Source organism: Clarias gariepinus, chromosome 7, assembly GCF_024256425.1.
Source record: "Clarias gariepinus isolate MV-2021 ecotype Netherlands chromosome 7, CGAR_prim_01v2, whole genome shotgun sequence".
NCBI lineage: Eukaryota > Metazoa > Chordata > Actinopteri > Siluriformes > Clariidae > Clarias > Clarias gariepinus.
Genome location: NC_071106.1, coordinates 31053324 through 31335741, shown reverse-complemented (window position 1 = coordinate 31335741; position 282418 = coordinate 31053324). Strand labels below are relative to the sequence as shown.

General features: G+C 38.0%; 2 protein-coding genes across 7 annotated transcripts; one reads left to right on the top strand and one right to left on the bottom strand.

Moving 5' to 3' along the window:
* Positions 1-4000: 4000 nt before the first annotated feature.
* On the bottom strand, positions 4001-18077 carry pex16 (peroxisomal biogenesis factor 16). 2 transcript variants are annotated; one of them, XM_053501168.1, is made up of 11 exons: positions 17844-18077; positions 17511-17546; positions 14094-14170; positions 11543-11676; positions 11355-11455; positions 10973-11047; positions 9775-9924; positions 7251-7323; positions 7034-7156; positions 4851-4915; positions 4001-4755 (listed from the first exon to the last, which is right to left on the bottom strand). In XM_053501168.1, exons 1-11 carry the CDS (start codon positions 17992-17994, stop codon positions 4697-4699), a joined length of 1044 nt encoding a protein of 347 aa, XP_053357143.1. In that variant the 5' UTR covers positions 17995-18077; the 3' UTR covers positions 4001-4696. The 2 variants fall into 2 exon arrangements, with proteins under 2 accessions (XP_053357143.1, XP_053357144.1); XM_053501169.1 differs by having other exon boundaries at positions 17868-18077.
* Positions 18078-105183: 87106 nt separating this feature from the next.
* On the top strand, positions 105184-276364 carry large2 (LARGE xylosyl- and glucuronyltransferase 2). 5 transcript variants are annotated; one of them, XM_053501026.1, is made up of 16 exons: positions 105184-105258; positions 212693-212756; positions 253792-253980; positions 261586-261863; positions 262298-262380; positions 263426-263549; positions 267147-267318; positions 269547-269651; positions 269755-269867; positions 269961-270086; positions 272688-272843; positions 273458-273621; positions 273851-274129; positions 274273-274419; positions 275469-275664; positions 275765-276364. In XM_053501026.1, the coding sequence occupies exons 3-16, from the start codon at positions 253878-253880 to the stop codon at positions 275960-275962; spliced, it is 2244 nt and encodes a 747-aa protein (XP_053357001.1). In that variant the 5' UTR covers positions 105184-105258; positions 212693-212756; positions 253792-253877; the 3' UTR covers positions 275963-276364. The 5 variants fall into 5 exon arrangements, with proteins under 5 accessions (XP_053357001.1, XP_053357000.1, XP_053357002.1 ...); XM_053501025.1 differs by lacking the exon at positions 105184-105258 and adding an exon at positions 189478-189956; XM_053501027.1 differs by lacking the exons at positions 105184-105258; positions 212693-212756 and adding an exon at positions 232477-232563.
* The last annotated feature ends 6054 nt before the right edge of the window (positions 276365-282418 follow it).

Here is a 282418-nt window from a genome sequence, read left to right as displayed (position 1 = left end):
ACATGGTGAAGTCAAGAGAATGGTCCAGGAAGGCAAGAGAAGAGGGGATTTCCCTTCACAGGAAGGGCAATGGCTATAAGAAGATTGCAAAGATGTTAAACATTCCAAAAGACACCATAGGAAGCATCATTCGCAAATTCAAGGCAAAGGGCACTGTTGAAACGCTACCTGGTCGTGGCAGAAAGAAGATGCTGACTTCGACTGCTGTGCGCTACCTGAAGGGCAAAGTGGAGAAAAGTCCCCGTGTGAGTGCTGAAGAACTGAAAAAAGATTTGTCAGATGCGGGTACTGAAGTTTTAGCTCAGACAATAAGGCGTACACTGCGTAATGAAGGCCTCCATGCCAGAACTCCCAGGCGCACCCCCTTGCTGTCTCCAAAGAATAAGAAGAGTCGACTGCATTATGCCAAAAGTCATGTGGACAAACCACAAAAGTTTGGGAGTGTTCTGTGGACTGATGAAACAAAATTGGGCCAATGGATCAACGCTATGTTTGGAGGAGGAAGAACAAGGCCTATGAAGAAAAGAACACCTTGCCTATTGTGAAGCATGGCGGGGGGTCAATCATGCTTTGGGGCTGTTTAGCTTCTGCAGGTACAGGGAAGCTTCAGCGTGTGCAAGGTACCATGAATTCTCTTCAGTACCAGGAGATATTGGAAGGAAATGTGGTGCAGTCCATCACAAACCTGAAGCTTGGGAGATGTTGGACCTTTCAACAGGACAATGATCCCAAGAATACCTCCAAGTCCACTAAAGCATGGTTGCAGATTAAAGGCTGGAACATTTTGGAGTGGCCATCGCAGTCACCAGACTTAAATCCGATTGAGAACCTCTGGTGGGACTTAAAGAAAGCAGTTGCAGCGCACAAGCCTAAGAATGTGACTGAACTGGAGGCTTTTGCCCATGAAGAATGGGCTAAGAAACCCGTAGATCGTAGACCTGCAAGACACTTGTTTCAAGCTATGCTTCACGTTTAAAAGCTGTTATAACTGGAAAAGGAAGTTGTACTAAGTACTAAGAATGAATGTCACTTGGGGGTTGAATAAAACTGAAAATGATGTGAGCACAGAAAAGACATTTGTGGTTATTTCATTATAAATGTTATGTTATATTTCTCTGACTTACAAGTGCCTCTTTGATTTAATTGTACACAAGATGACTGAAATGATCAAAATCAATGTCAAACTGGCCAAAACACTCAATTTCAGTGGGGGTTGAATCATTTTAAACACAACTGTAAATAACACAGAATGTTCAAAATGTGAAATAGCCTTCACATTGGAACAGGAAATCTACTGTACCCTGATGAGTCAAAACATTAAACCTCTGATATGTGGAACAAATAACATTCATTATCACATTACACTGGCAACTGTCAGGGGGTGGGATATACTGTACAGTATTATGGAACAAGTGATCAGTCAGTTTTCTAAATTTATGTGTTAGAAAAAAGAAAAATTGGCCATGTATGAAGAACTAAATGACCTTGAATATTGCCAAATTGTTATGACTAGTTGGCTGCGTCAGAGAAACCCCAAAACAGCAGGTGTTGTGGGGCGTTCCTGTTATGCAGTGGTCAATCCCACTACCGAAAGGCATCTCCAAAAGTCTGATCCATCGAAGCACCACCTTGCAACTTACAGGGCTTAAAGGATCTGCTGTCAATATCTTAGTGCCAGATACCACAGCACACTTTCAGAGGTCTTATGGAGTCCATGCCTCAATGGTGCAAGACAGTTTTGGCAGGACAAAAGGGACCCACACAATACAAGTGTTTTTAATGTTCTTGCTGATCAGCGTTCAAGGGGTAACAATTTCTTGTTTTTGATCAAAAAAAGCCTTAATTCAACTTTGTGATAACAGCTAACTGTTGAAACGAAAAAAAAAAAAATGTGACAGGGTTGAATGTGATGGAGGTTAAGGTTTTTGACTAATAGTGGCTATAACTCCATATTTAGCTAAAACAATGGCACCATGTGACATTGCGGAAATCATAAAATTGTAATATTCTGCAACACTATTCTTAAATGTTTTCTAAATAACCATTGTTCATTGTCACAAAGAAGATTCTCGTCTCTGATCTGTGTGTGTGGAGTTTGCATGTTCTCCCTGTGCTTGGTCAGTATATCCTTCTGGTACTGTGGTTTCCTCCCACAGTCCAAAAGACATGCAAATTAGGATTATTGACCTTTCCAAATTACCCTGAGTGTGTGTGCCCTGCGATGTATTGGCACCATGTCCTGGGATAGGAGAGTTCAATGGAAAAACAACTTTTTATTGATTGCTTTAAAATACAGTACATTTTGTGGTTTCCTTTAATCAAAAATATTTGACTAAATCTGGGGGACTAAAAGGACACCCAATTTTGAGAATCACTCAAAAAAACATCCCGAATGTCAATTTGCATCTACCAAAAAAAAAAAGGAACTTGTATTATTCCATTTAAAATCCTTGATGTCTTGTTGATACAATTCTACACTGATTTAGCAGCAGGGATTTTACTGCATAAATGATAAAACATCAATTTTGTTATAAATGAAAGTGATGGTTCATGCTTATTTGTGTGAAACGGGCAACTTATTATGTTTAGTACAAAGACAATTATTTTGAATTAGACTTTGAGTTATGGACTGTTGTTGAGCATGGACTCATGGGATCCTTGGTCATTATGTTTTAATATCCCATTATGATGAAATAATAGGAAACTTTTGGTGGTTCAATTCAAAATGATGTAGTGTGGCGGCAGAAAATGACTCAGAGTCAGATACAGACTTAATTTTGGAACAGAATGAATAGGAAAATTTCTGGTCTGTATCAAGTAAATTATTATTGTCAGCTAGGAATTAACAGCAGTATGAAAAAATATAAATGTTAAAATTCAGTGACATAAATGTTTTTTTTTTTTTTTACATTCCATTTTACCCGACGACCTCATTGGGTGCCCTCACTCGTGGAATAAGACCCTAGGGTCACTGTCTTCTTGGTTGTTTTCTTTGCTGAATGCAGACCACAAGAAGTGAGAAGCCACTCACCTGCATCATTCAGAGTTAAAAAAATTTATACCATCTGAAACATATTAATCACTGCAGTAATTATAAAATCCAAGGCTTATTATTATTATTATTATTATTTTATTTTAATCCAAATGGTGACCTTTTTTGGCCAGGCAGAGTACTTTTACTGCATCTCTTGAAAGCTAATTTATGGTAGTGAACTTTTAAAAAAAAACAAGCTACTAAAAAATTCCTTTTTTGGTTTTCTGTTTTTTGTTGATGTGAATGTAAATTGTATTTAGTACAGTTAAGAGGCTTTATGAGCAGACACCATTCCTTGCTGTCCACTGTCAATTTTTTTTGTTGGATTTTTCCTTCGATTTTCTCCCTAATTTAGTCGTGTCCAATTCCTTCCCGTCACCAGGGGGCTCCCACATTAAGGCTACTACCATTCAGTCGGGAGGGCCGAAGACCATCCCATGTTTTTTTCGAACCACGTGATGCCAGCCAATCGCATCTTTTCGAACTGCTCGCTCACACACTGTCGCCCCTGATTTTAGAGCCGTGATTAATGTGAGAGCACTAAGTACCTCTCACCCCTTCCCTCTGAGAGAGCTTAGCCAATCAGCTCTTTCTAGACCTCCGGCTGCGAGGAGTTACAGCATCACCCGGGAACCGAACCAGCGATCTCCGCTGTCGATAATCTTTTGTGCAACAATAGACATTTTAAATTAGACTGAGTTACGGACTGTTTTTAAGCATGCACTCATGGGATTCTTCCTCATTGTGTTTTAATATACCATTATGATGAAATTAACCTTCTGATTTCCATCAGTTTTGAAAGGAAAAAGCTGAAGGGGTAAATTGCTTTTGCCATCACTGCCTGATTTATGAAATGTGTAAAGGTATGTAAAAAATCCATTATCTGTTTTTCAGTAAATTTCTAGTGTTTTTTTAAGAGGCCTTTAATAAAATCATGAATATTTATAATCAGATAAAGCATTTCCAGCCATTGCACAAGTCAGTTTTACTCAATTACGAAAATGAGCTTTCAGTTAGTTCACAGTGAAAAACAGAGAAAATTCACCAATTTAATGCTTATTATGCTGGTTTGAAGTAAAGGGCATCCAGAAAGGCAGGATGTCCTTTGAAAAGGTCTTACAACTTTTTATCAATTCTACTGAAAATGGTAATACGTCAGATTGAAAATATCTCTAACAATAATAACTTATGCTCAGCAAATCTGTTTCAATTGTGTTCTATTGTATGTAACCATTAAAAGAAAACCTAAATTAAAAAACTAAATCTAATTGAACAAAAATATGTTTTATAGGAAAATGAGCAAAGAGGTGGCAGAGAGTTTTAAAGAATTGAACTATACAATATTATAAAAAAAAAATAATCAAAACTAAAAAAAAGAAAAATTAAAGACAACAATGATAATGATAACTCGATAATTGACTGTACATTTTGTGCTAACAATCATAATTGAATTAGGCGAGCTAAATAAACTGAAATAATGTGTCAAGTCACAGAGCTTCTACTTCATCTACTTTTAACTCCTTTTCAATTAGGATTGTCGCCGGACCTTTTCATGTGTATTTTTGTGTCCCCATGCGATGTTTGCAGCTCACACACACACACAAGTACTTTCTCAGTCCTTTATGGTACAGGTCTGCTTGACCTTTTCCATGATCATTAGCCTCAACCCCAGTTATAAAAGTAGATCTTCTGCCAAACGGGTAAATAGTCCATCAGTGGGCCTGAGCAGACAGAAGCAGAAATGATTATGCTATTGCAGAGGAGTGTGGACACAGTATTCTTAACCAACAAGATGCAGGAAATAAATCTTACTTACGTGCAACTAAGCCTACTCCAGGAATGTAATCAGCCAAAAACCGGAGAAGAAAGAGAATCTTCGCTCTGTGGTTGTAGAGAAATCAGATCAAACTAACAATGCCTTAATTCAGGTGCTACAGTTTTCAGTTCTTGGTACATTACTCTACCATAGGTGGAAAACCAAACATTTCTGATTATTAAAATGCCACACCCACAGTCAAGCGTAATTATGGTTCAAATTCAAATGAATATAAATAAATGATTAATAAAAAAAAATGGATGCTATTAATGTGTTAATAATTTTAGAAAACTCTACTGATATCCTTTACCTGAATATTACGTGCCATTTATTTACTACAACTCAAAAGCCTTCGTTAATACATTAATTTGCACAATTTATTTTTCATTCACCATATTTAACACATGCTATACATTTATATTCCATTCTGCTGTATGTAAATTTACTAATTTATTTTTAAGAATTTAATGTGATCACAACAAAGTTGTCAAGGAAGTACTGAAAAGAAATAGCTTTTCAATCAGCTAAACTTCTAGTGCTTCAATAAAAGTTCAAATACACTGACTGGCTGTTCAATGATTGGGCCTCATCAAGCAAAGAAAACTTTATAAGTACTGAAATTGGGTTAAAAACTGTTTGATGCATTATTAAAATGTGGAAGGATAGTGCTGAACTGTCAACTTTGTGGAAGAAATGTGAGTTGAGAAAAAGAAAAATCATTGATACTCATGATTGGAGATCATTTAAAGATTAATCCAGACTTTTATACAAGTACACAATAAATAAGTATATTCATAAAAATGACGAGTGATACTGTTAGTCTTCGCCTTGCAATTCTATCTATAAAAAAATATTTTTGAAAATTGTTTTGTGCAGCGTGTAATCTTGGTATGCTTATTAGGCCAAAGTTTTCTTTCATGGCAATGAGACCATGTGACCGGAGACCTCTTTATATTTTCTTTAAAACAACCGTCATGGCGGACACAAAGTTAACTCACAAAAAAAAAAAGACGCAAGCTTTTCACAGAATCTGCCAAGAAAATTCTTTACTCTTTGGGTTTCTGACATCTTATTTATTTTGAAACCTTGTCACGTGACATGTTGCATTTGCATACAGGATCAGCCTTGTCTGCATCCAATTATTTAAACTATATCATATTTATACAACACCTTATATTTGCTATAGTGACCTAACTGTATTTTTCTCTTCATTTTAACACTGAAACATTTGGTGAAGCTCAATTCACATTAATAGATAAAATATATATATATTATTATTATTTTTATTACTACCACGTTTTTATTGAAGGAATTGGACATTACAGTTGAAAACAAGACACCCTAAATTGCCTCCTTTGCTAACTTTTTGTTTTAAAAAAAAAAAAGAAAAAAAAATACTGCCCTTTCAAAACAACAACGTATGCAATGGATTTTTAATTTATTTTTTTTTACTTCCCTGATGGCACATTCCAAGACTTAAATTGTGAAAGAGTGATTCTGGGAGCATGAGGGTCATATTGTTTGCTTCAATTAAATAAAATATAACGGGGTGCAACATTTTTCAGGCCAGACAAGTGCAGGATCAGTTACTTATGGAAAAACAACAATCTACTAATCCCACGCACATCAGCTCTTGTTCCAGAGAGTACCTACGTAGTTAAAACAAGCTTAACAGTACAAACTAGAAACCTCAACATTTCGTTTTTTATTCACGTTAAAGAAATTATTTCTCCTCTTTGACTTATTTTGTTTTCTTCCAATAGGAGGAACTGTGAATGTAAGGGAGCATGTGCACTCCTTAAGGAAGGAAAAAGGAAAACTTCCTTTGACACGTCTCCCGCTTTACTGAGCATGGTTAAAATACTGCCACCTACTGGATGATTCATACAAGTAGGAAAAGCATCATTATAGAAGCATAGCAGACACACTTATCGTAACGAAGGTTTTGCTTTTAACTGGGGCATTATGTCTACACAAAAAAAAAATAAAAGCAATACCTATTTTTTTTTTCACCTTACTTTTTGCACCTTTTTTTATTGTAAGACTTGATAGTTACTGGAGTCTTCTTATTTTAAATGCTAAAACCACTGCATAGTCCATAATAAAAGATAATAAAGTGGTATACACTTAAAGCGGCCTACACTTCCATTCGGTGGTTAACTGGTAAACGATATTACACTTACTGAGAATATCGGTCATAGAAAGGTGAGCGGAGCAGGTAGTAGAGCAGGAGGAAGGCTCGTCTTCTCATCTCGGCCCTCTCTCTGCGGTTCAGCGTCTTTGCCGTATCAGACAACAAACTGAAACTGTCCATAAAAATATATATATTAGAAATTCACAAACATGATTATCTCTGTTTTAACAGACAGAAGGACAGACAGATAGGAATGCCATCTTTACCTTGTTATCTCCAGGATGCCTGAGATGAGCCATGGTTTCCAGGAACGTCTGCCACAAAGTCCCAGGGCAGTCACTGAGAGGGAACCGCATTTAGGAAAACTCACAGTCACATGCATACATGGGTAAAGAAGTAATCCTTGTGATGATTGATCAGTACAAAAATAAAAATACAAACTCTTAGGAACACCTGTATGTTTACTTTTTTATGAAATTATTCAATAAGCCAATCATGTGGCAGCAGTGCAACGGATAAAATCATCAAGATACAGACAACGGCTTTTGGTAATAGTGACATCAAAATGGAGGGGAAATGTGATCTCAGTGATTTTCTCTGTGGCATGATTGCTCATACCAGACAGACTGGTTTGGAAGGTTTTAGAACACTGAAGTGTTCTCTAAAGTCCTGAATTGTGCAATATTAAAAAAAAATTATTAAAAAATCCAGTTCATGAGAGAGGTCAACTGAGAACGGCCAAACTAGTTCGAGCTGACAGAAATGCCACAGTTGCTCAGATAACCATCAGATAACTATCTCAGAATGCCTATCGCGTTGAACCTTGAGACACACTGGCTACAACAGCAAAAGACAATGTCTGCCTTCACTTCTTTTAGCCTAAAACAGAAAGTAGAGGCTGCACGGACCAGGGCACAGAGCAACCAGAACTGGACCAGGCTCAATTTCTGCAGAGGCACATAGATGGTAGGGTCAGAATATGGCCCCATCAGCATGAATTCTTGGACCCTACGTGCCATGTGTCAACAGTGCAGCCTGGTGGAGGTGATGTATTGGTGTGGGGAATGTTTCTTGGCACACTTTGACTGTGGTAATACCAATTAATTATCACTTGAATGCCACAGACAATTCGAGTATTGTTTCTCACTAGGTATATCTCTTAATGGCTACAACTTGTCCATTTCCTATTAGCTTCTTCCAGTGTGATTTTGTACCAAGTCCCAAAGGAAAAGTCATCTTAAACTGTTTCATAAACTTGACAATGAGTTCAGTGTTCTTATGTGGCTTTCGCCGTTACCAGAACTGAATTCAACAGAACAGCCTCGGGATGTGGTTGAATGGAAGATTCACAACATGAAAATGTGTCTGACAATTTTGCAGGAAGTGCCTGATGCAGTCATGTTAGCATGGGCCAGAATATCAAAGGAGTGGTTTGTCTTTTGGAAGCAATGCCATAAAAGGCATGGAGAAAGGCCCCACCCAGTATTAGTATAGTGTTTATAATAAAGCTTTCTATGAGCGTATATTTTTCTTTTAAATGCACTAACGGGACATGGGAGAAGGGAAAAACAAGAATAGTAGGGGGGTTAAGTATACTCCTTCACTTGCTAGACACTAGTTATCCACAAACACATTTAAACACATTATGTCAGGGCAGCTCAGGGGTAGCTCAAGGCATTGGACTATGGTTCCCCCCCAAAAAAAACCAAACAAACAAACAAACAAAAAAAACCTTTTCCCAGTTGTGTTGGACTAATGGCACTTAGTTATTAACCTAGTTAACCCAGTGTAAGTATGTATCCAATGATGTAAACATTAAAGCACTTTTTTGTAAGTCGCTCTGGATAAGAGCGTCTGCCAAATGCCTAAATGTAAATGTTTGAAAGGGCTCAGGTTCGAACCCCACAACCACCAAGTTATAACTGTTGGGCCCTTTACCGTGGACTGCTCAGTTGTGTAATGAGATAAAAATGTCAGTCGCTTTGGAAAATAGTATTTACCAAATTCACGAAATGTGAAAAAATAAGTTATTTGTATATAAGTGATTGCTTCAATCGAACACTCACAGACCAAGTTACTAGCAATCCAATGTTTAAGATACTTAAAGCCTTTAAGTAACATTTAAATGCTAAGTAACTTCTTGTTGATTGTTAATCTATCATGATTGCTTATCTATCTTTCCTGCCAATCTTCTACTCCGCTCTCCAGTCTAGTAGATGGCGTTATTGCATTAACCACCCATGAACTGCAGAGAAGAAGTAGCTATAATCTTGCAAAAAACTTAAAAGTATTTTGCAAGTAATTCTGCCTTGTGGAAGATGCAAACGGTTAATATTCTCTGTTAAAGCTTAGTAGATGCTTCAGGAATTATAAAATTTTAGATTTCCGAACATTTGTTAAGTTTACCTAAACAATAATATAAGTGTAAATGTTGGTTTTTCGGCTGCTCCCAGCAAGGGGTCGCCACAGCGGAATATCCGGTCCGCACAACAACTTGGCACAGGTTTTACGCTGGATGCCCTCCCTAACGAAACCCTCCCATTTTATCTGGGCCTGCATCCAGTGGCTGGGGGGTTTGGACACTGGCTGGGAATCGAACCTGGGCCTTCCACATGGTAGGCAAAAGACCTACCCTTCAGCCACCAAGTGTAAAAAAACCTATTAATTCAGGAAATATTGACTGGACCAACAAACAATTGAATAAATTGCACAGTTGATTTAATCAAACAGCTCAAGTAATCAAACCCCCTATTTTTCTAGCTGTTCCTTGATTTGCTTTAATTAGGATACGGTGCACTATGGGCCGAGCGATGTACAGTGATTCTGCAATAGTCTCCTGCAGGCCCAGGGGGGTGGGACTTGCCTGTAGGTCCTCCTCTTGTTCCCTCCGCTTCCTCTCTCTGTGATGACCACCCCACAGCCGACTCTGCAGTGAAGATGCTGAAAGAAGAAAACAGAGGTTCTCCAATCAGTTCAGAGAACTAAAATAAACAGAGAAACAGACACTACCAGGTAGCATCACATACCACAGGTAACACAGATTGGGTAATCCTATTTAAGCAATATCACAGGAGAGGGACACACTTTCTCTTTATATTTTCACTTAATCCGCTTTATAATAGGTTCTGGGGTTAAATCCCACGTAGGGTTATATGAAAAGCTAGAGTGCAAGGATGCACAATCACTTGTTCCACACACCAAGTAGTCTCCTTAAATTAGGGGTTTTAAAGTACTGCCTGATCTCTACTGCACCTGACGACACACTGTAATGTAACATATTAATATGGAAAAATAATACATTGTACATATGTATGTTCAATGAGATCTCAATTACAGTGCAACATTTGTTTGCATTTTACTCATTTTGCTTTGTAATATTATGGCTCATATACACATATATACTGTATATGAGGGCGAGTCAAAAATGATCCGCACTCTGGCTGTAGAATTTATTTTAATTAACTTTTAGAAAAGACAATTACGTAGGTTTTTAACATAACGTCCTTTCTTTTCAATACACTTTGTTCATCTGTCAACAAGCTTTTGTATTTCCGTATATACACACAAGCGTTAGTACCAGTCGTTGACAGTTACAGAGTATTTAGAAATAGTTAAAAGGTTACAAATAAAAATAAAGTGATCAGGTTTAATGTAATCAGTGATATTATTATTCAAGGTTGAAGCCCACGTATACATCTCCTTACTTATTACATCCAGAACATGACTGTTCATAACATCAGATTTAACTTCAGGCAAATACCACAGGACCGGCAAAGTTTCCCCAATGTATGAAACAAAGATATCAATGGAAGAGTGAGTTTTGATCAGTGTACTTTCTTTTATATAACACACATAGTAGCATCATCAGTAATACCCAATCTGTGTCCCCTGCCTGATGTAGTGTCATGGATCTAATAATTAAGCAGATTAGCAGATTAAGCAGCATGCCTCATGTTGAAGCTTTGACAGAAACATTACCACTACTTACCACTTCTTAGAGGTCTCACCACTCGGCCTGAGCGCTGTCCAACGAATGTGACGTCTTCCTCACTGCTGCCCTGATCTAATTTAAGGAAAAATGTTTGTACTGTAAGTCACCAGCAATGATTTTCATTACCTCACCTTTACTAACTCCTTTATTATAGTAAATAAGTACCTTATCTGGGGAACACTGGTTTTAATCACACCTATGGGCAATTCACAGAACCAATGTCATCCACTGGTATAATTTTGGAAAGTGGGAGGAAACTGGAAATCCATGTCTTCACGAAAGAACATTGCTACCCCCTGCGCCACCATGCAGCCTAGGCAGGCACTGGCATTTGGAGACCACAAGACTTCTTTGACTATTTACCGATACACACTCTTACCTCTGTCGTACAGCTGTGTGTCTCTATCCAGAGGGATTATGGGAGGTGATGTCTGGATGCCCGATTTGTACCAGAAAAGTAGCAGGATGCGCAGGATAGCTCTGTGGATGTTGAGGAAGCGGGTAATGATGATTTCAGCAGTAGCGTTATCTATCGTACGATCCAGAGTGCTGCGCAAAGGGTCTTACTTTGCGATCTGAATCAGGACGACAACCAGCCAGCGCCCGGGTTCTTTCCACAGCTTGGCGGCTCCCATCTCAGTGAAGACCTCCACATACTCCAGGACAGAAAGCCAAGTTAGCAGCCTCTGCTGGGAGAGAGACTATCACAGGAGACACACACACACAGATCACGGTGAGCTGCTTTTGTGCAGGTCGAAAGCGCTGATACAGAGTATTTTCAAATGCCACCATAAACTCAATATAAGTTCAAGCTTCCTCTACGGAGCTCCATTAAGGCCAGTGTGAAAGAAGCCGAAGGTCATGAATTCCATCTCGTTTCCCTTGCGCCCCAGGCTGAGCGTCGCATTTATTGCACAGCTGAAAGTGCCTCAGTCTGTAAGTGTGTTTATTTCTGAACACTGAGGTTGGAAAACTCAAATGATAAATATGTCACCCTAGCACAAACGAAGAAATAAAGAGGTCTCGGGATACTCGGCTCTAGCGCACATTTTTCAGTATTAGACTCAATCAGTGTACAGAAATACATCGGGACTGAAACTTAAGCCAAAGACAGATAATATAGGAAGCAATACAATATAAGGCAAGTTAGAGCTCTTTCGAAGTGAGGTCTTATAAATGGTGATACGTGACAATGTTACTGCATTGCAATATCATTGTGCTGCTTTTAATTCTAGTATTTTCTTACAGAAAAAATAGTAGTAGGAAGGAATCATCAAACAATCAAGAAAAAGTCAGAGAAAAGAAAGGGGACAAAATGAAATAAGCTAACACAAGACATAATAGACCTTTTTGCAATTTGAATATTTTATTTGGAACTTCAAATATTACCATTTTTATGTACTTTTTGGTGGCAGATGATAAGAAAGAATGACAGGCACAAAAAGGCAAACCACGCCTGATTTACTGCGACTAACAGGAAGAAGTCAAACTGCCTTCAGCTCAACAATTTTATAAAAGATGTTCATTGAGGCCACAATCTTTTACTGGCCTTGACAGAAACAGAGGAAAATAATATGCAGTTATGCATGAGTCTCCTGTGGCTATTCATGTACTCAAAAATAATATATATATTTTTTTACATTTACTATTGAGATAACCTGGTTGATTTACAAATGAATGGAAAATCGGTTACTTTCCAACTTGATTAGTATGGGATGCTAATATCGAGTATCAGATACAACCAATTCTGTGGAGAGTGTACGAGTATTGCAACAGAAACACATTTTATAACGTTACGTTGCCAAAAGTCCCACATGTTTCTTTATAATCCTATAGGTGAAACAATCTAAACTATTCACACACTGACATCCCGTGTGATAGGGGTGAATTAATTGATAAGTTTGTTTATAAATAACATCTATGGTGCATGACATGACAGTGTTCGGAAAAAAGTATTTTCACTGATTTGTCACATTTAAAACAAATTTCAATATTATGCAAATATAACCAGAGTAAATACAAAATGTAGTTTTTAATTTATGATTTCATTTATTAGGGGAAAAAAAAATCTGTCAAAACCTACCTGGCCGTTTGTGAAACAATAATTGCCCCTTAAACCTAGGGGGTTGTGCCACCCTTGGCAACAACGACTGCAATCAAATGTTTGTGATAACAGGCACTGAGTCTTTCACATTGCTGTGAAGGGATTTTTGGCCAATGAATGAAACTGTCATTTAAACTAACTACAAAATAAAAAAAATCAGGAATAGTGCAAATAATTCACGGCACAACTATTAAAACACTAACTAACTCTTGTATTTGAAGATTGTATTGTTTAAATGCTGCTTTTGCTTTTAAAGTAAGAAAACTAAGGGATGGGCTACATATAATTATTCATGTTCAATTTAGTTAAGTTGTTGAAAAAAGCGAAGGTATAAAACTTTCGAGTTATGCAACTATTTTTTAAAGGTTTAACAATTTTTTTCTTTAGAATTAGGTCTTTCATAAAATTATGATACTTACAAAATGGCATTATAAAATTAATTAGCATTTGGGTATCGTTAAAATATTGTATCGGGCAGTGACATATGAGAAGACGCACCACTTTTACTGTAACTGACAGGCGAACAGGCCACACCCCCTTCCTGAGGCCAGACCTTGCACAACTGAACTGAGAGGTACATATACCACAATCTATTTTACTGTATATGACAGGCATGGAGGCCACACCTCTTTGCACCTCTCGAACCTCTTTGACTTTGCTTTGATTTACTATCTTTGCTGTTGTTTTTTCATTATTTAATGGATTGCCCAATCATATAGCAAACCCTACAATGTCTATACCACACAGGGCAAAATATGGTCAGTGATGCCCCTGATTGATTTTTCCTACTGTTCTTCTCCTTGAGCCGAGGACACACTGTTCCCTTTCAACTCTCACAATCTGACTCATCTCCAAACAACTTTATGTGCGTTACTATGCCAACAACACACAGGCCCACTGCTTTTTATCAGCGGCTTATATAAGTGGACTGACTGCAAGCTTGGAAAAAAAGAAATGGAGGACGACAGACAAAAAGTGGGATGAGGCTGAGCAAAAACATCTAAAGGAAATTACCACAGGCAGTGTCTTGGAGAGAGCTTTCCTAAGAATGTCATCATTCAGCAACACCAGCAGGTTTGATGCTGAATACACTGGAAAACAGAATGGGCAAAGACATCAGGACATTGACAGTTTCTAAATCCTTAACTAATTACATTCATCCTCTAACTGACATGCCTATAGGACTGCCATACTTAAAAAAAAAAAAAAAAAAAAAAAAAAAAAGGAAACTTTACAGTTGTAAATTGTGTCTGGCCTGGCTGCATTTAAGGAGCAGTTGTACTGGGTCACCTTTGTAATTGGCGGTTAATATTCAGGATACGTTAATCGCCACAAGTATGCACAAGAGCATGATTTCAGTTTGCGTCAGTTGTTCTGTAATTGTGACACTTGGCAACTTGATGTTTATCACCAAAGTCTACAAAATACAGCAAATGTTAACTCTTCATCCATATTGTGTGTCATGACTACACATAAGGCACAATTGTAGAGTTTATTATTTAACTATCTAGAAACTTTATTTAAAACTGAAGAACAAGGTCAATATATTGCACTGAAATGCATACAGATGGTGTGTCTCATTTCCGGGCTCATATCCTTCAAAGGATGCATTTGAAGGCTGATTATGTCATTGTGTCTCGACTAAGCCTGTCCCATTTCGAAGGTTCCTTTAAATGAGGCAGACAAATGCAGTTTTTTTTTTCAATTGAAAAAATAAAGGATGTTTTTTGGCTAAACCTATCCAAGATTCCTTGCCTGAGCGTCAGGTTTTTGTAAAACGTGGTTAGGTTTTCTTACACAACATTAACCAAGGGCAGCTGGAAACAATCCATCATTGATTCATTCATTTTTGTATTTATTTATTGACCATGATTATTGTGATTTGATAGATCATTTATACTTCATATTACTTTGACATAAAAGTCAAGTTGGAAATGGCTGGTTACATAAATAGGAAATCCTCCATAGACCAAACTGTCTCATTTTGGACTACTTTGGTCTATGCAGTCAGCAAAGGCAAAAAGCCTACAAAGCCCGGGTAGATCGCTGCCTTCGGTGGATGCAGGTCTTGAAATAAGACACCCCCACAGATCAGAGCATCAATAAAAGCTGATACTGTATAGAAATGCTGGAAAAATACTGGTTCATATTTGACACATGACTTTTAAAACCTGTCTCCATTTCAACTCTGATGTTAACAGCAAATGAGAAAGACAACCTGATTAAAAATAATACGGGATGGGTATCAGATATCAGCTGAGGCACATTGGTCTGGTCAAGAAGGAATAAAATGCATTGGTGCACTTATACTTGCAGTACATTTTGCTGAACCAGAGTGGTGGCCAACTTATTTAAGACAAAAATGCTTTTTGTTATAAACAGTTATCAATTATTATTTGCCACCTAAATGGCCAATATTTTGATAAGGAAAACTTTTAAAATGAACACCTATAAAAACTTAACATTTGACTCAAGTAGCTTGATCTTTCTTTTTAATGTTGTGGTAAAACATGTTTACTCAGGGTGGTTAAGATAAACTCAGTCTATTTTATTTTGGCTTGTAAACAGTATTATCTAGGACACGCCTATGTGATACAGTCCAGTTAAGTAGATATATAGAGAAATACTGTTAAGTCAAAAGCACCTTTAAGAACCTTGCAATTTAAACATCCCATATCTTTAACCAGTTCTTTAACCAGTTAATGTAGGTCTCAGAGCTTGCCCAAAATTGTAATGCTCCTGCTAAAATTACCCTCTCAGAATGGATTCTTCCGATGTTTCACTTCTCTTCTAATTGCACCTTTTCAATATCTCTTAAAAAGGGCTATAGCCAACTTTCGCCCAACCAGGGAACAGCAGAGCTGAGAGAAGCTGAGTAACAAAATGTTTTGTTTTTTTCCTGAGGTCATATTAGGGTTGAAATCTAGTTGCCTCATGTAGTTTTTTTTTCATCATGTTTTAATTTGCATATGTATGCTAAAGACCTGTCTAAATGTATAAAAATAACTTAAACTATGCATAATATGCCCCCTTTAAACTGGTTCGTTGTAAACAGGGATGTAAGAAAAAATTATCATTAAATCATCCCTAAAGGACAGAGTAAGGGGGGTAACAACATGATGTTGTTAAGAATGTTAAATTGTTTCTCATGGTTTTTTTTTTTTTGTTGTACTATTGATGGAAACCCCCCCACAAATAGCAGTGTTTACTTCTTAAGCCTCATTTAACCTGATTAAAAATATTTTATTTGTCAATTAACACACACAGATAATTAGCTATTAAAACACACACAAATAAAACATACAGAAACGCTCGCCTGGAGAATACTTTGGGTCAGGATGACAGTTGCATGCCATTTTCATTTACATAATTGGGCATTTTGCACTTTCTGAATATGGGCTTGCAGCATCACAATGGTCAATTAAGCAAAAAGGCTTAATTGTTCATGTTTTAATTATTTTATATTAACTACTATTAATAGTACTGATACAACAGTGTTTTAAATGGGTTGAACATGTGCATGAAAAAAGTCAAACACACTAAGATTTCATTCAGTGTGGTGGCCACTTTATGTCCTGCAATATCCTGGTGCCATTAGGGAAGAAACTGAATAGATATGATTACCTGGTTATTCAGTACATTCAGGTTGTCTGACTTGATTTTAGTTCCACATAAGCAACCCCAGATCATTACACTGCCTACAAAGGCTTGTACAAGGGTCACTATGCATGATGGGTGCATCACTTTATGTGCTTTCCTTCTTACCCTGACGGTATCATTCTGGAATTGGGTTTTTCAATTACTCCAAAGTCTAATCTTTATGCTCGCTAGCAAAGTGAAGCTTTTCTGATTAATCTCACTAACAAGTGGTTTTCTTATGGCCACACCGCTGTTTAGCCTCAATCCTGTGAGTTCTCATCACACTATGTGCATACAGAAATGCTCTTATTTTCACTATTAAACTAACTATGGTTTTTACTGTTAAGTTTTTCCCCATGAACTTTACAAAGTGTTTATATAAACTTCAGTCATGATTTTTTTTTTTTCTTCAACAAAATCGATGGTTCAAAGGGTTGTTCAAGGGTTCTTAACCCAGTTCCAGTCATTTCAAAATTAAAAAAAAAAAAAAAATTGTTTTCTTTGCTTGCTTGCTTAACTTTTTTTTTTTTCAGCGTAGATGGATGGGCACACACACACACACACGCTCGTTTAACCACTATGGGAACACCAATTAGATGAATGTTTTTGGAATGTCAGAGGACCCCGGAGTACATGGAAGAAAACCACCAGGCACAGGGAGAGCATGCAAACTCCCCACACACAGACTTGAGGAGGGAATTGAGCCCAGACCCTGGAGGTGCAAAGCGACAGTGCAGACCAGAATAAATTGTAATAATATATATATATAATCTGCGTTAAAGTAAATCTTACCCAACTCTGAAAGTTCATGAGAGTCTGAAAAGCGACCTGTAACAATAAAACAGGAGTTAAAAAAGGCATTTTTTAAATCCAAATCATTATTTTTTTTAAAGAAGTTATTGACTGTGTTTCTGATTACTGAGTCTAAAATAATAAGCCATGATGATCATATACTGCTGATAATAACTTTTGCCTTGTTGTTTAGGGCAGCCTACTACTACAACTACAGCTACTATGCTAAAATGATAACAAGTGCAGACTCTGCAAACAAGTTCATGCACTGAAACATAAAAAAAAAACAAAAAAAGTTGGTTTCACCACCAAACAGTCTGACAGCGTTTTTACTTTCACTTCTTCGAAGCCTCTGACCTGCTATGAGATACGACAGGGTCCGCACTGCGCTCTCCAGCTGCGCCGTAGCGCCCGGGTTCCGGGTCACAAAGTCCCGGTAGCGCTCACAAAGGCGCGCGATCTTCTCTAAATACACTCTAGACATCTGTGCAAGCTACAGCATCACATAAAACCACCTTAACTGAAACACGCGAGCGAGCGTGAGTGGCACTTCCGCAAAGCGAGACGCTTCCGGCAGCAGCGTGTCAACTTCCTGTTGAAGGCGGAGACGATTTTAAAAGGACCGCGCACCGCCGTATGACTCATCAGCCATTACATTAAAACCACCTGCCCAATAATACAAACTGGGGTTTTGAGAAGTCTGCAAAATAACACAAGTTATAAAAGTAAAAGCTTTTAATCTATTATATCCCCTGCTACACTAATGTATTTATCCCAGTGCTTGGATACCATCAAGGTGGAACGTTGTCTCAGTACACTGGAGTTATTAGCACACAACCTGGTTCATGTCTGAAACGCTGGCCTCCCAGGAACCCCTTTAATTGATGTGGTAATGACTCATATTGTGCAAGTGATGTGAATTCTGATGTGGACGGTTCCCACAGACATATGCGTCTCATCTGCAAGTTAGCAACAAGCTAATATCTGTCAATTTTCTAGGATCAGGCGCTGAATGTTCACAGAATCGACTACAGTATGACTTTCTTCAAATGCTTTACTGCTATTAGTGATGGGAAGTTTGAATCATTATAGTTTAATCATTTTCACCTTAAAACCAGAAATTTTGCAATGAAATTAATTCAGCATATTAATCCTTTTCGGCATACAAACAACAAATGGATCAGAACCGAATGCTGACTAAGTTGTGCGTACATCCGAGTGCTGTTTAAAACTAGTCTGCATTAGTGGAAAGCCATGAGAAGCAAGTTTGGAGATTTGTTTGTGGGACTCAGTGAACACATAACACCATGAGTCACAAGAATGTTTTCAAAAATGGTAGCAGGTAAAAAAGGGAGCCACTTTCAGTTGCTTTTTAAAGCTATTTATTTAATATTTAATGTCTATTTATTTAATATTTTACTTCATTTACATGTCTCTGAATGGTTTGATTGCTTTTATATGTACAGTAAATGGGTAATATTGGTAATATTTTTGGTTGGCTGAAACAGATTATCTGCATTTATATTACTGTATTTCCAAATGAAAAATTCATTTTGCAATATGAATTTTGCAATATGAAGAACTCGCTTCCCAAATGGATAAAATTTGAATTCCAAGGTACCAAGCAAAAACTACACAGAGAAAAACCCAAACACGATTAGTTAATTAATACTTAGCTATCTGTATTACTTTAGCCAAAATGTCATTGCAACTGGCTAAGGTTACAAATTCCACGACACAAATAAATTAGATGAGCATTATTTACTGTTCACAACTTCATTAGTGAAGAATCCATTGTTCGAATATTTAACTTATATATGACTCATTTTGACATTTCCTATTTTGACATGAACGCTGCTCATATGCAGGTCATTTTTTTTTAATGAACTCAACACCACAAGACCTCTGAGGGTGTGTGGTGGTATCTGGCGCTAGATCCTGTCATTTGCATCCTGTCATCAAATTGATAAGGGTTAGGTGTCTGTGACCCTGACACTGTTACACTGCTGTGCTTCTTTTTGTGGGTTTTAATCATTTAATAACAGGAGAACCGAACAAAACCTGTTGTTTTGGAGATGCTCTGAACCTGTAATCTAGCTATCTTTTATCCTTTAAACACACACTATTAAGAAATGACTGTTTATTTATTCTGTCCCTCGTCAGTTGTCAGTTTAATGAGAAAATCAGTGTTATTCATGTCACTTGTCACTGGGTTATGGATGATGCTTTCATATTTGTTTGAATCAGTAGTGCTGTTGCTCATATGCACTATTTTAGACTTTTTTGAGTGCACATAAAAAACACATAAACTGACTTGTGTGTTACCATTATGAAATATGAACAATTGTAATTCAATAAAGCTGGCACATTGGCTTAGTGCTTAGCACTTTGTCTTGCACCTCCAGGGTCCAGGTTTGATTCCCGCCTCGGGTCTGTGTGCATGTTTTCCCCATGCTTGGTGAGTTTCCTCTAGGCACTCTGGTTTCCTCCCATAGTACAAAGTAATGCAGATTAGGCTAATTGGCATTCCCAAATCGCCTGTTGTGTGTGAATGAGAGTGTGTGTGTATGTCAGATGTCTGAAGTACTTATACATTGTAGTAGAAGGTTAGAAAAAAGATTGAAGTGATCTAATGGAATCTCACAGAGACTCTGGAAATTGGGGAGCTAAATAAATTATAATATAACTAATGAATAATTACTAAAAAGTAGATCAGAAAAAGAAACGAGGAGCGACACAGTAGTTTTCAGCTACAGTAAAGAAACCAATGATGGTAAAGGAAACTGATTTATTCTTCACAGGCTCTTTTACTTTCTTCACAGAGTTTCTTCAAGAGCTTTGTGCACTCTTTTGCTTTTGTGCTTTCAGCTTTAGGACTTCTTAGGGCATTGACACATTTTTTTATGACTAGTTCGGATTTGTCTGTCTTGTGCAGTTCAATAAATGTTTAAAATTTCTTGGAGTCCTTGAAATTTGGTACAACAGTGTGCCCTGCAATGGATTGGCAACCCGTCCAGGGTGTACCCGGCCTAGTCCCTTACAGTAGGTCTCCACTGACCCTGTACACAGAATAAAGTGAGAGAGTGTAATACAATAAAAAAATTTATAGACTATTTGTTTTAGATTATTTTTTTTTATATTGGGTAAAAGGTGAGGCAAAAAACATCACAACTGACATTTGCATTAAGAAAAGTTTGACAAAATAGTATTAACATTATAGAATGCCAAGAGTCCTTCAGATTACTGTTTGTGTAGAGGTTTACATGCCCCCCCTGTATCTCTCTCTGTGAGTTTCCTCTGGGTTCTTCAGTTTCCTCCACTTCCCTAAACATGCCAGTAGGTGGATTGCCCCTATCTGTCAATTAATATACAACTGTGTGCATATGATGCCTTGTCATGGACTGGCACTCTATTCCGGTTGTGCCTTCACTTCACTCTTATTGTGCCTGGGATCAGGATCCACCATGACTCAGTCCTGATGAGAATGTTAATAAAGAAAAATAAATACATTTATAGTCACAGTGAGTATATTTTGTTTAATTCCTTCCCCTATAAATACTTAATTGTTCATTCATTCATTTATTTATTCATTTATTCATTCATTTTATATACCGCTTATCCTATATACAGTAGACTGGAGTACCCAAAGGGAAACTTGCCAATTATGGGAGAACATGAAAACTTCAAGCAAATAGACCGTGGGGAGGGTAATGAACCCTTGACCCTAATACCACTTTATCCTGTATACACGGTTGTGGGGGGCCTGGAGCCTATTCCAGTAGACTTAGGGCACGAGACGGGGTACACCCTGGACAGGGTCCTAGTCTATCATAGAGCACACACACGTACAGTGGGGCAAAAAAGTATTTAGTCAGCCACCAATTGTGCAAATTTTTCCACTTAAAAAGATGAGAGAGGGGCCTATAAATTTTATTGTAGGTATAACTCAACGATGAGAGACAAAAATAAAACGCATTGTAGGATTTTTAATTAATTAATTGGTAAATTCCTCGGTAAAATAAGTACAGTGAAACCGAGAATTGCGAGTAATGTGTTTTTTTTAAATAATATAAAAAAAAAATTTGACTTGGAAAACGAACAAGTCTTGGTTTATGAGAACCTAGTATCATGTATCACGCATGCGCTTCTTGTTTTGATGCCGAGCGTCATGTGATCACAACTGAGCCAATGTTTTCTTTTTCCTTGCACTGCGGAATTGTGTAATCAACATCTGTGCACGTAATTTGACACTGTGCCCCTTCACACACACACACTCTTGCCTTTACACCCCTCCCATACCCTCTCAGCTTCACACACACACACACACACACACACACACACTCTTTGCTCTACACAGAAACTGTGCTCTGTCGTGATTCTTTTCAAAGGTAAAGTGCAGGTTCATTTGTTTGTTTGTTTTACTTTACAGCAATGAGCAACAGCGAGTGTCATTATTGATGTTTCTTGCTAACTTTTACGACAAAACAGTCTATCCATTAAGGTGTGTATTCGTGTGTGTGTGTGTGCATGTCTTTGTGTGAAATTCAAGGAAGAGAGGAGAAAAGTTTACTGTGTAAGATGAGAAGGGGAAGATGGGAGGGACTGATTCCTCCTGTCCTCTTACTTTAGATTCACACACACACACACACACACACACACACACACACACACACACACACACACACACACACACACACATACAGCGTCTGCGTCCATAAACGAAAACGCTTATCTATCGGGATTTATTTTTACTTTTTTTAAAGGTAAAGTGCAGGTTAATTTTTTTTATTTTTACTTTATTTATTTATTTATTTATTTTATATTTTTTGGGGCTGTGGAACTAATAATATGAGTTTCTATTATTTCTTATGGGAAAATTCGCTTTGATTTATGAGTGTTTTGGAATACAAGCCCACTTCCAGAACAAATTATGCTTGTAATCCATGGTTCCACTGTACTTGGTCACCTACAAAGAAGCAAGATTTCTGGCTCTCACAGACTTGAAACTTCTTCTTTAAGAGACTCCTCTGTTCTCCACTTGCTACCTGTAATAATACCATCTGTTTAAGCTCGTTATCAGTATAAAAGACACCTGCCCACAACCTCAAACAGTCACACTCAAAACTCCACTATGGCCATGACCAAAAAGCTGTCAACAGACACCAGAAACAAAATTGTAGACCTGCACCAGGCTGTGAATTAGCATGTAAAGCATGGGGGCTTGGCTGTTTTCCCCCATGGCTGTTTTTCTCCAAAACTGACCAGGACGACTGATCTGTGTAAAGAAAAGAATGAATGGGGAAAACCTCCTTCTATCAGCAAGAAGATGAAACATACTGTAATGATCCCAAACACACCACCCGGGCAACGAAGGAGTTGCTTTGTAAAAAGAATTTCATGGTCCTGGAGTGGCCTAGCCAGTCTCTAGATCTCAACCCCATAGGAAATCTTTGGAGGGATTTGATAGTCCGTGTTGCCCAGCGACAGCCCCAAAACATCACTGCTCTAGAGGAGATCTGCATGGAGGAATGGGCCAAAATACCAGCAACAGTGTGTAAAACCTCTGTCATTGCCAACAAAGGGTATATAACAAAGTATTGAGATGAAATTTTGTTATTGACCAAATACTTATTTCCACCATAATTTGCAAATAAGTTCTTTAATGTGATTTTCTATGATGTGTATGAATGTGATTTTTTTTTCTTATTTTATCTCTCATAGTTGAGGTATACGTATGATGAAAATTACAGGCCTCTTTCATCTTTGTAAGTGGGAGAACTTGCACAATTGGTGGCTGGCTAAATACTTTTTTGCCCCACTCTACAGGCAATTTGGGAACAGAAATTGGCCTAGTCTGCATGTCATGACTGTGAGAGGAAACTGGAGCACCCGGAGGAAACCTTACAAGCATGGGGAGAACATGAAGACAGACCCTGAAACGGAAAACAAATCATCAACCCTGGAGGTGCGAGACCACAGTGCTAACCACTACACCACCTTGCCACCTTGATTTTACAAAATCATTTGTAAAAAAAAAAAAAAAAATGTGATTCAGGGGATCACTGATATAATGTCCATTTTCTATTGAGGTGAGGATTGTGGTGTACTGTTCTTTATATTGGCATACCTTATCCAATATACATACAGTTAGCGTTAGTGTGAAATATTTAAACTTTATAAAACATTATTTCAACATATAATTTTCTTTGTTTTAGAGCAGACATTTTGTTAAAACTAGCCAGGCTAGCCAGGCTGTATTCATTAAGCAGTATTTTGTAAAGGACCTAAACAGTGGGCTAATTCTTTTCAAATCTGCTTGTCAATAGGAGAGCTGAGTCTGGGATCAGGAATTGATTTCTCTAGGCTTAAAAACAAGTTGCTGCCGCTGTGGGTGCTTATATCCACCAAGACACAACAACTGTGCCTTTCCTTCTGGTCTTGCTTGACCAATTCATGGATTTCTCATGCTGTTTCTGCTTCTTCCCAATAAGCCTACTTTAATATTTAATGTAAAAGCTAATGAACACGAGGGGTTAGAACCTTAACCTTAATAACATGTCCTTTCCATGAGATGAATGTACTTGCTAATGGGGATTTTTAGGAAAATTTGCATTTAACTAGAGGCGCATTGGTGGGTTTTACATACTGTATGCTTGTTAAGGAAACACAACTATGGGCCTTAATAGCCTATTGTTCTCCATTCTCCAATCAGCTCACCGTGAACCTAAGTGAAAAATGAATTCAATTTGTGAATATTAACGTAAATAAAGTCGATACAGATTTCTAAACAGGTGCAGAATTGGAGACCTTCAATCTTGAGCCCATGGACTATAAACTGCAAACTTAAAGAATGGAGTAGTCATTCCCTGCGGTAAGTAATATAATGAAATAGGGATGTGACACAATGCCACTATCTGTATCTGTGTGCTTTAGTGCTTCTATTTAATTTATGTGCTTAGTGTATTTGTATGCATTGGGTGGTTGTGACCTAAGGATTTTTTTATTTGATTTGATTTGATTGTTTTCCCACCCACTAGTCAGGCTTCCCCTATTATGGGAGCTAACAAGTGGAAAAAGGGAGGGCTTCCTCCAAGACAGGGAAGTATGATCACAGGCCATTATAACACACTTGAAGGAGAATGTTATCTGACCTCTTCCACATTCATGAGCTGACAGATGACCACAATTAGCCAGTGTCACTCTGATCGACAGTGGCGAGAGATATGCTATGCCTCTGGCCTAGAAAGCAGGGACAGATTTTCTCCCTTGGCTCCTGGCCGTAGATGGCTGCACCAACACTGAGATGTGACTGTTTCTCAATCAATTCAATTCAATTTTATTTATATAGTGCTTTTAACAATGGTCATTGTCTCAAAGCAGCTTCATAAAAATGAAAAGAAAGAAATGACACTTATTTTGATTTCTAAACATAGGTCTAAACAAACTATGAGAGTAATTTAAACCTCCATAACACGGACTAGGCAATTACTACGGATAAATAGATTAATGGTGTAAATGTATAACCTTATTTGCACTGCTTGACTAGATGCAACACAAAGTGGTTTTTCACAAACATTTTAAAGCAATCAATAATACATTTTTTACTGATCTTTACTGTCATCACAGCCAAATACAGATACATGACAAAATACTTAAACGCAACCCTTTTTTGTGTCTGAACACATTATTTATTATTCATTCTTTATATTTGGTTGAATTCATATCATTGAAACATTTTGATGGCACGGTAAAGTAGTGGTTAACACTGTGGCCTCCAGGGTCCAGATTTGATTCCTGCCTCATGTCTGTGTGCATGGAGTTTGCATGTACTTCCCATGCTTGATGGGTTGCCTCCCACAGTCCAAAGACATGAAGATTAGGTTGATTGGCATTTCCAAATTGACTGTATTGTGTGTGTGCCCTGAAATAGATTGGCATATTATCCAGGGTGAACCCCCTAAGTCTCCCAGGATAGTCTTCAGTCTCCCCTACAACACGGTACACAGGATAAGCAGAAGCAAAGATAAATAAATGAATAAATTAAATATTGTGTAGTGCTCTTCTTAAATGTCACACAACTTGTTCGGCATACTTCTGGATGTTTCGGGAAAATCTTATTTGTCATGAGCACACAGTAACCTGTCCAAGTGGAAGATTTTTTTTTGAATCTGACACTTTGTTCGTGCCCTCTCAGTGACCTCTGAATCTGATTAGTGACCAGCATTAACCCACAGTGACCCTTGTAATATTAATCTGAAAAGGTCTAGAAACCCTATACATACATGCATGCCATACTGCTGGGAATGATTATACAGAAAGTACTTAATGTCCTATAATAAAAATACATTTAAGAACTCATCTCACACATAGTGACCTCTTTCCGTTTGGGAAAGCTTAGAAAGCAAAGAAATCCATAATGACACTGATGCCTTGGAATTTAGGGTGTTTTTTTATAGAAACATAGTCAAATATAACAGTCAAAAGGCAAAATAGCATCAAATTTAACCAGAGCTCTTCCTGAAAATATTATTACCAGTTGAGGATGGATTGTAAAGTATAGACAACGCATTATCCCAGTAGAGAAGATTAGAGTGGTCAGAAATCTCATTTTGTCAATTTAAACCCTTGAAGCTGTAAGACCAGGCCTTCCCCAATGGAGCTACAGTCATCCTCGAGTCTACAGATTTTAAAGTGAGGGATGACGCATACGATCTAATAGAGCAGTTTGATGACAACTCTGTCTCAAGAGCATTGCATTTCCTGTCATCCATCAGCTGCAAGTGATCATTAGGATGGGAAGGAAGTTTAGTTTCTACACTCCTGAATGCATCCTTTTTTCACATTTCTTTTCGCTCCTTTCATCTCCCGTTCTCTTCTCTTGTCTTCAGGGCTCTTGCAAACTTCCCTCAGACAATCCTCTGCTGTCACATAGGAAAAAAGAACCTGGCTGCAGTAAACAAGGGCTGCGCATTCACGTTCTATGACTGCCTGAGAGCCATTTATATGTAGTTAACTACATAGTTATATAAACTAAACAATGTAAACTAAGATTAGAGGGTGGCACTGCTGCCAAAGGTGCCTTAACCAAGAACTAAGTGATGGGTTGAATGCTTACGTAAATGGGTATGTATTTACTGTATTATAAATAAATTACCAACAAAAAAAAAGGATTTGATTCTGTTAAAGGATGTGTGTGTGTAACATAAAAAAAAATGGAAAATTTGAAAGGGTCTGAAAACTTCAGCACTGTATATATATCCTGTATGACTCAAGCAACAATGATCGGGTCCAAGCACCTGTGCCTGTGAGTGCACTACTTAACCTGTGTGCTTTTTGAACATGTTCAAATCTCCAAAAAAACATGGATGCCACTGTAATGAAGTTATTAGCCAATTCTGGGCACAAGTTTAACATATCGCCTGTCCTGAACTGTTTGAGATGTCTAAATCCTTTGTCAATTGTATCCTCAATGTTGTGAAATCATACTAGCCCAGTTTGGTGGCAATCGTATCAATCCCCTAGGTTTATCAAATACCATTGGGTGCATTTAGCAAGGAGTCCAAAATAACTGACTTCTTATCGCGTAGAGCCCATGACCTGTATAGCCAATGTTGTTTAGCTCAATGAGATCTAAATGTGTACCAGGTAATAGTTATGGCCAGTGGCCTGGAACCGACAGGATTAAGGGTTTGAATCCCATCTTGGGTCTGTGGGTATGGTGTTTACACATTTTGCGTGTGTGCTTGCATGCCCTACAATGGATTGTCACCCTGTCCGGGGTATACCCCGCCTTATGCCTAATGACTCCAGGCCTCATGACAATAAGCTATATAAGAGATGAATAAATACACACACACACAGTCCCCAGCCACTGCTGTACAGGTGCGAACGTGTTACATCAGTTCATCAAAAACAGATGCATAAAAGAAGAGCAGCATGCATTGATTAGTTTTTTTGTTTTTTTGTTGTACCTGGTGCTGTTGTTTTTTTAATGACTTAGTGTGCGGGAGTCGCAAAGAAGTGTGTATAAATGGCTAAAGAAGTTCAAGGAAGGTTGCACAAATTTTTACCCCCTTGCGGTCAAATGACCGCTGCTCAGCGCTTCTAGTGTTAACCATTATGAAGGAGCTGGACACCTATTCGTTTCCACGGCTCATGACAACATTGTGTCCTCCCTATAGTCCTGATCTCACTCCATCTGACTTTCAACTGTTAGGTCCCCTGATAGCAGCCTTATGAGGTCGAAGATTTACTTCTCATGAAGCACTGAAGGCAGTGGTGCATTTGTGGTTCACTGGGAATACGAAAGCTTGGTGACAGATGGACAAAGTGTATTGAAAAAAATCTAAATCTTAATTAAACTATAAACTACAGGAAGAATGAGGGTAATTTTTGACCTACCCTTGTATCTATTGTGCAAGTTCTATCTAGTGCAAACCTATGCCTTCCCTGTGTACTTGTGTTTACTGTAATAAAATGAGAGGTCAGTGCATCTGTAACCACCAAGTTGCCGCTGTTGGGCCCTTAAGAGAGGCCCTGAGGCCTCAACTGCTCAGATGTATGAGATTAGAATGTAAGTCGCTCTGGATAAGCGCATCTGCCAAATGCTGTAAATGTACTGGCTACATTTCAACCTATGATATCTTAATTATACAAATCAGGCATTAATTAATGACTCATACTACAAGAACAACTGCTCATACAGGAAAAAAGTAAACAATGTGTTTATTAAACAGAAGACAAATGCATGAAATATAGAAAGTAGGACGCTAGATGGGAGAGGTGTTGACATGTGATGTTAAATGCTACTGGCATTTAATTTTATTTAATATGTTGCATAGGATCCTGCATACATTTTTATATCCTCTGAAAATGTTTAAAGTACCACATGGTCAGGTTCTCATAAGGAATATAATCATCATAATAAGATGGACCCCCCTCCTGTAACCTAAAGTTTTATTCATGACGTTATCATATTGTGCACCATAAAATATGGATTAGATCGGTACTAAAAATGTCCTCAGAGACATGTTAGTTGCACAGTGTTTAGATCTTTATTGATCATTTTAATTTGACCAGTCCAACATTATCTGACTGCCTTCATGCATAAATCTTCTACACCCTCACCTCAAATGTATTTTTGCTGACATTTGCTAGAGTAAGAGAAACGAGTGTCTATCTAACCCACAATCATTACCATAAAACAAGCCTAGATCTTTATATAAGGATTTATATAACACCATAAGTGGCATAATCTCATTTTAAAAGCTGTAGTATATCATTTTTTTTTGTGTTAAACATTAATAAAAACATGATTACTGAGTCAGGGAACGGTATAATCTGATTTTCTGAGTTGGTGTGAGTCACTCTGAGCGTTCTATATTAGTAATTCACAATCAGCTCTGTGTCAAAGGTGATGTGTTGGACTTGGCTGGATATCTGTATGCATACGCGGTACACCATACTCTAGCACTGATACATAGAAAAAATCATCATGCCCCAGACTGTTCAATGTGAGGTAGTGCACATTCAACTGGGAATCAAATGATTAAAGTGCAGGCCTGTAGGCAGAGAGATATATATTATTTAAGAAAAAAAGAATGGAGCATGTTGCTAGAGCAAAATTATCAACAGTGGGGTAGCGAATGTGGATGACTCAACGTGAATAATTATTTTCTTATAACTGAACGTCTCATCGTGTCATCTAATACCACAGAAATGTGCCAATATTCAAGAATGGTCATTCCATAGACCTTTTTTTTTTATTTTTACTTGCATTGAACTTATATAACAATTGGTGTTCAAGTCAAACTGGGACTTGTAAAAAATATTTCTTATAAACAAAGACATAAAAAAGGTTGCCATTTACAGAAGACTTCAAGCACAGTTTGGTGAGTAGGAAAATATTTACATACAGTTAAACATTTGAATAGTTTAAATATTCTTTATTCAGGATCACGTGGGGGCCTGGAGCCTATCCCAGGAGACTTAGGGCACGAGGCGTGGTACACCCTGGACAGGGTGCCAATCCATCGCAGGGCACATACATGCACTCATTTACACACTATGGGAAATTTGGAAATGCCAAATAGCCTAATCTGCATGTATTTGGACCCCCATGCAAACTCCATGCACACAGAGGGGTATTGAACCTGGCCGGGGATCGAACCCGGACGCTGTAGGTGCAAAGTGACAGTGCTAACCACTACAGCACCATGCCACCTCACCACTTACACATTATAGGAAATCAGCTGGGAGCTATTGCCATATCCACAGTACAGTCCTGACCTCGCCTCAAGCCATTTTCACATGTTTGGGCCGTTATAGGAGTTCCTGGGAGGGCCAGGGTTTTAAACATAAAGCAAGCAATACAATCATGGCTAAAGCATACTGAGACAACTTGATGGTATCCATGCACTAGTGAAAAGGTGGGATAAGTGCATTACTGTAGTAGGGGACTATATACAGTAGAGAAATAAAGGGGGGAATTACTCTCACTTGAACAACCCTTGTATAAACCTTGTATCAGTGAATGTAAAAAGGGCTGATGCTGGAGATTCCTTAAACAAATCCCAGAAGGGAAAGCTTTAACAATTACACAAAATGTGATAATTTACATTTATGGCATTTGGCATACACTCGCATATGTATTTTTAATTAAACACCTGAGCATTTGAGGGCCTTCCTCATTGGCTCAACAGTGGCAGCTTGTTGGTGCTTGAGTTTAAATCTTTGACCTTCTGATCAGTAGCGCAACACCTCAACCACTGAGCTACAATGACTCGACCCATCATCATGACGTAGAACTGAGGAGACTGTGGTATAAGCTACAATAAACCACAGTACCTTGTTAAAAATACCTCTATTGTTTAATCTAAACCCATTTCCAGTTAAGCTTTTTTTGTTTTTTTAGACTGTGGCTGTCAATGTCTGAAAAATTCCAACAGCTTGCTCTAGGACATGCCTGAAACCCGAATGTCCTCTGTGTCTGTATGAGGATTAGATGTCACAGTGCTGCACACAGATGTCCTGCAATGCACTGACAGATTAAAATCTCCTTTGCCCTGCACTCAAAACACAGGAGACGCTTTTGAATGGCAGGAATCCAGCTGTTTATTCCTCCAGTCTAAATAATTAATCACAGTCTACAGTTAATAATTAATCATACGTCATTTTAATATTTTGTAAATTTGTGAGTCTCTGGATAAGAGACTGGAGATGAGAGAAGAGAAAGCAGTACAATATAACTTTTCACTTTTTTTTTATATTTAATGGATTTCATGTAAATTCTGTAAATGTCTTTCTTTTAAAAGATTTACTCATTCACACACTACAGGCAACTTGGGAACAGCAATTAGCCTAATCTGCAGGTCTTTGGACTGTGAGAGAAACTGGAGAACCTGGAGAAACCTCACCAAGCACGGAGAGAACATGCAAACTCCGTGCATACCAAACTTACTAGTATGTTTAGATGTGGTCTTCCCCACTCACATAGATCACTCAGGTTTGTTGACGGTGAAGTGATGGGTCGCTTTACATCTTAAGGAGCCCTCATGTTTGTGTTTCCTTCTGGCTCTCCCGTTTAGTTATGCTGTTACAGTTAGTCCTGCCAGAGTCCCTGCTTACACTCTGCACTAAATATACATTCACTTTATACATTATGTGACTGTGACCATACCTTACTGCAATCTCTCTTTCTCTTCTCCCTCTCCCTCCCTCTCTCTTTAACTCTCCCTGTCTCTCTGTCGAGCTACACATGTCACTCCTGGGCTGCTGGATGTGTGTGGTGACTGGGGACGGTTCCACTTTTCTGCGAAGACAGTCCTGGCCTCCGCTGATGCTGACAGCTGTTCTCGGAGGACTCGCGAGTGCAATCACTCGATGGTTTAGGGCTAGAGTTTCCTACAGTCTACCTGAACCGCCAATAACAGACTGGACTCCATATTAACTTCTCCTGTTATACTGAACTTCCAGCCTCCTAACACACAGTATGACTGCAGGTTAAGCCCCATTATCTGTTATATCCCAAAAGAGGTGAAATTCCTTTTGCCATTTCAGGGAGTTTTTCAAGGAGTTTTTCCTTGCCACTCTTGTCGTCGCCCAACGAAATTCTCCTATGGTTGTAAAAATAGGAATAATTATAATGGTAATTACCATTGGCCTCCATGGTCCCCACTTGGACGACAGAGGTTTATAGATGGTTGGATGCAATAATTATCCTCATATAAACCTCAACAGCACTGCTAAACGTAAAACATCAATAAAGACATAAACAGATGGACATACAGTAAGAAATAGGGCTGGATGTTCTTATTATGGTACTATTGCAAGAGCCTAGGGAAATTAAGTAGTTCAAGCATTGTGGTAATTTAATCGAAATGATATGCCAATCAGTTAGCATCTGTCCTTGTTATTCATATTTGACATAAAAACTCCAGGGCAAATTTTTTTTTCCACAGGCTGCCCTAAGTACTTGCAATACAGAGAGGGCTGAAACAAACCTGTATTTCACGTTTCTTTATTTTGACTGAGTGAAATTCCTCGGCTCTCTGTCTGAGCTTCTCTTCTCTCACAGACCGATGCGTTATGCAGATCTCTTCCTCAGTGGAAATGGAGATGGAAAAGCACGTCGGATTGAGGGGACAGCGCCAGCTGCACATTCCCCGTCCCTGGGTATTTGTGACATGCGGCTGAGAAAGCAATCTCACGGTAATGAAATCTCCCGTGCAAACGTGCACCTGGCCAATCTCGGCATAATGAAAGTTAGCCAACACAAACACCTGGGCCGAGGTGCAGTGAGATGGGCTGGAGTCCGAAGGGCTCCGACACACACCTCACTTCAGGCCACATTCTCGTTCGGATGGAGACAGAAGGGTCCGTGTGGGATCTGTCTGATTAGTTGAGTAGTCATTACGCTGCTGTGGCAAGTAGGACAGATTGAGGCAGAAAGGGAATAGACCATTTGGGTAATAGAGAGATTTGTAATAAGGATATGAAGGTAACTGAATGGAAAATGTGATGAGTTCTTTGTTTTAATTAAACTTTTTAGTTTTTAGAGCAAGAATAACGAACAGCATATTAATTAATGCCAACATAAAGCTCTAATCCTTGCCTAGACAAAAGTGCCTACTGAAAATGAATGAATGATTGAATGAATGAAACAAGGGCCAGAGTCTGTGAAAGCCAGCAATGTTTACTGCTTTTTGTCTTTTTTATGTCTGCCCCACAAATGTTCCATGCCTTCCTGCAAAATTCCATTGAAAATGCCACAATTAAATGTTTAACAGCATGACTATAATACTCATTACCCAAGCAGTGTTATTTCACTGCACTACTGTTTGTTTAGCATGCTTTATGCGGCACTAAGAGCACTAAGTACATTTGCATAAAAAAAAGAAAAAAAAAAACACCTGGATAAACTGGACAGAATATTTGTAGTATTATTATATTATAAACTACTGACTCAAAATGTATGGGGAATTGTTATATGTTTTGAGAGAAATTCAGTGTGTGGGTACTGTGGTACAGTTAAATGGATCAGACAATTATCCAGTGGTTATCTGACACGTTTCCATTGTACCCTACATGTTAGAGTTCTGCTTTTTGTCCTTTTTTTGGAAGGTATCTAGTAAAATAATTATGTTTTTTATCTACTGTATCATATAGCTGTTTAATGTCAAAAGTAAGTAAATGTAAAGTTTTCCCAAAAAAAAATGATAAGCACAGCTTATGATGTCTACTTACTGTATTTGTTGTGTGGTTTCCTGAATCTCTAACACATTGCATTGCCAAAAAAAATGTTTCAGAAGTGTCAAATTATAGGCCTGCATCGTGAAATGAAAAAAACAAAAAACAAACAAACAAAAAAAAAAAAACACACACACAAGGAGATTCCTGAAAATTGCTAGACTTGGGCTACACATTAAAATAATAGTGTCGAGCTGTCAACTTTGTGGATCAAATGTGGTTGGAAAAACATCTGCGATTAAAATGACTTAAAGGTTTATTGAAGTTACTTAATTAAAAGCTGAAAGGAGAAATAAAAGCTATATTTAATAGAGAAATTAACAGCATTTACCCATGAACATTGAGATAAAAACTCACAAGATTGGAACTAAACAGCTTTACTGCCATAGGAAAACCACTTGTTAGTGAAATTGTAATTGGAAAAATGCTTTAAGTTGCTAGTGAGCATAAAGATTGGACTTTAAAGCAATGGAAAAAGGTCATGGAGCCTAATGAGTCCAGATCGAACCTATTTCCAGGCAATGCGCGAGTCAGGATAAGATGAGAAGCGATGCACCCAACATGGATAGTGTCAGCTGTACAAGCTTCTGGAGGCAGTGCTATGATCTGGTGTTGCTTCAGTTGGTCAGGTTTAGGCTCAGCAATGTTATGTGGCAATAAAATGAAGGACCTGAATGTCCATAATGGTCCCTTCAACCGATTTTTTTTTCATCCCTGATGCCAAAGATTTATTCTACGACTCAAACTGTTAAAAAGAGTACACTAGATTGTGCCACTAGATTGTGCACCATAATAAAAGCTAAAGGTACTGTAGGTGAACAAAATGTTAAAGTGTGCAATTTTTTGAGGTAACACAGTGTAGTGTATTAACACATATAAAAAACATATAAAAAATCTTTTATCGTTATACTGTAGCTACAAAAACACACATTTTTTATTTATTTATTAGGTATATGAACAGGGCACAAGATGCACTTAAGTGCTTCAAATTTAGACAGTAAATGTGAGATCAGTGAGATTTGATTAATGGTTGTGGAACCGATAGCATCAAACTGGGAAAGACTTTCTGCAGTAATATTTAACCCCAGCCTACCCAACAGTGTCACTTATCGATCATCCTCACATCATGTCCGTACAACAAGTATATATATATATTTAATTATGTTTTGAGAATCCTTTTCTTTCTTGTTAATTCATTAATCAGTAAATGCTTTATCCTGATCAGGGCCAATTTCACCCAGGAATTTTACCCAATTTCAGGCCAGGAATACACCCGAGATAGGGTGCAACTTCATCCTGGGGCACCATACACAGACACATTTAAATAGTGTACCCACCCATTCTACAAACATGCTTTTGGGAGAGAAACCGGAGAATCACATTGATAGCTAGTGATGTGCTGGTTGCAAACGATACAGCTCCCTTTGAAGTGAACAACCGTAACCGGCTCCTGTCTGGAAGCCGCTTTTTTTTTCTCTCTTCTTTTTTTTTCACTCTTCTTCTTCTTTTTTTTTTCAAGCCACACATGATTGATCAACTACATGCCATGATGTGTGTTGGTATGTGTTTCTCTGCACTGAGCAGGTGGGGAGGGCGGGGTAACAGGCACAGCACATAGAGAGACAGAAAAACAGGAGGGAGGGAGACGAGACACAGATGAGATGCTAGAAAAGGTGCGACAATAAGTGACAAAAGAAAACGCAGTAAAATTTGAATGCATTTCATTGTAAATACTGTAGTTTATAAAATTTATAAATAAAGTATATACAGTACAATCCGAAATTGGACCTTTTTGTATACCTGAGCCGGGTCTTTGTTTTTGCACTCTGCTCCCTGTTGAGTATTATATATATATATATTATATAATTATATCATATAAATATATATAAAAGTATATATATTAATGATAAACATTTGAATTAATGTATGTAATGTATTTTACATTAGTAATTTATTTTACACATAATTTTGCATTATTTTGATTTAAAAAAGTTATTTAAGCAACAAAAAATTTGATACAATACATAAATAAAATACAAAACTACTGTTTTCCTGAACTGAACTATTTTCTTGCATCTTCATGCTTAATATTCTACTGTTTATATAACGGTGAAACAAACAAAAACATCATTCAGTGAATGGCAGTTCTTCAGGTGGAAATGCCTGGTTGATGTGTGAGAAAATGGCCAGATTAGTTTAAACTGATAAAAGCGAAATAACTCAAATAACCACCTTTATAACCATGATGAGCAGAAAAGTGTCTTTTACACAGTTCATAAAATTTTTAAATCAAGTGGATTGGCTTGAAAAAAAAAAAAAAAAAAAAGACCGTATCAAGTTCCACTCCTCTCAACCAAGAACAGGGATCTGAGGATGTACTGTACTAGGGACAGCCTCACTAAAACTGGATTGATGAATATATATATATATATATACAGTATATATAAAAATCCATCTCTCTTTTTGTCTTAGCAAAGTTTGCAATCATGTAGTTTTTTCAATATTAGGGATTTTGCATACTGTACATTCTAGTGCAATATAAATTTATAGCCAGTTTTGTATGGTGCTGTATTTTTTTATTCTGCACAAGAAAAAAATGTGGTCATGGTTTAGTTCATGTGTGTTTCTTATTTTAGGATTATGGATAATTAGATTCAGTGGGGCTTTTAAAACATATAAACATTAAAGTTGAAATAAGACTGATTCATGACTACTACAGAAGCATCTCAGAAGGTTAAACAGATTATAGTCGGGTCTGTGTACAGATAATGTATTGGGGAGTCCTTGCTTATGATGTTGCTCTCAGTCTGTATAGTGCCCTGTTTTATGCTGCCGTTTGGCTTGTGTAATAATTTTACATGATCTCTATTTCAAAGAGCAGAAATATGTGCCTGGAGTGCAGTTATGATCCCATATTCTCACCTCCAGATGTCTGAGGTCTGTGTTGCAAGATGCAATTGAATCTTCTTTATTGTTCTTGGGTGACACTTCTGGAGCGATAACCCTGCTATGCAGGCACTGTTGATTAGGTCAGCCTAATAATTTAATATCTACTTTCTTTTCACAGTTTAATTACTATCCTACGCACAAAATAGCTGTCTAGCTGGATAATTATCATTAAGATACTTTAAAGGTCATCCATATTAAGGATATCCATATAAATGTTTGAGCATAAATCTGATCACAAATTAAACAGATTTTTTCTTTCTCCTGAATTAGATTTCACCAATAAAATTAAAAAAAAAAAAAAAAAAAAAAAAAATCCTTTAAAAGTGAGCCAAATCGCTAAAGGTCTGACAGATCCATACTAAAAAGTTAGACACTATCTGTGATTATTTAATGCTGAAAATCAGTTCCACTATCACCTTGCAGCACCAGGGTCTGGGTTCGATTCCCACGTCGGGATCTGTGTGCAAGGAGTTTGCATGATCTCTCTGTGCTTGGTGGGTTTCCTACGGGGTTTCCTCCAGCGGTCCAAAAACATGCAGATTAGGCTAATTGGCATTTCCAAATTTCCCATAATGTGTGAGTGTGTGTACAGTATGTGTGTGCCCTGCGAAGGATTGTGCCCTAAGCCTCCTGGGATATGCTCCAGGCTCACTGCGACCCTGTATACAGGATAAAGCGGTATTGAAGATGAGTAAGTGAGTCAGTTTGTTCCTCACTATATTAAAAAAAATTAGAAGCTGTATGGATTAAGTGTAAATTCTGTTAAACTGGGTGGACAGATGTTCCAGTGAGATAAGAAGCAAGCCAGTTAAGACCGGTGCCTTAAAAAAGGCCTAAGCAGGTTTTAAGGCGTTTAAGAAGAATTACAGGTCAAGAAGCACCAGAATAGAAAGTGCATGGATGTCTGAGCTGATTTTACGATCATTACCAACTCGAATCAAAGATGTTTCTGTACTGTGGTTTACTTTAGGATCAAACTGGTAAACATCAGAAATACAGTATCTTTCTTCTATAATTCACACAAACAGATGGAACAAGATTGTTAACTACTAAACAGCTAAAATAATTTTGAACAACATGTTAGGCATCAAGTCAAGAGACATGAAGATTAGGCTAACTGGTGTTCTAATATTGCCCATAGTGTGTGAACAGGTTGTACCCCACCTCATACCCTAAGTTTCCTGACGTAGGCTCCAGGCCCCCTGTGACCCTGTATACGGGATAAAGCGGTATAGACAATGAGTGAGAAGGCAAAGTCATTATGTTTATCTTAATAATGGATCATAGCAATTATTGATCTAAGAGGATTAACCAGTTTATTAATTGAACTAAATAAGCTTAGAAGCTTAGAATTATTTTTTTATAATTGCTAGCAATATTTTGAGAGTGGTAAAGCTGTCTAGATTTTTCTTTTATATTTACTGGGAAGGTCCTTATAGACGTTGTAATCTTCATGCAATTTGGTCCTGCACCACCTGCGCTCGGCTTTGTGGCAAGCTCTTTTTAGTTCCCTCATTATTTCGACATTCCTCTAAGGTGCTTTTGTTTGACCAGAAATTAACTTAGACTTAATAGGTACAACATCGTGCATAACTTTAAGCACTGAAAACTTTAACCAAATTATCACACAAAGTCAGGGAAGACAAATTAAGATCAGCATTGCAATCAGAGTGTGACCGGGTGCATGTACTGTAGCAGAGCTGATAAAAAACATTATGTTTAGTTCTCCAAAGGTTCTGGTTAAGGCCTTGAGAAATAACCAGGTCAGGATTGTGACCCTGATTAGTTGTATTGTACTCAAACCTCAATTTAATGAATAAATTGGTTAGCAAAATAAGCTTGATGTATTTTTATTAAATGCAAATATCACATCAAAAATAAGGATTGAATTACACGCCAGTAATTTTAGAGAATGGTAAACTATGTCTATTAAATCGACATATACAGATCTATTTAAACATATAAATCTAAATACTCAAATGTAGCATAAGGAGCAAGAAAAAACACATTTACATTGTAAGCTTTAATCAGTTCTATGTCAGTCTCAGTAAGTCTGCTTACAATAAACAGTCAAGTTCTTTAAGTCAAGTTCTTATAATATCATTTACAATGAAAGTTTTATTAATAAGGGATTTGATGTTGAAAAGTGGCATCTTTAAGGAATTAATTACAGAATAAATACAAAATGAATTGTCAGTTATAGCACAGGCAGACTTAGGATGGCTGGAGTTTTTTCAGAATGTGTGTTTAAAGGTCAGAGTATACCGTTAAAGCTGGATGGAATAGTAGGAGACACAATGGTCTGGATTGGGTAATTGCCACTGTAAATACCAGGCCGAGTTCAAAGCTATAAACTGCTTGAATGCACATAAGGTGGGACTACCACCTGGCAGGGATGCCAGTCCGTTGCAGGGCATCACACACACACACACACACACACACACACACACACACACACACACACACACACACACACACACACACACACATACACACACTTTGACACGGTGGTGATCCAGTGTAGTTATTCACCTACTAGCATGTTGTTTTTTTTGTTTTGGAGGTGGGAGTGGATTAAATCTGGAGTAAACTGACTCACAGGGAGAACATGCAGAGGATATGGGCGGGCCATGTCTGCCCACAAATTTAGGGGTTATGTTTGGGCTTACTATAAAAAGCATTGGAAGAGATCTACTTTCTCACAGCTTCTAGTCAGTATGGTGCCAAGGAAATTTCCAAATATCCCTTCAGCTCTCAAAGACAATGAGAAATGACATTATTTTTAGCAGAGGCACCCACATAACAGCTATCACTGATAAATTTGTCACAACATACATATACAGAAATGATAACTATAACACCTTAACATTGACTATTAGATATATACCAGGAAACTGGTGACAGGATCATGAACAACCAAGGCTCCTCTATGTCTGTGAGAAGCAAAAACTAGCCTGTTAAGTCAGATTCCTCTAAAAAGCCAGTGCGGCACAACTGGACAATGCTGGGCATGATAGGAAAGCACCAGAACACCCAGTGCACCACAGCCCACCACAAACAGGGCCTGGCAGGCAAAAAGCCCAAGGTTGGAATTTGCAAGGCGTTCGAAGCTGTTCATATGACGAGGAACCACTGTAATTCCGCTTATTTTGCTATCCAATTTATTCATTAAACCACTGTAATCAAATGTCAGCTGCATTTGACACCGTGAACCACAAGATTCTATTATCTATTCTTACAAGCCTTGGAATTTGTGGAACAGCGTGGCAATGGTTTGCTTCTTACCTTAAAGATAGGTCATATGAGGTAACATGGAGGGGATCTACATCTGCCCCACGTAGACTCTCTACTGGTGTCCCGCAGGGCTCAGTACTTGGTCCTCTTCTGTTCTCCCTCTATACCCGGTCTCTTGGTAAGGTCATATCATCGCATGGATTCTCATACCACTGTTATGCAGACGACACCCAACTTGTCCTCTCCTTTCCTCCCTCTGACACTCAGGTTTCCACCCGGATCTCAGCATGTCTGGCAGACATCTCATTTTGGATGGCTGCTCATCAGCTGAAGCTCAATCTCAGTAAAACCGAACTGTTGTTTATCCCTTGTGACTCATCTCCAGGTCAAGACCTTGTGATATCCATGGACAACAACCAAATCACTCCCTCAACCACCGCCCGCAATCTTGGGGTAACCGTGGACAATCATCTGTCATTTTCCCCACACATCGCTAACCTTACTCGCTCTTGTCGATTTCTTCTTTACAATATCAGAAGAATTCGCCCATTTCTTTCTTCACAGGCTACTCAGGTGCTTGTTCAGTCCCTTGTTATTTCAAGACTGGACTACTGCAACTCACTCCTGGCAGGCCTGCCTCTGTCCACGATTCGTCCTCTGCAACTGATCCAGAATGCAGCAGCACGACTCGTTTTTAACCTTCCCAAGTTCTCCCACACCACCCCACTCCTCCGCTCCCTGCACTGGCTTCCTGTAGCTGCCCGCATCAAATTCAAAACACTGATGCTTGCCTACAAAGCCAAAAATGGCCCAGCACCCACTTACCTCTCTGCGCTAATTACACCACGCACTGCACCACGTTGCCTCCGATCCTCCAGCACTGCTCGCCTCATCCCACCATCTCTCAGGGATCGAGGGCGGCATTCATCCAGGCTCTTTTCTGTTCTGGCACCTAGATGGTGGAATGAACTTCCTCTAGATGTCCGTACATCAGAGACTTTGACTATCTTTAAACGACGACTCAAGACGCATCTGTTTCTCCAGTACTTGGACTAACCCCCCTCCCCCCGAAAAAAAGAAAAAAAGAAAAAAAAAAAAAAAAAAAAAAACTCAGTTGTGTTGGACTAATGGTATTTAGTTATTAACCTAGTTAACCCAGTGTAAGTATGTATCCAATGTTGTAAACATTAAAGCACTTTTTGTAAGTCGCTCTGGATAAGAGCGCCTGCCAAATGCCTAAATGTAAATGTAAATGTAAATGTAATTCTTTTGATTGTGTAAAGCTGCTTTGCGACAGTGACAATTGTTAAAAGCACTATACAAATAAATTTGAATTGAATTGAATTAATACAATGAAAAAATTGTTTTTAAAGCAGCTGGTTCCAGGAGAAATCATACATTAAAGTTAAGTGAAATTTAACGTCTTTTTTATTTCATACTTTACTTAATTATACATATTTTATCAAGGAAAAACTCCCTGAGATGGCAATAGGAAGGAATCATGAGAACATCCAGACTCAACAGGAAACCCATCCTCATTTGGGTGAAACAGAAAGCAGAAATTAATCTGGTTAGGTGTGTTAGCCAATTCAGCTATAACAGTTGATGTTACTTGATGTTAATATATAGTCCAGGTAGTTATTGGAGACTATCGAGCATCTACGGCCAAGTCAGGTCCTCAGAGAAACAGCTGTCAACACCAGTCCTGGCCAGAATCGTCTTTATGGTAGAGTGAAACTGTCCCCAGACACCAGACTCATCCCAAAGAGACACACGGAGCTTCCATGTGACGAGATCTTCAACCAAAAGCGGAGCACCAGGATGGGTCAGACAGGTCCGGAGGGCAGGGGGAGACTGGATCACTGGCAGCTCAGGATTGCTATTATTGCTGCCTTCCTTGATAACATGTAGTGCAACCACATAATGGGTTTTAAAAAGCCTTGGCCTTGTAAGCTTTTTAACCTGCTGCCAGGAATCCTAACGAAACAAGAAGCTCAGCTCACCATGTTTAAAGGAATACGCTGAGAGGCCAACGCTCCATTGTTGTTTTTACAGATACAACCTAGACGCTATTTTTTTCCCAGCACTGCATAAGACTGTAAATCCTTCTGTCTCTTTGCAGATACATCAAATTGGATTACTCCCCATTGGGACAGTATCACAGGAAAGCGTTTTTTTCATCATAGTACTCCTGGATTGACTCATGAAGCCAGTAAGGCTGATACAATATTCCCACACCCGAAACATGCACACTCACATAGTATACATGAGTTCTTAGGGCAAAAGAATATGGAAATTGCAAGGCGTTCGCAAACCGTTCATATGACGAGGTACCACTGTAATGTGTTAACATTATATATATAATACATTCAGTATAAATGTTCAGATGTCTGGTACTTAATAAACAGGCAAGTCAGAGAATTAAGCTACATTTTGCTCAGCAGTATCACTTTCTTCTGATACTTCCAAATAACCGCAGTGTTGGGAAGATGAACAGTCTCTAAACAAAAAAGCCAGCTATTTGATGAATTTATGTGTCTGGCAGGGCAGAGTGTGTGAAAGCTACTCTGTGAAAGTGATTGTGTGTAGTTTCTTTTAAAGAGAGAAAGCAAAAGAGGGAGACAAAGAAAGATATGGTGTATTAATCACCTTGATGAGTAGCTCTCACACATGCTTGATAACATTATTACTCTTTGGATAATTAACTGCTGAAGATGAGAACTGGCATGGCTGCTGTATCCAGAGACAGGAAGGTACTAGGGTACTGTTCAACTGTAATCACAACCTTCAGTGTTTTTGGTAATACATTCATCACTCTGTGGTGGCTCACTGGTTAGGGTTTTGTTATAGAAGGTCTGACAATTGTGTGTTCAAATCACTAGATATTTCAGCTGCTCTTCTGCATGTTTGGATGGTTGTCTGTAAAAGACTTTGATATTAATAAAATGCTACTCTGTAGTGCATACGTAAGTAACACTTATGCAAGACTATGGTGTTGATAAGGCTGGAAATTTATGAGAGATGTAACATAAAAGAGTATTTTCCGAGCGCCCATGCAGTTTTTACATTTTTTTAAAAACAAATTTTAAGGATCCAACAATTCACATTAATTTATAAGAAAAGATGTACTTACACCAAAAATGGGGGTGTTTAGGCATATTAGGATGACGTAGAGCAATGTAATGGATATTGTTGCCCGATAATTAAAAATTTATAAATACAGAGACAGCCAAAAAATTTAAAGAATAAAAATACACAGAAAACTAGTATGATCTATATAAGAGTAATATAATATTAATAATATTATCATATTATTGTCACTATACAGTGAAACTTTGGATTGCGAGCATACTTCGTTTTGGAAGCGTGCTCATATATCAAAACACTCAATTTCTCCATAAAAAATAATAAGAACTTACAATATTCGTTCCACAGTCCAAAAAAATAAATACATAAAAATAATTAATACAAAATCTAAGGTAAAAATAAAAGAAACTAACCTGCACTTTACTCTTGAAAAAAGTAAAAATAAATCCTGACATAAGTGTTTCTGTTAGTGTTTGAGTTTTTGAGTGCACGCGCTATGTGTGTGTGTGTGGGCAGGCCAGAACACAGACACAGGGAACATGAGGGTAAAAATTTTTCAGCGGTTTGGGGAAGTTCATTATGGAGCAGTTGAGAAGGTAGCCTGAGGGCCACTGGGAAAAGCAGCATCCGGTCTTGGATAGTCGTTTGGTATTTTTGACCGCATATCCTGTATATATATATATATATATATATATATATATATATATATAGATAGATAGATAGATAGATAGATAGATAGCAGGGGCAGGACAGAACACAGACACGGGGACATGAGAGCACTGTGCATGAGGTGGAGCTGACCATGGTGCTGAATATGTGCTGGGTTTTTCTCTGTTTCGTTGAGTGCAAGGGTGGCAGATAGGAAGAGGGGCTGGCTCTAGGCCTGCTGTCACAGAGCACATAACAATGTCTGTTTAAATATTTTACATGCCATGACCTCAAATTCATAACTCATGCCATCACCTCATAGTGACCCTTTACATGACTGCTTTAATTAGCACCACGGTTTCAAAACATATGAGACAAACTGGCATCTGTATTCATCAGCCTTAATTAACTGTTGTATATAGGTCAAATGAAGGTGGTAAATTTGTGACATTGGTAATGTTTGATATGGATGAGGATAGGGTTACCCGTGATGATAGTTCCTTTTGGTTTTTTTACTACATTACTTATATTAAACCCACTTAAACATCTTGAGTTTTACATGAGCTCCAGAGCCCTAGGTACCAAGACATCTGTCTTTGTTTGGCAAAAATCCTGAATTCTCCCCTCTTAATAACCCATCTCTAGTCGAAATGGTAAATGGATTAATGTCCATTTAAATGTTCTGGTGTTGGACTTTGGAAAAACCACTTTGACTTTCCCATGTTCCATGGACTGAGGGAGATTAAGGTATTACCACAGACAATTTTCTCTGAGCCTTTCTTTAACAGAAGTAATCAGAAGAAGAATGGTATGCAGTGGAATAGCAGATGAAGGTGTGTGTCTTATGCATACACCCAGTGACATGTTGGAAAAAAAAGGATTGATGGGGATATGCTTTGCTGGAGTAGCCTACGTGTGAAGCATATTTATTTAGCTTCTATATTAAAATCCTCTTCTTGGGGATTGGAATCTGTCTTTTGGTTCACCTTTACACCAGCTTCATTGTCAATTATTTTTGAACTGTGTGGTGGAGTATAAGGTGACAGTATCCTTTTGATCAAAATAAACTCCGGTTCTGTCTTGTTGGCACAAGCGAGTAAACAATTCCCTCCCTTGAGGATTGCACTTTCGTGAAAGTCTTCAGGTGCTCCTTTCCCTGTTTTTCTGAATCTGATCCTGCTTAGTCCTTGCAGCTTTCTTATTTGACATAAAATAGTTATCGCTGTTCCGTTAAACATACTCTTGCTTTTCTCTATGTTTTTTTATTTTTATTTTTTAGGACAATAGAATCATCAACCATTGGTCAGATGATGTTTTTCCTTTTGTACCCATTCTCTAGTAAATCAAAGTGCCATTATAGGCTATTGTGTCCTTAACAAAGTTCAAAGCGTAGCTTTGATTTCTGTAACAACAGGATAAATAATTTAAAACAGTGCAACGTATACATACTTCTTCTTATGCATTTTATATGTGAACAAAATGCTCCAGAGTATCCTCCATCTGCTTAACAAACTGGGCTGTACATGTATATTATGGAAGATCTTCCTCCATTCAAAATGTAAAGTACACATCACAAAATGGGTGAAACAAAACAGTAAACATGAAAAATGGAAAATCAATTTTCCGAAACAAATGGGAGGCAAAAGAAGAATAAAAGATTATCCATAAATCATAAAGTGCTTTAGCAGAGATCATATCAAAGGTAGACATCATCAATCTACGAAACTAAAAAACAAGACACATCTTTTACTAAATGAAGTTACTAAACTCCAGGCATAGAGAGATGGAATCTATCAGATTCTACTAATCTACTATTTGTTTTAATGTTTTGCTATAAAATGTAATTGTTTTTGCTTCATTATTATGGGTTATTGTGTGTAGATGGATGACCAAAAATAGTCATTAGAATAAAATTTTTATTTAATCATATTAAAATAAAATATGAAAAAACTCAAGGGGTCTGAATGTTTTCTGGAGCTGTTGTAAATAGTTATCAAGTTAATAGTGCTATAAACATTAAATATTAATAAAGCAAGTTGCCTAGCATGTATTAAAGTAGCTAAGCTTACCTATAAAAATGTCTAAATAGTTGGGAGCTGTGAATAACAATATTCTACTCATCTTTTTGGACAGGTGAAGAGTTGTTGGAAATAGTTAAAAAAAACTTTTATAACTTTTTTAATAGTTAAAAAAGTTAAAATTAAGCTTTTTTTTAATGTAATCAGTGATATTTTAGATAGATTTCAGTTCGAAGCCCACATACATGTCTGCCTGTCTTTCTGTACACCAGAACTCTCTGCTTAAATTTTTTAAACAAAGAAATTGAATTTTTTAAGTTTGATTATCTTACACCTTGTTAACATTAAGTTGTATTTTTTTCGTTGTCATCCAAATACACTCCCTGTTTAAATAGATTATTAAATTCAGCATGTAACTATTCATAACATCACTTTTATTCAACATTTAAATTTTAACGCAAAACAGTGCGCTCTCAGTTCGAGTAATTTACATATCCTCACCTCGGACTGCTGCTCACCTCCACTGTTTTGGAACATATAAGACACAGTGAATTCAAACTACCTGCAGGAAAAAAAACATACATTGATCTGATCAGGTTCAGTTTTCATGGTCTACTTGTCTTTTCCTTGGAGAAAGCCATTCTGTGTCGTACATTTATTTTTGTTCCTTATAGGTGCATTTCTGTCGTTTCTGTGTGTTCCGCATACCCTGTGTATATATGCGGTATAGTTAAGTGATGCTTATACAGTAGCCAGCTCTACCGTGAGAAAAAAGACGCTCATTTTCTTTCAAAAAAAGCACTGGATGCTGTAACGTAATCTTGCACCTAAATGCTCACAATGTCCCTTCTGCTTAACAGATTTAAGAACTGGCATAGTTTTATTAAATTCTGTTCAGCCAGTTTTGTGTGATGCTGTGACAAAATCGGTTGGACAGACATTCTTACATTCATTCATGCAGAATTTTTCTGATGCTGGTTTCTGGTCCTTCAATATATAAAACATAAAGATATCATTGAAAGAGTAAGGCCTGACCAATGCACAGACAAAACCTTTCTTTTACTTACATAGATTTTTTTTACACAATATCTTCAAGTTGAAATTATTTATGTACTTATTTGTTTTTTTTTGTTTTTGTTTTTTTAGATATTGAGGTTTGGAATAAATCCATTAAATTCGAGTGACATTTCAAACAGGCAAATAAACAGAAGAACTCAAAAGTGAAGAAAAGTCTAATAAAAAAGTAGGTGCCAACAATCACATCTAGTCACGAACTCAAACCCCAAATAGTGAATCAACATTTTTTTTTTCTTTTAATCTTAAAAATCATCTTTAATATCACATTCTGCACCTTTAGCTAGTGAAGGATCTGTTATAAAAAAGAGTGAAAATGAGGATCCTACGAACAAGGTCAATTTTCAGAACCAGCAGCCAGACGGAAGTGCAAACAAATTGCACCTGACGTCAATTACCTGCCACTCACGTAGAGAGGCATTGCTTGCTTTATGCTGAAGTGCTATTACTGTGTTTCTTGCTGTCACTACCTTTGATCAAACAATATAACCTACTTGTCCTCTGATTTGGCATTAATGTTTATTTTTTTTAAGTAAATTCATTTTTTTTTTACCTATTACATCAAGACAATTGAATCTCTGTAATTCTGTTCTGTGCCTTTCATTAAACCAACCCTGGAGGCAAGTCTATAAAAGGCAGAAAGTATAAATCAAGAATATAAAAACTTTAATGTAGGCTTTTTCAACTAATCCAACCTAGTCTTATGATTAAATGTTTAAAACTGCTCAGTGTAATAATTGCCCAATTTTGAGCTCCACTGAGAGAAGGAGACAACACTGTCACCCCAGCACCCTAAAACCTTCGGTGCACAGGCACCCGATGTACTGATCATGTACACCTGTTCCCGATCACACTAATGACATTTAGATTAACCTTTTGCCTGCAAGGTCATGACATCTGTCATGACACCGCCATGGTCCTGTCTGCTATTGGATGGAAAAAAAAAAGATTTTACATATTAGATGCCAAAACCCCAATACAAAACTAGTCACAGTGGAACTTGATACTTTTGATACTGGTATACACCTTATACTGTTATATCGTCTTATACACAACATTGTCTCTTTAGTTACTGCTTACAAGTTATTCCAACTTGCGCCTGAACTGGTCCATTTTGTGTTACAAGGATAACGAACATTATCAAATTCAGGGAGGTACTCCTGAAAATTAACATCCTCATTCATACATTGTCATAGGCTTGTTTTTGTTTTGAATAAGTCCACCACGACATGCTGCATATAAAAATAAGAGGAAAAAAAAGCTATCAATTACTCCTTATGTATGCAACAAAGCATCAAGTAATCGGTCAGGTCATCAGGTAATCATTAGATATTTTTTTGTTTTTTTTTTTGCCTCTAAGTTACACCTCAAATGTAATTATGATAAGAAATACAAGTAGCCTAATATCAGGTAATGATGCTTCTGCCATCCACTGTTGTGACTGACGTCAAGGGAGTCACGTGTCTGCAAAAGGTCAACATGGCCTCATTTCACAAGCTTCTTTGTGAAGTAATGATTAGTGTGCTCTACCATGAACCCCCTAAACATTGCATTCTGTTTTTGATATTCTGTTTTTTCGTATCTTTAAATTTGCAATATTTTCCGCTTATTATTTCCTCTTTTGCTCCACAACATTTCTTGGACAGCTTTAGTTGCTAGTTAGAAAAAAATATTTTTTTGGTCTTAGGTCTTGGGCAGGCTCTTATATTCATTTAAAAAATATATTGCCATCTGGCTTACAGCTCACTTCCACCCATTTGACAGAAGAGAAAATCTACCACTGCCATTTGTGCCCCTGGCCATAGGCCACCTCAAATACCAAGTAATGATCTTTGCATTGGCATAATTTATGCAGTGAAGTCACCTTCTGAACAGAAAATGCAGCCTGCCCACACACTTGATGGGCAGATAATCTTTCTCCACAATGCTTTACTTGGTTTCTCGCACTGAGAGCTTGTAGCTGGTGTACAGCATAAGGTGTTTCTTTCCTCTATTACTGTACCTGGGACACCATGGCTCCAAGCCCTGTCTCTGATGTGTCAATCTGCAAAACAAAGGACAAAGTCAGGAGAAAAGGGGCCCAACACAGCGTACAGGTTTTCCCTATACGAAGGCTCTGTTCAACCCTTGTTATTAAGGTCAGTCAGCAGACTGGTTATGTCCACAAAGTTTGGGACAAACCTGAAATAATAGCCAGTCTTACCTTCTATTGTGGTCTAAGGACTTGTGCAGGTGATCAGATATCAATGATATCTGGCCTTCACAGGGAACCAAGGTGAGTTGAGCCTCACTTTTAGACCTACCTTTGGGGAACGCTTCTCCTTATTTTGGGAACTACCATTGCTACAGACAGTTTTAGGAAATTGAGCTGGTCTATGTGTTTTAATTGCTTCTATTCTTTCACCTTATGTCACAGTCAACTTACCCAACTCATCATGTGACTTCAAAGGGCCCTTTCCAGTTGGTGAGTACTTGAGCTTGACATGGATAGTCATGCAAGCATTTTTGCCATGTGAAAGTCCCATATCCCCATAGGTGTACCCCTATTATATACGTAGTTAGGACTGACATTCTTGCACCTTTAACAAATTCTCCTGTGTAAGTTGACCCATTATGTGGAGTCAGAAGGTTAGAAGGTTTGTCCTCCCAATTATCCCTAAGGACATTGAGGATGTGGGACTTTCAACTGTATAATAAATCACATGGGGCATTTGAGACCTCTTATATTACAAATAACGAGTTTAATCCTCACCAAAATGTGTGAATTAAGTGCCCTGTTCAGTCAGGATATCTTTCAGGATTCTGACTGCGGCATGTAATAACATTTTCCTGTGGCTCTATGCTACCAATAACTAAGTTCTCTCCTCAATGTTTAAGAGTCTTGCATCACTTGGTATAGCCTATTTAATCATTGCAACAGGGGAAAGTGTGACATTCAGTTGGGTTTGCTGACTATACACTGCATTTCACTTGGTCAAATGGCATACCTCCCTAGCCAAAGCTGTGACTCCCACATAATCTTTCTTGTTTTGGGATGCGGCCAACCAATTACCCTTTTTAGGTTTGGGTACTCCAGCATGTTGGTGGCTGGCAGCTGTTGAGTGGTGAGCTGGGTCTGGCCTTTCAGCAGTGGCAGTAGGCAGGGCACCCAATGGGTTTTGGGCCAGTCCCACCATTCAGCAGCAAACTCAAACAGCTAGATGAAGGCCTTGTGCTTGTCCTTCTGCCCCATTCTTGCACTTTTCCTGCTCTGCCCACAGTTGGACATGTTTGGTGATTGGTGGATGCTGGCAAGGGACCTAATCATATAGGCAAGGACGGAAAAATCCATAGTAATGTTTCTCATTTAATCCCAGGTTTTGTCACCAGCGTAGCAAGGTTCAAGACAGTGAAGGAAAAAAAAGCAGGCTGGGAATTTCAAATGACTTTTATTGTCTGGTTTTTAATCTTCTGCTCTGTCTTGCTCAGCTTGGCTCTCTCTCCCCCACTTCTTGCCTCTGCCGTCTTTATCTCCTCAGAGGATCGCTGTAACACAGAACAATTATAAAACAAATTCCCCATAGGTGTAAACTCTTTGTTCCTCACATTTCCCAGTTCCCCCTCCCTTCACAGATCAGCGCTTGCCCTTGCCCCTGCAACCACATATGTCAACTAATAAATTATGATATATTAAGTGCTTATAATGAGCTCTACTTTCCCCAGCTGAAACATTAGTGCAGTTTACACATTAATGCATCAGTGTAATTAAATAATTTAAATAATTCTAAAATTAAATATCTATAATAATCAGTAATGAGTTAAAAAAAAACTTTTAGGATATTTTGATACTAGTACTTTTTGTATTTTAAGTTATTGATGCATAAATTACCTGTTCTACACTGTGGTAATTCTATTTTACTAAAGACAATGATCTGAGTACTTTTCCAGTCACTGATGTATAACACCATAAATATAAATATATAAAAATATTCAATATATGATTGGCCTCATGTATTGCTCTTAAATGTTCTCTTAATTCTTAACCATCCCAATTTGCTCTCATGTATGTAAGCTGAATGGTGAATCCCACTTAATCTTAAATTTTTAGGGCCGTGCTTGATTTGGGATAATTAGTCAACGTAAAACCCGCTTAACACCATATAAGGGTAGGTGCATGTTGTGCCCTTTGCACATTGAGCACAAGAATTGGAGAGATGCCACCAAAAAAGTTCTATATCTATATTAATAAAAATAAAGGTGTTGTATGTACTTTGGTCAGAAATTGCTCTTTCAATGATATCTTTATGTTTCAGGCATTGGAAGAGATGAAACCAGTATTAGAAAAAAGAATTGTCTCACAGCACCACCCAAAACTGGCTGGACAGAATTGAAAACTTTGCCAGTAGTCTTTGGTATTTGCCTAAAGTTAAATTTGCACCTAAATTGAAATTAAAATGTTGAGTTGAAGTGAAGTTATAAGCAGCTACAGTATGTTTCAGATTAAGTCACAGCATCTAGCGTATTTTTTTGGTGACTATAGTGCTATACACGTCACTCAACAGATCCAATCGATGTCATAGTTTATAGACAGAGTATATGCGAAAGACACGGAAATGACAGTAATGCATTTACAAGCCGCCACAATCCTCACCAAACACAAATGAACGGGTGACACAGCATGGCTTACTCCAAAAACAAAAGTAGACTATAAAAACTGAACCCTTGAAGTCTTATTCTTTTTGTTGAAAGTTTAAAACCAGTTCATCATATTTTAAGCAGTGATATAAAGCGCCGCTATGCAATAAAACATGAGTCGTTAGAAAAAACATATTTGCAGCAGGTCTGAGGTAGGGGTGTGTGAAATAGCCAAACTGAGAGCACACTGTTATGGTCTCAAATCAAAATGTTGAGTGGAAGTAAGCTTATGAGCAGTTATGCTCCACATTATTACATGACATCATGCAAGACTGGCTAGTTTAATGCAAATTTTGCAGTACCTATCTGACTGAAGTTTAACATAAGTAATGACTTTAAAATAAGCTACTGAGAAGCTACATGCTCAATGTAAACAATTACCTGTACCAATAGATCAGGTGTCTCCAAATCCAGTCCTGTGACCAGCACAGTTTGTAATTCACCAACACCTAAACCCACCCACTAAACCTAGTAATTAACAGATTAGTTAAATCAGTTGTGTTTAAGAAGAAGAATCACCAAACTGTGTTGGACACTGGCCTTTTAGGACTGGATTTGGAGACCCTTGCATTAGATATTAATTGAAAAAGCTAAACTAAAAAAATTGCGTTGGAGTCGTTTCGCGACAAAATTTAATCTTTGTTTTATCTCCAGTTCTCATCTGTGATTCACTCTCAGATTACCAAACATGGAGTGTACTGTATTTGGCTGATGATGAAACAATTACATATTCAAGGCGTAGGATATTCAACCTTATAAAATAATTATTTCTTTGTATTAATAGGTTAGACAGAGAGATCTTCTTTACAGAAAGACAGACAGACATGTATGTGGGATTCAACCTGAAATAATAATATCATTGATTACAATAAAGCTCACTCACTCACTCACTCATCGTCTACACCACTTTATCCTGTATTCAGGGTCGCGGAGAGCCTGCAGCCTATCCCAGGTGGGTTAGCGCACGAGGCGGGGTACACCCTGAACAGACACATACACTCACCCACACACTACGGGCAATTTGGGAACGCCAATTTGCCCAACCTGCAGGTCTTTGGACTGTGGGAGGAAACCGGAGTACCCAGAGGAAACCCACCAAGCACGAGGAGAACGACAAATTTCATGCACAGAGAGATGGGATTCGAGTCTGGCCGAGAATCGAGTTCGAACCCTGGAGGTGCAAGCCGACAGTGCTAACCACTACACCACTGTGCCACCACTTTATTAAATCTAACCAGGTTATTTTTAGCTTAAACCTTTTAATTATTTCTATAAACTCTTTTCCTGTCAATGATGGTTACTAACACTAGTCATAAGAATAAGGATAAGAATTAGAATAATAACTGCAGCAGTACCAAACTCATAGTACTTTAAATTAACCTTAAACAAAGTAAATGTGATCTTCCAGAGCCTGAGCACTGGCGTTACTGATAAATAAAAGAAGCAGCGATGGCAAGAGATCTATGATGCTGTGAACGCCGTGTCAGCCAAGGGACACACAGTTAAAAAAAAATTAAGTGACTTGATGGCACACGGATTAAAGTTTTCTTTTTTTTTTTAATAACAGTTGAACGGGATAGTAGTTTTAATAATTATGTGTTTCAGAGTGCTCTTGGCAATCTGAAATGGCTCTGCATCCATTTATCCATTTCATCAAATAGATCTGTTTGATCTCTAACAACATCTAACTGCAATCTGAAAGGCATTTAGAAGCAGAATGCACACAAGCATTTTTATAGTCTTAATTTGGATCAGTTGACCAATCGTATCTCGGTATCCTATGATTTAAATGATTAAATTATAATGATTTCTCAAAAAACATAATAATTTGAATTTGATTATATTTCTTTAATTTTTGTCAATTAGAAAAACTATTTGCGAACTGTGAAAAAGCGAGAGGATTTCTCTTATATTGGGAAAAGCACTATTGACCCTTCAGAAAAATTCTCTTACTTAAAAGAAGAGCAAAAAATAATTTAATTTGTTAATCCCCGAAATGAATGGGTACGATCAGAAATAAGGGAAACTTTGTTTGTATATTTATTCTTGCATGAGGCCCAGTATGTCAAATGTATAATTTTATACAGTAGGTGGCAAGGTGGCATAATAGTTAGCACAGTACATAGCATTGTGGCCTCACACACCCAGTTTTCAGGGTTTGATTCCTGCCGTGGGTGTGTGTGCATAAAGTTTGCATGTTCTCGCTGAGTTTCCTTCAGGTACTCTAGTTTCTTCCCACAATCCAGAGACATGCAGACTAGGTTAATTGGCGTTCCCAAATTGCTCGTAGTGTGTGTGTGTGTGTGTGTCCTATGATGAACAAGTTTTTTGGGATAGGCTCCGGGCCTATGCGACTCTGTTATATATTGTTTATTCATGAAGAAGTTATTGATGCTAAACAAAGTAGGTCTGTAGTGAACAGGTATGGTTGCCAAGTCCTGGGGTTCAAGCAAAGAAGAGCACGGCCAAAAGTAGTTCAGTTGAAAGTGGGCTTACATGACTCAGCAGGGAAAAGCTAGACAAATTGTATAAATATCGAAAAGAGGAAATGAAAGCCTTTGACAGACTGTTAAAGCTGGGTATGTGTGCCCCCTGTGCCAAAGCAGCTCTTGTTATGTCTTACCAGCTTATGCAACCACCTATCAATATGGAAGGTGAAGTTACTCCCAGACCAACTAATGGCTTACAACACAACCCACCTGTGTCATCCATACTACACAAATCTACAGCAGACTTTTATTATTTGCAAGTTATACTGTACTGTAGCTATTTTTTGTGGTAGTAGTGCTAACATTTATAGCTCATACTGATTACAGGCAAAAAACGCTCTATTACATATTCAAATAACTGATAACAATAATTAATTTGCCAAATAGTCTATACAGTAGTCCCTCAGCATATGAATTTAATCTGCTCCGGAGGCGGGTTCAAATGGTAAATGTACATTTTTCTATAGGTAATGATGTAAATGCAGATCATTCTTACCAGCCACCCCAAAATATTACCAATATAACCTATGTCTAATGCAATAATCATATTTTTGCTCATAAAAACAATCAAACATTTAGAACAAGACATGTAGTAAAATTCAAAATAAGAAGATATTAAACCTCACTTAAGCTTAATATAAGATTCCTCTTGGCACCAGCTACTTTAAAAATTAAACTGAAAGGGGCTCTGTTTTCTTCTTGCTATTGTCCTTGTTAACATTCCTGGACCCATTGCACGCAAGTATTGACTAAATCTTGCACAAAATGAAAAAAAAAAAAAAAAACACAAAATAAAATGCAGACTCACTTTGCTTGGCTTTCCACTAATGCAAAACATTTTGTTCTGCTTCTGGATGTTTGAGCAACTTAGCTGGTGTTCGGTTCAGCTCAGTTTGTTTGCTCGTATGCCGAAAATGCTTTGTTAGTCAAGGAATTTTTTTTGCAAAATTTCAGTTCTTAAGGCAAAAATTTTAAGGCAGAGTACCACTGTACTTTATTATTTTTTTTGAACACGTAAGGATTTCTTTTACTACTACTTTAATTTTATCGAAACATTTGCTAAACATTTTTTAATACAAAACACTGTTAATTCAGCAATTTATTACTGTTAGAATGTGTTAACATTTTTACATTTTAGTAATTATTCACCTCCTGTGTGTGACTGAATATTGGATACACATACTGTATATATAATTAGTTACTGTAGTAAGAATAATGACTGATCATAGCCAACACAACAGTGCAATAAAAAAGGGTTTCATGGTAGATTTATTCAACTACAATGGCAACAGTTTTCGGAAATGTTAACAATTAGTTAAAGACTTTAAAAGGCACATACGGTAGTACATTCTATTAAATATTAATACTTTATGGTCTGGCTAATTGAGGTGTTGATTGTGAGATTCTAGTGAGAAGTTATGAAGTATACAGCATGGAGAGATATGACTGCCTCTTGCTTCAAAGACACCTCACCTTCACTGACTTCCAACTGGCCAAAGCTTCTCTCTACAGTCATTCGTGCCTGACTATGCTGCTGAATAAAATTGAGTTACTGCCCCTCTAGATTCTGAAAATGGCTTCATAAGGCAACTGAGTAATTGGATAGGTCACCCAGTAAGATCAGTGGCACATCTATTCCCTCAAATGTTTCCGCCCAGCTCATAACAGTCTGTTGTCATGGTCTGGTTCAAAAAACGATGGGAGTCCAAGAACACACACATCATGACTTTGTCAGGCTGTCCAACATTTATATCTCAAAAATCCATGCTACTTTCTACTGCACCAAGCATCTGGACCCTTTCCAAACCTGATGGGCAGTGGTCTTTGCTTGATTTAACTTTACACTCTTCCACCAACACTTCCAAAAACACAAAAGCAGACTTTCTGTTCCGCATAAACCCTTTAAACTGTAAAGGCCTAAGTACTGAGCCAATACTGCTCCCTTCACGCTTTGTGATAGTTATTATCTTTGACATCATTAGAGATATCACTCATGCCCCTGTGCACCAAGGTCCCTCCGCATGCCCAACAGGTCCAATCATTGTGCCGTGCAGCTTTAGATTTATCACCTAGGCACATACAGAACCAAAGAACTCTCCTTACTGGTAAAATCATGCCTTTGTCCACATCACAGCAAATCCTGGTCACACCTTGCCATTGATGCCATCAAAAACCTCCCTGAATCCCAATGTAACACTTTAGACATGGTGGTCTGTGAGAGATTCTTAAAAATCCCCATCCCTTATCCCTCTACAAAGCTTAACACTTTCCTTGAAATTGACTCTTTTGTCCCATGTAACATTCATAGAGGCATCTCAAAAGTTGGTGATTGAGGCACAGAGTTCAACTCCAGGGTCTGAGCAAGCTTCATAAAGAAACTGGCAGCTACGGTAAGCCTCACACAAGCCAAAGGTAAGATTGTAAGGTCTGCTACCTCCTCAGAACATTTTGCTTAGAAAAACTGAGTTTAATTCTCTTTAACGTACATTGGCCCATTCATTAATGATGTAATGTTGAACCTGCTACAGCACAATCAACTTGTCAACCTCATTTTACATATCACACCTCAAACCTGTCATTCTTGGACCACCAACCTTTCATGTTCCACCCATCAACCTCTCGCACTGCTTGGAAAACTCTCTCAAGGGAAGTTCAAATATGGGACACAGTCCAGTGTAAGCAATGTTGGATTTCATCATGCAATGTTCTTGTATCTCTAATCTACCAGAAGTTCTTCTCAAAGCACCTTAAGCAGCCAGGTCCTCGTCCTACAGGTAGGCTTTCAAAGAGTCCACTTTATTTAATTTTTTGGACTTCAAATTTGCCCTGATGTTCTTTTTGTTGCTCATTTGACTTTTTTGATTTTTCCTAACCTAACCTACCCTTTTGCATCCATCTCAGCCTCTCTCTCTCTTGTGATACACTATATATGAGATGGCCTTTATGGTTTAAACTACATAGAAATATTACATTATATTATCTCCAATTTAATAACCAAGTCAAAAATGACCTCAAAGAGGTTTTATAACACATTATGATAACCTTAATGCATTAGACATTATCATATACTCTGGATTACAAGGCAAGTCCACTGGGTTCAGGGCAAAATCCTGGCCAGTGTCACCTAGTGCTGTCACATGAAATAGAAAAGCGGCTCTCTTTTTCTAATTCACCCATCGGAAAAGAGCAAAGATCGATGAGAAGGCTGCTGGTGTAATTGGGTAATACGCCTCTTATGGCCTGTGTGTTCATCAATCAGTGTGAGTGTATTACAGAAGCTATAAAGCTCAGCTCAGGCGATGGGTTGTAAATACTCAGAAATTGTGAAGTGTCCAGGTGGCTAGCTGATGAAACGCATTACTGTGATTCTGCTACAGCATCATGGACAAGCCAGTGGATTGCCTGTGATCACCGTTTCTTGGATTTGCCCATGCATTTGCGAGTGATAAGAAAAAGAGCTGCAGGCAGAATCAAGCGCCATGTCTCTGGGGCAATGTGTAAAAAGCTAATACTCACCCGAATTCTTCAGCAGCATCTGGAAAGAACCCAGAGGACTTGTGCCCAACCCTCTGCTCTTTGTTGAGTCTGCTCTGTCAAATTTAGTGCCTTCTATCTGTCAGCTGCCTCTAGGCTAGCACAGGGGATTCCCTTCAGCTCTTGGCCCTTGACGAAGACCCTGCTTTGGGAATTGAGGGCAAATCAATGAAGTCCAAAACATTTTGACTCCTGACAGTAAAAGAAGAAAAGTGTGTCAGGTAAAAACAAGCACAAATTTTGCACGAAGAAGGTATTTAAACAGGGGGCAGTTAAACACCTGATGTGCCCAGAGTCTGGATTCCCTAAATAAATAGATGCAATATAATCAAAATATATTTAGCTATATTCCATTTTTGAAAATGGTTTGTGTGTGCTGTCATAAGAAATGCCATAGATTTTGACCATGGCCGTCCACCTTACTCTTGATCCTTACATATTCCATAATCTTATCTTTTATAAGTCCTGTGAAACATGTGCACATCTGTTTTTATGACAAATAAAAAACGCAAACCGATAAGACAAAAAATAATATAACCAGCTAAGATAAACATTTACTTATATACGTGGCAAATTAGTGTCAAATGGATTGGTGTTAAACAGATCCCAATTATTTTTGAGCTTTCTAACTTGGATTACATGCAGTGAGTTTGAAATACAAAGAATCTGGCTGTGAAGAAGTCTGTGAAACTGATGCCTCGTTAGTGCTGATGCTGAGCCACTCAACTGAGGAAAAGACAGATTGCGTGCTGTGCGAATTTGAACAGGTGCAGCTGAATATCACGACATCATCATCCACTGCAGAGGAAATTCTAAATAGATTATTATGTTGATGGACAGATAAATCAGGGCTAATTTTTGGGTAACCCTCCTGTTGGTATATTCAATTGCTTTACATTTTTTTTTTTTTTTAAACATCTCCGTTTTAGAAATTATCTGCTGGTGATGATACCTGGTGTGAACAGACATAAGTAATGTTAAAATATATAAAGTTAACAAAGTAAAGGCTTGCGAATACAACAGGTACCAATAACCATAAGCAATTTTTTGAAGACAACACAGAAAGCACTTCCACCCCTAAATATTGACAGTAATAACTTATCAGATATCTCCCTGCAGAATATTACTTTTGCAAAAAGTTCTAGGTTCGATTCCTGCCTTGTGGTACAGTATGTGTGCATGTTTTCCCCGTGCTTGGTGGGTTTTTCCCCAGGTACTCCGGTCTGCCTCTAAAGTCCAAAGACATGCATATTAGGTCAAATGGCGTTACCAAATTGCCAGTAGTGTGTTAATGAGTGTGTGTGTGTGCCTTACAATGGATTGGTACCCCATCCAGGTTGTACCCCACCTCGAGCCCTAAATCTCCCGGCATAGGCTACATTCAGCCCGCGAATACTCTTGCTCATCCCAGGACTTTTATTCTCAAAAGCTCATACTGAACATTCTTTTGTTATGTATTTAAAACCCTGTGATTTCCGTAAATCTGCTTTGTGACAATGTCTCTCATACAAAAGTGCTTGTGCAAGCTTTTAGCAGCCAAATTAAGTGAGACTAGTCAATAACACTGGAATATAAAAACATCCCCAATCTAATAATGTTCATATTGAAATCACCAAGAAGACATTTTTTTTTGCTGGTATAAAGTCTGTGTTGATTTTTTTATTTTTTTTATTCTTGCCAAGGTTAACCTTGACCTGATGGGTTTAGAAATAGGAAGTACTTGACAACACATTGAGCTTGTCTGGAAAGATTTAGAAGTGCTCTGCAGTGATCAAAAAAGCAAGAAGGATCTAGTAAAAACAGATTTGGGACACAGCCAAAGCCAATGTTACAACCTTACCTCAAACATGTGACACTTACAGTACATGTAAGGACACTCATTATGCCTATGGAATTTCAGTATTCTTCCTTAACTCTTTTTCTGTGAACAGTGAAACAGATTGCCCTTGCGCATGTTAATCTAGACAATTCAACTTTTGATATTTTCCTTGACGTCTAAGCGAAAAGCAATACATTTTCACTTCTCTTATGGACTATGACATTTTAGAAACAGTCAGACAAATCCATAAAGCAATACACTAAATATGATTTCAGCCCTGCAGACCATTATTGGAGCCTGAGCTGACTGAACTTTTCATTCTTCCCCCTTTTTACAAACCTTGTATCTTGTAGTTTTTCAGTACAGAAAAAAAACACTCAACCTGTGTATTTCAGTTCAATAGGGCTGAATGTCTACAAATTGTTTTGTCCTCTTCTTCATCCTTTTTCCACCTTTCATTACCCACCGCTATATTAACCTCCATCTGCTCTGTTCAACATGTCTGCACGTGTCAGACTAAAGCTCTTCCTTTCTCTCTTGCCTCATTTGGTGAAATTACCTGAAATTGGCTCCTATCCTGACCATTTTCATGTTTGGTGCAGCTGCTTCCCTTTTTCCTGTTTTGCACCCAACTCCTTTTTACACCAGTTTCTGAAAGGTATTAATGAGAAGAAAAATTGATTTGTTCCTGTTCTCCCTCTAGTGCCCTAATATCGGCTTTCCATGTGGAGTGACTGGGATTATTTTTGTTGATGCGAGTTACCTTGACCTTAGAAAATGGATTGGACTGAATTGCAGTACTTTTACGCCTGTTTGATTGCTCCGGTTTATTGTCCTTCTTGACAGAGAGGTCAGCAACACTGCTGCTTCTTGGGCACTGAGCAATTTTCTTGTGTAACCCTGACCCTCTATATCTTCTCCCCACCTATTCTCAGTGACAGCTACAGTAGGCATGATATTAGATGTGAAATTTTTATAATAAATGAAAGCAAATAATAAAATCTCATATCTGTCAATAGATTGACACTGACACACTCATGGCATCATGCAATGTTCAGTCTACCTGTGTCAGTGTCAGTCTATGAGAGTTTATCAATGCAATAAGACAGCTACATTTATAATTTTAGTCCTTAATGCCCTAATTGTCTTAAAATCTTTTTAGTCTAATTATAAAATAAATCTAATTATTTTTTACTTAGGATGCAGATGTTATGACAGAAAAATAGTGAATAAATAAAAAAAAACCACCAGTGTGTGTCATGTGTAGTTTTGTTGAATGTTTGCTTTGAATATCTACTTTTAGTTAATCATGATAGGTATCGAGACCTCCATCAGCCAACTGCAGGGGACACCTCAATGCCAGGCTGGGCATATCACACTATGCTCCATTTACTAGCCAGCACTGTACCATGCAAATTATCCGAACTGGTTTTCCACTGATGCTTCAGTACCAGTTCTACTGAAAAAGCTTTTGTTCTGGCTCACCGACCCAGCACATGAGTGGGCAAAGCATAGGATCGCCTATGACCCCCAAGAACTGGCTGCCTGTTGGCATGGTAGTTCCCCATGATCTTAGAGGAGCTGGACTGAAAGATTGGATGGGTGAGGGAGCCCTGGTTGGCCTGACAAAGAGGCTCCATCCTGTTACGGTCTCAGGGTCAGAGGAAACACACCTCTGGATGGTAACATGTAGGTCTGGTGAGAGGCATGCCAAGAGGGGGTTACGTATATCAGGGTTTTTCCCCTTTCACTGTAGCTGCATTCATTGCCTCTTTGTCGTTATTATGACACCACAATTCAGACCCATCGGTTCTTATTTAAGCTTGATAACATCCTGTTTTTTTGTTTTGAAGTTGTGTATGTTTTACTGATTGTTAGTTGCCTTATAACCACTGAGCTACCCATACAGTAGCACTTATTTTTTTGTTGTGTTTTTTTTTTTCCCTAAAAAAAATTTTTTCTGGCCAGTCTTATTTGTCTTAATTTGTGGACTTTTTAGTTCACTAATGTGGTATAATAACCTTATTAAGTTTGTACAATTTGATTAGTCTAATTAATAATGAAATCATACAGAGATTTATAGAAACAATTTATACAAGCTCAAGAATGGTGTTTAAGAATGAATCAGATCTTTATAAATACCTTGTTTAATATTTAAATGCTCCTAAGAACATCTTATGAATACTTATACCTAGGTTTTGGCAAATGATCCAATGTTATTGTGTTAGTGTATTATTGTGTATTGACTTTGTCTTTAATATTTTAACGGTTACAGTTCGGTTACAGTGGAGGTGGTGCAAAACTTAAGCACTTGGCAGCATCTTACTAAAAAATAAGAAGACTAAATTATTTTCATTTAAATTCAACTTTTTTAAATTCTTTGCTATGTTTTAATTGCCTGTAACAGCACTCAAGGTGTAATTGTCCCAGGAGTATTAGAGCATCAGCCAGCTAATGGCAGTGCCAGCGTCCATCAGCATCCATGCTGCACTTTCAAGTCTTCGGTAATGTCTCCAGTAAACACACCAAGCCGTTTTAATCAGCTGTCAACATGTTGATGAATGATGGAGAAAGTTCGGAGAACAAATAAAGTTTCTTCTAGGGTTTGTCCCTGAAGCACCTTTATTTTCCTCCAAAGACTCTTGAAGTGCTGAAGGGACACAGGAATAAATGATCACAGGAAAAAAAAAAAGTTGAAGTGAACCAAAGCAAACAACCTCTAGTGAAAGAAGGCGCTTTAAGTATCCTGTGTGTTGTTTTACATTAAAGCAGACACGACTAACTTGTTGTGTTGTCAGGTCATTAGTAAATTGTGTTGTTATAACAGAGACATCTGAGCACCATTAACACTTGGCTCGGGCTTATTTAGAGGCAGGAGGGGACATTTGGAAGAAGCATTTGTCCTGCACTCAGGTTTATGTGGCACTAATCTCTGCAAATGGCCCCGGGTAATATTTTTATTTAAATTAGCACTTTTTTTTTTTTCACTGCTTGGATGTCTCACTGACTGAGGCAGACTCTTTACATTTTAATTAGGATGGCCTCTGACTTCATAGCACTGGTGTATACACTGAATACAAGAATGTTAAAGATTTTTTAATGTATCAGAGCCGATGTTATAATATGAAGGCGTGAGCTCCTTCTTTACAGCGAAGGACTTTATAGACTAATATAATAATGACATACTCTATATGTGAAGAACCCTGTTTTTTTTGTACAGGAAAATAAGATCTTCATAAAAAATGGCTATTTGAAAAATATTTAGTACAGTATTATGTATAATAATATTTGGACATCAGTAACACTCAAGGCAAAACCCACTCCTGTCAACATGTGAATAAAACATGATTCATCTGCCATGGACTTCCATATGTGCACTTCTACTGTCTTCGGTACACACACTGCTACTCACCGCAAATCGCAAAAGTAGCTCATGTGTATTGTACTAACAATTTTATTGAGCCGATAGTGAATAATCCTAATTTCAGAATAAATAAGCACACTAAACACCATGTACTGTAGCATTGTCCTTCCGCTGACTTTATCCCGGGTTCAGTTGATCTCACTGTGTTACCAGGATTTCTCTTGCGATTTAAAGGCACAGTGTCGCAAGAGTGTAATGCGGAACCAAAACATCAAACCTTTGTGTTTTGTTTTTGCTTTACATTGTATATTTGTGTCAAAGGTGTATAAGACTCACTTTGTCAGACTTACAAACTAAGGCGGGGACTCAAATCAAATTCAAATTTTATTTGTCACATACACAGTCATACACAGTACGATATGCAGTGAAATGCTTATACGACTGCTAGTGACCTTAAAGGAAAAGAATAGTAAAAGCTTATACATAAGAAATAATAGGAATGAAGGAAATACTTTAAAAAATAAAATTAACTAGTAAAATATGCTGTACAAAGTAAAATATACTGTAATAAGAGAAATACATTAGAAAATAAGATTAACTAGTGCAAATGTACTGTACACAGTAATAGTAAAATAAACTTTACGAATAAGAACAAGATATCTATAAAAAAGCTATATATATATATATATATATATATATATATATATATATATATATATATATACCAAGTATAAAAGTATAGAAAAGAAAATAGAAATTTGTCAACAGATTTAGAATATTTAAATGGCTGTGGTGTGCAAGTGTGCATAAAAAGTGACTTTGTAAAGTGTCTTATTTAAAGTGATTTGTGCATTACTTACTGTATCTGTATTTGTAATTCCTGTGGCAGTTACATACATACATACTGTACATACATAGGGATGATTTGATCTAAACTTTGCATGTGGTCTTTGTGTTTATGCAGTGGATTTTGTGTGTTTGTGTGCGTACACGCATGTGTAATTGTGTGTATGTGTGTTTGTGCGCACATGGGCTCATGTGTGTATGTGTGAAGACAAGAGGAGAGGAGGGAGGGAGCTACTGTGTAGAACAACTCTCTCCCTTCCTCCCTCGCCCCCTTCCTCTCTTTTTACGCAGTAGGCCTCTCCCTCCTCTCAGATAACGGAAACGCTGCTCTGTCGGAATCTCTGATTTCTGACAGAGACTCTGGATCTTTAAGAAAGATCCTCTCTTATGACACTTGCTTTTGTTTTACATGCGCACGTGTGATCACAATGTTATAATAAACAGTACACATGCGCTTGGATGTTGACTTTACGAGTGACGCACGCACACTGAGACTAAGCAAGGGAGACGATTACACACAATTCCACAGCATGGGAGAGAGAGAGAAGAACCATTGGCTCAGTTGTGATCATGTGACGCTTGGCAGAACCTCGGCATACGAATGCCCGTTTTTTAAATTTTCGCCTTAAGAGATTAAATTTTGCTTGCATTTAAAAAAAATGATGGACACATATAGAGTGTTACTACAGTATATCACTCCCAAGGCTTAATTATGCCTGTGAGAAACAAAGACTAGATTGTCTGGTCTGATTCCAGAGAATCAATGCAGTGCACCAAAGTCAAAGCAGTGCACCACACCACACCACAGCCTGCCATGCACAGGGCCTGGCAAGCAACAAGCCCAGGGCCTACCTGGCCTCCAAACTTCTCCAAGGATTCTGGTCTGATGGAGCAACCATGGGATGCACCAGACAAAGAAGTTTGATCCACCACCCCATTAACAACAGCACCAAAAGATCCGCTATTAATTACCTAGTGTCAAAACACACACCTAAAGTTCTTGTGGAATTATTTCCCTAGGGGCCAGAGCAGCCCGGGTAGAACAAGGAGTGCCTACACAATAACTCTATCCGGGACTTGTCATCTCAGGAGTAGAAAAAGAGATTTAAGTGCAACCTGATATTCAAGCTGGTAAGTCACATGTATCTCATATTATCTCTTTGTGGCACCACAAGAATTATCTGTTAAGCAAAGTGGTGTGCAACACTGGTAGTGCAAGCATGAAAGTGCATGTTGTGATGAAAGTTCTTGTGAGCTGATCAAGCTACTGAGCATTTAGCATCACCAGTATACTAATACTCGGCCTGATTTCCTATAGATACCCATGAAGCTGTTTCTTTATTTCCTTCATTCCTACTTTTTCCTACGTTCTCCAGGCAGCTCTGTTTGATACATACACAGTGATTAGCATTTGAAATGCTCTTAGTCAGTGCAAACCCAGCTGCCTACATGCACTTTGTGTGTGTGCACACATACCCACAGATGTTCACACATCCACATCACTAGCTCATCATTTCTCTTTGATTGACACATTTCCACGGTTTCTTGGACATTTATTCATGTATAATAAGGATTTGCATAATTCTGCTCTCTCTCTGTTTTTACGTGTGTGTGTGTGTGTGTGTGTGTGTGTGTATGTGTGTGTTTGTGTGTGTTAGAGTTGTAAAATGTACTGAACAACTTGCATAGAAAAAAGAAACTTTGTATCCTTTGGAAGACCTTTGTGTTTGATGTTAACTAAAAATAACCCACTTAATTGTATTGTTTGATGTATTTGTGGGTTTTACATTTTAAAGAGGACACCATTCACTATAAATATCATATAACAGAGTTACTGAGAGGCATTTCACTTTCTATAGTACTGTACTATTCACAATAATCTGTAAACTCTTGATATTGCCCCTTTCCACCAACAGGCTGTGCTCTCTTAAAGTTTAACAGGACACCAGGCATCAATCTCCTGGTGCAATTTTGTGCAAAGTGGAGTGACATTCAAGCCAAAGGGCTACACCTTATGATCAATAATGTGGTGTCATTTTTTATGTAGCGTGGTTGCGCATGTTTGCAGCGAAAAAAAAAACCATGGAAGGGGGGCTACTGTGCAGGAAGACATCCACAGAAATGTGACTTTGCATCATCGTTAAACAGATTCATCCCGCACTGCTACAGCCTTTTTATCCTTTTTTCCTCCAGAGGCCATTGTTGCAGTAAAGTCACTACACTTGGACAACGAATAAAAAAAATGCTTTACACGCGCACACACATGTGGTCACAATGTTATAGTAAACAGTGCGCATAGGTGTTGACTATATGAGTGATGCACACGCACTAAGCCTAAGCATGGGAGAGTGTGCACATGCGAGAGAAGAACTATTGGCTCAGGTGTGATCACGTGACGGTCGGCGGACAAAGTGCATGTGTCCTACTTGTATGTCAAGACCTCGCTCGTTTATCAAGTAAAATTTTATTGAAAAAATTTTGTCTTACAAAACTCTCGCAGACCAAGTTACTTACAGTCCAAGGTTCTACTGTAATTGGAAATGAATTCATTCTCTTTACATGTATTCCTTAGGAAAAACTGAATCGGTGTACGGCCACATTGGGTTACGAACAGAACTTAATTGTACAAATTTGTACACATTTACAACTTTACCTAGTCTTGTCAAACCTCTTGCGGTGAGTTTTTGTTAAAATAATTGCTGTGTTTTGAATTTAAGTAGTATGGTGTAATATTAAAGGAACGGTTTAATATATTTATCTACTGTCTGTAAGTAGACAAAAAAAAAAAATACAAATACTGTATTTTTCTTAACCACTCTCAGATAATCCTCTTTTGTCTAACTTACATTATGGGCCATGCAGCTCAGGTTTAATTGGGGTATAGTTTGGAGAAAGCAAAAACAAATTACAATTCAGAAAATAACAAGATTCCTTTACACACAATATTGATACTGTAATATTGTAATAAATAAGTGACTATTATTTTTCATGTAATATTGTCATTAATAATTAACTAACAAACTGTAACATTCTCACATGTATACATATAATAATAATAATAATAATAATAATAATAATGATAATAATAATAATATTAATAATAATGACAATAATAATAATTATTATTATTATAATTATAATATTAATAATAATAATAATAATTATTATTATTATTAATATAAAGACAAGTTGGCATCTTTCAGCATGATTTGGGGAATTTGAAAGAAACCCCCCATAAATGCTGGGGAAAAGGGGCAATATTTCAGACAGTAACCTGAGGTCAAGATCAAACCAGGGACCCTGAAGCTAAGGTAGCCATGCACGTGTGAATGCCAACATGCATGTCCTAGTGCTTCTGTGATGCCCCACAGTGTCCTCTTGTCTAGTTGTTTACTTGAACAAAACAAAATAAAACATACACAGACATTATTTACTTTAGGGGAAAAATGCCATGGCAGCTCCCTCAAATAACCGGGTCAAAAACCACAGCGGTGCCCATGATTTCCTCTCCACAATGTATGCCACGTGTGTGTAATGAAATGGTTCTGTCACATGTCCAGTGTTGTTGTTGGTGCTGAAGAGTTTCTGCAGCAACTGTCACTGATTATTTTCTCTAAAGGCTTTTCGAAATATGTACCTTTCTTTCTGTATTCAGTGCGGCCCTACTTCAGGTGCAGTAGGCTTTCTGAATTACTTATTTTTTCACCGTGTTTATACACCAACTGCATTGGAGTGAAAATCATTATGGGAACAATGATCATTTTCCCACGAGGGACCGGCATTGAAATGGAGAGATTGTAATTAGGAACGTCACACTCATTTTGGTTTCAGGTCATGAGGAGCAAACCAGTGTTTGTGTTTGTGTGTGTGTGTGTGTGTGTGTGTGTGTGTGTGTTTGTTTGTGTGTAAATTAGAGCTGTGCTTCTAAAAGTCGGGTCTAGACGTATGCACAATGATCCCATCTATACATCCATTGTCTTTACAACTTATCTTGTTTAGGGTCGTAGAGGGCCTTGGGATCTATCTCAGGGAACTTTGGACACTAGACAGGTTGCTCAACAGTTGCAAGGCTCAAATACACTCACGCATTCACCCACTTCCTCTCTCACCCACTCACCCACTTAGCCTCTCCTTCCATCCCCCACTCACTTGCTCACTTACTCCCTCCATCCCTCCCCCACTCACTTACTCATTCACTTATTTACTCGCTCCCTCCCTCTCTCCCCCACTCACTCACTCACTCACTCACTTACTTACTCACTCACTCACTCACTCACTCACTCACTCACTCACTCACTCACTCCCTTCCTTTTTCACCCACTTACCATCTCCCACCCTCACTCACTCACTTACCCACTCACCCACTCCCTCACCCACTTATCCCCTCCCTCCCTCCCTCCCTCCCTCACTTATTCACTCCCATTCACAAATTTACACTCTCTCTCCCTCCCTCCCTTTCTCACCCACTTATTCACTCCCTCACCCACTTACCCTCTCCCACCCTCACACACTCACTCACTCACTCACTCACTCCCTTCCTCACCCACTTTTTACCTCCCTCCCTCCCTCCCTCCCTCTCTTCCTCACTCACTTCCTCATCCACTCACTCATTCAGCCACTCCCTTATCTACTTACTCCCTTATCCACCCACTCCCTCCTTCACTCACCTATTTACTCACTCACTTACTGACTCACCCACCCACTCACACACACTCATTCACTCTCCCATTCACTCACTACCGTTCACTCCCTTCCTTCACTCACCCACTCACTTACCCACACAGACACTCACTCCCTCCCTCCCTCCATCCTTCTCTCACTCACTTACTCTCTCCCTCCCTCCATCCTTTTCTCACTCACTCCCTCACTCATTTACTTACTCACTCACTCACTCCCTCCCTCCCTCTCTCCCTCCCTCCATCCTTCTTCCACTCACTCTCTCCCTTAATCCATCCTTCTCTTACTCACTTACTCACTCCCTCCTTCCCTCCATCCTTCTACCACTCACTCCCTCCCTTCCTCAATCCTTCTCCCACTCACTCACTCACTCACTCACTCACTCACTCACTCACTCACTCACTCACTCACTCACTCACTCACTCACTCACTCACTCACTCACTCACTCCATCCTTCTCCCACTCACTCACTCACTCACTCACTCACTCACTCACTCACTTACTCACTCACTCACTCACTCACTCACTCACTCACTCACTCAAATAGCCATTTACGCAGGGGGGGATACATAAAGACACATATATCACGGGAAGAACATGAAAACTGCAGAGCTGGACTTGTCGGTATGATGTGACAACATGAAGGTCTGAAACATTGTTTTTACCTTGTAATATGACTAGATCTTGACTTGACTTGACTCTCCTGTAATTATACAGTAATTCCAATGAACTCTAAATGTGCTGATTAAATTTAATTGGGCAATTTTAAATATAATGATACTACTACAGTATATTTACATAATATTAAAATAAATATGTTAGTGTCTGTGATCATAAGGGGGTCGTTGAAATTTTATACTGTATATAATTAAAAAAATTTACAGGCAGTCCCTGACTACAAAAAAGGTCCTTTTGTCTGGACTATAAAAGCCAATGAATTACAATAACCATTACCGTACAAGTAATAAAACTATACATCAACATTTTTCTTTTCTGCATCTTGCTTTTTCATTTTACCCCTTCACACACACACACACACACACACACACACACACACACACACACACACACACACACACATTTTTAGAGGATATGATCGCATTCATATGACCAAGTTGCATATAATAGACTTTAGATTCAACCTCATTATTCTTCTCACCTCAAGGTCATCAGATATTGTTATTGATATTGAGGGTTATTGAGTCATGCTGTTTCATTTATGACAGATAAAAGAGCTGTACAGATATAGCTGAGTATGCATGGCAGTCTGGCATTTATTGGGCCATTGCTTCCCTTAGTCCTTGAACATTAATGCAGCTTGACAACCATCGTACAGTCGGGTCCCAAAGTCTCCTACCAAGAGCTGTTTATAATTTATAATTTCATTATATTAAAAAAAAAATTGCTCTCAGTTTGTACTTAAATTTTTCACAGTGACGACATTTACATTTATTTCTTTAGCCTATCCATATGTTGATGGGATTTACACCTAATGTAAAATTTAATACAAAATAAATGGCCTACCGAGAAAAAAGCTTTTGTTAAGAGATTGCGAATCAGATATTTCATGAATGCCAAAGCCATTTACTGCCTAGAGTGCAAAAGAGTATAATTGGTCCTCCTCTTAGTAGGGAAGGATGACATTACCCTCTCTATCACCTGTCGATATGTGCAACACTAGCCACCATCACAAATTGGTTGGCGGAAATTATCAGTGAGCAAACTAGGAAAAAAAAAACCTTCCTGTGGTTAAGTCCTAAGGTTTGCACTCACAACATTCTGATCACTGCTCAGCTGCCACCACCCATGTAGGGTTTTCCTGTGGGCTCAGAGCTCTTTTATACTGATGGAATGCTGAGTGTGATTTTTTTTCCCATGCCTGAACAAAAAGCGATCCATGTAAGCTTATAAAAAATTGATTGAGCTCAGAGAGAAAACTATGCAGAGAGGCTGAGGAAAAAGTGATTACTTCCAGGAAACTCAACGCTGATGAATCCACACACTTACCCCCCATCACCCCCCCAAGCCCCGCCCACCCCACTGTTCTCTCTCTCTCTCTCTAGGCTGTAGAGTGTGTTTGAAGTGTGTGATTACACAGTGATAAAGCCCTTAACCCACTACATGGGCAATAGAAGGTAGTGTACAGCATGCAAAGATAAAAGGGGAAGTTTATTTTTCACAGTATATGTACATTTTGTATCTATTATTATTATTATTATTATTATTATTATTATTATTATTACCACCTATTACAGGGAGCCTGGACCTTATCCCAGGTTGCTGATAGTGCATAGGGCGGGGTATTCCCTAGATGGGGTAGCAATGCTTTGTCTCAGTGTCGTGAGACACTGTACTGTATAAATGAAACAAATCACCCTACAACTGGGCTTCAGTTTAATGAAAACCTTTTTTCTAATACAGAATCAATCTATAAAGAAATTCAATACAAATCAAAAGAAAAATTAAATCCCAGAAATGATAAACAAGCTTTAGATCTAATCATAAGAGCAACGATGAAAGCCAAATACTGACGACCCAATGGCTCATATACTCTGTCAGTTCAGCCTTCATGAATCCTCCAGTATACATCAGCAGGCTCGGAATAAAATCTGAATCTTTACATCTCCAGGCAATGATTACAAAACCACAGTACATAGCTTTGAGTGTGTATACAGTATGTCAACACACTTTGACAAATCAGCCTATAGTCATCAGCGCCATTTCATTGAACAATATCTCCGTCTCTAACACGTTTGCTTCTTGCTGCAGGGTTTTCATCATCTCCTGCACCTCATTTTGTGCTTTCTGCAGTCCATCTTCTGAAGCTGTAGCTTTGTCCTGTTCCTCTTCATCAACCTTTTTAGATGCTTCTGTTTCTTTCTTTGTTGACTTTGTTTGGGCTTTCTTTTGATTGATGTGATGAAGTCAACCACAGTTTATGAGAAGGATTAAAAGTATAAAAAGCTATTAAAAATATTAGAAATCTAAAATGCAGCTGTATATCCAAGTGTGTTTTTTAAGTTACAGTATATTTTTAACACATTTTCCTTAAACGTAGTAGTTTAATTGTAGAGATATTGATAGAGAATAGATTTTAGACTTTTTCACTCATCAATCAGTCAATACATACAGTATATTAGGTTGGGCAGCTCTGGTTCCTTGGGGCGTGGCTCTGCAGGGCCTCTGGGGGTGTACTGTGGTGTCTGGCAACAGGAATTTCGTAGCAGATTTTTCTGTGTTTTGAGTGATGTGTGCTGTGGGTGGGGCCTCCAGGGATCAGATTTGTTCGTCCAGGGCAACCCCTGGGTGCTTGATGGAATAGACATCGGCAGACTAGTCTTTGGGTCCCTCAGGCATGGGTGAGCCTTGGGTGCCTTTGATCCTGTTACTGGTTTACTCACTCACTTACACATTCATTCACTCCCCGTCTATACCGCTTTATCCTGTGCTAAGGGTCGCAGGGGGCCTGGAGCCTGTCTCCGGAGACTTAGAGCACAAGACGGGGTACACCCTGGACAGGGTGCCAATCCCTTACAGGGCACACACACATACACACAGTTTCTCCTGAGACCTTTTTTAGTAAGTGCAAATCAGGTCATCTAAATGAAACCAAAATGCTGCTGTGGGGAAAAGCCTGTGTTTGTTTTAAACTGTTTATAAGCATAATACCCGTAGTGGCATGAGAGATTCAGAAAAGAATGGTAAAGTAGAACAAAATAGAAAAGTATGCTTACACGTTTAATTTAATCTCATTTCCTTGCTGATTCTCCATCCTTCCTCGCTCTTAGTTTATCTATCTCTCTGTCTCTTCCTCTTGTTTCCTGAAACAGAATGATGTTCATGAGTGTATAGATTCCAGAATATAGTAATCGATTTATATATAGCATTATAGCAGAGTTAATGTACACCATAGGGAGTTCGAGACCGGAGACTTACTTTCAAACAGTGCTCTAGCACTCATACACTGTCCTAATGTGCACACACACACACACACACACTCACACACACAGACTCACACACACACACACACACTTAACTCCTTACAGCACAAATTTATACTACGAGCTTAAAATAAGCTTTTTTGAGGAAGTGCATTTTACTTACCTAATAAGAACACAGGGAAAGGAAACGTCCTTGTCTCACCTGCATCTATGACAAACAAAATAAGGGATATAAATGTATGTAAGAGCATTAATTTACGATGACATCATCAATATTTAGCAACATAAAATGTAAAGCCTTGAGCAGGACAAACTGAACACACACACTTTTTATTTAAAACAAAGGTGCGGGGAACAAGGGGATGAGAGGTCAGAAGCAGGGGATGTTCCGAACTGGAGGACGGTCGCTGCTGATGGAGGCTGAAAATGAGAAACCAGAGGACTCAGTTGAAGCCTGGCGTTGACCCTTCTGGTGTGACCCATGTGCAAGAGTCTACTTACCCTAGGTTAGCCATTAGCAGTTGGCCTCTACCCAATAGCCTAACCTTTGCTACTGTAGGAAGAAGGATTTTTTTTCTCATGTTTTTGGAGACATATTTATACATCTAAAATAATAATAATAAAAAAAAGATATTTACACCATACATCCCCTTTAATGAACAGAGCAAGATGTGGTTGGAGAAAAGGGTGCTAGGGTATGTTAACGAAAGACATTATAAACACAGACAAGCAGTACAGCCATGCATAAACAATTTTCTACATATTTTCCAGGCAATTTGTAGTAAAACATTTAACCCCAACCTTAACCTCGGTTCAATACAAACACGTTAAAGACCCTGCTGGGGATTAAAAAGGACTCCAACAACAACAACAACACTAACAAACAACATACATGGTTTGGATGAATATTTTATCCTTTATAAAATAGTAATGCCCTTTAATAAAAAATATATATATTACTTGATGCGAATGGTTTTAGTCAGTGCTAATGCAGTTCATGTGTGTTTTAGTTCAGCAGTAATTTCTTTGGTCTTATAAAATTTGCAGCACTTTGATGGCTCATGGAAGACCACTAATTAGACAAGTTCGTTAAACACAATGACCAACTCCATCTGCTTTGATGGATGCGAAATTGATCTCAGGGCTACATCTGATCTAATGGTACAGCACAAGAGACACACATACTTAATGAACTGACTCAGGCAGACTACCTCCAAAACAAATGAGCATACCACAGATAGTCATGGCCACAGAAACCACACAAACAATTACACTTGTAGTACACTGTAGGAGACCAAAACTTGTAGTAATGCTTTCCAGAGCAGATGGGAGGAAAACCTGGTTTTATTTCTTCTGAATTAATGTTTTATCGAACAGCAGATTTTGGAGTATGTCAGATTTTGCCCTGAACAAACTGTTGTGGTTGTGATAGTGACAGTAGCTGTGGAAGATCAATGTGAAACGGTCTCCAGGGCCTCTCTTGTAATTATAGAAAAATCTGTTTTTCTCTCCAATGTATTTACAGAGGCAGTCATCTGCTTCTGCTCAGGCCTGAGATGAATAGAAGAGGAGTTTGTTTCCAACAAGGAGGAATGGCTGAAATGAGCCTTTCACTAGCATCTGAAAAATGTTGACTATTAACAAAAATATTTCAACAAAAGAATTTGTTCAACATACCTAAAAGTCTCCAAGTTTGGCTATTTTCCACTTATTAACGACTAGCAAGCTCATTGCTATTACAAAACACCTACTGAATGGCGATGAGCGGACAAACATGTACATCCTCAGAGATATGAAACCAATATCCCTATCTTTTCCAACTGCTGGTCAAGCTCCATCACAAGAGGAGACGCTATCAACCCTGCTTCACATGCATGAGCTCAGAGATGATCCATGATTGTCTACTGTCATTGTGAGTGACAGGGGAGGGAGAGAATATGCCATCTCCCCATCTCAGAGAGCATGACTGAATTTGCTTATGCATTACCTTGCTTACGAAAAAAAAAAACAGTGATAGGTCTGCATTCAACATTTTTTACTTTCAACACATGAAGTAATGAGCTCTGCCAACCTGCACAACAAATAATCTCTGATGTGCAAAATAAAAAAATAAAAAAATAAATAAAAATAAATAAATTTACTTATATATTAATATATATATATATAAATCCCCCCCCCCCCACACACACACACACATGTGCAATGTTTCAGAAGGTTGCAGGTTTTTATTTTATCATTATTACAATGCCTGTTCTGCTTATTGATTTGCAAAATAGGCATAGAAATGACTCCAGTTTGCTTCAGGGCAGAGATCTATTTGCACTAATGACAGAGTGTATATGAGTTGGCACGGCTCTGCCCTTTAACAATATGAGGTAAGGATGCTTTGGTCATGACTGCACCACAAATGGGTTCATGAAGATATTGTGAACACATTGCCCGCTGCATCTATATTTCATAGAAAAGAAGACAAACATTTCTTGGTCTTGTCAAGTTTACATTTCTTTTTTTTCCAGGAGGGGTCAGGAATGGTCGAATAATAATGATTGTGCTTGCCAGCCTGTGCTCAGGATGTGAGTGCTGATGCATGGTGTATATTTTTATTTCCCACTGCTTTCAGGTTGTCGATCTAATGGAGAACTCCCGTTCCAATTAAGGGCCATTACTGAAGAGCCTGACAACATTTCAGTCTGCCTCGGCCTTTGCTGCTTACTGCATTAATGGCCTAATGCTATTCCCTCTTTCTTGCTCGCTCTTTTCCCCCATGCAGGGTAGCATTGTTTTTTTTGTTTTTTTTTTGTCTGTGATCAGCGGTTAATTGGAGGCCTTTAAGCCAATCTCAGATCGAAATTTCTGATATGTTTATCGGTCATTGTCAGGATTTGCATGCACTACATCCTATGACTCCTAATAATGCTTCACCTGAGACAGCAATGGTAGGAAATGCAAAGACAAGCATTCTCGTTCACCTTAATGAGACAGAATCGAAGCTTTTAATACAGATGATGGAATGGTAATTTAAAGAACAATACACTTTGTAGTTTGAATAATTAGCAAGACAGAACTTTACATTTATTTACATACATTCCGAATTCATTACTCTTAGCGTGGTCTATATATATATATATATATATATAGAGAGAGAGAGACAACGAGAGAGAGAAAGAAAGAGAGAGGAACTTTGGATTGCGAGTAACGCTGTTTACGAGTCTTGCTTTACGAGTACCAAGTATCATGTATCATGCATGCGCTTCTTGTTTTGTCGCCGAGCGTCACATGATCAGCGGAAACGTGGGTAATTGTCTACCCTGTAGGAGACCAAAGGAGCTCTGGGATTTTGGGTCTTGTGCACGTCTCTCACTGGTATAAGCAAACATCCGTGCACGCATGTACTGTTTACTATAACACTGTGACCATGTGTGTGTAAAACATATTTTATTTTGTGTCTGTATGCGTGTGTACAGCGCACGTATACTGTTTATTATAACACGTGTGCGCGCGTGTAAAGCAAAAGAAAGTCTGCAGTTCAAAACAGTAAGTCTGCAGTTCAAGTCCTTCCGTTAAAGTCTAATTAGAGAGATTAAAGATCCCTTATCTCTCTCTCCCTGGGTCAGCATGCCGGAAAAAATGACAAGATGGCGCCGGTGAGGTCGGCTGCTGTCGCGACTGCTCCGACCACCTTTTCTTTGTTTTTATTTTTTAGGTTAGTTTTCAGCGTTTTAAAACGGGCAAACTCTTTACGCTAGCGATGCTAATGCAGGCTGCAGACAGGAAGACACTGCCAGCACCGGAAGTGCGTTCATCATCTCCGAGCATGACGTGAGGAGAGCCTTCAAGAGAGTGAACACCAGGAAAGCAGCAGGACCAGATGGCATCTCAGGTCTTATTCTCAGAGCCTGCGCAGATTAGCTAGCTCCTGTGTTCACAGAGATATTCAACCTCTCTTTATCTCAGTCGGTGATCCCCACATGCTTCAAAGAGTCCATCATTGTTCCTGTCCCAAAGAAACCTCATCCTGCTTCACTCAACGATTAACGCCCTGTAGCTCTCACCTCAGTAGTGATGAAGTGCTTTGAACGGCTGGTCAAAGACTTCAGAAGGAAGTCTCTTCTGAATCATTTCTTTACTACCCGACACACTGGACCCATTACTCTCTCATCTCGTCCATACATCACTCACTCACCTGGACACTAGGAAAGGGAATTATGTTAAAATTCTCTTCATCGTCTACAGCTCAGCATTTAATACCATAATTCCCTTCACACTCAGCACCAAGCTGGAGCACCTGAGACCCAGCTCATCTATGTGTCAGTGGATCTCCAACTTCCTAACTGGCAAACCAAAGGCAGTAAGGATGGGCGGACATCCTGTTGTACTCTTTGTACACCAACTGTACTCTTTGTACACCTACGACTGCGTGGCCACTACCAACTCCACCGCCGTCATCAAGTTTGCTGACAACACTGTCGTAGTGGGCTTGATCACGAACAACGATGAGACGGCCTACCTAGAGGAGATTGGGAATCTGGAGAACTGGTGCCAGAGAACAATCTCCTTCTGAAAGTCAGCAAGACAAAGGAGCTGATAGTGGACTTTAGTACAAAGCAGGAGAGGAACTACCAGACCCCAGTCATCAACAGGAGCCCAGTGGAGAAAGTGGACAGCTTCCGATACCTCGGTGTTCGCATCACGCAGGACCTGTCATGGACCTGTCACATCAACACCATGGTAAAAAAGGCCCGACAGCGTCTCTACCACCTCAGACGCTTGAGAGACTTCAGACTGCCCTCTAAGGTGCTCAGAAATTTCTACTCCTGCACCATAGAGAGCCTTCTGGCGGGAAACATCATCACCTGGTTTGGAAACAGCACCATGCAGGACAAACGAGCTCTACAGCAAGAAATTGCTGGGAAGCAATTTCGCTCCCTTAAGGCCAACCTAGAGAGACTGAGGAGGACCTTCCTTATCGCAGGTGATAAGGTCTCTCAACTACAACACAACCCATTGAATTTGTTATGCGTGTGTGTGCATGCGTAATTTGACACTGTGTCCCTTCACACACACACCCCTCCTCTCGCCTTTACACACCTCCCCCCCCCCCTCTTTGCGCCTTCACACACACACACACACACACACACACACACACACACACACACACACACAAACACACACACACACACAGTGCCTGCGCACATAAACGGAAACAATTTTTTTTAGACTGTGAAACAAATAATTAGAGTTTCTATTATTTCTTATGCGAACACTCGCTTTGGTTTATGAGTGTTTTGAAATACGAGCCCGTAATCCAAGGTTCCACTGTTTCAAGGTTTGGGGTTACTTGCAAATTTCTTTGTTTTTGTTTAGTGATTGATTTTCTACATTCTACAACAATACTGGGGATTTTAAAACTATAAAATAACACATAAAATAACACATTGGAATTAGGTAATTACGTAACAACAACAAAAACAACAGTTAGTTGTTATTTTAAGACACAGAAGTCAGCCTTTCTGTAATAGTTCTTGCAAGAACAGTATTGGCTCTCATGAAGGCCATCCCAGGAGGGCGAGACCAAAACCTACCTCTGCCGCAGACAAGAAGTTCATTTAGAGTTATCAGCCTAAAAAATGACAAATTAATAGCACCTTAGATTGAAGGGGTCATAAAGTCTTTACAGAGCATAAGTAGCAGACACATCTCAATATCAACTGTTTAAAGGAGATTAATGCATTTTTTGGAACTCCTTCAGCATTCCTTTACAATGTAGAAAGAAATAAAAGTCAGGAACAACCATGGAGTTAGAAAGTGACCCCAAACTTTTGAACGGTTGTGTGTGTGTGTGTGTATATATATCGGATTATGAGCACAACTTGTTCTGGAAGCAGATTGAATATATTTGTATAATATATTTACATTGATTGAGTGATGATTACAATATTACTATGGAGTTTGAACATTTACTGCAAATTAAGTTGTAATTTTGTGGACAGGAATATAATCCAATACAAAATGTGCACTAATAACATTAGAAATCATTGGTTTGTAAGTTCATTAAACGCTATTAGCCTGATCTGTTTTGAACTCCAGATAACAGAAAGAGGCATTGCCAGGGGTGTGTGTGTGTGAACAGCACAATTTTAACAAGCTGCTCTGTTTTAAAGTCTACTGAAAATGTGTGTAGGTGGAAAATGTGCATAAGTTCATAACTGCTTAGTCAGATATCACTGACTTTGCTCTGCCTGGCAGAGCTGCTCAGGCAAACGTTGCTTAATGCTTAACTGCTCCCTGTACTTCCCACAACATTATACCAAATATTCCCACAGTTTGTGTGTCGCTCTGCCAAAAAACTTAATAGAAGTGTTACATACTGAACATACTGAATGAATAGAAGAAAAGTTATGCAGAGGTATGCTTGGATAGGCAATTAGTGGAAGGTTTCTTACCTACCCCTGTCTCAATTATCCTTGATTACTGTGTCAGGCTGATGAAAGACATACAATCAACAATTCTCAATCAATGACCTCTAACAAGGGCGTTAAACACCTATGTTTTACAGACAAAATAAAGCGGGCCGAAAGTAATCATAAACCAAACCCCAAGAGAAGGCCTGATGAGCAGCCAATAACAAGTACTGAAGTGGATGAGTTCATTTGTTTGTCCGATTCCTCGTAATATTCTTTTTTTCAAATTGTGTTAAAGCATTGTTCTTGCCACTCCTGCTGCTGGCTTTCTCAGTTGTGATCAAAATATAGGTCTACATCTCAGTTCCTGTAAATTCACTAAATTCGAATAAATGACCCTTAACTATTCGGTTAACCTTAAATGCCATGGCTCAGTGGTTAGCCCAGTTGAACTGTACCTCCAGGGTTGTGGATTTAAATATTGCCTCTGGTCTCAGTGTGTGTAAAGTTAAGTGCTATTCCGTTGCTTGTTGGGTTTCTTCCAGTACTCTGATTTAATCCAGTGATGTTGTAGGTTGCTTGGTGGTTAGTAGTTTTTGATTTTGTGTATTTTGTGTCTGTGTGTTGTCCCTGAGATGGGTTAGCACCCCATCCAGGGTGTACCTTGCCTTATGCCCGAAGTTTCCTGGGATAGGCTCTAGGCCCTTATCATTATAAATAATGTGTGTTTAGTCACTAATCCGCTTAGCTACTAACTCGATCAGGCACTGATCTGTCCCGTCCCAGTCAGTCTCGTCCCCATCTGTTTATGCGCCCAGCCTGTGTTTCAGCTCCGAGCCTATTTAAATTCTTAGTCTGTTTAAGTTCTTAGCATGTATAGGCTCCTATTTTTGTTAAATGATTTGTTTAAAACTTACATTGGCGAGACAAGGAAAACCCAGTTGCGCCGTCGCCGCCCGGCTCTGAGGACAACCTAGTGCGCCTCTGCCGCCCGGCTCTTTGAACGAGCCAGTGCTGCCTCCGCCGCCTGGCTTCAGTGGCAATTCTGTCTCGCTTGCCCTGCCACCCTGCTCAGGAAACCGTCAGCATCACGTTCGGGTGACCAACCTAAGACTTTGGAAAGGGGGCCCGGGACCTCCGTTGGCGCTCCGGAGGAGCGTTTTTAGGGGAGGAATAATGTCAGGGATAACCCCTAGAGGCGCTGTGCGCCCAAAGACTGTTCATGTGTTTTGTAGTTTTATGTTTTTTTATTAAATTTTTTTACTCAAATTCCCAGAATGCACCTTGGTCAGGTGATGGGAGCGCTCACCTGAACTCAGGCAACTCATTAGTTTTAGTATAACTAGTCCTTTGTTCTGTCATTCGGGGTCTTGCATTTGTTATGTTAATTTGGCATTTGTCTTGTGGAGCTGTTTTTGTTTAGTGTGCATGGTTTTGATATGTTTGCATAGTTTGGTTAAGTTTTGCATTTTGTTTAGTTAATTTTGGTAGTAAGTGTGTCTCTTGTTCACTATTAAAAGAACTTGAACATGGCCAACACTCTGTGCATGGTAGTTCTTAGTGAATCATTGAAATTAAAAGGGAAAAGGGTGAGTTTCACTTAAATTAGATCACTAAAGAAGGTTACTTTTTTAATATACTAAATTTTTGTGATGCACTTAAAAAAAAAAAAAACACTGTCCTGTACTATACATAAATTAACCTGGACAGTTGACTTAAATGTGTATGAATTTACCTAATAAGAAATGCTAACTAGACTGCAATCTAATTTGGGAACACATATGTACATTGTCCTCATCTACATTATATTAAACTAGCAGATGTCAGGACGATCTTTTATTCTTCTTGAAACAACAGCAAGACAAAATCAAGTGAATTGAAAATCCAATTCAAAGTAAGGTACCATTACAACACCACCCACCTCTATTACTACTATGTGAAAGAAACAGTGAAAAGATGAGCAGACTAGACAGCATCAGAGAATGTAGGAGGGGAAAATTGTGCATTTTCTTTTATACTCTTGTGGCTGTGAGCGCTGATTAACACTGATTAAACTGATTAACATAGAAATGTGGTGCTCATGTGGTACTTGTGTTGATGTACTTAGGTCAGAGCTCTAACATAGCACACAGAAAACACACATTTTCTTTAAATATATGAATGCAACTGCATTCTTTGCATAACTAGTACATCGGTTCTGTGGGTTTGTTTTCAAAAACATTTTGTGCATGGCCGTTTTATTTCCAAAGAAGATAAGAAACCAAGGGTGCCGTCTGTGGTACAGTCATAACACCTAATAGTTGAATGAATGTTATGTAGCACGTTTTCCATTTTGCAGTTTTACTTTTGGTAGCCATTTCCCAGTTCCTAGCAAAGTTCTGGTTAGATATTCACCCATGCTTTATGGCAGAACTAAAAGGTTTGATTAAATTCGATGGTTTTCTGGAATGGACCTGACTTTTTATAGGTTTGATGCCTCAAATATTTTAAGTCAGCCTATTTTATCCATTTTACAACCAGCATAGTAAACAACTCAATTTGTCCACCTTTCAACAGTCTAGTGGATGATGTGAGGTTATGGTCAAAAATCCTAGTGTTGTCCTCTTTCATCATTATTCCATCCCCTTTGTGCAATGCACTAATTCCACTGGCAGCAGCACAGCCCCAAAGCATGATGATACCACCACAATGCTTAACAACAGTATTCATGAGGTTGAATGACTCTTCTCCCAACATCCCATCAAAACAGGAGTTTTTTTTTTCTTTGCTCGTGTGGTCAGCTGCAAATTTTAGTTCAGCTTGAAGGTGCGGATTTTGGATCAGGGGCAGCCTTTAAGTCCTTGGCCGATATAATAGACGCAGACAGTGACGGTGTATCAGCAGCTAATAGCTCATGGCAGGCCTGTGCCTTGGTGGCTCTTTGTCTGTACCTCACCATCCAAATCACAGAAAAGTGATACACTTCCCAGTAACTTGTACTTGCGTATAAATATTTAACATGCAGTACACGGTTTATTAGAAATGGCTCCTAGAGACATTCTTGACCTGGGTAACCATTATTCTCTCTCTCAGATCTACCCTGAGCTCCTTCCTATTGTATTGTGTGCTGGTCAAGCCAGTGAACGGTGTGAAACAAATCCTTTTTATGTTCGCGCAGAGAAGGTAAAAGCAGTAGTCAATTATTATCACTGACAGGAAAATGAGAGGCCTTGGGCTTGACAACTTCAGGACTTTCAACAAAAAAAAAGACTAATCAAAGTGGATATACTGTATCTGACAATGTACGTGTCATTTTTTGATTTTTGATTGTGATTTAATATGAGAAACCCAATTTAAATTAAACCTTGAGGTTTTCTTTTATTAAGAATTTCTGACTCAGAAAAAAGCCCAGTACAAAGAAACAATTGAAAGCCCAATATTACCATGACATTCATTCAACTTCTGACCACCACGTAATGATTACTCTAACAAAGGCCAAAAAAAAAAAAAATCCCAAAGCACATTGTGTCCTCAGTGAGTTACAATTCAGGTGCAAACGGTGGACAGATCCGTGTGCACTTCTCCACATGTATAGAACAAACGTTCATGGATCCCTTAAAATTACTTAATATTTTCCAAAGCACTCTATGGGCTTCAAACAGCGTCATAGATATAAGATGGTTTAACTTGATGTTTCTTCATGTGCCTATACTGTATATTTACTGTGTTTTTTGAGTGGTGTTACAGTTGACTGCAATGATGCATTGTTATAATTGGGCCAGTTGGCTCGATGTGTCATGGTACTATTTTGATATTAATGCACATACACATTTTTTACACCCTGGAAATTTGAACTTTGCACATTTTTCTGCACATTGTCTTGCTCATGACTGGACATGCTATTCCATATACAAATGTCATTTCAATTTAATTTAATTTAATTTAATTTAATTTATTATTTTTTCATATTGTTATTTTACAGCTAAAGTTTTTTATATTTTTTCTATATTTCTATATTTGTATAATTATTTTCTCCCAATTTCATACTTTATATTCTTTATTTAAAAACTCTATTTTTATTTTTTACTTCATCAGTGGACATACAAATATTTCATTTACATATTTACAGTAAATAACTGTGTATGTCATAAATAAAATTTGAATGTGATTTTAATGAAAATAGCACATTATGAAAGAAGAAAACATGCATTGTGTGTGAAGTATGAAGATTGTACTTTAAATCATTGTTTAATAATTCAGAGAGTTAAGGAAGTTGCTTTCATTTTCTTTTATATTAGAGACATGTTTTTATTTCTTATTCTTACAATATTTTCCACAGTATTGCAATTCGCTGCTGACTGCGTAAAGGATTCCCACTATGTAGCCACTATTAAATCATTATAAAATTATTGCTATGAAGCTTGTAAAGATGGCCGCAAATAGATCCCTGGAGTACACTGTGAATGAGGGAGCTGGAGGCAGACATGTGTTTCTGAATTGACATAAAATGTTCTCTGTCTGTAAGGTTGGAATTAAACCGGCCGAGAGCAAACTTGCAGGACCGGTGAAGAGTATATTATGACTGCCTGTGTCGAAGGTCAAGCTGAACTCGAGGAAAATAAGAGCAATGAGTGAAAATTAGATCGAAAGAATAGTAGTTATGATTGGAGATGAGGTGGACTTGCATCTGGAAAGCAATAATGTTTCCATGTAGTTCGCTATTTAGAGAGTAGAGATGGGTCTGTAGTCGTTTTAACACAGCGGGATCTAGTTCTGGCCTTTACGAGTGGAAGTAACAATTGCCTCCTTTAAATCCAACAGAATAGTGGCAGAGGCAATTGAACAATTGATGAGGTGGGAAACGGGAGAAGAAACATCAGACAACATTTTTGTAGCAATGGGTAAGATATAACTGGTGAAATGATGAGTTGATTCTCATAATTATTTTTTTTAACACAGGATGTGTCGGTAAGAGCAAGGCAAACAGGATAAAACTGATGAAAGGATGTCTGAAAGTTGCTGGTAGCAAAGAATTAATTACACAACTAATTAGATGCAGAAGCTGCATTTGTAAGGGGTAGGGCAGGTTTATTTATAGAAGCAGTGTTTTAAGCTTGCAGATGGATCTTCTAATAGCTGAAAACAAGTAGGAGTAGCGAGTGGCAGTAAGGGCAGCCCTGTATTTAAGCAGCTGGTGTTTATCTTCTACATGGTGAACATTAGGTCCATTTTAACACTCTAAGAATCCAAGAATTTACCAGTAACATTCATGGCCCAGAATTCAAAAGTGAACCACGGGGATGAGTAAAACCATCATTTTAGTCTAGTTATAATGGAAGCCTGTTCATTTAAGACTTCATGAATAAAGAGTTATTTGACAATAAATTAGAAGAGAAGGAAAGCATAGTAGGGGCTCAGATAGAATAAAAACAGAGAATGATCAACAGCGTTATCGCTGCAATAAGAAACAGTGGACTGAGCCCCATATATCAATGCCTAGAATCATAGGAATTATTTATAAACGCCTAGGCTATTATGTAGCACGTTAACATTCACAGACTCAGATGAATAAATATTTCATATTTTAACAAATTTGTAAAATACCATATTTCTTACAATATAGTGACAATGTTTATTCAAAATTAATGAGCCTTTTTAATAAAATAAGTGTAAACTCATTGCTTGAAATGAAGGAGCCTCATCAAGGGAAGTGTTTCAGTATGACATACAGACCTCATAACCCTGAAGAAGTACAACATGCAGTCTCATCGGTGTGTGTGTGTGTGTGTGAACACATGCAAGAAAGTGCAGTAAATTTTCTATACACTTAAGTGTGTGTGTGTGTGTGTGTGTGTGTGCGTGCAAAACAGCCCAGTAAAATTTCAATGTAGTTAGAAAGTGTAGAACACAAATACTGTATAAATGAATATAAATAATATGCAGACAATATTACGGCTTTGCAATATGCAGTCTACGGAACAGCCTGCCTTAAACTTTAGATTAAACTTCAAACTTAAACCAGAATTGGCTCTTGCTTTTTTTTTTTTTTGGAAAAACATTGTTCCAAAAACATCCTCAAGGAGAAAAACAGTAAAGTGCCTCAGTAATTCACTATAGCTCGCGATGACACCCTCCTTAACTTTTTCTCTCAGACTTTGAACCTGTGTAATAGGGTAACATTACATTTTAGCTTTATATAACGTTATTGTCAATTTTCAATATGTAGTCAGCATCCCCTCCTTTTTTACTAATGTGCCTTTCACATAGCAAAATATTAGTTTTTTTTATTTAAGGTTCAGTATTTTAAACTAGCTATTAAGCACATAAACTGGCCATGCTACAGTAGCTAATGCTAGCTTTTGGCCTGCTTGCTATTAGTCAACATTAAGTATGTAAGTAAGTTGTTTTAGGGTGATATTTAGGTTTAACTTAACCTGTACATACAACACAAAAGTTTTGAATCAGAATTTTCTCTTGTAATATTTTCACATACTTGTCCTGAACGCTTTAAAGAGGGATGGTGAAATTTTGCTAATTTTAGAACAATATAAGCTAAAAAGTCTGGTCTGATTCATGCAGCACTAGGAGGCAGCTTAGGGACTATACAAATTACATTTACTCACAACAAAAACATGGCAAATGAACGTATAGTCAATGCATGCTCTTAAATAAATAATTATAAACACTTTCTAAAATTCTATCAGTTTTTTCCAAATGGTGTGACAGCTAATTAATCCCACTGAGCCAAATACCACAGTACTACAGTATATAATTATTGTTTTCTCCCAGTTAGCCCAGTGAGTCCTCAAACCCCAGTGGAGCCGGAAACTGGCACAGAAGACACTTGTTAGGGCAGTGTCTTCTGTGTGCTGAATATATTCATACATTTATATGTATTATCAATGTAATAAAGCAATATAGCTTATGGAAAATAATATATAATAATACAGTATAGTAATATAATAAGTCTAATATGAATATATATATATTCATTTTTGTAATTTTTTTTTAAAAAGGCACCAAGAAAAAGAATGTCGATGCAGATAAACAGGTAAAACCTTTACTGTAACAGTTTGTGTAATTTACATATTATGTTTCTGTAATATGTATTTTAAGATGTGAAATGTCTATATGGTATATTACTGTAAACCGTATTATGTGGATTATGGGAAATACCTGTATAATACAGTAAAGCACTGTATTCCTCCTTACCTCAAGCCTGTTTACAGTAATATCTATGCCGGGGAAAAACTGACCACTCACCCACTCATCGTCTCTACTGCTTTATCCTGTTTACAGGGTCCTGGGTGGCCTGGAGCCTATCCCAGGAGACTTAGAGCACATGGCAGGATACACACTGGACAGAATGTCAATCCATTACAGGGCACACACACTCACATGCTCATTTGCACACCACAGGCAATTTGGGAACACCAATTACTCTAATCTGTTTAGGGAGGAAAGCGAGTTTGGGGAGGAAACCCACCAAGCACAGGGGTGACCATGCAAACTCCATGCACACAGAGGCAGAAATCAAAACTGGCCAGGAATTGAAGCTGGGACCTGGAGGCGCAAGGTGATAGTGCTAACCACTAGGCCACAATGCGCCAAAATCTGACCAATCAGGGAGAATTTAGTTTTTAATGGTTAAAAAACAGAAAGAACTGTTGGCTTGAAAGTAGTGCTTAAACAAACAAAAGAACACTCCAACATTAACTGCAAGTAAGTACTTAATGTTTTATACTTCATACAAAATTGAGACATATTTAAATAAAATCTATATTGCAAGAGGTATTTTTTACATAGAACAAAAGAAAAAAAAAGTAAGAAAGTTGATTCTGGCATTTACTATATAATTAGACGTAACTGACTTTGGGAATGTTAACAGTACAGTGGAACCTTGGATTGTGAGTAACTGTGAGATTGTGAGTAAACGTTTTGCAAGACCACTTTTTTAAATAAATTTTAACTTAAAAAACGTCTCCCATGCTCAGACTCAGTGCGCGTGTGTCACTCGTATAAACAACAGCCATGCACACGTGTACTGTTTATTATAATATTGTAATCATGTGTGTATGTGCTCACTTAAAGAGAAAGCAAGTGTCATTAGAGGGGGTCCTTGTTAAATATTCAGAGTCTCTCTGTCAGAGAGCAGTGTTTCCATTAGTGTGTGCGCACGAGTGTCATTAAAGTTTCCTTTGATATACGAATATTTTCATATACACGTATGCTTCCGGAATGAATTATGCTCGCAACCCATGATTTAACTGTACTTGACTTTAATATGAACAGGAAAATGTACAGTACAGTATATGATATATATTTTTTATTATTAGCAAACGACCATTGGAACTGACCTTGAGAAACAGATCAATGAGAATTTGGATTTTTTTTCCTGGTTCGGCCAAAGAACAAATGAGAAACAAAATGACCAATCACTGTTTAGTGTTTTTTTTTCTCTCCCCGCTTTCCACTCAACTTACCCGTTTGACACAGACAGTCTCCAGGCCTGGTTCGGTTTGAGGTTTCTTCTGTTAAAGTTAGCTTTTCCTCACCACTGTCATATTAGTGCTTGTTCAAAGTTTCTTTTTTTGTTTTGTTCACTATATAAAACACCTTGAGCTCATTTTGATTGTAATGCTATACAAGTAAAATTTAATACAATTTATTTAATTTTAAACTTAAAACATTTTCAAATGTAAAATAGCTTTACTCCACACTTTATCAAGTTATAACTTAATATCTGCAACTTTATTCTAGCATAAAATTAAATAGATGATGGTAAATTATAACAACTTGTTTAAGAAGTTAGAACTTATTTGTTAAGACGTTAACTACTTTAATACCCACACAATTGAATGAAAACATTGAACAAAATATATTTATTTATGGTGGTACGGTGGTGTAGTGGTTAGCACTTTCATCTCCAGCATTAGCGTTTGAGTTCCACCTCGAGTCTGTGTGCACGGAGTTTGCATGTTCTCCCCTGGCAGGTTGGCAGGTTTCCACTGGATACTCTGGTTTCCTCCCACAGTCCAAAGCCATACAGAGCAGACCTATTGGCATTTCCAAATTGCGCATAGTGTGTATTATTGAGTATCCTGTGATGGACTGGCACCGCATCTAGGTTGTACCTTGTCTCATGTCCCCTGGTATAGGCTCAAGACCTCCCCTGACCCTGTAAGGGAAAAGTGGTATAATGAATTATGATGAACAAAATGTTGAATTGCAGTTTTAACGTAGTGTGGGATCTATCTGATTATTGTTAATGTATATAGTGCATGTGGATGCTATATAGCGAGGATTGAATAAGGGGTACATAGAGAAGGTTTGTGCATAAAACTGCCCGAGCGTTTTGTGGGCATCTGGAGTTAAATGGCTTGCACTAGTGTTTTGAAGGATTACATAACATGTTAACACTGGTGTTTCTGCAATTACAAGCGTTGTAAGCTTAGGCATGTTCCCTCTAATTGCATATAATTTGCTGACATGCAAATGAATGTGTAGCAGTTCATTAGTGGTTAATTGGCTGTTATGATAAAACTCTGTTTTTTTTCATAAATGTATTATGTTATGTAAGGCTTTCTTCAATTTCCTGAGACCAGTGAGATGTCCAGAATGCTCATAAGATTAGGACAGGTGCTGATGGACCATATTTCCACACACACACACACACACACACACACACACACACACACACACACACACACAAAAAAAAAAAAAAAAGCTTAAAAGATAAATAAAGAAAAAGCTTATTTAGATAGGCATATTTAGGGCATTCACATCAAACCGGGACTTTTGATAATTTGAAAATAAAAGAGTTAATATACACTATGCACTTACATATACTGTATATATAAATCAAATAAAAAAGAATCAACATTTGAGTGGTGTGATGTGGCCAGATGCAAAGTAGAAATACTGTTACCACCTGGATTATTTTCTTAACCTGCATCTTCCCACTTTGTATTCATCTTATAATACAATAAGTGTTAAATGTTAATATCAACAATGATAAAATCTAACTGTAAACTCTAATGCGTGACTTTTTTTGCGATCGTTTAAATGATTATGGTGAATGTAGTTAAATTAACACTAGACAGATTGTGCTGTTATACGAAAACACTTCACTTTGGAGCGAAGCAGCACAACACAAGTACACAAGACCCCTGGTGTGCATTATTTCCTTACATCAGCACAATCTGTCATGTGTTATTCCTTATATAGCATATTACAGGGCTTACATGGCCAAGATAGTACAGCAGCAACGCGTGAGATTCTGTCAATTATGAAAACTAATAGCAATGTTATATATGTTAATGTTTCTGTTTATTACAGATATGCAGAGCCTGTTGGTTTGGTGTTTAAAACCCCCGAAGATGTGGTGCTGTGATTAATAGTCAACATGATGAGATAACTAGTGAATGTAGGTGTAGGATAGGTGTACAATTATGCTGTATATGTAAACACACACTGTAGAAGTAAGAAGCGAGACCATCATTCTCAGAAAAACTCAATTCAGCTCTTTTTGTCTAGTTTTAATTTTGGGCCGTATGGGAAATGACTTGAATTCCCTTCTGGGCAGTGAGGAGGAGGTGATATTTCTCAATCAGCACACTAATTAAAGTGTTATGTGCTGTCAGCTAAAAGCAGGAAACTGTAGGCTGGACATTAGAAAATAGGGAAAGAGAGAGGGAAAGAGCTAGAGCGAGTGAGAGAGGGAGAGAGAGAGAGAGAGAGAGAAAGAAGCGAGGGTGTTTGCAGTGCTCGCGTTGCACTCTGAGTGGTCTCTGATGACGAAGGACCTTGCTCAGCACCAATCTGGACCCGTAATCACGCCGATTTGTTAACTAAATGAATCGTGTCCAGGCCAGCCTCTCAGGGGGGACATTTATATAAGGAGGAACAGAAAGGCTGGTGGGAAGGGAAACGAAAAGCAGCCAGCAGTCGCTTATTGATGAGCGCGCTGCAGACTTCAGCTTGGATGGCTGTGCTTCCTGTTCTAAAATCTGTAAACATCACAGCAGGAACAGGTGGAAGGGCCGTGCCGACCTAAGGAGCACCCGTTATGAGAAAATCTGCCACTTCCAGGGAGAAGCAGACATTAAACACTGTAACAATTATTATTATTATTATTATTATTATATATATATTTTTTTCTAAAATCCCCTCAAAATAAATCATATCACATAGAAATTTACTCAAAATTAAATAATGCAATAGAATTGAAACATCTCCATGCTTGTTGCAGATTTTAAATGAGAAACATTGGGACAATACATTTTTCTTAGTCACTTTAGTGCATGTCTCGGATAAGAACTGAATTTCTGAAAACAACTTGATCATCCTCCACATCATTTAGCCACTTTTGCACATCAAAAAAGCAACGTCTCATTCTGTTGAACAAACTGAAAATGCGTTGGCACATTCATTCAAATGATTATGTGGAACTGCCTGATGTTTCCTACATCTTCAATTGCTTATGTCATATTGATCAAAATATATTATACTGATTCTCTGTCAAATATTCTTACCCCTAATAAATTGAGCTATTAACATAAATCATATCATGCAAAATGGTTAAACCAGTTGTCAAAATCTGTCAAGCAGTTTTTCTAGACATTTCTATTAGACATTTTCTCTAAATGTGTCTCGAATTAATGAAGTGCGCTCAAGTGAATCTTCACTTTTATCGATGTAGAATAAGTTGAAAAAATTTAATCGTCTATTGATCAACCAGGTTTCTAAAATAGCTTCATGCCATTGATGTAGTATGTGAGCACATAACAGCAGACGTCTGCAGAGGATGGATAAGACATCCCAAAAGATTATTTCCGTTCTGCATTGTGATGTGGAAGAGGGTCTGTGGCCAGACAGATAGGAACGTCGGTAGGTGTACTGTAGATAGACTAGTGTAAGTATGAGCCCTGTAAATCCAGTCTTGTGCAATCAGTCTCCCACATACATTGCAAACAATGACACAGGGACTTGTTATTCTGATGACACTGACATGTTTGCTGACATAAATATTCATTTTTGGGCATAAACTGAGGATTTTGAGCAAGTACAAGGGCTTGTGCAGGTAATACATTATGTGCTTCTGGATTGAGAAATGCACTATATTGCAAATGTTGAATGTGATTCAAGAAATACTTCCAAGTGACTGAAAAAACTTATATAAAAATAAATATAGATGTGAGTCTTCCATGAACACTTGAGGCGCTGCCCTCTTCTTTTTCAAAAAATAAAATAAATAAATAATTTTTAAATATCTAGTGTACATCTTTGCTCTTTAATAAAAGTTCTGTAAAGGTTTACTCAATTTCCAGAATTGGTTTAGTAAAAGTTGTGCATAGAACAAAAGTGGAACAATGATGGGTGCTGGATGATGCCGACCACAACAATGCTGACGCGAGATGATGGACGGTGATCCTTATGTATCACGTATACTTGAAAGGCAGGATACAAAATGACTTTTCTGACACTTAATGTTACTGTATTTGCTGTACTGTGTTTGATTCTGTTTCTCTAATAGGCATGAATGGTTATTACCAACATCATAACAACTGACACCAACTGTAGGCTTATTTCTACCTAGGAATAGAGCCGTTGGCTTTATTTAAACAATTTTACAGTAAAATGCATTAGATGCCAATTTCTGACTCATTTAGGTGAATTACCTGTTTTTTTCAGTTGCTTTGGAGCACTTCCCAAATCATCTTTAACATTTGCAAAACTGTAAATGCGTTTCTTAAAACTACAGTATTAGTACAGTACAAACACAATGGATTACTTGATAATGTCTGTACAGTAACTTGTATCAATAAACATGCCAGTGCCATCAGAATCATGAGTCTTTATGGCAAACCTGTGGCAAAGATTTGATTACAATAATTGAAAATTCACAAACCTATTGAGGATTTATTACAAGAGACAGTATTCGTTTTTATGCTTGCCATTGACTGTGTTGACTAAATACTGTAATTTGTGCAAAACACAACCAAAAAGAAATACTTAATTAGAAATGTAAACAAAAAGATGGAAAACATTCTTACTGTACTTGCAGTGCAGTGTGGGGAATTACAGTGCAATTTCACAGATTCTCTTTCACATCGCAGGTCTGAAAAAACAACAACAACTTTTGAACGTCTTATCCAACTCCTGCAGTCATCTTCTGTTACGTCCACACATACGCATCCATGGCACCCAGGTATTTTAGAGAACAGGTTGATCACTGGTGAAGTCACCTGGTGAAGCTTTACCCCAGAGCATCTCATCAGAGTATTACACATGTGTACTGTACATACTGTACAGTGTGCTTGCCAGATTATGTACCTCTCACATCATTGTGGATGAATTTTGGCCCATTCAACCTTGCAACATTACTTCAGTTTATTGAGGTTTTTGGGCATTTTCTCTTGCACAGCTCACTTCACACACCACACCATTTCAGTTGGTTGAGGTTGGATTCTTTTATTTTTCAGCCATTGTAACATAGATTTACTGGTGTGCCTTGGATCATTGTCCTGTTGCATGACCCAATTACAGTGGTGTGAAAAACTATTTGCCCCCTTCCTGATTTCTTATTCTTTTGCATGTTTGTCACACTTAAATGTTTCTGCTCATCAAAAACTGTTAACTATTAGTCAAAGATAACATAATTTAACACAAAATGCAGTTTTTAAATGAAGATTATGTTATTAAGGGAGAAAAAAAACTCCAAATCTACATGGCCCTGTGTGAAAAAGTAATTGCCCCCCTTGTTAAAAAATAACTTAACTGTGGTTTATCACAGTTAAAAGTTCTATTTCTGTAGTCACCCCCAGGCCTGATTACTGCCACACCTGTTTCAATCAAAAAATCACTTAAATAGGAGCTACCTGACACAGAGAAGTAGACCAAAAGCACCTCAAAAGCTAGACATTATGCCAAGATCCAAAGAAATTCAGAAAAAAATGAGAACAAAAGTAATTGAGATCTATCAGGCTGGTAAAGGTTATAAAGCCATTTCCAAAGCCTTGGGACTCCAGCGAACCACAGTGAGAGCCATCATCCACAAATGGCAAAAACATGGAACAGTGGTGAACCTTCCCAGGAGTGGCCAGCCGACCAAAATTACCCCAAGAGCGCAGAGACAACTCATCCGAGAGGCCACAAAAGACCCCAGGACAACAACTAAAGAACTGCAGGCCTCACTTGCCTCAATTAAGGTCAGTGTTCACGACTCCACCAAAAGAAAGAGACTGGGCAAAAACGGCCTGCATGGCAGATTTCCAAGGCGCAAACCACTTAAGCAAAAAGAACATCAAGGCTCGTCTCAATTTTGCTAAAAAACATCTCAATGATTGCCAAGACTTTTGGGAAAATACCTTGTGGACCGACGAGACAAAAGTTGAACTTTTTGGAAGGTGCTTGTCCCGTTACATCTGGCGTAAAAGTAACACAGCATTTCAGAAAAAGAACACCATACCAACAGTAAAATATGGGGGTGGTAGTGTGATGGTCTGGGGTTGTTTTGCTGCTTCAGGACCTGGAAGGCTTGCTGTGATAGATGGAACCATGAATTCTACTGTCTACCAAAAAATCCTGAAGGAGAATGTCCGGCCATCTGTTCGTCAACTCAAGCTGAAGCGATCTTGGGTGCTGCAGCAGGACAATGACCCAAAACACACCAGCAAATCCATCTCTGAATGGCTGAAGAAAAACAAAATGAAGACTTTGGAGTGGCCCAGTCAAAGTCCTGACCTGAATCCTATTGAGATGTTGTGGCATGACCTTAAAAAGGCGGTTCATGCTAGAAAACCCTCAAATAAAGCTGAATTACAACAATTCTGCAAAGATGAGTGGGCCAAAATTCCTCCAGAGCGCTGTAAAAGACTTGTTGCAAGTTATCGCAAATGCTTGATTGCAGTTATTGCTGCTAAGGGTGGCCCAACCAGTTATTAGGTTCAGGGGGCAATTACTTTTTCACACAGGGCCATGTAGGTTTGGATTTTTTTCTCCCTAAATAATAAAAACCATCATTTAAAAACTGCATTTTGTGTTTACTTGTGTTATCTTTGACTAATAGTTAAATGTGTTTGATGATCAGAAAAATTTTTGTGTGACAAATAGGCAAAAGAATAAGAAATCAAGAAGGGGGCAAATAGTTTTTCACACCACTGTAAGTGTAAGCTTTAGCTGTCAGACACACATACGCAGACGTACTTTTAGAACACTATACAGAGTTAATGGTATACAGAGTTAATGGTTGACTTAATGACTGCAAGGTTTCCAGATCCTGTGCCTTCAAAACAAGCTCAAATCATCACCCCTCTACTGCTGTGCTTGACAGTGGGTATGAGGTGTTTCTGATGAAATGCTGTTTGGTTTTAGCCAAAAAATGGCACTAGCCATTAAAGCCAAACAACTCCACTTTGATCTCATTTGTCCATAGGACATTATTCCAGCAGTAGTGTGTTTCGTTCAGTTTTGTGGACCTCACTCGTGCTTCCATGTTCGTTTTAGACAGAAGAGGCTTTCTCCTGGCATCCCTTCCAAACAAACGGTACTTGTTAAATCTACTGGACATTTATGTTGTTGTTTATCTAGGATTATATTGGCCTAATACTTCTTTGATCAGACGATTTTTATAATGTTTTTTATGCAAAAACAGAATTAAAATATAATAACTTTTGAACATGACTGTATAGGAAGTTGGACGATGCACAAAAATATGTTCTCTAGTGAATACTTGTTCTATGAAAAGCACTGTAGTCAACTACAGAGATAAAACTGAAACTGGTATAAGGGAAGTTTGCTATAAACCTTAGTTTTGGTATTGTTTTAATGTTTTTCATGATTTTCAACAATCGTTGTAATTAAAGAGTTTTCAACAGTTTTTTTTACTTGTTCCAATTTGCTGCCAGAGGCTCACTACTTTAATTTATATTAAAACTCAACCAACATATTACTGATATTAAAATCCATACATAAATTACATATAACACAATTGCAGACTGCTGTATGCATTATGATAAAACTAAGAGAGATGGTGTTGTACTGTTTGGCAAAATCACAAAATTTACACGGATATAACCAAAATAGTTTTTATATATTTTGGTGTTTATGACATTTTTGACACCTTTATAAGATAAAGAAATCATTCACAAAAAATTCTCTAATTTGCAAAAAAATCAGCAGTAGAGCAGGCTCATTTTGCTGTCAAACTGTTGCTTTACTGTACATCAGGCTGTTTATGTTATTACTATGTGACATGAACCAATTACCTGTTTTGCCTAAAATTAAAAGAATTATTTTGACCAATGAATATGCTGATCCAGTGCTACTTGGTAAACAGAAAATGATTGTGGTCCAGCATGTTCATAACTGCACCGCCTGTTATTTCACTTATATCCCCAGCTATTCTGAATCGTTCCTACCTTTCTGATTCTGTTTTTTTTTTTTTTTTGTAGTTCACCGGTGTGCTGTTATGAGAGAAGGTGTTTAGGGTATATGTGGTATTTACTGCTTTTTCTGTGCCGTATAACAGCGGGCCTAGAGCCTATCTGATGGAACTTGGAAAGCCAACCAATTGCAGGGCACAAACTCACACAACCAATCACTCACTGTGGGCAATTTGGAAAATGCCAGCATTACCAGCAATACACTGCATGCCTTTGGACTCTGGAAGAAAATGCCCCAAACTCAGCAAGCATAAGAAGAACACACTATATATATCTATACAAATTCCATGCACATACTGTAGGACCAGGTGACTGGATTCAAACACCCAACCATGTAGATGTGACAGGTGACAGTGCTAACCACTGATGCCACCCATACATGACGAAAGCAAGGACAAAAGAAAGACAAATGCTTTAAATGAATATTAATTAATTTATTAATTCTTTACCATTTACATACTTTGTAACACAAGTTTTGACCATACAATAATATGCTTGATTATCACGCCAATGAAGCACTCCGAAACTTATTGAGAGAGAGAACTAGTGAGCAACAAAAAGAGAGTGAGAGACATCTCCTATAAAGCCACCAATACACTTAAAGTACCATTGGCACTCATTATAGCCTAATGAGTAGATTGCGCTGTCACCACTGATTTGATGTAGAGTTTCTCCCTGACCCTTAGAGCACAGCTACACTGCTTGGGTCACGGGTTTAAAATCTCTCCTTGATGAACAAACCCTATCCAATCAAATCTGCACACACTGCTGCCTCACTCCAGTAATTAAACCATCCTATCAAATAATATGTCTACCTTTCTCAGAAAGAGTGCTTTCTTTTTCAGGTACATAATCAGGTACATAATCCCAAGTTCACTTAAAGGCCTCATTTTCCCAGAGCTGCTCTCCAGGGTTGTGTCCTCAACCAGTTCAAAAGTAAAAGGTATAGAATTAAAATGCAATAGGCTTAGCAGGTTTTAGGAATAATGGGACAAATCCCATGTTGCCCTTTACATGGATAGATGGTGAGTGTGTAATGCTCTAAACCCTGCAAATGGATCCCAAGAGTAACATTTAAGAAGGCGGCTTGCTGCCACTGTAAGAACCATGCTTTTTCTAATGCAAGTTGTAAAGTGTTGAGTCACATGTTGGCTAGGGTAGATATTGTCCAAGTGGGATTTTGTTTATTTTAATTTGCCTCTAAAATGTCTATTACGAGACTGCGATGTCTACCTTTGTGCCATATTTGTACATACTTTTCCCCGAAAGATGGTGTTTATAATACTACCCAGCAGGAACCTTAGTTGGATGACTGTTGTATTTCGGTTGTAACAATGGTGCAATAGTATTACATTGTTTTTTCAAATGTTTTAGAATGACTTTAATTTAATGTCTTTGTTTTAGAATGACTTTGATTTAAAAATTTAAGTGTCTATGTGTCTTGGGAAAGGCTACATACCCATCCCCCATCTCATATTATGCATATCTTAATGTTGTAGAGTTACTTCTTTGTTTAAATTTCTTTCAGAAATATTATGGTGAGATGAATCTAATCTTATTATATCTAATATAGTATTTGTTGGGCTTTTTGTTATGTACTGTATGTTAGTGATGGGCGGGTCGGGTATTTTTTCCAACCCGTGGGTCCCGCTTTTATGAAATTATTCGGCCCGCCCCAGCCTGCACCACTGTATCTATTTTTACAGCCTGCCCCGCCCTTCACCCGCGACCATTAAATAGACATACTAGGCATTGTAATTCAAAAGAAAACAGCCTTTATTTCAGCCTGAAAGTGCTTGGAAACATCGTCCTGTAAACTGGCAACAACATATGATTATGAATATGAACAATAAATCAGGTCATATTAATAATAAGATAGTGATACACATTTTAAACATTTACAAAGCAGCCTTTGTTATCTAGGCTAAACAATTTTTTTATTTTAGATTTGTATAGGGCAGGCGTACAGTTTACAGCCTACGCTAAATAACCACTGACATTTTTTTTTTTCATTTATCACACGGAAATGTTCATTTAGCGTTTTTACGTTCGCTGTGCAAAAAAGAATGCTAAAACATTAGATTTAGCAGCCTGACCTTTTTTCTTTTAATGATGTAAATTCCTGGCCTCGATTTCTCCCGCACCTCGTCTTCCATCTTTTATTTCTTTGTTTTTGTTGTGACTGGCAGCAGTAGCTGCCTGGCTCTTTCGTGACTTGTCACGTGACGTAACCTTATTAAAGAACTAAATAAAATATAAAAATAGGTATTCCCAAATATTTAATATAGGCTATAGGGAATTGCACGCAACATACATGGATTTTTAAATTTAATTTAGTTTTTAATGGCCCACCTCAACCCGCTCTGCAAATAAAGTGACAATTTCTTTACCCGGCCCAACCCGACCCGCGAGGTTCGCGGATTTCCAGACGACCCGCGCATCACTACTGTATGTGTATTTAGGAGCCGTTGTTTTGAAGTCATTTTAGCATTATTGTATTGGGGCAAAATTAATTTTATTTACATGTAGTCAACATTGTTTCAGTGTTATTTTACCCAGCGTCTTTGATGTTGCCAATATAATGTCACTACAACCAAACATTCATGCTGAGTTAATGAGATGCACAAATACTACAGTCTTCAATATTATGGTATTTGTATGTTTAATCTTTCACATGATTTTTAAATGCTTGTTGACAGTTAAAATGGTAAAATGTTTGTTACATTGCTGCATGGAAAAAAATCTATTACAAATTTTAAATGAGGCAAAAATACCAAAATAAACTTTGACAGTGGGGCTCAAACTTAAATATTCAGTTTCAAAAATCAACAACCTAGAGGCTGTGCCACTTGAGCCACCACTCCTAATTGGTCCCAAGTCTTAATTTTTATGTATTCTTCTAAAAAAGGTTCCCTTGAAGGTAGCTCGAGCTTTGGTTTTATCTAAGCTTTTTATAATGAAACTTGCCGTTTAGCACACCTGGTAATGTTTGCATACACAGCTGGGTAACCAAGTAATGGCAAGTCATTAGGGTCGTATGATTAATTTGTAAAAAAAAAAAAAATATGAACACTTTAAAATTTCTAGAGTAATCCTGTATATTAATATTAAAATTATTTTTTACACAAGCATTAGCTACAAACTTTAGCTTAAGTTTAACAAACTTCAGTTAGTTTGCCAAAATATGTCTTTTAAAACCTATAAAGGTTTAAATGACCCAATAAGATGACATAAATATGACCAGTTTAACCTTAATGGCTTTCCAGAAAATAAGACAACAAAACAGAATTAACTGAATAAATCAGCAATCATTTTTTTATCACCAGTGATAGCATAAACTAAGTTGATTGAAGTGACAAGATGATCTGTGATTCTTTTCCTCACATACAGTGTAATCATAAAAGTAAAATATCTATATAAACAAAAGAAAGTTTTGCCTGTACACTGGTTAGAACTGGCTCTTTCAATGATATATTTACATTTCATACACTGGAGAACAGAAACCAGTCTCAGAAAAAATTCTGTCTGTATGTATGTTTGTCCAGATGAATTTGTCACAGGATCACACAAAACTGGCTCGACAGAATTTAATTAAACTTTTCCAGTCATTCTGTATTTGCTGATAGTTAAATCTGTGCCATAAATGAAATTAAAATTTTAAATAGATCGACGTTATAAGGAGCAAAGTGTCAGACTACATCACAGCAGCCATTGCTTGTTTGGACGAATATAAGGCTTCTCCCTCGGGGTGAGTATGGCTATATGCGTCACTCAACAGAGCCAATCAATGCAGTAGTGTACCACAAATACACAGAGTATGGAAATTGTTCACAAGTATCCAACAAAAACAGATATTGTTTTATTTAGATTAATAACTGAAAAAGCATCAGGATACAGTATATGTATTACATCTTGCCCGCTGGTTTCTGAACAAATCTGTTCCATCTGTAAAGTATTTCAATCATTTATAAATAATACTTGTGTGCATAGATTACACATGAAAATGTTTTTAGAAAGCTGAGCTCCACGGCTCTAGGACAGTCCCTGGTTGAAGATGCAGCCCTCAGGAACAGTCTGGAAAGTAGAAGGATTATAAAACTTGCTTTTTTTTGGATCTCAGATTGTCCCTTAGCAATCATGAATCAGTGAGGCATGTCAGAATCAGGAGTTGAACACACACTCAGCAGTTAGTGTCACTGGTGTCCAAAATGAAGTGCCATTTGAAGACTAGATGATGTATAACATCATGTGACAGTGAGTATGTGCCTCAGAGACTCTTGTGTAAGAATGCATCTTTCGAGCTGGTGTTTTCTGGTCTTTGCTGGTTTTCCAAGTACTCAACAAGTTTAGCGATAGAGACACGAAGTGTGTAAATAATTGTAAAAAAAAATGGCTGGACAAAATTTGTAATGAATATGTAATGAAATTTACATATTTTATATACTTTATATATTATATTGCAACCCTGACAATAAACATTAATATTACCCCAAAATTCTTTTTTTTTTACATAATTGTGTCTTAGGTAGGTTAATTGCAAATGAATTGTGGTTATGGAGCTCTCTTTGAAAAGAAAAAAATATATATAATTGCTTCGAGAATTAGATGAAATTACAATATTCAAGATTCAAGATTCAAAGAACTTTATTAATCCCAGAGGGAAATTGCTTTGTCTTGGTTATACAGTTGCTTTGATTAATTTACCAGGAAGAAAGGAAAAAATTTGATTAGACAAGGAAAAAAAATGAAAGAAAAAAATGAAAGAAAAAAAATCCTTATCCTTATGAATCAAATGAATGCATATAAATACGTATGCCAGGAACTTGCAAAAAGTTTATGAAAACCCAAGGCTCAACTGTAGGGACCAATGAAGAGCCTGTCTGGTCTGATATCACAGAAAGGCCAATGCAGCACAAACTGCTAAAATGCAGCTTGCAAATAGTTCAAGGTTGTTGATCAGGCCCCCAATTTCCCAGATCACAGTCCAACCATGCATGCACCTATGGGATGTGCCAGACAAACAAGTCAGATCCAGAGAGACTAGACCCACTCTGCAATCCATAGTATCCAAAGGATCTGATGCTTACCTCCTGGTGCCAGATGCAAAAGAACCGACCCAGATGTTTTATGAAGTCATGCCCCAAGGGGCCAGAGCTGCTGTGATGGCACAAGAATTACCTGCACAATACTGGGCATAATATTTAGTTTTAATTTATGAGTTTAATTATGTTATGGCTGATTGGTGTATATACATAGGTAGTGTGCATTCATAGTACTGATTAATATTGGAAACCTTAATTTCCTGTATCTGGGTGCCCCGAACTGTTAGGTGTAGGACTGTGGGCATGGTGTGGCATAGGCATAGACGCAGAGGGGGATGATGGCAAACAAAGTCTTTTAATAATAAACAAACCAAACAGAACATAACCAGACAAAACAAAACCCACTTAACAGAACAGAAATTAATGCTTGACCCAGTTTCCCAGAACAACCAGCTATCTATTACTTGACTAATGAGCTACCTCGTTCAGGTGAGCACCCGCATCACCTGACCGAGGTGCCTTCTGGGAAACTGAGTCTACCAACAAAAACTACAAAATAAACACAGTGCCCTCTAGTGGGCAAACCTCACACCTGGGTATGTGTATAACTGGTATAACTGGTTTAAAGGAAAATAAAGGGGGATTTGTTTGCTGTGATTTGTTGGGACAGACTGTATATTAAATAGATGTCAATATAAATCCATTTAATATACAGTCTGTCCTAAAAACAATTGACATTTAACAACATAGCCAATACTTACTCAAATTATCTAAAATTTTAACGAGTTGTGTTAAAACTAATTAAGTTTAATGTTTTACTTTTGGATCAGGCCTGCCAGTGATAATGTGCATGACAATGTGCTGTTGGAATGGCCACCACGTTTACCTGACATGACACCTTGTCATTTTTTTCTATGGGGCTATGTGAAAGGACTGCTTTTAATCCACCCTCTTCTTACAAGCCTAGAGGTACTCAAGCAAAGAATCACTGAGGCCTTGGAAATGAAATCGATTAAAAAATCTATATCTATTTATATATGGTGTTGGGATTTTGATAAAAATATCTTTTATTTTTTTAACATGGAGCCTATTTAATTTTTGTTTGCCCGGGACATGTATTTACCCAGATATTCATATTTCAAACGATTGGGCCACCCTGTATAACAATTGACCTAATTTCAACGTAAATGTGTCTATTTATTTATTTATTTTGGATGTAATTTGTATATTTTTTCCCCTTATTTGTGTAGAGAGTTACATTTTTTTTTTGTAAATGTTTATTTATTGGTGATAATATTTAATGATTAACTAAAATAGTCCTTGATTTGCCTTCGATGATTGGGGGGGGGGGGGGGGGGGGAAAACCCTTTAATTGGCCCCATCATGTCTGTCATAAATTTATATTTGGTTAAGTTAGAAGATGTAGAGTAGATCTCTCTCTTTTTTAGCTATTATTGTAGTTGTCATTACTTTTATGTGACATAAATGCTATACATCCACTTATGTCTGGCACACATTAAGCAAAGGTACTGAAGTGCAGGGATTGATAGGTAGATAAGGATATATTTTGGATAAGTTGCAGGTCATAAGTATGCTATTTATACACAGACTGTAGATAGGTTCAATCAACATATGTGGTCGAAAAGATTGGTTTTGTATAGTGATGCTTTTAAATGTAAAAATAAATAAATCAGATTACAGAATTTCAAGTTATAGTTTACAATTGCATTTACATTTAATAAATTTGGCAGACTTTTCAGACAAATTTATCTCTTAATAGTTATTTAACTTTTTCACAGCTTGTTAATACTGCGATTTGGACCGGTGACTTTTCAAGTAGTCCAATGAGCTTCCCCTGACTCCATCAAAGTGACGGATAACAGTAAAAATATTCACTTTTATTAATTACATTTTTTTTCCTCACAAATAAGGGCATACAATGAGATTGACATAACAGTGGAAGTAATCAAGGGAAAAATAAGAAAATGGTTTATATAGCCCTTTTTGCAATTACTGAAACTGAAAGTTAGTTATTAGGGGGGGTGGGGGGTGGGAGGGAAGAGAAGTTGGGTGGGGTGTATTGATTTGGCATTTAATGTTTATAGAATTACAGACTGATGACTATTTTGTCATCACCAAAGATGATACAGGAAGATTGCAGTGAGAGTACTACTGAAATACCACCGAGCATGAAAATGTTGCATTAGATGCAGTAGCAGCAGCAGCCTCCCCCAGGTTCTAGCAAACAGCCACGTAGGTACATTCTAAATTCAGGGACAAGATTGTATGCTTTGATTGATTTTAATAAAAAAATGAATATGGGGATTGAAAGAGAATTTGGGGGGATTTTTGATTTCATGGGCTGTAGGTGGTAATCATTGAAATTAAAACAAAAAAGACTTGAAATGTTTGACTTTACATGTAATATAGGTAGAGGAAAGAGGGGATATAGGAAAATGATTGGTGAGGGACCATAACCCATAAACAAAAGGATGAATAGAAAGGAGCGGAAGAAAAGAGAAAGTGGAAAATGGTGGGGGCTGATTGGTGAGAGATCATAAATCACACAAAAAGCTCTGAACAGCTGGGCTCATCTACTTCCTGGGTATGTTTTAACTTGTGCCCTTATGTGCATATGTGCGGAGGAGTGTGTAGGAGAGAGACAGAGAAGAGAGTATGTGTGTGAACAGGGAATATGATGACTTTGTTGAATATGTAGTTAATGAAATAGCAGAAGCAAAGATTCCTTGTAAGCCGCGGATCATAGATCATTTTACACTGTTTATTTGGTTGGTCTGAAACACACAGCAATGTTAAAATCAAACAGATTTTGAAACCTCTCTAAGCAGGATTTCATTACACCCACATTCCAACATAATAAAAAGCTATTTAGGCTTTCATGTGTCTTTACTTAAACATAGTATTCTAGTTACAGGAGTGCTGGTTTAATCCATGCTGCATATTTTACTGCTTTCCTGCTTTAACACACCTCAATAGCTGTCAATGAGGCTAAAATAATTTATTTGGTAAGAAACTGAATGAAATCCGGCTTTGTTTGAATTCTCAAAATATCAGGCTGATTTGATATCAAATAAAAATATATTAAAGGAGAACACGGAGAACAGCTAGGGCTGAAAAAAAATCGATAAAACTAAGAGATACTGTATGTGGTGGCCTTAGAATACCATTGAAATGGTCGAATGGTATATCTATTCATCCATCCATCCATCCATCCATCCATATACTGTAGATACCTCTCTAATGGTTGGAGACAGATGAAATTGCCCAAGGTAATTATGTAACTGTCAGTTTTTTTTTTTTACTTTTTTTTGTAAAAGTTCTTGCAAGAACAGTATTGTGTCAAGTGCATTTCTAAAAACCTACCAAGCACCATGATGAAACTGTCTTTTATGAAGACCATCTCAGAAGAGCAAGACCAAAACTAATCTCTACTGCAGAGGAGAAGTTCATTTGGAGTTACCAGCCTAAAAAAAAATCATCAATTAACAGCACCTCAGATTAAGCTGTTATGAAGGCTTTACAGACCATGCATAGCAGATACTGTACATCTCAATATCAACTGTTCAAGGGAGATTATTGTATATATGGATGCTTTCAACATTGTTTTACAATGTAAAGTAGAAAGGAATAAAAATCAGGAACGCCATGGAGTTAGAAAGTGATCCCAAACTTCCCAAACTTATATAACACTTGTATATGCTATATTGCCAAACGCATTCGATTACCTGCCTTCACATGTAGGCTATATGAACTTGAGTAGTATCCGATGGTGGCCCACCCTTTACAATTTCCATTAATTAATGCTGGCTTTCCAGAAGGTTTAGGAAGGTGTTAATGGGAATTTTTGACCGTTCTTCCAGACGCGCATATGTGATTTGCTCTAATTAATCCCAAAGGTGTTCTTTTGGGTTGAGGTTGGGCCTCTGTGCAGGCCAGTCAAGTTTCACACCTTACTCGCTCATCCATGTCTTTGTGCACTGGTGAATAATCATGTTGAAACAGAAAGGGATCTCAATATGTTTATTAATATTTATATTAAATATAAATAAATATTTCCAAAAGTATTAATTTTATATATTGTATATATAGTTCTAATGATGAATACATTTGGAATATTGGCAATTGCTGCAAATTGTTTATACTATAAGTGCAAAGTTATGGGAACTATGTGATTGTGTTTTAAAGTACGTTTATTCATTTGACAAATGCATTCAGCCAAAACAGTATAAAGTTAAGAGAGAACACAAAGCAAGCTATTGATTTTTCGAAGATGAACTCAGCATTAGTCAGAAAATGACTCATTAGACAGTCATCATGAGGCAAAGTATTCTGCTTTATTCATTGCTGGTAAATTCCATTCAAGGATTTTTAAAGCATGTTGCTCAGTTGATTATTTTACCATCAGATCTCACAAGTGTGCTCATGCATGGTTAGGAGTAGACTTTTCCACTTAAATGTTTTAAGTGAGCCTGTTTTTTTAAGTATGCAGTTCAAATAGAGGCAGATCCACAATACATTTAAAAAATAAACTATAAAATCCTAAGGATCCCATCTTTAGAGGAATCAATGAAAACACTTCTCAAGTCGCCTATTGGGCTGCCTCTGTCACGCGTTAAAAAAAATTGCTATTCCAGGCTGCAGCTCCAGTGTAGATTATTAGATCCTCTTACAGAAGTCTCTAATAATTTCTCCGGTAAGTTAGGAAAATGACATTTTAACCTAATTTGCATTTTAACCAAGGGGCACTGATGAACTTATTAGAGACTCAGGAGTTAATAAGAAGTTCATTTCTGGTGGATTCTTCCACCTTGTAACTTGTCTGTCTATCTAGTCATTTATTGGTCTACTATAGTAGGTCTACAGTAAATAATTAGACAAATAGCTAGCAAGGTGGATAAATGGATGGATGGAGTGATGCTACAAATGATCAGTTATCTGAAAAAGTTTAATTACAAAATGTACTAAATTGTGCATCATTGTGACATAAGACATTAAGTAGACATTCGGAATGAAATCAAGATTTAAGCACAAGCAAAGCTAGGCGGGTTTGTCTGACAAAAGCAAACCAATAGGCAGGTCAAAACCAGCTCAAGACCCGGCTAAAACCAAATCATTAAATACTGTATGTTTGTGACATCCTGGTTGGTGTGTGGAGAATAAAACATGGAGGCAGCCTCAGAGAGAGAGAGAGAGAGAGATACGATATTTAAGCTTTATTCAATATACTTAACTGAAATGACATCAAAGGTGTTTTGCTCTTGGGATGTACAAAAAAAAAACAACAACAACAATAATATAACATATTATATGTGTACTGCAAGAAACCTGATAATTAATAGTATGTTCTGCTGTGTTATGTACCGCATGAAACCTGACACTTGTGTTTGGGATCAAGAACATTCTGTGTGGGATCAAGGCATGCACCACTGAAAGTCCTTGTAATTATTTAAAGGACGTGAAACTATGGTAGGCTAATTGCAGCATGACAGGTCACAATCTATTTTCAGCAACCTCTAGTCAGAGGCATATGCAAGCAGCAGAATCCCATCAAAGGCCAGTCACTTTCTTTAACTGGCCGCTCTGGGAGATATCCAAAATAAGCAACTACTGTATGAAACAAGGCATGATAATGTCACATGGATAGCTGGGAATTGAGCTAAAGTTGGAGTTTGTGTGTGTATACTTCTTCAGAGAGGATACGCACATATTTTGACAGACTCCACTGACTCCACTTTGCCGGATCCTCTTTTCGACTGATGGTATGTGTTAGTGTGTAATGCATTTTATGCTGATTTCTCAAATGATTCGAGCCGTATAATTTGCCAGTGGGACATCATCCTCCATAACGATATGTGCTAATGGGATTATGAAGGTTGTGTGAAATTAGCATAAGCAGCTAATTGGTTCTTGATTTATAATAAGCTTAAAAAAAGAAGACGCAATCTAAGAAAAATGGCACATTTCTTTGACACTGAGTTGGTACCTATGGTGTTTATCTGTTAGCTGGAAAAGGTGTAGTGGACGTTTAAATTGTTTTAAAATGTTCTTAAATGATTTGTGCAAGCGAGTACGAAGAGACACAATGAGCATTTGTTTTCCCCTTGTTATTTATCACCACACTCATACAGCAAATCCATATTCATGAGTAATTCTGCAATTTTTCAGGTTTGTGTTTTTAACAAAGATTTTTTGTGAGTATTAAGTGGCTTACTTGAACGTAGAAACTCCTAGAAACATTTTTTGTTCAAATATTTATTTGTAAATATTCATTTGTCAATCAATGAAATCTAATTAAATAAATCAAATATTTGTTGGTAAAATAAATATATACATATGGGCCTTTATATACATATAGGCTTTGAAATACTAATTATATTTATTTTCGCTACATTTGATGTACTTGATTCTATTTAATAATTGCCAATATTTGCCATTATTTACCATAGTGTATTTTAGTTTAACTTACATGTTGTTCCTGAGTGCTGAGTTTTTGCATATCTGTGCATTTGTAAATCAAGTGACCCTACATGGGGTTGCGACTCATACAGTAGTTTGGGACCCCTAGTCTGGGAAAGCTTATTTGAGGTACATGTATTGCCCTCAAGGGCTGATTCTGGTATGCTACAATTACATACCCCTGTAATTAATAATTACTAAATGTACTGTAGGAAAGAAGCCCCTTTTGAAGACACCTCTTAAGCAGTAAGGGATGGTACATATAATTTACTGCCCTTACTTTTAAGAATATGACGATTGACAATTTGCGTTTTTATAAAGAATGTTAAATTGCATGGTATGTCCTGTTGGATGTTGTGTTGAGGACAGAAAGGGCATCCAGAAATAAAAGCTATTCACATTCATTCATATTTATCTCTCCTGTTTATTAGATGGTGGAAAAGGATTAATTCTTGCTTTAATAGTCTATCTATATGAAATGACAGTGTTGTCTGTCTGCAGTATAACATGGGCTGCTCTGTGCTTTGGTTGCAAGACTAGGCTTAGGTTTTCTTAGCACAGCAAGTTGTAAAGTGTATAAGGAATCACAAAGCAGCTGCAGTTTTGCTAATGGTATTTATATATCATTTACTGCCCATGTGATTTTCACTATATGGGTTGGACTTGGACAGAGTCACTGCATTCTACTTTACAATACTTCAGCCAATCACACTTTTTCTATTTCACTAGAATTAATTGAGCATTTCCTAGCATGGCTAAAAATGATAACGCTGAACACATTTTCTAATGACATCTTATAACTCATTAATATATTTTTTATATTTTTAAATGACTATTGATACAACAGACTTCAATTTCGTACTACTTACTTGATTTGGCAAAGTTCCTCTGAGCATTTCTTATTATGGACGTATAATAGGACATTAGTATAGGATAATAGACTCTAAGATACCTTTGACTGTATATTAATTTCAATTTTCGTTATCACACACTTTATTATTACTTTACTGTATTATCTACTGTATAATTCTAGAGTACATTTATTTTTTAATTAGTCAACTGCATTAGCTATTTATTATCAAATAATATTGCGCGAACAAAAGTAAAAGCACAAACATTACGGAAATGTGCAGTAAAATCAAAAGACACATACAAAAGTGAGAGCACACGTAAAAGGAAAAATACTGCAATAGACTTTCTACATGGCAGTGTTCCAGGATGGTAGGGGGAATGATGAGCTTGACTGAGTAGACAATAACAGCAATGTAAATACTTTATGACCTATTTATACAGTCTATACCATATACATACCACATATATACCTCCATGTTGAATGAAGGTATACACAGATTTATTTTTCTAGCATGATCACTGGATGCAGATGTAGCTTTCAAACATTACTTATAGCCATATAGCTTATACAGTGGTGTGAAAAACTATTTGCCCCCTTCCTGATTTCTTTTGCATGTTTGTCACACTTAAATGTTTCTGCTCATCAAAAACCTTTAACTATTAGTCAAAGATAACATAATTGAACACAAAATGCAGTTTTTAAATGAAGGTTTACATTATTAAGGGAGAAAAAAAAACTCCAAATCTACATGGCCCTGTGTGAAAAAGTGATTGCCCCCCATGTTAAAAAATAACTTAACTGTGGTTTATCACACCTGAGTTCAATTTCTGTAGTCACCCCCAGGCCTGATTACTGCCACACCTGTTTCAATCAAGAAATCACTTAAATAGGAGCTACCTGACACAAAGAAGTAGACCAAAAGCACCTCAAAAGCTAGACATCATGCCAAGATCTAAAGAAATTCAGGAACAAATGAGAACAAAAGTAATTGAGATCTATCAGGCTGGTAAAGGTTATAAAGCCATTTCTAAAGCTTTGGGACTCCAGCGAACCACAGTGAGAGCCATTATCCACAAATGGCAAAAACATGGAACAGTGGTGAACCTTCCCAGGAGTGGCCGACCGACCAAAATTACCCCAAGAGCGCAGAGACAACTCATCTGAGAGGCCACAAAAGACCCCAGGACAACATCTAAAGAACTGCAGGCCTCACTTGCCTCAATTAAGGTCAGTGTTCACGACTCCACCATAAGAAAGAGACTGGGCAAAAACGGCCTGCATGGCAGATTTCCAGAGCGCAAACCACTTAAGCAAAAAGAACATTAAGGCTCGTCTCAATTTTGCTAAAAAAAATCTCAATGATTGCCAAGACTTTTGGGAAAATAACTTGTGGACCGACGAGACAAAAGTTGAACTTTTTGGAAGGTGCGTGTCCCGTTACATCTGGCGTAAAAGTAACACAGCATTTCAGAAAAAGAACATCATACCAACAGTAAAATATGGTGGTGGTAGTGTGATGGTCTGGGGTTGTTTTGCTGCTTCAGGACCTGGAAGGCTTGCTGTGATAGATGGAACCATGAATTCTACTGTCTACCAAAAAATCCTGAAGGAGAATGTCCGGCCATCTGTTCGTCAACTTAAGCTGAAGCGATCTTGGGTGCTGCAGCAGGACAATGACCCAAAACACACCGGCAAATTTACCTCTGAATGGCTGAAGAAAAACAAAATGAAGACTTTGGAGTGGCCTAGTCAAAGTCCTGACCTGAATCCTATTGAGATGTTGTGGCATGACCTTAAAAAAGCGGTTTATGCTAGAAAACCCTCAAATAAAGCTGAATTACAACAATTCTGCAAAGATAAGTGGGCCAAAATTCCTCCAGAGCGCTGTAAAAGACTCGTTGCAAGTTATCGCAAACACTTGATTGCAGTTTTTGCTGCTAAGGGTGGCCCAGCCAGTTATTAGGTTCAGGGGGCAATTACTTTTTCACACAGAGCCATGTAGGTTTGGATTTTTTTCTCCCTAAATAATAAAAACCATCATTTAAAAACTACATTTTGTGTTTACTTGTGTTATCTTTGACTAATAGTTAAATGTGTTTGATGATCAGAAACATTTTGTGTGACAAACATGCAAAAGAATAAGAAATCAGGAAGGGGGCAAATAGTTTTTCACACCACTGTATGTAGGATTTGTTACATATTTATTTAGACCTTCAAAGTACTTATTAGAAATCTCAAAGGCACCATTAACAGTTATTTTAAAACATCATTTATATTTGACTTACATTTCAGTTTAGATCATCCTAATGCAATGATATATTAAAATACATGATAATTTCATCACTTATAGCCATCACTTTTTTCTGTTTTAACACATGAGTACATTTAAAAGTACTGTATCAACTTTTTAATTATATACCTTTAAGTAAATTTTTCCGCTTATTTGACCCCTGACAAAAAATATACATCACCTTAAATAGCTCAGGGTTGCTCGGATAATTGTGTTTCAGATTGTGATAGAAACTAATAGCTAATTTGCTGAGTTAATTTTTTTGTTCACTGTATGGCTGGCTCAAGGTCAGGCAGCTCTATTTGTAAAGAAAATGAAATGACTAAAATTACGCTATTTTATATTTTATTTATCTCAGGGAGTTTTTTCTTGTCACCGTCGCCGTCACCCTTGGCTTGCTCATCAGAGACATTTCATTCATCATTCATTCATCTAATTATTATCTAGACACATTTTTCTCACACATACACACTTCCAAATATTTTCTTTTCTAAAAAAAAAATAATAAAAAAAATTTGTGAAGCTGCTTTGAGACAATGACCATTGTTAAGAGCGCTATATAAATAAAATTGAATTGAATTGAATTGAATTTATGTTTATGTGTGTTTTATTTTGCGCTTTTTTTTTTCAGCCAGTCAGCTTAACAAGATATCAATATTTTAGCACATTTAAATTTTATTTCTCACCAGACCACTGAGGTTATAAATAAATATGGCCTTTGATGTGCAAAAAAAAACCCTGTATCTGGAAAGTTAATTTTGCACAATGTACTGCCCTTTACATATAAACTTCAACCAGATAATTAGTTATAGGATGCAAATACGTTCTGAAGTCCATGACCCGAAAACGACCAAGTCGCACTGTTTTAATTGCTGATTGTGAAAATCTCCAAAATATTTCATTAGTGTAGCTTGTTGTTCTCCGGCAAGGTGAAACAGCTCATCAAGTGAGTTTTCAAGCAGACATTTAATTTATGATTTCTCCAAGCAAAAAACAAAAACAACAATCACCCACAGTTGACACTGTCCAATTCCTTATTTTCAGCAGAAAAGATATTGTGTGTGTTTACTGGCATACTTTACTTTTGTGTTTGTGAAGCTTTTTGAAGCCATATGTAACAAATTCACATGAACAGAGAAACCAGGGCATGTTCCAATTCAAGAGACAAAACAAAAGGAATTGATTGAACAAAAATACATGATTGAAAAAGAATAAAATATATTCTAAACCATAAAACTAAAATAAAATGAAAGAAGGTGTTTTCAGTTGAGTTGCTTAGTTTTCAGTTTTGAATCTCAATTTTCGTTTGCACTTCTAAAAGAATATAATGTAACCAGCGTCGCAAATGCATTGCAAGTCTAAAAGAATTTTAAATTAGCTAGTAAATGAGAATGCATCCTGGTAATACCTGCCTAAAAGCAGCTGGTCAATAAAGAAGCAACACAAGTTAGTGCAGACGAAAAAAAAACTGTGGAGTGAAAGTAAAAAAACTTAATTAAACAGAAATACTGTTTTTTTTTACAATTAATGTAATTTTATTTGCATTTATTTATTTATTTATTTATTTATTATTTACTTTCAATTCATTTATGACAAATCATAAACAATTCAGAAGATAAAGAGATGATTCATAGTACTGACCGATTCTGTTCAGTGAGGCGTGCATCTTTTAAGATGCATGATTCGCCTGCTCAGAGACATCTGACTTGACTCATCCATGTGTAATCAGATGATGCAAACTGAAGCAGTGTGGAAAATACCTGAATTTTTTAAAGGAATAATGGTGCTTGCATTTGATCTGAAAACTGGTGTTTTAGACCAGGGTTCAAAAACTGGTCTCAATGTAGATCTTGTGAAGTATTGCAGCAGATCGATCTGGATGCAACAAACAAACAAACAAACAAACAAAATGTAGCAGAGCAGACCAATATTTATGAAAACAGCAACAACAACAACCTCTTCTAACTCTAATATGAACCATGAAACGAAAATAGTTTTTGCAGCAAATCCTTAGTTTTGAGCAAACAGACTTACATGCATTCATGCAAATTATTTCCCCGAAAAAAGCTTATTGAGAATTTAATTTTATTTTATTTAATGTAATTGAATTTAACATTACAGATTTATTTAAAGATTTCATAATTTTTTTCCCTCTCTGGTATGTTTAGTGAACTCACAAGCTGTTTAAAAAAACATGAGAAAAACAGATGTCAAAAAAAGCTAAATCATTTCAAATAAATGTTTATGTATTTTATTTTAATTTTGGTATATTAGTTAACACTAAAGGTAAAGCACTGAGATAACTGTTATTAAAATGAATGTGTATGTTAGACAGAAAAGAAGTTCTAGTTGAATATGACTGGATATTAAAAAGAGAATATTGAGAATATATTGTCTTAATGGAGCTATTTTAATGTTATTTAATATCTGTTAGTGATGCAAAGAGTAACTTATTATGGATTTATTAAATAAAAAAATCCATACACAATGTGAATTATTAAAATTATTTTTTTTGTTTAAACATTTGAATCTCCACCAAAGCAAAAGGTCTCGACATGAAAATATTGTTTGACTGGCGTTTTCACGATTTACGTTAAACATGAAGGACAGCTGTGTCAAGTGAATGTTTCCTAATGGTACCTTTTCTGTTTCACCCTGAGTGCATACAGACATTGTTTACCCTTGAGATACGACTACCCACAGTCAGCTTTAGGTTATAAAAGCGGTGCAGTTCTCTTGCCGATCTTTTACCCATGCTTCTTGGTCATGAGATGATGATAAAGAAATATCACACATGGCATGTGGTAGACTAATACATTCAGTAGCCGCAGCTCTGAGAAGTGTAAAACTGCTTTTACTCATTGATGAAGGAATTTCGATCCTGCAAGCATTTTTGTTTATACCCAACCACAATATTTTTGCAGGAACTAAGACAGCAATTAATATAGATGAATGAGTAATCTGATCACTGATCACAAGTGGCATTGTAAGTGTATTTCAATTGTACCCTTAAGAAAGGATTTCGTACATTACTTTCTGCTGGAGGAACGGTGTTGGTCATGTTTATTACATCAGCCTTGGAGTGTATTTGTTTAAAGGCATGGGTGCGGTATTGTCTGGTACTGTGTACCACTAAAAGATTACTACAGTAGTACTTTAAAGAGGGGAGAGCAGGTGCCTGCCAAAACCAGTTACACTAGTTCATTTGGCCAATCTAACTTCTAGAAAAACTTATCATAGTTGTATACTGTATGACTAACTTCCCTACAGCTAACTTCCCATCTTAAACAACATGTTGTCTCTTTTGCAATCGCTTCTAAGTCATCCTGAATTGCCTCTGAACAACGCATGTTGTGTTTCATTCTTTCATTGCTGATAGTTAATGCGAGTGCAAGCTTCTGCCAACATGCTGACAGGTTCATGACCCACCTCACAGCTGTTCGTGGCTGTTCAATGTGAGCTACAATGCTTATTAGGTTCTGATCCCAGGCTTTCTAGTTTATGAATTTTTGGATTTTGGATTCAACCCCAGAACAGGGTTATATGTACTCAGTTTCCCAGGAACATAAACAGGTTTTGTCAACTTAGAGGTGTTGCAAAGAATATGCTCTCATGTTGTTTTTTTTTTTTTTCAGATATAACCAAGCCTTGATTTTTGTGATTGCCCTAAAGTATATGATTTCGTTATTCTGGTTTGCCCTAGTATGCGTGATTTGCCGATCGAACGAGTTCTGTCTTTTTAACCCTTATTATAGTAACAACTTACCTGTGTTTAATTTCTTGCTTTTTTGGGGTAAAACAAATCCAACCTTTCTTACCTGCGATTGCATCTGTATTACAGTGTTCATGACAACGAGTAATAATTTAAAACCACTTTCACCCCATCCCCATTTACCCATTTAGGTAACTTCAAACATTTTGATCGTATGGTCTGCTAAAAAAAGTGTGAAAATAACTGGAAGCTGAAATGAAGCCAGGTTCCAGTCACAGGACTCATTTTTAGCAGCTTAGTGTAAAGTAAACGCCAAACTCTAATTCTTAAGGATGATTTCATATTTTCCGGCTAGTGCAATGACACAATCGATTATGCAGTCCTTCATTGGTTTTTGGGACATATAGGGACACTTTTGAAGTCACTTTACAATTGTTATCTGGTTATGTGAGTCCCTGACCAGGTTTGAAGGTTAAATATCCACTTACAATTACTTAGCACACGAATGAAAGAAGGAATCCTGATTTAAATGTCCTACATCAGTGTGCCCAAATAAGCTTCCAAATTAATCAATGTGGCCTTTCTTTCTCCTGCAATATCTCACTATAAACCACCCACTTACTGCAACTATATCACTATAATTATGTCTAATAGTTCTAAAATAGATTCAAAATAATATATAAATTAATAAAGCAATGCAAAAATATGAAAAATAATAAATCGGTATTTATTATTTTTCATATTTTTGCATTGCTTTATTAATTTAAGTGTTTATTCATGCTGCCCAAAAGAGCACTTAATTGTTTTTGCTTTAACTAAAAAATATGATTTTTTTTTTGCTTTTTGCTTTTGTTTTTTGTTTTTGCTTTAACTAAAAAATATGAATAGCCAACCTTTTTAATAAAAAAAACATTACAACACTTTGTATTTACTTCCTTAATATGTATGCTCTAAGTTACCAGAATATGTATTTAAAAGGTCTATATCCATTTCAGTTGTCCTTTTGTAGGGAACATTTAAAGGTAGCATATTTTATTATTTCTTTAACAGTTAGAAGTTAAGTTAACACCGGTCTCAGAGGTCTCCGAAAGTGTCTGTGTGTGTTAAGCTTCAGCCGAAATTACCCTTCAAACATAATAAACCTATACAAACGTAATACAAATATTCAACTTTTAATGTAATAGTCCTATAAACATGAACGCCATGCAAATGTAATAGCTATTAGATTTTCAGGGGTTTGTTAAGTTTGTGGAAGTTGTGTAGTGGGATTTGACCTAATGAAGTGCAATGCTCAGCCAGAGAACAGCAGAACCAAGCAACAGGCTGGGGGAGGGTCACAATAGGGGGAAGAATAGGGGAAATATAAAAAGGAGGGAAATATAGAGTATGTAGTTAGTTTAAGCCCCAGCCAATACAGAAATGAAAAATAAATAAATAAATAAAAAATAAAAGCCGGGAATGTTTTTCTATCATGTTTTTCGGTTTGTACAGGCACTGGAGACCCATCAACCATCTGCGTGTCTTACAGTAAAAGTGAATTTTGCCTAATAGGACCCATTTAATAGTTTTTTGTTTTTTTAACTCTGTAAAAGATGGGTTTCCTTTCATTTAACAAAAAAATCCCTTTGGAACTTTTAAACATACAGGGAACCCTTAAGGACCCCTTTTGTCTAAAAGTGTAGATGAAACAGAATCACATAGGATGCTTAAGAGAGTTCTGAGAAATCACAGAGGACAGAATTTTATCATATTGTTTAATACTCACTTTTCGAATTCAACTTTCTTTTAGCAGGAAAAACACAATGTTGGTTTTTACAGATTATTTACAGGGTGGTGTGATGCAGACCAAGCCGAGTTACTATTATGCTGATTATTTTCCTTTACACTATTACAATAACAGGTCGCATGGTAGCGTAGTGGTTTTATCATTGTGGCCATGCACCTCTAGCATTGAGGGTTCAAGTCCAGCCTTGGGTATGTGTGCATGGAGTGTGTTTCCTCCCACAGTCCAAAAAAAAAAAATGCAGATAGGCTTATTGGTGTTTCCAAATTATCCATAGTTTGTGAGTGTATGTGCATGACTGTGTGTGTCCTACTATGGACTGGCACCTGTGCCTAAAGTCTCTGGTGTTGGCTATGGACTTCCTGTGACCCTTTACAGAATAAGCAAAATAGAAAATGAATGAATGGTTACTGCAATATTTTAATAAATTAATTCATGGCTTGTAATTCATTATTTAATAAGTACTATATGCTAGATTGGCAGCAAGGTGACTTAGTGGTTAGCACTATCCTCTGGCACCTCCAGGGTCTGGGTTCGATTCCTGGCCAAGTTCGATTCCTGCCTCTGTGTGCATGGAGTTTGCATTTTTTTTCTCATCCTCCCACAATTGTGAGTTTCCTCTGGATACTCTGTCTTCCTCCCACAGTCCAAAGACATGCAGATTAGGCTAATTGTCATTCTTCAGGGTCTAGAGAATGCCAATTGGTAAGTCTCCACCCAAGTGAAAAGAAAAGTATATTAAATCCAAGCATATTTAAGTATGCTTGCAGCAGACTAATGACTAGTATACTTGAAGTTTGCTCTTTTGGAACAACTAATTTTGTACTAAGTGTATTTAAGTTGTAATTAAATTGTACAAAAGCACAATTTTAAGTGTATTATAAGTACACTGTATTAAGTATACTTTTGTGTGCTAAAGTGGAACAACTTTAAATATACTTGGTACACTTAAAGCATCTGTCTGTGTGTGTACTAACGTACATACCTGGCAGTAATTAATACAATTTTAGTATATATTTAATGTATTATAAATACATTACAGCTATTTTTACTGTGTTACAAATTAATGATTAATATACTCTTATTGCAGTACATTCTTATATTCTTATAAGCATGCTGTTATACTTCTGGTCAATTACAAATATAAGAAAAAAATACTTTGTGGTTCATATACAGTAAATATACTTTATTATATCATATAGTACACACAACCTTCTATACTACAGTATTGCTAATGTGTTACCAGTACACTAAAGGTGTTTAGGGTAAGTTACAAATGCTAAATGCATTTTCTACACTATACGATGTTTCTGAAACACATTGCATCAGTAATTATTAGGCAGATTTTATTCATGAGTTCAACAGAGTTAATTTGCACAAGGTCACAAAAAAGCACGACTATAGTTTGTGTTCAACAAAACGTGTTCACAAACACACAAACTTTTCAGCGCACAAAAACGAGTTCGAGAGCGCGCGTGGGAGAGGGAGATTCAGCGTGCAAATATAAGTGCATATTAAAGTAATAAGCATATAAGTACATTTAAAGTAAGCATATAAGTACATTTAAATTTAACTGATAATATACTGAGACTACTGTATATTAAAATTTGTATTCTAATGTATACTTTCTGTACATTTGTACAATGATTATTTTAAGCATATTTTTTTTAAATATACCAAAAATACATAAAAAAATTTGGTAAAAGCATGATGTTAGTATACTTTTTATATACAGTATTAACTGATGGTACAACTTTTTGTAAGTATATTTGCAATGTACTTTTAAGGATTTCAATATATTTGTAATACACTAAATTGTATTTTTTTTTCTGACTGGGGCAGGCCCAGGCCCCCCATGACCCTATAAAGCGGTATATATGATGAGTGAGTGAGTATATGTTAGCATTTTTTTGTTGTGTTTATGCTGGAATCGGCATCCCACTACCAACAACACGGCTTTCGGCTTACAAACATGGCCAATAATTCCCTTCAAAAACATTTAATCTGACCTAATCTGATCACGCCCACCTGGACTTATCCGCAAAATATATAAGGATCATTGCATTGGATACAGTATGTTCAATGATTTTGTTCCAGTTGTTACCAAACATACTCATAGTCCCTTCTGATTTGGTAACAACTGGAACAAAATGGTAGTTGAGGAGAAAACATCTCATCTAAGAAACAGGTTAGTTTCTGATATATATATATATATATATATATATATATATATATATATATATATATATATATATATATATATATATATATATAATAACTAGAAAGTTCCTCTGTCCTGAACATTTTGTCCCTGTAGAATTAAAAGCCTACATCTTTTTTTTTCATCCACAATATCACATTTTTTTATTCTGCAAAAATTATTATTATTATTTGATGCATTTTTGGATTCCCTATTTGGGACTATCTTTTATGCTATCTGGAGTGCAAAAACTTTGAAGCTCAATATCTCAAAACCACTCAGAAGAACCTTATCATTCCAAGGGGATGATTTCTTGTGAAGGAAAACATACAAACTAACCACACGTTCCATAAATGATAAATACACTTCTTTCAAGACAGCTTCCCCAACACCAATGATTATATGTTTTTCTTTATAAATGTTGTTCTCTCAGCTGCTCCTATTAAAGGGGTTGCCATGCCTTCTTATTTTTTTTCCGGTCTTGGGACTGGCATAAAGGATGCCCCACGACTGTGGTGCTTAGTTCAGGCATTGATGAAGAATATAACCTGAGGCATCTTCATTATATTTGAGAAGCCTGCCACTGAACCACCAATGCCTGTTTTTAAAAGATAAGTTTATTATTAGTTAAAATCTGCAATGCAAACCTCACCATCATAGAAGTGCTGTCATAAAAATACAATTATCAACACGTTATAACTAATCTGAGACTTTAACAGTGCTCTGGTATATTAAATATATTTGTACACAATGCTCAAGTTGCCCCGAGGCATTAGGGTCGGTCAGAGATGTTAGATGATAGAGAGATTTGTTTTACCCACTGGCACTGGAAGACCATTTCACAGAGATGGACAGTGATGGTTTGGTCCTTAAGGTTCAACATCAGCTATTTATTTTCATGCACTGGGAACTTTGCACTCATTCTGAGCATCCCTGTGTTTATTGCGTTAAAAAGCATGCAGTTGTGTGTGTGTGTTTGTGTGTGTGTGTGTGTGTGTGTGTGTGTCTTCTGGACATTAGTATAAAGTGCTCTAAAATCAGGTGTGAAGCAAAGTTTTTGATCTCCTCTGCGCAACGTAAATAGGTGTGAATGGAGAAGATAGTGGAGGGAGCGAGCTGTTTGTGATCCAGAGCTTGACCTTTCAGAAGCTTCAAAGTGCAGATTTGATGCATTTCCTGGACATCAGTGGATCAGTGGACACACGTCTTTTTGTATTAACTTGATTCAGGTGATGCAAAAGTGTAAATCCACAGGGATTTTCAGTGATCGTTGGCTTTTGTGTTCATCCCAAGTCAGTAGTCTATCAGAACAGTTGTTGCACTAAAGGAAGAAAATGTGTCTGCATGCTACCAATGTTTTTGATGTTCTTGTATTCAGAGTTTACAGAAGTGATGCGATGAAACAGGCCATCATTTTCATCCATCTGTTGTAATTTGTACTTTTAAATACATTTTTATCCACGGAGTCAGACAGAGATGAAGTGCTTAAAAACCAGGTTGTCAATCACAATTTCTTAGGCTTTGGGAAAAAAAGGGCAGAAAGTAAAGATATTTCTGTGTGTAGTGGCACAAAGTTGCTATTAATGATGCATTTCATAACTGCTATGGCTTCCTGTGTGGGTGATTTTGTTGGGTAGAAGAAAAAAAGAGTGACCTTGAAATGATAATAATCAGAGATATTACACAAGTAAGCAGTTATGTTTTTTCTCATATTTAACCATGCTTCACACTTTTGAAGCATGTGTGTGTGTGTGTGTGTGTGTGTGTTGGGGGGGTGTTTGTAATGGACTGTGTAGCCGTTTAACACAGTAAGCGGTAAACAGCATGGATTATTATAAATGAACAGGAGGAAAGCTGATATCAGCTACGTCTCGCTGTGGAAATCCACAAGGATCAAATTTAAGTGTGAAAATCATGTAGGATAAATGATTAATTGCTAAAGGCGTTCTAGTACAGAGACATTTACACATGTTTGTTCAAGCCAAGAAACAACATACTGTAGGAGAAGTAGCTTAAAATTGCTGTTTTATTTGTGACATGAAGAGTATGTGCCATACCATCATTGCATTGCTCATTACAACTTTTTATCTCTCAGTGCATAACTGAATCTGCTGTGGAGAAATATAAGAAATTGCAGCAAGGGATCATTTTTTAAGATGGTGACTTCGGTCAGAAGTGTAATGCCCCGTTGCATTGCATTACACTGTCATGACTGCATTGCACTAAAATTCAGTCAATGTCCAATCACAGCTCTAAGACTTATTTTAGGGGCATAGCTGCAATGAGAGAAGTAGATAGAGTAGACATCTGAATGTGTCATTTGTCAAAAGAAGTTTCTTATGTGCACTTTGTTTCTTTAATTGCTACACTTCTTGGTATCGCATACATACAAATACACTGCACTTTAATATTTAGTTTGACCGCCTTTAGCTTTGACCGCGGCATGCAATGTTGTTTTTTGTAATAGAACACATCAAGATGGTTTTTGGTTGTTTGTTTGTGCATCACATACTGTAAAAACTACTGAAGGAATATCAATGGAGTTTTCACGGGTGTATTTGGCCGAACTCGAGGTAACATACTGTATAAGCTTTGGCTCATTGTAATTGGCCCACAGAAAGATGAAGATATGCTAATTTAAATGAAAAATGGACCTTGGAAAAAATCATTGGGTTATCTTTAAAATTCAACAGATGCGCTGAACATTTTTAAATATGTGCTTATGAGTGTGCAATTAAAATCTACTGAATAAACGCGACACTCATGGACGTAATTACCTGACGAGCACATCCCAAACAAACACTGGACATATTGGACACAGCAATGTGTATCAGACATACTGTAGCAAACCCTTGTTTCATGTTTGCTATTTCTGCTTATAGCCCATGTTCGCTTCCCTGGTTTGTAATTACACTCGGTATCCTGTTGGTATATTGCCTGACCTTTTGCCTGTTTGTATATTCTGATATTTTGGATGTGTTTGTACCTGCCAGCTCCTTTTAATAAATGCATTCACCACCTCTGCTTCCTGGTACCACAGCAAAATGGACATAAACCTACTCAACACAGTTTGTAATCATTCATCAGCTGGTATTTATGTCTGTGATACTACATCATTTTTCACTTAGCAACCAGACCTTAAAAGGCTCGGATTTTACTAGTGGTACTCTTGAGCTTAAAAAAAAAAAGAGAAGAGATTCATGCAAGACAGAACACATATATAAGGAGCTATAATACTGTATATTATTAAATTATATATTATATATAATAATATATAATAAAGGAATCAAATTTCATATAAATGAGAACTACAGAATAGGATGCTTTTAACCTACGCAGTCCGTGGGTTACTATTAAACATGGCAATAGACTCATAATATAGGTAGCCTCCTTGTGGGAGTCATTAGGGCTGATGCTTGCTCCGCATGGTTGTATAACAGCTGAGGGATATAAAGCCATTTTATAGAACCAGGCGTATGTTGTGTTCCCTTGTGATCTTTGAAAAAAAAAATCTAAGATAATAATACTTCCCATAACCGCTATTAAATTAATACAAAGTTGGTTTAAAGTCCAACACCTCCACTGTATCAGGGTAAGTCGAAAATTATCCGCACTCTGGCTGTAGAATTTATTTTAATTAACTGATAGAAAAGACAAATACAGCATTTCTCGACATAATCTCCTTGCTCTTCATGACACTTTGTTAGTCTGTCAACAATTCATATTTCCTCGTGTAAAAAGATGGCTGAGCTGCAAGCCACGAATGCATCACTGTCTTCACTTCTTTATCAGAAGAAAAAAAAAATCTTCATCCTCCTAGGGCTGATTTCAGTGACCAAACATGTGAAAGTCCAATGGAGCAAGATCAGGGCCTGTATTCCCAAAGCTTCTTAAGCCTAAAAGTTGCTCCTAGTGATCAAATTCTAAGAAAATTCTTTGGTCATAACATTTTCTCAAAATTTCTCCTTAAATTTAGGACTAAATCTTAGTAAAGATAAAAATTCATGGAATATCTTAGACCTTAAAGCACCTCTTAAGGTAAAAATTGTTAAGAGTAGAAAAGAGAACATTTAAGAGGATTAAGAGTTTCTATAGCAGAGGACAAAATGGCAGAAAGAAGAAATATTCTCCAAACACTGAACATAAAAAATAAGCACTGCTCTTCTGTCCAATTTGGTTTTCCTGTTCTTTTACTTCCCTCCATCTCACTTAGATTGTTAGCTATACCATCCAAAAGTGCAACTTAAACATCCCTAGCAATGGGGTCAACCACACCTCCTCACTAAGATAAAGGTTTTTGTACTTTCCTTACTCAGAGTTGCTCTAAGAAGTTTTCTAAATTACTTTAAGGGTAGGACTTCAAGCTAGGACTTTTTAAGATAGGAGCTCTCTGAGAGAATATGGGTCCAGGACTATAGGGAGGATGCTTTAATACCTCAAATTAAAGGCTTCAGCTTTTCAAAAAACATCTCACTAAGCAATTGTTGAACCTTTTTTCTGGCCCTTGAGAATCCCAGAAAACTGTAAGCACTTTTTTTTGGTCTTTTTATTGTCAATGATTGAGGATGATTCCATGACTTGTACTCTACAAGAACCAGGAAACGGGCAAAAAAAAATCTCCACAGACCCCTCACACCCAGGACACAACCTCTTTCACCTCCTATCTTCTGGCAGGCGCTACAGAAATCTGCACACCAAAACTGCCAGATACAAGAACCTGTTTTTTTCCGCAAGCAATCACCCTCATAAACAGTTAAACTGGATTTTACAACCGTCTTTAAATCGTTATTTGCACAACCGTCTTACAACCGTCTTTAAATAATTGTGATTTGCACAAATTGAACATCCAGTATTATACTGCATATTGTGTAAAAGCACCACCATGCCTCCATCAAACTCCCTACATGCATATTACCACTTATACCACATATGATGCACACAGGGCTACCTGCCCTACTTTACCATTTCTTTATGTACACTATACTGCACATCCTCCTTCCTTAATCCTATTTAATCACAAGCAAAATGTTGTGTAATTACTGTGTACAAAAGTTTTTTTTTTGTGCAGTGTTTAATGTCTGTCTGTACTCCGAGAGCTATAAACAGTCGGAACCAAATTCCTTGTATGTCTCAACATACTTGGCGAATAAAACCTGATTCTGATACTGATGTTTCCGTTTCATACTCTGCCATTTACTCTTAGACTCGTAGTGATAAATCCATGTCTCATCACTAATAAAGAATTTTTTTTTTTAAATGTTCACCTTACTTTTAGTAATGGTCTAAATGTTTCTGCGGATATCCAAACGCTTCTGTTTATACTCTTCCATGAGTTATTTTGGTACTGACTGGGGAGACAATAGCCATGAATGGAAAAAAAATGATAAGACAGATAACAAAACATACCATTAGATGAATAACAGAACATTAACATACTGTAAGTTCTTAACCCCAAGAACTGATGGTAGAAGGTATATATTCCTTCATTACAGCATTACTACATGTAGCAGCCTAAATGCTGAATGTGTGAAAGACAGGGACACTCTGAAACCTGAACATGGATAGCAGAGCTCTGTGAGGACATCCCCGTCTTCTCAGTTACATGTCTCACACACTGCTCCATAGTGTCTCCCAGCTTAGAGCCTGAAATACACAAGCTCCTATTGCTGTACAACAGAATGAGAGCATTTACATCTCATGTTTAAAGATTCCCCTGCTCTATATGGTATATAATGTAGAGATGAGTCTAGACTATATGGGGCCTCCATTAAATTATGATCTACAGCTCAGCTGGCTGTAAGAGTTTCCAGTTGCTTCACTGCTGTTTTTAGACAGCCCTTTTACTGCTTAGCTTCTATTTATTATTAAATGAACACTGATCTTTTGGACAGTGTCTGTACAGCACTAAGCAATAAACACATGGATTTCCTTTTAGTGTGAAGGATAGCTAAAATATATATGTACTTAAATCATTGTGGAATTGTTAATGTCTTACTTTAAATCTTGATGTTAATTAGAAGGTATACAGTAGCATTTTGTGAATTTCATGAATCATTTTTTTGCTTGGGCTTTTTCCCTTTCTTGAGCTCGCCACACATCAAATCATTCAATACATCCATACTTACACAACCCACCCATTTCCCCAGGCCTGGGCACTGTGTATGCCCTGCATCTCAATGGTTGAGTATTATATAGGCATGTTTGCCAGGACTTGAACCCCATCTCATCAGCAACCCAGCACCTCAACTGCTTGAGACACTACTGCCCTCATCTATGACTAATGCAGGTGTACAATACTTCAGCTTTCAGTATTGACTTTGCTAAAACACTCACACAAATAGCATCTGATATATTTGTGAATACTTGTATAAGGTTTGTTCTTGTGCAACAAAGTTTTAAAGCAACTAAAGTATAGCTGTGTTTTTCCGGGCAGTGCTGGCTCAGTGTGTTAAGGTTCTGAGTTACAGATCGGAAGATTGGCGGTTTGAGCCCCAGCTTCGCCAGGTTGCTGCTGTTGGGCCCTTGAACAAGGCCCTTAACCCTGTCTGCTCCAGGGGTGGTGTAAAATGGCTGACTCTGTGCACTGACCCCTGCCTACTAATAAGAATCTAGAATATGCAAAGAATAAAGAATTTTACTGTGCAGTAATGTATGTGTGACGAATAAAGGCTGAACTTAACATTAACGAAAAGACACATGAGTGCATACTAACGGAATCACTGCTGTAAAGTAAAAATAAAACAAAGTAACCTGCACTTTACCTTTGAAAGGATAGCGACAGAGCAGTGTTTCCATTAGAGAGAAAGAGAAGGTGTGTGTGTGTGTGTGTGTGTGTGTGTAGGTAAAGGGGAAGAGCGGAGGAAGTGTGTGTGTGTGTGTGTGTGTGTGTGTGTGTGAAGGGGCGCATGCAGACAAAGTGCAACCTGATACAGAAAGAGAGAAAATAGATCTTTAACCTTTCAAACAAGACTTTTGCTTTACACGCGTGCACACACGTGTGTTATAATAAACAGTACACACGCAATGTACACACACAAGCATACAAACACAAAATAAAAGATGCTTTACGCGCACACACGTGTCACAGTGTTATACACACATGCACGGATGTTCAAGTCAAAATGTATTGTAAAGTGTAATTTTTTGCTCGTCTTGCGTAACACTCGCAAACCGAGTTACTCGCAATCCGAGGTTTCACTGTCCTTGTATTCACCCCAATTGTAAGGGGTGACCCACCAACCTGAAGCTTAACTGTGAAAAATATGGTCATTTCCTGATTTTGATTTCTTTCTACACTGTTAAACCACACTGTAGGCATCCAAAAAATGCAATAATCTTTTCTGAACATTTACAGCGTTTGGCAGACAACCTTACCCAGAGAAACTTTTATTTTTATCTCGTTACACATCTGAGCAGTTGAGAGTCAAGGGCCTTGTTCAAGGGCCCACCAGCGGCAAGTTGGCGGTGGTGCTGGTGTTTGACTCTGACATCTTCTGACCAGTAGTCCAATACCTTAATCACTGAGCTCTGCCTGCCCTCTCAAGATGTTCTACGTATTCAATTAAATTCAATTCAATTTTATTTGTATAGCGCTTTTAACGATTTACATCATCACAAAGCAGCTTTACACAATCAAAAGAATTAGGTTTGTATGAAATGTCAATGTGTATGAATCAAAATAATATGATTGTCTTATTTTTGCAAGAACTATTCCAGAACAGTTGACCTTCATGTCTCAAATAACAACTGACTGTTGATGTTGTTGATGTTAGATAATAAACTAAAGCCATCTGTGTCATTTCAAAGTTTAGAAATAAATCTAGTATTCTGTTGTTGGTCTTTCGGCTGCTCCCAGCAAGGGGTCGCCACAGCGGAATACCCAGTCCGCACTACAACTTGGCACAGGTTTTACGCCGGATGCCCTAGATTTTAGAAAATAAATCCCGACTTGTGTCAAAACTTTCAACTTGTGTGTCTGCTTTTGACTGGTACTGTAAATGAAATTAAATACAGAAATTTGAACAGATGTTTTTCTGTGACTAATTCCAACAGCATTAGGATACAATTTAAAAATCGGTTGTTTATATAACATCCAAGCTCTCAGGGGGGTGGCTCAAGATCTCTACAGCACAATACTGTATATATAAGGAATTATTCCACAATTCAAACATGACAAGCTTGTTGGGAACATTCACTGTGTATACAATATAGTTCAATTCAACATTAATTAGTTCCGCAATATCAAAAGACTCACCCGTAACCCTCACAACACATCAGCGTCAAGTTTGGATGCTCCAGTTTGATGTTGCATGATACCCTTTTTCATTCATATTCATGACTTCACTATTAAAAATATTGATGGTTTGATTGGAATTTTAATTTGGTTTATCTTTCGCAGTTATGGACTTGTAATTATACTGCAACGAAAATAAAAAAGACTTTTGTTTTCACAAATCAGAAGATGCCCGAGCAACTTTGGCCATTCTTTGTACTTGCTTGCACTTGTAACAGTGTTCCACTTGATGCCAAGCTGTCTGATAGACTTGCGAACCTGTTTAACACTGAACTATCACTCAGGCTCTTAACTAGTTAACTAGACAGAGATCAAAGCGAGCCTATTTCGAGCTGTTTTTTTTGAAGATAACCCATTATATAATGCAATAAAAAAAAATAAAAATTTTGTATGAAATCCCTTACCTGAATTTTCTTCCCTGTATTAGTATAAGTCGTCTACACATTGCTCACAAAGTCTCCAGTAAATGCAATATAAACTTTGTTATCATATTTTTTACTTTCCACTTTGTTCCTAATTGGATTTGTGTGATATCGTGGTTACTCTCCATGGAAACCTGTCACGGCAACTTGCCAGGGAAACTGTTCAACAGGGAAACATAACTATGTAGAGAAATAGACTTCCTTTTTTTGTTTTTTTAGTGAATCTAATAAGTTGGTGATTTTTTGGTGATGTTATTAAAATGAATAAATTCATGTAATCAGTAATCTTGGATTTAATATAGTCAGAGGCAATAATGTTTGATGGATATTTGGAGATAATAAAGCCTGTCAATCCATATTTGAAATTTGCCATATTGGTCTTTTCAAACGTCAAAATAGGGATTAAAATATCATCAAGGTGAATTTCTAAACTGTGAGGTTCCCCAAAAACACACACACACATGCACACGCACACACACACACACACACACACTTGTGATGTTCATTCCCTTAATTTCAGCAATTTCTCTCTTTCTCTCTCTCACTCATTTCTCTTTACTTTATTTCTCTATATGATCCGCTACTACACTAAGGCACTTATTCCAGCGTTTGAATAGTATTTGGATACCATCAAGGTACAACGTTTTCTTAGCATGCCGGAGCCATTATTCGATTGGCTGCTTCACTTCTGAAATGCTCTTCTTCTTTAATGGCCCAAACATGTGAAAATGGCTTGAACGTGGCAATAACTCTAGTGTGGGCAGTATGAGGTCGTGCAAAAACAGAACGCCTTTGGTGATCAAACCAGACCATTTTTTCATGAGAGCGTTCACACTCACTGAATGTGCACGGGAATGACTGCAGTGGGCTCTGAGGCACTTTAGCCAGGATCATTATTTACGGATGTATGGGCTTCTTTAAAATGTTTTCCTCATTCAAAAGTTTTTATGTACCTAGGAGTCTTATCATTGTACTGTGCTTGAAGTCCTCTGTAAATGTCTATTGGCGTTCACACCTTCATTTACAACAAATGTCATCACAAGTCCCAGTTTGACTTAAACATTCCTAGCACAAGACATTATGTCTGTAAATTTAAGGTTAACATATGCACTGGAAATGTGCTGTAATAAAAAAATGTATATGTAATAAACATAATAAATACATGTATAATACATACATAATATAACAACATACTGTACACAAAACAACAACATATAAATTTTTATTTATAGCATTGTTTTGGATATAAAATGTGTTCCTCTTGGATTTGATATTAACGTGTTAACTCTCCCACCCTATCTCTCTTTCTACCATCAGTTAACATTTCCTGGCTCGTCTCCAAACAGACATCTACAGTATACCGCTTCCACATTTTACAAACCTTTTTATGGATTTAATTTTTTTATGTTATTGAGTTAGTACAAAAACATTTCTGATTTTCAAACATCTGTATACCAACAGAAAAGCAAAAGTTAAGGAAAAGAATATTTGTATGCCAGAAAAAAAGGTAGCGACCACACACACAAAAAAAAAAACCTGAAGCTTGCATGCAAAAATGAACAGGTGCAACAATCAAAGTCCTCAGAAGAACTGTGGGTGGTTCTGCAGGACGCGCAATAAAACTTAGTAGCTACTTTTATTATAAAACTGCACTAAAGTTGTATGTGAGATTAAAGGGTCCGCGAAACATTGACACACCAAATACTGCATAAGGTCCGTTTTACAGTATGGATTTTAGCCATTAAAAGTGTTTTAATGATTAAATGGTTTGCTAAGTTACAGTTGTCGGATTTTCTTTTTTTATTATTATTATTTTTTTTTACTAGGATCCATTATTTTGTGGAACTTGCTGTTTGCCAAAAGAATACATGTACTTTAACTAGATTCAGCAACAAGTTCTTTAGTGGACCAGTGGCTAGCACTCATAGACAATACATAGACATGAAAAGAAAAAAGCTACCAGAAGCATAATAACGTTTTCTGGTATGTTTTTTATGAAGACATAAAAATAATTGCAATATTTAGCCATAATATTAGCTTTAGGATTAATAATAATTATTATTACTAGCTGTGCCTGCGACTTTGTTCGTGTAAAATTTAATTGCAATATCAAGTATCTTAAGTCTCAACCCTAATCCTCATCAGCGTCGAGTTTGGATGCTCCAGTTTTATATTACATGATCCCTTTTTTATTCATATTCATGAATGGCTTTAAAAAAATAATAATGGTTTGATTGAAATTTTTAATATAATAATTTAGTTAATCTTTAGCAGTTATGAGCGCCTCAGAGTGGCGCAGTGGTAAAGTGCTCGCCCTATCGTCTGGAGATCGCTAGTTCGGTTCTTTGGTGATGCTTTAACCTCTCAGCTGGAGGCCTAAGAGCCATATTTCATTTTTATAAACTTGTTGTGTTTATTTCTATTTCGTTAGTTAAGCATTACGCATTACGTTTATTAGTTAAGCATTTAGTTTATTAGCTAAGCACTTAGTATGATACTCGTAAGTTGTACTGTGACATCACTTTATAATATGTTCTGTGACATCATTCCATAGTTGTGTAGCTGTATGTCTATCACGCACGTTAGTTGTTGTTAAGATACGAAAGTGTGGAGAACACAAGCTTTTGACCGTAATACCTTAGGCTGAAAGATAAAACAAACAAGTTGTTGTAATGATAATTCAAGACCGTAAGCTACAGGAGACAGTAAACGACTTGTCGTGACCACAGTGGATTTATGCAAGAAACTGTAAGAACTGTTGAACTTTGATGTTGAAAATAAAACAAGAGACAAAGAATTAAACGGACTGGAGTCATGAGTAACTAAGTGTAACAAGAAAGAACGCGTCAGAGCGAGCAGTTCGAAAAGATGCGGTCTGCTGGCGTCACATGGTTCAGAGGTAACACGTGATAGTCTTTGGCCTGAGTGGTAGTAGCTTAATGTGAGAGCCCCCTAGTGGCAGGGAGGAACTAGACTTAACTAGACTTCGCTCTAACTTAGGGCGAAAATTGGGGGATTTTTTTTTTATAAAAATAAATAAATCTTTAGCAGTTATGGACTACTTGTTATTATTATACAACACGTATTTTTTTGTATGATTCAAGGGCATTTCTATTTAAATTTCAAGTAACATATCTTTTCTTCTAGTGAGCCAAATTCAATGAAACAAAGCCTATATGTTACCTTAAGCTCGGCCGATGTTTTAAAGAACAAACAAGCAGACAAACAGACAGAAAAAAATTCTAAAATCCATCTTAATGTGTTCTATTACTCATCTTACGTCCCCACAAATTATTTATTATATCACTTTACCGTTCTATTGTATCATTGTATGCATATGTATAGATTATGAGCAGCTCAGTGGCGTAATGAGTATAGTATGAGCTTTTGCCAGGGTCGAGGTTGCATTCCTGCCTTGGGTCTGTGTGCGTGGAGTTTGCATGTTCTCCCCATGCTTGGTGGGTTTCCTCTTCAAAGACATGCAGAGTAGGCTAATTAGCTTTTCCAAATTGCCTGTAGTGAGTGTGTGTGTGTGAGCTTGTGGCCTGCGATGGCCACCCGTCCAGGGTGTATATTCTCTCTAGTGCTCCGAGATCACTGAGATAGGCTCAAGTTTTCATGCAACCCAATACATGATAAGCCTAGTGAGTCAGTGTTATTATTAATGCTTAATGCTATTATTATGTTTTGACAACCAAAAATTCCTGCTGGGCTGGCATTAGTCTCTTCAAAACATGATCCTTTCACCCATCTGATGTAGTAATTATAAGAGGAGAATGGCTTGGCTTTGGCAGTGGAAAATAGTACTGTGTGTGTATGTGTGTGTGTGTGTGTGTGAGAAAGAGAGAGAGAGAGAGAGTGTTCCTCACAGTGGCCTCCTAAACAGATGGCTCAGAAGCTCCCGGAAAGCTATTATATTTGCTGGTCTGAAATTATTCCTCCGTGCCTGTCCATAAAGTCTTACCTCTCACCAAAACATTGCTATCTTCACAAACTGGCCTTGTTTCATCACTGGTCGTCATGGGAACACTGCGGTGTGTACTCTGCCCCATGGATGAGAATTATAGAGAGGCCAGGCAGAGTGCACTTAGTGGTGTTAGATCTGTCTTTGGTACAAATGCGTTATGCTTTCAGTAACACACAATTTTATTGCATTTTTGGTGCAAAAGGAAAAATCATTCATAAAATACTACAAACAATCATGCTGAGAAATGATAACCATCTCAAATGCCAGTACAGGAAGATATTCCACCTCGAGCATATGCATGTGTCACAAGCAGAGGGTTAAAGATGACAGCTGGCATGGTATTTGTTTTTTTACGGTCAGCCATGAACACGTCAAAAAGTTGTCAGTCACAGCAGTGTCACACAGTGGTAGTCAAACACTCCAGACTGTTCAGCTCTTTGTGAAGATTTGGAACTAAAATACTGGAACCAAAATCAAAACTCAGTGAAACTTGATTTTTGAGCTAATTAACATGATCTTTAAGCTAATGGCTAATGGTGTTAATAGTAACACCTGAAACAATGGACAAAGGAAGACATAAGCTAGACAATAGTTGCTGCAAAAGGGGGTGGGGTGCACTGGCTGATTCCCAGTAATGCAGAAGGCGAGAATTTAGTGATGGCCCATGCAAAGCAAAGCTCAAGGCAGAGCCAGTGGACAGACTAATGAAAAAAAAAGTTGAGCTGAGTTATCTGTTGATTGTCAAGGATCAGGCTGAATGTTCATAGAAAAGACTGCAATTGGCTCCAAGTCATCTCGGCTGGGATCGTCATTAAAATGTCATTAAACATTAAAACGTTTGCACCATTCAAATGTTTTACTGCAGCTAAGAGTCTCATCGTTGTACTGTACTTGAAGTATTTTATTAATGTCAAATCGTTTTTTACTCCTTCATCCATTAGAACTTTATCATATGTCCTGGTTTGAATTGAGCGCCTCTTGGATATGTGGTATGAATTAATGGATCTACTAAAATATACCAACACTCAAAGGTTTAGACACACTTTCTTATTCCATGGTCTTTCTTGATTTTCATTTATTTTCTACATTGTAAAACAATGGCGTCCAAAATATGCAATAATCTCTTATAAACTTGGTGATATTGAGTTGTGTCTTCTGCTTATGCTCTGTAACGCCTTCATAACAGCATGATCTGCATGATCTTAAATAACCGTGTTGTAAATTTGACTGATTTTACCTCTGCAGCAGAGGTAAGTTTTGGTCTTGCTTTCCTGGGATGGTCTTCATAAGGTCCAGTTTCATCAGGGTGCTTGATGAGTTTTGCAAATACAGTTAACAATACTGTTCTTACAAGAACTATAATAATTACTAATGTAACTATTATAACTGACTATTATACAAATTATAGCATGTCACAGTTTTGAAATAAATCCAGTACTGTTGTAGAATGTAGAAAACAAATCCTTAACTTGTGTCCAAACTTTTGACCGGTACTGTACTGTATGTATCCAGCCCTCTATATAGCTTTTAGGCAATTCGAAATGTTATGGGGAAAAGTAACAGAAATAACTAAGCATTTGCATTTTGTAATCTTAAGACATATTCCATATTTTATTAATATTTCTAAAGTACCACAAGTAGGTTTGATTGAGGCCATTGATTGATACACGCGACGCTTTTTAGAACATAATCACATTAGCATCTAAATGAAATCCCATTGCAGGATCATATAATGGAGGAAACCTGATTTGTATTCGACATCTCTCACTACGCTGCCATTCAGTTATTCACTCACATATGTGTTTGGTTTTGTTTATAAAAGCAGGTTTTACATACATTTAGTAGCAAGAAAAAATGACAGAATTTTTACATAGAGATATAAGAGCAATGCTGAGCAATACAAATAGGAATTTGTGTCAGAGGCTGAGACAAGAGGATAGAGTTACCTCTATTTAAAGCTCAATAAATCAAATAAGAGGGATTATATCTAAAATACCAAGTTAAAAAAGCTTGCAAGTAATATACATTTGCACGAGTCTGAGCTATTCACATTTCCGGCAGTATTCCAGTGCGAAGATTAAACTCATGTGCTGGGGAGAGATGTGAATCAGTTAATCGGGTTGTTGGGTAGGAGAGATGAGGACCAGGAGCTCATTCGTCTGTGCCATGTTACAGAGCTCAAGACATGCTCTTTCAATTTGGCAGACTTTTTCTGTTTGATATGTAGCAGTGTCATACCTAGAGCAGTCTCCTATTTAAACTACTGCTCACCTGTCACTTCCAGAAAATGCCGTCAGCCTTTAAGGAGTCAAGTGCATTCTGAACATACATGAGAAAGCATGTCATTGTACATAGGGTCATTTGTCTGCTCCGTGTGGTTTCAGGAATAAAACTAGTCTGTTCATTTAAAGAATTAACTTGCTTTTGATCAAGGAAATTCTGACTAGTACCCCCTATGGCAATATGAGTGTGATCATTTGCTCTCATTACATATATGAAAGCAGACATTGCTCTGATTTACCATTTCATACTGGACTCTTTATGTATAACGGACTTTGCTTTACAGTACCAACTTTTCAATTTAATTATACTAACCATTATGGCTCTTGAGCAGACTGTTGCTCTGAACTCAGTACACCCAGTCATCATGGGAAGATAACTTTTTTGGTGCCTAAAACATATTCTTGCTTTATTGTTTATGTGGTGTTTTTTTATTTTATTAAATTAAATTGCCATTATGCAGCCTATTAATAGATTTGTATATGGTTTAAATAATTTCACATCTGTTTGCAGCCTGTAATTACCCATAATTAATGTCAATGCATAGTGATTTACTATTTTCTTTGAGTAAGGAATTAAACTGTATTTATTAAACAGAATAGTTAATTGAGGCAATAAATATAAATGCATAGAAGCCAAAATACACCATTCGGTCATAGCATTAACAACACCACCAGGTTAACACTAAGGTTTAGGTTTCTCACCTGCCATGTGGACGGCCTGGGTTCAATTCCCTCCCAATGCCCAAACCCCAGACACAGAATATAGTGCTGGTCCTGATAAAATGGAAGGGTTGCATCAGAAAGGGCATCTGGCATAAAAACCTAAAAAAGTTGTGTGTGGACCATGTGGTCCACTGTGGTGACCCCTTGACTGAAGCAGCCGAAAGACCACCAAGATCAGTGGTTTAATCCCTGGCCCCACCAGGTAGCCGTTGTCACAAGTCTGATCCATTAAGGCCCCACCTTACAATTTATAGGATTAAGATGTCTTGTGGAATCATGAGCTGTTTTGGTGGCACATGCTGGAGTACTTATCCATAACCAATCTTTGTAAGGTTCTTATCCAATAATGGCACATCCATTGGCCCCTCAATGCAGCCTTGTACCTGCACCATAGTCAGCATTTTTCTTTGTAAAACATGGCGAGTCGAGTTGATGCCAAAGTTGATGGTCTCATCTGACCACAGCACTTTCTCCCAATCTGTCTCTGTTCATTGGCAAACATTAGACATGTGTCTTCTTGAGGAGGGGGACCTTGCAAGCGCTGAATGATTTCGATTCAATTCACATGTATTTTATTTGCAAAGCACTTTTAACAATTCAAATTGTTGCAAAGCAGCTTTACACAATCAAAAGAATTATTGAAGTTAGTATGAAATGTGACTATGTATGAATCAAAATGATAAGATTTTCCCTGATGAGCAAGCCGAGGATGACGGCAACAGTGGCAAGGAAAACTCTCAGATGGCAGTAGGAAGAAACCGAGATGGCAGTAGGAAGAAACCTTGAGAGGAACCAGACTCAACAGGGAACCCATCCTCATTTGGGTGATAACGGATAGCAGGGTTTACGTACTCGATCCATGGTGAGGTATTGTTACTCATGGTTTATTTGGTGCTGGTGGTCCCAAATGCCTTGAGATTATTCACAAGCTCCTCATGTATTTCTTCCATTTGCAAATAACTACTCCAACAGTTGTCTCCTTCTCACCAAGCTTCTTGCTGATGGAGCCCATTCCAGCCTCGTGCAGGTCTACAGTCTTGTCCCTGATGTCCTCTGGTAGCTGTTTGGTGCTGTCCATGGTGGTGAGATTTGAGTGGACAGATGGCTTTTCTATACAGAACTAGTTAGTTGTTGTTACAAGCACTGTTACGTTCCCTATTTTTTTGGCATCTAGGGTTTCGGGAGGTAACAAATTAAATAATAAGAATAATAATGATAAAAATAAATAAAAATGAATGCACTTTTCTCTGCTTTGGAAGTGTGAGTGTATGTAACAATAGAAAAAAAATGAACAAAGACACTTGGATTCAGGAAATTAGGTTTAGTGGGATTTGGCTGTTATTTACATAGCTCTCTATAAAAATGATGTTATAGACAATTAACCCAAGATTCCATCAAAACCAACAATTTTCCATTTTTACAAATTATATACAAAAGAAGACAACAAAAGTGAGGGACAAGAGCGGTGCTAAAGAAAAGAAAACAATAAAACATAAGTCCTCTATCTAACCCCCAAATCAAGGCTAACTGAACAAACAAATGAATAAATAAGTAAATAAATAAACAAACATCTTCAGCGGATCACGCCCCTAACTACTCTGACTCACAAACATAAATACAAAGGTCGGCACCCGCTCGATAACTAGTGTGTCTAGACAACATTACCCTGCGTGAAGAAAGATGTAAGTCACGTGACATGCTGAACTAGTCCCATCACCATGTGTCGAGGTAGGACTTTGGATAGGTGAAGCGATAATCGAGTCACGATACAAACGCATCCAAATGATCAACTACGAGCAAAGTTCTCCCAAGAGAAAATTCGAGCATACGGTAATTCAGGTCTGACACACAACAACCAAAACAAGAGCAAAAAAAGAACAAGCAAACATGGGAGAGCAAAGAGAAAAAAATGGAAGGCAATCGTTTTGTTTTTGTCCCGATTTCATGTCACGTCTGGGTCTTTATACGCGCCCTCTCACGTCTGATTGGTCCTTCGGGTGATATGCAGGATTGAGATTGACAGCACCGTCATCCAACCACAGGGCCTGTGAGGTAATTAGGGAGAGAACAGGAAAGAAAGAAAAAAAACCCTTCCCAAAACAATACCAAACGTAACAAGCACCTTCTTAAATTAATCTGACTACCACATGAGCACATCACCAGTCTGAGGGAGCCAGAATTATTGTTGGTTGGTTGGGGGTCAAATTTATTTATTTATTTTTTCTGATTTTTGAATTTTCTGTCTTTATCTACCTTTGATAAACCTATGATAAAAATTTAGTTAGCTTCATTTATTTGTAAGTGGGTACCTTACAAAATCTATGGGTGATCAATAAATGGTTTTCTCCACTGCATACCTGTTTTTCTACATACTGTATAACTCTAGGTAGTTTATTAGATATATTTAAGTAAACCCATTACCAATGGGACAATAGTGTTGCTCTAAAGATCAGCTGTAAGGTGTTGCATTGCCGATTATATCCATATTTTCATGCACTGCACTATTATTTCTTGCCACATTACTTTTTAGAGCTCTCTCTCTCTCTCTCTCTCACCACCCCCCCCCCCCCCCCACACACACACAGAGTTAAAAAATCACATAATTAAGATCCTCTATTGAAGACAGTGTGCTTAACCTACTGTATGTACTTGTGGATCATGTAAACATTAGACAAAACAGTCCTGATCACTTTCATCAAGTGTTTTACCTGCAAATGTTCCTTAAAAGATCTCTCTTTGCATCCTGACCCTACTGCATTACTGTACTATTAACTTTAAGTAATAAAAATGTTCCAGGACAGCACTGTCATTTTCTATCTCACTGTCTATTACTTCCTGCGTTCAGACTTGCCTGAGTGTGTGTTGACCGCTCTGACCCCTCTCCAGTCTGTAATCCGAAACCCCCTTGGACAACACTTCACTGCTTGTTAGGCATGTGTGTACAGGCCAGATTAAAGAAGCTCAAGGGTAATTCCGGTTATTTGAAACTGTTCTACCTGCAATGTGCAGTTTACAGCAGTGGCTAGTGTGGAAGGAAAAAAAGGATGTTTATGGAATTAAAAAGACATCTGAGCACTCGTGACCTCATATAACTCCAGATTACTATGAGAGTTACTGCAGCAGTAATCTTAGGTGATTGTAGAGAGAAAAAGGTTAATTAGAAAAAGGGAAGAGAAATAAATCATTGAAGAGAATAGTGCTTAAGAAAATCTGTACAGTTAGATTGCATGTTTGCATTACTAGGTTTTATTTATTAAGTAAATAAATATAATAGTAAAATTATAATTGTATATTAATAGCAAATAATATTAATTAAATTTATATATATATATATATATATATATATATATATATATATATATTTTTTTTTTTTTTTTAGGTGGCATGCTGGGAAAAAAAGGGAAAAATATAAAATATAGGCAGAATTGTACCAATGTTAATTATAACTATTAATATTAATGACTTATACACGTGTTTGTGTAAGCCTAAGTGAACTACAGAAATGCTGATTTTCTTCATACCTGTCGATAAATGCCAGTAACCTGTAAAGTGCAAGCATGTTCATACACAGCTCGTTTACATTTAGTGCTTTCGTTCGGCTGCTCCTGTCAAGGTGTCGCCACAGCGGACCATCAGACCCCACCGCAACCCTCCTATTTTTCTAACCAGAATTAAAACCGGCACTGCATGCAGCAGCTGGATAGTATGGGGCGTGGCAAACCACTGGCGGCAGAGCTCGATCCCAATCGCTCAGATGCCCACATCAACAACCTAGAACCTTAGCCAGTTGAGCCACCATTCCCCGAGCTAGCTCGTTTAAATTTATTGATGCCCACATAATCTAAAGTGCATAGTAGGCTGGAAGCATGAAATGGTGACCAAAGCTTGAAAAAGGAAAGTATTACTGTGCAAAAGTACGAGTTGACTTATGCCTTCACCTATTTTGACTTACACCTACACAAATAAAAAAATTGTGTTCAACAGAATCCAAAAAGGCCAGAATATAGGCCTAGAGAAAAAAAAAATGAATTAGTTATAAATTACGGACAATTAAAAGAACATGAGAATGGAAGAAGGGAGAAAAATCCACTATGTCTAGGTCAAGGACACCAAGCACAAGGAAACTGCTACAGTATGTTCATGTATATTGACAGAAGTATCTCATCTCCCACACTCCAACTGAATACTTATCTCTTTTCGAACCATATCAATAACAAGATAAAGAAAAACGCTGATAAACCTGCACAAGAATGGCATAGGTTGTATGAAGGTATTAAACAGCTTTCACTACCCTCAAAAAGCATCATAACTGTTTTAAAATATTCATTCTCTTATGAGTGCAGCATGAACTAGATCTACTGTACACATCAACTTCAGCGTTTGCTCTTTGTGTGTCTATAGCTATGAACAGATCAGTATGTCATTCCTTTATATGTTGTATTTACAGTATTTTGATTTAATTAAACTGGGGTCCGTTCTTCGTACGTCGCTAACTCAGTTAGCTGGATTTGATTGTTGTGGATTTGTCCTGATCTTGGATTGTTTCGTTCTTCGAAGCGCTTCTAGCATTTGTTGTCATAGCAACATATCCGTAAGCTTGAACCTGCTCGGGAGCAGGTTTATTTCATGTAAACAGGATTTAGCCTGCGCTCCTGGCGGGTTATGATTGGTTGAAATGGCGAGGTCACATCTGATTGGTTAAAGAGCACGACTGACTCACGTGGAAAAAGAAAAGTATATGCCCCCTGCCATGGACTCCCCCCCACTCACACACACACACACACACACACACACACACACACAATCGCTATCAAATATTATATATGAACATAAATTCATAGGTTTAGTATTATCAAATATGATATTACTATTATAATAAACCCTAGGCATGAGACAGCCGTCGAGACCATTATTACAAACTCTTGTATAATGTTTATTTTGTAACATTTATTTTTCAGGGGTTTGTCATAAAAATATGCTAATAAATATTTATATATGTTAAAAATTAATCTTTTATAATGATGAATTGGACGAAAACTAATTTTATTATAAAATAAACAATATAAAAGTATACATAATATTTTTATTTTTTCATATACGACATATTTATTTTCATATTGCTTATTTTATTTTATTGTCTCATGTAATTTGTAATTTGTAAACCATTAACCTATGAATTTATGTTCTAATATAATATTTGATAGCGATTATGTAGGGGGGGCAATCCATGGCAGAGGGGCATTTCAGCATATAACAGGTGTTACAAAAAAAAGTTGAGCCGCTCTTTTTCCATTTCGTCAACCAATCAAAGGGCTTGTGATCAGTGTTTCTACTGTCGATGCATATCGCCTTTTAAACCAACGCACGAGCGCGCAATAATCCTAGACAACTCAGTCCAGCTATACTAATCATCAACAACAGGTGAGCTCGAAGAACCAACTTAGCCAGATCGTAATTAGCACGATGATCTCATCTTAGATGTGTCCTTTCATCTCGGATGTGTCAAGCGACGTACGAAGAACGGACCCCTGGTCTTACTTAATCTTTATTTACATATATGGACTTGTGTTGCATTGCTTTTTTGATTTATTTAGTAGGCATACCCTTATTGTTATTTTTAAAACACAAGAAATTGGCAAATAATGCATATTATTTTTAAGGAATCAACTGACAGTTTCCCCAAAATTTCTGTTATTCTCTAATTTGAGAATGGAAGCCACATAGCCTTTTATTTTGCACACCCCCACACGAAACTTATAGTGAAATGTTTGGCTGGGTTTCCCAGTACAATGTACAGTACAATGGAATAAAAATAACCCCAGAGGACTCGTTTGATATACCTGTGCCAAACCTCTTTGATCGCCTGACTCCTAGCTTGCCTGTTTTTAGTCTGATTGAAAAATGATACATGGCACCTCAAAGGGCTCAAAAAACTCTAATACTTATGGAAAAATCACGTCAATCAAATATAATTCATCGCTTCACGATTGGCCTGAATTCATTGTTAAACTACAGTAATTCAATTGACAATAGTGGGAACCTGAACCTGACTTGACCAACAGAGTCCACTTGCAGTTTTTGAAATCCACATATGAAACTTGACATCCCTCCAGACTACTTAGGGAAAGAATCCTTCCTCAAACAATTCAAGAACCAAAGCTCTTTGATGTAAGTAAATGTATCACAGCAGTACCGCTGGCTTTGAAGTTTATGCTGGATATGTTCTCTGTGTCTGTGAGTTCTCTGTGGCTGCAGCCAGTGGGCCAAGGCACACCTCCTCGACTTACAAACACTCCCTGATATCACAAGCAGCATACTCATTGTAACTACTGTAGATGGGCTGCAAACGAACTTAAAAAGGAGAGCTTAAAATCTGGATTTTCGTTTCCTTGAACACATCACAAGATCAGACACAGGTTATATGTTAGATGCCCTTCCTAGTGCAACTCTCTCATTTCCTAATCAGGCTTTTACTGCATGCAGTTGCCGGGCTGTATGTGGCACAGGGTTAAGGGTCATGTCCAAAAACCTAACAATGGCAACTAGATGGCAACTTCGATCAGCAGACCACATATACAGTAGATCACCCTAAAAACATGCACCACGTAGAGCAAAACATTATTTTCCATAATCAATGTATTATACATTTTATGGACAGACAGAGATGATTTGGGATTTGCCTGTATCCCATACCTCCTGTAAAGTTGATCTAGTCCAGGTTTTATAGTTTATTTTAATTGCACTTTAAAAATATTAATCATTTATAAGGTAAAGTATATGACACACTCCTTATTATCAATTTATACTTACATTTAATATTATGGAACATTCCTGTGTGCATTCTGTTGCTCTGAGGTTATTACACTGTATTGAATTGAAATTTATGTTAAATTGTTGCTACAGAATAATGCATAAAACTGTCAAATGCTTGAACTTTTATATGTAACAGTATTATACAGCAGAGCTTATTTCCAATGTTTCCACTGAAGACTCAGCTTAGGAGACACTAAAGAGCAGCTTTGAATAAATGTTATAAATTACCTTATTTGTCAAACAATTTCGCATTATTATTTCACAATATTATTCTTATGTGATGCTGATATACAAAAATTCAAGTTGGCATGACATTTTAACATAACTCATGCCGGAAAGTGTTATTGCACAAGCTTATCTCAAGAAAAATATGCCACTTGACTCCTGTATTCTGTCAAAGTACTATGAAAATTGAAGAAAGAAGTCGGAAGCAGGTCAAATATCACTTGTCAGGTTTCATATATCATTTTCATGAGGGTAACTTTTCCGACATTGTTGTCACTGTCCCACACACATTATGTCCCCTTTTATTGGATCTAGTTATTCAGATGCACAAGCCTTCACTCTGCTGTGCAGTATTCAGTGCTGGCTTTACAGGATGCCCCGGATTGTATGATGCAATATGGAACTGCTTCACTCATATTCAGTAGCTTCTTCATTTGGAAAATGAAAAAAAAGAAGCTCTCTGTTCAATCGATTGTAGTGGAAACACTGTGTACGGCAAAGGCGCTGATTTGGATCGAAGTCACACAGCTGGACAAGCTGAGCTGAATCCATGGCTTTTTATTCCCGCTCCATCTCAGCACGCACTCCGGCTTTGTGTGGTCTGCGGGAGTGACAGAGCTGACCTTTAGACTTGTTTGTTCAACACATGGGTCCTCTCTTTGCTCATGACGCACCATCACACACAAGGTAGCTATGGTTTGGGTAATGATGGGGTGATGAAGGTTTGACAAGTAGAAAATGGGGACTAGTTCTTTTTTTTTTTAACCTTTTTGTTCAGTTCAGGTCAACATGACTCAGCTGAAGTTGCTCCTGAATGTGTAGCTATATGAGAAATATATATATATACATATATATCACAAATATATGTGAAATAATGCTGTGATTGGTTCAATTTTATAAATTAATTCAAGTTCCATTAAATTTTATTTATATAGTGGTTTAACAATAGACATTTAAACAGCATCTATGCAGAAATAAAAAATAGTTGTTTTAATACTCCTTAAAAGTTCCTTATGTTATTTCATTAAGTTTTTTTTTTTGATAAGGAAGAAACCTTAGGAAGATACAGTAAAAAATGACAGACTGTCCCGACACAAATTCCACACTTGAATAAGTTTGATGTTTATCTTCAAATTGGTTCAATTCTTATAAAGGCAACCCATTCAGATTGTGATAAGATGTGAATCTTACTAGTAGAGTGTTAGTCTATCATCTACAGCTGAGTAAGACATTAGAAACCATAGAAACCATTCCCATATTTAAAGGATGACCTGATTAGACACCTGGTCTCAGTAATACAGTATGTAAATCATTTCACTTAGATGGCGCAGTATGACCTACAGTATATATATGAATATCCTGGTATGCCTAGTATCATGAACTTTATTCATTTACTTTAAAGAAAAGAAACCATTTTTACACGTTTTGGTGAATTCCTTGAGAAGAAACAGTGTAATATATATATATATATATATATATATATATATATATATATATATAGAGAGAGAGAGAGAGAGAGAGAGAGAGAGAGAGAGAGAAAGAGAGAGAGAGTTAGCATGTTAATATCAGATCCAAGAGGAGACAGGAAAGTAGTAGCATGGAAGATTTAACACGTTAATATCGGATTTAAGAGGAAGAAAGAAGAATTAACACATTTTATATAAAAAAAAACACTGACAATAAACTTTAAATTTGCTATTATGAGACTGTTGATCCCATCCAGATGGGGTGAAAATTAAACCAATCACATTTTATTCGCATTGATTCGCCTCAAGATTGAGGGTTTTATTAGATTTCTCTGAAGAGAGGAGATAGGACACCCTTGAGAAACTTTGACTCAGTTTCTTTATGATCTTATCCAGGTAAAGCTCACAGTACTGTGTATGTGTGGATAAGAGGAACTGTTCACATAAGCTATAACAATAGAAATGTAACAGATACAGTATAAGACCATGTTTAGAGAGAGGATAAGTGAGCACACTACGGATTTACTATTGAAATTGCACACACTCTTTTTCAGACATTAGACGTAACCACAAACTAAAAGAATTCAGAAGTTGCATAAGTGTTTAGTGTATAAATATGACCTTGGGCTTAAGGGCTTTTTTGCATTATATTGGCTAAGAGAGTGGAATAATAATAATTAATAGAACAATAGAACTGTTCTATTGAACTAATAGAACTAGTTCAATACAACTATATATATATATATATATATATATATATATATATATATATATATATATATATATATATATATTACAAATTTAAAGTAAGCTGCTCTTGTAGTATATTAGTATTTATTCAGATCAACCTTCAAACCAAGGACAATTTCTATAGAGGAGAGTACAGTCACAAAAACATGAAAAACAAAACATTGAAAAAGAACATGTGAAATGATGTGCTTAGTTCTTAACCACTCACTCACTCACTCACTCACTCACTCACTCACTCACTCACTCACTATTTATAACACTTATCCTGTATAGGCCTTCACACTCAAACACCCACTCTCACACTGAGGGCAATTTGGAAATAGCAATTAGCCCTATCTGCATGTCTGACTGTAATGACTGTTGGAGGAAACCAGAATACCCAGAGGAAACCCACCACGCATGGGGAGAACATGCAAACTCCACTATAACATGACCTTTTATAAAGTGGAACAAGTTCTAAAAGTAGCATATTTCAATTTAATTTCCTTGCACAGCAATATCTCATCTCAATCACACATACCTTCTTGATTAAAGTTTCCTCACCAGTGAGCCTCATTGCTCTCTATTCTGTTCACTGTAGATGCACCGATAAAGAAGTCTCTCTCTCTCTCTCTCTCTCTCTCTCTCTCTCTCTCTCTCTATGCTCCATGATAAATTAATCTGAATGTCTTTTCTCTCCCAAGATAATAACTTGTGTTTTAGAATTACATAATAAGCCTGCAGTATTTTTCCTCAATTGTTTTAGTCTGAAAAAGTGTTTTTTTTTATACATATGTTTGGCATTTACATTTCAAAGACTACATAGACTCTGCCTCTTTTCCCTTTTTTATGCACTCAGAATAACCTTTTGTGATGAACAGATACAGCATATTTAAAAGCATGTATGAAAATATATCAGATTATAAAATTTCCCTGGAAAAGTCCATTAAAGTCAAAATTGCTTCATCAATATCACATTATGGTTGCAAATTGCCCCCTTTTTTATTGCACTTTCCATTTTTCATGAAAACATATCAAAGTTCTCACGAATGTTTAATGAAGTCAGTACGGTTCAATCGTGTCTTTTCCTTTACTTTAACCCAGAAACCTCAATATAAGGGATTTTGGAAGTGAAAAATAATAAGACAATTATGAATACCCCAATACTTAAATACTTCAAGAGCCACAAAGCGAGTCATATTTGACACATCTTGAATCCAAATTGCTACTACATTTCAGCATGATTTGTTTTTATTCCGACAAAATGACTGAAGTTCGGTTGTTTCAATTCACAGCACACATGGGGCATGATATATTAAGCTCTTTGTGCCATCTTCAGGTGCAATAAGTCTATATTCTGCACCACAAACTTTGTGTAGAGGTGAAAGTAGTTTGAAATTCTTGTTGGCACTACACTCTTGAGTCAAAAAACTAAAAGACACACACTCTAATATCTCTTTGACTTTTTTCTATCCAAAATCTTGCATGTATGATGAGAGTCGGACCACAGTGTAAAGCCTTTTCCAGAACATCCCAAAGATTCTCAGTGGGGTTAAGATCTGGACCACACCAATACACATTATGTATAAAATTATGTTTGTGAGCCCAATGAATCCTGGCCTTGGCACAGGTTTTACAACGGATGCCCTTCCCGACACAACCCTTGGATTTTATCTGGGCTTGGGACCGGCACTTCATCCAGTGGCTGGGGTTTGGGGTTTGAGCAGTGGCTTGGAATCAAACCCAGGCCTTCCGCATGACATGAGAATCACCTACCACTGAGCCACTAGATATCATTCAGATTAATCTTACTGAAAGTATAGTTTTCTATAGGCTTGACAACTGTTTAGTCCCAATCCCTGTTTAGTCTCAAATCCTTTTTAGTCCTAATCCCTCACTTACTTTATTCTATAACACTTAACCAATTGGCATGTTTCAGGAGAACCTGGAGAAAACCTATGCACAGACATCAACAGACATTTTAATGGAATATTCAACAAGCATACAGTATATGGATGAGATGGTCATAGACTTAGGTCAGGTCACATATTGTACATTAAATTCCATTAAAACAGGTTCAACACATTTAATTAACTAGAAGAAAACGCAATGTTTTAAAAGAACTCTTCTGTATATTCTGTGCTTTACACATCTAGTATAATTAACACCACCCACACTTTTTACTTGTACTGGTCTAATATTACTGTTCTTTTTAAACTCATTATCATTACAGTATTCACATTTCCCCTTTAGTCCTGAGCTTTGTCACATCTCTGTGTTTGACTGTTGCAGCTTTTAAAATGAAAATTTTTCTACATGCAGTACATTTTCAGATGGTCACCAGGTGCAGTTTGCATAATTAGATTAAATTGGTAAATTTAACCTTAATTTTGTCTTGCTGAGCTCAACCATGGCATTAAAATATTTTGAAAACCTCCATAATAATGCACTGTTCCACCAAAACATCTCTGAACCTTAGAGGCGTGACCTCCACAAGACTTCTGAAGGTGTGCTGTGGTTTCTGCCACTAATACATTAACAACAGATGCTTTAAATCCTGCCAGTTGCAGGTTGGGTCCACCATGAGTCAGATTTCTTTGTTCAGCACATTCCAGAGATGCTCAATCAGATTGATATCTGGGGAATTTGGAGGCCAAGTCAACACCTCAAACAATTCCTGAACAATTTTTGCAGGGTGGCAGGTGTATTATTCTGCTGAAAGACCCCACTGTTGTTCGGAAATAGCATGGCCATGAAGGAGTGAACTTGATCTATGACAATGTGTAGAGTGGGTGGAACATGTCAAATGCAAGGACTCAAGGTTTTCCAGCAGAATATTGGCCAGAGCATCACACGGTCTCTGCCGTCTTAACTTTTGGCCATAGGTAAAGACACAAACCCAGGTAACGCACGCACACACACACACACACACACACACACACACACACACACACACACACACACACACACACACATGATGCAAAGGAAAACAATTCATTCAAACCTTAGGAAACATGCCAATTTCTTTCTTGCTCAACACTGTCTTCATGTCAAAATGTCAAAAGTAAATGTAAATCACCACTGCATGGCATTTCACTTCCACCCATGTGTTGCAGCAGACATGCTACGATGCAAAATGCATTCACAGCCCTAGGTCATACTTGGGGGAATAGCTGTAATCGGAGAAGGGCCTGAAAGTGTTACTGGAAAGGAAGTGTTTCCTGTAATGTACATCCATGTAAAGGAACACCATGTTGGTGCTTTTATTGGGGTCAGCATGGACACTCTGATCCCTTTCTGTAGCTATATTCTGTTTCCAGACACCTTTCTATCATAACCAGAATCAACAGCATCAACTTTTTCCTGCAATTTGTGTTACAGTAGCTCTTCTGTACTGTAGATTTGGCGCATGTCAGCCATAAGTAGCCATGACTCTGTTGCCAGTTCACTGATTAGTCTATTTGCTCTTTGGGCTCCACAATTTGGCCACTGTCAAATTCGCTATATGATCCTTCATTTTTCCTGATTCCACACATCAGCTTCACCCTCTGCCCAATGCATTCCACTACATGATTGCTATTGACTTATTCTGTAAATGGTTTTAATGCTAAGGCTGATAAGTGCACATCTGATGTCAGCTCGCAGTGAATTGACAGCCGTTTCATGTTATCATGTTGCAGCTCCATTGCAAAACTAAAGAAGCAAAAAACAGACACTAAGCATGTCTTGGCTGAATGACTTCATTTAAGGAAAGTTGAAAATTGGGGTGAATTTTATTTGTGTGTGTGTGTGTGTGTGTGTGTGTGCTTGCATTAGTGACGGAGACATAGATTTGGTTTAAAAATATTCCCTATCCTCTTTCTCTTCTCCTCCAGGGCTCTGATATTATTAGACTTCAACAGGCAGTGTAAAGGATTGCTCAGTTTCTTTATTATATTAGAAAGTCAGCAGTTTCTCCGGTTACTTCTGCTCTGCTGTATCTGTCTGCATTTAGCTAAGACTTTTTCTCTTCCCTTTAGCCATCTGGATATTGACTTTGCTTTCTTAAAAAGGAAAAGGTACAACCGGGACTGAATTCCTAAACTCAGCTGATATATGACTAGATACCTTCCTATGATGTTTGCCATTGTCTGAAATGATTCTGCAAAAGAAAAATCACTTTAATAAACCACTGGGTTCGAAACCTAGACAGATCAAACTGTTTGAGTCTCGCCATTTGAATGCTCCTGCCAGGCAAAGCTCCTGTTTCACAACAGATCGAAATCAGAATAAATGATGTAAAAATTTCATGAAAAGCAACATAATGATGACAATGCAGCCTCCCTCTGTCTTTTTATATTTTATGTCCTAAATGAGAAATATCGATTCAATCCAGTGTTTGAAATGCGTGACAAAGTCAAGCAGGACTGTTAAAAAAAACACTAAAGAATCCAATGAGAAGTTGATCATGTTGGTACTTAAGCTTCTTTGGAGCCAAACTAATCCATCAAGAACTACATTAAAAGTCTAATTAAATTTTTGTCAAATCATTAGTTGAATTAGTAATGATTGTTTTTAGTAGGGGTGGCATGGTGGTGTAGTGGATAGACCTGACGCCTTGCACCTCCAGGGTATGGGTTCGGCTCCTGGCCAGGGTAGATTTCCGTCTCTGTGTGCGTTGAGTTTGCATGTTCTCCCCGTGCTTGGTGGGTTTTCTCCTTGTTCTCCAGTTACCAGTCTGGTCTCCAGTCCAAAGATTAGGCTAATTGGCGATCCCAAATGGCTTGTAGTGTGAGTGGGTGGGTGTCCCCTGGGATGGATTGGCACCCTGTCCAGGGTGTACCCAGGTACTAATTGTGTACAAGTCACCCATTTCACACTTCCACAGCCACACTATGAAAGGACTTTCACACCATTTGTTTATTGTGAAGTATGCACTCTGTGTCAGTTTTTCCAACTGTTACCAAGCCTCGTATTTCTGTTAACAGATTTTATCCTGTACTTGATTTCTTGGTTCGCTCTTGTCTTGCCTGGTTCACAGTGTTTGTTAATCAAATGGTTGATTTTGTTCGCTAAGGCGAATAAAGTTTAGCCGAATTGCACCTGCGTCCTCACCTCTACCTCTGTTTCAGACAATTAATATTTTTCTTGACATTCTTCACAGTGAAATAAATAGTTCAGCTTTCAATAACCTTAAAAGATCTATCCAGCAGGAACCCTAATATTGGATGACCATTGTAATTTCGTGGTAACGATGTTGCGATGAGTTTTAACGTCAAGATATCAGCATATAGCTTTTAAAAGTTACCATGAATTTGAGATCATGTTGGAAAACAAAATTTCGAAAGCAAACACAAAACAACATTTGAACCTTTATTTGGAGCATTGCTGATTAACATCCATTTGCATAATGTCCATCCAAATCAAAGGTTCCTTAAATTTCTTTAGAATTCTGGTCAGATATTGGGACGGACACAACAGCTTACTGCACAGAGTGTGTGTATCTCATGTCACACATATCTTATGTTGTAAGGTTACCGCTCTGGTTCTTTTGTTCTTTTGGGGAGATTTACAATGAGATGCCTATTAGCTCCAAAATTCAGAAGTTATTTTTGCAACATTGTATTAGGGATCTTCGTTATCCCATCATCATGTAGTGTTTTGATGTCATTTCATCATAGTAATTCTATTATGTGAAAACAACCCTATACATAATTCCCACTTCTGGCAGAATCTTTAATTTTATAGAGGCAGTTGTAACTCAGAGTGTTAAGGCACTAAGTTACTGATTGGAAGCTTGGCGGTTCAACACATGATGGTGAAGTGGTTAGTATTGTTGCCTCGCAGCTCCAGGGTCACAGGTTTGATTCATGCCTCAAGTCTATGAATGTGAAGTTTGCATTTTGCCCCGTGCTTGGTGGGTTTCCTCTGGGTACTCTGGTTTCCTCCCACAGTCCAAAGACATGCATATTAGGCTAATTGTCGGTCCCAAATTGTGTGTGTGTGTGTATGTGTGTGGGCCATGAATGGATTAGCACCCTGTCCAGGGTAACCCCGCCTCATGCCCTAAGAGTTCTGGGAAAGCCTCAGGCCCCTCTTGACCCTGTAAAGGAAGTGGTATAAAAGTGGTATAAAAGATAAATGAATAAATGAAAGTTCCAATAAAAAATACTTTAAAACAATAGTAGTCATATTGTATGATACCCATAACTTCGGTTAAATCCTATTAGTTTCATATATTTCTTTTAGTAGAGATAGGGAGAGAGATGACAAATGGAAACCAGACTCTTATCACTTTCAAAAGTAGAAAATATGTCAGCAGGCTATGTGTTAAACCCATGCAAAAAACATGATCCAGACCCCTCACATCACTTATCAGCACTTTCTGAATCACTGCCATGATCCAATGAAATGTTCCTTTGGGTCAATCAGTTAGTGTGTTTAATCTTCTAGGTGATATGGTGGTTTTATCACATCGCTCCTTTCTGAGTTATGTGGCTATAAAAGAAAAAGTCTGGTTACAGTGCATTATTTTATATGACATGTTTTCCAATTATTTAGTACCATATTAATATACTGTATGAGTACACTAAATGTAGATGTATTATTCTAAAAGAAAACCTGTCTTGCCAGTTAGTCATTTTATGGTTAATATAATAATAATAATAATAATAATAATAATAATCATCTTATATATTTTATTAACAAAAAAGACAAATACCTCGGATTATAAAAATTTCTTTAAACTTTATTTTAAAAAATTTTGAATCACTGCAAAAAGTGTTATAACACCATCCAAAACATTAGGGCAGGTCATAAACAAAAAAATGGAAATAGGAATCCAAAGATGAATTATGGGCAAGGGATCTTCATCTTTACATGTAATCTTGCACATTACACATTAATGCACATTTGCACATTTTGCACACCCAGGAACTTTGCACATTATTCTGCACATCTTTTTGCTCATGACAGACATGTTTTTCTATATCGCAATACCATTTGAATTTTATTTTATTGAATTATTTAAACATATTGTAAATTTTTACAGCTAAAAATTTCCTATTTATATATTCATTATTTGAAAACTCTATTTTTAAATTCTAGGTCATCTGCGGTAATACAGTACAAGCATTGTACTGCATATCATACTGTGTATGTGACTAAAATTTTGATTTGATACATATTAAAATAATCATAAATATGGAACTTACTTAAAATGCAGGCAATGGCAAGACTTTGCAATGAATAAATGTTTATATACCCTAAAGTGGTTCTCCATCCTTGCACAGGACCACCTGTCCTGTGCATTATATTGTCTTTTCTGCTCTATACCTGCTTATACCCTTCAATTAAGGAAAGACTGCTAATTAGCTGATTAGTAAAATCATAGGTTCTGAAAGCTGAGAAAACACTCAGATATGTAGGACAGGAGGTCCTCCAGGTCTGGAGTTAAGAACCATGGCTTTACAATCAGAAAGTTACTAGGAAATGAAAATTAGAGACCCTGATAGGGTTTTGCTGGTGAGGAAGGCAAATGTCCCGAGTTCTTGTTATATAGCCACATATTATCTAAATTTGGGGTCATCAGTAACTCTGTTTAAATCAGTTAAGTTTAATATTATGCTGAGCTGACAGGCTTAAAAAAAGCAAATGTCCTGCCAATCTCTCATTAATAACCTACTCTGTTTATAAAAATAAGAATGGTGACACTTTATCAAAGACTATAAATTTATAGTGAAAAACAAGTCACCACTGTGATGATAAGTGCTATCCACATCAGTCTCTCTAGTCTCATTCCCTGCTTTAAAAGTCACTTACAGATTATGATGAGCCTCATCATTGGTTTTGACTTGACTGATCATTTTACGTAAATGCATGACATAATAATTCATTTATTTATTTATTATTTTAAGCATTTTTACTTTTTGATCAGCATTCACACATTACAATGCATGAATCCTACAGTTTAATTAAAGATGTATATGCATTATCGAGACATTTAGAACTAGAGTTTAGATTTTACAAACTGAATCAATTCGAATTGTGTCCAATCCACAATCCATTTTATTGAGGTACTTAAAGTTTCAGTCATTTTAGCTAGTTCTGGTTCACCGTACAGCTAGTTCTTTTGGAAAAGAAAGGGTTGAATTTGTACTAAATACCGAATGCTGTTTTGCACAGAATGAGGTTTGTGGAATTGGAGATGCATGTTCTGCCCGTGCTTAGTGGATTTCCTCCTGGTACTCAAGTTTTCTTCCACAGTCCAAAGATTAGGCTAATTGGCGTTCTCGAATTGCTTGTAGTGTGTATGTGTGTGTGCCCTGCGATAGATTGACACCCTATCCAGGGTGGATGATTGAGGAAAATACCTTGTAAGGTACTTATATGCACCACAATTTTGTGGTGTAATGTTTACTGCCTTAGGAAAGCACATTTAGTTAACACTAAAATATCTTTAAGAAGAGTGTGTGTTAACATTCTTTTCATTTTTGTGAAGCTGCTTTGAGACAATGACCATTGTTAAAAGTGCTATATAAGTAAAATTGAATTGAATTAACTGTATATAGTGAACTCTGAAAGAAGATATAATAGGTAACAAAAACATTCCTATGTCTCTAAGTAGAAGTATTTAGATTGTAGACTGTATTAAGTATTATGATACAGTACTGTATGATGAAACTCTACCAGCCAACATAAATGTTGTCATATATATATATTTTTTACACAGCTCTTCATCTAGACAGAACTTTACGCTATACATAAAGCAGTCTGAAGAGAAATCTCTGAGAGAGCGACTGGTTATTCTGTGACAGAAGAAAAGGTGTTACATCATAGGCTTATGGATTTCATGAGAGCTTTGACAAAAACAGGAATATCTGCGTATCTCATGGTTTTGAGAAGGGTGAGAATTGTGGAGTGCTTGCATGGAAACGAGGGGATGCAAGGAATGCTTGAAGAGAGGCTCACAACTGTCAGGAAAGCTTGGGAAAAGCATCATGAGCAAGGTCAGAGAGAATGACTAGCTCTACATGTGTCCTGTGGTTCCTGGCAGGCATTCTTGTCAACATTCTCCTTGATCCCTTCAACTCTTTCCTGGATTATGCAGATTACTTGAAAATGTTCTTCTCATTCTCCTCCATCTTGTCAGACCTTCCACCAAGTAGAAAACTCATAGCACTTCTCCTTGATTACTCCTCGATCTCCTCAGTCTCTTCCTAATCTCGCTGTTGCTGTCCTGGGTTCTGAGTTTTGATGAAAGCCTGACAAGAGCCCAGGAGTTCCAAGAAATCTCCAAGAGTAAACTAATTGTCTGACTCCTGTAGCTATGTAAAGGAACATTTGAACACTAAGGACTGGCATTGGCCAGGGGTAGCTTAGTGGTTAAGGCATTGGACTACAGTTAGGAAGATCCCAGGTTCAAACCTCACAACCACCAAGTTGCCACTGTTGGGCCCTTGAGCAAGGCCCTTAAACCTCAACTGCTCAGATGTATAATGAGATAAAAATGTAAGTCGCTCTGGATAAGAGCGTCTGCCAAACGCCTAAATGTAAATGAATTGGTGCTGGGAACACTGATCCCATTGTATTATATTTATATATAATTTCAGTATCAGAACTCTAAGTTATAGTAATCACTGATCTAATCCTAGAGGTTACTCAGCCCAGTATTGGTGAGCAAGTTGTAAGACATTTAATAAAATTTAGACCTGCCATTATGCTTGGACCCAGATACCTGGAGTAATTTCGAATGAGGTTGTGTAGCATTAATTTGGAGCATAAAGATATAATGGGTTTTGAAGCCGTCCATAAACTTGCTAAACCTTGCCATGACCATTTTAGACATCTATCTTATGGTTTTGGGGTTAATTATAATAAATTACTCATACCGAGCCATACACAATCAACAGGTTTTAAGGAGGCTTGTGTACCATCACAGAAGCAGTAATAAGGAAAGATACCATAAGAGGAGAAGAATTTTAAGTGTCCTTTTCATGTCATTAATGATACTTAGAGTTGGCTGAAATACTGACACTTTAAAATTAGTAGCCAAACAATGAAACAACAATTAGCCAAAATTCAGGATAAAAAGGAAGCGGAAACTACTTCTAATCACTGTGATTTACACAAGTGCTCTGCTTCATCTGTGTGCCAGACTTCAGCTCCTGGGGGCTTTGAAGGTTTTGCTTTTCTAACCAGCTTTTCTTTGATCGTAAATGATTTCTGTGTAACTCTGTCACGCTGGAGCCTGAGGTATGTAGCAGCATCTGCGATGGCACTTCCTCATAGGTAATTAAACAACCATAACAAACATGAAAGATGTTATGGCTTTTTTTATGGCCCTCAGGACAGACGATTGCCAAAAAAGATTGCCAAGGCAGGAGCATGAACACGGAAACTGATTATGACGAAAATGTCTGGGTAACATTTTAGGGTAGTCTACATAGGGCTAGATGACAGGCATAAAAGTACATAAACATTTAAAAAGATGTATTCCAACAACCATCAGGTCTTATGGAAAAGGAACAATAGTGCAGTGATCAAATTGTACCATTTTTCTTTTTATGTATTCATTTTTCATGACATGAGGTACTTCCTGTATTACTACTACATTACTTCCTGTTTACTAATAAACATTTGCTGCTAGAAAATAAATATGCATTTCACTGGATTATTTAAAAATAATACATGCTGTTAGTTTAGCACTCGCCCATACTGGTTTGTGGGTTTGATTCCCACCTCGGGTTTAAATGATCCCCCGTGTACAGGATAAAAGAAAATGTATGAATGAATAAATAAATTAATGGGTATTTAGACCAAGACCAGTGAATTACATGCTTCTGACTTTTCCAAAATTTTTAAATGATATATTTAAAAAATGTTTACACACTTAGTATCACAGCATTGCTAGTTAGCACCATATAATTCTTTGATCTTGCATATAAAGGTACATGTTAGGACCTTAAAGACCACAATTGAACTTTACATTTGGATTTTTCATAACTTATACTGTCACCTAAATAAACTTCATAATATTAAGTTATTTTGTCAGAAAAGTCAGACCAAACTCTTAAGCTCCAGAATTTTGAATTAGATTCTTTCAAATTAAACCTATATAAATCATACCCTTGAGGTACCACTAAAGGTACTAGTGTTTAGGATTTTTCTTCTTTTTCCCTGAATTTTAATCTGATTTGGTTAAAATCTAAAAAAATAAATAAATATCAAGGTGTCTGTAAATGTAAGTGCTGAGTATTTTCTCTGTGCAAGTATTTCCAGTTTTTCTTATTACAGCAAGGATTGATTGAACTCAGATCAGTGCCTGGGACACTCAGATATTATGGCTTGGTCTGCTTAGCTCTGCTTTCTCTGTACAGCTATAGGCTTTTACATTTGAAAGCTATGAAGCATGAAATTGGTTGTATATATGTGGGTTTAATTGTATTGATATGTGCATTGATTAGGCTAGGTCGATGCAGTGTTACTTTTAGATGATTACAACCATAACGTTTACCAACCAGTTACTCTTCCAGGTTCTCTATAAACACAGTTATTAAAGACATGGGAATTTGTAGCTGCACTTTTGACATGAAGATGTTGTAGACGTATTGATTAGACTGAACGCAGCAAAATCCCCAGTGTTGTATTAACACCCGGGTGTTAAGAAACAGCCTATGGTTTATACGTACACCGACCAGTCATAACAATAACACTACTGCCAGGTAAACTGAACAACATTGATCACCAACTATACATGAGCAAACTGGGGACAGGATCATGGGCACTCAAGAGTCACCCATGTCACTGGGAAACAATGGCCAGTCTATCTGGTGCAGTCACATATAAAAGCCAATACAGCACAAATTGGCAATGCTGAAAATAAATGACCTCTGAAAATGTCAAATCAGTACTACACTCATTACCGTTCAAACGTTTGGGGTCACTTGCAAATTTCTTTGTTTTTGTTTAGTGATTTATTTTTCTACATTCTACAACAATACTGGGGATTTCAAAACTATAAAATAACACATATGAAATTAGGTAATTACATAACAACAACAAAAACAACAGTTAGTTGTTATTATAAGACACAGAGGTCAGCCTTTCTGTAATAGTTCTTGCAAGAACAGTATTGTCAAGTGCATTTGCAAAATCCGTCAAGCACCATAATGAAACTGGCTCTCATGAAGACCATCCCAGGAGGGCGAGACCAAAACCTACCTCTGCCGCAGACGAGAAGTTCATTTAGAGTTATCAGCCTGAAAAATGACCAATTAACAGCACCTCAGATTAGAGGTGTTATGAAGTCTTTACAGAGCATAAGTAGCAGACACATCTCACCATTAACTGTTTAAAGGAGATTAATGCATTTTTTGGACGCCTTCAGCATTCCTTTACAATGTAGAAAGGAATAAAAATCAGGAACGATCATGGAGTTAGAACGTGACCCCAAACTTTTGAATGGTAGTGTATGTCACTAAGTACATAAATCATAATGTAGTACTTTAGAGCTATCAGTAGTTTTCCTTCGAGCTTGCAGAGACACTGCATATTGCTTTGGTATTAGATTGCTGTTCATCTGTTTTACTATTAGTCTGACAAGCATGCACGTACACACATCCTTGCAGAGGTCAAGACTCCTGTTAGCAAGAAGGGAAAGTAATTAAAGCATAACCTCATTATGATTTGATAGCTCTCCATACCCTGTTCATCATTAGAGATGAGATATTAGATGCATTAAAGCAACCAAAAAAAAGAGTTTATTACAGAAAGTTCTAACATATTTCTAATTAAATGAAAAATTAAAAAACATGCCTAATCACAAAAAATTATGGGGTTTTAGTTTTTACCATTTGCATGGTAATTAATATATCAAGAGCATCACATGACCATCAGATGAATAATAAAATATGTCACATGCGCTAACAACATTTTGCCTTACACCAGATGTGGCTAAATTGTATAAGTGTGCACTTTTGTAAATTTTTGGGCAGCACTGATATGAAATCCTATTGTGCTCTAAAGCCTACGAGTCCCTAGTAGTGTTCTGCTTGACCATGAAGGTGACGAGTACCTTCAGCTTCACATAGCTTGTTAACCAGGATTCTCATGAAACTGATTGATTATATTATTTTTTCTAGGATTTGGGTAAAAAAAAAAAAAAGCTTCCACTTGTTTGAGCTTCCCAAATGTAATTGGGTTTTTCATGAAAGACCATGAGCACAAAAGCCAAAAAAAAAAAAAAAAAGGAGATTAACAAATTCTCTGTCAGTCACGCAGGCTGAACTCCTGGTGCGTGATTAGCGGGACTGTAATCCCTCTCCATTTAGAGGAAAATGTTCTCTAGACCGATCAGGACCAGTGGACTGAATCCGGTCCGGGAATAACAACAACAACGGAGACTGGGTAGGAAAAAAAGATTGGGGGAACATTCAGAGAGATTAATGAGGGACATAGAGACAGAGAGGAAAGCAAGAGAATGGCAAATAGAGGCATAGGAGGGAAAAGCTAGAAAGAAAGAAAAGGAACAGATTAGAGGTTGGAAGAAATTAGTTTAATATGAAATAAAAAGAATCGAATAAAGAATAAAGAACTCTACATAGCAGAAAGTGTGTGAAGTGCTCTGGTATGAAAAGCAATAAAAACATTTAAGGACATGCTGGAGTTACTGTTGCCACAAGAAAATAGATTATTTTCTTATAACAGCATGTTCCCAAATCTTGTCTTACTTTTATACCAGAGCATTTTGTAAAACTCTAGCATTTTACATAATTTTTTTTAACAAACAAGTCAAAGTTTTGATCTATTTATAGTTATGTAAAACATATCTTTTGACATATCTGTAAAAATATTCAGTTAAGATTTTCTAATTAATACCTGTTGGTGTTTGTTTACATTAGGCAAGTAGTTTATTAATAGTTTATTTTAAAGTAAATTATTTAAATCACTTAAATCAAACATCACTTGTTAAACTGTTGTGGGTTAAACTTCAGGCAGATGTCTATAAGGACTGCAAAAGTTTCAATAAATTCTATCTATATGTCGATTTAAGATGTTCCTACAGTTTGACGCCGATGGGACAGACAGTAAATCAGACTGGCGTGGTGGTAAATTGCTCACCCTATCATCCAGGGATCGCTAGTTTGGTTCCCGGGTCATGCTGTAAACCTTTGCAGCCGGAGGCCTCGAGAGAGCTGATTGGCCGAGCTCTCTCAGAGGGGAGGGATGAGAGGTACTTTGCGCTATCGCATCAATCACGCCTCTACATCCAGTCATGGGCGTCTGTGAGCTCATGCAAGCAGAAGAGATAGCGCTGTCCTCTGAATGTGTTACCTTGTGCATGAGCGAGCATCTCTAAAAGATGTGCTGCACATGACGATGGGGAAATGCACCTATTATGGGTTTGAATTGGATACGAAATTAGGGCCACAAAAACAGGGAAAATCCAGAAAAATTTTATTTTTGGGAATGGTTTTGTGTGCTCCAATGTATGAAACGTAAAGATATCATTAAAAGCACCAGACAAAATCTTTCTTTGATTTACATAATGTGATTTGGACAATATTTATTAACTGTTAGGTAAATTAGTTAATCCTATTTTTGGCACTGGTATATTACTGCACAGAGAAATTCTTTGTTCACATATCCCAGAGTAGGTGGGGTAAGAGTGCAGGGTCAGTGTATCCATGATACAGCACCCTTGGAGAGTTAAGGTGACAATGGCACAAACAGTAATTCAACAGCCCTTGGCATCCTCTTCTTCCTTCTCTAGCGGTTAATAAGAAGCATTATAAAAACAATAATAATTAAATAAAAAAAACTTAAAGCTTTTAACAAATGAATGCAAAGTAATGACACTGGAGACTCCAACAAATAAAACAAATAATTTTACAATTTTTATAATTCTCATACTGTATGTGGAGAATCTGCCATATACAGTACACCGATCAGCCCTAACATTACAATGCAAACATTAAGCCCAATAGTGTGTAGGGTACCTTGTACTGCCTGGACGGCTCCTGGACGGCTTATTCTAGTCTTTTTTTAGTTTATTATTTGAAATAATGTTAATTGGATGCTAGACAATGTTTTTAATTTGAATACACTGTACCTGGTGTGGTTTCTGTCTGTCGAAATTTTAGAAATATAAATCAGTTTTATTCATCAGATACAGTACTGTATGTGATGCCTAATATGTATCTAATTTACCTGGGCTGCTATCATAATGGAATCTGTGGAAAAACTATTACTTTATTTGAAAAAGTTGTATTTCATTTGGAAAAGGTTTAAGTACAGTATGTTAACGCCTGTCTATTAATTTATTTTAAATGAAAAGATTTAATCAGTACTTTTCACTTAAAACCAGTAGTTTTTTTTTTAAAACTTCCACATACTGATACTTTGCATTGCAAAATAATGAGGAGCTTTGCTTAAATGGGAAATTAAGGAAAGTCTCTTGAGTAAAGCTCCCTCATGAAGTTGGTTTACATGATGAAGAGTTTACAGCTGTTAAAACACAAAGGCATTCAGTTCAATTGCTTTGATTGCTTAATTTAATTTCATGTGTTTCATAATGTATTTCATATTCTCTTTGTTATCATTTCAAAATTGTTTTGGAAAAAACACATGCCTATGAGTAGCAGTGATGGGCAAAGTCTACAAATCCCGTATCTGGGGAAAATTTTGAAAAACAAAGTCCTTATACAGTACTGTGCAAATGTCTTAAACCACCCCTCATTTCTTCACAATAAATAAAACAATGGCAATTAAATCAATGAAATCAGAACATAAAGTCTGTCTGTGACAGGCTACAAAGCGACTAAAGATACATTTTAGAAATCAGCTGTTTATACAGTATAACACTCTCAGCAGCAACCTCATTTCCCCTCTCATCTGTTCCAACCACTCAGTATTCAGCATCAGCGGTATCACCAGCCTGATCATCTGTCTTCATCTGCACCTGTTTCTTACTGGTTCATGCATTAAGTTAGATGTTTTTAAAATGATTCATAGGACACTGCGTGGCTTAACAAACAGAACATTTTTTTGAAATTGCATTAAAATACAAGAAAATCTGGAAACAAAATGTGAAGAAATACCTGAGCTTGCAGCTCACTGTAGCCTTTAAGTCAAATTAAAACAGACTCTCTCTCTCTCTCTCTCTCTCTCTCTCTCTCTCTCTCTGTCTGCTTCCAGACTGTGTACATGCTGTTTTGTCATTGCTTAAAACAACACCATTTCTGGTTTCAAATACCCGCTTCATGATTAGGCATAATCAGTGTAATAATCAGTTGTGATTGGTAATAAACACACTGTTGTGCAGAAATTTAGTGATGTAGAAAGTACAAATACTTGTGGTATAATGTACTCATTCATCGTCTATACTGCTCCATCCTGTATTCAGGGTCGCAGGGGGCCTGGAGCCTATCCCAGGAGGCTTAGGGCACGAGGCGGTGTACACTCCGGACAGGGTGCCAATCCATCGCAGGGCACACACACATACACTCAATCACACACTTGGGGAACGCCAATTATCCTAATCTGTCTTTGGACATGTGGGAGGACCGGAGGACCCAGAGGAAACCCACCAAGCATGGGAAGAGCATGCAAACTTAGTGCACACAGAGACAGGAATTGATTCTGGCTGGGAATTGAAACCGGACCTGGTGGTCCATGGCAACAGTGCTAACCACTACACCACTGTGCCGCCCTAGTACTGTATGATGTAGTAAAGTAAAAAAAATAATAATCCACTAATAAAACTACTCAAGTAAAGTACAGGTACAGGGACTGGACATATAAAATGGACTTAGTCCACCTCTAAAAAGAGATATGATCAAGCGTTTAACTGTGCAGTTTGCAAGCATAAAAAACCCCAAATGTTAATATTCCACAATTAAGCAGGTATTGTGTATCGTCACCATATATAGGCGAGCGAATAGAACTTAAATCATATCCATTCCACTGCCATCCAAAACTGGCTGTGCTTTTTGGGTGGGAGGAATCTCTAACTGTCTCCCTTTCTCTCTCTCTCTCTTTCTTTCTTGAAAACACGAGAAGGTTTGTTTTAATAAAAAAGGGACATGGCTGGTGACCAAATTAAAGAGAAAGTAATGGGAAAGAAGCCCAAATATAAAAGTTGCAGTCATGCACTTACAGTAGTATCATTTGCTGCCCCATACTGTAGTTCCAGGGTTCAATCCTGAGCTTGAGTGAGTATTTGTGTGTTATTTCTCTGAATATTTTCATTTCCACACCAACTGGTTGGCACACACAACACACACAAATAAACATTAAATAACAAACAAAGACACCTCATCAACAAAATGTGATGATAATTTTATTTTGAAATATTCTCTTAAAATATTTATTTTAGCATTCCATATTGGTCTGTTACCATATCTAAGGAAATACGTGATTAGATAGTGATTCGTTTTATAAAAAGTTAACTACAAATGATATGTGTCTAGTGTTGTAAAAGTGATCCCAAAAATGATAAAAGAAGATGGAACAGCATATGGTGAAAACATACATTTGCATATAAACACACATATCTGATAGATGTTTACTGAAAGAATATTGAGTGGTCTAAAAAGAAAAACAGACTTTACAGTTTAAAAAAATAAGTCCAGTCTTACAAATCTTTTTTTGCAGTACATAAAGATTTTAAGGATTTGAATTCGCTCACACAATATTACCATTTATCTAATAAGGATAAATTATAGAAATATAGTTAATAAACTATATTCATCAATAACACTATGTAATTTGCTGGTGGTTTATAATGATTTGACAATTTTGTTATAAATCAAGTCAATATGTTTTTTTTTCTAATTTATTATTAATATTAAATATTATAAATAAAATATTATTATTATTAAACCTGGGAGATCTTCATTCTATTCTCTAACACCTTAGCACAATTCCCACTATATTTTCTTCCCTTTCCTACAAATATCATGAAATTTGACTTTTTATAATATTTAATGTATGCTATTTATGTTCAAAACATCTTGCTCTTCTCACCATTCTTCATCTGTTTCTTTTATAACTAATGGCACAATAACAAATTGGTGTTATTAGAAAAATCTTTGACGTAAATAGGAAATAAAAAAAGGACCTAAAATACATGCTTGTGTTATGCCACTGGTTATTTAAACTTTATGACAAACCAGGCCACGACTTACTTCTTTCTCTCACTCATATACTATTAACCATGTCAGTGTATAACCACGAAAACTGAATTGTTTTAGGTTATCTAGCAAAACATCATGATTAACCATATTAAATGCTTTTGAATGATTTAAAAATACCAAGTGCAAATCTATTGTGATTTATTGCTACCTGCATTTTATCAACTAGCTGTAAGCCATTGAATGCCATATCCATAGAATATCCTTTAGATAATCTCACGATCAGGAGCAGTGCCTGCTGAAAGATAGATCAATGGTTTATTGTATTGCAATAAATCTGATGTGTTTCATTTCAGTAGTACCTACACGCAGACAGGATTTGTGGACAATACACATGAACACATTAAAAATCCATGCAACCTTGATTTGCTCAAGGTGAAATTATTTAGTATTTCTGAAAGCAGTATCCAATATGAGTGCTTTGTAAAGCTGTTGTCCTCTTTTGTTTAATTCATTGTGTAATGAGTAATGTCCACATTGTAAACAATTGAGAAAGGTTTGCACCCTTTTGGGAACAGTGACTTCTGAGTTAGTGAATGTGCGAATGCATAATAAATCCTATTAGTGATTGGTTTATGTAGTCAAGTTTGATTATGCAAATATGCATATTATGTACGCAGATGATTTAGCCAAATTTTAATAGAAGACTTTTACTACATTTAAAACCTGCTTTTGAATCTAGTGTTAAAAAGAAAACAAAGACAAATCAAAAGTTAAAAAAAAGCTTTGTTCTGCTCCAGAAAATGTTATGTGTTTTAATTTATAATCCCAAGTGCACGGCTATAAGTGTGCAATTATGGATGAATCTACAGCATGCCTGTGGTGGCCAGCTTTTTTTTTTTCTCACTCTCACAGCAGGAGTCTCTTACTGCTATCCGCTTTGAATTCCTGAGCATCTTGCCATCGTGCTTGCTGTGAGCCGATCCCTCCCGCTGAGTTCTTGCACGTCTCCCATCATGCAGATGGCACACTGTAGACTACTGTAGAAAAAGTGCTATAAATGCGATTCCTGATATCTTAGCCTCAAAGGATATGTTTATTAAAGAGTCAGAAAACAACTTTTACATTACTTGCTGCATTATTCAGAGTGACTTCTCAATGCACTAGATAGTCTCCAGTATTTGGTCATTACAAATTACCAACAATAGAACTTTGTTGCAAAGTGACTGTTGGCAGTTACAACTGTGAGACACCTTTGGCATGAAGTAATTAAATTTTTGTCGGATGTCTGGGCTAAGTCTCTTGGCAAATCATCTTCAATTTCACAAGCATACAGAAGGCATCCTTGGTTTGGCTCCATCAGTGGTTTGGCTCGGCCACACAAGGCCTTCTTGAGTTATTTTGGCTATAACCTTAGGATCATTGTCTTAAAACCACAAAATGTTGCCTTATTTTCTTGAGATTACATTTTCCTCTAATATATCCCAGTATATAGCTCCATTCATCTTTTGATGATGTGTAATGCCCGGTATTATTTACAGAGAAATGTGATGTGGTGAATTATTGACAAGGTCTTATTTTCGTTTCATCTGACCAGATTATACTGTTCTATATTTTTAGAAATATAAATGTGGAGCTTGTGGTGCAGTTCATAACACACTGTGATACCTTGCATGGTGCACATATCCAGTGAAGATTAGTCGTTCCCTTTCGAAAGCTACACTTGATGCTGCGTGAAAACGCTATGGAAACATCTTTCTGTGTTCTCAAGCTCATGTCATATGCCGGTTGTGGAGCATGTGTGTATCAAACACGCCAAATTTTGGCATATATAACCTCGGTCCGGTGACGTCATCTGATGAATAGGGATGCGAATTGATAAGATTTTTACGATTCCAATTCCATTTTTGATTCTGCTTAACGATTCGATTCTTTATCGATTCCCTTATCGATTCTCATTTGGAAGAAAAGAGACAACAAATTGTTGATTAGCAACGTTGTTGCTGCTGGGTTGAGAACTGTTAGTCCGGAGCGGATCGAAAACGCAACATTCTTTTATAGTTATTGCATGCTGTGTGTGCAAATGTTTTAGCATGTTAGTGGTATTTTCACCCTTTGAGGAAATATCTACGCTGCAAGTATTGCAAGTTGGCCTATTTTCATGTTTTTTGGTGAAATACAACCAGACATTTGAGCGTTTGTTCCGCTTAGGCGCCATGCTTACTATTGACTGAGCGTAAGCTACGCAACGTGCGTAAGTTACGCAATGCGCATGTTGACATCATTCGTGCCCACTGGAATTGTTAAGGGAATCGTTCTCCACACTTTCTGTTTCGAGTGTTTGGGAGAAAATCACGCTTTCCTCGGGCTTCAAGGAGAGTGTGAGCACTGTGACCTCCTACCGAATAAAGTGCTTCGCGCGGCTCGCCTTCTTTAAAGTGGAGCTGCAGCACATTCCTGGAAGAGAATGTGGAAGAGGCGCACAAGACGGAGTCTTTTCTCCTTTCTTTCGCGCTCTCACCGGATCAGGAATTTTCTGAGTGTTCAGGAGAGACTCCCTCCCTTGCTTCTGCGGATATGAAAATAGCCCCCTTGGAACCCTCCTCTGTCCAAGACAGAGAGTTTGAGGAGCTCCTTGAAGTAATAACACATGCAGTCGAGCGGCTGCATATTGACTGGTCGCAGCAGCAAGCTCTCCCCAAGCACTCTAAACTAGACGACAGATTTCTGTCAGGTGGCCGGGGGGTGGAGCCTCAATGACGCTCTCTCCCTTTCTTTAATGATCTCCATAGTGAATTATCTTACTCTTGGAGCAAGACCTACTCATTCTGTGTTTTCGTGCCATCGATTTCAATTTATTCGAATATTGTTGATGCGCAGGGTAATAAGATGATGCCGCAGATAGAAGAGACACTTGAGGCTATCTCTCTCCTGGGACATCATCCTCCCTGAAAAAGCCAACACTTCCCTCCAAACCGTGCAGACTCTCCTTTGCCATGGTGGGAAAAGCTTTTCAGGCAGCAGGTCAGGCTGGTGCTTCACTGCACACCATGGAGGTCAGTGTCTATGCTCCGACGCCACTGGTGTTTCAGGCAACACCGGCCTCCAACATGAGGTTACAACACTACGGGGGTCTCTTACATAAATCGCCAGGGTGGACTGCGCTCGCGCCGCTTGAACAAGCTAGCGCACCAGGTTCTGCTTTGGGCACAGGACAAGTTTCTGTCCCTCAGGGCGATTTAAATTCCTGGGCATATGAATGTGGGAGCAGACTTGCTATCTAGACAAGCTGTGACACACAGACAATGGAAACTCCACCCCGAAGTAGTCGAAATCTGGGAAAGATTTTGCGAAGCAAAGGTGGACTTCTTTGCCTCCCGAGGGTCAGCACAATGTCCCCTCTACTACTCTCTGACTCCTCCAGCTCCTCTGGATCTGGATGCGTTGGCCCATACGTGGCCCAGATTACGCCTTTACTCCAAAAGCTCTGCTCCCGGGAGTCCTGACGAGGGTCCGTCAACAGGGTTTGCGCCTCTTATTGATAGCGCCCCGTTGGCCGACCAGAGTGTGGTTCTCGGACCTAATTTCTCTCCCTGACGGCTCACCCTGGGTGATTCCAGTGAGGAGGGATCTTCCAGTGAGGGGATATTTCATCCCCGACCCGAACTTTGGAAGCTTCACGTCTGGCCCCTGAAGGGGACCAACTAAGAGATGCTGGTCTTCCAGCCAGAGTAATTAAAACTATTCTAAGTGCTAGGGCTCCCTCCACTAGAAGAACTTATGCTCTCAAATGGAATGTATAAAGATTGGTGCATGGCAAAACATGTAGACCCAATCCACTGCCGAATTGTTTCAGTGCTGGAGTTTCTGCAAAAAAAGTTGTCCTCGGACTTCTGCTCTAGTACTCTCAGAACATATGTAGCCGCTATTTTAGCTTGCCATGTTCCGATTAATGGGGTTTCCGTGGGTAAGCACCCTTTAGTTGCCCATTTTATTCGTGGAGCTAAACGGTTGAGGCCGCCCACTAGAGCCGTTGTCCCTTCCTGGGACTTATCTATCATGCTCAAGGTCTGATTGACACCCCTTTTAAACCACTAGAGTCAGCACCTGCTATGTTTCTGACTCTGAAAATGGTTCTTCTCATGGCCGTTACTTCACTGAAGAGAATTGGAGATTTGCAGGCTTCGTCAGTCTCCCCATCCTGCCTAGACTTTGCCCCTGGGCTAGTCAAAGCTATTCTGCATCCTCACAAGAACTATCTTCCAAAAGTTCCGTTCTCAACCAGTTCCCAGTTGTTCTTGAAGAATTCTGTCCTCCGCCTTTTACTGCTACAGAGCAGGAAAGACTTCACTTACTGTGTCCAGTACATGCTCTTCAGATTTATGTCCACCGCACTAGCCAGTGGCGTATGTCAGAGCAGCTTTTCATATGCTACGGGGGCCGCAACCGGGGACCAGCCGCCACTACATAAACGTTGTCATGTTGGGTAAGAGATGCTATTGCCATGCTATGAGGCGTGTGGTCTCACTTCGCCTCTTGAAATCAGGGCTTATTCAAACAGGGGGATTGCCTCATCTATTGCGCTGGCAAGAGGTGTTCCACTGCAGCAAGTAGTTGATGCGGCAGGATGGTCCTCTCCGCACACATTTGTCAGATTCTATAGTCTGGATGTTCATGCAACTCCAGGTCTTATGGGACCTCCAGTCAGCCTCCCAGAGCTAGCTCTGAGACCTCCCTGGCCCTTGTGCGCACACGTTATACAACCTTGGGGGTCCAGACACTTGCAGTGCGGCAGCCTTGGTATTCTCGTTCCCATAGTGTTTTCATGCAGCATCGAGTGTAGCTTTTGAAAAAGAATGTCTCGGGCTACTTTAGCAAAATCTGTCTGCGCTTTTACAGTGCCTTTTGTGCGTGGTGATTGGCACTAATATACAATGTCGAAAACATGAAAGCCAATTATATCAGTTTTACACTGACAAAAAGAAAAGAGATTTGTAATTTAAAAAAATGTAATCTTAGATTTAATCAAATATAAGCGCCTGTTGGTGATCACTGGTGCTTTTGCACTGACCATTTTCAGACAAAGTCCATCTTAGGCAGCATATTCATGGAATTAATTTTCAATATATTTACCACAATAAATGTCCAATATATATGATGTACTTTACCTGAGTATTTTCCATAAGTGATTCTTACTTCTTCACTTCTACTCACTAAATTTTTTAATGAAAACACTATACTTTTACAAGTCAAGTTCTTCCACACCAAACCCATCAAACCATGTCTTTATAGTGCTTGCTTTGTGCACTGGGACACAGTCATATTGGAAAAGGAATGGCCAACAGGGAAACTGTTGCCAACAAGGAAAAGTTGAAGGCAGAGAATTGTCCAAGATGTCTTGAGATGCGGAAGCATTAAAATTAGGGGCCTGATTAAAACACCTGAAGCCAATAATTAACAGGTTTGGCCAAATACCTTTCTCCATATAGTGTATTTTCTTCTGTCCATCACTCCAGTTACTGATAAAACTGTTAATTACATCAGTGTGATTGCACTCACAGTGACCTCAGTCACTCACACAGCAGATACAGTAGAGTGTCAGGTGGATCGCATGATAGGAAGAAAGATCAATCAGAAACTGACAAGTTTGATAAAAATATCAATTATCTTGATATTTTGCCTAAATAATGTTTCAGATGTACTAAATGATTACTCAGCATTTAATGCTACTTGCTTAGCATAGTCGCTTTGTACCTCCAGGGTCTGGGTTCGATTCCCGGCCAGGTTCCTGCCCCTGTGTGCATGGAGATGGCATTTTCTTCCCGTGTTTGGTGGGTTTCCTCTGGGTATTCCGGTTTCCTCCCACAGTCCAAAGACATGCAGATTAGGCTAATTGATGTTCCCAAATTGCCCATAGTGTGTGAATGAAAATGTGAGTGAGTGTGTGTGTGTGCCCTGCGATGGATTGGCGCACTGTGCAGGGTGTACCCAGCCTCATGCCCTAAGTCTCCTGAGATAGGCTCCAGGCCCCTGTATACAGGATTAAGCGGTATAGATGTTGAGTGAGAGAGTGAGTGTAAATGTTATCTAATGAGGTAGCGGGATATAACACCCTACTGTAAAACTGCCAGTGCACTGTACTGTTACAATCACTATAGGCGATTCCCCTCAGAATTTCTACACTCCTATATTCTTATTCTAACTATTATAATCTTATGGGACCAACGGAAAAACTATATTACAGTGCAAAAGTTTTGAGCTACTGTACCTGTCCTTTCATAATATTTTGCTTGGGAGACACAGAATTTAATGTATTTATTTTTATGTAGTCTTGAGGAATAGTTCTCTAGGCTTCCTGAAGGTTTTAGCAAGTTTTTGGCTCTCATTTTTAGTCCAATCCTTGTACATTTAGGCATTTGGCAGACACTCTTATCCAGAACGACTTACAGGTTAAGGGCCTTGCTCAAGGGCCCAACAGTGGCAACTATGAAGGTAAAACAGTAGCAAAACCCGAGAGCTTGCAAATTCGAATGTGAGAACTTGTAAAATGAATATTTGTATTTGTAAGTTGAAATTTGTACTCACAGCTCTGATGTGAAAAGCTGCATCTATCGATTTGCACACCTGTGTTTTGAATTCGAAGTTGCAGATTAACAGGCACAATTGTGTACTACACATTTATCTTTGCGCTTTACTTCAGTTTCGGTGTACAACCACAAGTCGGCGCTCACAACCTCTCAGATCTGGCAGTACAACCTCAAATCCCGGCGCTCTGACTTTTGCTACTCATTTTGCGATATTCCTGTAGCAAAACTGACTTGTGCACTTGTAAACGCGGGGCTGGGGTGGAAATGAAGTCATTTTACTCACATTCGAATTTGCAAGCTCTGGGGTTTTGCTACTGTTTTACCTTCATAGGCAACTTGGTGGTTGTGGGGTTTGAACCTGGGATCTTCCGAACCGTAGTCCAATGCCTTAACCACTGAGCTACCCCTGTACCTATATCTACTCACTTTGCAGCCTGTTGCAGTAAAAGATTTGCTCATTGAAACATTTTTTCTTATACATTTACTTTAATGTGAAGAAATGATGAGTAGCTTAGGACTTTTGCACATAACTGTATGATGTCTAAACAGACATTGTATGGTGCATACCTGTACTACAATGAGGTGCTATTGTCACTTTAGTGAAACTAAAACAGATAGAGGAGAAGACTGATTATACATTGCTGATGATGACAATGCTGATGATGCATTGCTTTGTATTCATTGGTTCTCATAATCTTCAACAACATTTGTAATTCAAAAGATTTTGTATGCAAATACTTTTCCCCTTGTTCCAATTTGCTGCCAGTGACTCACTACAAAAAGACAATCAAAGCATAAAGTTGCTATATTTTTTATTACAACCAAATCAACATATTATTCATACTAAACTGTATATTTAAATAGACAAAATGACAGTTACAGGATGATTTATCTTTTGTGAATAACCTGTTTGTTGTCGATTTATAGCATTACATACAGTAGATACAACTAAACTAAATTTTTTATATTATTTTTAAGCATTTATGATTGTTATCACCTTTGTAACTCAAAGAAAGTGTTGATAGAATATTATACATCAGCTTGTAATAGTTTTTATAATAATATAAAATAAAGTAATAGTTTTCTAAAGATTTAAATATTAGGTACTTAAGGTAGTACCTAATAATCTAATTAGGTACAGATTTTTAAGAAATTATGATAAGAAAATTCTTTCTAGGTTATTATTATTTAGATGCCATCAACACTGACTGGACAGATTTTTATAATTTCTTTCTGTTTGTAACAGCTGTTGTAAGTTTTTTTATGGCAAGTTTCTAATTTTGTTGAGAGATTAAACCCGTGCAGAGAGAATCGATCTATCTATACATATAATAAAACTGTAAAGTGGGCGTGTCTATACATTGAAAATATTTGCGAAAAGGTAATTAGCATGGGGGGGGGGGGTGCTGTAAGATTAGTAATAGAACACATGAACATGGTTTTGGGCATTTTTGTTTATTTGTCTGTTTGTTTGTGCATACATCATGTAAAGACTACTTAACTAATATTTGTGAGGTTTTCATGAGTGTATTTGACCGAACTAGAGGTAACATATAGGCTTTGCTTCATCACAATCCACCCATGGGAAGAGAAGATATTCTACTTTAAAATGTAAAGAATCCACCTTGAAAAAGAGTCATTAGTTCATCACCAAATTCAACAGATGGCAATGTAAATTTTAAAAACATGCATTTATGAGTACAAATTTCTGGACAAAGTCGTTGGCACATCTAGTATAACCATTTTGTGTTACTGTTGTAAATGGTTGATGCTGTCAAGGGACTCTGATGTGTAAAAAAAAAAAACATGAAATCCAGGCAGTGTTAGAACTGCTAAAATCAATGTTATATACAGTAAGTTATATGTGGTAAGATACCAATGTAAAATATTATATTATTAGCTGTAGGTACATGTAGCATTTAATAATTCATTAGCAATCCATATCTGAGAAAATATAGAATGAACATTCAAAACATTACAGCACAAAGCATTATGCCCTATTTGCGTAGGTTGCCCTAAAGCCACCTGGACATCTCTGGCTCTGGTGTCAGGTACCGGGTTGTTGCTGTGGGTTCATGGATCAGGCTTGTTTGTCTGGCATATCATACAGTATGTGTGCCTAACTGGATTGGGATCCAGGGAACTTGGAGGCAGGGTTGGTGGCCTTGGGGTTTTGCCTGCTGGGCTCCGTCCATGGTGAGCTCTGGTGTGGTGCATGTTTTGGTGTTTTGGTCTATTATGGGCAGGATTGCCCTTTTTTTAATAGCAATTTGTGCAGCATTGATTGTCTGTGAAACTAGACTAGCCCTGGAAGCCCCACGATCCTATCACCAGTTTACTGGTATATAATTAATGATCAGTGATAATATATTAATGTTATGCAGTGTTAAAGTCATAGCTGATCTGTGTACTGTATTTGTCCTGTAAATGGTTCAAAGGTTACGAGCAAGCAATATAATACATTGTTCCATGGCATGGTCAGAGTAGAAGGTGACTGATTACTGTTGAGGATTTTATTAGCTTTCCAGCATACACACATCAGAGTGACATAAACACTGTTACTTTTGAAACAGTAATGAAATTGTCTATAAATAGTCCTTTAAAATTAAATCATGGGCAATGTCTAAAAAAGATGTGGTTGTGTTGTTTTTTTTTATGATTAAATGTAGGGAAGTTGGTAAAAGAAAAAATAATAATAAAAATGTGGATCCTTGCCTACCCCAAGGGATTTTGATTTTATTTTACATTTTTGCAACATGAAACAGCTGGAATAAAAAGAAGAACTAATTTTCAAGACGACTGACAGGGATCATTGAAAAAAAGTATTTTCTTCTTAATAAAGCCTTTTTGTTTTAAACAGAAATTATGGTGTGACATGACGTCTACAGAGCTCTTAAATTTTGGAGGATATGTTAATTCTTTGGGATTTTAATAAATAAAGCAGGTTGGTTTAAAGGGCAAATCTGCAGAACCATTATCCTTTCCAGTGGGGTCAGAACAATGATTGGTTTTCCTATTGATAAAACAGTTAGACACTTTGCTGTATCTGTTAATCAGATCATGGACTGGTAGTTCATGATGAATTTGTCTTATATAATAATTTGCCGTCTACATAAAGTTTTATTTAAGGTTGCTTTTTAATTAATCAGGCCAAACGACGAGAGCCATGTGGGTATTTGGTAAATAGGTGTCGTTTCTATGCCTGCTCTCTCAGGGGTGGAGAAATCACAACCACACGCATATTTTCTGTCCAGGCAATTTGTTTTCTATCTACAGTTGCCTGGAGGACAAGTAGAAACAACCAATTCGCAGGTGTTTTCATTAGCTTGGCAAGAATGACAGATGCATTTTCTGAACCAGGATCAGAACTCATCGCAGTAAGATTTAGTACATTATATACAGTAAGTCTTCTGCTACAACTTCATGGTTGAACTAAAAAAAATGTAAATAATGTGTTTTTAAGTGCAACACAAGGACATGGCACAGATCATTAGCCTGACTCTTTGTGACAGGTGCAAACACAATGTGCTATACTGAAAAAGAATAATTAGCTTATGCTCATTCTTTTTCCTTAGTCTATACTACACTTCAAAAAGTGCACAATATACTTAATACTCTTAATGTAAACTAGATAGCTACACAGAACACAGTTATGAGAGTATAAAAATCCCTTTATTTATCAATATATAATAATGCTATAATAATGCACTTTTCCCAGTGTTTTTACTTGTACTTGGATACCATTAAGGTAAAAAAATTTCTCAGTGTGCCGGAGCCATGATCGGACTGCCTGCTTCAAGTCTGAAACACTGGCCTCCAAAGGACTTATTTAATGGCCGAAACATGTGGAATTGGGCATGGAGCCAGGTCAAGAACGACCAGGAATAACTCCCAACTGAGTTCCTGTAATGTGCAAATGGTGTTGGTGAATGATTGGTGACAAGATATTCATCAATCTTCATGGATCAGGCATCTAAACAGTTGATTGTTCATGGGAAAGACTGCAGTAGGTCACCATACGATGTTCTGTAGGTAGGATATTTTAAATGTTTTACTGCGACTAAGAGCCTCTTCGCCATCGAGCTTAAGGCCCTAGGTAAATTTCTATCAATTTTATACCTTTTTAAAAAATATATTTCATCAAAAGTCTCAGTTTGACTTGAACATGTAGTTCACATCAACTTCCTGAGACCCAGACTCTACTGTTGTGTTTATTGCAAATTCTTCCCATTGTTTTTCTTTATTAAACCGTATAACTATAGAAATGGAAATCTTTAAACAGGATGAGGTTTGGCAAAAGACTCATACCTAACAATCCTTATATGATGATCTTACCTGGATATATAGATACGGTAGTTGTAGAAAAATGTCCTAATATGAGGACATTTGGATCTCATATGGTTAACGTATTCCATTATGATTCTCAATGAGATTTACAAGCAGGTATAACATTGGTCTGAACAGCATATTGGGATGATGTATGTGCCTAAGGTCCGGTTAAAATGTGTCTCTTTCTAGCAGGATTAGCCCATAATAAGTTTTTTTGACAATGATGGCCCATAAAAATATTCTTGAACTAATGAGCCATGCAAATCAAAGTCTTTCAGCCTTTAACTATCGAACACATTTCACAAAAACCTTATGGAAGATTCATTTTAAGAAATAATCCCACTGCATTAGGTTTATCAAGTTAATGTGTACAATATTATTTCAGATATTTACTGAAGCTATAGAATTTTGCACTGGCAGAGCACATTAAGTCCGAGTTGTTTTTGAGATATTGAGGTTTAAATAAAACTTATTTCATTCAAATGACTAGTCAAATAGAGTAATAGCTACATGAGCAGCTTGCATCATGGTGGGGTGTGACTTCCACCACTGTAATAAACTAAAATAATGGACCTCCTTGCTATGCTTCACAGACCTTACTGATGTAAACTATCCTCTTTGGTCCGATTTGAATTCAGCGCTCCTGAGCAAGGAGCTGAATCCAAGCGGTTCCAGATGCTACATTATGGGCCGGGAAAAAAAGGGAAAAAAAAGATTGCAACCCAACAGTTTGTAAAATAGAAACAGTGCATTATTTTTATTTCCCCAGTGTGCGCCAAAATGGCAAGACCATAAATGCGGTAAACACAAAATGGCCTCCACACATCAAATGAAGCTTGAGGTACATTCATAGCCACAAGCACTAAACAGCCCTCTAAATCTCGGCTTTATAAAACAAGGAGTGAATGGAGTGAATGTTTAATGCCTTTTGTTTTCGACATTAGCACATTTGGTAAGGTGCTAACAGTTCACAGAACTCACTTTTATAGGTATGTTTTTTTTTATGGGGAAGGCAATAGATGGATTTTATTTTGCAATAGTTTTGAAAGAACACCAAAAAGCAGGTTTACTTCACAACCACTTCATAACATGTACTGTATATGAACATGGAATAATATTTGTTTAGAATAATAAAAGTATATAATGTTTATTAATTTAATAATATTTGGGATTCAACCCTGGGAGTTAGCTGTAAAAGTGGAATAAGTGGAAATATAAAGTACGTTTCCCAGAACTGTCCGCCACCTCCATGGTTTATTCTCCTTACGTTTTGTCTACATACCTTTTACCCCTGTTTATTCAACAAATTTTCGGCCGCCAGCTCCTTCAGTTTTGGAATAATATGTACTGATATATAATTAAAATATCTGATTAAGTTAAGAAATCATAAGGTGTTAAAAAAATGCTGTTTATTGAACCGTTGTATAAAAGCAATATCACACTCGAGACTGTGCTGTTGTGCTGAATATCAGCATGGCTGTGATGCACTCAGCACTTGCGCTACAACAGCGCTCCCTCTCACGATATTGCTTAAATAATTTAACTACAGTTGACTATTTTGGACTTGTTTGATTGTGGAACCAACAAAGTATCGTCAATGGTTGTAGAACCAGTACAAAAGTATGGTCTAAGAAATGTGAGGCTGGGACCGATTTCTTTCTAGCTCAGACTGTAGATTTTTGCATCTTGTCAAGTAATTGCTCAGAGATAAATGTCCCTGTGATTTGAGTCCATTTTGAAGACTCAACTGAAACACAATCATCATCATTAATTGAGAAGGTGTGTTTAAAACTAAGTTAAAGATGTTTTGAATATACTGTATACATGGCAGATTATGCTGGAAAGCAAATTATGCTAGAAAAACTAATAGTACAAAGACTAAGCACTCATTGTCAATCAAAGTATAGATTACAAAAAATGACACAACATAACTATTTCAATGCTTTTCTGTGTGGCAACATGAAAAGAGTAGAAGATTACAGACTTGATACAATAACTGTTTCAATACTTTGCTTAACAATAACAGTTTGACTGTCAAACTATTCATAAATATTAGCCTTGGTCATCACCTGTAGCACCAAGCATCAGTAGCTTGTTTCCCTTCACTTATGCAGTCATGCAATTTAACTGTCACAGGCAGAAAGCACTACTGTAGCTGTCAACAGTGAGATTTTTGTTTTGTGACAGTTCATTCTGAAAGACTGATTAATTGCATATATCAGATTCTCTGTCTTATTTGGAGTGATGAAACCAAAATCATGTTATTCCAGTTCCATTTGCAAAAGGAAAAAGCAAATGTTTAAGACATAAAAAAATACTTTAAGCACTTAGCTATTATTTAAAATAATATCACATGTAGTTTGCCATATAAGGCCATTTCTATCTATAGTTATTTGTTTGGTTTTTCCGCAGCACCAGAAAATGTAAGTTTAGATAAGCTGTTTTGCTCTAATGATTAAACATACATTTCTCTCAGCCAGTCCAATTAATAATTTTTTTTATGTGCATTTTTTAAATCGGCCCTGAAGTCTTGTAAGTAATGACTTTTCTATTCTTATTAAGGATTTTATTTCAATGGTTGTCTCACTGTCTATACTGCTTTATTCTGTATACAGAGTTGCAGGGGGCCTGGAACCTCCCAAGAGACTTACAGTAGTTGTGTCACTAAACAAGGAAATTTATCAAGCCAAGCCAATTTATCGCAGGGTACACACACATACACATACTCACTTCCACACTGCACAGCAATTTGGGAACACCAATTAGCCTAATCAGCATGTCTTTGGACTTTGAGAAGAAACAGGAGCATTGTGAGGAAACCTACCAAGCACAGGGAAAACATGCAACCTCCAGTTACCCAAGGTAGGAATCGAACCCGAATGTGCAAGGTGACAGTGCTAACCACTTAGCCACAGTGCTGCCTATTGCAATGGTCTATTGTTATATGTATAAGGCTATTGCTGCCTTTCTATACGTTGGAACATTTATGGGCATACTGTGTTCCGTCTATCCATCCAACAATGCAACATTTTGCCATGTTTGTCTTTCTAACCCCTATTTTAAACTATTATCCATCTATCTACCTTTCTGTCCATCATTAGTCAACCATTCAGTCAGTCATGTCCATCCGTTGGTCAAGGTTACCCTTCCACCCATCATTCAATCTATTGTCAACCATTTATCAACAAAATCACAGTCTTTTTAGTTATATATTCATTTCCTACATATCCATCCATCCATCTGTCTATCCATTTATTCATCCATCCACCCATTTGTCAAGGTGTTCAGCAACATACCAGGGTTTTCTTTCTTAATTGACAGTCATTTAGTCCACAATTATATAAAACTTGCTTGAGTGTAGACAGTGACACTAGTAATGGAGCTTTCAGTTCATTGCAGGCCTGGTAGATTCTGGGTTTTTTTGACTATCCTAACCAATTTTATCACTTTCCATTAAGGGTACCTGTTTGGGTCTTCCTCCAGAGTTTGACAAAATGGCTACACCTTATAGCTTGTACTATTCCCTTTAAATAAGCTACACTCGATGCTGAGTGAAAACGCTATGGAAACATCTTTTTGTGTTGCCGGTTGAAAAGCATGTGTGTATCAAACATGCCAAATTTTTGGCTTATATAACCTCGGTCAGGTGACTTTGGCTTATATAACCTCGGTCATCTGATGAAGTGCACCTGCAGGTTATAAATAGGAGTAAACCAGAAACATTTCTCAGATCTTTTTGTCTTCAAGACTGACTTTGTGCATTGGGTGTGTGTGTTTACAAAGCAAATTAAGTGTTTAACTCACCGATATGGCAGAGTTTCAAGCGATTTCCACACTTTTTGTTTCGAGTGTTTGGGGGAAAATCACGCTCTCCTCGGGCTTCAGGGAGAGTGTGAGCACTGTGACCTCCTACCGATTAAAGTGCTTCGCGCGCGGCTCGCCTTCTTTAAAGTGAAGCTGCGAGCCGGATCATGCACAGATCTGGCAGACATGCACGAGACGTTATCTCCCCTCCTTTCTCTCGCGCTCTCGCTGGATCGGAAAAATTTTCCGTTCACTTCTCAAGGGCGCTCAGGCGCTTCTTGTGAATGGACAGGAGAAACATCCTCTCTCGCTTCCGCAGAGATGGAAATAGCCACCTCAGAGCGCTCGTCTAGTGACGACAGAGCGTATAAGGAGTTACTTGAAGTAGTACCGCAAGCGGTCGAGCGGCTGCATATTGACTGGCCGCGAGAGCGAGCTTCCCCAAGCGCTCAAAATTAGATGACAAGTTTCTGGCGGGTGGCCGGGTGGTAGAGCCTCAACGACGCTCGGTCCCCTTCTTTAGCGACCTGGTTAGGGTTAGGCGATGCCGTTAGGAGTGGACCTCCGGAGCTGTAGCGCTGTTAACTCTGTCACCACTAGGTTTCGGGGGGCAAAATTATATGAGCAAGCCTACAGGAAATTCCTTCCCCGCCGTGCTCAAGAGTCGGGGCTGTCGCCCACCCGGTCCTGACTAGGTCTGACTCTCACGGGACGGGAAGCGCAGAAGGAGAATGTGATAAGCCGAGCACGGATTGGGGTACGGCTCGCCACGCTTCACGATCCGCCTCAAAGAGGTCGAACCAGCGCACTGTCTTCTTTACAAAGAAGAAGCTCTGAGGTTCATGCGCCCAGTACCGTGGGGGTGGCTCCCCCCGGGGAGGGGCACGTAGAATTCCTTTTTATGAATAAAGTCCCTGGCACCCCCAGGAGGTCGGTGGTCATGCTCCGCCACCACTGATGTTTCGGGCAACACCCGTCTCCAATGAAATGTTAGTTCTTCGGTCTTTTCCTGCCATGTTTTAGGATGCCGAACATCTAACCGACCTGCCAAGACTTCTGCCCCTTTTGGAGAAACTGGCAGCGTGAAAGTATATCTCCTTGGGTAGTAAGCACTGTAGAGAGAGCCTACGGGATTCAGTTCTCACATCGCCCTCCGCATTTCAACGGCATGGTCTCCACTTCCGTGAAACGGGAAAGGGCGCATCTGCTGACTCTGGGCTTACAGACATTGGTGGGAAAAGGGGCCATAGAAAATGTTCCCCTACCAGACAGAGAGTCATGCTACTACAGTTGGTATTTCTTGGTTGCCAAGAAGAATGGGGGGCTGCGTCCAATTTTAGATCTTCGCTGGCTGAACCGCTATCTGAAAAAATACAGGTTCAAAATGTTGACTGATTGAATGTTAAATGTTGATTAATTTGATTGTTTCTCAAATCCAACCAAGGGATTGGTTTGTAACAATCGATCGCGCCTCTTACTGATAGCCCCCCTTTGGCCGACCAGAGTGTGGTTTTTAGATGTAATATTTATCCTCGAGGGCTCACCGTGGGCGATTCCAGTGAGGAGGGATCTTCTGTCTCAGGCGCAGGGGACAATATTTTATCCCCGGCCCGAGCTCTGGAACTTTTACGTCTCTACCAATTAGGAGATGCTGGTTTTCCAGCCAGTGTAATCGAAACTATTTTAAGTGCTAGGGCTCCCTCCACTAGAAGAACTAATGCCCTCAAATCGATTGTATTTGAAAGTTGGTGCATGGCAAAACATGTAGACCCAGTCCACTGCCGAATTGTTTCAGTGCCTGAGTTCCTGCAAAAAAAGTTTAACCTCTGGCTTATGCCCTAGTACTCTCAGAACATAAGTAGCTAGGGAAAGCACCCTTAAGTTGCCCGTTTTATTTGTGAAGCTAAATGGTTGAGGCCGCCCACCAGAGTGACGGTCCCTTTTTGGGACTTAGCTCTTGTGCTCGAAAGTCTGATCAACACCCCTTTTGAAGCACAAGAGTCAGTACCTGCCAGGCTTCTGACTCTTAAGATGGCTTTTCTTCTGGCCATTACTTCCTTAAAAAGAATTTGAGATCTGCAGGCTTTGTCAGTCTCCCCATCCTGCCCAGACTTTGCCCCTGGGCTAGTCAAAGCTATTCTGCATTCTCACCCGAACTATCTTCCGAAAGTTAAATTCTCAACCATGCACCCATTTGTTCCCGAATCATTCTGTCCTCCACATTTTACAGCTCCGGAGCAGGAAAGACTTCACTTATTCTGTCCAGTTTGGGCTCTTTAGATTTACATCCACCGCACTAGCCAGTGGCGTAAGTCAGAGCAGCTTTTCATATGCTACAGGGGCCGCAACCGGGGTCGGCTGCCACTAGACAAACGCTGTAACATTGGGTGAGAGATGCTATTGCCCTAGCCTATGAGGCGCGTGGTCACACTTCTTCTCTAGGAATCAGGGCTCATTCGACCAGGGGGACTGCGTCATCCATTGTGCTGACAAGAGGAGTCCTCTTACAGCAAGTGTGTGATGCGGCAGGTTGGTCCTCTCTGCACACATTTGTTAGATTTTATAGTTTGGATATTCATGCTACTCCAGGCTCACAGACAAAATTGATCTGAGAAATGTTTCCGGTTAGCTCCTATTTATAACCTGCAGGCACACTTCATCAGATGACGTCACCTGGCCAAAGAAATTTGACGTGTTTGATACACACATGCTTCACAACAGTAACACAAAAAGATGTTCCCATGCGTTTTCACGCAGCATCTTGTTACCACTTTTTCAGGGAACAGGATTACCGCAAAGTAACCAAAAACGTACTCACTTACACTTGTTTGAACTGATCTTAGAATCTGCAGTCCTGCAGATTATCTAACCAAATAATATCTAACCAAACTTCTCATATTTGGCACAGAGAAGCTACCAGCTGTAGTCAATCAAGATCCCTAACAGGAAGTTGAGGGGCTTTGGAAACTCAAATATATTTCAGGACATTCAGCGCTTAACTGAATTAATAAATAAGTGGATATACCAATATGCTTGCCCCGTTAAGTATCTTTTTGACTGCCAATATTTATTTAACAAAATGGAGCCAAAAAAAATAACATGTGGACAATATTAACTACTCCTGTCCTGCTTCCACAGAATTTAAGAGGCTAAGTTGCAGCCAGGTGCTGTTAATCATCAGCCCTTGATTAACTGATCATCAGCAGGTGTGCAGACCTCTATAAATATGAAAGTTTTGGCAGTTTGCTCGTCTGGTGCATTCACTTGTGTGTTAATCAATGTTTTTAGTAAAGCAATAGTTGCTGCACTTTAATTTTAAAAGGGTTATAAAACCATTTACAAACAATTTGGAGTTCAACATTCTACAGTGTGAAAAAATATTCATTCAAGACAGTTTCCAATCTTCCCAGGAGTGGACATCCTAGCACATTCACCCCAAGGTCAGAACATGCAATGCTTGAGGAAATACAAAGACATCCGAGAACTACAATACATCTTAGACCCTACAGGCTTAACTAAGTATGTTAAATGTTAAAGTCTATGACAGCACAATTAGATGAAAACTAAACAAAAGTTTGTTTGGAAGGGTTGCCAGGAGAAAACCTGTTCTGTCTTAAAATATCACACAAGCATGATTGAAGTTTAAAAAAAACTGCATCTGAACAAACCAAAAGGGTTCAATATGTTGTATGGACAAATGAGACCAGCATCATGTTTGCTAAAAACCAAACAGCATTTCAGCAGAAACATCTCAAACCCACTGGTCAACATGGCGGTGGAGGGTTGATGATTTGGGCTTGTAAACTTTTGACCACAACTGTAATGTAGTTGCCAGATTGAGCGAATGTCCGGAAATGGTGTTTATCACATTTTTTAAATTTAAAATCAGCATGTGTGTACGCATGTTTAACGTGTATTATGTCTATATATCTATAAATATTGAAAGGAGCATGCAATAAGTGGAGGCACGAGACACATCTATCACCTTCTTGGTCAGTAAAAAGCCCTTGCCAGCCTGAATAGACTGTGCTTCGATGGACTGATGCATCTGTTTGGAGTTTTTATTTGTGATCATATGAAACTTGGTGAGATGGTAATGAGATTCAGGAATATGAATAGCCATCTGCCTCTCTCTGCAGAGCTCCAAAACACCTCTCCCAGGTGGTGGATGGCAAGAAACTTACACCCACCTTTCAAACTACTCATATTACATATACACATACTCACCCACCAATACTCTGTATGCCATCTACTTGTGTGTGTGTGTGTGTGTGTGTGTGTGTACAGTCATGTTGAAATGTTAGTTCCCCCTATTTTAATTCTATGTGTTTTTCTGTAAAACATAACAAAAATCATCTGATCATAGCTTGTTGATATTGCTTAGCAGCAATAACTTGAAGTGATGATTTCCTTTATGACTTTATCAGTCTTTCACATTGTTGTGGAGGAATTTTGGCCCATTCTTCTTCCAAAATTGCCTTAGTTTATTGAGGTTTTTGGAAATATGCACAGCGGTGGTACGGTGCCTTTTTGGTTAGCACAGTCGCCTTGCACCTCTGGATTTAATTCCCGGCCATGTTCGATTCTCGCCTCTATGTGCATGGAGTCTGCATGTTGTTGTTTTTTTTGTTTTTTAACTAGACTGTTTATCCATTTTTCAGCTATTCTGATGTAGATTTACTGGTGTGATATGGATAATTGTCCTGTTGCATGACCTAATTTTGGCCGAACTTTAGCTGTTGAACAGATGGCTTCATATTTGCCTCTGGAATAGTCTGTTATACAGAGGAGCTTATGCTGTTTTTTCCCCAAACATGGTTCTAGGCGTTAAGACCAAACAACTCAACTTTGGTCTCATCTCTCCATCTCTCTGTCTCTTTTTTAGAAGCCTTGAGCTTTATTCATATTTGTTTAGCCTTAAACCTTGTTTATAGCATTGTTCAACCCTTCCAAACTAACTGTAATTGTTAGATAGTCTTCTTCTAATTGCGTTGTCCTTAAACCTTAAAATGCTAAGTGAGGGTAGTATTGTCTAAGATGCAACTCTTTGCTTTTTTTTTTATTTCTTTGAGCATTGTATGGTCTAACCTTGGGTGAATGTGCTGGAAAATCCACTCCTGGGCAACTGTCTTGAATGCTTTCCACTTGTAAATAATCTTTCACACTCTATTATGTTTAACTCCAAATTGATAGAAAATGGTTTTATAACCCTTTTCCAGATTGATGTGCAGCAGAAATAGACCACTGCTTATGTTGTTCCCTCTTGGCATTGTGGTAGCACACACCTGAATGCTCCAGACCAGCAAATTGCCAAAGCTTCTGCTTTTATGGATGTCCTGTGGAAAAATCCTGTTGAAGCAGTAAGGGGTACATAATATTGACATTTTTATTAAATAAATAATAGCACAGTTTACATATTGTTAATCATCTGAGGTTGTATTTGCATAATATTAAGACTTATTACAGATGCTTTTGCTCCTGTTTATATATATATATATAATGCTCGGCAGACCAGGCGCATACATACTACAGTACTCATAAATCAAGACTTTGCGTGTTTATTAAAAACTTTTGCCCATATTGAATAACGATCGCAGACCAAGTTATCGCAATCCAAGGTTATAGATTTGAGAGAGAGAGAGAGAGAGAGAGAGAGAGAGAGATACACAGTGAATATAAAACGTCCACATTCCCTGGTTAAAATGCCAGCTGATGGGAAAAAAATGTGACCCTATAACCGGACCTATAACCAGTACAACTTAGTTGAGCAAAATTTAAAACAAAAAAATTTAATAGTGGTTGCGAAAATATGCAAACCCTTAAACTAATATTTAGTTGAAGCACATTTTGATTTTTTGACAACAATCAGTCTTTTTCGGTAGGAGTCCATCAGCATGGCACATTTTCACTTGGCAATACTTTTCTTTGCAAAATTGCTCCAAATCTGTCAGATTGCGAGGCCTTCTCCTGTGCACAGCCCTTCTTAGATCACCCCACAGATTTTCTTTCAGATTCAGGACTGGGCTCTGGCTGAGCCATTCCAAAACACTAATCTTCTTCTGGTGAAGCTATTCTCTTGTTGATTTGGATGTATCCTGAAAATTTTCTGCCAGCATTGACTGGTATTTCCAACTGTTCATAATTCACTCCACCTTGACTAAAGCCCCAGTTCCAGCTGAAGAACAACAGCCCCAAAGAATGATGCTGCCACCACCATTCCTCTCTGGGGGGAAAGTGTTGTATTTTTGGTGATGTGCATTGTTGTCGGGCAAAGTTTTACTGGGCTTGGATGTTTTTCTTTACCCTAGCCCATAGCCTAGACATATGAAGAATACAGGAGATTGCTGCCACATCTACTACACAGCCAGCACTTGCCAGAATTTCCTGCAGCTTATCTATCAGCTTAAAGTTGCTGTTGGCCTCTCGGCAGCTTCCCTGACCAGTTTTCTTCTTCTTGTCTTCTCATCAATTTTGGAAGGATGTCCAGTTTTTGATAATGTCTTGATAATGCGCCATATCTTCTTCACTTGAAGATCACTAACTTCACTGTGTTCCACAGTATATCTATCGTATATATCGTTGGAAATTCTTTTGTAGCCCTCTCCTGAGTAAGACCTTTTAACAATGAGGTCCTTCTGATGCTTTGGATACTCTTGGCCTTCTGATGCTTTGGATACTCTTGGCCTCATGGCTTTTGCTGTAAAATGCACCTGAGAAGATGTCTGGAAAAGCCTACTAGAACAGCTGAACTTTACTTGGGGTTAATCAGAGGCGTCTCTTTAAATGATGGCAGGTGTGTACTGACTTCTATTTAACATGGTTTAAATGTGATTGCTTAATTCTGAATATAGCCAGTTATAAGAGGGTGTGCACATCCATGCAACCACAATATTACTTCTTTTTTATTCTTACTCCCCCACTAAAAGTTTCAGTTTGTTTTTTCAATTGAGTTGTACAAGTTTTACAGTAGGTAACATTAAAAGGTAGAAAAAGTTCTGAAATTATTTATCTTGGTAATTTTTTTTTACACCACAAAACCCTGACATTTTAACAGGAGTGTATAGACGCTTTATATCCACTTATAGTATAGTATCGTTTGGAACTGACACAATTTTTTCAAAAATTCATATTTTACTTGTCACATACACAGTACAATATGCAGTGAAATGCTTAGACAACCTCCGTGACCTTAAAATAAAAGACTATGAATAGGAAATAAATATGAAAAATTAAATAAAAGGTAAATTTAACTAAGAAAGAATAAAATAAAATATAAAAGTAAAATTAAATAAGTCTACAGTAAAGTTAGATATAAATGGTAATAAAAATGGTAATGTCCAGGGGCTGTGCAATCCACATATTTAAAGTGTCTTGTGCGTGCAAATATGCTCAAAAGTGATTTATTTAAAGTGGCTTGTGATAGAGTGATTTAACTAATAACCACAAAAGTGCAGTTGTGCAGTGGCCACTAGTGTAAATTAATGTCCAGAATGATACATTAAGTGTTGTATTGTATCTATAAATGTATTGCATGTTCTCAAAGGTTCACCACAATGCCAAGGCTCTGTCCTTTTATGTCCTAAAATGCAAAGATGGTGAAAGGTTGAAAGAGAAGTGCAACTTTTTAGATGCCCTTGGCCACATACTGTGCTGTCAGTTCCAAGACACTATGCTAATTGAGGTGTGTGATGTCATGGCCAAGGCAAACTTGCTTACTCTAATGCCCTCATACCTACCTGTGCCCATATGCATGCCCTTTTTCTTACCTTTGCCCCCGATTGAAACATGACAAAAGTGTTTATTTAACATAGCTTGACACAAAATATACATCATTAGCTCTTTCTTTGTACTTTCTTGTACTTGTAGACACTTTCTTTTCTCTGTGACCTTTCTTGACAGCAGACATGCTCCTTTTATACCCTTGCAGAATTTATACTTTTTAAACATGCTTGAGTTTGTGCCCAGCCTTTAATTAAGTTTTCTAATTCAAATATGTATATTATAATATTATAATAATTAATATTTATACATTTTATATATATATATATATATATATATCGAGCCAGGCTCGATTCCCGTCTCTGTGTGCATAGAGTTTGCATGTTCTCCCCGTGCTTGTTGGGTTTCCTCCGGGTAGTCAAGTTCCCTCCCACAGTCTGAAGACATGTAGGTTAGGTTGATAGGCGTTCACAAATTGCCTATAGTGTGTGAATGAGTGTGTGATTGAGTGTATGTATGTGTGCCATGCGATGGATTGGCACTCTGTCCAGGGTGTACCCCGCCTCGTCCCCTAAGCCTCCTGGAATAGGCTCCAGGCCTCCGTTATCCTGAATACAGGATAAAGCGGTATAGAAGATGAGTGAGTGAGTGTATGAGAAGGAACTACCACTAGTCTCACCTCTAAAACTGGACACTTCCAATCCATTTATTAGTTTAATAGTATTGAATTAACTGACATAACATAATTCATAACATAATTCGTTTATCGTCTATACCACTTATCCTGTACACAGGGTCACAGGGGCCTGGAGTCTATCCCAGGGGACTTTGGACACAATGTGGGGTACATCCTAGACGAGATGTCGATTTAACACAGTTCACAAAATTATTATTATTATTATTATTTACTTTTTTTAATTGTTCTTGTTAGTTAAGACACAAAAGTTAGGGGTAAAAATTTTAAAGAGACAGAGGATAAAGAAATGCCAAGTGAGAGACAGAGAAAAAGAGTGTGGAGTGAATTTCTAAATTTTGCCTGCAATCACAGATATTTCAGGCGACTCAGTGTTAGTTTCTCCTCCCTGTTCCTAAGTTTAACTGATTCACATTTGTCTTTTTGATATTCACATTTTGACTGATTTACAGAGAGGAGCTACTGTATACGGCTATGGCTCATGTGCTGTATATCTACTGCTCTCTCTCTCTCTCTCTCTCTCTCTCTCTCTCTCTGAAATCAGAGCACTGACTACTTAAATCATGAAAAGGTCGGGTGTGATTACACACCTGGTAGTTTCGTGTTTAACTTTTTGCCTCTGGACACATCAACCTCCTGTTTAGTCAACATTACACCTTCTCGACAATGATCACGCAGCAGCTGTGTGTGTGCGCTTACGCAGCACCTTTCGGCAGCTTGACGTGCGTGCACATGAAAGGGACATTTCCAATTTAAACGAGGTCCTTACAGAGACACTGCGTCATGAATATGCAGGGTGGGGGAGGGGGGGGGAAACAGGGGAGTGAGAGGGTTAATCAGTAGATGTGTATAGATTCCAAAATCAAAGCTGCAAGACGGTATGTGTGAGACTTCTTATTATTTTTTTTATTTGAGTCCTGCTATTTATGTAAAAATCATGCACTAATTTTTTTCTCCGCCAGTATGCACACATTTGTGTGTGTGTAAGCATTGCTGTGGAAATTAGAATCTTTGTTCACACATGACTGAATGTCCACATGTCTGGATTTGTGAGCGACAGGCTCTTGATCTCAGGGTTTGCATGTTAAAGATGGTTGTTAACAGTCTTTTGGAGTGCCACTAGTGATGCATATCACAAAAAAAAGGAGGTGGCTGAGAGAATGACAGATGAGATGAGAGGAAAGAGACCGAGGTGGAGAGGAAGACGAAAGACAGCCCTGTGCAGCCCTGAAACAGATAATCGATACACTCCAGCATGGCAAACAGTTGTCAACAAATAGACTCGTTTCACAGCCCACAGGCGATGGGATTGTGTGTATGTGTGTCTGTATGTGTGTGTGTGTGTGTGTGTGTGCGTGTGTGTAGGCTGTCTGGGTTTGACCTGGGCTTTGTAGCATTGAGGGACAAGTCTCAGTTTTTTGAAGCGTAAAGTGTCTTGATGCAATGACCGACGTCTGGATGCACTGCTGCAGGAAAACACACACACATGGTGAGGAGGAGGAAGGATAGACAGGTTGAAGGGGCGAGAAAGAAGAAGGAAATAGGAGGAAAGAAATCCCTTTCTTGGGAAGATGGAAGGGGAGGACAGAAAGAGGAGAAAAGAGGACAATAAGCTAGAAAGAGAATAAGGTGAAAAGAAGTGGAAGACAGGCAGAGGAGAAAGTGAGGAAGACACCAAAAGAGGAGAAAAAGATGGATGACTGAAGATTGCGAGGCGAGAGTGATTTTTTTAAAGGAGGTCCTGGAGGACAGGATGGAAGATAAATAGGGGGCCGAACAGATAAGGAGAAATGACTGAGTAGAGAGGGAGGAGGAGACAAGACGATGAAGAGAGCAAGCGAATGAGGCATGGTGGAAAATTGAGAGGGAGGAGACATGAATTAAGAGAGTGTGAGAGGAGAGCAGAGGAGAAAAGACAGAAGGAGAGGTATATAAGAAAAATAAAGGGAGAAGAAAGGTAGGAAAAGGGATTGATCGATAAGAGAGGGGAATAGGAAGGGGTGAGAAGGAAAGAAAGAGAAGAATGACAGGGATCTAAGTGAGGTGAATGCTTGTAGAGAAAGCATAGGGGACGAGATAAGGGGAAATGAAAGAAGAGTGATAGAACGAGGCATAAGAAACTAGAATAGGGAGCACAGAGACGAAATAGAGGTTATGAGGACGAGAATAAAGAGGGAAGAGAATAAGAAATGAGAAGGTGACGGCATGAGAAATTATGAGGATTGAAAGAGGAGAAAAACAAGGTGTAACTCAAGAAGGAGGAAGAACTTCTATAACTTTATACGAAGTCACCATCTCTCTCTCTCTCTGTCTATCTCTTCCTCTCTCTACCTCTCACACACCACACACACACAGTGACAGAGGGTTCCTTCTCTCCTGCACAGTGTAATGACAGGCCCATATGGACCGTCTCTTTTTTCCTCTCACCCTCTGCCTCATCGCCTCTTCAGCTGACAGAGAGGTTAAAGGGATTTTTTTCCACCTTTTTGCATAGACAGAGGGAAAATTTACATTTAATGCAAAACAGGTAGTTCTAATAGCCCCAGAAACTATAAGTGTCCTCTCCTCATTCAGAGACAGGCTAGTCCCAGAGCAGGAACTTTTTCATGGCTGGACTTCCACAAATGTCTCCTACGTGCTCCAGACTCATTTTTTCCGACATAAACACTGCTTTCTAAATAATCACAATTGCTCTAGTATCTCTCATAGTGTCTCTGTGCTGGCTGCCTGTATTTTCACCCATGTTTTGGTTTTTAATTATGATTATGATAATCATTTTGAGTATACACACTTGCATTATTCCTCTGACACCAAAAAGCAAACTTTTCAGAATGCTCAATTTAGTTCCCACTATCTAAAAAATACTGTGTCGAGCTAGGAGGTGATTATTAAAGCTTGTTTCATATAACATGCCATTCTTGACCGAACATTTTATTCTTGTCTGAAAATTATTTAGTTAACCAGATTTAATTATTGTCAAGAAACTTATGATGAAGGATAATAAGTTTTAGAAACTATAACAGCATGGTAAAATGATACTGCACTGCTATACAATTATTTGGTTCTATTTTAAGCCCATACTGATAAAAAAAAGACAAGACAACAACAATAAAAACTACTTTCAGGTTTAGTGCATTAGGAACTTCTCTTTAGTTATGGTATAATTTATTACATTTCATTACAATTTAGTAATAAAAGAAATAAAGTTTTTCATAAAATACCAATTTTATTAAATTTTAATTTTTTAAAAAGAATTGTTAAGGTTCTAATAGGACCTCAAAACAGTGCTTTTTACTCACAAAAAAGTGCACTTTTTGGGCTGGAAAACTCCAAACTTTAGAATTTAAGATTTGTTTTAGAGTTACATTTTAAATGGTAAACAAATATCCTGTAAGACATTTAAGTCAAACCAGGTGTTTATTTGTGCAGAATAACAGAACACACTTATGAGAAAAAAAAATCCCTTTATTTTACTATATAATCTCCTGCTACACTAATGCACTTATCTCAGTATTTCGCTAGGGCTTGGATACCATCAAGGTAGAAAGTTTTCTTTCAGACTACCTGCTTTGCCTCTGAAATACCGGCCTCTTAGGAACTCTCAAACATGTCTCAAATTGGAACAAGGGCAGGACTGTACAGGGGATGTGGCAATAACCCCCCAGCTGAGTTCCAGTAAATGTGAAAGTGGTGTTGGTGAATGATTGTGTGCACAGTTCACACAGACAGATGCGTCTCTTCCACAAGTTGGTGACAAGTTATCCATCGATTTCTAAGGATCAGGCGTTCTGCTTGTTGAATGTTCACAGGGTCGTCTACAGTGCAGTGCCGGGATTGTCATTAAATCAATATTAAAACGGTTTATGTGGCTAAGAGTCTTGTCATGGTAATGTGCTTGAAGTCTTCTGTAAATGTCATTTGACCTTACACCTTTAATCACAATAAATTTCATACAAGTCCTGGTTTTACTTGAACGCGCTTTGTAGCTGGGTCAGGATTGTTGCTCCAATCATGTAAAGTGTTATAAAAATTGATCTGTTCACCAAATCTTATTTATTTTATAGCTTATATTCGAACTCTATAACATTTCATTTATTACATGAGGTTATGGTACTAGAAATACTAACAGGGTGTTCAAATACCTTTCATGCACATTAGGTATGTTCTATGAAAAAACATCAAATAAGTTTTAACACTAAAAGTGTAACATTTTAGTGAGTTACATGCATATATTGATTTAAAAATCAATTAAAATGAATGAATGAAACAATAATAAATTCGCTATTATATACAAAAAATAATTCATATCCCTACACAGATTTGTGATATTACAAAAGTATCATGAAAAGTATCTTTTGTACACTACAACTGTAACTCATTGATAAACACTTGTGTCATGGTTTGCTTAACATGAATGCTTGATCGCTCCAGGATATTTAAAAGTGCCTAATTACACTAATAAACAAAGCCCTTAAAGAACACTGATTAAAACTTAAACGAATGCTGTGTTTAGACTCTATAAAGACTTTTGCTTGGGGTAGTTTGGTTTCTTGGTTGCTCACAGCCAGCTGTCTGGGCGGTATGATGCAAAAAGAACTGTGAACAATCTGAAGTTCAGAAAACCTTGTGTAAGAGCACTCTAGTCCAAGACAGCCAGCATTTTCAGAGCATGTGCAGAAAGTGCACGGTTTTTGTCAGGGTACAGAGAGAACTTACAATACTAAGGACTATGAACTTGAAGGGTTTTGACTCATTTCCACTTATCACTGTGTCAGCTGATTTGCACTATTTAATTGTTTTGGTTCACCCCAGGTGGCATGGTGGCTTAGTGGTTGGCAATGTCGCCTTGCACCCCCAGGGTCAGGGTAAATGACTAGTGCATGTGTGAGTGTGTGTGTGTGTGTGTCTGCGATGGATTGTTAGCCATTCAGGGTGTATCCCGCCTCGTGCCCTAAGTGTCCTGGGATAGGCTCCCCTCCCGACCCTGTATACAGAATAAAGTGTTATAGACAATAAGTGAGTGAGTGAGTGAGTCCCAATTGCTGCTAGAGTAAAGATTTTTAAACATCTTTATTATTTTGTGTTTAGTTATGAAGTGAGTGACAATAGAAGCCTGTATGTGGAATATGTGATGTTTTTTTTGCTTCAGTAAAATTTAAGCTATGAAGGTGGTTTGCATGTAATGTAATGCTGATACTTTTAACCCTTAAAGCCCAGTCATTTTATTTTGCATTAATATGTTTTAATGAATATATACAGGCATCAGGATTGTGCAGTAGTTGATTGTAAGCAGCTGATGGTCTCCCACTGTGCTACAGAAATGGTACAGAGATGTACACAAATGGTTGAAGAATTTGTAAGAATGGCAAACCACCCAGTGGGAAACCATCAACTGTGACAAAGGGGATTTTCATGAGTTCAACGATGGTGCAAATGCATCATTTGTGATTGGAGTGAAGACTGTGTTAAGTAATCCTATTTATATAGAGTTACTCTACCTTCATGTGCAATATAAACAACCTATGTCAATTAATCAAAAAAGTTGGGAAGAAGTATCCAGAAAAGACCCAGCAAACATGTGGAGAACATGCAAACTACATTGACACAGCCTCGAGATAGGAATCGAACCCGGACCTTTGAGGTACAAGGCGACTGTGTTGCCATTATTATTATTGTCTCCACTCACTTAATTATTAGGCTGATGTCTGGGGCCTATCCCAGGCAACTCAGGCACTAGCCGGGATACACCCTGGACAAAGTGCCAGTCCAGCGCAGGACACACACACACACACACACACACACACACACACACACACACACACTATGGGCATTGGAAAAACAGTTTAGTTTAATCTTTATGTCTTTACACTGTGGGAGGAAACCGGAGTACCCAGAGGAAACCCACCAAACATGGGGAGAACATGCAAACTCCACACACACAGACCCGAGACGGGAATCGAACCCTCAACCATGGAGGTGCATGTCTACAAAAGGACCAATTTGGCTGATAGAGTTGTAAGGAAAGGTGTAGAGTTTTGGGAGATTACAGATTTTATGTTTGTGTGTGTGTGTGTGTGTGTGTGTGTGTGTGTGTGTGTGTGTGTGTGTGTGTGTGTGTGTTTGAGAAAGAGAGAAAGAGAGCGATATGCTTTATACCTGATATTTTTTGTTGTTGTTAATATTGATGTTTTTTTTTATTGTTTACCTACTATGTTATTCTTTCCTATCTAATATGTTTATAATGTTTATATATGTTTATACATTCACATTGATGTTATTTATAATGTTATTAATCTTTTTTAATTGCTTTGGCAACAATGTAATTTTTTTAAACATTTGTGCCAATAAAGCCCTTCTGAACTGAACTGGGAGAGAGAGAGAGAGAAAGGGAGAGAGAGAGAAAGGGAGAGAGAGATATGTTGTGATTGGCTAAGATAAAAGGGGCGGGCAGAGAGGGGGATGGGTTAGGACTGAGGCTTTAGTGAGCAGCAGATCTGCACAAAACAGAGAGCTAGAGACACTGAACCGCTGATCGCACCGCCTGCACCAGAGAACTGAACTAAAGAGCTGAGAGAGAGAGAAAGAGAGAGAGAACACAAGACGAGATTTAGGAGTGCTTGCTTCTCAGTAGTGTTTTGCATGAATGAATGTCTCTTGATGTGCTGTGTGCATGTACATAGCACATGACACAGGATCTCTGATCGATCCCTCTCACGTGCCTGAAGTCCACTTTTGTTAACCTGGAACTTTACTCTTTTAAGAGATCACACTTTCTTCCTTGCTCTAAAGATAGAGATAGAGCATGATCACTGATTGAGAAAAGATATTTATTGTATCCTCATCCTGTCCTCCTGATGCAGTAACACCTGGACGGAAAGACACCTGTCATCTCAACACCTGGATCTAGCAGCATTTTTGAAAAAAATATTTTAAGGATTGCTTTTTTTCTTGGGATTTCTTTTATTGTTTTGAATCAGAGTTTGCACTGGATATTGAGGTAAGAGTTTTGCCTTGCATCTGCGTGCATTACTGGATCATAACTTTTCAGACTAATTATAGGCACAAGGCTTGCAGGTTTATACCAAAAGTTAAGAAGTTAAGAATCAGGGCTGAGGTTAGCACCCTTTTGCAACTTTATTATCATAAAATCTTTTCTAACCTGTAAAAAAATGTAAAAAAATTATTTACTATAATGATTTGGCATGGTACCACTATACGTATATTTTATTGCACCAATTAATATGTTTTTTTTTTCTTTTTGAATTGTGCATGTGGTGTACCATAACTTCTATATCAAAGCTTTACGTAGTCCTGGGAGTCTTTAGGGAGACGATTATTTAGCAATAATGGAAGGAGTCTCCAGTGTAAGTGCTTTGTAACAGACATAACTAAAGCTATAGGATGGATGGTTTCTGTAACATGACAAGGTGTGTGTGTGTGTGTGTGTGTGTGTGTGTGTGTGTGTGTGTGTGTTTGTTTGTTTTTTCTAAGAGTGATAAGGACCCATGGTTACTGTATAAAGTCAGATTTTGCCTGCATGTGTATTAAAAGCCAAATGAGAGACAGGTCTCTGGATACAAGGAAGGTTACTGCTAATTAAACCACATTCTTCTTCACTGGAGCGCAAAACGCCGAGCACCCCAAGCGATCCAGTAGCAGCTGTTACTCTCCAAACACCTCTGAACTCACTCTGCTTTTCGCACCCGGTGTTTGTGTGTGTGTTTGTGTGTGTGTGTGTGTGTGTGTGTGTGTGTGCTGAATTTGAGCCCTGCTGTTCTCAATGAAGAAGGTGTGAACTCGAGCTCGCGAGAGAGAGTCTTGGTTCTCCGTCGCTGCTGTGTGTTTTGTCTGTTGTCTGCTAGGGAAAGATTATCCTATGGGGAGCTGGTCCTCCAAACCTTGTCAGGTATTTTATGCCCTCGCCTCACCTCTTGCGCTCTCTCTATCTCTCTCTCTGGTAAACATCACGTTAACCAGCTCTGATTTACATGCCCATCCCTTTGTCACAGAGCTCCTTTTCCCAGGAAGCACCTCTCAGATACAGGGAGTAGGAGTATATCGGGAGTTTCGAGCACTGATAGTGTTTCATATGATATAATATAGTTCATGTACAATATCAATTCATGGTTCCACTTATTCATCGTTTTAGGAAAAGAATATTTGGGTGCCTTAACTCTAGGAAATATCAGATACATGAGTGAAAACGGTTGTAGATTTCATCCCGGGAGTTCGACTTGCTTTAGTTCAGCTAGTGGTCACCTGCTGTGGACACACACACACACACACACACACTTTTCAGTTTTGGGTGGCCAGATGCCTGCTTACCTTCACTCTGACACACGGTGAATGGGAGATGGCTCTACCTAGATAAGACAGAGAAAGATAAGGACTGGATGAAGAAGCCTAACAGAATGTTTGTTCTGATTTGAAGTGAGGATCTCTCAACACACTAATCTGCGTGCTCTTACATTTATCATTCCACCACATTTGCGTATTTTTCCGCCGTCAAAATTACAGAATAGTCATGCCGTAAAGGGACGCAGGCAATAGTGTTGAACATAAGGGAGCATAAAAAGACAGCTGTCCATTTGTTGCTTGGAACCGAACCATATCTCACAAATGCTGCTTACCAAGACAGGCTACTTTTTCGATCGATTGTAGGCTTACTGGAGATATTTTAAAATGGATTCTACAGCATTTTTAATGGAATGTGTCTTTAGTGTATTTTTAATTAGAGGTATTAGTGTACAGAGGAAACTTCCATTCATTTTTAATGCAAGCTTGTAAGACAATTTCTTTTTTTTCAGGAACAAACTTTAGCTTATTGTTATTTTTCAGCTTAAAACATAATGTCAAGTGTTACAAATAATCAAGTAGCTACCAAGAAACTAATAGCTTTATGATTAATCTTTCAAGAATTGAAATTGACTAACAGAAAAATAATAATTAAAAAAAACTTTATATTAATGTTAAAGCCCATATCTATTTTCCAAGGTAAATTTGATACTTTTCATTTAGTTGCTGTTTGGTTTGTTTTTTTTTAGAATTTGTTTAGCCTAATTAAAGAGCATCTATTATGCATATTTTGTAATTTTTTTTGTTACTCCTGTTGTGTCTCCAATGAGGATTTACAAGCAAAAAAATTATATATTAACTTGCTTTTGTAACCCCCCCCCCCCCCCCACTGTGACATCACAATACTCTCTGGTAAGTCGGGGCTTGGAAATAGATGGTTTACATAGACACTGAAATGGCATTTTTGGATTTTTGAAGGAGTGAAACAGAAGACGTTTATGGTATAAATGCATTATGAGGCCTACTGTATTTCAGGGCCTACAATTTCAGAGTATTGGCACACTTTGGGGGAACTCTATGTTAACCTGTTAACACATGGGACCTTTGAATGAACCAAAAACAGCAATACAGCAAATTCTTCTTGTTGGTATAAAATTGTACTTATCACTAGTTATAAAAAATTTTATTACAAATATTGTGTTAAGCTTCCATTTTCTCCTTTTGTTTGTCAGTCCAAATATTCAGAATAACTTGAGTGGTCTCCCCAAACCTCTACTGCACTGAAATTCTTTTGGAATTGGAATGCCAACTGCACCCAAGGAGTCCTTCCTCAACATGAGCACTCGACCTCATTCTTTTGTGGCTAAATGAGCACAAATCCCCCACAAGCCACTAGGGATGGGAATTACCAGGGATCACCGCATGCGATATATTACGATACCTAGGTGCCAGTTTGATTTGTATCACAATTCTATCAAATATAAATATAAATATATATATATCAATGCATCATGATATAGTTTCTAAAAATCTGACTCTAAATATATAAATATAATAAAGAAATCAGATTTGAATTTTTTTTTTCATGCGATTTTGTTACAATTCTAAACAAACATAGCAAATCATTTGCTCCTACATGGAACGCCGTGCTGCCTGGCAATGTGTAAATAGTTTGGAGTGCACGTCCTGTAGAAATATGGAGGAGCATTTTACCCCCTCAAATGCAAATCTATATACTTTAAAAGCTAAATTATAAAAAATTTATGTTGGAGTCAGTGTAATGATACACAAGTTGCCACATAAAATAATCAGAATACATAACTAAACTAATCAATTTTCTTCAGAATCTCTACAATCTACATTACAAATTTGATAGAAAATCCTTTTGGAAGAGTGGAAGTTATTATAAGAGCTAAGAGGAGACTAAACCTGGAATGGGGTTCTCAAAAAATGTTAGGTATACAGGTGTCCACATAGTTATATTTTGGTAAGCTCGCACAACCAATTTAACCAATCAATGTATGACCAAATAGCTGTAGTTATAAGGGAATAAAACATTTTGGGATGTACTATTATTGAAAATGGATAGTCTTTTACATTGCATCGTGCTACCTCATTACTTATTCATTTTGATGAGTTTTGTTCTTTACTTTAATGATCAATCTACTATTTTATAATCTAGTTAAATGATCATGAACAGATCTTGTCATCTTTTGTTGCAAAAACAAACATTCAGACTTCAATTATTAGTGAGTTTCATGTCAATGTCTTTTTCTCAAAAAAGGAAACAGGTCAACACACTGCGTGTGATTAATATTGCAAAATACCCAGCGAGAGACGGTTACCAGAGCCTGAGATGCTTCTGATTCAAATCATATTTCTTATTTTAAAATCACACCGCTTCCCTGACTCATTAGGTTTCTGTTCTTTCTTTGTTACATCTTTCTTTTTTCCATGGCTTAAATGTTATACGTGTTCTGAGTAACACTCATGTAAAAGACTTGAGTTACTGGCTGAGTTATGGCCAAAAGATTCCTTCTTGCTTGTATGACATCTGAATCTATTAATAAACCGTGCTTGGATGGAGTGACTGGGATGAATAGTCTCACACAATAGTGCGAAATACCTTGCTCCTTCTGGCAGGTAAGCAGTCATAGCTTTGCTTTTCTGTCCTAATGGAAAAGCTCACCACGGCCCTTGTGTCATTAGTTTAGAGAGGAATTATGCACTGTTGGGTTGCACTAAGCCTCTTTTTGGTCCGCGCGGAGGTCACCCGGGAACTTTAAGCTCCTATCAGTTTTTTAAAAACCCATTTTCAAGCATTCAGCTGCGTAATAATTCACTCGCCTGTGTTTATGAGGGAAAATCTGCTTTAGGGCTGATGTGTAAGGGCTTTGGCGTCAGAGTGGTGTTACACAACGTGACACTCAGAGAGGAAAATCAATACACGTAGAACTTAGACTTGCTTTAGTTCTGTATCGCCCACGTCTATACAACTCGGTGCATGTGTTGATCGCCGGGTTTGGTCTCTCGGTGATGATGCAAGAGTTACTGAATAAAAGGATAGGGTCAGTGTTACTTTTAACCAATGTTACTTTTAGTATATGATCCTCATAGATTCACAAAAAGTTCCCAGACAAAACGGCAGAGTATAATATATAATAATTGGTATAAGATATATACTAATTATATTGGGTAATTTTAGGATTGCATTTTCCCTTTAACTTGCATTCATATATATATATATATGGACACTAACTACATTTAGCTTTCCAGTTTTTTTAGCTGTGAATTTGCAAGTATACCAATGGTGTCGAGTCCTTAAGGCGAGCAGCTTCTCATTTTTTTTGTCTTATTTAATTAAAACTAGAGAGATTAAAAGAAAGTCTAGTGATGGAAGGATTAACTTAGCCTTCTGCAACTTAAGTAAAAATAGGAAATGGCTAGTCCTAGGGACATTACACAATATTACATATAACTTTAATTGGATAAAATTACGACGTGTCATTTATTAATATGTAAGTTGTGTTTAGTTTTAAAATAAGTGTTTAGTTTAAAAAAACGGGATTTTTTATTTTTTGTAATGACAGAACACAAATAACTTGTGAAAGTAATAACTACCTTTAATTCTTTATATAATCCGCTGCTACACTAATGCACTTATCCCAGCATTTCACTTGTGCTTTCATACCGTCAAGATAGAAAGTTTTCTCAGTATGGCAGATCCATGATCATATTGCCACCTTCACACCTGAAACATTGGTCTCAGAGGAACTCTGGAAATGTCTTGGAGCAGGTCAGGATTGTATGAGGGATGCGGCAATAACTCCTAGTCGAGTTGCTGAAATGTGCAAGTGATGTCCCTGCATGATTGTGTGTACAGTTCCCACAGGCGGATGCGTCTCTTTCGCACCACAGCCAGGATAGCTATTCACAAACACGCAGCCTTCTTTAAAACCTTTGCACTGTTCAAATGTTTTACTGTTTCTAGAAGTACCTTCACTGTACTGTGCTTAAAGTCTTCTGTAAATGTCAATCTGTTTTTATACCTTCATTCATGAGACATTTCATCACAAGTCCCAGGTCACCCTAAACGCCCATTGTAAAATTATGTAATGTGAAAGAGATATAAAACACTTCACAGCAATAAAACAGCTGATTTTCTTTACATCAGAAAATAATCCATAAGCACAAATTTTTCACTTTTCTTTTTATACTTATACCTTGCCTTTTTGAAAAACCATAGCAAAACTACAATTATTAACAACACTTGGCTTATCAACGAGCAGACATATTCAGTATAGATGACAAGCGATAATAAGTGTGCGTCAATCAGGCTGGGAAGATATAACTCGCAGTTTCTTCAGTGAGAGGGTTGGGAGATTTATACGGAGCTGTGAAAAGGCTTTTCGCCACTGTATAATGCTCAGTTATTCCATTAGACACTTGCGCTCCTTATGTCGACGTACTCTGCCGAGTAGGGGAAAAGGAGCAGAATGGTGCTGCATGTTAAAAATTCATACAAATCTTTCCTCCAATTAAATATTTAGCCTTCTGTTCCTTTGATGTATAAGACAGAAACATCGAGCCCTGTCACTACAACGTGTTCGTCCAACGTTGACAAGATGACAGACACGCTTATTTAATACTATTACGAAGGAACGGCACAGTTGTGCTCCATCAGTATCATGAAGCTCTAAACACTTTATCGTATGTTAGTTTGTGTTTGTTCTCCTGCAGAAGAGCATGCTGAGCTATCAAGCGCCAAAGCAGATGATAAATGAGTTCGACGCTCATTTTCCCCCCATTGTCAATAGCCTCCTACGGCATGTGATTGCGATCACTCTAATCATCCCTGCATTAGCTGTGCTTCTTGCTGTCTCACACACATACACACACACACACTCTCAGTCTCACTCTCAGCCAGTCAGCATGAAGGAACATGAAATCTGACCTGCTGGCTCTGCTCTATTCACATGCGCATTGCCTGCTACTGTTTCTTTGCATTAGAAATTAGCATTACGGTACCAACAGTCATCAGACAAACAAAAGATACTTACAAAGTGAATTAAGACACGTTGACCCTGTGGGGCGTGGTGGTGGTGGAGATGGCTTAGTGGGTACTGGGGTGCCAAAGTGAAGGGTCAAAACCTTTGTCTGGAATAACAGGGAGCTGATTTGCGCAGGAAAAGAGGCCTGTTGTGAGGTGGACATCGGCAGAGGAGTGGCAAAATGGAAACACACACGCTCTTATCAGTGCCTGGAGAGTGGGAGAGTGTACAGCGCTGATAAGGTGAAGGAGAAAGGGAGAATATTGCTGATCTGAAAACAGATTGGTGCAATCTGAAGCATTTAAATGAGCTTTCTGCAACACCAGCAGCTAAAAGTGTTATATTAAGTAAGTAAAAGCTCTCTGCAAACACAATTTTCGATATATGTACATGCCATTTTTTATGTTATGTTTTCACGCTTGAAAAACATGTGCAATGTGTTTCCACATAACATATTGTGGGATTTAGCAGATGCTGCATTCTGTTAACAAAGCTGTTTATGTTGTTACAATGTATTTGCATAGTAGTAAGCTTATTTCTTAGTGTTTTTTTTTATTGTATGATGGTGTACAATCATCAAATGTTGAATTATTACATTATTACCTCAAGTTCAATTAATATATACGAATAGGTTGTAAAAGTGTCAGTTATTGATGATATGCAATTAGAAGTTTGCATAAACTTTCACTTGCATCATTTATTGTTGTTATTTTTATTTATTTATTTTGTTTGTTTTTTACTTTAAACACTGAAATGTACAACATTTTAAGCAGGGAAATGCAACATTCTGTAAAATAATACTAGCATGAATATAAATTTACAAGGCAGAAAGGACACTCACTCAAAGATGTTCACCTGAGGTAAAGTTGATGCTAACGAAAGCTAATTTGTTTGTGCTACTGCATTTCTTTCAACTTTAAGTAAACGGTACAAACAAATGAGCTTTCAACTTTACCTCAGGTGAATATTAACCTTTCAGAGTAAAAAAAAAAAAAAAAAAAAACGTTGTAAAAGTAAGATCAATAAAATTATAAGATGTAGTATTATACTGGAAAACAGACACCCGGCTAGCTCACTGCTGCTAGGGTTAATGCTAGTATCTTTTTTTACATTAATACCCCTTTTCCACCAAGTCAGTTCCAGGGATATTTTGGCCTGATTTCGCACCTCAGACAGAAAAACTGGTTCTATGGCGGCACAAACACTTTGCTGGACTAGAACAAAGAACCACTTATGTCAGATGCTAGGGGGTGGGATTATCACAACCAACATAAAGATTGTGACTGCCATCTTTAACCCAGAGTAACGACTCCAGCCCATGGAAAAGGAAAAAGCAAAGCCATTCTTAGGAGGTTTGCTATTGAATCGGCTCTAAACCAGCACTAGCACCAGACATGAACTAGCACCTGTATTACTTTGGTGGAAAAGGGGGATATGAGTAAGATTTATTTACCTCATAGTAAGGGTTAATTACATAACCCTTAGAGTAGCAAGTCTGTGTGAACAGATGTGTGCACTGTTTTAAAAATAGGTTAATGTAAATGTTATCACATAAACACTTTTTTCACATTACAGTTAATTCAATAGTTATATGGCTAGTTTCAGTTAGCTGTAAAGATAGTTCTGGTTAGCCATATGGCTAGTTCTGGGAAAAGATGAAGTTAAATTTATAATAAATACACTATAACTTTGAAAGATGCCAACTCAATTCAGCTCAGTGGGTCTGCAAAAGCTTCACATGAGTTTTAGCTGAACTTTTAAGTGGATTTTTTGCATATAGCGAGGGTTGTAAAATTTGGTTATGATTATTTACATTAAACTCGTGTTCAGGTTGACAAACTTTGCGCTTGGTGTGCAAAGCAGAAAAATTTATAATGACCAAGAACTATGCTAATGTACTTACATATACCTTAATTTGGATTGTAGATTAAGATAAACTATACCTACTGTATATATAAACTATACCTTTAAAGATAAAAAAAACAGAACTCTGTTTGGTGCATAAATATTCACCCCTCCCTGTGTCAGTACTTAGTGGATCTGTTTTTGTCCTCTTTGCACATTTGTATTCTGATATTTTGTGCAAATTTTTTTGGGTAATATTGCTGAAGCTTTTCAGGAGCTGCAGGGAAACATTACATTGAGATTGTATCACACTTCAACGGCACACTCCATTCAAGTAATGAGCTTATGGGACTTGTGATGGCTAAGGGTTTCACAGCAAGAAAAAAAAGGGCGGTGGTGATGAATACTTCTCCACTCACAACATTTCTGGTGCCCCCCATATCACCCCAAATATCTAAGTGATTTTCTCCACAGTTCGATATTATGGGATATTTTGTATAGAACCATGGCGTGTAATACTAATGAAGAAGAGGGGATTAAATACTTATGGAAGCAATTTGGTATGGCTATTTGAAGCCTGAGCCTGCTGTGATAACCATATATACCATATATTTTATATTAAGTCATCATCACTACTACACAGACACACAGCTTCTCCTGTCCCGCCATTCATTCTGTTCACTGAAGCTGTACACGATTTATACACATAAAAGCCTATTGTGGATTTTTTTTATGACTAGCTCGGCTGCTTCATGTAGGAGGTGCTGTAGAATGGGCCTCATCAGCCCCTGTATGCCTGGATGGCTTTATGGACTCTTCTGTCAACAACAGATTAGCTATTAAGGTCATGCTTTACCATTTAGGTCTGGGCATCCATGCATGTGGGCATGATTGTGTCTTAAAATGTCATTCCCATGCATGACCGTTTCACTACCCTGCCCTCTGGTTTTCAAAACATCTCAGTGCAAGTCAGTTATAAACTGTATTATGTAACATGTATAAGCAGTTCTAATCATCACATCTGCAATTGTTTTTGACCAATCACCAGGTCATGTGTCTGCATGATTCATGATGCAGTAAAAAGAATTCATTACTCAGCAGTAGAGTAACATGCACTAAAGGGCTGTATTCAGCTGTTATTTCCTCCTGCAGGGATTTCCAGGAACACGGATTCATTTTTAAGTCTCTAAATAAATTTACATCCGAACAGGCTTCCGACACTTGCGGGGGATGGAGAGGGATGTGGCAGTTTGGAAAAGTTGCTTTCAGAAAAATTGCCTATCCAAATTGCCTCAGAGCTCCACGCAGGCCAGTAAAGACGCGTGTAGGTGGAAATTGGTGAAGCTGGGGCTGTATCTGACACCCTCTTTTTTAAAAGTGATAATGACTGCAGATTGGTTTATCATATAAAATCTGTTATTTTACATATATTTATCAGAGCGCCGTGAAAGTGTGGTCATAAGCAAGAAGCATAAACGAGTACCAGAAACTAACTATCTATCTATCTATCTATCTATCTATCTATCTATCTATCTATCTATCTATCTATCTATCTATCTATCTATCTATCTATCTATTTATCTATCTATCCATCCATCCATCCATCCATCCATCCATCCATCATTTGCAGTAGTTTGTTTATACTGTAAACTTCAGTACGACACTATGCAATCTATAATTTATACTGTAGTTTATACTGTAGTTTCCATAGCAGTTTATACTAAATATTTAGCCCCAAAATATCTCATTGATTTTTGCAGAAGTTTATCTCAAGTCGCTTTCAAAGACCAGCTTATTTTACACATACTGAGGTCTAAACATAAAACAGCGGCGATTAAGCCTTTATTGTGGCTGCCACGAGACTGTGGAACATTTTCCCTTTTGGTATAAGATTGGCTACTAATTTGAAAACTTTTCTATAGCTTTATAGTTTTTTTTGTTTTTGTTTTGGAATGCATACTGTGTGCATAGAGTTGCATGTTTTCCCTGTCCTTGGACCTGCAGATTAGGCTAATTGGCGTTCCAAAATTGCCAGTAGTGTGTGACTGCGCATGTGACTGTTGACTAGAGATCATCAGTATATTGAAGCAGCTATTGAAGCAGGTATATATAATATATAGGCTCAGCCTTCACATACTCCCAAAAAGTTAAAAATCATGTTTTAGTAAATATTAACAATTAGACATTTGTTTAAAAGCGCAGAGCATCATCACCACTCTCAGTGTACAAATATTTTATTTAAATGGAAATCTATACAACATACACTTTCCATACTTTTCCTTATTGTTTACTGTTCAGTTTATGTGCAGCGATTCAATATGAAATCCTGCGCATGTCATTGGTTTGGTATTAATATCATTTGAAGTCAACATTTTGTTACGGGCATTTGTTTAACATTATTTCCTCGTCATTGTTGTTCTGACTGCTTTTCATCCAACTAATTAATAATGTAAAAAAAAAAAAACCTAATACCAATATTGTCCTGACGTCCATACCGTTGCCAAATTAACATTACCACACTGTTTTGACAACCAAAAATTCCTGCAGGATGAGCTCAGCGCTTTCTGAAGTTCCTCTCAGTCAGCTCTCAGGAGTAGATCTATTTATAACAAGCCCTTAAGCAGTTGGATCATTCCTAAAAGAAACACTAACTCCTGTACGGAAGCCAGTTCTGTTCTAACTGTCTGTTTCCTGCACTTTAATTATCTTTATTTCGTTCTACACCTTGTTTTTGATACTTCATCTGATTTTAGTTTGGAGTCTCATAAAAACGCGTGAATGTCCCTGTCACCAGAGTTGTCACGTCTCTAGAATATAACTTCTCATTTTTAGTAAAAGCGTGTGACCTGTGTCTGAAATGCAAAAATGAGAAGAACCATTTTAGATGTAAACGTGTGGATTTCTCCATATTTGTTCTACGAATTGGTCTTTCTTAGCAGATTGTGACAGCTTCCTTATAGTGAAGGTGATGTTCTTTCTCTGAGACATGAAGTCTTTTTTTTTTTTTTACTCACACTGTTTTACAGGGCAGTGTAATATACTCTGAGTAAAGGGCTACGTACTGTCTTCCACATATGTGACCTCATAGATGATGAGAGAGAGAGAGACCCAGAAAGCCCATTTTATGTTTCTTAACTACCAGCCATAGATGGCTATGGCAAAGAGTTTCCACTTACCTTCTTCTTCAGAATTTCTTCCTTTCCTGCATTTTGTATGTCATACCTTTATGTGCATGCAGTTACACAACTTCTGCATTTAGCGGAAATAAAAATGCAGCATAATGCATCAAAAAGCACTATTAACTGTTGCCTTATAATAATTGCATTTAATTATCGGTTTGAAATATTTTCACGATTATTTGTAAGCTTTGTACACTTTTCATAACTTGCACATCCAGGAAACGGAATTCTGGGAAGGAAATGTGATACTCTTTGCAATTTTTTCTTTTTACCAAAAGACATGCAGTCGTTGGGCTAAAGGTGTGCTCTGGGATTCCTCAGAACAAATTTAAATAATTAAATAATAAGAATTTGGGATTTTCAAAGTGTAACTGCAATGATAAAGAGCTCTGCATTGGGCATCTGCATGTGACCGACTCCCGCACATCACGCTTATGCATGCAGTGTCCTTCCTACTGGAAAATGTATGGTACTGGGAATTGGGGGTGCTTGGAGTATTGCGGATGTACTTTAGAATAACATGATATTTTGTAGAAACAGGTGCTTTCCTATAAACACTCAGTTTTTGAATTCTTCTAAGCTGACACTTTCTACCTGTTTGCGGTGTGATGAATTGCAGTAAGGCCCAAATCCTCGAAGCAGTACGATTTCATGCTGACTAAGGACCAAACTGACAGAGCAAGAGCGAGTGGCTGCTGGAAACAGAGCGTTAAATATTCCAAAAGGGCAGCGAGGTCAGGTGCGCCGTGTGTGTGACAGCTGATTTGCGTCAGTATCAGTGTCAAAACATTGATGAGTGAGTGTGAGAGTGTGAGAGATGAACTTTGGCCAAGGGTTCACTAGTATGGTAAAAGTGTAAAAAAGTTGGTGTACATCTAAAAAAGAGAGCTTATTTAGAATAACTGATGGCATTGCCAAGTTTCAGCTTTTGCATGACAACTCCTTCGGGTTTTGCAAAATAAAGCAGCCCACAACTTTAGCAAGTAACAGTTTATTTAAAAAAAATAAAAATTTTTTTTATTTTATACACATTTATACATGTGTATATTATCAGCTAAAAATTGCAGCTTTTTGAGGTTAACCAATTGTTTCCCCAAATCACAATTTTGATTTTTGTTTGTTAAATGGGCAGCAATAATATTCTTATAATTTTAAGGAACAAAACAAAAAATCATATACTTATATAAATATTCCAGATAATAACATTATATTTTTTTTGCTTCATAATGTCTATGTTATTCTTAACATTCAAGGGTTTTGGTCAAGAAAATTGTTCCTAAACTACATGTGGACCAATTACTAGTCCTGGAATGTAAAATATGTTTAAAATATGTTAGATCTTAGTTTTGTTAAAAGAAAATTATCAATAAATATTGAGGACATCAACATGTATTAATGCTCTTACTTATTTTTTTCTTGTTTATGTTTTTGTCAGAAATGTGGGTGTCAAATGACAGAAAACATTCTGAACATGGCTCACAGTCTCTGCGTTATGATTATGCTGAATGATATGCTCATTTAAGGCTGCAAACATTGAAACGGTGCGTTTGGAAAAGGAGTGAAACAGAAGAACCAAAGCATGCTAGAATGTACGATCTAAGCTGTATTTTAGCTGGAAGATTAACAGATTTATTTTGGAAACCTCTAAGACTTATATTAACTTGTTTACATCAAAGATGGGGGTAAAATCAATTCGGTTATGTGTTGTGATTTCTTTTGTGTGACCACCACAGTGGCGAGGCAGGGTACACATATACAATTATGCAATACAATTTTAATCGGCACCTAAGTATCGTGATAATATCATATCAGGTTGTCCCTGGTGATCCACATTTTTAGTTTATAATGTATAAATTCAGTACAACTTGTGACCTATGAGCATATTCTATATACCAGGACTAGTAATTGGTCCACATGTAGTTTTGACCCAAACCCTTGAATATTGGGAATAACATAGAAATTATGAAGCAAAAACAATAATGTTATTACATTATTTAAGTATATTTTACTAAATCTTGAAGAAATTTGATATTGTCTCTACTGTTAAGTAGTGCCAACCCTTAGTGTTCTGTTGGACATTCCAGTGGCTACAGGCTGCATATTATCCCAAATATTTTATTCAGGCCTTGCAAATTTAAGGTGGTTGTGGTATTTTAAAGGCGCCCAGGATAACAACGCTGCGCAATTTGAATATCTTGACATCTGACAACACCACAGGCACGTTTTTCGCTGCCGGATTTCAGCGTGGAATGTGTGATCATGATCACAGTGGGTGGAGACTGTTGTATTTTGGGTAGAGTGTTTTCCCACACACATATGCCGAACTCACAGTGAGCTCAGCGCTGGCCTTCGAGTGTTTGTGGGAGTACATGAGGATTTTAAATAGAATCGCTATACCAATTCCAGATCAGCAGCCATGCACGTGTGTGTGTGTGTTTGTTTGTGTGTGTGGTGGGATGCTGTTAAAACTGCATCAGATATTGGGCTCACACATGCATGGTTCACTTTCTGTGCACTAATGTTAGGAAGGTGAAATGAGGTAAAATTTTTAAAAGTGATGAAACTAAGTAACTACGTTCGGCACGTGCGTGTGTGTCAATATTAATCTGCTGCTCTAAATTATTCAGGATCCATTTTGCTCACAGTCAGTAGGCTCTGAGCAGAGCAGTGAGCAAAAGCATCCCCAAGTCACGCCACCCGGTCTGCTCGCATTTATTGGGTTTATTATTGTATAATAATTATCCCTTTGAAACAAACTTTCAGAAAAGTCACATTAGTGCCATCAATTAGAAAATTTGTCAGTTTTTGATTTGGTTGTGAGATTCGGTGCTCTGTTCTCATATTGCATGCGGAAGATATTTGGGGTGAATGTTACTTTAAGGATGAGACGTAATGTAAAGGAGTGCATGAGGGTTCCTTACATCATTGTGAAGCACTATCAGTTTTAATATACACTGTAAGTGGAGATAACGTTTTTGTCCATTTCAGTTTTTTTACATTTTATTTTATATACTTGTCTGTTGGGGAACTATGAATAAAATAGTTTAAACACAAGATTTGGAGATCTATGGGCATCTAATAAGAAATCTCAATATGAACATGTTCAATAACTAATCACAAAAGGGTGCAATTTATTATATGTAATGTTTGCATAGTCACTAATTCATGTGGAGGTGTTTTTTTTTTTGTCCCCGGACACAGAGACTCTAACCAAAAGCCTTATTCATTAGTGCATTGTCTGATTTAAACTAGTGCTGTTGTGTGTGTGTGTGGTTTCAGTGACCAGAAAAAGCTAATTTATGGTGGTTTCTGAATATCAATATGAAAAAAAAAATATGAAGCACTTGCAGGCATCATGCCGAACATGAAAATATTAAAAAGACAAGAAAATCACAGATTCTGTCACATAGTGCTTAGCGAAGGACATGGTGCCCATGCTGTGAAAGTAGGTTTTCAGAAAATAATAAACCTATGTGGCTGTAAATACAGTAGAAGTTCATGCATTATTCATGCAATTACCTTCTAGTGCAAGTATTTGCTTTTAAGCTATATGAATAAGTTTAAATACTAAATGGTACATTGAATAGATAAATAATGTCGTTTAAATCTTAATATGGATAATATAAAAAAAAAGTAATTGCAATAAGAATTTTTTATCTAATCGTGCAACCCTAATTTGATTTACTCACCCCAGTTGCATCTCAGATTGGAGTGCCCTTTAGAGCTGTGAATCCTAGGCAACCTATTAATAACTGTGTGTGATTTTTGCTTGGATTCAATTTAATATTTCAGTAATTTAGATTACTGTGGCGGCAAGGTGGCTTATTGGTTAGCAATGACTTCTTGCACTACCGGGTGCAGGTTTGATTCCCGCCTTGGTTCTATGTCTGATTGCATGTTTCTCCCGTGTTTGGTGAGTTTTTTCAGGTACTCTGGTTTCTTCTTTAGAAGAAACATTTTTCAAGGCTAAGGACTTACTCAGGATAGCTACTAGTTTATATATACATATATATGTATACATATATATATACACTCTGGGACAGAGGAACTGATCAAAAAATGTCTAGAATCTCAGGAGAGGTTGACCTTTTACAGGGAGGTTCTCATCTGGCATTAGCTTTTATCCTGGGAAAATGGATCACAAGCTCTTGATTACCATTATAATTGTATCTGCATCGATCAGATGTTATTGATATAGTCCCCAATTACCAGCTGCAAATGATGTTCATAGATATGAGTTCACATCCTAGGAGAATCATGGTAGAGCCCTTGAGAAAGGTCCTTAACCTTGAGCACTGTGCTCCGGTTGAATTCTGTGTCAAGTGAGTAAATATACTTGCTCAAATATAAAAACAGTGATCAAATCTTAATCCAGTGAATTTATAATTCTGACCTTCCAGTAGCACTTCAAAGTCATTTTTTGCATCTTCAGGACATTTGGCCTTTACCTGCCAGCATATGGCGAGATGATGCTCTTTGAGCTCTCGCTCATCCACCTTATGTGAGCTGTTTTCAGTTTCTAATCCTTACGGGCACAATCAATGTCTTTGGTCACGTTTCCTTATCGCTGTGGAGCAGTGTTACAGCTTTAAAGCTCTAAACACGCTGTCTGCGGTTTGAATGGAGGAGAGCAGCGAGGGAGGGCTCCATTAGAAGAGCGTTAAAACTCAATAATCTCCCTATCTGAGTGGTCCGTGCCCACCGGCTACACACACCCAGGCAGCGTAATTAACTCTAAACGGCCCTTATGACTGCATAGATCTCTTTAAATGAAGGAGCTAATGGCAATTGGGTGCTGATCTAATTTAGCCACTGGGAGATGGTCAAACAGCATTTGGAGGAAGAAGAAAGCAGAGAGCGAACAGCTTGAATAGAAAACAGGGTTTAAACAAAGAACACGCTGTCATACAGAAGTATACAGAAGTATGTTTTTTCATCTTTTAATCTCATTATGATGCTGTTGAGAAGAAAAACTCAGATGTACTCTAGCCTCTTTCCAATAATACCACTTAAACATGACAATAAACCCAATGGAAAATTCATTTTCCTTAGTGCTCTGGAGTTAAATAGGGACAGGTTGGATAAAAGGTAGAGCTGGAAATCTGTAATTAAGTGCTACTGAAGACAAACATATTTTATTGTGTACTGACACTACTGCTGAGAATGCTTTTCCTGGCCTACTCGCTGAGATGTACCTGTTTTACACTGATATTGTACTGGTGCTGATTCAAAGAACAATAAATGTTTTAAAGACCTAGGCTCTTTTTCTTCAAAGAGAAACTATTGCATAAGCAGATGTGGGAGTTTTCTAATACAGTATGAGGTTTAACAATAAAATAAATCATGGATCGTTCTACGAAAGTTGACTTTGCAAGCAAGTTTCATCATGGTGTCCATCTTTCCGACTCTCAGACAAAAGTATGCAAAAGTGCAAATGAAGTAGTTGCATTTTAATATGGTTTCCCCGCCGATGTCTCGCTTATATCACCGATTCCTACAGTACGGGGATTGTATGGGGTTTCCTGGTATTTAGATTACAGGTTTATTTAAAATATAATGGCTCCATATGCACACACAGCTGTTGCGTGCGCTAATCAATGACAAGGCAGCACATTTCATTCGAAGCTGTTTTCCTTCACTCTCTCGCCGTAGAACTTCGTTATTAGCACCAATGCTGTAGGCAGATGTAAAGACCTAATGAGGCATGAAAAGATGCAGTTATGTTTATTAACCTGGGGGTCGTTCCTGAAAAGAGCACAGCCCGTTACCTAATGACAACAGTGTTGTTCAGCTTTGCCAGAGTGGGTGTCCTTTTTGTTGTGAGTGAGGCAATGCCCTTATGGAACAGCTGCAAATAGCATGGTCTAATTCAGGGGAAAATCATCAGGCGAGTTCACGGCACAGTTGTTATTTGCTGGCATACGTATGTGTACACACCCACACACACATTTCAAACATGCTCTAGATCTGGTGTCGGAAGAGAGTGTAAAATCGGTTATGTGGAAACTAACAGCATGAAATGTGAACAACAATCTAACGTTAAAACCATTTACAAATTACATAAATAATGTTGATTACCTTAATAGCATGGCACCTGTGAAGAGAAGCGACATTGCTGAAGTTGATGTGTTGGAGGCAGGAAAAATGGGCAAACATAAGACTCTGAGATACTTTGACAAATGCCAAATTTTGATGGCTAGATGACTGGGTTAGAGCATGGCACAACTGATAGGTGTTGTGAAATGTTCCTGGTATGCAGTTCTTAGTACCTACCAAAAAGGGTCCAAGGAAGGACAATTGGTAAAATGAGGACAGGGTCATGGGTACCCAAATCTCAATCTGTTGAGAACGAAGGCTAGCCCGTCTGGTGCGTTCCTACAGAAGGTCTAATGAAGGATACATTGCTGAAAATGTTAATGTTACCTATGATAGAAAGATGTTTGCTTTGTATATGGCTGCATAACTACCATATACACCCCCGTTCACCAAAAAACATACGTCTACAATGAGCATTAAAACTAGACCAAAGAGCAATGAAAGAAGGTGGCCTGGTCTGAAACATCATGTTTTCTTTTACATTATGTGGATGGTCGGGTGTGCGTGCGTCTCTTACTTGGGAAGAGATGGAATTGGAATGCACTATGAGAAGGAGGCAAGCTGGCAGAGACAGTGTGATGCTATGGGCCATGTTCTGCTTGGAAACCGTGGATCCCGTCATTCATGCTGATGTTTCTTTGACACATACAACCTACCTGAATATTTTTGTTTCATGGCAGCAGTATTCCCTAAAAGCATCAAAAATGTTCAGAAATAGTTTAAAAAATGAGAGTTTAAAGAGTTGACTTGATCTCCAAATCTCAATATGACAATCTTGGGAGGGGTGGGAGGGGGAACAATTGTTACTGGGCATGGTACCAGTCAATCATGCCTAATGTGAAAACACCCTAAGGGTCTCATCACTTTACTCTGCTTGAAGTCTTCTGAAAATGTAAATCGGTTTTATGCCCTCACTCAAGGGAAATTTAATCACCAGTCCTGGTTTGACTTGAACGCCTCTTGTGCAGTAAGATGTCCAGTAAGAAAGGTTACAAATTGGCTGAGACTATAGAGGTTTAAAAGAAAGTTTGTTTTTTTTTCAAATGGGAGTTTTCCAGCATTATAGGTTAACTGTCAGGACATTTTCTCGATTAATCAGGTCACTCAGCCATGGCAGGTCACTGGCCTTGTGTGTTTAAGTGAGTTATTGATTGATAAATACAAATAGTGACTGACTAATTATTCGAGACCAGATCTAACCTGGTCACTTGTGAAAAACGAATTACCCCTTCACGCATAAGTCACACATTACAGAGCAATTAGACTGAAAGATCTCCTGTCCCTTTCCCCCACTCTTTCCACGCATACCAGTTTTAGGGTAGCAGACAAGCCGGCCCCTCTTTCCTTCATGGCTTTTGATGCTGTTCCATCACCCTGGCCCTGTAATCACACTTGATTGAGCTGTTTGTGCTCAAACACGGGCGTTTGCAAAGCAATTAAGGACAGAGAAGGAGATAAAATAGCCCAGTCCCCCTGTGAACTCTCTGTCGTCTACGGGAATATATCGCCTTCCTCCCCCAGCCGAGAGCAGATCTGCTCTTCACTCCTACTGAGACGTGGCTCATCTCATTCTTTTCCAACAACGTGGTCAGATGTAATCAGAAGTTTGTGTGAAGAAATACTCTCAAGCACAGCTTTATATAACAATCCAAGCTCTGTTAGTGGGCAGATTGGAATAGTCACAGTGTTCATATGCGGAAAGAACATCCGATTCTGCTGGCACGCGATTTAATGCCATGTTATTCAGCAGTTAGCAAAAAAAAAGGAAGCAGAGAAAAGCAGATTAGGTAGTAAAACCGATTAGCGTTTTATGACAACACAATGTAGAGGATTTGTTGTTAGCTCATAGGGGTGCAACACAATGCCGCTATATGTATCGGAATTTGTAAGTGCTCCAAATATTCATATGTGTACAGTATATGTATTCAGATTTAAATGTGAAGTGGAACAGGAGGCATAAACCAGGAAGTGTTATAGGATTCATATTTAATTATTTATTAAATATGAATCCTATAAAAAGATCTGGGGTTACTATTTCGGTCCGGTTTTGCATGTTTGTACAATATTTTTGCAATTTTATCTTTTTCTCTATGGACCTCTCTGGCAAGGTTTATGAAGTAAAAATGCAAATAATGCACCTCTTCTTTGCATATTTATTTATGTTACTGATGCGTTGTCTGTTCAGTCTGAATAATGTATGCACATATGGTTACATCTCTTCTGTTTTCCACAAAGCATTGCTGAACAGGAACTTGTACCTTTATTCATTTTGACCATTTCTACTCAATTTGACAATTTCATCTTCCAAATCCCAACCACTAACCAGGTCTCCCTCCATGTAATATCATAACCCAAGGTAGGCAGGGTGAAGAATACAATTTGTCTATAAAACGTAAAGCCATCCAATTGCAGTACTTCGACTGCTGTCCTTATATACAAGGATGGCAGGGGAATCAATTCATTGACTTACTAATATGTCAGCCTCTCATTACAATAGATGGTAAAATGCCCCCCGCCCCTTTCAGCTTGTTAGTATTGGACTGTTCAAGTCACAGACCAAATAATCGACGAACGAGTTAGCTAAAGGCAAACTGGTTGCATGCTGAAAAAGTGGACATCTTTACAGCGCTATACATTTCATACTTATGTGCTTTGTACCCATGAGATGCACGCTATTCTTTGTGGTTATGATGTTATCTGATGGCAGACGAATCTCTCCATGCTTCTCCATTGGTCTTGATTTAGCACTTTAGGAATTAGAGATTGGGAATCATTAGGAACCACCGATATGGTATTATCGCAATCCCCATGCGCTAATTCGATTTAAACTGCGATTAAAGCTCACAATTTTTAAATCTCCTGATGTGACAGTAATTTTTTCCAGATTTGATTACAATTTTAAACAAACTTAATGGCGAAAACACAGTATTTATGTTATAAATATAATACAGACGATGTATGTGGCAAAGAAGATACTTTTAAGGTTTATACAACATGAAAGTGACTAATCTTGCTTCCCTAAAAATTTTAAGTTGCCAACTTCAGCCATTTTGGAGAGATGATGTTATATATGCCCCAAAATGGCCATTTTTTAGAGTTACACGATAAATAGAGAACCCAGAGAAAACCCACAAAGCAAAGGAGAACATGCAAACTCCAGGTGCACAGAGGCAGGAATCAAACCCAGACGCTGGGGGTGCAAGGCGATAGTGCACCTCAAACACCTCTCGTTTCAAACAATAGTAAATTGCCAATGCAAATTATTCATATTTCTTTATAAGTGTTATACTAAAATTGGTAAAAATGTAAAAATTGTTGCTTAAATTAAAGCGTCTGGTTTTTTTTTAAGCAAAAAAAAAAAATCTGTCTGTAACCATGTCAAATTTTAGTTCAATATCTTAACAATATTGCATTTTATTCTAATAAAATTTTTCAGGATTATGTCTTTTTATGTAAAATCTAAATTGGCCAATAATAATATTTATTGTTTATTAATCTTTGCTGGTGCTTTGTTGCTAGAATATCAACAAGGCTGTAATGCACAGAAGCATGTCAAGCCAAATGGATAAATTGTATGGTAACGATGATTTTTTTTTTTTTGATGCATAATGAGCTAAAGACTAGCAATTTAGTGACTAAAGAAAAAACAACTCAGAGACAAAGCCAAAAAGAAAGAAGAAAGCATTAAGCAAAAGCCTTCTCATATGAATTGTGTAGTCCATTTGAATCGACCTCATACATCCTCCTTCTGTGTGATTATTTTAGGCTGGTTAGAAATCTCTTATGTGATTTACTTGCAGTGATGATGTGATTCAACTCTGAATTGACCAAACTGCAGGAAGTGACTCAGTCATGACATTTTTTTGTACGCAGGCAGCATTTTTTTAAACTACGAACTGCTAGACTGAATTATAAGGAGCAAGCTGAGCCAAGGAACATTAGGCCATGCGTTATCCACACCACCTGTCATGTTTAGGGTTGCAGGGTCATGAAACCTATCACAGGGAGCTCAGGACACAAGACGGTGTACACTTTGGATGGACAGGGATCAAGCACACACACACTACAGTTAATTTGAAAATGCCAATCAGGATTCCCTGCAGGTCTTTAAACTGAGGAAGGAAACAGAAGAGACCCCCTCCTCCCAAGCATGGGGGAAGAACATGCAAACTCTACACACAGACTGAGTCGAGATTCGAACCCCCAATCCATGAGGTTGTGAGTTTTAAGTTCCATATGACTGCATGTATAAAAGTAATGTATAGTAAATAAAGAGCGGGCATGTAAAGAAAGCTCTAGGGGTTACGGAGTAAAGACATACTATAGTTGTTATGTGTGTGGAAGCCTGACGGCGGTCTGTAATAAATGTGTTATTGAGTAGTTCCTGGTTTTATTTATCGTTTAACAGTGAGGAGACATGGATAGCCACTAAGTCCATAGAAGTGTCAAGTCAATGAAAAAAATTAGAGAAAAAAAGTAGGCCTGGATTTAAACTAGTTATTTACATAAATATGTATAATCCACTTAGCGGCACAATGGTGTAGTGGTTAGCACTATCGCTTGCACCTCCAGGGTCTGGGTTCGATTCCCGACCAGGCTCGATTCCCGTTTCTGTTTGCATGTTCTCCCTGTGCTTGGTGGGTTTCCTTCGGGTACTCCAGTTTCCTCCCACAGTCCAAAGATTTGCAAAAGAGACTAATTGGCATTCCCAAAATTACCCATAGTATGTGAATGAGCATATGAGTGTGTGTATGTGTGTGTGCCCTGCGATGGATTGACACCCTATCCAGGGTGTCCCTCTGATCTGGACTTGACAGACTCCTACAATTCTTTCTCTATCCTCTATCTGTTGCAAGTGAAGTTCATCATCATGTTTTTCGATTTGAAGGCTCTTTTGTTACTTGAACTCTTATAAAACACACAAAAAAAGAAGTCTGATATTCTGTAAACAGTACTATTGATCAATTCATGTTCTGTTCTCAGACGTGATCTCACATGAATTGCTTATTGTTAGCTTCCCCACGTAAACCACGCAGCCGAATTTCTTGCATTTCTGATCCTTTCTGATGCACGATTGCACATAGTGTACATTGAGGAGAAGTAAAAAGTCTCTCTTTCTATCTTTCAAGCCTTAACTTGATATATTGTACATGTTATTACCACAAAGCTTCGGTAAAATATGGAACAAATCTGCTGGAGCGTCTCGACAGATGTTACGAACAGGTGGAAATTTTCTTTGCGTAATATTTCTTTTTCCACTCTTCTAGGTTTGAAATACCCAAGGGAACGGATTCCACGCCTAAACTTTCACTTGGGAGAAAAAGACTTCTGGTAAGGCTTAAAGGATCACTTTTATTTTCAGTTTTAGAAAGTCATGCATACGATTGTGGAATAATCATTACACAGTATGAGCTAGCACAAAATTTTCCCTGTCACTCCAGAGGTTTTTTTTTTTTTTCTTTCAATTCTGATAAACATTCAGTGGTAAACAAGCAGCAGCCTGACGTTTGTAAGAAGATGCTATCTGAAAAGGGATGCATTAGCTGCACTCATAAAATATTGATTATCACACTTTTTTTTTTTTAAATCCATGATAATGGCTTTGGGTTCTTTCCCATTAAACCCTTCAGACTCCGCATTTCGCGTCTGTGCACAGACGCTTTTATCATGTTCAGATTGGAATTCATGGTACATTTGCTTCGAGCTGCTTACAGTTTTCCTTTGGCTGCATACAATCTTGTAGAAAGGGATGAGTGGTTTTGATATATTTAGAAAATCTATCAAATATGTTGTCTAATATGGCTGTGATGACATAATGACTCATCCAATAACCAAAAAGGAAACACCCTGAGATAAACGCAGCACATACTGTATATTTTATGGAACATATGGCTTTGTTTATATTGTCTCTGTATATTCTTTACCATTTAAATTATTGCAAGTAATTTTGCGATCAGGCACTGTTTATTATACTGCTGCCTTTGGGATTTTGTTTCTTAGCTTTTATAGGCTTGTAGGCAGGTTTTAGTTGATTATGGTGTGCTCCTGATACATAAAAGCTGCCTGGATCCCAGGTAACAGGGAATATCAGACACCATATCTCCTATTCTAAAAGTAAGATTTTACTAAGAGTTACCTAGTAGTCAGATATATATAAATATAAAAATATATATATATATATATATATATATATATATATATCCCGGCTATCAACCTGAACCTAAAATATGTTAATCAAAAAAAAGCAGGAATGCCTCTTAACCAAGGGGCTGAATACTGTTCACTCTGAAATGTTATTGTTCATACTGTACTCTCATTCTTTACATTTTTTTCATGTCACTTATCAATCAAAGTAAAAAAAAAAAGAAATCAAAACAAGAATGCTAGATATCTGCAATAGTATCATGCATAATCTGACAACAAAGTCCATCCTGCATTAAAGGTCCAATATTATATTATCTTTTAACAAGTTAATTTCACTCCTCCTTGCTGTGCTATTTCAGTGTTTATGTATATGAGCTACTGCTGAGCCACGCCCCAGAGAACAACAGAGCTGAGAAACAGGCCAGTGGAGGTGCATCTTTTTATTAGAGATCGACCAATATGGGTTTTTCTATGGCTGATGATGATATTTAGAAATCTTTAGAAGTCAGCCAATGGCATTCAGTGAAAACTGCAATACATTCACCTACTGGATTGGAGAGTAGAACTGCAGAAGCGCCTGCCTGTTAATCAGCTCAATATGTTCAGTCATTGGTCAATGCTGATAAAAACGGCAACAATCAACTTGATTAATTGACCTATTGCATAATTGTGAGGGAATCTAAATGGCTTGGGAAAACAAAAAGGAAAAAGGCCAAAAAAAATGCCTTAAAATTTATTTTGCATAATAGGTGCCATTTTAATTATAGCAAACACAATGAATTAATTTTCAATTAGTTGCAATCAATGTTAGATAAAAACTCTGAGACCAAAAATGTCAATTGTTAGAATAGAGAATAATAAAATTATAAGCAAAAATCTGTATTATATGATGTAATGCCTCGTTAGCTCAATAGGAAACCTTAATGGAACAGATTCTTTGCATGGAAAAGAATGTATTTTCTATTTATACTCTACGTTAACACTTCCACATCAACATGATAGTGGGTGTGGGATAAGCAGGTGGTTAAAATGTAGGTAATTATACTGGCTGGTGTTTGTTTTGGCTTGTATTAGCCCATAACCCCTGGCTAGCCTTTGGCTCCAGAGAGGCTGATCAAGGACAAAAGGTTTTAGGTGGGTGACAGAGGTTTGGCTAGAGCCGTCCGGAGGCGAGAGGGGAGGTCAAGCACACAAAAGCAAGCCAGAGCTGTGAGAATAATGTGTTTTGCATTCAGAAGGTAGTGGTGTGACCTTCACTGCTTCACAACCCTCGACCCCCCCAACTCATTTTTTTGGGTTTGCTCAGTTTTCTTACACTCCCACAGAAATTAGACTGTGTGTGGAGTGCTGAATGGACACTTCACATGCCAGCCCTGAACAAACTTAACACTTGTTTTCATAGACCAAAGCTTAAAACATAATAACATTATAAATACACCGAACACGGCCTAACAATTATTTATATTTATACCACAGACTGTTGAATGCTTAAATCTGATTGTTCAGAAGGCGTTTATCCATTTTCTATAACAGCAGCTAGGAACATTCAGGCTGCAAAACAAATGACGTGTTTGTAATTATGGACCTTATTCTGTATTAAAAGAACAGTAAGTGTTGTCAAATTGCTGTGGTGGAAACGTTTCCTGACCTTGTGCTGTTATAGGGCATTAGTAACTTCGCATTGAATGACACTTCACTACTTGTTGATTATATTCTTGTAACAGCATGGCACATTGTGTTTTATTCCTTATTATTATTAATTACCTGAAAGAAAAGTTTTAGTTTTACCACCTTTAGGCACGCAGTGTGGCGGGGAATTCTTGTGTGATAATGATTCCTTATGAATGGAAGAACCACAGAAGCACTCTGGAGTCTCTGGAGTCCTGAAAATCTGCCTGTGTCATCAGGAAAGAAAAAACTCCACTTATGGTCATATGCTGGCTTCATTTATTTGTTGAGTTAGACCTGACTTTTTTAGCCAGGCAGTGTATATGACTGTATATGTGTGTATATATGAATGATCATCCCTGTCAAGTGTGACTCCTGAGCCTTTAAAATTGATACATATTTGTATATGACGAAGAACCATGACGAGATATTGTGGACGAGACGCATTTGTCTGTGGGAACTGTACACATGATCATTTATGAACACCACGTGCACATTACAGGAACTAGGCTGGGAATTATTGCCACATCCCCATACAGTCCTAACCTCGCTCCAAGCCACATATTTGGCAATTTAAATTAGTTCCTGGGAGGCCAGAGTTTCAGATCTTATGTTATTCTGCAACAGCAAATGTCCTGGTTTGTCTTAAACACTCCTCGTATTGTTGGCAATTGTCGTCAGTGTCATAGTGCTGATATATTTTTATTCTATATAATGGAAATTTTGACTTTGGCTAAAAGGAATCAAAGTTAAATATGTTTTCAAAGTCATAAATATAATGTGTTACTATCTTTACTATGAATCACATCTAATAAACTCTAAACCAAAGCATGAAAGTCAGGACAAAGGGGGTAACCCCAAAGAATGCCATAAATCAGTACAGGGTCATTTGAGTAGAAAGGAGAGGAGCAGTATGAGCATTTGGCCCCTGACGGTTTAATGCCCTGAGCCCTCCTCCACAGACAGGTTTCATTCTTCTTTATAATTACCATTCTGTCAGTTCCTCCCGCGCCTCCTTTCTACTTAGAGCCTAGAAAATCCCACACTCCTCTATGGCACCCGTGATGGTGGCTTGTTTAGAGTCACTGGAGATTTGTTTGTGTTTGAAGCACCATGAAAAGCAGGTGACGTGATTCATGTGCTGGTACCGGAAAGCTCTCTGTTCACTCGAGTGACGTGCTTCAGCCGTGCACACTCCCACTCAACTGACTAAAGCCTTTGGAAATACTTCCTCTTCCATCTGCACTGATGTGGCTGCAGGACTCCATAAATATATAACAGCGCTCTGGAAGTCTTTCTGTACCTTTTGTTTTAAAATGTACGATAACCTCTGGACTCATATTTGCAAAGTTCCTGTCTAGTCTTTGGACAACTAACTTTATAGGAGAAAGAGATAATTTTGTCAGTCTATAGCAATTTAATTTCCTCAAGAATTAATTGGTGGAATCCAAAACAAAACACACAGTTAAAGCATTGGAGATTCTCTTTAAACCATGTGTGGTAACGTGTGGCTTTTACACTCTTGTAACAAATTTTACGTTAAAAAGAAATGAAATTCGTTTAAGGCTTATGGATACTCATAACTAAAAAAAACATCAAAAGTGTGTAGACAAGAAAAAAAACTTTTAAAATGTTGTGTCTGTTAACAATTCTATTGTTAAAAAAAAAGACTAATGTGCTAACAGGGAGTGCAGGGGAGGCTGGCCTAGTTTTCTCAGTTTGCAGCAAGGGTGGAGAGAAGCCTGCTGGCTAATGATAGATGAGTGTGTTCATGGACCATGAGGAAGAGTTGAGCTTCATGGTGTCTTGTGTTCCTGGGAGTTTATTAGAAATGCTCTGTTACATAAAGTTACTGGGAGGTAAGAATGAGTTCTTGGATTCCAACCCAAGAAGGCCAACATCCTGGTGCCAGATATCACAGCACTCCCTTAGAGGGCTTGGGGAGTCATGCCCCAAGAGGCCAAAGCCACCCCACAGACATAAGGAGAACCTAGAACTTGCACAACAGCTTCCAACTTCAAGAAAGATCAGCATCTTATCTTTTCCAATAAATCCTTCTGCGATATGAATTGTTACAAGAATTTAGCCTAGTCTATGATTGGATAGATGCATTACTATATGTGAACTCCAAGCCAGTCAGTGCCCCTTTCTTAGTGGATGAAAGTACGAAGGATGGGACAGATCTGTTTTCAACAGTGGCGGCTGCTAGCTTTTGAAACAGGGGAAGCTCATATTAGGCCTTTATCATAAAATTCATTATGTTCTTTGCACTTTTCATGTCAAAGTTATCCAGATCCCCAAAACCCAAACACATTCCATTCCCTGAGAAGGGTTCGTCAACAGGCATGGCTAACAGTACATTTTCTTTGTCACAGCACTTCCAGTCAGCCAGTTCACCTTGTCATACCAGGAGAGCTGAAAAGACCTGTTATTTTTTTTCCTGATTTTTGCACCAGATCAATCTTGGGCATTGGTCTGCCCTGCCATTTAATTCTAAGTCTCTCCTCGTAAGGAGGACTACTAAATGGTTTTGCCAAAAGCAGGTCAACAATATTAGCACCGCTTGCTAGCTGGCTAGTTTCCCCTTCCACGAGCTACTTTAATTATATGAACGAACTAACTTTACAATGCTGTAACAAGGAGAAAAGGCAAGAATGCTATAATATATTTTTTTTTATTATTTAAAGAATGATTTGTACAAACAAAATGGGTTTATATCACCAGCAAACAATACAGAGTGCAGCAGTTCGTCGTACCACTTCACCTGCCAATCCGCATGGGACTGAACTCGAATCTCTGTAGCGCTGATGTATACTTAAGACATGCTATCAATCAAAAAAGGGGTTCCGCCCTTTAAACAGCTCCTCCAATCATCATGCAGCAGCCCAGCGTCCTGGCCCACCCACTGCTCCATTCACCCCCAGAGACGCTGAGCGTCCGTGGGCGGGACATAATCGCAGCGTTTATCCAATGACCGTCTAGTTTCAAAGCACTGAAAAAAAAAAAACGTTCAAAGCAGCCGCATTGAAGTCAATGGACGCTGATCATCAAGTCAGCCGACCTGCTATATCTAACTGATTCTGAACGAACTCGTCTTTGAGATGAACGTTTTCTCACGCATTTTTAGTCAATAAAATGTTAATACTGTAGCGTTTTTACGCCGGGAAGAATGCTGGAGAGACGAGTGAGCTTATTTGCTACCCAATGCAATGGCTGGGAGTACTTTATTAAGCACACAGCATGTAAGGCATGAGCAGCACCTTCACTCAGGAGCCTACATCCAATTCAGCACTAGCTTGAACTGGAGCACATTTCACACGTCACACCCTCCTCACACACAACAGGGCCTAAGCCACTAACCCAAACACCTTTCCCCAACATGGTGAACACACACCGACATCCCCGCAAGGCATGCTGGTCGTCAGCCGCCGCCCCGCCCACGCCACACTGCCCCCACCCGAGCTGTGACCGTCCCTGGTCACCATGACGAACTCCGTTTCGGAGGCGTGGAGGCGGTCGGCGCTGGCGGTGGGAACGCCGGCGTCCTTTGGCAGGTGAGGGGTGAACGCGAATGTAGTCCTGAGGCGGTCCGGCCTCCAGAGTTCGATGGTTCCCCGGCGTGCGGCTGGTGAGGCGCAAGACGGTCCCGGTGGGGCAAAACTCGTGCCCGCCCTGCCAACCGCACCCGGTAGATGACATCAGAGAGCCGAGCTGGCTGTGAGTGTCCACGCCCATTCGCCCCATAGGTGCCCCCACCCAAAAGTCTTGCAGTGGTGCCCGCGAGCGCTGCGTGGGGCACTTTTGCCTGGCGATGAGCGGTTCACAGTTCCACAACCCGTGGGAAACAGTGGAGCCGGTGTCCACGAGCGCCCGCAGTAAGACGCCGTCCGGCACACAGTCGATGTAAAGCCCCGCGGGGCTCCCCAACCGTCCACCCGGCGCTAGGTTAGCGGCTGCTGGTGTACGCTGTCCCTCAGGCCTGAGAACGTTAAAGCGGTAGTCCGGCTGTCCCTCAGGCCTGAGAACGTTGCAGTGTTAGTCCGGCAGGCCCTGGCCTCGGCGTCGCCGCGAAACGTCGGAGAGCTGCTCGTTGCCTAGCCGCGACGGGTAGCCCTGTCCCAGGCTAGGTTCACGAACCGAGCGCCACTGAGCTGCGGGCGGTCGCTCGGCTCTTCCGCCGCGATGTGCCGCCGATGGGCAGGTCGCTTTGCCGGCTAACGGCGCACGGAGCTGTATCTTGCTCCGGCGCTTGCGCAGCGCCAGCCTCCGCCCCGAGATCCAGCGCCGGGATTTTCTGCTTCCCGCTCCGCGTTGGTTGACGTGGTGTGCCTCTCGCTAGCTCCGCCAGGAAAGCGCTTCTTCTGCGCGAGTAGTCGCTCCGCTTGGATTTTTAGATTTTTAGAAGGTCCTCCTTTGTGCGCTCGAACCCGTTATTCTCCATCCCACTTCTGACACCAATGTAGCGTTTTTACGCCGGGAAGAATGCTGGAGAGACGAGTGAGCTTATTTGCTACCCAATGCAATGGCTGGGAGTACTTTATTAAGCAAGCCTTATTAAGTAAGGCATGAGCAGCACCTTCACTCAGGAGCCTACATCCAATTCAGCACTAGCTTGAACTGGAGCACATTTCACACGTCACACCCCCCTCACACACAACAGGGCCTAAGCCACTAACCAGAACACCTTTCCCCAACATGGTGAACACACACCGACATCCCCGCAAGGCATGCTGGTCGTCAGCCGCCGCCCCGCCCACGCCACAATACAATAGTACATAATTTGACCATTAATGTTGTGACATTATAGGGGAAGCTGAGCTTTCCTTGCAGTCTTAAAGAAACCGCCACTGGTTTTCAAGGACATTAATCAGGCAGGCAAACAAAATCCCATGTCACCTAATGTTACCCCTACATGGGACAATTTTTTTTTTACTCTACGATAGAGTAAGGATCTGATGAAGTGGCTAATGTTTACCTTTCAAATTTTGTTAATGTGGACCTATAAACACCATGGAACACACTTACCATGTCTTTGCATGGATTAGACAAATATGTTCTAGATCATTGGAGACTGCCTACTTTGGATAACCAGGCCTGAGTGCTAGTCAATGATATGCAGGCTAATACAAAGTGCGGTAGCTTACACTCATTCAATTTAAGTAAGGATTTTACCCCAGTCATCACTGTTGTTGATCTAGAGGCTTTCCCAGGAACAATGGGTTACTATGAGTTGGGAATACAACCTGAATAGGACCTCAGTTAGTCTAAGGGCAACATGTAGACATTTTCACTCTGAGGAGATGTGATCCTAACTTTTTTTTAATGAAATAATAGGAGAAACAAGGAGAACCTGGAGGAATAACCCCCTGTGTGAAGAATTTGCAAAACACAGCACAGATAGTATATCAAGCTTAGGATTGTACCTGGGAGCCTGAAGCTATGAGGGAGCAGCACTACCCATTAAACTTATTGTGCTGCCCTTTAATGATCTAGTGCTTAAAGGTCTTTTGTTTTCCCACACTTTTCCAGTCAGTTTCTATGAGAAAGGGTGTGTCAGCTAGGGGGCCAGTCAGGAGTGTCTGCAGGGGCCCTTATAGAGGTCAAAAAGGATTAAACCTGAACCGTAGCTGATGTGTTCTCCTCTTCTTTTGGGGGTGTGTGAACTCCTTATGTAGGTCTCCTGGGACTCATAAGCTTGCCACATGAAATGGAAATACAAAAGAATAAAGCCTATGCAGTTGAGGTTAAAGACATCAAAGTTGCAATATGATATACATCATGTTAGTGTTGAAGACTTGCAGATGTTCATACTGTCAGAGACATATGTATATCCAGGAAAGTCCAATAGCTTTCAACAGAAAGGTTTGGAATCATGTTCATGTTGTCAAAGCTACCTTAATAGTTTTACTGTTTTTTCAGTATTTCTTTGAGGCGTATATGCTTGACAACACGACTGCACGGGCTGCAAGTCATCACTCCATGGTTTAGGTTCTCAGTGGTGATTCATCTTCTACTGTAGTACTGGAGAATCATTGTTGGGCCATGAGCAGCACTCAGCTGTTAGAATGTCATCAAATCTAAGAGATATCACTGATTTTGCTAATGACAAGTATCTGTACAAGAAGAGAACCAACACCCATGGCAGAGTGCCTGTGGAGCTAGTGGTAAAGAGCCCATCCATCCATCTATCCATTATGTATATTGATTATCCTGTGTCGGGTTTTATTTGCCAAGTATGTGGCAAGTCCAGAGCGTATCCCAGTGAACAAGGGGCAGAAGACATCAGAATCAGAATCGGGTTTAATTCGCCAAGTATGTTGAGACACACAAGGAATTTGGTTCTGGCTGTTTGTACTCTCAGAGTACAGACAAACATAAAACACTGTACAAGTGATTACACTGTAATTACACAACATTTAGCTTGTGATTAAATAAGATTAAATAACGCAGGAGGATCCTGAGTATGTGCAGTATAGTGTACATAAAGGGATTGTAGAGTAGAGCAAGTAGCCCTGTGTGCATTATATGTACTATACTAGGTAGTGCAAAAAACAAAGTAGTATAGTGGTAGTGAAGTAATGTGCATGTAGGGAGTTTGATGCAGGCATGGTGGTGCTTTTACACAATATACCATAAGATACTGGATAATAATTATTTAAATTATTTAAAAAAATAACTATAATTTGAAGACGGTTGTGCAAATAATGATTTAAATGGAAGATCCAGTTCAACTGTTTATGAAGGTGATTGCTTGCAGAAAGAAACTGTTCCTGCGTCTGGCAGTTTTGGTGTGCAGAGTTTTGTAGCGCTTGTCAGAAGGGAGGAGGTAAAAGAATCCTGGGTATCCTAAGTGTAAGGGGTCTGTGGAGATTTTTTCTGCCCGTTTCCTGGTTCTTGTAGAGTACAAGTCATGGAGAGGGTGCAGGGGAGCTCCAATGATTTTTTTTCAGATGTTTTTACTGTTTTCTGCAGTCTGTTCCTGTCCTGTTTATGTACAAGGTACGTAAGAGTGTATGTACAATACAATGTAGGTTCATATGTGTGTGTTCCAAAGTTGGTTCCACCTTTGTCTCTATTAAAGCCACTTTTCTTCTGGGAAAGATTTTTGCTTGATTTTTGAGTATGGCTGTGGGATTTCCTGGCCTTTTAACCACAAGAGCATTAGTGAGATCAGGCATTGATGTTGAGCTAGAAGGTTTGTTGTACAGTCAGCATTCCAGTGGGGATGAGGTCAGGGCTCTGTGTAGGTGCACTTGTATGCTGAAACAGGTTTATTATAAGCACCTTCATTCCAGGGAAGGGTAATCATAATGCTACAGCACAAAGAGACATTTCAGACACATGGAGTGGTACCAACTGTACAGCAAGCTTGGAGAAGGACCATGTCTAAGTGCGGTATTTGGGAATTTACATAATTATTACCATATAGTGTACTTTGTTGGATTCACTATGTTAATGAGTTGGCAGTAAGATCTTGTGGCATAACTGAATGAGCAAGCGATCATCATAACGGGCCCAAGCGGGTACAGAGATTTGCCGTGGGGCAGATAAGCTGACCTCTCCCTATGGCTCCCAGATAAGCACAACATACTTACTAATTATGTAATACTTAGAACATTTACATGGACAGTTATTTTGAGCTATGGATATAGTTTGTCTAGGCAATCTAATTGGAATCGGGTAAGCAATTTATTGACTGAATTATGTTTAACTCCACTAAGTTAGGTGGCGATATGTCCCCTTTCAGCTTGTTAGTATTATGTCAAAACAATCGACAAAAGATCTTTGTCTCCAATCACCAAGTCTTCCTAAGTCTTCAGTTTCAATCAAGTTTAATCAAGTTCAGTTTAAATCACTAATCACTTAAATTTAGTAACTCTTTGACTTGAAGTCTTTGTTAGCCTTCTTCAGTCATCAAGTCTTCATAAGTCATTTGTAAGTCTTCAGTTTCAATCATCAAGTCTTTGCATCAAACAACTCTTTCCAAGTCTTTGTTAATTGTTATGTTGAATCAACAAGGTGAATAGAGACTTATAAGGAATTACAAAGACTTACAAAGACTTGATGCTTGAAGACAAAAAATTATGATGATCTAAGATTGATTGAAAAGAGTTTCAAAGACTTGTTGATGGAAGAAGACTTATTTAGAAGACTTACAAATACTTTTTCTTTAATGTTTTTAAAAGTTTTCAGCTTCAAAAAAGTGTTTGTAAGTCTTCCTAAGTCATTTCCTTCAGTCAACAAGTCTTGGTACGTCATTGTTTTCTTTGAATAAGTCTTCGGAAGTCCTTGTTTTCAATCGACAAGTTTTCCCAAGTTATTAGTTTCAATCAATAAGTCATTGTAACTCTTTGACTTCAATCCAGAGGCCTTTGTAAGTCTTCAGGTTCAATCATCAAGTCTTCGTAAGTCTTTGTCTTTAATTAACAAGTGGCAAACTGGTAGCAAGTCAACTGATAAAAACCCGGACAAAATTACATATCTGTACCTTTCATCTGTGCTATATGCTTTACTTTTTGTGCAAACGGGATGTACGCTATCCCTTGTATTTATGGTGTTATCCGAAGGCAGACAACATTGTTAGTGTAACAAGTATTGTTAGTGGCTTCTTCTTTCCTTATACATTTTGTTTGACTTCTTGATCAAAGCCTGGGGCGGGACCTGTGCAGAGTGTTTAGGCCGATTCCTGTGTTCTACTGGGGTATATGTTCAGGAGTGGCTCAAATCCCAACCACATTATCTGGGGTGTGCTGGTACAACTTAAAATTAACTAGTTTAGCTAGTAAGAAGTAAGTAGTAGACACTTATTTTAAAAGTGGGCGGCACAGTGGTTTAGGGTTAGCACCCGGCCAGGCTTGATTCCTGTCTTTGTGTGCATAAAGTTTGCATGTTCTCCCCATGCTTGGTGGGGTTCCTCCGGGTACTCCGGTTTTCTTCCACAGTGCAAAGTCATGCAGATTAGGCTGATTGGCATTCCCAAGTTGCCTGTAATGTATGAATGAGGGTGTTCTTGTGTTTGTGCCCTGTGTTGGATTGGCACCCTGTCCAATGTGTACCCCGCCTCATGCCCTAAGTCTCCTGGAAAAGGCTCCAGGCCTGAATACAAGATAAAGCGGTTCAGATGAGAGAGTTTATTTGGTCTGGTTTCAGTCAGACTAACACAATGCCATGTAAACATACTGTAGGCACTTCTAACACTGTTCTACAGGCTGCCCAGCTATCTAGCTGCTTTTCTCATGTATAACACAGCGATCCAGCTCTTCACTTGGTCTGCAGGCTCCCTCATAAACACGTCTGCATAATGAATAAATGTAAATGCACTTTAGTGCCGTAAAAGTTTCTCTGACCTTCATGGCCAGAATTTCCTATTCATCCACTGACCACATTTTAAGAGCTTGTTAACGAAGGCATTGACTTGCAGCAAGCGTCCTTTCTTTGCATCTTTTACAGCTTCCAGTAACATTAAACTAAGCTGAAGGCTCTTAAATTTCCACTGTCTTAATGTAAATTCTGTAAGGTCGTACGATAAGTGTCTATTCAGAGATTAGACAGGTTAGAGAAAGATAAACTTTTTTAAAACCGTTTTTTGTATACGGTTGTCTTTTCCCTTTTACATAGCGGTTGCTGATATTATGCAGAGTGTTTTTTTTTTTTACATCTTTTTTAGATTTGCCGTGTCTTAAACAGAAGCTGAAGTTATTGTGCGTGTATGTGTGTGTGTGTGTGTGTGTATTTGACCTCTAAGTAAATGACTGTAAAACATGTCCACAGGGAAGTGGAAAAATTATTCCATATGATAACTTTCAGTGCTGGCTGAATCTCTTTCTGTTTGCACACAGAATACACATGAATGAGCACAAGTTGCCATAGAGATAGGAATGTGTGACGCCAGACGTGTACTGTGTCCATTGATCCCAGGTCATTGATAATCTCACCCCAAACACCATGACAACGCATTTCAAAATGAACTCACTTTAAGTTACATTTCTGCTATAAACTCATATAATAGTGCCTGAAGTAATGAACCATACAGTAAAGGATTTTTTTTTAAACAATCTTAACTGAATTTATTAAAACTTTAATTTAAAAGGGTGCGAAAGTGTGTTTGTCTTTTAAATTAGGCTAAATATAATTTATCAGTCAAGACATGTTTCGCATCTGTTAGTCTCGTTAATGAGGGATTATAAGCAATATAATTATGATGTGCTGATTTGCGAATATTGAATTGTATTTTAATTGAATTATACTCTACATCGGTCAGAATAAGCTCTTAATGATATCTTTATTTTTCATACTTTGGAGGTGTAGTCCTGTCCATTTTTAGTCCAAAATGTCTGTATGTACAGTATGTCTTTATGTCTGTATGTCTGTCCAGACAGAATTTGTCACACTATCAGGCAAAACTGGTTGGACAGAATTTAATGAAACTTTGCCAGTCCTTTGGTATTTTTCCGAAGTTAAGTCTGCGATGTAAATTATATTAAACTGTTGAATAAAAGTGAAGTTATGAGCAGTTATGTTTACAGGATGTAAATAATTTCTTTAAAAAACAACAACTTTTTTTTAAGTTTCTTGCTGAATGTAAACAAACACCCGACCTAGTAGATATTCATAAGTAAAGCTAAACTGAATATTTTTACTGGGATTAATATTTTCACCACAGAAATTACAGCTCTGAAGTGGTATAAGTGAATTTTAACATTCTGGAGTGGTTTTAAGACAGAACTTAATGTTTATCTGATCTATTTTTTTACCGATCGGTGATCCGCTCGCCAATTACCGAACAGGGAGTGTATTTCACTGACGACGAAAGAAGTACAACTTAGTGTAAACAAGGCCTAAGTTACTCAACTTTTCATTTAAATACACTTTAAATTTCTTTGTATTAATAAGTTTGGCAGAAAATGTGTGGGCTTTCATCCTGAAATAATAATATGGTTGATTACTTTAAAGCTGATCAGCTTATTTTTAGCTTTACCTTTTTAACTCTTCAACCATCAACAATGGGTACATCGCTAACTAGTTACCTAACATGCTAGGTATCTAAAAACAACAACGTTTACAACTGTACAGCATAAAGACCTAATTTAAACATGGGTTTCTCATTCTCTGCTTCCAAAGCTACAGTAAAGACAGGCAACTTTATCATCATATCTTTGTTCACTTATTATTATTTATATTTAATATTGTTTATTAATATACTTTAAATAGCAGGATGTGGAAATTAGTTAACTGATGCTATCGGTCCAGTTTATTTGTTGCTTAGGCTTTTTATCATATCACCACAAACGGTGATTCAGCCAGCATTTCTTCTTTTTTTAAACATCAGAAACTATTGTTTAGTGAAGTGAGTTTAGTCATGCAAACTAGCATTAAAGTACAAGTAAATAAGTTAACTGTTTTCTGTTTAAGTGTGCGTGTGTGTTTTGCACCCTTTATTTAAGAGGCTTTTAAAAAATCTCTGCTTTCTTATTTTTGAATCTGGAAATTTAAAGGCATCTTCACACACACACACATTCTTCTTTAAGAACAACATTCGCCGTTATCACTGTTCCTCTGTGCTCATGGATTTAAAGCAGGTTGTGCTTCCGATGTGATGCTTGGTTTTTGCCACTGTGCTTGCGTTGTGTTTACGAGAGCAGAGGGCTGCTCCATGTGAGGCGTCACTTTCACACAATCCAGGAAAGGTCTGGCAAGCGGATCACCAGCTGCTGCCCATCCCAGGGGTGTAGAGAGACTGTGTGTGTCAGTGTGTGCATGTGTGTATGTGTGTAGCTTAAACAGGTGATGAAACTCAATCCTCACTTCGCAATACCCACACTCCCCCTTCTCGCTCTCTCTCTCTCTCTCTCTCTCTCTCTCTCTCACACACACACACACACACTCAGGCTCTCTCACCCTCTCCCTCTCCCTAGAGCCCTTCAGAACAGGAGTAGCTCCCTGTCTGCCACCTCGGCCCATTATTCCGGCCATTGATGTAAGCTTTAGCCCTTTAACGGGGCAGAACAAAAGGTTTTAACCTATAAGGTCACAGTTTGGCTGGGGTTTTATCTGGGGCGGGCAGCATGAAATATCAGGAGTGATCATGTACCAGTGTCAGAATTTGAGTCGCATTGTAACACATAATAGTGTTATATATTCTTTATAGGGGTGACAGTTCTGTCCACAGAGTAGAATTTACAACAAAACAACAATTTGTCCAAAAAAAAAAAAAACTGTTGTTCTTGTGCTGCCTTCTACAGGACATAAACTTTATTTCAAGATCAAATCACAGTAGAACAAATTACAGTCATTTAAATATTTATTTTGTGATGTATTAAAGATTCAGCAAGTAACCATAATAGTGCGGTATAGAGTGGCGTCCTTTTTTCAGTACAACTTCAGTATAATATAAAAAATTACCAGATTTTTTCAAACATGACTGAGCTTAAAAAAAAAAAAAGTTCACACAGGCAAAGACATAGCAGATACATATAAGCTTTCATATAAGCACATATATTTTTTGAATCGTCATTGACCTAAGCTGTGTTGCCGGCACAGATCTGTGCCACTTGGGTCTTAGGGGTTAAAGAAGGGTTAAGGATTAAATGTTATACTGTTTCAGATTTTCGTCTTTAGCACATAACATAAGAGAATGAAGGATGATCACATTTCCTGTACTCACTCACTCAGTCATCGTCTATACCGCTTTACCCTTGTATTCCGGGTCATGGGAACCTGGAGCCTATCCTTAGGGCACAAGGCGAGGTACACCCTAGACAGGGAACCAATCCATCAAAGGCCACACATCAACATACACAAATTGATGCACTCATTTACACACTACAGACAATTTGACAACAACAATTAGCCTAATATGCATGTCTTTAGCCTGTGGGAGGAAACCGGAGCAAACTCACCAAGCACGGGGAGAACATGGATATTTCTGAAATATATATGTGCATTATAGGGGCTGCACAATTAATCATAAACATCTGTAAAACACATAAACTGTAGTAAGTTATATTTACTACAACAATGCATAATCTATGGGTAGCAATTAGACTATAAGAGAAAGATTTCAATACAATTACCCAGTTACTCTAGATGGAATAAATAATTAATTTCTCAGTATTGTAACATGGTAAGATTTCTTCTTAGCTTCTTAAAAAGTTCAAAATTTACTTTTTGATCATCTTGGACAGTCACATGGTTCTCTATTGCATGTGTACATAAAACACTCTTTTAAATTCCTGCTCTTTGCATTCATTTTTAAATCGTGACCTTCACAACAATCCTAAGAAAAAAAATATATGGTAAGACATTCCTCTGACTTGGAGCTTCGCCTCAACTTCACCCAGGACTCACCGTTTTATATTTATTTTGAGTAAAGCAGCAGTGGCCATCTTTTATTTAAGGTGGAAATGTTCTGACAGTTCTAGTGAAACTTACATCAGACTGCTTTCTCGATGAGCGATGATTCTGAGCTGGATTTGCAAAAATATATATTCATATAGAATACTGTGCAAAAGTCTTGACCCAACCCCTCATTTATTCATATTTTGTTCGCAAACAGACCGGACCGTCTTGTATTTTTTTTTTTTTTATGTAGTCTTGAGCAATAGTTCTCCAGGCTTCCTAAAGTCCAGTCCCTGTACCTAAGCAGTTTCAGAGCAATGTTTTTTGTTCAAGTCACACAGTGATCTGTTACACGTAAGGCATTAACCTGTGAGAAACAAGTGCAGATGATCAGGCTGGTGGTTAGTATAGCAGTGATGCTGAATCCTGAGTGGTTGGAACAGACAAGAGGGGAAATGAGGTTGCTGCTATGGTTGTTACATAAATTGTATCTTTGGGCACTTTGCAGCTTAGTACAGTAGCAATAGAACATTTGCTCCCAGTAAATTAATCTTCATCTTTTAATTTACTTTAACTCTTAAAACTCACTCTAAAAAAAGCCATTTTTGTTTTGCAGGTTTATTTTTAAATAATCATATGTAGGTTTGGACAGACATACCTTTTTTTTAGCACAACATAGGCAATATGATGAACTGTACAAATGTACAAACATGAAAAAATGGGTCATACAGGCAAAGAAATAGCACAGATAATTTTTTTTTTCACATCAATAAAACCTGTGTTTGACCGATGCTGTGTTGCCGGCGTGTTTGTCTGTCGTTTAAGTTTTAAAGAGTCTTAATATGAAGACATGAGTTTTGCACAGTATTGTTTATTCCTGGGCCTAGTGGTTAGCACCGGCGGCTGGCACCTCCAGGGTCCAGGTTCGATGCCTGACTTTGATCCCCGGTTCATTTAAAGCTACACTGAACTGGTGCTTTTTTCAATTGAGTGAAACAGAAAGAGAATCAAGCATGCCAGAATGCACGATCTGAGTTGTATTTCAGCTGGAAAATTAACAGATGCGTTTTGAAGACCTCTAAGACTTAAATTAACTTAAAATGAGGTATGACTGATGAGTTATAAATACCCAGTGAACAGTTTAAGCCTTTTAGACATTATTTCTATTATTCACAGTGCAAAAATGATACCATAGCAAATGAAATCTTATCCAAGTAAAATATCATTAAGCCTAGTTCTAGTCATTTTAATTTTAATAGTTCATTATAACTTTCAAACTGGAAACAAAACCTTTAAAATTATTATTTAAGTACAAAGCAGTGTCTCTGCGATACATACAGTACATACATGCATATATTCATACAGTATATGGCCAAAAGTTTGTGGACACCTGATCATGGCATTCATGCATGCTTTATGTCACTTGGTATTGTTATATTCATTCATTTATGTTCTGTACTGCTTAGCCTGCACAGGGTGGCAGGGGTCTTGAGCCTATCCCAGGAGAATTTAGGCATGAGACAGAGTACACCCGGGCCATACACACACACTGTCTAGGGGCAATTAACCTAATCTGCATGTGGATTGTTACACAACTTGAACTGTGAGAGGAAACCCACCAAGCATGAGGAGAACATGCAAATGCCACGACCTAAAGCGCGACTCGAACCCTTGACCCTGGAGGTTTAAGGCTAAAGTGCTAAGCACCGTGCCGCTATGCCACTGGTATTGTCATATTGTCAGGGAAATTGTAATGCTGTAACATACAAGATACTTTATACAGTTGTGCTTCCAGCTTTGCGGTAACAGTTAAGGAATGGGTGTGATGGTCTGGTGTCCACAAACTTTTGGCCATTTAGTGTCCGTGCTTACAAATATTTTGTATTGATTTGTTTTATTGGGCCTCTAAAGGAAATTGCATTGTTTTATCAACCAGTGAACATGTACACATAGTCCGTGTATAAGACATAATCCACGAAACATTTCTACTGCATACAATGTAATTATAATGTGGGGTACAGTATATGATAAGTTTTGAATGAGTATCTAAGGCAGCTTCACATGAATGACTGTGTGTGTGCGTGTGTGTGTGTGTGCGCAAGTGCATTCACGTTTATTCGAGCACTGCTGTTTGCCAGTGTAGATAAGAGGCACGTGAGAGGAACTGTCAGTCACTATGCTAACAGCCTAATGAGTGCTGAAGGATCCTGAATGACAAAGGGCCTTTTTGCTGCCTGATAGGAATGCTTGATTATACCACGGTGCATTAGCAAAGCGAGCTAATGTTAACCATTAGCTCAATCTTTGTATCTGCTACATACACTCTTGCAAAGGACGGCTGCTGGTTCATTTATCAGGTGAAGAAGTGCTGGAGTTAGACTTTGCACTCTTGCTGTGTTTGCTGTCTTTTGTCATGCGGCTGTAGCTATTTAAGGTGACAACAATATACAACTCCAAAGCTGAATCAATCTTTCTTTCTTTCTTTCTTTCTTTCTTTCTTTTTTCTTTTCAAAATCATATATAACATATATGATAGTCTGAAAAATTTGTTGAATGTTGCCGATTACCTATCTTGCCTTCATAATTTGCATGAGGAGCGTTCGGGTCAAACCGGGACTTTTGATCAGAATTTTTATCAGAATGAAAAACCAGAATAGCTGCACTAATGCACTTATCCCAGCGTTTCACTTGTGCTTGGATACCATCAAGGTATAAAGCTTTTTCCGTACACCAGAGCCATGATCAGACTGTCTGCTTCACGTCATCGTCTCTACTGAAATAATGGTCTCCCAGCCTGGTATGATCATCAAAAGCTTTCTGTTTTTCCAGGATAAAGGGAGTTATTGCCACATCAGTCATTCAGTCCTGACCTCGGTCGAAGTGATGTTCCACATGTTTGGGACATTAAAGGAGTTCCTGGGAGGCCAGCGTTTCATACGCTGTCAATCAAATCATGGCTACGGTGTTCTGAGAAAACGTTTTACTTTGATGGTATCCAAGCACTAGTAAAACAATGGGATAGGTGTATTAGTATGGCAGGGAATTATATAGAGAAGGCAGTTTTTTTTCTCTCCTCTCATAAGTGTGTTCTGTTATTTTGCACAATGGAAAGTCCCAGTCTGACACAGACGCCCTTGTATATTGTACATTTCATTCTATTATGTACAAGTCTTCTGTTATTTTGCATTAAATCCATATTGCTTTTTCATAATATTTTATATTAGAGAACAAACTTTCTATTATATTGCTGCAATATAACAGCTGGAGATGCAAACCAAAGTTCCTTATACTTGTATGGGAGTACTATGGTATACTTTCCTATTTAATTTGTTTTGTTTTCTGTCAAGATGTCATCAATCTTTGAAAAAGTTTTATGCCATACTGAAACAGACCTCCAGTAAATTCAGTTTGCAATCAGAGACCGCTTTGTAAAAATGCCCTTGATGCTCCAGCTCCAGAATTAGAATAATCTTTAAGTGGTGTGTATACTCCCCTCATTTTTCAGTTTTGGATCTAACCAGACCTCATGTGTAGGTCAGAAAGAACATGAAGGCAGTTCATTTCACCACTTTGGAAGGGCGTGTGTGCCCTCGGAGGAATTCATAAAGGTTTCTATTCTGTTCTGGCAAAGTCAGCAACAATGAAAAGTGAAGTAGAGAATATCAAGAAGGAGAGAGAGGGGGAGAAGGAAGAGAGGAGAGGTGAAAGAGGAGCCTTTGATCCTAAGGCGAGACGCAAACCTGCTAAGGCATGCTTGCTGGAGAGTGAAGGGAAGTGGGAGGAGTGTGCATTGATTGGCACACACGCTCACACACTCACACACACCCATGTCTATGCACATAGTCACACACAAAGGTAGGAAAGTTCAAAGTTTGCTGGTGGCAAATCGCATTGACTTGCTGTCCCTGCAGGTTACTCGGGGAGTTTCATTCAGCCGTCAGGGAACTCAAGCAACCAGGGAAGACTAAGGAAGAAACGGAGGAATTAGGTAAAAAAGGACAAAAAGAACGCAATCTGGAATTGGCACTGTATGGAGGTACAGATTAATGTACCCTTTCTCATTTTCTCTGCTTTGAAAGCAGCCTTTGTGTATCTCTCTCTCTCTCTCTCTCTCTCTCTCTTCCTCTCTCTCTCTCTGTTCTTCCGCAGTAATACGATCCTCTGATCCAGGGATAGACTGAGTCCTACTTTCAACACTCTTCCCTTCAATCTGAATGCAGTATGTGTACCTAGTGCAGGCAGTGCATGCTATTACTGCGTAGGTGTGCTTAGCATTGGCAGATGATACTGTCTGTGACATAGTACTTTTATTTCAAAAAAGATATTTAGAACAAAACACAGCAGTAGGATACTAATAGGTTAAAAAAAAAAAAAAAGGGGGATAAGGTTATTAGAGGTTCCAAGAGGTTTTTGTTTCAAATCCCAGGACTGTGGAGTCTGTCTCGACTGCTAGATGCTTGCATTTGATTGGATTCTGGCTTGCTTGGAAGTCATTTTGGATATAAAAACATCTGCGATAAAAATGCAGGTAAATGAACAGCAAATATTTCTACATATGCATTTCAGGTATGAGCGTTTGCAAAACAGTGTTGCAGTACTTGTTTGGACTTTGGAGCGATGTAAAAGGTCATGTCTTCTGATGAGTTCAGATTGATCCTATTCCAGAGCAATGGGGCGTGAGGGTAAGAAGGGAAGCGCATGAAGTGATGCACTCATCATGCATAGTGCTTATTGTACAATCCTTTGGAGACAGTGTTATGATATGGGGTTGCTTCAGTTCCTCAGGTCTGCAACACGGGAAAAAAAGGAAGTCAGCTGACAACCTAAATGTACTGATGGCATATTACAACTATGGTTTCTATGACCGATTTTAGAACTCAGATCAGTAAAAAGTGGGTCTGGGAGGATGAGGAATCATTTTCACACATGAATTTGCCACCATATTGGGTGCTATAATCTAATTTATTTGTGGAACTTGCAGTGGACCAAGTTAGGAAGAAGTTGTTAAACTGGCAGTGCAAGTAGCCAGCTATGTCTCACATTACCATAATATATCAAACAAAAGGCTGAATGTTTGCACGATTCATTATTATAAGCATCAATTGAACTGATTTGGCTTCACACAGGATCAAGGTTATCATAAGGTCAAAATGTGTAAAATAATTTTTCTTTAATAGAATAGCTTCCTTTTTAAAGCACACTTTAGGAGTGTTTGAGGAGTACAAATTAATAACAAGAAGAGTGGGAATAGAAATAGGCGCTGATGGCGGTACAGTGGCTTTACTGGTTAGCACTGGCACCTTGCACCTCTAAGTCATGGGTTTGATTTGTGCTTGGTGGGTTCCGTCTGGGTTTTCCGGTTTCCTCCATCAGTCCACAGACATGCAGATAAGGTTAATTGGCGTTTGCAAAATGCCTATAGTGTGTAAATTGGCGTTTGAAACTACCATGGTTGTACAAATGGGAACCAAATGGACATTATTGGCCTCCACGGTCTCTAGTTGGACTACACAGGTTCTTGGATGGAGATGGATAGGCGTCGGTGCCATTGGTTATGTGTTTAAGTTTAAGGCCAAACTGAAAAAAAACAAACAAATATTGCCAATATTTTGGTAGTAAGACTGATCACTATATATATATATATATATATAGGATACGTTTAGGTTTATGGCACAGCTTCTGTCTATTTAGTAACGGACAAAAACTTAATAAAAGGCAAAGCTAACAGTGTTATAATGATGACTACACATCACTAAACCCTCAAATGATGTAGCTCAACCTTTACAGATCGTAAGCTCCCACTCTTTCCAAACTTTTTCTCTTTTTGTAATGTGTCATTTACTTTGTCCTCATTGAACAGCCAGTCTTATTAGTCTTCATGTAGGCATTTTTATTTCTTTCAAGCTTTCAGTATTAAATGACTTCCTGAAGGTTTCATTAAACTCATATAAAATGAAATTAAGCCTGATGACGAAATCCATTTAAAAATAAAGAAAAAAAGAAGTCACTAACCCTTAATTCGATTTAAGGCGTATTAATCAAGGATCGCATTACTGAGGAGGCAGACATAGATATACACACTCTCAAAAGCTCTTATAGGATATGAACATTTTTTTGAATTAAAAGGATTTCCTTAAATACCACATACATGCTTATGCAAACAATTTGTTTCTATATCTAAGTTGATAAATGGTGTTCAATATAGAGACGTGTACATGCACAGAATTAAGGTGAGCAAACCGCACTGAAAATCGAAAAACTCTGGAGGTAGAGTAGTGGCCAGCTATGTGTATAAAAGATATCAGACATTCTGTATTCTGTAAGTGGATAGCCTCACCAACAATAGGCTTCATTAATATATGACCTGTTATAAACTTACTTTGAATGATGTAAAATAACAGAATGTTATTATCTACTGATTCGCTCACACTGATTTAGTAATTTTTTAACAGGTTGACTGTTTGAGGCATAAATATTTGAATACGGTTTGGTGTTTCTCATACCTTACACCCACGCAAAGTCCTTGAGAAAATCTGAACAAGAAAAGCTGTGTCTGGAAATATTTTTTTGCCGCAGAGAGTAGAACTGGTGTGGTGTTCAAATCGAAGGTCTACACTGGACTTTGTCTTGGGAGTGGGTGGATTTCGGATGGGAGCTGGTAGGCAGATACAGTATAAAGCTTGGGGGATGAAAGTGAGAAAGACATTTTGCCTTTGTGAGCAACAAACTAGCCAGGTGACTGTGCAAATAAATGTGTTGACTATCAGATTATTGTAAATGTGCATTACCATTGTGACCATATAAACCTTTAAATTTTTGTTCTAATGTTAAAAGTTTTTAACTCATTAGAATTATTTCAAGCCAGGATGCTCCACTAGGACTCAAAGGCTGAAAAATAGATTTTTTATCTAATAAAACTTTGCTGAATTTTTAAAGGTTCTCTTTCAAATAATACACACAAAATCATGGGCAAAAAAAACAGCAGTCACAATCTTACGAATTTAAGATTTCTGTAAATTCTTGCATTGAAGTTTCCTCATGCTCCGAAAACCACTTGAGTCCTGGAAGATTCTCATGCCAAAATCCATAGATGTGATAACATGGTCATTGAGTACATTCAGGTCATCAGCTGACTTCATTTTTTGCCACACAAAGTTGCTGATTCTAAACCTGACCAACTTGACCAACTGAAGCAACCCCTGATCATAACACTGCCCCCAGAGACCTGCATGGTGGGTGCATTACCTCATGCTCTTCCCTTTTTAACCTGATCTGCCCAATCACTCTGGAATAGGGTCAGTCTGGACTCATCAGACCACATGACCTCAGACCTTTTCACCTTGCTCCAAAGTTAAATCTTGTAACCTTTTTTTTATTCTGATTAATCTAACTAACAATTTTCTTTTTATGGCGATAGCTGTTTATTATCCATCCAAATTCCACATTATACGTGTGGAAATGCTTAAATTTCACTATTACACATATTAAAGATATCTTTTTTTTTTATTTTATTAAAATGCAACTTCACCTAGTCGTTCATGAATTCATTCTTACCACATTTCATCTGTGAAGTTGAGGGCTCAGCACTTTCCTTCCAAGTCGTAATAATGTGTTATTATGATAACTGTTCTAAACCGAATTCCAGTCATTTTCATTTTTTGCAGGCGAATAATTTTACCCTTTTTGTGGCCAGGGAATGTACATCACCAAAAGGAGGAAATTTAACCTGCAATTAAGCTATGATACTTGATCACATTTAAGATGTTTTTTTCTTCTTTTTATAATAATTAAACAAATATCCTTTCATAAACTCTTATGGATATGTTGTTGTCTCACCCACTCATTGTTCATACCGCTTTATCCTGTATATAGGGTTGCAGGGGCCTGAAGCCTATGCTTGACTTATAGCACCAGGCTGGGGTGCCAATCCATCTCAGTCTTTAGTATATATTGATATTAAAATTAAGCAGAAGGTACATCAGTATTCGTAGTCTGTTGGTGAAGACGTGGATGCACTTTGAGGTAGACATTTATTGGAAGGATTTAGGGTGAGACAGAAGTGAATTGCTTGTTACAACAACCCTCAGAGCTTTGGGATAACACTAAAGAAGCAAATGGCCGACACCACTGGATTGACTACATTTGGTGCCTGTGGGATAGTGTGTCATCTTGTCTAGCCACTCATTTAAAAATCAAATGTTCAGTCAGGTTACTTTAACGGTAATTACAACTGTAGGTGGCGTCTGTAAGTAATTCCTCCGTGTATGACTGTAATGATGGAATGTATGCCTGCAGTCAGTTCCTCCACTGTGGTGATTAACGAAGCTGAAGCAAGTTCCTACTAGCTCTTGACAAACTTTGTTGTTTATTTAAGGTAATATGCACCTTGCTTCATAGTTGGTGATTAGCCAATTAGCCATTTATTATGGTTTGTAGATAAAAAAGACAGCCGTTGCAACTTAGAGCTGGCAGACAATCAACTTTGCTCAAGGCGCTGAAAAATGGTGTGGTTTATCCACGGAACTCTGGTGCCATTATGTCTCGTTCTGGTTGTAGATTTTCTTGAGAGTTATGCCAGGATAGATTGATGCTTCTGTCTGCTATTTAAGGAGAAAGTTGCGTCTAACGGTTCTGACTGAAGAAAGTGCTTAATTCTGTAAGATCCTGATGCTCGCAGCACTTTCAAAGTGCCGATTGTTTTAAGGGACGGCACTAAATCTTTTCTCTATTTTCTCACTCTCCAGCTTCTTTCTCTTTATCAGCCTTGATCGCCAAGCCACAGTGGTGGTTTATGATGTCTAAGACTCCAAGGAACGAAAGAAACCATTTTGCATGGTTTGCCAAGAAAGCAGAGAGGAAGATTAGCTTGCTTTAAGGCCTCAAAGGGATGTCTCGAGAGAAGGGGAAGGAATAGAATTGTGGGGATAGGAAGAGATGTATATAGAGAGATACAAAGTGGTTTTTGAAGATTAGCTTCCTAATGCACAGCGTATCGTACTCGTAGGCAGACTCGCTGACTCTGGATGACTGCTATTCCAAAATCCCATGGTGTAAAGCCACTGATGAGCTACTCTTATTGCCAGTCAGTTTTTCTTTCTTGGCTTAAACAAGAAAAAGAAATCACTTTTATATCAGACTCTGTGAATTTACCCTGAACTTAGATCATGGTTCATTGTTATTGTTTTTTAGTGGCAACTGACCTGTCTCCTGAGTACCTGCAACGAACTTCCTGCCAAAAAACAAGGACATGATGGTGGAACTAGTGATTTTGATCCATATTGCCATGATAGCGTCATGCAGTTGTTGTAGATTTCTTTCAGCTTAACATCCACGATATGAATCTGCCGTGCTATAGAGCATTGAGTTCTGGTAAGTTGTGCTTCCATTTGAGTACACTGAACTCATGATCATGTTCAAGAAACCAGTTTGAGATGATTTTAGCTTTGTGACAAGACGTGCTATCCTCTGCTTATAAAGGGATGGACATGGTCAGGTAGGATGTGGCATTTCAACTATGCTCAGTTGGTACTAAAGCGCCCGAAGTGTGCCAAGAAAATATCCACCACACCATTATACCACCACCACCACCACCACCAGCAGCAGCAGCAGCATGAACCGTTGATATAAGGCATGGATTCATGCTTTTCTATTTTTATTCTCCTCTGACCTCTGCCATCAACAAAGCATTCTGTTGCCTGTTCACTGGAGTTTTTTTTTTTTTTTTTTTTTTTAGAGCATTTTCTGTAAATCCTAGAGATGACTGTATGTCAAAATCCCAGTGGATAAGCAGTTTTAGAAGTACTCAGACCAACCCATCTGGCACCAACAACCATGCCAGTCACTGAAATCACCTTTCGTCCTCATTCTCATGCTCTGTTTGGACTTCAGCAGATTGTCTTGACCATGCATCTGTCTGTGGCGACTCCTCAACAGGAGCAGTCGCAATATAAAAAAAACTAGCCCCGCCATGTGGTTGCATGGTGTGTATTTTGACAAATGGTCAAAGAAAGAGACTTTATAAATTCTTGTGAATGCAATCTTATAAATGTAGCTCCTTCCAAATAGAATACAAAGCCCGAATTTGAAGTACAGTATAGGAATATATTGTTATATTTATTTTATTTACTTATTTATTACTATTATTTATTACTGGTTCAGGATTTAAAGAAAGTAAATCAGATTAATTTAAGCCTGTTCAGCTTCAAAACCCCCATATAGTATGCAGTACATGTTCTGTTTGTGTAGGTGTGTGTGTGTGTAAGAGAGAAAGAGAATAAGTGGGTGTTGCTGGGTCAGCAAGGTGATTATGTTTTAATCAGAGGGATCTTGTCTCTGATTGTATGCACAGCTTAAAAGTCCCTTGTTTAAAAGGGCTTAGATGCACTAATGCCACTCCGGTGCATGGCGAATATGGAGTCCTAATTTATTTCCATTACTATCCTTTCCAGTGGGTTTTGATTGATAGCTGGGGCAAGATTGTGTCATGCTTTCACAAGTTGTGTCACGCTTGAGAAACAGGGACGCGTGTTTGTTATCTTGGTCTCCAACACTCGCCTATGGAATCGACTACTGAAACATTCTGTATATAGTCATGTACAAAAAAGTACTTTCTTGGCAACATGGTGGAAACTTGCCGCTCATCTTGAGTGCATCACTGTGGCTGACTTCAGACTTGAATAGACTTGCATAACATTCCTTTATCAAAGATTATTTTAAGGGAGAAAGATAATCAGTGGCACTTAACACTGCTTAATCTGAGCGTGCGTATTATATATACAGGAGATACAGTAGCTCAGAAGAAATTGTAAGATGAAGACAAAAAACATTGTTTCCTCCACAGCTTTCAACACGTTCTGATATCACAAGATTTTAGTTCATACTTTGGCTGCTCACCAATATTTTTTTTATTAGATCTGTGCCTTCTTCCAAGCCAGAGACAGAAATCTATCATCAAATTATGTTAAATCAACAATAAACAGGAAATAAAAAAAGTAAACATATTGTGCATAGACACGATGTTTGTATAGATTTTATTTTCACGTAGGATTTCGTACCCGATAAAAAAAGAAAATGCAATGGATTTTAATAATCCTTGAAGTAATACATGCCAACGGATTACAAATTTGTTTTGCTTGTGGATTTAAGACCACAATATCGAGAATAGAGCTCACTGCGTTTCAAACCACAATATTCAACTATTTAATGCAAATTCACTTTTATTAAATCAAATCATATTTATTTACGCTAACAGCAAATAATTTAAGAAATTATCTCATTAAGAGGATGTTTGCCAATACTTTTCTAAAAACTCAAAATGATTATATTAAATGATCAAATGTTCAAATAATTATAAACTTTTTTTTATAAAAAATTATAAATTAGACCCATTAGGGTTCGCACAGACTCCCATTGTAAACTTTGTTTTAAATTCTAACTTGGTATTTCTATAATTTTGTATATTACAGTATTACAGTATATAGTAATGGAGGCGATATTGCAGCGTAGTGGATAGCACTGTGGCCTTGCACCTCCAGGGTCGAGGGTTCCATTTCCGTCTGTGTGCGTGGAGTTTGCATGTTCTCCCTGTGCTTGGTGGGTTTCCTCTGGTTTCCTCCCCAGAAAGGGAACAGCTGAAAAACAAAGAAGACAGTAAATAAAAACCTGGAAATGTAGTAAAGTTTTTGAAACTAAATAAAAAATGCCAAGAAAAATTACTCAATTGTTCCAAAGTGATAGCAATAAAACAAGTACACCAGATGGGGTTAAAGGTAAAGGTTTAATAATTTAATAAAAGTTGTAAATGTATTATTTTTAATATTAAAATTATTTAATTTATTAAATACTCAATACAGCCCTAATTTATGAACATCAATCCATTCATCTATCTAGGAAACTCTGTAGTCCAACAAAGTATTCATGTATCCACTGTATTTATTCCCATTTTTCTGCCATGGCAGGAACTCCGGTCAACATTCACAAGCTACGGGCAATTTGGAATGCCAATTAGCATGTCCTATTAGAAAATTAAAGTGACCAGAGGAAACCCACCAAGCACAGTGAGACCATACAAACTCCATGCACACAGACCCCGAGGCGGGAATCGAACCTATTCCCTTGAGGTGCAAGGCGACAGTGCTAACCACTAAGCCTCCATGTTGCCAATTTATTGACATAGACACGTGTTAATATTCTTCCCATGTTTGGTGAGGTGCGTGTGTATGCTTTTACTTTGTGACTCTAAGGTCTACATGCCCTGAATATTTCCCCTCCAATATCATTATAATGAAAAAAAAAAAAACCTTATTGTTGATGTGCATTAAAGAAATTAGGTCGAGCACATAATGTTCCATGTTTCAAGTCATCCTTTAGCAATAGTATCTTTTCAGTTTTCAGCTTTGACTGTGGCATTTTGACCTGCACAGGAGGGAGATGGGTATGGTGGAACAAAAGGCTGCATGCTCAGGGCTTTGTAGTTTTATATATATCTCCCACAGCAGATAAGATGAGTGTTGGTTGTAAACGTCGCCGAGGTCTCTGTGCGTCCATATTTCAAATCCACAGCCCTTTTTCCTTCTTCTCTCTCTCTCTCTCTCTCTCTCTCAGTTCTGCTTTACTAGAGCTTTTATCCCAGCGGACTGTAAGCATTTTGTTTTGTTGCTGGTTCGACAAAAGATCCTCATTAAAGTTACCCGGCTCTCCTTATATCCTCCCTCTGCCTTTTTGCCGCTCTCCTTTCGTCTCTCTCTCTCTCTCCATTTCCCTCTCTTTATGTGTGCTCGGGGCGAGGATAAACTGTCACCTCCCAGAAACCCGCACCTTTGGAGACGCAAAATGAGCAAGAAAGCAGACTGTACTTTGGCTAAAGGCTGAGTCAGTGCTTAGGACTGTTGATATGTCAAGCTACCAAAAGCAATAATTAATGTGGATGTAAACACGAAGAGGCGGTGTGTGTGGCCTAACTGCAAGTGTAAGCGTGATCCAGGCGCCGTACGATCGCATCAGAGAGAATTGTGATGACGAGCAATGAGAGATGGTGTGCAGGTGAGATTTTTGTGCCACGGGGATAAAGGAAAGACTTCCAGCATAAACAGAACAAGTGAAGACACTGAGATGTGCACAGATAATATTTTCTATCTTGCAGGACCAAGCTCTGTCGGCTTGGTGATTTTTATTTAAAAAATATTGTTCAAACCTTTTAGCATATTTTTTAGAATTGTAATTAATATGCACTGCCCCTTTCAAATAAAGAATAAAGATACACAGAATTTCAGTATCCATTAACATTCGTAAAAAATCTGGCTCCTTAAAACAAACCAGACAATAAACAATATTGCTGTCGAATTAAAAAAGTGAAAAAAATCACAATGTTTAAAAATGTAATTGAATCAAGTCTAAATATGATTCCCTGCTCTATTGTTGGTGCATTTAGTGTTGCAGAACAGCAATGAAACTAGTTTACTCTTGTTACTGCTCATGCTAACACAGCTAGAAACAGTCATTATCTCATCATCATCTTTATTCCTCTCTCGTAAAAGTTAATTTCAGCTTGTCGCATTGCAAAGAAACCGCAAAGCACCAAGCCCTCCCCCTGAAGACTTTCATTGCTTCTGACTGTTACGAGGCACTGACACTGGATACACCTTCGAAAAAAATGATAAATAAATGCAACTTCACTGAAGACCCTACCATATCACTAATTACAGTGGTACCTCGGCATTTTTGCCTTTAAAACTTACGGAGCATTTTTGCTATATAGCAAACGGACCGAGATTATCTGCATTCACGCTATTACCTATGGGAAAATGCGTTTCACAATATAATTTTTGCCTCAAAAACTCGCATTTGAAACGGATTAAATCCCAACTACACCGAGGTACCACTGTACTCCTATTTGTATATAAGGAGTGTAATGATCATGTGGAGGCTGCTGTGTGTTTAAGCGGAAGCTGTTTATTCAGGTCTATCAGGTATTATTCAGGAAATTCAGGTCACAGTCTGACATCGATATTGCACAAAGGTCACAATGATAGACAGCTTCAGCATGAGAGTAATAATCGAGAACACAAACTATGAATCAAATACAAAGAGGCACGTAAAAAGAAACAGAATATAGCAACAATGCAAGCAAAGATGTATATCCTGTAAATAACTAAGACGAAGTGCGACTATAATAACAAGAAGCGGATAATGACAATGATTAGGGGTGTAGGAGTGGAGTAGTTAACTATAGAAACAAGAAGTACAGTATAGCTATACAGTATACTATAGTTTGTGATCAGTGGGTCTTTTAGGTTGAGGTTGCTCAGGTGGCTAATGCTTTAGGTTGCTAATGTAGGGGTTTGGTGGATCTGGGTTCGAGTCCCACTGTTGGTGGATTGCTATACCCCATACTACCCAGCCACTGGATGTATTTCAAGCCTGGATAAAATGAGAGCGTTATGCCTGCATGGAGGGCAGCAGGTGTCAAACCCGTGCCAGGTTGTGTGTGTGGATCGGATGGTCTGCTGGGGTGACCCCTCAACAGGAGCAGCTGAAAGTTTGTTTGTGATAGGTGAATACTTTAGCTATGATCGCAGTACATCCTTTAATTTTTAGATTATTAAACTGATTACATATTAAAAGCTGTCATGAGTCATTAGGCTAAGCTGTGAATACAACCAGCAAAAGAAAAATCTGTTTCTTTTATTATTTGTCAGTTTAAGTGTATTAAATCCCCCAGGAGCCCAAAATCTGTGATTACTTTCTAATTAGTTTAATGTTGGTCTTGTGGTCACACACTATGAAGCACAAACTATGTATAATTGCCTTTTTATAATGTCTACATACACTTTATGAGACTTCCTACCCAGTCAATAAACAGTGGGGTGTCCTGATCTTGGGTTAAGCTTGTGTCAGCCTTATAATTCCCCATCTCCAGTCATAAGACTGGACTGAAAGGAAGATGTGAGAAATGCAAAGCTAACAAGATCAACAGCTGTAAAATCCATTATGAAATCTAAGACAGAGGCCACAAAATGGAAGTACGGGTCAGATCCATGCCTGCAGAGAGACGCCATCATCTGGTAGAAATGGAATATTTCAAAATAGATGTGTGTGACACAGCAGATTTAATAATATAACTCGGCAGGAGGGAAAACAGTGTGTGTGTTCAGTCTATGGTACCCTCTGTTGTTGGGATATTTTCTTAGTTGTAAGTGTAACAGTCTGATACATCATGTACTATACAGTGTAGAGGATCAAAGCTATTATTTTTAGCCACGTACTGCGCATAATATTTAGATTCGCCCTATGATTCATTTCAAGTCTGAGCCACCTAGGAAGAGAAACTGAGCAAGTGTAGCCTACTGTGATAATCCTCAGTTCAGCCAGTTTCAGTGGTTTAAGTATATACACTGATCAGCCATAACATTAAAATTGATTACGAGTTATATAATATACCAATAGACTAGTGAAGGGATCATGGGCCCAACACTCACCCATGCCTATGGTGACTTAAGGCCAGCTCGACCAGTCCGTTCTCACAGAAACTTGTTAAAAAAAGTCAATGCTGGCCATGATTGACAGATGGTAGAGCACCTAATGCACCACAGGGGACTGAAGAAATAATAATACCAATAATAACTGCTTCAGGCAATGTGGTATTCAGAAACATTTTTAAAGTATTTTCTGTCTGTATTTGTTTGAGGGGCATTTCTAAAAGGGGCTTAAAGAGACCTTTTAGCTTAGTGGATCGAAGCATTAAACAAATTAACTGCAAGTTTGACCTGTAATCAGCCTAAATTGTGCTTTTCCTGGCCATACTGGATCGTTAGAAGTATGATGAGTGCAGCTTGGTGGGCTCAGATGACATTGAAGTGGCTTAGGGCTGTCAGTGAATAGTCATGACACACTCTGACTACATAATATGGACCTCCCCATTTGCTATCACAAGCTCTGACCTTTTGTAGTGATCTCCAGCTGTCGACGGCAAGATGGAGTGCCGGGGAGGGGGCAAGCGATGGAGTTGAAACACGATCATAACAAGGAAAAAAGAATCATATTACCATTCCTGGTGCATAAATCATCAGGACGGTATTATTTTGCAGTGTGTGTTCATCGACGTAGGGGATTTCCCATTTGGCATCATGACCTTTGGCCTTATTTTTCTTGGAAAGCAGCTACTGGAGCATAGATGAATAAGGATACATTTCTATGTAATTTATGTTAACAGTTTAACAGCAAAATAAACACTACCTTTGGATGTTTGCTCGTTTTTGGCAAAATATTTTCTTTCATACAAGGTTGTCTCTAACAAAATGTTTAATTTGAAAAACGTTACTTACTTATCCTTCTTAGGCACCACGTTGGTGTAGTGGTAAGCACAGTTGCCATGCACCTCCAGGTTCAATTCCCCACCTCGGGAATAGAGTTTGCATATTCCTTTTGTGCTTGGTGGGTTTCCTCCGGTCCCCCCAGATGTTCCAGGCCCCCCCGCAACCTGTATACAGGATAAAGCGATATAAACCGCGAGCGACATGCTTCTCTAGAAGCCTTGAACTTCTTTTAAGTGATATGTAAGGCACGGTATCAAAGTGAAATCGGTAGAAGAAAGGCTTCTATTTCTTTTCTCATTATTTTTAACAATTTTTTGTAAAGTAATTAATTTTTGTATGCGGCAAAACTCAACACTTTTTTTTCCTTGTTCCAAATTGGTGCCATCCACCAATTACAAAAACACCAGAGCAGGGACCCTAATCAGCAATGGAACATAGGATAGATATTGGGAATGACATCCACCTCCGGGACAGCATTGTTTTAATAACGTATAGCGTTTTGAAAAATCGACCAAATTCACACGGAAATAACTAAAACAATGTGTTTGTTTCTGGACCTCATGTGGAACTGGTTTATCAGGGATGATTTAGCGGATCAGTGATATGTGAGAGTGTGTGTGTCCCAATCATCTTCTTATTAGCCGTTTTTTCTTATTCTCCTTTTAGTGCATTTATTTGATTTATTTCTACTATGTGTGACTGTCTGAAATTCTTTTTTATTATTCCTCCTTGTTTTCAGGGTCGTCCGCCTCAGTCAGCTTATGTTAAATTGCTTGGAATTATATTTCATTATAGAATTTGTAGTATTTTTCCCTGAAGTTGTGCTTCATAGAAAAACTTGGTTATGCTTGAAGAAAAAAAAATTCTCTTCCCTTCCAAGGTCACCAGAGCAATGTAAGCACAAACTCCTTATTCGCTTTGCTTTAACAGTCTTCTTGTGCCTGTCCCTGAGGTTTAAGAAAGTGACTGCGTCGCTAACTCTTTGTGGGAATGTTTGAGTGGACGACATGTGACTAGAGAAAGGCCTTGAAAGGCACTGTGAATAAACACCCAGGTAAAAAGGAAGCAATAAAACAGCCAGGGAGAAGGCAGCGTTATACACACTTCAGTAGCACCAGTAGTGCGGTAAGAAGATGCAGTGACACAACACAATGAACTGGGTCACAATATCACCTTTTAGACTTTATAATTCACAAAAAAAAGATGAAAAGAGATCTTCGATTTAACTCCATATTAACTTTATTAAGTAGACTTTATGGGTGGCATGGTGGCTCTGTGGTTAGCACTGTTACTTTGCCCCTCTACCAATGGATTGGCACCCCATCCAGGATGTACCCGCCTCATTTCCTAATCTAATATCCTTTATACAGGATAAGCGGTATACAGTAGATGATGAATGAATGAATAATATTTCGCTATGACAATGTGGACATGTTAAGCTTGACAAAATCAAACTAAAAATGTGATGTACTTACAGAAGTTGTTAAATCCTCTATTGAAGAAAGACAAAATGATTCGATTTTATAATTACATTAGCCAGATTTTAACAAGGGCAGTTACCCCTAAACTACAGGGTGGACATACATTTTAGGGACATGTCCAAAATGGTTATTATTATTATTAGTAGTATTCATATGAAAAATTAGTTTTGTTAAATAATTTTTTGAGAACAATAGAAACATTTGAAAAGTTTTAATATTTGGTGTCATTTAATCGCTTACTGCACTTACTGATGTTACTGGAGCAGCATGTGGGACTTGACAAAATCACATACACCCAATCAAAGAAAATGGTCTAAAATGAGAGAAACTTATTTCAAGAGACTTGATACGAGTCCGGATATGTGACTGAATGTTTGGTCATTTATAATAAAACCTGAGAATTTCATTATTTTGCAATATGTTCATGATAACTGGGTAATTCTGATGAGAACACCCAAGGCAATTCATAGTCATATGAACACCAATAAAACATAACACACTGCTAATCCATACTATAAGACTACAGAAATGAGATGAAATTAAAATATTAGTTTTCATTCTACTCTGACTTTTCATATTTCACTGAAATGACTAATAATATGGCAATAATTGTCTGTGTAAATCTTCTCTGAGACGGATCTCCTTTCCTTATTTTGCACATAGTCCTAATGTGGATGTTCAGCAGCTAAAATGTCCTATGTGCAAATCCGTGAATATATCTTTATATGGTAATGTTTAAGATATGTGCTGCAGAATTAATCACATAAATAATTCGCAACATGGACCCGTGCAATTGTATAACTGCAAATGGATTAATTTTTTTTTAGGGGAAAACTTAATAGTCACATACAATAGTTTAAACCATAATTGCAACACATTTACGAAATGTGATTTTTTCAATCAAATCGTGCAGGCTTACCTCATATTAAAGTTCTTCTACTGTAAAAGTCCTGTTGAATGAGCAATTTAAGATTATTATGTATATTCTTTAATGATTGCTAAACCATGAAACACTAAAAAAAAAGGAAAACTTAAAATTTCAGTAAAACTTAAAATTCTTTTGCAATAGAATTTTAATCTTTGAAGCCAACTTATTTCTTAGTTTTAAAGAAAACCACCCAACTAAATTTGTTTTATTGACATTATTTGTCTTTTGGTGGCACCTCCAAGGTCCAGGTTCAATTTCTGTCTATGTGTGCGTGGAGTTTGCATGTTCTCCCCGTGCTTGGTTGGGTTTCCTCCCATAGTCCAAAAATATGCAGAATAGGCTGACTGGCGTTCCCAAATTTCCTATAGTCTGTGTATGTGTGTGTGCCTTGTGATGGATTGGCACCCTATCCAGGTTGTACCCCGCCTCGTGCCCAAAGATTCCTGTCATAGACTCCAGGCCCCTGCAACCCTGTATACAGGATTACACAGTATAGACGATTATTTATCTTTCATATTAATAAAAACGTGCAGCACAATTTGCTCTTTTAATAATTTACATTAATGGCAGACAATTAAAGGCTTAAAATAACAGATAGATCTTTCTATAAGGAGTTGTTTATTTAACATATATGACAGGAATTGTGCTGTTAATGAAAAAAAAATGATTAAACCCTGACAGACTGCGAAAAAAGCGAGCAAGAGAGAAAAAACAGGATAATCTATGATCAGTGCCAAAAACAACACAAACAAGGGTCAAAACCAGGAAATACACAAGTGGAACAGACTTAATGATTCAGCTGCACAAGAAGACCTCGCAGTGAGGGACAGATATAATGAGGCATGAACAGATGAAGTAATTAAATGCATTGGCACAATTGCATAACGCTTTAGCGAAAGAACAGAGACGGGGAGGAAAAACAAAGTCCGTGGCATAACAAACAGAAGCGCATAAAACGAACCTAAAAGAAATCGACATTAAAGTGCACTTGGAACCATGCCTCATATGAAAAATGTAAATCGTCAGAGTGTTACAGGAAAATTTACTTTTTAGGGAAATCCTGAAAAGAAAAAAAAGCTGAAGTTGTACCATGGGAGAGTGTTATATAAACACACCAAAATTTCAGGATAAGAGTGTGAGGTTTTTAGTGTAATCTCCAAGAGAGAAAAAATACAAATACCTCTCTCTATGAAGAATATAGCACTTATAAAGGCATGTTCTGGGAGCACTGTGGTTATTTATTTAGCTTGTGTTATTAATGCAGTGGAAGCTTGGAACTAAGGATTTAAGAGTCAAAGGTCTGACTTAAGAGCTCAGCAGTGACCGTCTTGGGATTTCAGGTCACAAGCACAGAACCGATCTCTCAAGCGTGTATTAAGAAACATAAACCCGGTTGCTCACTCAGCACCTGCAACAGCGTCCATCGGATCCCCGTGGACTTGAAAACTTAATAATCCTTGGTCTGCTGTATCCGTCTTCTCTTGAAGCAGTGTCCTGCTTTTAATAAACTTGTTGTTTTCTGTTATTGGCAGCATCCAATATAGTTGCCTACAGGCGATCGTCTAATTAAAGTGAAGCATGATTAATTAAGGTGATAAAATCAGGGGCAGCATCTGCCTCTCCGTTGCTCCAGCTCCCTGTCCCTCCTTTGTTAATCTGTCTGTGCTGGAGTGATAGAGAGTCTCCCACTTCGATCTCTTTAATTAAGAGAGATGTAGACGGGACTGTGTTAATGGAGCCACGTGGCATGATGTATCTACATCTTTAATTGAGCTTTACCCTGCTGCTTTGTTTGCTGTTTAACAGTGTTCTGTTTGATCCAGGCCATTCAACATTTCACATTGGAACAAGTGTCTGCGCCTGAGCTTTTACCATCATCCAGGGGTTAGATGTGAATAGGAGTTGCTCTCAACCACCACGAACGCACCTCATGTTTACAACCTGCATTTGTATTAGATTTTATGACGCTCTACGTCATAAAATGTCACAACTACGCTCATATATTTTATTCGATTTTATTTGTATAGTGCTTTTAACATAAGTGTCACAGAGCAGCTTTATAGACATCTAAATATAGATTTCGATCCCAAGTGATAGCTCCCCGAGACGGTAAAAGGAAGAAGCCTCGAAAAAGTATCAGAAGATGCTCTATAAAGTACAAGTGTGTTCAAGTCAAGCCAGGACTTTCGACTGTTCAGAATAACACAACACACTCATCAAAGTAAAAACGACCTTTTCTGATTTCTTTATAAATGCTCCCGCCGCACTAATGCAGTGTATAATAAAGTTTCACAAGTGATTGGAAACCCTCAAAGTAGGAGCCATGATCGGATTGCCTGGTCCACATCTGAAACACTGGCCTCCCAGGAACTTCTTTAAAGGTCCGATCATGTGGAAATGGCTGGGAGTGAGGTCAGGACTGTACCGGGGATGTGGCAATAACTCCTAGCCGAGTTCCTGTAATGTGTAAGTGGTGTTCGTGAATGATTGTGTGTACAGAGGCTACGACAAGTTAGCCATTGATTTTCCAGGATCAGACGTTTCACTCGTTGATCGTTCACAGGAACGACTTGTGTGTGCTCTGGGCTAACTTGGCCGGACTCATCAAGTACAGCCTTCTTTCCTATTTATGTTTTACTGAGTCATGAAATGGAATAATGAGATAATAGATGCATTAAGGCATCCCGGTATAGGGGAAGCATCTGTATTGATGCTGATATCCAAGATCAGCTCATTTACTCATACTCTCATTGTAAAAAGCAGCAAACCAACATCCGCTATCAAGTGATACTACATGGCTTAATCCTAGTATACATTGCCACATTCATCAACAGATGACATGAGTTGACCATGATTTGCATGCATTTCCTGATTAATGATGCCAGTCAAATGATCAGTCCCTATTGTCCTTGATAATGAGGGACTCTGTTGCATTGGAGACAATAAAGCAGCGGTTTCCAAAGCAGAACAAAACCTGATCTTATCCACGGCAAGTCAGATAACTAATGCACATGGGTTACTGGGTTACTAATCGGAAGGACAGTGGTTCAAGCCCCAGCACTGCCATGTTGTCCCTGTTGAGCCCTTGAGCAAAGCCCTTGACCCTATCTGCTCCAGGGGCGCTGTATCATGGCTGACCCTGTGTTTTGACCCCAGCTTTCTAATTATGATACAGGAAAAAAAGTGCTATATGGTACGTGTTACAAATAATTATCGAAAAACATGATACACATCATAATCATTAAAGATGTCATGATTGTGTAACATGTAGCTGCATATCAAAGTGTTTGTAAGCTATGATTCACATTTTACACCCACAGGGAGAACAGTTTGAGCTGGATCTGGTATCGATATCAGCATGTACCAGAAAGCATGCTTTCATTCTGTATGAAATCAAATGGTATTAATGCATCCATAGATCAAATGTGTTAATTATGAAAAAAATTAATAAGAGTCCTGGGATGGACAGAATATATTTTTTTGTTATTGGTTTCAGCAACATTATAGCAACATATTTCACTTACATTTTACAGTCACGTCCTGTTTAAGCATTTGAGCTCAGAGATGCCAAATTAACCAGCAACAGAGCCTCTAATTGGGCAACAGGCGGCTGGTGAGGTCTAATAGTAACTGGTTTCAAAGTAAAAAAAATGACTTTACATTGAACAACTGCAAGAGGTATTCTGCAGTAAACAGAGCTTATTTTCCCCGGCCAGGCAGGTATGCGCTAATGTCTTGCACTGAGTGAGCATGGATTGCTATGACCGATTTAACCCGAGGGCATGGGGAACACCTGGTGCGATGTTATGCATACTAATGAGCTTCTTGGCCATGAGAAGACTCTGGCTGAGATAAATGCAATTGCTGCTTACCTTTAATCGAACTCATGGAAAAAAAAAATGTTGCAAATATTTCTTACAAAATTTATTGCTGTTAAGAAAATAGCCAAGTTTGATTTTTATTCCAGAATCTGTGCAAGTCCAGTTGCAGCCAAATGTTGTTGAATAGTGTTTTGACCTATCGTGTGTAATACCAGCAGCAATGATGCCAGTATTTTCTGGACAATTTCTCAATTTGTGCCATCGAATTAGTCCCTCTTGTCTTGGTTTTGTCCATCTTGGGCTTCCAGACTTAGTTCAATCAGCAATGCGACCAGATGTTCATAATCTGTTCCGTAGCCTGAAATGGGTATTCCTAGCAACTCCAAACTGTCTGACGATGTTTGCTTTTGTAAATGAGAGTATTAAGCTCACATTGTAAAGACTTTAAACTCATAACATACCTCGAAAACAATGCGTCAGAATCACTGCACAGTAAGAACTTTGGCCTGTCTGTGTCTCTAATTAAGAATAAAAACAACATAAGTTTTGGCTTACTTTAAATTCTCACTTCATTAAACTAAATAAAAAAAAAAAAAGTCATATGCGTGAGAAATGAAAACTTTTAATTTGTATTCTGGCTAGTACTCACTTGCGTATAATGATGTCCATGTTGTTAGGAGACAGGAAAGGGTAATGATGAAGCAGTGGCCAATTTGCTGTAAGGGCACATGGAAGGGACAGCAAGCTGGAAAGAGTTGGCTGAAAAGAGGCACATAGTGTGCACTTATAAACAGCCGCTTGGGTAATGTGGAGTGTTGAGGTGGGAAAAGTAAGACAAATAAAGCTTTATGTTGCAAAAAAAGAGTAAATCAAACTTTAATGATTGTGGGAAAGAAACGTAAGAGGGAATTTTTTTAAAGATTTCACCAAAGCGTGTACAGTATAGGCCTATAGAGAGTTTTGTATCATTTCAGGTTATTTGGAGAAAAATTATTAAATTTTTATCATTTTTGTTTACATAAAATAATACGCAAAATGTTTTTACAGAGTAAATATTCAACCAAAAGAATAGATTAGCAAGGAAACAAAAAGAAGTAAACATTAAAATTAAGGACACATTTTTTTTTTTCGGTTTTGAAAATAATGGTATGGATAAATTCATATATTTATAATTATAGAGTAAATGAAATGATTAGTAAGATGTGTTTTTCCATCATCCATTTAAAAAAAATATATACTGAAAAATCCCAAGTAATAGAGGTTAGATTAGTAGATAGTAATTAGACAGTATTGCAATTGTCTTTTTGACAATTCACATTCCAAAATTATTATTTTTTAATTAATCGTTTATTTATACAGTATACAGTATATATTTGAGGTGGTACAATGTAGCCATTTCTCGAAAATCCTGCAGGCGATGTTTAACATTTATAAAATCGTGATACTAACAGAATCGCGGTACATATTGGATCAGCTAGTAATATTGTGTTAATATCGTATTGGGTGTTTCCTGTTGAAACCTGTCCCTAATAATTAGTTGCAATAATTGACATGAACTATTAAAAAATAATTTAAATATCCTTAATTATTATGTTAAATGGTACAGACTATCGCCTTCATATCCCACATATTTTATTCAAATGCTAAAATATTCATTCATAACCCCCATTGTTAACTTTTATGGTTTCTTAATGCCTACAACAATATAAAATCTGCTCATTATGGTCCTGGATTTTTTAATATACCAATTTTGACTAATTAATAAGTCTGTCAATATTCTGGAATCTGGAAATACTGCACAGTACTATGTTTTAATGAAAATTAATCAGGTTTGGCCCTAATGCCTTCCCATAATCGCAGCAGGGTTACCCAGCTATGTGTGTAATAATGGCCCTTTTAGCGCAGATAATAAGGTGACTAAGAAAACATCACCAGGTGTGCTGAACAGCAAATCGTATTATAAAAAGCTCTAAAAGAAAGTTTGGATAAAACCAAAGTTGTGTGCTCGAGCTACCTTCAAGGGGAGCTATTTTTTATAAGATTACATTAAATGTAAGACACTGAAAAAAAACGGTAAAAGTGAAGCAGTTGGCAGAAGCTACTGTTATTGCACTTACTGGAGACCAGTAAGTAACCATAACCATCTCGGTGTAACAGCACATTTAATAGATGACAAATGGCAACTGCACCCATTCACTCTGGGCGTGTTAAAAACACAAGAAAGATATTTTGTACAAGGAAGCATATGTCACCACTATAGGAACAGACAGGGCTCACAATATGACTGCTGCTGCAAGAGAACATTTTAATTTAACATTTGTTACATGTTAATGTTTGAGATTTTATAAAAAATGCATAATGTTTCCTCTCGGCAGTTTGTTATGCATTTGTTTATTCCAACAATGCATGGATTATAATACAAGTAAATCTGAGTCTACTGTATGACTGTGATTAACTAGGTACAAATTTTTAATCAATTGCCAGCACTACTAATTAGTTAATATTATTATTATTTTTTATTTATAAATAATATTTCCATTTCTATTATCAAATGATAAAATACGAAATAACATTTCCTGGTTCTGGACTCAGGCTGTCGTCCTGACTCAGTCTTTGAGTCACTTAAGTGCTCAACAGGTTTTACAGTAAGCTGTGTGTCTTTCCCATCTCCAGATGAGAGGATGCTGCAGGGAAGCAGCGTGAGGCCGAGTCCCACGTGAAGCCCATCCTCCTCCTGTTCCTCCACCTGCCGCCATCCCATGATGCACTGCCCGTGCCGAGGGAGGCTAAAGCTGCTGCTGGCGTCTCTGAGCTTCATTATCCTGCTCACGTGGCTCTACCTGCTGGCGGGCAACCTGGAGAGTGAGTGGGATTATTATCAGTAGAACCAGTAGTAGTAGCAGTACCAGTAGTTGTCTTATTTTTATTATTATTACTTATTTTTATGATTATTACTATTAGTAGTAGTAGTAGGTATTGATGAAAAGCAGTGGATTAGAAGTAAACATAAAAATGCAAATCCACAGGGTGAATTTACTAGTCAGTGCCAGTCCTGATGATAAAATGATTAAGTTTCTCTTTTTGTGATGTAGCAATGAGGGATGAGATTTCTTGTTTTTTTTTTGTCTGTTTGTTTGTTTTGTTTTTCTAAAACATTAAAAAAATTATTAAGATTTTAAAATATAATTCCAATGTCGGCATAGACAAACTGCAAACTAATCTGATCTGGAGAAATGCATGAATTAATGAATAAACTACCACAATTGTGATGGCTGCCTGCGAAGTGTAGGCGACATCTAGAGACCACTATCCATCTTCTCGCATCATCAGTGTCATAGTCAGTGTCAGCGCCATCGCCATCTCTGGTTCATAGTCATCACACTTTTTTCTCCCTGAACCATTCACAGGATTTTCATTAAACCATCAGGGAATCATTATTAGGAAGCACAGATTTGCACTGGCTATTTTATTTTCTAAATAGGAGGACGGCGAAATATTTGAATGTGGCCAAACTTACACATATACTTTAAAAAAAAAAGGCGTAGTATAGATGTGTACTGGTGGTATGGTGGTTCATTGGCTCCATGGTTAGCACTGTCACCTTGCACCTCCTGGGTCGAGGTTTGATTCCCGCCTATGGTCTGTGGGCATGGAGGTTGCATGTTTCCTCCCACAATCAAAAGACATGCAGGGTAGGCCAATTGGCAATCCCAAATTGCATGTAGTGTGTGAATTACATTCGATCATTGATGGGGTGGGGAGTGACCGTTTCCCAATGTGCCAGATGGCATGTGGATAGACCCCCCCCCCCCCAAAAAAAAAAAATAGATGTGCACTAATTGTTTAACTTTCATATTATACCAGCAAATAATCAAATGTACTATAAACATCAGAGGTGTGGTAATGTGGCTACATGGTAATAACAAGTAACACCACGTGGCATGTCCTTTTTCTCGCGAAAAGTTGAATTTATGTTCATAAGAAGAACTTTTGCTACGATGCCACTCTGATCAGACTAACCCACTGAACTCCTCAGTAATAAGCAGTACAGGGTGCGGTTGCTATATTCTACAGGTGATCTACTGTATAACTAATAGAGGTAGTGTTGTGGACTGCTGGCGTGTAGAGTCGATGTTTAATACTGTAGTTGTGCACTAGCTATTCCTTTGTGCCGCCCGCCTGCAAAGCATAGGCCTTCACTATACATCTTTTCGCATCGGCGTCATCCATCATCCGTCATCATCTCACTTTTCTCTCTGTCTCATGCATTTTGTTTTAATAATTAAGGTTCAAAAACTAACATCTCCTCCTCCTTTCTCCGTCTGTCTTCTCTCACTTTTTTTTTCTCAGCTTGTCTGTCTGACTCTTAGCATTTTCATTTAGACGGAAGAAAAAAAAATGTAAATGCACACATCATGTGTTGAAGCCAGGTTTGTGTTTCAGATCTCAGACAGCTCCGAGCTGAATCTTTACAGCAGGTTTGAATTGGTCAAAGCTTGGTTTCACAGGTTGTATCTGAGCAAAGAGATCTTCTCCCATTGTGTACAGAATGAGCACAACATAAACACTTAAACGCTTTGCTTAAATACAGAGGTGAAATCAGATCCCTGGTTGCACGATATTATACACACACACATAGACCTCGGCATTTAATGCTGTGTGAACTTTTGGCGCTGAAAAACTGCGACTGTGCTTTTTCTACACACCACTGGGCCGGCTGCAGGCATATAGTTTTTGGTACCTGATCAAAATGGGCACTAAGTAAGACTAATGGTATTACGGGGTAGCATTGGGCTTTTTACACACGTCACGTATACTGTACACAGAAAGCAGTGCTTTTAAAGTTCAACAGAGTTTTCATATTGCTCGTTGTCTTGCCCATGTTTAACAAGCTTTTTCAGTGTTGAAACTTTTACTCCATGTGAATGAACAACGCCTAATTACAAAATATTACAAAAACAGTTTTTTCAGCAACCCTAACAACCTTAAAAGAAACAAGCATTATTTCATCTGTGGACCTGGAGCCACCCGATAAATGTTTTAATCTGCCTGGGTAAATGAATTTCGAATCAGTGTTTTAAAATGAAATTGGTTTTGAATCTTAATGTCAAGTCAAATAATTGAATTTGTATCGCACAACAGCAGTTGACCCAATGTGCTTTACACTCATGCACTTGCTCACACTTATTTTCTTTACCGTTTCCCTGTATACAGAGTTGCAGGGGGCCTGGAACCTATCCATTGGGTCCATTGGGTCAGGGGTAGCTCAGTGGTTAAGGCATTAGACTATGATTCGCAAGATCCCAGGTTCAAACCCCACAACCACCAAGTTGCCACTGTTGGGCCCTTGAGTAAGGCCTCAAGTGCTCAGATGAGTAATGAGATAAAAAACTAAAAAGTAAGTCGCTCTGGATAAGAGCGTCTGCCAAATGTGTAAATGTAAATGTATCCTTGGGTACACCTTTAAAGGGTGACAGGGCACATACATACACACACTACAAGCAAGTTGGTATCGCCAATTAGCCTAATATGCATGCCTTTGGATTAAAAGAAACCGGAATACCCAAAGGAACCCCACTAACCATGGGGAGAACATACAAACTCCATGCACACAGACCCAAGTCGGGAATCAAACCCGGAACCTATGTGCTTTACAGTAGAACATTATATATGTTCATATATGTATATAAACGTATGCATACAGTATACACTGATCAGACATAACATTAACATTGATCATCGATTATATAACAGTACACTGGTGACAGGATCAGGGGAACCCAAGGCTCATTTATGCCTATGGAGACCAAAGGCTAGTCTATCTGGTCTGATCCCACAGAAGGGCTAACAAAAAAAGTTAATGCTTGCTTATTGTAAAAAGGCCACAGAATACCCAATGCACCACCGCTTGCTGTGTATTTTGCTTAGAAGGCAAAAAGTTCAAGGTTGTTGATCCGTCCTTGATGTGCTGAATAAACAAGTCTGTTCCATGGAGGCCCCACCTTGGAACTTACAGCTCTTAAAGAATCTACCGCTAACTTCCTGGTGCCAAATGCCACAGCACACCTTCAGAGGTCTTGTGAAGTCAAGCCTCGAGGAACCAGAGCTGTTTTAGTGGCACAAAGAAAGCCTACACAATATTGAGTATAATGTTTTGAGGTTTTAATGTTATGGCTGATCAGCGCATGTACCGTATCGGGACATACTATTAGATTACAAAATGCAAAGAATTAAACTTTGTATATTTGACGCATTCAACATTTTGACCTTTTTTAATAGCTTTTTTTTATGATTGCAGTCTGATTTGTCATTATTTAAAATCAGTTCCAGGTTGTAACATTATAGAAATTTCAGAGAAGTGAAAACTTTGGAATTATAATTTGAAAAAATAAGTAAAAAAAAAAATAGATAGATAGATAGATAGACAGATAATGATATCTACGCAGGTTGCACTTGTGGCGTAGTCGTTAGCACCGTTGCCTTGCACCTCCAGGGTCCAGGTTTGATTTCCGCCTCGTGTCTGTGTGCATGAAGCTTTAATGTTCTCTCTGTGCTTGGTGGGTTTCCTCTGGGTACTCTGGTTTCCTTCCACAGTCCAAAGACATGCAGATTAGATTAATTTGCCTTCCCAAATTGCCTGTAGTGTGCATATGTGTGCCCCCTGCTATGGTTCTGCAACCCATTTTGGGAGTGCGTCACCTCATGCCCTAAGTTTTCTGGGACAAGCTCCAGCTATTAATAATTATAATAACAATAATAGTTGTGGGTTTGGTTCTGGCTTATTTAAGCATATTGTGACTTGGTACCTAAGTTAAGTGCAATAGGTACAAGCTACATTAACGCTTACATTCACAGATCCAAAAAGGTTACATATACTGTATAGTTGGTGACATTTTGTTTAGTGGGTACCTACTGAAAACCTAAGATTGAGTAGTTTTCTCATTTTTCCACCATAACAGTAATGGACTGTTTGTTCTGAGACCATTCTTTCACCACCAGCATCAGTTCAATCTACACTAGCGCTTCTATTGGATCAGACTACACGGCCCAGCCTTCACTCCCTATGTGCATCAGTAAGCTTTTGCATTTTAGATGGCTAGAAGACTGGGTCAGAGCTCTTGTGGGATGTTCCCAGGCTAGAGTGGTCAGGACATACCAAAAGTGATCCAAGGAAGTAAATCCGCTAAAGTCATGGGTGTCATGGGTGACCAAGGCTTACTGATGCACATGAAGGCAGGCACATGTAATCCGATGTAGTCTGATCTAATAGAAGAGCTACAATAGCTTAATTTGAGAAAAAGGTTAATGCTGGTTCCAATAGTAAGGTGTTAGAACACACTAATCAATATTACTAATCAATAATAGGCGGGTGGTCATAATGTTATGGCTGATCAGTGTGTGAAAAGCACAAATCACAACGTTTGTCGCAACTTTGTCTTTACATGGCATCAACAGCAAGAATTAATTGGCATTATGAGTTGATTGAGCTTTATGTGTCTGTAATTGTTTACTTTGTTAATTGTTTATACTAACAGCATATTCATGACACTTTGAGGATGTTGTAGAAGATAGAAAAAGTGCTTCAGAAAAGTGTCTTAAATGTACATTAAATTAATGCTGAAGTTTGATCATAAATAAAGACCTGTACAGGAATGAGGCTCTAAATATGTTTAATGAAAATGGATGACGGATTTCATTCATGGTTTAAAAGAAGTGGACAGCATAAGTACACCTTCTCACTGAAGTTAAGACAGCAGCTGATTTAATTTAGCCTTTTTTTATTTGCCTGTCTAGTAATATATGAAATCATCATTCTTATTCATGAAGCCCATATAGCAGGCAAATTATTTGAATATCCTCAACTACAGAATTTACATAAAGTCTGCATTTTTAAAACTTTTTAAAAGTGCTTTAAAGTGTCATGGTCTATAAATGTGTAATATAAAAGTACTAGGTGCTGTCCAATAGTTTATGAAAAAAAAAAAAAAAAAACTAGTGTAAAATAACTTACACACATTAGTCATGTTTCTCTGCTTTGATTTCCACTGGGAAAAAAAGAAACTAAGAAATTCCAAAAAGTAAAATCCAATACAATGGGAAACTGGGTATTAATGGAGGCAATCAAGAGAGAAAAAAAGTTCATCAAACAAACCAACATAGAGAAATAAATAAGTTGTCAGCGTCATAATTGTTTTGAAAGTGGATAAATGAAGACTATTATGCCCGAGTGATGGGAAGAGGGCCTGACTTGTCCTTATGGATGGAAAAGAAAAGAAGCGTTCGTTTAGTGTTCTACTGTTAATCTGGATATAAGTGCTAAATTCATTAAAGTCATTAGCATAAGGTGCATTTCAGATTCGTCTGCTTAATGGGCCAGCAATCCAGATGAGCGTTTGCGCTGGTGATGCATTACCCTACTTATGAAAAGCCAGAGCTTGTTTATATAACTTTTAATAGAATCAAAATGGTGATAAATATTCCCCTCTGAACCTCAGGCTCTCTGCACTTCATCGATGAGACAGAAAGAGTGAGAGAAAATGCTACCAAGTGCCAGCATTAAACCAATATATTTTAAAATCATTCATAAAATATTTTACATTCAAAACCAGAAAATCGGATTTTAAAATGCCTAACAGAATGTGATTTAATATGAGAAAAATGATTAAATATTAATAAGTATGCAAGTTCGAAATCGTCCTGACTATCCTTACACACTTTGCATGTGTTGGTATTAATTATACAAATGTAATCTGTTTGGATAATAGGCATTAATGAGTGCCAATATAGAGTATAACAGCACTGGAATGTTTAGCCATATGTAGCTCTTCGCATTACAGATGTTCTAACCATCTTTAACTTCACCATGACTCAGCAGCCTTTCAGATGGTGAAAGCGGTGCTAGATATAGTCCATAGAATTAAAAAGAAAACACATGTGATAATGTTATGTTAACTTAGCACTTTGTCTCCTCATTAATTAGCTTCTAAGTCATTTGAGTTTGTTTGAGTTGTTTTGTTCACAGTTGCACAAGCTACTAAGCTAACTAGCTTCTAACACATGGCTGAATCCCAAATGCATCTCTAACCCCTGATCAATGGCACTATCTAGTGTGTGAAACAAGGGATTGTTCTCCCTACATAGAGCACTAGCCTTACATTTTACGTCATTGTGGTATTCAAACCCCCGAACCTTTGGATTACCTCATTTGGAAGAAGGGGAAATAAAAGTAAGTTAATCTTAGTGTCCACTGCATCCATATACATATGTATGCTACATATTATAAGTAAGAATTTAAAATTATTTTCACTCCTGTTAATTACGCCAACAGTCGGTCGCTAACTGTTAGTCGCCAACTCTGTCATGCGCGGTTGAATATGTGCTGGCAGGACAAAGTAACTGATTAAACAACAAACAAATCATAATCTGTTAACAATAAATAGTGTTTGTGGAACTGTTGTATAAAAGCAAGTGTCAAAGACACCCCAGCCATGATGATATTTGGTATAACAGCATTCCCTCTCATCATGTGATATTACATAAATATATAATTAACTTGTAAGAATTAAAACAATTTTATGCTGTTTTAGGAGTAAAATCAGTGTCAGATATATCCTGAACTCAGGCTACACGCTGGAGGGAATTTTTCATGTTCTCCTTGTGTTTGTGGATAATGTGTTTGTGGGTTTCCTTTTGGGTTCTCTGGTTTCCTCCTGCCATCCAAAAACATGCTGGTATTTGGATTAGCTACTCTAATTTGCCTCTAGGATGACTGGGTGTTTGAATGTGTGTATGGTGCGAATCAATGGTATGGTGTATGGTGCGAATCAATTCACATCCTATCAGGCGTGAATTCTCCCACAGTGTGCCTAGTGTTACCAGGATACACTCCATTTCCACAGTGGAGAGAAATTTGTCAAAAGTGAAATGTTATGAAATAACTCCGGTGTGGGAGAAAGACCATGAAGCCTGAAGCACCTAGTTAACGTCCTACAGTAGAAATTCCCACCTCTTTCATTCTCCACTAGTGTTATAGTTTCTTCACCTACTACCTCCCTGTCAAATTCTTACTGTTCAACAAGTCCTAACCAAGAACACTTTGCGGAAGATCTTTTGATAAGCAAACACCATTCATAGTCTTCAAACATTATTTGTTGCTCTTTCCATTGTGTGGAATAAGGTTCTGTTTTTTTCCTAACTTTTAAAGGTCACTTTTGATTTTTAATAAGAACCATGTCTGAATCTTTTCCTCCTATTATTCAACAATTCCTACTCAAGTACAGTCTTTGGAATTCCACCCTAGTTTTCTCACTTTGACAGGTTCACCCATATTCTTCTTGTAATTTAATTGAAGGCATGCACTACAGTATAGTTTTTTTAAGCAATGGTTCATCATCAGTATTCTAATTTAACATCATTAAACACTGTTAAGAAAGTCTTTAAACCTGAAATCTGGTCATGTGATAGCAGATGGCCGCTCCTTGCTCCTCGCTCCATGTCTTCTGGAGTCCTCGGAGGCGCGCTTCCTCGAGCGGGAGGTTCTCGCGTCCCGGGTTCGACAGGTGGAGGAAGAGAACCGGCAGATCCGCCTCCAGCTCAGTCAATCCCAGGGACAGACTGAAGGGAACTATGGCAACCAGCAGTGGGTGGCATCAGCTGATACGGGAGCAGAGGATGTGGAGAACACAGCAGAGGAACGGGCCAATCACAGCGAATGTGTCCGCTCACCTACTGCAGAGAAGTGTGAGGTAAGAGGATTGGCCCCACTGGTTAAGCTGTTTTGGAGTTTCAATCAAAGGGACACAACGTAGCATCATGGGGGATGTGGGTTGTTTATATAGAGATGCATAATAGCAGATGTAAATTGCCAGTAAAGCTTCAGGGAAGATATAGTTTAGATTTTAAAATGTGCATGAAGTAGTGTAATTATCATTGGAGCACTAAGGCATCATGCTGTATGTCTTAGTGTTTCAATGATGGCTTAATTATAGGCTTAACTATAGAACTGCATGCATTATTAGGCTTTATTTAACTATACAAATTAGAAAAATATAATGTTAAGAAAAACTGAAAAACTCACAGGTTTACTTCTTTTATGTACATGATCTCCTTACTCTTACTCTTGCATTTTGTCTGTACTTCATATTTAATTTCGTAATCATTTCTGCCCGTGTGAATACAGTTGATTCACGTGGCTTGTGTGTGTGCGGGTCACAACGCCAGCCGAGACGTGGTCACCCTGGTCAAGTCCATCTTATTCCACAGGTAAACACGGAACACCCAGTTCAAATCATCTTAAAGGAAACTTAACATTTCATTTTCCCTCTGTGATTTAGTTCATGATATAATACAGAGATTATAATATGTACATTATGTACAGTATGACCAAATGGTTGCAGACACCTGATCATCACCCCTGTATGTGACTTTCCCCTGACCTCTTGGGAACATGAATGTCCTCATTCGAAGACATGACATTTTCTTTACTACACTGGCTATAATTCCTTGTACCATCCTCATATGAGTAACGTTATGTGTAATTCTTTTGCCAGAAAAAGGCAAGTTCATAGTTAGCAGGTGCAAATAAAGACAAACAGTGAGGAGAAAATGTGATGTGTACAACAGTAGAATCCAAGTCTTAGGAGACTGAACTGTTGCCAAAAAGTTGGAAACAAACAATTGTACAGGATGTATTTACAGTATACTGTATGCTGGTGCTTTGCAATTTCCCCTCAGTGGACCTAAATGGCCCAGGCATTGCACTACATAAGCTGTATGAAGACAGTGTTTTGCCAAGGTTGGATTGGACGAACTAATTTGATACCACCATTAAGATGAACTAGAATGAAACTGGGACTTAATATAGAATGAGACTTTTAGAAATCATATGGGTGTGACTTAATGGCATCCACAAAGTTTTTTTTTCAGATTTTGCTACAATTCTTAACAAATTTAGCAAATAATTCTGTCCTTTTGGCAAACCAATGGACCAATGGGTGACTAATTTAAAGCACACCATTTGCAAGTTTATCAAGGGACTGGGACTTTTTACCACTTCAAATGCAAACATGTAAAAGTTAAAAATAAATTTTACAAAATAGATTTTTGTTCAAATATAAGTCAGTTTGGTAATACAAGAATCGTCGCACAAAAGAATCATGATACTTCACTGAATTGATTTTTCTCCAATCTTTAATATATGTACAGTCATATTTTAATTATGTAAACAATACATGATTAACACTGATTCAAATGATGGTACAAACTGAATATGCTTTTTTTATCACCCTTTTCCTCTTTTTGCCTTCAGGAGAAATCCTTTGCATTTTCACTTTATAACAGACACGGTGGCCAATCAGATCCTCAGCACGTTGTTCCAGTCGTGGATGGTGCCGTCGGTGCAAGTCAGCTTTTATGATGCTGATGAACTGAAGGTAAAACTCGCAAAAAGCCCCTCTCATCTATTGTTCAAAACTTCACCATCTTAGAACCAAATAGCAGAACTCGCCAGGACAGTACATCATCAGCTATTGTGTACTCTTTGCCACCTACTAGCGGATTGACCTATGGTATGTACGTATTTAGATTTTATGGCAATGCAGTAATAAAATATACTTTAAATTGCTGAATATATAATTTATTCTTTATGTCTATATTCATAATTCCTATGAGTAGGCTGTGTATTGTTGCAAAGGTCACTGAAGCTGTGACTTTAATCTATTATATTAAATATGCATAGGATTGTATGTGTTCTTGGATTTTTCAAAGGAACACATTTTTACATTTTGGGAATATAGTTATTTATCAACTGAAATGTGTTTTCAGAGCAAAGTGGTTTAGTTTCTTTCCTCAGGAGAAACTTTTCAAAACTAGGTGTTGTTATATAACGTTACAACCACCGAGGTTTTAGATTCCCCTTGTGCCAATAGGGCAGCTCTTGGGGTGTGTCTCTGCAGGGCCTCTGTGTGTACTGTGGTGTCTAGTACCAGGACTTTAGCAGGGAATCCTTTGGGTGCTCTTGGTTGCAGGGTTGCAGGTCTTTGGATTGGCAATTTTGTCTGGCACATTCCATGCATGCTCTATCAGATTGAGATCTAGGGGGTTTGGTGGCCATGTTGGCAGCCTTGCTTTTAACTCTTTGGCTCTTTAACTGTTTGGTGTACAGCATGCTGCAGTGCACTTGGTGTTCTGGTACCTTTCTGTCATGGCCAGCATTTACTTTTTGTACAGCATTGGCTTTTCTGTAGGATGGGATTAGATGCCCTGGCCTTTGATCCCTGTGGGCAGGGGTAAGCCTTGAGTGCACATGATCCAGTCGTAAGCTTACTGGGATATAGTTAATCAGTGTTGTTCAGTTTACCTGGTGGTGTTGATGTTGTGGCTGATTGGGGTACATTGAGAATGTCCTGCAAACCAAACACTGTTTGTCATATAACATGTGACCTTTTAATATGGAGTTTAAAACTAATCTTTATATCTAGAAAATGTTATTCTTTTAATGGCAAAGATATATTCAGCAACTGGCAATTTTTGTAGTGTTTTTTAATACATAATATATTTTAGGTAATAGAAATATATGGCCCAAAAGCCCCTCCCATGATTAAGGTCTCCGATAACAAATGAATGGATTAATAATAAATGGACAAAGGGAAATCTAATATGTATCATGATAACAGAAGCAGATTGAATTCAGGAAGCACTTCCCATCAAGCCCATGTAGCCTGATAAAAGAAAGAATAATAGATTCGAACTAATCCCCCTACTGATCTCCACGGTAGCTGTGGAGGTAATGTCTGCTTACTTGGTTCAGTTCCTCTACCACTTAAGTACTGTAGACTTTGCTAGCCAGCAGTAAGGCTGAGATTAGTGCTCATTCATTTTCTTGAACACTTTCCAGACTTAAAGTTGAGGGCCAGAGTCTAGATGATATCTTCGGGTTGGCAGACATTAATTGATGCAGGATATCACCTGTGTTGTAAATAGTCGGGATATCTGGAAGAGAGCAAGAGAAAATACAAGCCTTAACCATTTTTACTATGGCAGAATGAAATCAACCCGTTGATGAAATCTTACAGGAAGCTGTCTAGAAACCTTGGCTTGAACAGTGGAACAAGACTACATAAACTAGGCCCCCGAAAATTACCAGGAACCTGTAACATTCTTGCTAAACCCAGGTGTCCTGTCCTCTGTTGAAGGGCTTACCCTATTCACAAGATCTTCTCAGGTAGATTAGCATTCTGTGGTCTTGCTGCTGCATTTGAAACAGCCAGGCAGCCCGATCCTAGTTAGTGGCTTGGAATCCACCGGTACTGGACCATGTTCTGTTTTTTTACCTACTGTAGCCGTACCTGAATTTGCACCTATAAAATTTGGTAAATGCGAATTTAAAGTATAGAGCTCACCTTGCTTGACCAGGAGAAACTCCTGGAATTCCAGTCTGGAAATTCCAGTCTTACCTTGACATTGAGACTATGCTCCAGAAGTTACAAGCCTGACCACTGTGGTCTTTTTCTACAAGCTGTGTAAATACACAGTAGAGAAGAGCTACGGGTGGACTTCGAACTGTATCTTTCCTGAGCTCAGAGGTCTACGCACCATAACAGAGGAGAGCATGGTTGAATGGGGATCATGAGGTCTCCGACCAAATGTTCAGCAATAAACCTGCCCCCACAGCCCCAGAGGCAATCATGCCTGCAGTGTATATAGGTAGATCGTCCTAGCTTACCTGGAACTCTTTTTTTTTATGAGATAGTTATATTATCAGGTGACACAATGGCAGCATTATCATGTCATAGTGTGGATTTCCTCTACGCTCCTCCATGTATCCGATCCAGGCAGATTGTCTACATTAAATTGTTCACTGGTGTGTGTATGTGTTTGCCCTGTGATGGACTTTGTTTCCACTCTGGGGTGAATTCTCCCACTTTGCATCAGGATAGGCTCTGATTGCAGACCAGGATAACACAGTTAATGATCAGTTATTTATACCATATGTGGACTGTTGAGGTGTTGCTTAACCCAGTATATGCTAAATATATTCTATTAGCTGGCATTGAGCTGGGAGTATTTTAAAATTTGGCTAGCTGGAACACTGCAAGGGTGCTGCTCAAGGTGGGGCTGTTGCTGAAGCATGCTGGGAGTTTGTTACAATGCAAGCATTGTGCAAGTATTGTTTATACACCATAATTTTAAGTCAGGCAACACAAAGCTAGTGACGCTTGCTGCTTTTGTAAGTGGAAGCCATCAGGTTGTGCATGCTGCAGCATTTTGACACTGCCGCTCCCCCTGGGAGGCCTTCTGTTCTCAGCATAGACACTCTGCAGAGACCGTAGAGCGAAGGATTTTTCATTTTGTGTTCACGTGCTTAAAATGATTATGTGGCTCTTTTAAAAACTAACTTGCTACTAAATTGACTTTTAAATTATTCACTAGGCATTTCCAAGTCGTTTTGTTGGGTCGCACTACATGGTGGCATATGTGTGCTGACATTCAAAACGCATTTTGTTTTCACATTATACACACAGTTTGAAGATTGCAGATGCATATTCATCAAATCCCCCCACATATTCATTATATACTTTACACATTCTCAATGGTTGTATGTCTCTTTGTGCTTCACATTGAGTCTCTCTCTCTCTCCTTCTTTCTTTCTGTGTGTGTGTGTGTGTGTGTGCTTTTACATCTGATTGTGCTGTTGTTTGGCTCCGAGCCTGTGTAATCATTACATGCATCTAAAAACACAGGAACTCTGCACTCTTGAGTGGATGCCATCTCTGCAATTCAGTCTTTTATCTCCTGTCCACCAGATCATTTTGTCGAGCTTCTCATCAATAAATATGTATGTGGTGAGATGAAAGAGGCATTACCGACAACTCCCTTGTGTGGACAGTGATGCTATTACGAGAGTACAAACCTAAAGGAAAAAGACTGAACGGTTCTAAGGTTATACTGATGGCATCCTAAATGCTAACAACTTTCTCTCTCTCTCTCTCTCTCTCTCTCTCTCTCTCTTCCTCTCTCTCATAATTTAGCCGGAGGTTTCATGGATACCCAACAAACACTATTCAGGAATTTATGGCTTGATGAAACTCACTCTCACCAAAGCGCTGCCCTCTGACCTCTCAAAAGTCATTGTGCTTGATACTGACATCACTTTCGCCACGGATATTGCTGAGCTATGGGCCATCTTCAAAAAGTTCACAGGTAATTACTGTAATTAATCTATATAGCTTTTACTAGAGGTTCCCAAACCTTTTGGCTCCACAGCCCACTTTCAGTGTAAAAGACATTTAAGCATACAGTATATTTTATTAAAATGAATGTCCATATGATCCTGAACGTCCAGTGGATCTATTTGTTGGAGCGATTTAAGCTTTTTATTCCTGAAATATTCTCTCAGTTTTGAACAATGCTCTAAAATAAGATTTTAAGTTTTTAATTGTATTAAGTTGTGGAGCTAAACGTTGTTTACTTCCAAAGTTGTAGCTTAGGAAAAGAACAACTTCATACTGTTCGCGGTAGTTGGTTATGATCCCAGCCATCATCATGTCATTAAAATGGAATGCAATCTTAGACCCACTGCCGTTATGTCACATACCTCGGGGGGAACTTAAACGCCAACTTTGAGCTGCGCATTGCTATTGTTAATTTGTTAAATAAATGACATTTTAAGCATTTTTCTTAAATCAAAATCAAATTTTTTTATGTTTGTGTTCGAGTGTTTGTAAAGCTGCCAACTCTTTGCATTCTCAGATGATTTTTAAATACTTAAATTGTGTCTTTGCTGAAACAATTAATAGAGGGTGTAACTAGGCAATATTTAATGGCTATAGAACTTGTAGTATCACTAGAGCACCACCCCTAGGTGCACCACCCCATTTTGCTCTTATTATCCCTGCATGGTTAGACCAGCACTTTCCAGGACGTTGGCTGGGATGAAGTAGACCTTATGAATGGCGTCCAGATATCAATTCATGTCATTTTTTTTCCCTGTGGGGCTACACAAAGGAGGAGGTGTGCAGGACAAAACCTTGCACACTGGAAGACTTGAAGGTACAAATTCAGAAGGTTTTCAGCAATATCTCAAACAACTTCCTTCAGAACAAAGTCCTTGTGCATTCCATCCCTGGCCATAAAAAATGCTGTAATTTCCTATGTAATAAAGTATATGTACACCTTGTTTAAACAAATTTCTATTAGAAATGGGCTTTATTACCAATTTTTTATGCCTGGTTACTTTTCACCCACCCTGTAGTAGTGAAAAGAAAGTACTTGAAAACACTGATCTAAAGAGCTACTATTAAAGCAAAACACCAGACTTTAGATTTTTTTTTGTTTGATAGATTATTGTGCGAGTCATCTAGGGCTCCATTGTTGCGTACATATTGCTCATTTTGATAGACATCTATTTTTAAATGAATGTGTCTGTGCTGCTGTGACAGTCTGTATTTTCAAGCCTACTTTGTGTCCAAAATTGTGTTATTGCCTATTGAGACCCTATTTTCTCTCTCTATTAAGACCCTATTAGACTTCAAACAAAGCCTGTTCCATTTCACTGGCTTTGTGGATTTTTACTATTTCCGTGGTATAAATACACCACTTCATCCAATAACAGAATTAATGATGTACAAACAATAGCAAGTGTAACAAAATCAATGAAATACCAAAGTTGCAAAATTTGCAGTCATGAAATTAGTAGTGAGGGAACACCTTTATAGAAAATGCGTATATGTACACTGATCAGCCATAACATTATGACCACTGCCAGGGAGAAAGGCACTAGTAAACCTAGTGCATGCGGCCCAGGAGGCAAAGAGCCCATGAGATGCCCCATCCAGCAATTATACTGTATATGCATTTAATTATGCATTCATTAAAAAAATAACTGTCCCAGGGACCTATGCATTTTTTAAAGTGAAGTAAAAATATAATATATACATACTTTTTCTTCTACTTATGATCTGCAGGATTCTTCCTGTTGAACATGTATCCTATAGGGCTGAATATACTGTATAAAGGTAACATGATTGTGTAAATGTGCATTTTTCAATGCCTGTGAAGGATGACTCATGGAAAAAGGATGCTACAGACATGAGCTGTTAAATGGATTATACAAGAATCCAAGGATAATAAGATTTTTAAGTACTTTAATGATTAGATTTCAAGGTAAAATGAGACAGGAATGAGATTGAAATTCACTTTATAAATGCTATAAATAGGTTTTAAGAGTTTTTTTTTCCTAGGTTATTTAACTGTGTTGTGCACGTAGGTTGTGGTGAAGGACAATTTACATATGTCTTTACTTTACTGTACATAAATATATGTGTACTGTATGTAATATCAGTGCAACATTAATGGCACTCCAGTCATGAAATCAGCCACATATGCTGTTTGTAGGATAAATGGATGACCTGCAGTATTTCTCATTGCAGCAAAGCAGGTGATTGGACTCGTGGAGAACCAGAGTGACTGGTACTTAGGAAACCTCTGGAAGAACCACAAACCTTGGCCTGCTCTGGGACGTGGTTTCAACACAGGTAAAGAGAGTGTGTGTGCAGACACAAGCTATAGGGATAAAGACTGTTAAGAGAACAATTTCTAATAATGTTGCTTTTAATTGGATCTCCTTGAATGCTGCAGGAGTGATCCTGCTCTATCTGGAGCGATTACGGAAGCTCGGGTGGGAACAGATGTGGAGGTTAACGGCAGAGAGAGAGCTAATGAGCATGCTTTCCACTTCCCTCGCCGATCAGGTCAGGGTGGTATGACCAAGCTGTTACTCTGTTAATGACAAACATGTTGTCGAGCCTTTCTAAAAGAGCTTTTGTGTGTGTTTGTATGTGCAGGATATTTTCAATGCAATCATAAAACAGAATCCAGTTCTTGTGCACCAGTTACCATGTTTTTGGAATGTGCAGTTATCTGACCACACTCGCTCCGAGCAGTGCTACACAGAGGTGTCAGATCTTAAGGTAAGAAAGGATGTGACATTTACAGTTTATAAGTTATAACAATATACTAGGAGTGTTCAAGTCAAACAGAGGCTTATGAAATTTCTCATAAATTAATGCATAAAACCGATTGACATTTACAGAAGACTTCAAGCACAGTACGGTGATAAGACTCTGCAGTAAAACATTTGAACATTGCAAACATTTTAAAGAAGGTCGTACATCCGTGAATGACGATCCTGGTTGAGGTGGCTCAGAGCCCACGGTAACACTTCGCTGGTAAAACCTCTGGAAACCCATGGATAATTTGTCTTCAACTCTTCAAATGCGAAGGGAACTGTATACACAATCTTTCTCCAACACCACTTGCACATTATAAGAACTGGGCTGGGAGTTATTGTCACATCTGCCATACAGTCCTGACCTCACTCCAAGCCATTTCTACATGGTTGGACGATTAAAGGAGTTCCTGGGAGGCTAGTGTAAAGCAGGCAGTCCGATCATGGCTCCCTACGTACTGAGAAAACTTTGGTGGTAAAACGCTAATGCTTTAGTGTGGCATGGGATTATATAGAGGAGTAACGGTAGTATTTATTTACATAATTCAATTCAATTAAATATTATTTGTATGGAGCTTTTAACAATTGACGTTGCCACAAAGCAGCTTTACATAATTAAAATAATTATTTAAATTTGTATGAAATGTGAGTATGTATAAATCCAAATTGTTACTCTGATGAGCAAGCTGAGGACGGACAGTGGCAAGGAAAAACTCCCTGAGATGGCAGTAGGAAGAAACCTTGAGAGGAATCAAACTTAACAGCGAACCCATCCTCATTTGGGTAATAACGGATAGCAGGGATTGATCTGCATCATACTGTGTGTTAGGAGGCTGGAAGTTCAGTATAACAAGAGATGTGTTTAAGCTAATATGGAGTCCAGTTTGTTATTGGAGGCTCAGGTAGACTGTAGGAAACTTCAGTCCTGAACTATTGAGTGACTGCAGTCACAAGTCCTCAGAGGACAGCTGTCAGCATCAGCCGAGGCCAGGCCTGTCTTCATGGAAAAGTGGAACCGTTCCCAGTCACCACACGCATCCCAGTCAGAACCAGAAGCGGGGCACCAGGACAATTCAGACAGGTCCAGAGGGCAGTGGGGGTCAGGATTACTGGCAGCTCAGGAGCGACATGTATAGATCAACAGAAGGGGATGAGAGAGAGAGAGAGAGAGAGAGAGAGAGAGAGACAGAGAGAGAGAGAAGAGAGAAAAGAGGAGAGAGAAAAGAAAAGTAGGAGAGATAACATAACTGTGTCTTCTGTTTCAAAATCTGCACAATCAAAAATCCCGGTTGGACTTGAACAACCCTGGTACATTTTATACAGTTCTAAAGGCATTTTTCCCCCTGATGTTTCTTATTTGCATGCATCCTAATTAGTAGTACAGTTGTTCATGCGAATGTTAATAAGGAGAAAATTGCATTTAACAACTTCATTCCGACTGCGTCAGCGAAGCATTACAGACATCTTGACAACCCATATTTGATTAGGAACTGAAATGACTGTCTGTTTTTGTACACTTATCTAGAAGAGGAAGCCTGGTTTATCACCTGCCTTCTTGCTCAACACAATCATTGCAGGAAGATAGTCAAGACCAGAAAAAAATAATTTCTACGTAATTTCTCGGTGAGATAAAATACCTGTGTTAGGCCGAGAAACCTGAGACAGATTGCTTCTTATCAAGAAGTTTACATATAGAAGAAATCATGTACATTTTCTTTAGTGTGGCCTTGTCCTCAAAGATGAAGTTAAAAAAGAGAACAGACAGAATCCACCTATTGGGATTAGGCCCTTTCGCGGCCCCTTTCTCTCTCAGCTAATTTTGCACAGTGAACAACATCCACAGACTGAGGTTCAGAAATGAAACAATTACATCAAGCCAGACGAAACTGCCCTTTTAATGAAGCCCATTTTCTGTATCACATATAGACTTCACATTTTTAACAGCCGTGTGTTCTCTGCTGTTGTGTGAACTTTACACTTGTTTTGTTGGTTGGTTGTAAGATAAGCAAATGATGACAGTCCTCCTGCATTATATTTACTGCTTATCCCATTAGAACAAACATAAAAGACATGATCTCTCTTTGTTACATTTATTTTGATCACCTCCAGTTGTTTTATATTATTATCATTATCAGGGGTTGGCACTGTGGTCGTGCCACTCCACGGTCGGGTTCGATTTCCGCCTTTGGTCTCTGTGCATAGAGATTGCATGTTCTCCAGTGCTTGGTGGGTTTCCTCAGAGTACTCCGGGTTCCGTCCACAGTCCAAAAACATGCAGATTATACTTTACTTTCACCCATGCTAGTGATTAACAGTGTAATTAACCATTATTGGCCACCACATCCATGTTTATTCTCCTCACCTTTTGTCCTGTGATGTAGAGTGAGACATATAGATAAACGTCCCAGTGCTGTTATGCTCTGTTATCACTACTCATGGATTGGATCATCTCTCCTCCAATTAGATTGCTCGTTCAGAACTAACTAAAGGAGTAATCATTAATATGCTTACGGAGAACACAGTGAAATAAATCCAAAATTTAAGGTGTGATTTTGTTGTACAGGTGATTCACTGGAATTCTCCTAAGAAATTGAGAGTAAAAAACAAGCATGTGGAATTTTTCCGGAACCTGTACCTGACCTTCCTGGAGTATGACGGGAACCTGCTCCGGCGAGAACTCTTCGGGTGTTCGAGTCAGGCCACTTCTGAGAGCACAAGGGTGAGTTGGTCCAAAGGCATTCTTTTTTAAAATTCGCAATTACTGTCTGTTAAAGATGTCTCTCAAATTCCTTTGAACGTTTCTGAAAAAATGTTGCACTTGTTGCTACGTTATACCTCAAAAACATTGGCCTATAAATAACAGCCATGTAGAATAATTAAGAATAAAAAGCTCTGCAATTAAAATAGCCTGCAATCCAGAGCTTAAATTAATAGGCAAACAATATTGTACACATTTTAATAAATAACAATAATAAATGTAATCATTTTATTATGGAATTAATTTCTATAAGAGAGGCCTTGGCTCAAAGCCCTTTTCTTTGTCAGTTGGCAAAGTCATTTGGACAAAAAGTTCCAGCAGATGCTGCATGACTCAAAGCAGACTCTTTAACACCAGAATCTTAACATATTTTTTTTCTTATGTTAAGAATAATTTGCAATTATAATATAATGTATTGGGTCAATCATAACATAAACAAAATAAAAGGCCCCGTACTATTCAGTGTAAGGAACTGTTAATATTTCAGTCTTAAAAATTAGACATTTTTAACCACATTCATCACTGATCTTACCTTAAACACCATTAAAACCCTTTTTTGAACTTTTGTCTTCCAGCTTCAAAAAGCACTAGAGGAGCTAGATGAAGATGACCAGTGCTATGATTTCCGGCGTGAGCGAATCATGGTGCACCGCATACACCTTTATTTTCTGGAGTATGAATACACGTCAACTGAGGATGATACAGACATCACTCTAGTGGCCCAGCTGTCAATGGACAGGTGAGAAAGACGATGGGTTGGCTAAGCTCGGTGTTCCCACTTTTACGTGGATGCACATGAGTTGCCATGGTTAGAGTAAGGCTCATTTGTTAAAAGGTGTTTAAATAGTTGTAATTGAATTTTGAGGTTAAAGGAGCAGTTATTTTTTTGTCTCATCTTAAAAAGCAGCTAATCTGCACTCATATGTCTGGCCTGGTGCATTCTATAGCTAATGTGTGTTTCTGGACAGACTGCAGATGCTGGAGGCCATCTGTAAACACTGGGAGGGACCCATCAGTTTGGCACTCTATATGTCAGATGCCGAGGCTCAGCAGTTCTTACGCTATGCCCAAGCATCGGAGGTTCTCAAAAACCGAAAGAATGTGGGATACCATATTGTCTACAAGGAAGGACAGTTCTACCCTGTTAACCTGGTTCGCAATGTGGCTCTCCGTAATGCCAAAACCCCTTACGTCTTTCTGACTGATATAGATTTCCTCCCTATGTACGGACTCTATGATTACCTCAGGTAAGTCAGTGGACAATTCTTACAAATTTAAAAAAGTACTTGAATGAAAAATGGAACTTTATTTATTGATTTGCTTATGAAATGCTAATGAAAAAAATTACTATTTGGTATTTTTAATTTTCTGTGTTAATTTCTTTTTGTAGAAAATCCATCGTCCAGTTGGACATGGCCAACACCAAAAAGGCTCTGGTAGTGCCAGCCTTCGAGACTCTGAGATATCGCCTCTCCTTTCCAAAATCCAAAGCTGAACTTCTGTCCATGCTAGACATGGGGACTCTCTATACCTTCAGGTATGTTCAGATTTAAAGGCTAAACCAGCAAGCTTTTATGTACATGTATACAACTCCTACCACTTGTGTACCACTTTGTCTGTGAAAGAAAAAAAACAAACAAAAAAAAAACAAGAGTGAAATGTCAGCATACTGTGTGCATTCTGGCTGTCAAGGTTTCATAACCTCAGCTGCAAACCTGAAGTTCATAATATTTTTTTTAATGCAGATATATGGTAGAACAATTCTTTATGTAGAAAACATTTTTTTTTACTTAAGAGAGACCTACAAATATAGAACTATAGTATATATTAGCCATACTGTACATAGTGGTTAGCACTGTGGCCTTGTACCTCCAAGGTTGAGGGTTCGATTCCCGTTTTGGGTCTGTGTGGAGAGTTTTCTCCCCGTGCGTGATGGGTACTCCGGTTTCCTTCCACAGTCCAAATACATGCAGATTAGGTTCATTTTTATTCCCAAATTTCCCATAGTATGTGTGTGCGTGTTTGCCCTGTAATGGACTGGTACCCTGTCCAGGGTGTACCCCGCCTATTGCCCAAAGTTTCCTGGGATAGGCTCCAGGCTTCCTGTGACCCTGTACAGGATACAGTAAGTGATAAGAACAAAAACATTAGCCGTAAGCTATACATTTTTTTACTTTGACTTTTTGTATTGTGATATATTGTATTTCATTTATTTTCACTACTTTTACTGTGCAAAGGTCCCAAGACACCCCTTATTTCTTCATATTAAATTAGGTAGATCATCAAGAGTCTTTTGCATAGTATTGTACTCCTATTTGTACCCATTAAGTACATCTGCTTATTCTGTATAAACTATTTAGATTTGGTTACTTACAATATGTATTATTAGGTTCAAGCAAATAAGAGTCCCTGATTTGATCTTGAGTTCACATTACTGTTTGGGTGTGTTCACATGGGTTTATTTGTGTGAATTCTCTGCACGTGTGTTACTAGGATAGACACCAGCTTCCCAGCGAACCTGAGCAGAATAAAACAGTTACTCAAGATGAATAAATGAATAACGTTTGGTCATCTTTTGCCTGGCAGATATCATGTTTGGACCAAGGGACACGCACCAACGAACTATGCCAAATGGAGGACTGCTACTACACCCTACAAGGTGGAGTGGGAAGCAGACTTCGAGCCCTACGTGGTGGTCAGACGGGATTGCCCTGAGTATGACCAGAGATTTGTGGGCTTTGGCTGGAACAAAGTCTCCCACATCATGGAGCTTGATGCACTGGTAAGTCGTTTTTCTAGTTGCATTACCAGTTTAAAGATCCACATGAATCCCTGTTGGCTGTTTCCTCTATATTTACTGAGCAATCTTGGTTCTCAAACAGGAGTATGACCTGATGGTGTTACCAAATGCCTTCATGATCCACATGCCACATGCACCGAGTTTTGACATTTCAAAGTTTCGCTCCAGTCCGAGTTACCGGTTCTGCTTGACGACTCTGAAGGACGAGTTCCACCAAGATCTCTCCAGAAAGTATGGTGCTGCTGCTCTGAAGTACCTCACTGCTCAGAGGAACATTTAAATTCAGCCCTTCATGTATGTCCGTGCACATTGGGGACACGTCTAATCTGTTCCTGGAGGCCTTGTGGCCACATGCTGCTCTCAGACATGTTGATATATCCAGTGTGCATCAAGGTACTGAACTGTCCTTTCACAGTTTCTGCATTTCTATTAAAATCTGCTCGACGCAGATCAGACTGAGTGGAGCTTTAAACCTTGTTTTTGAACATACTTGTTACATTCAAGACTCAATACAGCGATGTCAGTACTATTCCAAGCTATGTGAAAAATCAGACTGAGTGAAACCCAAAACAAGATGGCTAATACCTAACCGACCGCTGGTTGGCAGTGTTAACTGAAGTCTACTGTATGTTTGTTTTTAAAGGTCTGGCATAAGAGATCTTGATAAAGGTTTTTTTGACAATCAGGGCTTTCATTTGACTAAATATAAACAGCTTATTTGGGGAGTTCAGCCAAGTTGAAGAAAAAACATGACCTTTTTAAAGCCTCCTTTATTTTGGAAAGGGCAGCAACCTGAGGAAGAGACGAAGCCTTATGAATCCCGAAATATTTAAGATATTTATGCTTTTTGTTTCTTTTTAAATGATATGGCCAATGAACTATACGTGTTGAATTATAAAATTTGCTTTGGTTATATTATAAAAACAGAAGAATAAGTCACATTATTTTTTTCGATTCCACAAACAGAGTACCTTTGGTGACTAAGAGAGCAAGCGAATGCTTGACGGAGATACTTAACTTGTCTAGTGAGGATATGGTTTATTTGCTTTTCATTAGGCATGACAGGTTGTTTGGACATGTGTGTTATTGCTGCATTTAGAACTGTCACTTAACTATCACATGTTTTTGGCATGCATATTCCATATCCAGCACTGTAGCATCTCATCAGCTTTTATCCCAAACTCACTTTGACCACTATACATCTAGTAAAATGTTTAAATTAAAATATATTTATCAAATGCTATAAGTGATCCACACCAGGGACCATCAAAGGGCCACTCACCTGTTTAAAAAAATTGTACCACTGACCATTGGTAAAGTCCTGGAAAACTACTGTATATGTCAAACTGTAATGCAGTTACATAAAAGAGCAGAACATTATGCACAAAACTGATTGCGAAAACCCTGTAAAAATGATACTATCTGATTGGTCAGAGAAAATGTATGCGGTAAATATGGAAGCAAAATAGTCTCATTGATAATTCACATAAAAGACACGACGCACACATGCGTATTCCAATTCACATGCGTGAAACCCAATTCATGTGCATGAAAAAAATATATTTTTGCAAAAAAACAACTCACATGCACAAAATAAATATATATATTCATAATATACGTTTAATCAAAGGCAAAACAAAATTCACAGATGTACAACTGGGTACAAAATTTTTGAATGTTTAAAATTCTCGAGTATATCATGGATTGTGAGTGTGAATCTTTCGTTTGTGAATCGCCCTGAATTTGTGTGTGTATTTTTGAGACTTGCTGTCAGCAATGTGAGTCACACATACTCTTTAGCCAATCAGATGCGACCTCACCATCCACCAATCACAGCCCTCCAGGAGCCCAGCATTTAAGTAGCTCAGGTTTGCACACCTTTTGCGCAATCTGAATTAATTACCACAAAAATTTAGTTTTCCCTTCTTAAACCAAGAACAGGATGCACTTGAATGCTGGGCTCCTGGTGGAGGGCTGTGATTGGTTGAATGGTGAGGTCGCATCTGATTGGCTAAAGAGTACGAGTGACCCACATTGCTGACAGCAAGTCTCAAAAATACACACACAAATCCAGTGATATTCTTACACGAAAGATGAATTTTACATGCACAGTCCATGATAAACTCGTAAATTTTAAACATTCAAAAATTTTGTGCACATTTGTACATCTGTGAATTGTGTTTTGCGTTTGTTAAATGTATATTACGAATATATATATTTTTTTTGTGCACGTGAGTTGTTTTTTTTTGCGAATATTTTTTTCCCGCGCATGTGAATTGGGATATGCATGTGTGCATTGTGTCTTTTTCTGTGAATTATTAATGAGACTATTTTGCTTCCATAAGTACATGACTGGTTCATCACAGTTCATCTACGTAAAGTATCTCGCATCATTCGCCCTCCACTACTGCAAACACTGCAGTACACATCTGCAGTACATGCCTGTGCCTTTGCTGTATTGTGAAACTGGATATTGATTGTACTACTACTGTACATGTCAGTAGGGCCTGCGAGAGGTACTCTATTTATTATTGACTTAAATCAATCATATTTTTCTATGTAGGGGTTAAGTGCTTTAAATAAATTTGCCCTTTTTCTAAAATTTTTGGTTCGAGTTTTTATTTTTCCAAGTGTGTGTGTGTATTAATTCTTTATAAGTCATATTTTTATTTCTTTTATTTTATTTTTTTACAGATTGACAGACATGGTAAAGTCACTAAACTACTATAAATTAAATGACAAGCTAAATAAAAATTATTTATGAGGAAGTGGTGCCAAAATTTATGATTTCGTAATAGTTTTTATTATATGATTGAGCAATAATCACATGAAAAGGAGTGCTGTTGTGCTGAATATCAGCACATATTTAATGCGGTCATAAGCACAATTTGTCAGAAGCTAGTTACCTTTGTTCCTCGCCTGATCAAAATAACACAGACAAATCAGAGGCAATTTGGCATAACTTAGAAGCAATAACAAGAAGACAAGATGTTATTTAATGTTAGCATATGTGTTTTCTTCTTACTATTGACCATACCAACCTGCCTTCACCCTTGCTGGTGACCGGAAGTTGTATAATTAATGATTATGAAAATGTCCCTGTGCTGTTGTGCTGCATTATCACCACTTGTAGAATGGTTCTCATCCAATCAGATTACACAGCTGAAACTAAGTGTAATTTAAAATGACATGATATGATATAATATGATATATCAAACAGAAAAGCCATCTTAATGAAGGGCAATACACTGTATTTAGGACATTAAACAGTTATTATGACCTACTGTATTTATTCGCAAGCCTTCATCCCATAAGCCCAAGGAAACCAAGGAAGTAGCACTATGGTTACTTTGGACTGTATAAAACAAATCAGAGAAGATGCTTAATATTAATTAACTGTCATGTCACTATTCTCTAATTGCTGGTTGGTGCATTATGGGAGAAAAAAAATCTGCATTTTTCATCAATAAATGCCACCATTCTTTTTTTCCCCTTTCTGCCTGCTAGAATTTTCTTGTTAGCAATCATGGCATCACTGACAAGACTCGGGAGCAAGGAAGAAAAATGAACCTAAGGAAAAACAAGGCTCAGAAGTGGAACACAGGCCCATGACAGATTATGCTGCACACAAAAACAAAAAAGTCTTAATACACTGATAAATGGACAATAGGAGTGAAAAAGTTCCAGCAGAACAAAGATTGGGTGCTTCTCCTTGATGCCTTACTCATAAGTTCTTCAGCTGGCAGAACTCAATTAAAGCCAACTAAGTTGTTTAAGGTTATGTGTTACTGATCAAAAATTGGGAAATTTAAACACCAGCACCCCTTGACTTTGACTTCACAGAACCTCTATGGGTGTGCTGTGGTCCATAGATGCAGACCCTTTGGGTGCCTAGGGGTGCGGGTGGGGTGGCGGGGGGTGCCTACATGGATCAGACTTGTTTGTCTGGTGCATCCCATGGGTGCTTGATGGATTGAGATTTGGGGAGATTTGGGGAGCCTTGAAGACCCAGGTCAACAGCATTGGTCTCCTTTCCAAATAGGCCTTATATGCTGTGATGCAATTGGTATTTTGGTGCCTTTGATTTGTGGCCAGCATTGACTTCTTCTTTTTTCTTGGTATTTTGTAGCCAACATTCAGAAGACGGACAGCACAAACATTATGACTTCAGAATGGACTGTACCTAATAGGTTTTCACTCTGACTCAGTATAAGAACTACATAAAAGTTTCTTTAAGCTACTTCGAAAGAAAGATGAGTCTGGATTTTGAGATAAGCTTAAAAGAAACAGAAAATAGACAGCGAATGTCTGCCAATTTTTTTTTTTTTTGCAGTTAATCTCTCAAGGAAAAGTGCTAGTGCGTGTGACAGCAGACTTCTGTAAAATCCTGATGTGATCACTGTCATAGCTCTCATGCTAATCAGCCTTTTCACATAGATAAGAGACAGGGATGTCAGACAGCTTACAGTCTCAGATTTAAAACAGACTTTATAGATTTTCCTAATCAAAACTTCAAATTGCATCATAGAGGAAGGCATGAAGTGGTAAAAATAGACCAAGTGTAATTCTGTCTGCTGATTTTTAATTAAGGGAGGTTGGAAGTGCATACACAAGGAGAACAGATGTTGCCCTCAATCTGGTTTTGTTAGAGAAATCACCATTGGTCAGTTGCTCGATATACAGATAGACAGTATATGTGATAAGAGAATCTTTTATGGTTATTCGTCATTATCTTTAATTTCCATTAAGTGCTTAATCTTGATCAGGATTATGGTGGATCTGTAGCTTAGGAACACTAGGACGGAAGGAGATATTAAAGAGTTTCTGACTTCAGGCAGTTATTGATTGCGCTGTTTTTGCATTTGTAAATAATCCTAATATTTATGAGAATTGATTAGACCAATTATTTTTAAGCTTTTGAAAATAGATGGACTTTGCCTGTAAATGTCTGTAATTCGTATGCAATATTTTTGCTAAACCCCATAAATTAAAGCTGAACGTCTGCACTTTAATTACATTCTGATTGTTTTATTGCCAATTTATTGTGGTGTATATATAAGGAGGCATACAGAGGCAGAAATATAAGAAAAATATGTCACTGGACAAATAAATATTAACCAAGGTGTGTCAACCCTTATCCAGGAAGGGCCGGTGTGGTCGCACCTTCTGCATGGTTGGAATGAAGACATGTACAGTAGGCTAACAAGCATTCTAAAATTTCCCATAGCGTATACCTCGCCTCCTTATATATACTCCAGGCCCCACGTGACCCTGTATACAGGACAAAGCAGTATAGACAATGAGATGATGACAACATTGCTCTTAGTCTTTTATGTGCATGTCCAGGGTGTACCATGCCTTGTGCCTGAAGTCTCCTGAGAAACATTTCGGGCATCCTACAACTCTTTACAAAAAAAGGAGTGTCGAAAAAAGGTAAATTAATCTAGAATTTTAGAATTTAGTATTTAGCACTTTTAGATGTAGCATTAAGACAATCTGCATAACGTGAAGCCTGTACACTTTACAGTTAAGTGTTAAAACCTTTTTCAGATCGAATCAGGTTTGCTCATATTCACCTTCATGAAGTCACAGCTTACATGTGGCTCACCGTAGCATCTACATACATATTTGATAGAGCACAGTTTTTATGTCAAAGTCCCTTTATGATGCATTTCAACCAAGAAAGGACATTTTTTAAAATTATTTTTCTATAACAGCACACCCTATTATAATGTTATTGTAAAATATAAGGCTTTTTAACAAAAACATATTGGATTTCTTGGTGATATCTTAATTGTTTTAGTCAGCAATAATGTAAACTTATTCTCAAAAATAATAGAAATTTGCTGAAGAATTATGAACAATTAGATTAGTGCTGATGTAGATCTTTTTTCCCCCAAAAGCCAATCACTTTAAAGACAAACCTGGCTTGTGAAGGGCTAAGATTGATAAGCAGCTCTCTTCCTGTACTGTTAATGCTAATGCAATGGTAATTGGTTGATATGCCTCTTTATAGCATTATGATGCATAGAGCTCAGACAGCTTCCTCAGCAGTTTTTATTTTTCCATACAAACAAATGTCAGGACTGAAAAAGCAGACAGGCTATGTACTGTACAAGCCGCTCAAGATAGGTCATTAAGCTATAGGGCATAAAGCATGGAAAGTCTCTTTATTTGGTTAATCATGATTAGTGCCTATGGCTGAGGCCAGAGCAAAGGCGAAAAGCTCTCACACGATCATCAAGAGATTGCTTCTGGAGTTCTATTCTATGGAGTGATTCTGTAGCCTCTTGCAGCCTGGGGCCTAAAGGGAGATGATTGGCTGAGCTCTCTTAGTGGGGTGGAATGGGAGGCACACAGCTTGTCTGTGATTTGGTGGGGTTATTATAATATTTTAATATATTTATTTCCCGATTTTCTCCCTAATTTAGTTGTATCCAGCTCTACGGCCAATCAGAGGTCTCTTTGTGAGCTCACACAAGCGTAAGAAAAAATTCGAAAAGTAAGTTTTAAAGGATGCGGTCGGCTGGTTCGGAGGGAACACAAAATAGTCTTTGGCCCTCCCGACTGAGTGGTAGTAATGGCCTTAATGTGGGTTCCCCCTAGTAACAGGGGGCCCTAAATCAGGGAGAAAATCTTTTTTTTTTTTTTAAATAAATAAATACAAATTATATGTGACCCCACCAAATCCTACCCAAATCCCAGACATGCTGATTTACACTGGACTAATATCATC

Coding starts and splice junctions, on each gene's coding strand:
- pex16 (XM_053501168.1), bottom strand. CDS start 17,994: ATGTCTAGAGTGTATTTAGAGAAGATCGCGCGCCTTTGTGAGCGCTAC. Junction 9,925..10,972: donor GGTGAGACCTCTAAGAAGTG/GTAAGTAGTGGT, acceptor TTCTTCTTTCAG/CATCTTCACTGCAGAGTCGG. Junction 4,916..7,033: donor TTCTATGACCGATATTCTCA/GTAAGTGTAATA, acceptor CTACAACCACAG/AGCGAAGATTCTCTTTCTTC.
- large2 (XM_053501026.1), top strand. CDS start 253,878: ATGATGCACTGCCCGTGCCGAGGGAGGCTAAAGCTGCTGCTGGCGTCT. Junction 253,981..261,585: donor GCTGGCGGGCAACCTGGAGA/GTGAGTGGGATT, acceptor ATGTGATAGCAG/ATGGCCGCTCCTTGCTCCTC. Junction 269,652..269,754: donor GGGACGTGGTTTCAACACAG/GTAAAGAGAGTG, acceptor TGAATGCTGCAG/GAGTGATCCTGCTCTATCTG.